The sequence below is a fragment of the Tachyglossus aculeatus genome, chromosome 22 (assembly GCF_015852505.1).
Source record: "Tachyglossus aculeatus isolate mTacAcu1 chromosome 22, mTacAcu1.pri, whole genome shotgun sequence".
In the NCBI taxonomy this organism is placed as follows: domain Eukaryota; kingdom Metazoa; phylum Chordata; class Mammalia; order Monotremata; family Tachyglossidae; genus Tachyglossus; species Tachyglossus aculeatus.
The window spans coordinates 8,268,289-8,556,646 of record NC_052087.1 but is presented as its reverse complement, the minus strand read 5'-3'; the positions used below and the strand labels follow the sequence as shown (position 1 = coordinate 8,556,646).

The 288,358-nt window shown below is 44.9% G+C and overlaps 2 protein-coding genes and 3 non-coding genes across 6 annotated transcripts; 4 read left to right on the top strand and 1 right to left on the bottom strand.

Moving 5' to 3' along the window:
• The first annotated feature begins 27,558 nt into the window (after positions 1–27,558).
• Positions 27,559–27,696, top strand: LOC119944246. The gene has a single exon (XR_005455743.1). It is a non-coding gene; the product is annotated as a small nucleolar RNA SNORA7 (small nucleolar RNA).
• A 25,475-nt stretch (positions 27,697–53,171) lies between these two features.
• C22H11orf91 (chromosome 22 C11orf91 homolog) lies at positions 53,172–58,087 on the top strand. 2 transcript variants are annotated; one of them, XM_038765203.1, is made up of 2 exons: positions 53,172–53,568; positions 57,855–58,087. In XM_038765203.1, the coding sequence occupies exons 1-2, from the start codon at positions 53,184–53,186 to the stop codon at positions 57,938–57,940; spliced, it is 471 nt and encodes a 156-aa protein (XP_038621131.1). In that variant the 5' UTR covers positions 53,172–53,183; the 3' UTR covers positions 57,941–58,087. The 2 variants fall into 2 exon arrangements, with proteins under 2 accessions (XP_038621131.1, XP_038621132.1); XM_038765204.1 differs by having other exon boundaries at positions 53,172–53,634; positions 57,855–57,936.
• Positions 58,088–67,362: 9,275 nt separating this feature from the next.
• On the top strand, positions 67,363–67,469 carry LOC119944426. Its single transcript, XR_005455904.1, has one exon. It is a non-coding gene; the product is annotated as a U6 spliceosomal RNA (small nuclear RNA).
• A 3,405-nt stretch (positions 67,470–70,874) lies between these two features.
• Positions 70,875–278,303, bottom strand: KIAA1549L (KIAA1549 like; the record flags this gene model as incomplete). Its single annotated transcript, XM_038764237.1, has 21 exons — positions 70,875–73,800; positions 77,126–77,277; positions 78,338–78,486; positions 80,387–80,484; positions 87,774–88,124; positions 107,540–107,669; positions 116,620–116,837; positions 118,666–118,844; positions 127,309–127,436; positions 134,330–134,520; positions 142,203–142,366; positions 146,604–146,775; positions 149,767–149,918; positions 155,152–155,211; positions 156,525–156,687; positions 162,252–162,385; positions 163,810–164,029; positions 169,183–169,295; positions 170,684–171,313; positions 173,907–174,245; positions 278,237–278,303. Coding segments are annotated over 21 exons (4,092 nt in total), but the record flags the coding sequence as incomplete, so codon positions are not given.
• LOC119944414 lies at positions 139,968–140,095 on the top strand. Its single transcript, XR_005455895.1, has one exon. It is a non-coding gene; the product is annotated as a U6atac minor spliceosomal RNA (small nuclear RNA).
• Positions 278,304–288,358: the final 10,055 nt, after the last annotated feature.

Genomic DNA, 288,358 nt, shown 5'->3' with positions numbered 1-288,358 from the left:
CATAGTAAGCGCTTAACAAGTACCATTATTATTATTGTTATTATTATTGTGCTCTCCCAAACACTTAGTACAATGCTCTGCACACAGTAAGTACTCAAATATGACTGAATGAAAGAATGAACAAATACCATGAAAAATCCAAAACAAATAACGAACTTACAGTCTAGAGGACAAGCTTACAGTCTAGAGTAACCCAGTTATTGAGTTACCACAGATAACAGATCAGATCACAGATCAATTTGAGCAATCAATATTTGGATTGTTGGCCACCCTCCATGAGGGAAATCTGGTGGCCCAAGCATCCCCTTGAGAAAACCTTTGATGGCAGCTGCAGATGACCAAGGCTTAAGCCTGAGGAAAGCCTGAGGCTTCTTTCTCCCCAGCACCTCAGTCTCACCTTTCAATCTACATCTGAATGTTTCCTCATCAGCCACAGAGGGGGACATGACCCAGAGTGATGTCATTTGGGATACTCTAAGGCTCTACCTCCCCCCCCAGGGAGCAAAGCTTCCTAGTAGAGCCATTTCAGCTACAGCGTGATTTTCCAATTGCCACTTTACTCTGCTCTAATGACCCAGAAACGATTCCAGGGGAAGCAATCCCGGAGAAATGTTCCTGCAATGTGAAATACCTGAGGAAAGGAAATGAAATAACAGCAGTCCAATTTCCATCCTGGTCTCCCATAATTTACCCTGAAGCATTTACATAACCCGCTAATAACTGATGAGAGCTTCTGAGTTGAGAAGGGTTGAGTTGCCTAGCAGAATATCTCTCTTTCTCCCTCGCTCTCTTTTTATAAAGCTATCTCACAAACAGTACTTTTGCATCAATTTTCAATTTCTGCAATAAAAAGGGGCAATAAAGTGGCTCCCATGAAGTTCACATAAAGAATTTATTTCTGTGTTTTAAGAAGCCTCTTCCCTTGGGCAGAAATCACTCTACTTCAGTGTTGGATGTCATTCTACATTTAGGGTACATCTTCATTTCTTGGTCTTGTATGGTGTTGAATTCAGAACAATTCCTGATTGTGCAAGTGTGACATTTGATAAGTCACTCAACTTCCCTGCGTCTCTGTTTCCTTTTTTGGAAAATGGGGATTAAATACCTGTTCTCCCTCCCTCTTGGACTGTGAGCCCCATTTGGGACAGGTACTGTGTCCAATCTGATTGCAATGTATCTACCCCCAGTACTTGGCACATAGAAATGCCACAGCTGTTCAATGCACATCAGCATCAGCATAGTGACTGAGCATAGAACTATGAGTCACCTTGTACTAGAGAAGCAAGGTGGCCCACCGGCTAGAGCATGGGCCTGAGAGTCAGAAGGACCTGGGTTCTGATCCTGGCTCGACCACTTGTCATCTGTGTGACTTTGGGCCAGTCACTTGACTTTCCTGGGCCTCAGTTATCTCATCGGTAAATCGGGGGTTGACTGTGAGCCCCATGGAGGACACGAATAGTGTCCAACCTGACTGGTTTCTACCTCCTCCAGCACTTAGTATAGTGCCTGGCACATTCAGTCATTCATTCAATCATATTTATTGAGCTCTTACTGTGTGCAGAGCACTGGACTAAGCATTTGGGAGAGTACAGTACAACAGTGAACCAACACATTCCCTGACCACAACAAACTTATAATCAAGACAAGGAAGACAGACATTAATACAAAAAAATTACAGATATGTACATAAGAGCTGTGGGGCTGGGAGGAGGAGTGAACAAAGAGAGCAAGTCAGTGCAATGCAGAATGGAGTGGGAGAAGTGGAAAAAGGGGACAGAGTAAGACCTTAATAAGTACCAGAAAAAAAAGATTCTGGGGTAAATACAGTGAAAACAGGCAGGCTCCTTCAAAGTCCTAGTCTAAAATGGAGAGAAATTCATGCCCAGAAAAAAATCCGAGGCTCCAAAACTACAAAGTCCTTAATAAACAGGGACGAAGTCCCAAATTAGGAAAGCTATGGAGTATCTTTATGTTTACAACTAAATAGGCATGACATGAAGCACTTTCCTGAGCTCTTTCAGGATTCCAACTAAAAGCTGGGAATTCTGGATTGGATCCACCCCATCTCGTGGGAATGTTGCAGCTTCTCTCCAAGGTTTCAGGTGGATGTATGGTATCAAGAACTCAGCTGGTGTTCCTACTCTGACCTACCTAGACCTTGGCATATAGTTACTTTTTTTTTGTTTTAAAATATAGTGCTATTGATAGTGAGCCTCTTAGGTCTGGCATCAGATAATAATTGAGTGGTGGACAGGAGGGGATAGGGCTCACCCCCTGACTTTCCCAAGATGGCCACTGCTTGGTGTACTCAAAGATGATGGCTTAAGCAGACATTCTCAAAATGGCTGCTGCCCAGATGCACTGTCGGAAAGGTGTGATGACCCTTGACATGACGTTCAGTCTCTCCCCTTCCCTTCTACCCCGCCACCATTGCTTCTGATGTAGTGCATGTATGAGAACCATTGTTCATTTCTCCGGTCCCTTCCTCTCCTATAATCCCAGCCCCTCCCCAGGTATATGGCATGAGACACAGCAAGTCCAGGAGCTGGAGGATGTAGTGGCCTAAAAGGTATAGATCAGTTGCTCTGGGCAACATATGTAGCCAATGGTGGGACTACCAAGCTGAAGACCTCCAGAGAGATTCTAACATCTACTTACTGAGAACATTTACTCATCACTAAGGAAACTCTTTAGTCTCCAACACACTACTCCAGAAATTCTGAGGAACGCAGACAAAAGGAAGCCTACACAGCTGACGAGATCACCTTAATGAACTCCTGAACTTGCTTTCTGCCATGGAACAGGTTGAGGCCCTGCTAGACATGGAAAATCCATCTAATTATGAAGAAACAACCATGCTCCTGACTTCTGAGGAAGTTGTCTCCTCCATCTATGCCATTAAAAAAAAAAAGGAAAAGAACCCTGATCTGCTGGCCATTTTGCCGAAATATTGAAGCAAGGAAAGGAACCTACTCAGATACAGGCACCAGCTCTTCCTTAACATATGGAATGCCATGGAAATGCCAGAAAACTTCAAAGAGGCCACTCTAATCATCATTTTTCAAGAAAAAAGGAGATATCTGATTGAAGATACAACTTGCTTTCACTGCTGGCAAGAGTCGAGCCAGAATTCTTCAGCATAGGAAATAGAATATAATAATCATAATAATCATAATTATGATATTTGTTAAGCACATACTATGTGCCAAGCACTGTGCAAACAATAACAACAATTTTGGTATTTGTTAAGCGCTTACTCTGTGCCAAGCACTGTTCTAAGCACTGGGGGAGATACAAGTTGATCAGGTTGTTCCACATGGGGCTCACAGTCAATCCCCATTTTACAGACAAGGTCACTGAGGCCCAGAGAAGTTAAGTGACTTGCCCAAAGTCACACAGCTGAAAAGTAGCAGAGCTGGGATTAGAACCCACGACCTCTGACACCCAAGCCTGAGTTCTTGCCACTGAGTCACACTGCTTCTCTAAGCACTGAGGTAGATACAAGGTTGTCCCACATGGGGCTTGAAGTCTTAATTCCTCTTTTTTAATTATTATTAAGTGCTGTTGAGTCATTTCCAATTCATAGCGACTCTACAGATATACTTTCTCCAGAACATCCTGTCCTCTGCCATAATCTGTAACCTTTCTAATGGTTCTTCTGTTATCTTTGTTATGGTCTCTATCCAACTAGCTGCTGGTTTGTCTCTTCCACACTTTCTCTGGATTTTTCCTAGCATTAGTAAATCCCCATTTTACAGATGAGGTAACTAAGACACAGAGAAGTTAAGGGACTTGCCCCAGGTTACACAGGAGATAAATGGCAGAGGCAGGATTAGATCCCAATCCTCTGACTTCCAGGCCCAATGTGCTATCAGAATTAAAATGTGGCTTCAAACCAAAGTGCAACACAGTAGATACAATCTTTGCAAATAACAGGCAGAGGAAAGACCTTTAAACTGTGTTGGCCTGACAGAAGCATCTGATAACATTAATAGAGCAGAACATTGGAAATTGTTCCATAAATCTGGCTGTCTTGAGAAATTCCCTTAAATCCTAAGGGTGCTTCAAGATGGGATGGTAGTTCAAATCAGAGATGAGGGAGTCCTGAACAATCTTTTCTCAGAAAGCAATGTCCCAGTCTGTTCAACCAAGCTGGGCTGCCATACTTGAAGACGCAATGAGAGATCTGCAAACTGGGGGCAGGATCTGTGGGAAAACTTAAGCAGGATAGGCTGTAAGTCTCAGAGACCTTGGTTCAGGTTCTGAAATACGCAGCATGGAAGCAGCATTGCCTAGTGGTTAGAGCATGGGCCTGGAAGGTAGAAAGACCTGGGTTCTTTCTAACCCCGGCTCTGCCACTTGTCAGCTGTGTGACCTTGGGCAAGTCACTTCACTTCTCTGGGCCTTGGTTTCTTTATCTGTCAAATGGGGGTTAATGCTATGGGCCCCTACCTCAGCACTTAAAACATAGTATATAATAAGCACCAAACAAATACTATCATCTTCATCAGGACTACAATAACAGTAGTCATCCTCAAAGAAGGACAGCATTCATTGGTCATGAACCATTGGACTGAGTGATATGCCTATCTCTCAAGTAAAAATGCTTTGCTACCTTCATTGGCTTTTGTGTCCCAGTGATGACAAATAGCAATAACCAGAGAGAAAAATTCTCCAAGAACCTGGAGAAGCCATACAGCCGCATGGGTAGAGCATAGGACTGTGCGTCAGGACACCTGAGTTCTAATCCTGACTCCACCACTTGCCTGCTGGGTGACCTTGGGCAAATCATTCAATCTCTCTTTGCCTTGATTCCTTAATCAATTTTCTCATCTGTAAAAGGGAGACTAAATGCTTGTTCTCTCTCCCTTTTAGGTTGTAAGCACCAGGTGAGACAGGTATCATGTTTGCTCTGATTATGCTGTACCTACCCCAGAACTTGGCACATGCTAAGAACTTAACACATTCTATTATTATTAATTTTATTACTATTATTATGTTTTGGCTTATGCCAACTTAGGGTAGGATGCCATCTTGGGACAGCCCCAGGCCAAACTTTCTGCCTCTGAGCAGATGAATGACTAAACAATCCAGTTCACATGCCCACCAGTCAATCAATCCATCAATTGCACTTATTGAGTGCTTACTGTGTGCAGAGCACCATACTAACTGCATGGAAGAGTGCAATATAATAAAGTTGATAGACATGTTCCCGGCCCACAGTTCTGAGCTTACCGTCTAGAGCCTTGACATCCCTTATCAGCCTCTTCTGTTCTTTTATCACCTCAACTGGAGAGAAACCTTTCCTTATATCAATGGTATTTATTAAGTGTATAATATGTGCAGAGCATTGTACTAAGTACTTGGAAGAGTACAGAATTAGCAGGCCTGCTCCCTTACACCTTATATACCATATCTCCCCTGTTTTCATTTACTTCTACTTAATCATCAGTGGATGTGGAGAGCAACTGACCTCATCCTCCCCCTAAGAACAGTTCCCACAGTCAAAGAGTGATACTGGTAATCCTCAGCCTTCTCTCCCCCAGACTAAATACCTCACTGGGTTTGTATTTTCTTCTTTCCCTACCGCAAGAGAGAGTGAAGAGGAGAGAGGGAGAGAGAGAGAGAATAACAGACAAGAGACAGGCAGGCAGAAACAAAGTTGATCTTTATATTCAATAATTGCTTATTTGATTATTTATGTCCACTTGTCACAATCAATTGTATTTACTGAGTGCTTACTGTGTGCCAAGCACTATACTAGATGCTTGGAAGAGTAGAGGTGGTATACATATTTCCACTGATTGATTGACTCTCCTGATTGCACCCTGCCAAGTGGGCTTGACAGTTGCTGAAGTCTCTCAACAGTCCACTACTACAGCACCATGGAGTCTGAGTCCTCATCTTAGCACAATTTTCAAATGCCTCAGCCAGTGGCCGGGTGGATGGCCAACTGTCCAGGGAGATGGAGAGGTGGGTGGCACCCAATCAATGGTATTTATTGAGCACTTATATGCAGAGCACTGTACTAAGCACTTGGGAGAGTACAACAGAATTAGCAGACAGGTTTCCAGCCCCAAACGAGCTTGCAGTCTAGAGGGGGAGACAGACATTAATATGAATAAATAATTAATAATGTATCATTTAAGCATATGTACAGAAGTGTTGTGGGGTTGGGTGCAGGGCAAATATGAAATGTTCACAGGTCAGCCAGCGGAGAGTGCTGTGACATTTATTCCTCTCATAGTGATGGCCACCAACTCTAACTCTGTAAAGATTCATCACGGTGCCCATACCCCGGGTGAAAAGGGCAATTTGATTTAGTTTGGGAAGTCTTCTGGGTGGGTTCAATCAGTTTTCCACTTTCCAAAGCACTCCAATTGTTTTCACAGTAACAATCATTTCAATAAATGGAGCAGAAGCGCATCGGAGATCCTGGACTATCTGACAATGTCATCTGGAAAAGACCAGACACCTGACTCTCTTCAGCAGCAGAAGAAAGTAAAAACCAACCAATCAAACATCTGCACTGTAATAACAACTTAGGGGAGTACAATATAACGAGTCAGTAGACACATTCCCTGACCACAATAAGCAACAGAGAAGTGACTGTGATTAAAGCCATCAAGAGACTACATTTTCTTTCCAGATAACTAAAGTCCCCTTGCAGAGGAGAGGAAGGAGACTGCTCTTTCAGGCCCTTGCAGGGAGGACTGGGGACCACGATTCTTCCCAAAACACATAGTAAGCAGAATCTGTTCACTCCGGGACAAAGAAACAATCATTTGTTCCTCAGCTCTCTGACCATTTCACCGTCAAAACTATGTGGCTGGAGTTCAGGCTTAAGCAATATGATCATCAATCAATCAATGAATCACAATTGTTGAGTGCTTACCATGTGCAGAGCACTGTAATAATGATCATTAATGATTACGGTATTTGTTAAGTTCTTGCTATGTGCCAGGCACTGTACTAAGTGCAGGAGTGGATACAAGCAAATCAGGATTGGGACTCACAGTCTCAATCCCCATTTTACTGATGAGGCAACTGAGGCTCAGAGAAGTGAAGTGACTTGCCCAAGGTCACACAGCAGACAAGTGGCGGAGCTGGGATTAGAACCCATGACCTTCTGACTCCCAGACGTGTGCTCTATCTATTAAGCCATGCTGCTTCCAAATACTAAGTAGTTGGAAGAGTATGACATTACAGGGTTGGTAGACATATTTCCTGCCCAAAATGATTCTACAGTCTAGAGGGGGAGACAGACATTAATATGAATAAATAAATTATGGATATGTACATAAGTGCTAAGGGAGGGGTGAATAAAGGATGCAAATATAAATGCAGTGGTGATGCAGAAGGGAGAGAGGAAATGAGGACTTGGTCAGGGAAGGCCTCGTGGAGGGGATGTTCCTTCAATAAGACTTTGAAGATAGGGAGAGCCCCATCAGAGCCCGGGTCTGTCGGCCAGGAAAAGGGAGGGTGTTCCAGGACAGACAGAGGACATGGGCGAGAGGTCAGAAGCCGAGATAGACAATAGCAAGGTACAGTGAGTAGGTTGGCTTTAAAGGAGTTAAGGATGTGGGCTGAGTTGTAGTAGGAGAGTAACTAGGTGAGATAGGAGGGGGTAAGGTGATTGAGTGCTTTAAAACCCAAGATAAGGTGCTTATGTTTGATGCAGAGGTAGATGGGCAACTACTGGAGGTTCTTGAGGGGAAATATGGACTGAACATTTTTGTAGAAAAATGATCCAGGCAACAAAGTGTGGACTGGAGAGGGGAGAGACAGGAGGCAGGGAGGTCAACAAGGAAGCTGATACAGTACTAGTGGAATAGGATAAATGCTTGGATTAACATAGTAGCACTTTGGATGGAGAGAAAACAGTGGATTTCAGCAAGGTTATAAAGATTTAACTGACAGATTTTAATGACTGATTGAATATGTGGGTCAAACAAGGGAGATAAGTCAAGGATAATGCCAAGGTTATGGGCTTGTGAGACAGAAAGGATAGTGGTGCTGTCTACAGTGATGGGAAAATCAAGGGGAGGACAGGGTTTGGGTAGGAAGTTAGGAGTTCCATTTTGGGCTTGTTAAGTTGGAGGCACTGATGAAACATCCAAGTATAGATGTCCCAAAGGCAGAAGGAAATGAGAAACTGCAGAGAAGGAGATCCATCAGGGCTGAAGATGTAGATTTGGGTATCATCTGCATAGTGGTGATAGTTGAAGCCATGGAAGCGAATGAGTTCTCAAGGGAGTGGGTGTAGATGGAGAACAGAAGGAGATCCAGAACTGAACCTTGAGGGACACCCACAATTAGGGGGTGGGAGGCAGAGGAGGAGCCCGCGAAAGAGACTGAGAATGAGCGGCCAGAGAGATAGGAGGAGAACCAGGAGAGGAGAGTGTCAGTAAAGCCAAGGTTAGATAATGTTTTACTCATTCATTCAACCATATTTATTGAGTGCTTACTGTGTGCAGAACACTGTACTAAGCGCTTGGAAAGTACAATTCGGCAATGATGGCATTTGTTAAGCACTTACTATGTGCCGAGCACTGTTCTGGGTAAATACAAGGTTATCACATTGCCCCATGTGGGGCTAGTCAGTCCCCATTTTACAGATGAGGTAACAGGCACAGAGAAGTTAAGTGGCTTGCCCAAAGTCATACAGCTGACAAGTGTCAGAGGCGGAATTCAAACCCACAACCTCTGACTCCTAAGCCTGCGCTCTTCCCACGAAGCCACACTCCTAAGAGATAGGAATATATTTCCCTTGCAAATGAAGTCTCCAGAGGAGACATGGGAAATTACCATTCATTCAATCAATCATATTTATTGAGCGCTTACTGTGTGCAGAGCATTGTACTAAGTGCTTGGGAAGTACAAATTGGTAATTGTGGGAAATTACCAACAATGCACAGTGATGGCAAGTAGATAACGGTAATAAAGGTGGTATTTGCTAGTGCTCGTGGCCTAGTGGAAAGAGTACGGGCCTGGGAGTTCTAAATAGGTTCTAATTCCAGCTATGCACTTGTCTGCTACGTGACCTTGGCAAATCACTTACTATTCTCTGTTACCTCATCTATAAAATGAGGACTAAGACTAGGAGCCCCACGTAGCCATGGACTGTGCCCAGCTCACTGTGGGCAGGGAATGAGTCTGTTTGTTGTAGTGTTGTACTCTCCCAAGCACTTAGTACAGTGCTTTGCACACTGTAAGCATGCAATAAATACGACTGAATGAATGAATAAGCTCAGTGCTTAGTGCAGTCCCGCCACAGAGTAAGCTCTTAACAAATGCCATTTTAAATAAAGTCAATCATACTGAGCACATACTGTGTGTGCGCAGAGTACTGTACTAAGAGCTTGGGAGAGTATAAAATAACAGAGTTGGGAGACATGTTCCCTACCCACTGTACATTGTGGGTAATTTCCCATGTCCCCTTTGGAGACTCCATTTGAAAGGGAGCAACAAAACCAACGTCCCATGATATGTTCAGGGATATTTATCGGAACCTGACAAAACTAGATCAAGTTGACAGTCTAGAGAGGGAGTCCGCCCAATATGGTCTGAAAAGGTGCCCTGGTTTCTCAGGTTCCGTGATCTGAAGAGATGACATAGACCGACTAGGACTGAAGTTTAGCAAACTGTGAACAATGTGGTCAGAGCAAACAAGGAATCCTCATTCTCTAGACTCTAAAACAACAGAACGAGGAGCCAGCCACTGGAACATAAAGCTAGGAGGTTCAAAACAAGCAAAAGAAAATCCTGGGGCCATAAGCACAGGGAATATGTTGTCCTAAGAAATGGTGCAGGTCAAAGATGACAGGATGTTCAATAAGGACTTGCATAAATTCAAAGAGAAGAGGTCCCCGCTAGAAGGAAAGTTAGATTTGGGCTCCAGAAGCCCCTCTCTGTCCCATTCATCAGAAATCCATGAGAGTATATTTTGTTTCCATGATCTGTCAGTAGAATTCCCAAAGTTTCTTTGCAGCAAATACATCTCCACTCTCTGTAAGTATAATTGATAATGGTTTTTTTAATGGTATTTGTTAAATGCTTACTATGTGCCAAGCATTATTCTAAGCGCTGGGGTAGATACAAAGTAATCAGGTTGGACACCAACTATATCCCACATTGGGCTCACAATCTAAAACCCATTTTACAGATGAGATAACAACTACAGAGAAGTTATGATTTGCCCCACGTAACAACAGCAGACAAGTGGCAGAGCTGGGATTAGAACCCAGATCTTTCTAGCTCCAAGGTCCACAATAACAATAATAATAACAATAATAATAATAATGATAATAACAGTAATAGTTATAATAATGTTGGTATTTGTCTAGTGCTATGTGCCAGGCACTGTTCTAAGCACTGGGGCATATACAAGGTAATCAGGTTGTCCCAAGTGGGGCTCTTAGTCTTCATCCCTATTTTAATAATAATAATAATAATAATAATGGTATTTGTTAAGTGCTTACTATGTACAAAGCACTGTTCTAAGTGCTGGGGAGGTTACAAGTTGATCAGGTTGTCCCACGGGGGGGCAGGGCTCACAGTTTTAATCTCCATTTTACAGGTGAGGTAACTGAGGCACAGAGAAGTTGAGTGACTTGCCTGAAGTCACACAGCTGACAGTTGGTGGAGCTGGGATTTGAACCCATGACCTCTGACTCCAAAGCCCATGCTCTTTCCACTGAGCCAGGCTGCTTTTCATTTTACAGATGAGGTCACTGAGGCACAGAGAAGTTAAGTGACTTGCCCAAGGTCACACAGCTGGCAAATGGCAGAGCTGGAATTTGAACCCATGACCTCTGACTCCCAAGCCCAGGCTCTTTCCACTAACCCACGCTTCTTCCAACACTTATTTTTTTTTTAACCTTATGCCCATTCAACACAATGACATGGCCATAATGGAAACACATAAAGAGCAGCAAGGCAAAATTGGATAGCATCACAGCAGAATGAAATTTGAGGTGGGGGGGGGGGGGTGGGGGAATCAAGCTATACTTCATGTTTACACACATTCACAAGCATTTCAAGGGCATCACTGAGGAAATTTCACTGGATTCATATTAAATAAAAGCTCCCTAAAACCTGAGGTAAAATCACATCAGAAAGCAGGCTTTCTGTGCCAAAGGATTGGCAGATTGCAAAGTAGATCGCATTTTGAGCAATGGGGTGGGCACTACTAATTCTTGGAGCCTAGCCTGGGATTCTGTCACCTCTAGGTTCATCTGAAACCAAAAAAGGTAAGGCTTCCTCTCTCTCCTGCATGGCTATCTCTTTCTAATTCTCCTCACAGTGTTTCCAAACACCTCCTTTTATAGCACCTGTATCTCTCTCCAACACACTCTCTCTTTAAAGTGACTTGCAATTCTCAAAAACTGTAGTTTGAGAAAACTACAGGGAACAAAGTAGAGCTTTAGCTGGGTATGTCCCTTTCTTGTCAGTCAGGTGGTTTAAGATAAAATGCATGGAAAAATGAATTTGGCTTTCTGGGGGTTTTTAAGGAAGTTTCAAATATCAGAAAACTTTTTTATTAATCCCTTGTGGAAAAATGCTAGATGGAATGCAATATTGTTGGATTTTCCTCCTTGGCTTCTACTGATGGGGTTGAGGTCCTTTTGTCCCAACTGTCATCACTAGGTCCAAAGCTGTCACCTTTGTTCTTGTATCCCTCATGGAAGTCAAAATGCATTACAAATCTTCCCAATTCCCTATGGGGAGACAATTTCTGGCTGAATTGGAATAGGCCAGAGGCAGCAGCAAGGGAGAAGCAAGAGCAGAAGAGACAAGAACAGCAATCTCAAGCATGGCCTAGTAGAAAGAGCACTATGTCTCTGTGTAACCTTGGGCAAGTCACTTCACTTCTCTGAGCCTCAGTTACCTCATCTGTAAAATGGGGACTAAGACTGTGAGCCCCACGTGGGGCAACCTGATCAGCCTGTATCCTCCCCAGGGCTTAGAACAGTGCTTTGCACATAGTAAGCGCTTAACAAATGCCATCATCATCACTAGCCTGGAGTCAGGAGTCCTGAGTTCCAATCATTCATTCATTCAATTGTATTTATTGAGCACTTACTGTGTGCAGAGCACTGTACTAAGCACTTGGGAAGTACAAGTTGGCAACAGATAAAGACGGTCCCTACCCAACAACGGGCTCACAGTCTAGAAGAGGGAGACAGACAACAAAACAAAATATATTAACAAAATAAAATGAATAGAATAGTAAATATGTAAAAGTAAAATAGAGTAATAAATCTGTACAAACATATATACAGGTGCTGTGGCGAGGGGAAGGAGGTAAGGAGCGGGGGAGGAAGGAGGGGGCTCAGTCTGGGATGGCCTCCTGGAGGAGGTAAGCTCTCAGTAGGGTTTTGAAGGGAGGAAGAGAGCTAGCTTGGCGGATGTGCGGAGGGAGGGCATTCCAGGCCAGGGGGAGGATGTGGGCCAGGGGTCGACGGCGGGACAGGCGAGAACGAGGCACGGTGAGGAGATTAGCGGCAGAGGAGTGGAGGGTGCGGGCTGGGCTGTAGAAGGAGAGAAGGGAGGTGAGGTAGGAGGGGGCGAGGTGATGGACAGCCTTGAAGCCCAGGGTGAGGAGTTTCTGCCTGATGCGCAGATTGACTGGTAGCCACTAGAGATTTTTGAGGAGGGGAGTAACATGCCCAGAGCGTTCTGCACAAAGATGATCTGGGCAGCAGCGTGAAGTATAGATTGAAGTGGGGAGAGACAGGAGGATGGGAGATCAGAGAGGAGGCTGATGCATTAATCCAGTCGGGATAGGATGAGAGATTGAACCAACAGGGTAGCGGTTTGGATGGAGAGGAAAGGGCGAATCTTGGCAATGTTGCAGAGGTGAGACCGGCAGTTTTTGGTGACGGATTGGATTTGAGGGGTGAATGAGAGAGCAAAGTCGAGGATGACACTAATCATGTCTCTGACACTTGTCTGCTGTGACACCTTGGGAAAGTCATTTAACTTCTCTGTGCCTCAATTACCTCATCTGGGACTGCATCCAACCCGATCATCTTGTATCTGCTCCAGCGCTTAGTACAGTGTTGGGCACATAGTAAGTGCTTAGCAAATACCACAATCATTATTATTGTTATCATTACCTCATCTGTAAAATGGGGATTATGACTATGAGTCCCAAGTGGGACATGAAACGTGTCCAAGTTGATTAGCTTTTATCTACCCCAGGGCTTACTGACAGTGCCTGGCACATAGTACGTGTTTGACAGATACCATTAAAAAAATAGCCTTTGACACTTCCACCACTGGTACCCCAGAAAATCCAGGAATTAGTCAATCACGGGGAAAGTAGCTGACATCTGTCCATCGCTACAGTGCTCTGCACACAGTAAGTGTTCAATATATACATCCGATTGACTGATCCCACCCCATGAGAATACAAAGTGGAAACCCATGCCTGAAATCGATTAGAGCAATAAGAGATTTTAATAGACTACGGGAGCATGGATCTCCCAAATTCCACTTTAAAATTTAATTCTCATTCCTCCCTGGCAGGCTCAAAGGTTCACTTGAAAAAACCGATTTATGTGACATAGGCTTATATCCCGAGGAGGGTATCAGAATTGTGCTGAGCCCGTTAACATTAAACAGCTAGAAGGAAAGTGAACAAGTCTGAACTATCACTGCAATGCGTTTCCTCATGGGAAACCACCAGAGGAAAGTTCTGGGGTCCTTGAAGCATAGACACCATTTAAAACATGCAAACCACCCCCTAGACAACAGAGGCCCCAAGATTCAGTACTTGGATTGGGTTTTTCTTGAATGTAGTGCCCTAAATCCATGACCATAATAATATGGATACACTTAACCCTCAGCCTCTGCTGATAATAGCTACTCAAAATAACTGACAGATCACCTGGAACCCCAGACATTGTTATTTCAGAGGCTATTCCTAATTCCTCACAGACTTCTGGGTTTTCTCCTGGAGAGAGAGCTAAGTGACTTCAAGGGAGCCTTGGACATGTAATCCTAATCCTGATTGTAAAAATATCTTGACCTCATCAAAATCATCAAAACATATTTTACATTTCTGAAAATAGCTCATTTTGGCAGGGAATAAAGCAACACTAGCCTGTGTTTTAACCAAGTCTGTCTAGCCTTCAAACCCAGTGCCAACATCTAGATCCATGTAAAACAAACTGACACATATTAATAGCACAATATGATGAAGTACTTGTCCTCTATAAGTACGATTCAGTGTTACCATTAGAGCAATGCCTTATTCATCTCCCCTCCCGATCCCAAAAGATATCTCATCCATTACCGTGTTTATTCTGTGGTTCCTGAGAACGTCACAACCTCCTTTAGAATGTCCCATAGGGAATTCTGAATGGGGCCACAGACTCATTCCCACTACTGACTGTCATTTCGGCTCATCAAAACCTCCTTCATCGCTTGGCGTTTTCTCCTCGTGGGTCAGCCTGCGTGGGGTTAAGATCCTCTATTTACCTCAGGAATTCATGTTTCTCAGATGGACAGCATGCTGTGAACTGAGCTGGAAACTTATTCTGGAGATTCCCTGGGACTAGTCAGAAGCTGCTAATGTAATTTATTTTAATGTCTGTCTCCCCCTTCGTACTGTAATCTCCATTATTATTCCTAATTATTTTCTTATTATTATTATTGTATTGGTTAGGTGCTTACTGTGTGTCAAGTACGATTCTAACAAATACTTTCATCATTAGTATCACTAATAATAATAATAATAATAATACATACCATAAAAAATTCAGAGCTCAGGCATCATCAATTAGAGAATTTCATTCTTTGCATCCACTCTGCTTTTGCCACCTTCTTATGTTCAGGCACAGACACCCCTGGAAACTGACCCCTTGCTCAAGAAAAGTTAACAGGCTCAGTACAATTCTGATATCCTCTTTGGGATATAAGCCTATACCACTTGAATTGGTTTTTCCAAATAGACCTTTGCGCCTGCCGGGGAGGAATGAGAATTAAACTTTAAAGTGGAGTTTGGGAGATCCATGCTCCCATAGTCTATTAAAAATTCTTATTGCTCCAGTCAACTTCAGGCATGGCTTTCACTTTGGATTCTCATGGGGCGGAGATCAGTCAATGAATTGTATTGATTGAGAGCTTACTGTGTGCAGAGCACTGTAACGATGGACAGATGGCAGCTACTTTCCCAGTGACTGACTCATTTGGGAATTTTCTGGGCCACCAGGGGTAGAAGTCCCAATGGCTTGTCAATCAGTGCTGGGGTAGCTACAAGGTAATGAAGATGTCCACGATCACTGTCCCGCATGGGGCTCACAGTCAAAGAAGGAGGGAGAAAGAGCAGGTGTGGGCAAGGATAGTGTCTACAGCTTCCCAACCCTTCCCTGAGTTTTAAATAAGAGAAGGTCAGTAGGTTTCAAACTAACTCTGTGCAGCGCAAAGCCAAGTTATGGTGTTTAGAGGGGAGGGGTGATGCAACTCCATGAAACTCTTTCCATAGTTTGAAAGTAAAACCCTCCTTGGTTTTGTAGGTCACCATCTGTGCAATTGTTCTTTCAAGTAGTCCCAAGGCCTGCCAACCCATTCTTTACAAGACGCAAACCAAACCTGAAGCAGTGTAGCTCAGTGGAAAGAGCACAGGCTTTGGAGTCAGAGGTCATGGGTTCAAATTCTGGCTCTGCCAACTGTCAGCTGTGTGACTTTGGGCAAGTCACTTAACTTCTTTGTGCCTCAGTTACCTCATCTGTAAAATGGGGATTAAGACTGTGAGCCCCCCATGGGACAACCTGATCACCTTGTAACCTCCCCAGCGCTTAGAACAGTGCTTTGCACATAGTAAGCACTTAATAAATGCTATTATTATTATTATTATTATTATTATTAAGGGACCACTCAACAAATGCCATTGTTCTAACTATTCCCAGAGGAAACAGGCTTAGGATCTTGCCTAATTAATATTTGTTTTAAATGTCTGAGCTCATTCCTCCCTCTCAAATGAGTTTCATCCCCAAAACGAGGCTGTCTTGGTAGGTAAAAATGTCTATTATTATCAATTTTGGGGGATTGTTTAAACCACGCACAGCAGCAGAAATTCTGACCTTGCTGAGATTTGGGTCAAGAGGTATGTATTTCAAGGGGTATGTATTCAATCAAGTAATGAATGCAGGAGATTTATTGAGCATCTTTTTAGGCAAAGTCTCATACTAAACACGAGAGAGAGAGAGGGGAAGGAAAACTTACAAGGAGCTCATGATTTAATGGGGAAAGGTAGAAATTATTACAAATAGTGGGAGTAGGAGAAACTATAAGTATATTCAGATAAGAGTAAGAATCTGCAGGATGAAATAGAAAATATAACTGCATAATATATACAAGGGCTGAGAATAGGAATGAATGCATAAGTGTGCTCAGGGAACACTGCCTGGAGGAGGTGGTGCTTCAGAAGGAATTTAAAGATTGGTAGAGCTGTAGAATTGGTAGGGATTTGGATGGGGAGGAAGATCCACCTCCAGGCAGGCGTAATAGACTGAGCAAAGAATTGGGGGTGGGAGGCAGGAGAACAAGGAACAGTCTGAAAATAAGCTTAGAAAAAAGAGAAGTATGTAAACTGGAGAGTAGAGATGGAGAGGGTCAATATGGAAACTGGGAAAAACTGACGTAGATCCAGGAAACCATTGGTAAGGAGTTTTTGCATGGTGCAGAGGGATATGTGTACTTCTTGGATGTGTTGGAAGAGGGGACAGATTGTGTCAAGTGTCATTTCTAGAAGGTGATCTGGATGGCAACTTTTAGATAGACTTAAGGAAGGAGAGGCTTGTGGATGGGAGAGCCATGAAGTGGCTGATGGAACCGCAGGGGTAGGATGCAGGTGCAGAGGAAGAAATGTTGTGGAAGAATAATTGGCAGGATTTAGAAATTGATAGAACACAAGAGTTGAAGAAAAGGGAGAAATCAATGATGATGCCAAGTTTTCCAACTTCTGGGACAGGGAAGAACATGACGTTGGTGATTGATAGTGATGGGAAAAATAGAAGGAAGAGCGGGTTTGGGAAGAAAATGAGAAGTTCAGCTTTAGACATGTTAAATTTGAGATGCCCTCTGAACATACAAATGGAGGCAAGAGGAAATGTGAGAGATAGATTTGGGAGAGTACAATACAAGAGTTGGCAGATACATTCCCTGGAGCTTACAGTTTAGAGGGGAGTCTTCCTTTATAAGTCTGGTTTATAAAGCTGTGTGAGTTCCTGGAAAAAAGTAACAATAAAATGAGAAAAATAGGAGATACAGAACAAGGACTGTGGGACATCTGCAGTTCAGTAATAAGAGGTGGAAGAAGAGACAACAAATGAAATTGAGGAGAAGACGGAGAATTAGAAGGAGAACAAAATGAGGGTCATGTTGGCAAAACCAAGATCTGATAACATTTCCAAGAGGATGGGAAGTTCTGAAGGTGGCCAAGAGACAAAGAAAAATTAGGATAGTGCAACCAATTGGCCTTAGCTCTGAGAACAACAATGGTGACTTTGGTGACATTGCAGATTTAGTGGAGTGAAGGGAGTGAAAACCCAATTGTACTGGAACAAGGAGAGTTGGTAGAGAGAAAGTGGAATTAGCAGGGAAAATGGCCGGTCCAAAAAACAAATTTTCTATTTCAGCCTAAATTTACAGTAACTAAGCAACCTTCTGCCCATATTCTTCCAATGCACACAGTTTGTAGCAGGGTGCCTACAATCAGTTTTGGGTTTTTTTTTAATGGTATTTGTTAATGGTATTTTTTAATGGTATTGGCTTACTATGGTGTCAGGCACTGTTCTAAGCACTGGGGTAGATACAAGCTAAACAGGTTGGACCTATTCCACGGTCCACATAGGGCTCACAGTCTTAATCACCTTACGGATGAAGTAACTAACAGAAAAGTGAATTTACTTGCCCTAGGTCACACAGCAGGGAAGTGGTGGAGCAGGGATTAGAAACCAGGTCCTTTTGATTTCCAGGTCCATGCTCTATCCTTTAGGCCACACAGCATCTCAGTATGAAGAACCTGAACAGGAATGGGGACAAGGGTGATAGAGGAAGTTAATTAGAAGGTGCATGGTGATCCAGAAGTGGCTTTTATATGATAAGGGAGAATAGAGTGTGTTTGCAGGAAGAAGAGAAGGAGCAGGAAGGAGAGGGAGGAGAATCTAAGTGTTTCTAAGAGGGAAATGGGGGTGGGGGTCAGAGGTACACAAAGAAAGGGTAGATTTTTAGAAAAGAGAAACCACTTGACAGGCTGCTAGATCAGAAAGTCAATCAATCATATTTATTGAGTGCTTACTTTGTGCAGAGCACTGTACTAAGCATTTGGGAGAGTACAGTACAACAATGTAATAGACACCTTCCCTGACCACAGCGAGTCGATAGTCTAGAGGAGGAGAAAGACAATAATATAAATGAATAAAAGGGAGGGAGGGAAAGGGAAGGGAAGGGAAAAAGGAGAGGGCATAGTAGAGTGGGGAGGAGACAGTAGTGAGACTTTGGGAATCTCAGGCCTAATGTTCTCTTCCTTCAAAAGGACTGGAAAGAAAATCCTCTTCCCACACTTCCTTGATGCGAAATCCTGCTGGTTCTTCCTATACAACATCTCTCAGATCTGCCCCTTCCTCTCCACCCAAACAGCTACCACTCTGATCTAAGTTTGATTCATACTGTGGCTATGCAATTGTTTCAGCCTCTTCACTGGTCTTCTTGCCTCTAGCCTAACACTGCTGTAAGGATCATCTTACTGAAGCATCACTTGCCACATAGATCTCCCCAAACCTACAGTGGTTTCCCTTTCAATACAACAATTGTGTTTATTGAGTGCTTGCGGTATGCAGAGCACTGTACCAAGCATGTGGGAGAGTACAATATGACAGAGTTGGTAGATACATTCCCTTGCCTACCAGGAGCTTCTCTGCATCAAGCGAAAGTTGCTGTAGTGGAAAAAGCACAAGCCTGGGAGTCAGAGCACCTGGGTTCTAATCCCTTTTTTCTCACATATCTGCTCTGTGACCTTAGACAAGTCACTTAAAGTCTCTGTACCTGTTTCCCCATTTGTAAAATAGGGATGAAATCCATGTTCTCCCCTTCCTCAGACTGTGAGCCCCATGTGGGATAGGGAATATATCTAACCTGATTATCTTGTATCAATCCCAGTGCTTTATACAGTGCTTGGCACATACTAAGTGCTTAACAAATAGCATTATTATTCAATGCTTTCCCCCACTGCTGTTATCATCTGCTAGTCCCCAGATCACTCACTTCATTCTTCCTTTGATCACCTAACTGTTCCTCCCTCTGGATCCTCCCATCTTGGTCCTCTTGTTCACACTGTCCCCCCAGACTAGAACTCCCTCCCTTCCCAAATCTGACATACCACAGCTCTCCTTCATTCATCCGTCCTCCCAGCCCCACACCACTTATGTATATATCCGTAATTTATTTAATTATATTAATGTTTGTCTCCCTCTCCAGACTGCCAGATTACTGTGGACAGGGAATGTGTCTTATATTGTACTCTCCAAAGTGCTTAGTACAGTGCATGGCACACAGTAAGTGCTCAATAAATACAACTGAATGAGTGAATGAATGAATGAAATTTCAATATATTCAAAGCTCTCCTAAAATTCCACCTCCTCCAGCAAACCTTCCACATTTAATCCCTACATCCCACAACACTGTGGAGGGCATGGAATGTGTCTACCAACTCTGTCATATTATTCAATCATATTTATTGAGCACTTACTGTGTGCAGAACACCGTACTAAGTGCTCGGAAAATACAAACTGGCAGCATTTAGAGACAGTCCCTACCCAACAATCTACAGTCTAGAAGGGGGAGGCAGACAACAAAACAAAACAAGTAGATAGGTGTCAATACCATCAGAATAAATAGAATTATAGCTGTATACACAATTAAAATTAATAGAGTAATAAATATATACAAATATACACAAGTGTTGTGGGGGAAGGGAAGAGTGCAGGGCAGAGGAAGAGAGTGGGGGCAATGGGGAGGGGAGGAGGGACAGAGGAAAAGTGGGGGCTCAGTCTGGGAAAGCCTCCTGGAGGAGGTGAACTCTCATTAGGGCTTTGAAGGGTGGAAGAGAGCTAGTTTGGCAGATGTGCAGAAGGAGGGCATCCCAGGTCAGGGATAGGACTGGGCCAGAGGTCGACGGCAGGACAGGCGAGAACAAGGCACAGTGAGGAGGTTAGCGGCAGAGGAGTGCAGTGTGTGGGCTGGGCTGTAGAAGGAGAGAAGGGAGGTGAGGTTGGAGGGGGTGAGGGGATGGACAGCCTTGAAGCCGAGGGTGAGAAGTTTCTGCCTGATGCGCAGATTGATTGGTAGCCACTGGAGATTTTTGAGGAGGGGAGTAACATGCCCAGAGCGTTTCTGTACAAGGATAATCTGGGCAGCAGAGTGAAGAATAGACGGAAGTGGGGGGAGACAGGAAGATGGGAGATCAGTAAGGAGGCTGATGCAGTAATCCAGTCAGGATAGGATGAACCAACAAGGTAGCGGTCTGGATGGAGAGGAAAGGGTGATCTTGGCAATGTTGTGGAGGTGAGACCAGCAGGTTTTGGTAATGGATTGGATGTGTGGGATGAATGAGAGAGAGGAGTCAAGAATGATACCAAGGTTGTGGGCTTGTGAGATGGGAAGGATTGTCGTGCCATCACAGTGATGGGAAAGTCCAGGAGAGGACAAGGTTTGGAAAGGAAGATAAGGAGCTCAGTCTTGGCCAGGTTGAACTTTAGGTGGTGGGTGGACATCCAGGTGGAAATGTCCTGAAAGCAGGAGGAAATACTATCCCTAGCTCTTAATACAGTGCTCTGCACACAGTAAGTGTGCAATGAATGCAATTAATTGATCAATTGATTATACAAACCCATCAGCTATTTCTAAAACTTGTACATATGTTTCTGCCCATCCATCTTCAGGACTTGTACGCTATTTTTTTTTATATAGTTTTGTCTGCCTTCCCCATTAGAATTTAAGCTCCTCATTGGCAGATGATGTGTCTCTTCTTCATATTGTACTTTCTCAAGCACTTGGTATACTCAATCAATGGTATTTATTGAGCACTTACTATGTGCTGAACACTGTACTAAGTGCTTGGGAGAGTACAATAACACAGATTAGGTAGGCATGTTCCTAGGATAATGCACTGTATCCAGTAGCTACTCAACAAGGACCATTTCTACTATCATTACTTTCCATTAAGTAATCATGAAACAATATGTTTATTTCACTAAAGGGTCTTGGCATTGTTATAACTGTTGCCTAACAAAAATGGCTTGAACTGGTACAATGTGGAAATGTCAGACTGATCACCCCAGCCAATAACTGATCAAGTACATCAATGAAAATGCACCAGAGTCAAAGTAGTGCATTCGAGTGACTTAAATCCTCAGCATTTTTAAGATGAATGTCCTAACGTCAAGACCTCATTCAGTTCATAGGATATTTGGGTTGTGCAGCTTCGGAATTTGGAATGAAGAATTCGGTTTCAATCCTCTGGAAAAACTTCAAAAGTCCTTGCCATTGAAACTAACCATGGGGTCCTGGAAGAAGCTATTGGGGTTTTTTTTATTGTTTCTCCACTGTGGCATGGATACAGATTGAATGAACAGGCATTTTTGTTAATTGGCTTTATATCACTTCAATTGACACCAGAGAGAATAAACTGTCAAGTTCCTTTTTACGCTCAGGAGTCTCGCTGGTATTTTCTCTCGAGCTACGAATTGCAAAACATGAATATTTTTCACAAGAAATTTCTATCAGAATTTCTATGGTAACAGTTACGGTGTAATTCTATAAATCGGGCATAGAAGCAGACACAATATTTGTTATTTGTTCTGATGCATTCACACCATCATGACTGTTTACAAGGATGTGGTTGCAGTTTTTCCAAGAACAAAGTTTTTCTCGAGGTTGAACGTTAAAAAGATTCAGAATAGTCTGGTAATTTAACCTACAAATGACAAAGAAAGTCAGGAAGAGCAATTGCCAACAGAGATCATTGGTGACCATAATTCGGCATGAGGAATGTATTAGAGCTTGGCAGTCAGTAGTAGTCTTTCCTGTAACACCATGTCACATCATGTTAATCATTTCAGATGAAAAGTGCTGTTAAATATGATTGTGATTAGGACCTAACCAGCCAGAGACAATGGGACCACAAGAAAGATTGATGTCTTCCTCAAAGAGCCCCTCTCTTGGAAACAAGACACCAGATGGCACCAAGACAGACTCCTCTGGCTTCCGGGTTTTCAACAAAACCTCCCTAGACGCCCAGAGCACAGCAAGGATGCTATAGGGATAAAAGTCGCAACGAATGCAGTTTGTGCCTGGTTTGATTGTTTTGTTTTGCTTGGATTTAGGGGGTGGGGTAGGTGGGGGCAGCTGAACATTTTCCTGGAGGGTTGAGGTTTTATTCACTCATTCAATTGTACTTATTGAGCACTTACTGTGTGCAGAGCACTGTACTAAGCGCTTGGGAAGTACAAGTTGGCAACATACAGAGACGGTCCCTACCCATCCAAGTGGGTTGATGAGGACAAAAATCAACTATTTCCTGAGACTAAGAAGTTTGGGGCCATTCTGCTTGCAAGACCAGCATTCTTCAGAGCCCACTTGGGTTATGAGATCCCCCTCTAACATAGAATAACGATAACAATAGTAATAATAATGGCATTTGTTAAGTGCTTACTATGTGCTAGGCACTGTACTGTACTAGGACTGTGAGCCCACTGTTGGGTAGGGACCGTCTCTATATGTTGCCAATTTGTACTTCCCAAGTGCTTAGTACAGTGCTCTGCACACAGTAAGCGCTCAATAAATACGATTGATGATGATGATGTACTAAAAGCTGGAGTAGATTCAAGATAATTGGGTTTGACACAGTCCCTGTCCCACATAGGGCTCACAGTTTTCATCCCCATTCTACAGATGAGGAAACTGAGGCTCAGAGAAGTGAAGTAAAAAGTGTGGTCAAGGTCACACAGTAGATAAGTGGAGCCGGGACTAGAACCCAGGTCCTTTTGAGTCCCAGGCCCATACTCTATCCACTAGGTCAAGCTGCTCCTCAATCAATAAATGGTATCTAAGGAGTACTTCCTATGTGCTGAGCACTGGATGAGGCAAAATACAACAGAATTAGCAGACAAGTTCCCTGCCCATAAAGAGTTTACTGTCTAGAAATGATCTTACAGATGTCTCCTGCCTCATACCCTCTGTAAAATGGAGATTAAAACTGTGAGCGTCTGGTGGGACAACCTGATCACCTTGTAACCTCCCCAGAGCTTAGAACAGTGCTTTGCACATAGAAAGCACTTAACAAGTACCATCATTATCATTATTATTATCACCCCCACCATGCTTCCTCCCAACCTTCTTCAGGTGAACACTTCCTGGTGGGGTATGGCCCAGAGGAATAGGTTTGGGCCTCCTAATATTAATAATAAAACTGTGGTATTTGTTAAGCGCTTACTATGTGCCAGGCACTGTACTAAATTCTGAGGTGAAACAAGAAAATCGGATCGGACGCAGTCCGTCCTGCATGGGGCTCACAGTTGCCTTTTCCTCCTTCCCTTCTCTAGGGAAGGAGAGAGGCAGTGAGGCAGGACCCATCAGGAAGGATAGAGATGACATGGCTTTGTATCCTCTTCAGATTCCACAGCCAGGAGCCTTGAGAACCTCCTCAGCAAGAAGGCAAAGAGGGAGGGTTGTGGGAAGGAAGCGGGGGGGGGGGGGGGGGGGGGGGGGGGGGGAGAGAGAGGAGAGAGAGAGAGAGAGAGAGAGAGAGAGAGAGAGAGAGAGAGAGAGAGAGAGAGAGAGAGAGAGAGAGAGAGAGAGAGAGAGAGAGAGAGAGAGAGAGAGAGAGAGAGAGAGAGAGAGAGAGAGAGAGAGAGAGAGAGAGAGAGAGAGAGAGAGAGAGAGAGAGAGAGAGAGAGAGAGAGAGAGAGAGAGAGAGAAAAAATGGGGACACCAAAGGCAGAAGGCGTGAGATGGGTTGGGTGGAAAGGGGAAATGGTCTGGGCGTTGGGACTGTGGGCCAGGAGCGACTCTTGTGTGGAACATTTCGTAAGGGAAGGAAAGGAGGTGGCCATAGGAGAGGAGTCCAAGAACTCAACGTTTCATTTACCTCGAGGCAGAGTTTAAAGACATGATAGTGAGAAAACATGTCCCTAACTCACTCACATTTCAGACCCTTTTCCACCTGAGAAAAACAGCTACCACCCTTTACCTCACTAGTCTCAACAAAATGGGGACTAAAGGTATAATAATTGTGGGATTTGTTAAGCATTCACTATGTACTGGGCACTGTACTAAGTGCTGTGGTAGATACAAGCTAATCATGTTGGACACAGTCCCCATTCGTTCACTCAGTCATATTTGAGCACCTACTGTGTGCAGAGCACTAAGCTCTTAGGAGAGTACAATATAATAATAAACAGATCCCCATGTGGGGCTCACAGTCTTTATCCCCACTGTATAGATGAGGTGACAGAGAAGTGAAGTGACTTGCCAAAGGTCACACAGTAGACAAGTGGCAGAGGCGCTATTAGAACCCAGGTCCTTCTGACTCCCAGCCCTGTGTTCTATCCACTAGGTTCCTCAGCTATGATTTATAACCCAAACTAAGTCTTTCTGCTGTAGGAACCATGCAGACTGCTGAACTAGTGGAGTGGAGAATCATGTGGCGTGAAATGGTGTTCAAGAGACCTCTCCTGGACAAAGTCTGGAAGGGTAGCCACCCGGATTGTAATGGCTTCTGAGCATTGAATCGCCCAAACAGCTATTTAGCCATGAAAACAAACTACCCCGGGCTGATTAGAGATGCCCACTCTGCCAAAATCATGTGTTTATTTTTGGAATGCAGTTTTCCAGCTGAATGCAGTTTCCCTTATGGGAAGCATCTGCTTGGTGTAGCTTTGATTTATTGCATTATGATGCCTCACAAGCTTCATGCCTGTTTGTGTGGCATCATAATAAAGTGAACAGAGCATGGGCTGAGCTTTCTTAATTAGGAAGTGTAAATCAGGGATTGTATCCTGATGGAAAAGATTGATGTGGTTTGGAAATGTGTGCCCCCAAACTTCCAGAGGTTGGGGCAGCATCCCCCTTTTGTCCCAGAGTTCTGTCCCAGTGTGCCCCAAACAGGGCAGACAGGAGTGTCCATCCATTCTTAGAGATTTCCAGAGACTGAGATGCCACAATCTCTCCTGAGCAATCCTTCCAAGTTTGAGTCACCCTGCCAGTCAGGAATTCCTCCGTAGGTCTAACTCAACTTCCCCTTGCTGCAATTTACTTTCTTCTTGTTTAGGTCTCTGGAGACAAGTCCCAAAGAATCAACCCTATGACTTCAAATTCACCCTGGAGTGGGACAGAGGTTTTGTCTGTTCTGCTTATATCTCCCCTACAGCTTAGTACAGTGATTGGCACATAGTAGGTGTTTAACAAATACCACAATTAGATTCTTGTTATTATCTCAAACAAGACCACCAAATGGGGATCAAGGAAGGAGCCAAAGAGGGAGGAAAAGCAGAGCAGGGTTAGATGGGGTGGAGCCCCTGTTCTTCTTTCAAAATTGACAACTTGATGTTAACATCTCAGAGCATCACTGGATTACAATCTGGAAAATAGGGCTTTAAAATGTTTAAGAGGTCAGAAATGAAATGGGACGAATCTCCTTGGGTCTCTGTCTTCTCCTTGTTAGTTCAGCCCTGTTATTATATCATTATTATTATTTGTTACTATTATATTTGTTAAGTGCTCTCTCTGTATCAAGCACTACTGTAGATACAAAATAATCAGGTTGGACACAGTCCCTGTTCAACATGGGGCTCACAGTCTAAAGGAGAGGGAGAACAGATATTGAATTCCCATTTGACAGATGAGGAACATGAGGCCCAGAAAAGTTAAGTGACTTGCCCTAGGCCAAGCAGCAGGCAAGTGTCAGGGCCGGGATTAGAACTCATGTCCTCTGATTTCCCAGTCGATGCTCTTTCCACTAAACCATGTTGGCTCCACCTGCTGTCACTGTGGGCCGGGAATGTGTACACCTACTCTGCTATATTGTATTCTCCCAAGTACTTAGTATAGTGCTCCACCCATAGTAAGTGCTCAATAAATACGATTGATTGGAATGAGCACCACTCAGAACCAGGAGTCCCAGCTTTGCTAGTAGGGCAATGCCTGCTGGGGTTATGTCATTCATTCAATCGTATTTATTGAGCCCTTCCTGTGTGCAGAGCACTGTACTAAGTGCTTTCAATAGTAAAGGCTGCCCACAGAAGAACTAGCTAGGTGTGCTAGCCAGAATATGGAAAAATAACTAGAAAATGCCAGAGATGAAGATGGCAGCAACAACCTGCTGGCTTGGGGGCCATGGCACAATCCCGGGATTGTGCTGGGTCACTTAGTAGATAGAGCATAGGCCTGAGAGTCAGGACTTGGGTTCTAATCCCACCTCCTCCACTTGTCTGTTGGGTGACCTTGGGCAAGTCACACCTTCCCTATTCCTCAGTTCCCTCATCTGCAAAATGGGGATTCAATACCTCTGCTCCCTCCTTGACTGTGAGCCCCAAGTGGTACCTAATTATCTCGTATTTACCCCGGTGATTAGTATAGTGCTTGATACCTAGTAAATGCTTTGACAAGTACCACCACCACAAATAGGTTCTGCGGGGAAAACACATCGTGTGCATTTCACAATGTGCCACACTCTTGCTTGCTACTAACTTGTTGTATACTGCATTAGCCACCTCCCAGCCTCCTGTCTCTCCCCACTCCAGTCTATACTTCACCCTGCTGCAAAGAAATGCTCTCTGAAAATGCACTTTGGTCTACAACCCAGACCTATCTTTCCTGTGTCACATTTTGAGCCAATCTTAATTGTCTCCCTGTTAGTGCTTGCAACATAAGTGTAAGCCAGAACATGTTTCAAACAGAACATGATGGTAACGAGCTCTTCCCACAGTGTACATCTGCCTAATCAGAGTGACATCATGTCAGAAGATTCTCCCACATGCTTAGTACGGTTCTTTGCACACAGTAAGTGCTCAATAAATGATTGAATGAATAAATAAATGAAGATATGGCTGTGCAGGTGGCACTGGTCCCAGGACAAGTACTAATCAATTAATTAGTCAATTAGGGGTACGTGACCTAATGGAAAGAGCACGGGCATGGAAGTCAAAGGACTATTAAAAATGTCTCCTCCAAAAGGCCTTCCCCAGTTGAGCCCTCATTTCCTCTTCTCCCCCTACCTTCTGTGTCGCCTTGCACATAGATTTGACCCCTTTATTCACCCCTACAGTATTCATGTACATATCTGTAATTTGTTTATTCGACACTGTCAACCACCCCCTTCTTCTGGGAATGTAATCCAACCTTGGCTTCACTGACCCTGTCCTCTCCTGGTTCTCCTCCTAGCTCTCTGGCTGCTCATTCTCAGTCTGTTTTGTGGGCTCCCATCCTCTGTTGGGAGTCCCTCAAGATTCATTTCAGGGTCGACTTTTATTCTCTATGTATACCCACTCCATCCTCTCAGGGTTGCACCTGGAGAGTTTCCAGTACTCTACCAGTCTCGACTATGGGAAGGAGAGTCAACCAGAGATATATCCATTCCATTCCTAGCTTGGGCAGTGGCTAGTGAGTGGAAGACAATTTGCTACAAGTCAAATCTCACCTGAGTTGAGCAGCAGTAGCACGGGAGAGAGTCTAGAGCGGAGACTCAACTTTACTGCTTGGTAAATCACTTCCGTATTTTTAAACAAGAAAACTATGGACACGCTACCAGAATGATTGCAGATGGAGTATTCTGGAAGAGATGTGTTCATGGTGTCTGTATAGGTCGGAGACGACTCAACGGCATAAGACAAGACACCCACTCCCTTGGAGAATTCATTCACTGCCATGGCTTCAAACTACCGTCAATTTGTGGATGATTCCTAAATCTACTTTTCCAGCCCTAATAATATAATCATAACAATAATAATATAATATAATATATAATATAATAATATAAGCGCTTAGTACAGTGCTCTGAACATAGTAAGCGCTCAATAAATATGATTGATGATGAATCAGGTTTCAGTTGGGGTTCACAGTCTAAGTAAGAGGGAGAACAGGTATTGAATTACCATCAAAACCCAAGGCCCACTGGGTTTTCTTTTTTCCAACATTACTCCAGGAAGTGGTTATGATTTAGTCTAAGGACTCATGCTCCTTGAACCACCAGCTCTCTTCCCTTTTTTTAATGGCATTTATTAAGTACTTACTATGTGAGGTAGATGCAAGCAAATCAGATTGGACACAGTCCATGTCCCACATGGAGCTCACAGTCTAAATACCCATTTTACAAATGAGGTAATAATAATAATAACAATTGTGCTATTTGTTAAACTCCTACCATGCTAGGCACTGTTCGAAGTGCTGGGGTAGGTACAAGGTAATCGGGAAGTGAAGTGGCTTGCCCAAGATCACACAGCAGACAAGTGGAGGAGCGAGGATTAGAACACAGGTCCTTTTGACTCCCAGGCCCACGCTCTACCCATTAGGCAACACTGCTTCTAGTTAAGTGACTTGCCCAAGGTCACACAGCAGACAAGTGATCTCCCAACCTCCTGTCTCTCCCCACTTCAGTCTATACTTCACTCTGCTGCCTGGATTATCTTTCTACAGAAACACTCCGTGCATGTCATCCCCTCCGCAGTAATCTCCAGTGGCTGCCTATTAACCTCCATATCAAGCAAGAACTCCTCACTATTGGCTTCAAATCTCTCCATCACCTTGGCCCCTCTTACCTCACCTCTCCTACAGCCCAGCCCGCATACTCCATTCCTCTGCTGCTAACCTCCTCACTGTGCCTCATTCTCGCCTGTCCCACCATCGACCCCTGGCCCACATCCTACCTCTGGCCTGGAATGCCTCCCTCTTCACATCAACCAAATTAGCACAGTTCTTCCCTTCAAAACCCTACTGAAAGCTCACCTCCTCCAGGAGGTCTTCCCAGACTGAGCCTCCCCTTCTCCTCTGCTCCTTCTCCCCTCCCCATTGCCCCAACTCCTTCCTTCTGCTCTACCCCACTCCTGACCCACAGCATTTGTGTATATATTTACATATTTATTATTCTATTTATTTTATTAATGATGTGTATATATCTATAATTCTATTTATATTGAGGCTATTGATGCCTGTCTACTTGTTCTGTTGTCTGTCTCCCCACTTCTAGACTGTGAGCCCATTGTTGGGTAGGGATGGTCTCTGTTGCCGAATTGTACTTTCCAAGCACTTAGTACAGTGCTCTGCACACTGTAAGCGCTCAAATAAGATTGAAAGTAAGTAATGGAGCCAGGATTCTCTGAAAGGTTTCTCCCTTATACCCCCTCTCTCTAGCCCCACACCAACAGTCTCCCCACAGCACTTTGCTGTGACTGCTGAGACTTCCTCAAACACTTCAACCCTGGCCTGAGGACTTTGGAACTCATCCAAGTCATCCACACCTACCCCAGATGCATCTCTGCCAGTCCCCAAACTTCCAGTTCAGATGATATCATTCCCAATGGAGCTATATGCTAAACGCTGCCTTCTATGGCAGAAAATAACTACTAATATGGAAATTTTTGCAGGGTAGCTGAATCTCTAATTGGCTGGACATAATGGAATCTGACTCAGAAGTCAGAGCTCTCATCTGTTTTGGTCTTCCAGCCATAAAAATGCAGAGTGAAGGATTTTCTTCTTACCTTCCACACAGTCGGTGGTAACCTCTTCAATTCAATCATTGGCATTTGAGTGTATACCATGAGCAGATCACTGTCCTAAGAACATGGGAAAGCACAATACAATAGAGTTGGTAGACATGATCCCTGCCCACAAGGATTTTGGACTGTAAGCCCCATGAGGGGAAGGGACAATGTCTAATTCCCACCTACATACTCTTTCCCGGCACTTAATATGCTCTGCACATAGCAAGTATGTAATAAATACTATTACTACAAGGAGTTCATCACTGAGCATTTATTTTCTTAATCAGTGGTATTTATTGAGCACTTATGTGCAGAGCATTGCACTTGGGAAAGTACAAAAGAAAAAAAAGAGTTGGTGGATACATTCCCTGACCACAATGAGCTTACAGTCACAAGCTCTGCCATAGCCTAGAGCAGTGATGGAACCATTTATCCAGGAAAGCTATCATTAACTTAGAAGAAGCACAGTCATTTCAACTGTGGAGGTACAGTGGTCAGAGCCTTGCATTTCCCCCTTCTCTCTCTCTGACCATCCCCTCTGAGGTGTTTCACCTCCAGGTACATGATTGCTTCATGACAAGAAAACCCTAAGTACTGCTGAGCGAACTACTCAACACCAGCACATCATGTACCCCCCCACTATAATAATAATAATTATGGTACTTGTTAAGCATTTACCATTTGCCAAGCACTGAAGTGCTGGGGTATATACAAATGAGTCAGGTTGGACAGTCTCTGTCCCACATGGAACTCATACTCTTAATCCCCATTTGACAGATGAGGGAACTGAGGCCCAGAGATGTGCAGTGACTTTCCCAAGGTCACACAGCGGACATGTGGCAGAGCCAGAATTAGAACCGAGGTCCTTCTGACTCCCAGGACAGTGCTCTATCCACTGAGCCATGCTACTTCTCGGCTTTTGTTCACCCCGCCCACCCTATCAAGAGATTGGCATATTAATGATGTCATAGTATGGAGCTACTCCTCCTTGGTCAAGACAGAAACCCCTGGACCCTTGACCAAATCAGAGGTGACAAGTGGTATCTTCTCAAACTTGTGGTGGGCAGGGAATGTGTCTGTTTACTATTACATTGCATTCACCCAGCTCTAAGCGCTCAATAAATACGATTGAATGACCTGGCCTCTGTTACAGGAGAACAAACTAGGGCCGGGCAATTGCCCTAAGTGGAGAATTTACTGCTGCCTGTATTAAAATCTATATTGTGTGCTCAGATCCGGTGATTCATTCAATCGTATTTAGTGAGTACTTACTGTGTGTAGAGCACTGTACTAAGCGCTTGGGAAGTTGGCAGCATATAGAGACGGTCCCTACCCAACATTGGGCTCAGAGTCTAGAAGATAAAACCAGCTGTATGTAAAGAAACTCTGCATTGCATGGAGCAGAGCTGGCCTCCACTAGCAGGGGAGACTCTTCCCCATCAACCACCACACCCTACTGCATGGGAGTCAGAAGGTTGTGGGTTCTAATCCCAGCTCCACCACTTGTCAGCTGTGTGACTTTGGGTGTGTTGCTTCACTTCTCTGGGCCTCCGTTACCTCATCTGTAAAATGGGGATTGAGACTAAGTGCCCCATGTGGGACAGGGACTGTGTCCAACCTGATTGGCTTGTATTCACCCCAGTGCTCAGTACAGTACCTGGTACACAGTAAGTGCTTAAATACCACAAATACTACTATTACTAACACTACTAGAAGTAACTGTGTCTCTGACATACCCTCAATACAACACAATCTGAGGTAGAATGTCATGGGAAGCAAAACAGACTGTCAATGTGACCTTCCCAGCCCTTATATGGGTGCATCTCAACATAGAGGAAAGCATAAATTGAAAGGGAAATTACAGTCCTCTCAGCAGTTTACCATGAGGAAAAATGTAAGGTTGCAGCTTCTGTCAAAGCCAGCAGATACAGAACAATAAATCTGTTTATCATCTGCAGGCTTTGGCTTTTTAAGAATACAAACCTATACCCTGATAATCTGTCAAAGTAGCTTAGCTTCTCCACATATTTATGAAATTAAGGTCTTATTCTTCTTCAATGTGGATTTTTCTTCACTCGGAGAAACAATCAGCTTTATCCTCAACTCATCTCTCTCATTCAATCAATGGTATTTAATGAGCACTTACTATTTGCAGAGTACTGTACTAAGCACTTGGGAGAATACAACAGAATTAGCAGATACGTTCCCATTCAGCCTGTCATCAAATCCTGCCAGTTCCCCTCTCACAAGATTTCTAGAATTCATTCCTTCCTCTCCACATAAACTGCTACCACACTGGTCTAAGCAGTTGTCAAATCCCACCTTGACTGCTCCCTCAGTTTCCTCACTGACCTCCCTGCCTCCAGCCTCACCCTGTTTCAGTCTATGTTTCACTCTGTTGCCCAGATGGTATTTTTAAAAGCACTGTTTGCAAGTATCCCCACTCCTCAAAGACCTCCAATGGTTGCCCAACTCTTGATAGAGCAAGGAGAAACTCTTCACCATTAGCTTTAAGGCACTCAATCAGCTCTCCCCCTCCTACCTAACCTCACTCTTCTCCCTTTACAACCCAACCCACATACTTCGCTCCTCTGATAATAATTATTGTGGTACTTATTAAGTGCTTACTGTGGGCTAAGCACTTTACTAAGCACTGGGATATATAGAAGATAATCAGCACTGACCCAATCCCTGTCCCTCATGGGACTCAGTCTAAAGGGAAGGGAGAATAGATACTTACCATTTTACAGTTACAAAAACAGTCAGAGAAGATGTTCAGTTGTTGTCCTTTAGTGTAACAAGGTGTCAAGGTGCTATTTCTATAAAAGCCTCCCTACCCAACTCCATGGGTTCAAATAGGGAAGCACCATGGCCCAGCGGATAGAGCACGGACTTCAAAGTCAAAAGGACATAAGTTCTAGTCCCAGCTCCTCTATTTGTCTGCTGGAGACCTTGAGCAAGTCACTTTACTTCTCTGGCCTCAGTTACCTTATCTGTAAAATGGGGAAAAAAGAAGGTGAGCCTCATGTGGCACAGGAACACCTTGTATCTACTCCAGAGCTTAGAACAGGGCCTGGCACAGAGTAAATGTTTAAGAAATAACATTTAAAAAAGTAGGGTGGATTAGCAGGGTTTGTGGAAGGTGTGCCTATAATGGAAATGCTAAGGGAAGTATAGCAATGCTTTGGGGCTGAGTTTAGGGTAAGAATAAGCGCTAGATGAGGGATTGAAGTAGTTCGTCCTAGATCCAATTCAAGATTCTCTTGTCCAGCTATCGTTGGTGTTAAAACCTTTAAGCCAAGTAAATTCTGGTTATTCATTCATACACAAAGTGTGCCTGAGAAATCTGTGTGTTTGAAGCGTGGAAGAGTCAAAGATATTTATAAAGCATTTACTATGTGCAGAGCATTAAACTAAGCACTTGAGAGACTACGATAGCACTTGTATATATTTGTATATATGTATTACTCTATTTTATTAATGATGTGCATATAGCTGTAATTCTATTTATTCTGTTAGTATTGACACCTGTCTTCTTGCTTTGGGTTTTTTTTTTTTTTGTCTGTCTCCCCCTTCTAGACTGTGAGCCCATTGTTGGGTAGGGACCGTCTCTATATGTGTACTTCAAAGTGTTTAGTACAGTGCTCTGCACACAGTAAGTGCTCAATAAATATGATTTAATGAATGAATTAATTAATTAATACAACAACAGAATTGGCAGACATGTTCCCTACCCACTTTGGCAAGAGGGGGTGGAAATTAGCCTTCCCCCCACCCCCCCTCAGAAAACTCAGCAGCCAACCCATGAGGTTCAGGGCTAGTCACTGGAATAACAAATGTTTTCTGTGTCTTTGGGAATCCCAAATCTAAGTCATGGAATGTAGGTGGTAATGCCATGGCAACATTCTTGGGATAGTGACTTAGATCTCCAAGAGTTGATTCTCAAATGGTCAACTTTAGAGACACATTTTAAGCCCCCAATATCCTGGACTTCTAATTCTTCCACACTATCACATACAAAGGGAATCTAAACTCCACAGCCTATCTCTCAACCCTGGTACATAAGTGCTTAGCAAATACCACAATTATTAAAGGGACTCACCCCATCCCCAGGATTGACTGGGCACCCCACTGAGCCAAACACTGAGATGCCCCTTTGTCTCCTCTGGGCTGAGCATTCCATCAGTGGTATTTCTTGAGCACTTTCTGTGTGCAGAGCACTGTATTAAGCACTTGAGAGAGTACAATATAACAGACATTCCCTGCCCACAGTGACCTTATAGTCTAGAGGCCCTTTAGGAACAATTGCAGACAGTCCAGTTTTCCCTCCTCCCTCTCCCCAGCCTAGGATAAAACCTCAAGACAGAAACTGCCCCATTCAGAGTATACTGGCTACAGAGACACCACCACCCAGCCATTTTCCACTGGCTTAAAGAGACCTCTAATTTCAAAAGGCTAAGAATGATAATAATACCTCTTCCCTACAGATCACAAACAAGGCAGCATGGATTTCTGGCTTTGTGAAGAGGTCCTGAAGTTTTAGCAGCCATTTTTCTCTCCCCTCCTCCCATACCATGCCAACCCAATTTTCCTCCCCCCACCCTACTTTGCCTGCTCTGGCTCCCCAGGCTGGCAGAAACTCCCTGGGCCTGACCTCACAAGAGGCAGAGAAGGTGGGGGGGGGGGGGGGTCTCTCCCTCTCCCTGCTCCCAGTCTGGGCTCTTCTGGCTTACCTGGACACTCTCCTCAGGCTTGGGAGGGAAGACAGACCGGCAATTCTGCTGAACTTAGGCAGAGGCAGCTTGGAGAAGTGTGGCCACTTGGGTTTCGGAGTGGCTGTGTGCTAGGACTTTATAGGGCTCAGCCAAGGTCCTCCATGGGCTGGGAGCAATAATAATTAATAATGATGATATTTAGTAAGCACTTACTATGTGCTAGGTACTGTACTAAGTGCCGTGGATACAAACACATCAGGTTGAACACAATCCTCGTCCCATGTGGGGCTTACAACCTCAATCCCCATTTCCCAGATGAAGTAACAGGCACAGAGAAGCAGAGTGACTTGCCCAAGGTCACACAGCAGACAAGTGGTAGAGCCACGATAAGAACCCATGATCTTCTGACTCCCAGGCTCATGTTCTAGCCACTATGCCACACTGCTTCTCTGAATGAAGGACCCCTCTGTGCCAAGCACTGAACAAGGCACAGATGCGAATTACAGAGAAAGTTCACCCCACCACTAACAAGCCCATTGCCTCAGAAGCAGACTCTGATCTCCACATACAGATGGTCTTCAATTAATCAATGGTACCTATTGAGCGCTGACTATAATGATGGTTTTTGTTAAGCCCTTATGTGCCAAGCACTGTACTAAGCACTGGGGTGGATACCGGCAAATCGAGTTGGACACAGTTCCTGTCCCATGTAGGGCTCACAGTCTCAATCCCCATTGTACAGATGAGGTAACAGGTACAGAGAAGCAAAGTGATTTGCCCAAGGTCACACAGCAGACAAGTGGTGGAGGAGGGATTACTGTACTACTGGACTGGATTATGTCTAGGACACTGTACTAAGCACTTGGGAGAATACAATGGAATGGATAAACAGGATTCCTACCCTCAAGGAGGTTGCAACCTAGTGGAGGAATCACACACAGGGGGAGCAGAAGGGGTCTTGGGATTTTGACTCCGCTACATTGTCTCCCCTCAGCCAGTCATTCCACTGTCTCACGAAGCCTGGCTCTTCCTGCTGGCAGAGGCCTGCCAGAAATTCAGAAACCTCACCAACCCTCAATGAGTGCCCTGCCTTTCTGGGAAATTGCTCTCAGTTCCAAGTAACTTAGATGACCTAGCTAAATTTCAATTAGAGATTTTTATTTTTATGTGGTTTTAATTAGTTGGATTTAACCAGTACAGTTTTTAATTAGTTCCTCGCTATTGGTTTGAAGTTCACCAGCACTGTGCTCTGAGCATGGTATTTGCTTTACCTCATCACGTCAAACTATTCCTTCAGGGAAGCAGCACGGCCTAGTGGATAGAGCATGGGCTTGGGCATCAGAAGGAACTTGGTTCTAATCCCAGCTCCATCACTTATCTGCTGTGTGACCTTGGGCAAGTCAGTTCACTTTTCTGGGTCTCAGTTATCTCATCTGTAAAATGGGGATTGAGATTGTGAGTCCCACGAGGGACAGGAACTGTGTCCAACCCAATTTGCTTGTATCTACCCAGTGCTTAGTATAGCCCCCTCACTTTTCCTCTACTCCTCCTCCCTGACATCACCCCCACTCCCTCCCTCTGCCCTATGCCTTTCCCTTCCCCACAGCACTTGTGTATATTTGTACAAATTTTTACTCTATTTTATCAATGATATGTACATATATATCTATATTCCTATTTAATCTATTTTGATGGTATTGACATTTGTCTACTTGTTTTGTTGTCGGTCTCACCCTTCTAGACTGTGAGCCCATTGTTGGGTAGGGACTGTCTCTGTTACTGAATTGTACTTTCCAAGAGCTTAGTACAGTACGCTGCACACAGTAAGAGCTCAATAATATGATTAAATGAATTAATTCCTGACACATAGTAAGGGTTTAACAAATACCATAATAATAGTAATTACAGTGTCTGGCACATAGTGAAGTACTTAAATACCATTATTGTTAGTAGTAGCAGTAGTAGTACCACCACACCTGGAGAATTTCCAGGTGTGGCCTAGTGGCAAGAGCACGACCTTGGGAGTCAGAGGTCGTGGGTTCTAATCCTGACTCCACCGCTTGTCTGCTGTGTGACCTTGGGCAAGTCACTTAACTTCTTTGTACCTCAGTTACCTCATCTGTAAAATGGGGATTGAGACTGAGCCCCACAAGGGACAACCTGATTACCTTGTAACTACCCCAGTGCTTAGAATTGTGCTTGACATATAGAAAGCACTTAAATGCCACAATTATTATTATTATTACTATTCTACCAGTCTCAGCAACGAGAGACAGAGAGACAGAGACATACCCATTCCAATCCTAACTTGGGCAGTGCCTAGAAAATACTGCTACAAGTCAAAACTCACCTGTGCTGGGCAGCAGCCACATGGGAGACAGTCAAAGGCAGAGATTCAAGTTTACTGCACAAAAGAAGGAATTGGTAAAGCACTTTCCTCATTTTTACCAAGGAAACCCTATGGATACACTACCGGAATGATTGCCGATGGAGGTGGGGTGCTCTGGGAGAGATATGTCCATGGAGTCGCTATGGGTTGGAGACAACTCAACAGCCTAAGACAAGACACCAACTCACTTACCTCGGCCCTCCTAGCAGGATAGTTCAGCTCTACCCCCACAGGGCATAAAGCTTTCTTCTTATTGGGTGAAGTGCCGGTCCCTCCCAAAATATTACAAGGCCAATCCAGGCTCTTATGTACCGCAGGTATGCCGAAGGCAGGAGTGGCTACAGCGTCAGCAGCAGCAGCTGAATTTCCTACCTCAAATCAACCCACTCCCAATAACTTTCCTTAGCCCACCTGAATCCACAGCCTGACACTAATTGTTCTGCTGGTTGTGTCAGCTGGAAGCAGGCAGGGCTATAACCCCTGCTGGGACTATTAACACTTACTGAATAGCTGCTGGTTCTTTTCCACCTCCCTATTTAGCACAGAGGTCAGAAGACCATTCTATTTGAAAGAATCCCCCTCCCTTGCCTCCACCCCCCCCACCAATATGCTGATTTAAACATTAGTATTTCTTACAACATTCTAATTTTGGAATACAATTCTGGTTTGGCAATACATGCAAAGGTTAACCTTGACTAAACCCTTCTTTCCTTTTACTCTCTGTCTCCTTTCCCTTCCTAAGAATCTCTGATTATCTCTACTTGAAATAAAAGTGAAAAAATCCATTTCAATAGCTGTTTCTTTTCTAGCATTTGGTAATGATAGATCTTTATTATATTAGTAAAACGTGTATATGAAAGATAACATTTTGAAAATTAAGTACTTACATAAGCACACATAAAAATTAATTCATAATATTTTATTATTGGTGCAAATTTACCTGAATATTTGATGAGAAATTTTACTGTGCTTTTTGTCACTGTTTAAAATATATTTAGGTTGTCAGTGCTCTGCGCACAGGAAGTGCTCAATAAATACCATTGATCGATTGATTAATTGATTTGGCTGATTTTGACTGATGCAGTTTATACTGTTTCCCATAGGAAAGGTGTATACACTAGTCATAATGACTGTTGATGTTTGCCAATGTGCAAATGCCCTCCCTCCACACATCTACCGAGCTAGCTCTCCTCCTCCCTTCAAAGCCCTACTGAGAGCTCACCTCCTCCAGGAGGCCTTCCCAGACTGAGCCCCCTTTTTCCTCTCCTCCTCCCCATTCCCCCCTGCCCTACCTCCTTCCCCTCCCCACAGCTCTTGTCTATATTTGTACAGATTTATTACTCTATTTATTTTACTTGTGTATATTTACTATTCTATTTATTTTGTTAATGATGTGCATATAGCTATAACTCTATTTGTTCTGACGATTTTGACACCTGTCCACATGTTTTGTTTTGTTGTCTGCCTCCTCCTTCTAGACTGTGAGCCCGTTGTTGGGTAGGGACTATCTCTATATGTTGCCGACTTGTACTTCCCAAGCGCTTAGTACAGTGCTCTGTACACAGTAAGTGTTCAGTAAATATGATTTAAAGAATGAATGAATTGTCAGAATACATTGCACTTCAGGGAGAAATTCTTTGAGTCACATTTACACTCCTTTCAACCCATATGATGAGAGGTGTAGAACCTTGCCAACTGCCCAGGGTCATCAACTGGCTGCGTCAGGTCACCAACTTGAGTCTCACTGACTGGCTGAGAACCAACTGCAGATGATGGCGTCCCTCGTTTCATTGGAACTTGGGAAGAAGAGGTTTTCTGGAGCCAGCTCCAGCCAAGGGATCCTCCAAGTGAAGGAAGATGGGTCTAACATAAATTGAAAGGTTTACTCCCATCTGCCAGGGGTCCATCCCCTCAAAACAGTTCTATGCTATTTCAGCAGGTCATCAAGTTCCCGTTGAAAGGTGGTGGAATTTGTATAGCCACAAAGCTCCCCTCATCAAAGGCTATGTCTTGGTCCTTTAAAGCAAGAAGATGTTTATTTTATTGGAGCAGACACCTGGAGTTTAGGTCAGGTCTAAGGCTCAGTAATAATACCTGTTGCTGAATTGTACTCTTCAAGAGCTTAGTACAGTGCTCTGCACACAGTAAGCACTCAATGAATGATGATGATGGTATTTGTTAAGCGCTTACTACGTGAAAAGCACTGTTCTAAGCACTGGGGGGATACAAGGTGATCAGGATGTCCCTTTTGGGGCTCACAGTCTTAATCCCATTTTACAGATGAGGTAACAGGCACAGAGTGTTAAGTGGCTTGCCCAAAGTCCCACAGCTGACAAGTGGTGGATCAGGATTCGAACCCATGACCTCTGATTCCAAAGCCCATGCTCTTTCCACTGAGACACGCTGCTTCAATGAATGTGATTGAATGACTAGAATCCAAAAGCCGAAAATGGTGGACTTCATAGATGGGAGGACTAGGTCTCTTCCTGAAATTCCGGATTTCATTAGGTGGATGACTTGGTTATTAATCAATCAATCAATCAATCAATTGTATTTATTGAGCGCTTACTATGTGCAGAGCACTGTACTAAGCGCTTGGGAAGTACAAATTGGCATCACATAGAGACAGTCCCTACCCAACAGTGGGCTCACAGTCTGAAAGGGGGAGACAGAGAACAGAACCAAACATACCAACAAAATAAAATAAGTAGGATAGAAATGTACAAGCAAAATAAATAAATAAATAGAGTAATAAATATGTACAACCATATATACATATATACAGGTGCTGTGGGGAAGGGAAGGAGGTAAGACGGGGGGATAGCTTGGCATATTACTTTGAATACAAGGACTATAGAACTTGGGCTTATTCAAAAATTATATTGAACTACACTATTAGATGAAGACAAAATTGGGGATCTATAATTGGGGATTAAAGCATCTGGAAAATGGGGTTGAAGATTGTGAGCCCCACGTGCGACAACCTGATCACCTTGTATTTACCCCAGTGCTTAGAACAGTGCTTGGCACATAGTAAGGGCTTAACAAATACCAACATTATTATTATATAATGTGTCCTCCCTAGCCGCATACTCCAGTATGCAGAAGCAGCACTGACTGCATTTTCCCTAAAAGTTTAGCATAACCGACTCGATTGTGTGCAAAGCTCAACGACGGGATGTGTGAGAAATAGGCGCTGGCCTCTTGGAAGATCCTGTAATCGAGGTGGGCTGACACTGATCAAAGTGGCTATGCCCTGTCTGAGACAACCCCATCCTGTGTGGGCGATGTCTCCTGATGACCTCTCCTGACAACAGGATTCGCCAGTGTGGGAATCCTTTGTGTAGCTCCGATGGGGAACCAAATAAAGGGAAGAAGTGGCTGGGATGGGGCTGTTTGTCACTCGGGATTTGAACAAGCAAGCAGTCAACCTTCCTACCTTTTCTGTTCTATCTGAACTCATGTTTCCAGTGTTTGCACATAGTAAGCGCTTAACAAATGCCATCATTATTATTTTTTCCTATCTGTGTCATCATCATCATCAATCGTATTTATTGAGCGCTTGCTTTGTGCAGAGCACTGTACTAAGCGCTTGGGAAGTACAAATTGGCAACATATAGACAGTCCCTACCCAACAGTGGGCTCACAGTCTAAAAGGGGGAGAGAGAGAACAAAACCAAACATACTAACAAAATAGAATAAATAGAATAGATATGTACAAGTAAAATAAACAAATAGAGTAATAAATATGTACAAACATATATACATATATACAGGTGCTGTGGGGAAGGGAAGGAGGTAAGATGGGGGGACCCTGCGGCTGATTTATACAGGTTAACTTATTTTGCCCCCTACTTGTCAATAACAGTAGTATGCACTTAACAAATACAATTATTGTTCATTAAGCACTTACTGCATGCAAAGCAGTGTACTAAACACTGGGAAAGAATGCACATATGAGACTCACATGGGATCCCTGGCCCACAAGAGGCTCACAAATTAAGAATAAAGGGAGAAAGGGGCATGGCAACAGGCAAACAAGAAAAAAATGAAAAAATAAGCATAGAAAAATCAAGATAGAAGATGAGGATGGAGATAAATAGAAAAATAAAATAAATGCCAAAAGGGGACTGTGGCTAGGAGACCAAAGTTCTGGACTTGTTATGACTCAGAGTCCAACAGTTGTAGCTTCCTCAACGTTTCACATTTAGTGAAAGTGGTGAGCTGACGCTGCTTCTAACCTCCCTGTCAGGACAGAGCAAGCAAGTTGGGAAAGTGGCTCTGAAACTGGGTGGTGCTTCTGCCCTAACTGCTGGGCAGCTTGGACAAGCAGTATGGCCTAGTATACAGCACAGGCCTGGGAGTTAGAAGGGCCTGGGTTCTAATCCCAGCTCTGTCACTTGTCTGCTGTGTGATCTTGGGTAAGTCACTTCACTTCTTTGGGCGTCAGTTCCCTCATCTGTAAAATGGGGATTAAGAGTGTGAGGCCCATGTGGGACAGAGACTGTGTCCAACCTGATTCACTTGTATCTACCCCAGCACTTAGAACAGTGCTTGGTGCACGGTAAGTGCTTAATAAATTCCATTGAAAAAAATAGGTGAAGGAATAGACTCTCTTGTCATTGCTCAGTTAGAATAGAACTTCCGGAGATCATTTCCTTGGCTGCTGCTGCTGGGATTGATTGAGTTTGCAACTACCTCCCTCACAACAAATTGTTCAGGCAAACGGCTAATTAAAAAACTGGGCACAACCAACCTCTGGCTAGGGACATGTCCACCAACGATCCATTTGCCTAGACTCCCAGCCAGCCCATGGGGACTGAGAGTTGACCCGGCCACTGTACCATCTGAAGCTTTGCTCCTTGGAGTCTGAGTGAGGTAAACGGAGAGACAGAGAGAGGAACAGAGGGAAGGAGCCGGAGACCTACAGAGACAGAGAGAAGGAAAGACTTAAGAAAGAGATATCAGAGTTCATTTCACTTGCAATGTGTAAAACTGTTGGGTGGGTCATGGCTGGGTAAGGAAGGAATGGAAATCCATTTGAAAATCACATTTGTTCTTCAGGGATTCAAATACGGGTTTGTAAGGGCAGCTTCTGGTTTAGTAAGTCTTACGCCACAGCCATGGCCTGCTTTCCAGTTGGCCCTGACAGAGATTATTCAAGCTTTTTGATAGCTCTTAGCATCCCCTCTTTCATGTGGTTAAAAACTTCAAAGTGGCAAGTGTGTTTACTAAAAAAAATCCACATTTTAATCACTGCCAGAAATACAAATCTTTCTTGTACACTGAGCTGGCTCGGGGCATAAGATTACAATTATAGCTGCTATAGAAATCCCACAGTAAATAGAAAAGGAGAATAGGAAAAGTCAACAGTGCATCATTCTTGCAATTCTGAGACCCATGCGCTCGAACTTGCTTGGGCAGTGCTGCTGAGAGAGACTCCTTTCCTTGCCTGAAGCCCTGGAATACAGTTCTATTCTCTGAGCCACAGATAACTACTATCTGGGCTCAAAATGGGTCAATAGGTGGAACTGGGGCTTTCGTGGGGGTGAGGAGAGAGGGGAAAGGAGTGTAGGTTTCCTAGTAGGGGTGGGGAGGGCTTCTAGGGGCTTTAGTGGTCCAAGAATGGAGGGCAGGGAGGGAGAGAGGCAAATAGCAAGGAAGAGAAAAAGAGAGAGGGAATAGCAGTGTGAATGGAGCACAGGCCTAGAAGGTGGCAGGATCTGGGTTCTAATCCCTGCTCTGCCATTTGTCTGCCATATGTGACCATGGGCAAGTGACTTCATTTCTCTAGGCCTGTTACCTCTTCTGTAAAATGGGGGTTAAGATTGTTAAGATTGTGAGCCCCATGTGGAGCAGGGACTCTGTCCAACCTGATTACCTTTTATCTAACCCAGTGCTTAGTTCAGTGTCTGGCACATAGTAAGTGCTTAACAAATACCATGAAAAAAAAAAGCGGGGGGTGGGGGGCGGGTGCTGACAGGCGGAGACATCCAGGTAGAAGTTTCAAGCACATGCAAGTATGTGCATACACATACACACACACACACACACACACACTCATCCAGCCATAAAGCAGGGCTGTGTCTGATCTATTTTCATTATAGCTACCTCAGCGCCTAGTACAATGCTTGGCATATATAGTAAGTGTGTAACAAACACAGTAATTATTATTAGCAGTACCTTTTTCTCTCCATTTCCCTAGTGTTCTGATTCTAGTTGTACCATTCTAGCTCCACTTCGCTGCATCATTGCCACAGCAGAAATCTAGGACTCTCCTCCACTGTACAACTCTCCTTGTTATTACTACTACTTCTAACAATAAAAATAAGTATTATTATTATGGTATCTGTTAAGCAACTACTATGTGCCAGGCACTATACTAAGCACTGGGGGGGATACAAGCAAATCTGGTTGGACCCAGTTCCTGTCCCATGTGGAGCTCACAGTCTCAGTCCTCATTTTACAGATGAAGTAACTGAGGTACAGAGAAATGAAGCAACTTGCCTAAGGTCACAAAGCAGATAAGTGGCAGAGTCAGAACTAGAACCCAAGACCTTCTGACTCACTGGCCTGTGCTCTATCCACTATCCATTATTTGTACATATTTATTCTATTTATTTTATTTTGTTAATATGTTTTGTTTTGTTCTCTGTCTCCCCCTTCTAGACTGTGAGCCCACTGTTGGGTAGGGACCATCTTGATATGTTGCCAACTTGTACTTCCCAAGCGCTTAGTACAGTGCTCTGCACACAGTAAGCACTCAATAAATATGATGGAATGAATGAATGAACTATGCCGTGCTGTTTCCCTTCTAGATATAATTCCCTCAACAGGGCTCCTTTTCCAAAGTCTGGAATCAGGCTAGCAACACCAAACACTACTATAGGTCTCATCCTCAAATAGGTACTCCAAAGACACACCCTCTTCACCAGTGAAAATTGGCTTTCTCCCTGGTCCCTGGTTTCCTGAGAACAATTGCCCCAGAGGATGTTTTAAAGCCTGCTGTGTGACAAGTCGTATGACTTTTCTGGGCCTCAGATTTGTCATCTGTAAAAAATAGGGATTAAATTCCTAGCCTCCTTCCCTCGTAGACTCTGAGCCCCAATAGGGATAGGAACTGAGTCTGATCTGATTATCCTGTGTCTACCCAGCACTTAGTACAGCGCTTGTGGGTAGAGCATGGGGCTGGGAGTCAAAGGACCTGTGTTCCAATCCCGGCTTCTCCACTTGTCTGCTGTGTGATCTTGGGCAAGTCATTTCAATTCTCTGTTCCTCAGTTTCCTCGTGTGAAAAATGAGGATTAAGACGGTGAGCCCCAACACCGGGGAAAGGGACTGTGTCCAACCCGATTTTCATGTATCTACCCCGGCTCTTAGTACAGTGCCTGGCACAAAATAAGCACGTAACAAACACCACAATTATTATTAGTAGTAGTCGAATGGGAAATTGAGCCACACAAGTATACTTGATTTGAACAAGGCAGGGTAGCCCCAGAGAGTCACAGTGAGCAATGGTTAGAATCCCATATAATCTCCCTGACAAATACCAAAGCATCTTGAGAAACTCTGTGTCTGGAGTGTAGGTTATTGCAGGTATGGAGGCACTCACTATTTTCAGTTGCCATGCTGAAAAAAACTATTCCATCTGTAGCTGTACTACCTTCCCCAAGCAGCCATCTGTGTCTACGCTTGCCTTCGAAAAGGGCAGAAATGCACTGCTTGGGCTTGTTTCAGAGAAGCTCAAAGAAGAGGGCCTGGGTATTGTTCTTTGGGAACAATACTAAGCACTCGGGGGGGGGCGGGATACAAGCAAATCTGGTTGGACACAGTTCCTGTCCCATGTGGACCTCACAGTCTCGGTCCTCATTTTACAGATGAAGTAACTGGGGCTTTGGGAGAGCAGTAAACCGGGACATTTTCTTCTGATGTCCGAATCTCTAGTTTTGACTTTGCACAGCACCTTTTTCTGTCCCCGGGAATGGTGAATTTGCCGTTTTGCGGGATCAGGTCGCCCTCTAGTGCCTTCAGCTTACGTGGGACGAGAGTGAAACCAATCAAATGTCTCTATGAAAGATGCAAACTCGAATTCCCTTTGGCACAGGGTCGAACTCCCTTCCCCAACCCAAATCATGCATTCAATCACTCAACCGTATTTATTGAGCACTTCCTGTGTGCAGAGCACTGTACTAAGGCCATGGGAGAGTATAATACTATAATAAACAGTGATATTCTCTGCTCACAAGGAGCTTACAGTCTAGAGATGGGCGAGACAGATATCAATACAAATGAATGCAATTATAGATGTGTACATAAGTGCTGTGGAGCTGGGAGTGAGGAAGAGCAAAGGAAGCAAGTGAAGGTGACACAGAAGGGAGTGGGAGGTGATGAAAAGTGGGGCTTAGTCTGAGTAGGCCTCTTGGAGGAGATGTGCCTTCAATATGGCTGTGAAAGAGGGAGAGTAATTGTCGGATTTGAGGAGGGAGGGCATTCCCGAGGCAGAACATGGGCTAGGGGTTGGTGGCGAGACAGGCAAGATCGAGGCACACCTCATATCTCCCCCTCCCCTACCCCCCCCACCACATTTCTCACCCACCTTCCTGACCAACCAGCCCTAAACCCGTAACCAGACCCATCAGTGCAGCTTTGCTAAAAAAATGTAGACTCATTTGGTTGTTATACCTCCTGCCCCTTTCCTGGTTTGCAATCCCATTAATAATAATAATAATAATGGCATTTAGTAAGCACTTACTATGTACCAAGCACTGTTCTAAGCACTGGAGAGGTTACAAGGTGATCAGGTTGTCCCACGTGGAGCTCACAGTCTTTATCCCCATTTAACAGATGAGGGAACTGAGGCACAGAGGAGTTAAGTGACTTGCCCAAAGTCACACAGCTGACAAGTGCCAGAGCTGGGATTTGAACACATGACCTCTGACTCCAAAGCCTGTGCTCCTTTCCACTGAGCCACGCTGCTTCTCTAGCATTGTCAGGATCACCAAAGCTGGTAGAGCGGGACTAGGACCACACAGCAGGGGAAAAGACAATGGGAAGCGGGGAGTGGGAGGTTCATTACAGGATTAAAAGCCAGGTCCTCTGACTCCCAAGTCCAGTCTCTTTCCATTAGGCCACACTGCTTCTCTATTCAATATCTGTTTTCCTTTCTTAGACTGTGAGCCCTGTGGTACAGGAATTGTGTTTGATCTGATTGTCTTGTATCTTGTACTGCGAAACAGAATTATCTAGTGGTTAGAGCACAGGCCTGAGAATTAGAAGGATCTGGGTTCTAATCCTGACTCCACGACTTGTCTGCTGTGTGACCTTGGGAAAATCACTTCACTTCTCTGGGCCTCAATTACCTCATCAGAAAATGAGGATTAGGACTACAAGTCCAATGTAGGACAGGGATTATGTCCAACCCAATTACCTTGTATAATAATAATAATAGTAATAATTGTGGTCTTTGTCAAGTACTTACTTTTTGCCAGGCACTGCACTAAGCGCTGGGGTGGATACAAGCAAATCAGGTTGGACACAGTCCCTTCTCCACATGGGCTCACAGTCTCAATCCCCATTTTACAGATGAGGGAACTGAAGTCCAGAGAATTGAAGTGATTTGCCCAAGATCACACAGCAGTCAAGTGGTGGAGCCGGGATTAGAACCTACAACCTCTGACTCCCAAGCCTGTGCTCTTTCCATTAAGCTAAGATGCTTCTTACTAAGCTAGGCTGCTTAAATAAATATTTCTGTCCATCCCCTTCTCCCAGAATTAAGCAATGACAACCCCGTATGTCCCCTGTCACTCACTCACAACTCTGTCATCTGCCAGCGGGCAAGTTCCTTCCTTAAATGCTCAATAAATACAATCAATCGACTGATTGATTGATTTTGTCAGCTCCCTAATCCGCTGGTCTCAACCTTGTAGGACACTGCCAACCTCCCAGCCACAGGATAGACAGATTTAGCAGGTTTGTTTGTGACATCGGGTGGCCCTCTGGTGGCTTCATAATAATAATAATAATTTTGGTATTTGTTAAGCACTTACTATGTGCAAAGCACTGTTCTAAGCACTGGGGAGAATACAAGGTGATCAGGTTGTCCCATCTGGGGCTCACAATCTTAATCCCCATTTTACAGATGAGGTAACTGAAGCACAGAGAAGTGAAGCTGACAAGCAGCGGAGCCGGGATTTGAACCCATGACCTCTGTCTCCAAAGCCCGGGCTCTTTGAACTGAGCCACGCTGCTTCTCTTCATCCTGTAGGGGACAAGACTGATGTACTTTGACAATCCCTTCCCCATTGAGCGCCTCTCCCAAGAGTTTGGAAGCTCCTTGCTGGTAGGGATCGTGTCTGCTAACTCTCTCATACTCTCCCAAGTGCTTAGTACCTTGCAATAAGTAGTGTAAGCCTCAATGCATACTACTGATTGATCGGTTGATTGAAGGAAGATCGCCGGATCCACAACATCACAGGGTGTTCTCAGAATAATGACTGGGTGATTCCTTAGTATTCCACAAGGAATCAATTTGCAGTTGCTTTCAAATCCCATTCCATTGTTTACTGGGAACAGTGTAATTTAAGCGGTTGCAAATTGGGGCAAATGAGACCCTGGATCAAATCAGCATTGGGCAACAAGCAAGGTAAACCACTTCTCTCTTTTATGCTTGTTTGTCCTCCAGTCTCCATGTTTTTCCAGGATCCTTCTAGCTCTTTTGTGAGTGGAGAGATGTGTGCTGAGCATAGAGTATGGGCTGGAGGTAGGAGAGGTTCGAGACAGAGGGATCCGGAGGGGAGTTCTCTCTTTGGGATGTGATGATGAAGCACCTAACCATTGAGATTATATCCATATGTGCCATGAGGCTGAAAAAATGTGTGAAACTACATTTCCAATTACTTTGTAGTTTCCCATGAAGAAGCAGTTCTATCTATTTTGATGCTATTGATGCCTACCTGTTTTGTTTTGTTTTCTGTCTCCCCCTTCTAGACTGTGAGCCCATTGTTGGGTAGGGATTGTCTCTATCTGTTGCCAAATTGTACTTTCCAAGCGCTTAGTACAGTGCTCTGCACACACTAAGAGCTCGTTAAATATGATTGATTGAATGAATGAATGAATAGGAAGGGCAGAGGCCTGGGAGTCAGAGGACTTGGGTTCTAATCCCAGCTCTGCCACTCACACGCTGACATTGGAAAAATCATTTAGCTTCTTAGTGCTTCAGTTTTCCTCATCTTTACAATGGGGATTCAATACCTGTTCTTCCTCCTACTTAAAATGAGAGCCCCATGTGGGACAGGGACTGTATCCAACCTGATTGTCTTCTATCTGCCTCAACATTTACTATGGTGATTGGCAATAGAAAATGCCTAACAAATGTTATTATTATCTTTTTAAGATGCATATTTAAATCCCCCGGAAATGGTCCGCCAGGTAATCTGGTTTGATGGGCAAGGTTGGCAATTTTGGGTATTTTGCCCAGCACAACCCAATCTGGGAGGGCCCCTGCATTCTTAAATAGGGTCCTCAGGTCACCCAAACCTGCTGCTGCCCCTTTAGCAACTGGGTGACACCAGTGGATTGTAGTAAAGTCCTTGGGGGCAGGGATCATATCCAACTAACTCTACTGTACTCTCCCAAGTGCTCTGTACAGAGTAAGTGCTCATTAGAGAAGCAGCATGGTACAGTGGATAGAACATGGGCCCGGGAGTGAGAAAGTCATGGGCTCTAATCCCGGCTCCATCATGTCTGCTGCGTGACCTTGGGCAAGTCACTTTAGTTCTCTGGGCCTAGGTGATCTCATCTGTAAAATGGGGATTGAGACTGTGAGCCCCACGTGGGGCAGGGACTGTGTCCAACCCGATTTTCTTATATCCACCCCGGTGCTTACACATAGTTCTTGGCACATAGTAAGCACTTAACAAATACCATTAAATGCCATGGGTTGACTAAGGGGAAAGAAATCCTGCTGAAGAAGTTCATCGGCATCCCATGGAATAAAGACACCACCACGGGTCATCAGGGTTGAGATCAGGGCGATCAGTTCCAGACTTCCAAAGCAGCTGTCGTGCTCCCAATTGTGCTGAGGACAAAGAAACTATTTTAAAATGCACTTTTATTCATGCATTCATTTGTTAGTATTGTTTGCGCACGAACTATGTGCAGAGATTGGGACACCACCCCCCAACGTCCCCCAACCTACCCCCGGGACAGGGCCTGTGTCTAATTGCCCCTGGTCTACTCTTTCCTGGCTCTTAGTACAGTGCTCTGCATAGAGTAAGCACTTAATGGTGTTGGGGAGAGTACAATAGAAGGTTTAGAATAGAATAGGCAGGTTTCTTCTCTTAAAGACTTTACAATCTAAAGGAGGAAACAGGCAGGCACAGACAAGATATGTACAGTGGGAAGAGGAGAGATATTAAATATAACTGCCAATACCAAAAGTAAGGGAAAATGAAGAAATAAATGAAGTCTCATGCCTTCAAGTCTAACCTACAAAAAAGGAAACTCAGTGCTGCATTTAGGGAGATAGTGACTAGCAGTAAAATCATAATGCTGAAAATAAACTGGAACTGGCCAGCACTGGACTCCAGTGGGACCCTGCTGTGTGACTTGGGGCAAGTCACGTAACCTCTCTAGGTCTGTTTCTTCACCTCTAAAATAAAGTTAAAATGTCTGTTCTTCCTCCCTGTTAGACGGTGAACCCCATGGGGTACAATGTCCAATCTGCATATATGGTATCTACCCCAACACTTGGCACAGTGCCTGGCATATCAATATAAATAAACAAATTACAGATATGGACCTAAGTGCTGTGGGGCTGGGAGGAGTAGGGAAGAACAAAGGGAAGAACAAACAGTGCTTGCCACCTACTAGGTGTTTAACAAGTATAATAATGATAGGTAAAAATAATCATGATAATGAAAATGATGATTGAAACTGGAAGCCCTCCCTGGGACAGGGACAGTGTCCACCCTGATTTGCTTGCATCCACCCCAGGTACAGTGCCTGGTACCCAGTTAGCACTTAACGAAAGCCACGATGATTCTGTTATGATTATAAAGATGAGAAGCGGCATAGCCAAGTGACAAGAGCCCAGGATTGGGAATCAGAGGTTGTGGGTTTTAATTCTGACCCCTCCACTTGTCCACCACGTGACCTTGGCCAGCTTGCTTCTCTTCTCAGGGCCTCAGTTTCCTGATCTGGGAAATGGGGATTAAGACTGTGAGCCCCATGTGGGACAGGGACTGTGTCCACTCTGATTTGCTTTTTCCTTTTTCTTCTCCTTCTCCCCATTCTCCCACCACCCTACCTCCTTCCCCTCCCCACAGCACTTGTATATATTTGTACAGATGTATTACTCTATTTAGTTTACTTGTACATATTTACTATTCTATTCATTTTTTTAATGATGTGTGCATATAGCCTTAATTCTATTTGTTCTGACAAATTTGACACCTGTCTACATGTTTTGTTTTGTTGTCTGTCTCCCCCTTCTAGACTGTAAACCCGTTGTTGGATAGGGACCATCTCTATATGTTGCCAACTTGTACTTGCTCTAAGCCCTGGGGGAATACAAGGTGATCAGGTTGTCCCACATGGGGCTCACCGTCTTCATCCCCATTTTACAGATGAGGTAACAGGCACAGAGAAGTTAGGTGACTGGCCCAAAGTCACACAGTTGATAAATGGTAGAGCCGGGATTAAGACTGTGAGCCCCACATGGGATAACCTGATCACCTTGTATCTACCCCAGCACTTAGAACAGTGCTTGGTATATTGAAAGCATTTAACAAATACTATTATTATTATTATCATTACGAGGTCATCCACGTGAGGCTCAATCCCTATTTCCCCAGTGAGGGAACTGAGGCCTGGAGAAGCAAAGTGACTTGGCCAAGGTCACAAGGTGGACAAGTGGCAGAGCTGGAATTAGAACCCATGACCTCCGACTCCTGAGCCCAGGCTCTTGCCACTACGCCCTGTAGCTTCTCATCTTAATAATCATAATGAGAATCGTCATGGCATTTGTTAAGTGCTCACTGGGTACCAGGCACTGTACTAAGCTCTGGGATGGATACAAGCAAATTCATTCATTCATTCAATTGTATTTATTGGGTCCTTACTGTGTGCAGAGCACTGTACTAAGCATTTGGGAAGTACAAGTTGGCAAAAGGCTGTCCATCACCTCACCCCCTCCTACCTCACCTCCCTTCTCTCCTTCTCCAGCCCAGCCTGCACCCTCTGCTCCTCTGCTGCTAACCTCCTCACTGTGCCTCGTTCTCTCATGTCCCGCCACCAACCCCTGGCCCACATCCTCCTCCTGGCCTGGAATGCCCTTCCTCCTCACATCCGCCAAGCTAGCTCTCTTCCTCCCTTCAAAGCCCTACTGAGAGCTCACCTCCTCCAGGAGGCCTTCCCAGACTAAGCCCCCTTTTTCCTCTCCCCATCCCCCCTGCCCTACCTCCTTCCCCTCCCCACACTACCTGTATATATGTTTGTACAGATGTTTTACTCTATTCTACTTGTGTGTATTTACTATTCTATTTATTTTGTCAATGATGTGCATCTAGCTTTACTTCTATTTATTCTGATGACACCTGACAGCATGTTTTGTTTCGTTGTCTGTCTCCCCCCTCTAGACTGTGAGCCCGTTGTTGGGGAGGGACCGTCTCTAGATGTTGCCAACTTGTACTTCCCAAGCGCTTAGTATGGTGCTCTGCACGCAGTAAGAGCTTAATAAATGTGATTGAATGAATGAAGGAATGAACTAGCTGCCAAGCGCTGTCCCTCCACTTCTCTGGGCCTCAGTGACCTCTCCTGCAAAATGGGAATGGAAGAGCCCCAATTGAGTCCAACCTGATTTGCTTGCCTTCATTGAACCCCAACTGCGTGCAACATGATTCATTCCATCGTGTTGATTGAGAAGTGGCGTGGCTCAGTGGTCAGAGAAGCAGCGTGGCTCAGTGGAAAGAGCCCGGGCTTTGGAGTCAGAGGTCAGAGGTTCAAATCCCGGCTCTGCCAATTGTCAGCTGTGTGACTTTGGGCAAGTCACTTCACTTCCCTGTGTCCCTCATCTGTAAAACGGGGAGTAAGACTGTGAGCCCCAGGTGGGACAACCTGATCACCTTGTATCCCCCCAGCGCTTATAACAGTGATTTTCAATCAATCAATCAATCAATCAATGGTATTTATTAAGCGCTTACTGTGTGCAGAGCACTGTACTAAGCGCTTGGGAAGTACAAGTTGGCAACATATAGAGACAGTCCCTACCCAACAGTGGGCTCACAGTCTAAAAGGGGGAGAGAGAGAACAAAACCAAACATACTAACAAAATAAAATAGAATAGATATGTACAAGTAAAATAAATAAATAAATAAATAAATAAATAGAGTAATAAAACATATATACATATATACTCTGACTATTTTCACATAGTAAGCGCTTAACATGTCCACGTCCTCCCCCAGGCCTGGAATGCCCTCCCTCTGCCCATCCGCCAAGCTAGCTCTCTTCCTCCCTTCAAGGCCCTACTGAGAGCTCACCTCCTCCAGGAGGCCTTCCCAGACTGAGCCCCTTCCTTCCTCTCTCCCTCGCCCCCCTCTGCATCCCCCGCATCTTACCTCCTTCCCTTCCCCACAGCACCCGTATATATGTATATATGTTTGTACATATTTTTTACTCTATTTATTTATTTATTTTACTTGTACCTATCTGTTCTATTTATTTTATTTTGTTAGGATGTTTGGTTTTGTTCTCCGTCTCCCCCTTCTAGACTGTGAGCCCACTGTTGGGTAGGGACTGTCTCTATATGTTGCCAGCTTGTACTTCCCAAGCGCTTAGGACGGTGCTCTGCGCACAGTAAGCTGTATATATGTACATATGTTTGTACATATTTATTACTCTATTTATTTATTTATTTATTTTACTTGTACATATCTATTCTATTTATTTTATCTTGTTAGTATGTTTGGTTTTGTTCTCTGTCTCCCCCTTTTACACTGTGAGCCCACTGTTGGGTAGGGACTGTCTCTATATGTTGCCAATTTGTACTTCCCAAGCGCTTAATACAGTGCTCTGCACACAGTAAGCGCTCAATAAATACGATTGATGATGATGATGAGTAAGCGCTCCATAAATACGATTGATTGATTGATTAACAAATACTATCATCATCATCTGGCTTGGGAGGCAGAGGTGGTGGGTTCGAATGCCGCAGAACAGAGAGAGATGGAGCTTAACGGTGGCCACGTGGCCCATTCAAATGATGCCACGGCGGGCGGGGTGGGGGGAATGGAAGGGAAGGGATCCGAAGCCCAGGATGAGCAAGCCGCCGGAGCCTCCGCTTTATTTCCCCTCCCTGTACGACCGCGGTGTCTCCCCTTCCCCCCTGGGGGACCTGGGCATCTGGAGGAAGCTCTTCGTGCCGTTGAGGCCCCCGGGGCAGCCCTCCGGGGGCGAGGGCGGTGCCCAGGCCCTGGCACTGCCCCCTCCGCCCCCCGGGCTTCGCCCCCCGCCCTGGCCAGCTGGCCTGGCCCCCCTCCCCTACGAGCCACTTCGCTTCTTCTACTCGCCCCTGCCCCTGCCTCGGCCCCGGGACCCCGGCCCCGCCGCCCCGCCCGAGGACCAGCTCTGCGAGCTGCAGATCCGCATCAAGGAGCTGGAGCTCCTCACCATCACCGGAGACCGCTTCGATTCGCAGCGATGTGAGGCCCGCCCCCTCGATGCGCCCACGATCATCCGAATTACGGCATTTGCCAAGCGCTGACGAGGTGCCGGGCGAGGTGATGAGGTTGAGCCTTCATCCCCATTTGACAGGGGCTTAGGGCTTCAGATGCTTAGTACAGTGCCCTGCACACAGTAAGCGCCCCATAAATACAGCGCTCAGCACCTAGTAAGCGCTTAACAAATGCCGTCATTATTATTAAAAACGATTCAATGAATGAATGGGGTAACTGAAGCCCGGAGAAGTTAAGTGGCTTGCCCAAAGTCACACAGCCGACAAGTGGCGGGGTCGGGATTAGAACCCTCGCCCCTTTTAGACTGTGAGCCCACTGTTGGGTAGGGACTGCCAACTTGGACTTCCCAAGCGCTTAGTACAGTGCTCTGCACACAGTAAGCGCTCAATAAATACGATTGATTGATTGATTGATTGACCTCTGACTCCCAAGGCCGGGCTCTTTCCACTAAGCCACGCTGCTTCTCTATACATCCTCTGGATACGCCCCGTTGTTCCCCAGACTCCCCCCCCCGGATACACCCAGGATACTCCCCTCTGGATACGCCCCATTGTTCCCCAGACACCCCCCTGTATACGCCCGGACACGCCCCCTGTTTACATCCCATTGTTCCCCAGACACGTCCCCTGGATACACCCCAGATACGCCCCTGGATACGCCTCGTATACGCCCCCTGAATACGCCCCATGGTGCCCCAGACACCCCCGGATACACTCCCTGGATCCACCCAGATACGCCCCCTGGGTACCCCCGGACACGTCCCCTATATATGCCCTCTGGTTCCCTAGACACGCCCCTTGGATACACCCCGGACACGTCCCCTGGATACGCCCGGACAGCAGCGTGGCTCAGTGGAAAGAGCATGGGCTTTGGAGTCAGAGGTCATGGGTTCAAAGCCCGCCTCCGCCAACTGTCAGCTGTGTGACTCTGGGCAAGTCACTTCACTTCTCTGGGCCTCATTTCCCGTAAAATGGGGATGAAGACTGTGAGCCCCCCGTGGGACAACCTGATCACCTTGTACCCTCCCCAGCGCTTAGAACAGTGCTTTGCACATAGTAAGCGCTTAATAAGTGCCATCATCATTATACGCCCCCTGGTTCCCCAGACACGCCCCCTGGATACGCCACCGGTTCTCCAGACACGTCCCCTGTATATGCCCCTGGTTCCCCAGACACGCCCCTTGGATAAACCCCGGACACGTCCCCTGGATATGCGCCCTGGTTCTCATTCATTCATTCATTCAATCGTATTTATTGAGCGCTTACCGTGTGCAGAGCACTGTACTAAGCGCTTGGAAAGTACAATTCGGCAACAGAGACAACCCCTACCCCACCGTGCTTGGTACACAGTAAGCTCTGAACAAATACCATTATTATTATTATTATTCTTGTATCCACTCCAGCGTTTAGAACAATGCTTGGCATATAGTAAGCGCTGAACAAAGACCGTTACTATTATAATTATTATTCTTGTATCCACTCCAGTGCTTAGAAGAGTAAGTGCTGAACAGATACCATTACTATTATAATTATTATTTTGTAGACTCAATACTCTTACAGTCTAGAAGAGGGAGACAGACAACAAAACAAGTAGACAGGTGTCAATACCATTAGAATAAATTCTCCAGACACACCCCCGTATACGATTCGGACACGCCCCTGTATACGCCCCATAGTTGCCAAGATATGACCCCGGACATGCCCCCAGGTTACGCCCCCTGGATACGAACCAGACACGCCCACTGGTTCCCCAGACACTCCCCCCTGGATATGCCCTTACACGACCCCTGGACACATCCCTGGACAGGCCTAGCCCAAGTGGATAATAATAATAGTAGTAGTAATAATAATAATAATAATAATAATAATAATAATAATAATAATAATAATAACATTTCTTAAGCGCTATGTGCAAAGCACTGTTCTAAGTGCTGGGAAGGATACAAGGTGATCAAGTTGTCCCATGTGGGGCCCACAGTCTTAATCCCCATTTTACAGATGAGGTAACTGAGGCACAGAGAATTCAAGTGACTTGCCCAAAGTCACACAGCTGACATTAATAATCATCATCATAATAATGATAGTCTTTGTTCAGGGCTTACAATGTGCCAAACACGGTTCTAAGCGCTAGTGTGGATACAAAATAATAATTATAATAGTAATGGTATCTGTTCAGCACTTACTCTTCTAAGCACTGGAGTGGATACAAGAATAACAATTATAATAGTAATGGGCTTTGTACAGCGCTTACTATATGCCAAGCATTGTTCTAAATGCTGGAGTGGATACAAGAATAAAAATAATAATAATGGTATTTGTTCAGAGCTTACTATGTACCAAGCACTGTTCTAAGAGCAGGGGTAGATACAAGGTAATCAGGTTGTCCCATGTGGGTCTCACAATCTTAATCCTCCATTTTACAGATGAGGTAACTGAGGCACAGAGTAATGAAGTGACTTGCCCTAGGTCACATAGCAGACGAGTGGCGGATACAGATTAGAACCCACGTCCTCTGACTCCCAAGCCCAGTCTCTTTCCATTAAGCCATGCCACTTCTAATTATGGTATTTGTTAAACGCTTACTATTTGCCAGGCATTTCTTCAAGCACTGGGGTGGATACAAGCAAATCAAGTAGGACAGTCCCTGACCCACATGGGGCTCCCAGTCTCAACCCCCATTTTCCAGATGAGGTCACTGAGGTCCAGAGAAGTGAAGCGACTTACCCAAGGTCACACAGCAGACAAGTGGTACAAGCTTGTCCTGGCTCTGCCACTTGTCTCCTAATAATACTCACTGTCTAATAATACCCAAAGCCATGGGTAAAGGCAATCACCAGCCTAAAGTTGGTCTCTGGATCTATGGAAAGAGGAAAACAGAAAAAGTCAATCAATTAAGTAATCGATGGTATTTATTGAGTGCTTACTATGTGCAGAGCACTGTACTAAGCGCTTAGAAGAGTACAATACAGTAGAATTAGTCGTCATGTTCCCTGTCCATAACAAGCTTATATGGCCACTGCGGCCTGCCTCATGTTCACTGCTGGATTTTACCACAGGTGGCAGGCTGACAAGTGCAAAGGCGACTTGGAGAAGCACCATCTTTTCACCTTTCCTCCTCCCCATCCACTCTCGGGACTCCCAGATCAGTCTCAATCAATCATTCAATCGTATTTATTGAGCGCTTACTGTGTGCAGAGCACTGTACTAAGCGCTTGGGAAGTACAAGTTGGCAACATATAGAGACAGTCCCTACCCAACAGTGGGCTCACAGTCTAGAAGGGGGAGACAGAGAACAAAACCAAACATATTAACAAAATAAAATAAATAGAATAGATATGTACAAATAAAATAAATAAATAAATAGAGTAATAAATATGTACAAACATATATACATATATACAGGTGCTGTGGGGAAGGGAAGGAGGTAAGATGGGGGGGATGGAGAGGGGGACGAGGGAACGATGAGGGAACCGCTCTAGGATGCAGGGAGCACATCTCTCTCCAAAAGGAAATTCCTTTGTCAAACTGCAGAATCATGCTTTTGTTTTTGCTAGGGCGGGGGGGAGGTTTATGGGTATTTGTAAGGTGCTTACTATGTGCCAAGCAGAAAGTGCTTACTATGTGCCAAGCATTGTACTAAGTGCTCAAATAGAAACAAGATAATTAGCTTGGTCACAGTCTCCGTCCCACATTAGGCTCACCGTCTTAATCCCCATTTTACAGATGAGGAAACTGAGACATAGAGAAGTTAAGCGATTTGCCCAAGATCACACAGCAGATAAGTGGCAGAGCCGAAATTAGGTCCTCTGACTCCTAGGCCCATGCCCGTTCCACTAGACCACGCCCTTCTCAAGTAGGATTTGGCCTACTTTAGCCACCTGGAGCAGCAGGTCGGTGAGCTGGGTTTGAGGGAAATAAAGGACCACCCCATCAGTCATTCCCCACCAGGAATTCCCCACCCATAGTTCCTTGGTAATACCCTCCCAGGAGCAAAATCCACCTTCCTCAACTGATTGAGGATCACCTCTTAATCGGGTCAGAAACATGATAGAGACTAAGCTTTCGAAGGAGTTTGGGCTTCAGGAAACTGGATTCTCACTTGGTCCCTGGGCAAAATGACGTCATTCATATAAAAGCACATCCTTCCTCTTGGCCGGTTGGAAAGGGTAAAATGGGTCCACTGCAGACACACTTGAGGTAAACAATTTGGCAACAGAGTGTGCCACACAACTAATACGTCCCTGTCGTTTCCAGATAAATTTCTGAAGGCACTCAAAGATGAAAAGCTACAAGGCATGATGATGCAGTCCCAGGTGAAGAAACAAGCTCGAGCACCTTAAGAAACCCTGGCTCCAGGCTTCCCACGTTCGCAGTTATTTATTTGACCATTTATACCAAAAATTCAGATTTAACTATTTTATGATCTCTGCTAACGAATGCTGCCTAGCTCCTCACCAATACAGTATTAGCTTGTGTGTGTACTCTCAGCTCATCTTTGTTAATGCTGCTTGTGTGTGTTGCTGTCTTTCTCCAGGGGTAAAGTTTACTGATCCTTGATATGAGTACAGATAGATGGACATTCTTTGATCTTTGATCTCACAAGCACTACCTGGCCCCTAGAGCAAAAAGGAGCAAAAAGACCAAAAATGAGGCTGCTGGCTTCATTTATTCATTCATTAGGTCATATTTATTGAGCACTTTACTGTATGACAAGCACCACACTAAGCGCTTCACCATGCAATGGACTGTGGCTGACCACGACAGGGTCAGGATGGAGTTTTTCCTCACTCCTATCAGCCACCCAAGTCCTCACAACTTGTCATTAATAATAATCATGATATTTGTTAAGAACTCACAATGTTCCAGGCACTGTACTAAGCAATAGGGTGGATACAAACAAATTTGGTTGGACGCAGTCCCTGCCCACATAGAGCTCACAATCTTAATCCCTATTTTACAGATGAGGCCCTGAAAAGTGAAGTGACTTGGCAAGTGGTAGAGCCAGGATTAGGACCCATGACTTTCTGACTCCCAGGCGGAGGTTCTATTCGCTAGGCCATGCTGCTGTCTGCCCCATGTCCCCATGGAACTATTCAGAGCTTAGCACAGTGCTCTGCACCCAGTATGTGCTTAATAAATGTGGTTGCTCCTAGCTAACCCAGAAATCACCATCAGATGACACAGAAAGTCCTAGAAACCATTTTTCAACCCTAGTCTCACTGGCCACCTACCAAACCTTTCGCTCTCCCTAGCTACAAGGAAACAGCATTTCAGATCACAATCTGAAATCTCACATCCCTCCTCTGGCACCTCATCTCTCAGTCATGGACAATTGGTCTTTGACTATGACCTCCGATAGGCCCTCTCAGCTTCCAAGCCTGTTAATTAGTGCCCCTCTGATGCTAAGGCATTTTGGTGACCAGTGGCGTATTGGTATGGTGATCAGGGCAATGCAGAAGGGAGTGGGAGAAAAGGAAAGGAGGGCTTAGTTAGGGAAGGCCTCTTGGAGGAGATGTGCCTTCAATAGACTTTGAAAGAGTCAAAAAGCTAATAGTAGTAATAATGGAATTTAAGTGGTTACTATTCATTCATTCAATCTTATTTATTGAGTACTTACTGTGTGCAGAGCACTGTACTAAGTGCTTGGGAAGTACAAGTCGGCAACATATAGAGACGGTCCCTACCCAACAAGGGGCTCACAGGTTACTATGTGCTAAACACTGTGTGAAACACCACAAGAGGTGCAGAATAACCAGATTGGACCTAGTCCCTATCCACCTGAGCTAAGGGTGAGGTAGACCTGGCATTTAAATCTCCTTTTTACAGGTGAGGAAAGTGAGGCCCCGAGACGTTAGGTGAATTGCCCAAGGTCACACAGCAGACAGAGAGCAGAGGCAGGATTAGAAACCAGATCTCCTGAGGCCCAGCCCTGGGCCACTGTAGGGAGCAAAGTTCATAACCAGCTTCACCACCTGCAGATGGATGCAATGAAACAGCCCAAGACAAATCTGGCAGGCGGCCCTCCTAAAACGACGCGAATGGGGACTTTGGCCTATACCTACCTCCAGAGCTCAAGCCCGGCATTGGGGGAGGGTCCCAGGAGGCAACCTCAGGAGAGGAAATCAGGATGGCAGGAGATGTCACTGGTCTGGCTCCAAGGCACTAGACGGCAGTACAGATGTAAATGCCTTTAAATGGAGTTTGCAGAAGGACAGTTTTATCAACCAGTTCATTCTTTTTTAAAACTGAATCCAGTAAAAAAAAATCCTTGGGGAATGAAGCAGCATTTATTGGTATAATGGGGCCATTCACTGGGGAACAATTGTGGCTACTGGAACTGAACAACTGAAAACAGGTTTGCTTGGTGAGGAGGGAGGTACAAGTTGGGTTCCAAGTCAGTAGGATAGAATTCATATCTTTTTTAATTCATAGCAGATTAAATCTCTATGTTAGAGAATTCAATCAATCAATCAATTGTATGTATTGAGTGCATATTGTGTACAGAGCATAGAAAGTTATCAGATTGGACACAATTCCTGACCCACATGGGGCTCACAGTCTATCTTACTCTCATTTAAAGATGAGGAAACTGAGATCCAGAAGGGTTAAATGGCATTTCCAAGGTCACAAATCAGGCCAGTGGCAGAGATTGGAGTAGAACCCAGGATTCCTGACTCCCATACGTGTGCTTGTTCCACTAGGCCACCGGATCTTGAACTGAAGATCAATTTCAGTGTTCTGTGCTCTAAGACCCATGCAGGAACCCAAATCCACCTGGGCATGGGGAGGGAGGAAGAAGAGAGGGAGGGAATGTACTGATCATGAAGAAAACCCATACTGAACTCCTTAAGCCTAACATCTCTGTCCCTACACTGCTTGCCTTCTAGCTGGGTAACCATTTAGCATCTAGCTAACAAGTATCCAGAAGATTGTTTACTATTTAGATGTTGCTATGCTGCCTGGCTCACTGGAGGCAGAGAACCCTGGGATGTTTGAGAGAGGAAGAGCAATACCACAATACCACAACAGAACCGAAACAACCCCAACTTCTTACCAACTAGCGACAAGGGAGAGAAGCATATTTTACCTCAATGTCCTGCCACTAACTCAAGTTCAATATGTCCAAAACTGAACTCCTCATCTTCCCTCCACATCTTCTCCTCTAACTTTCCTATAAAAAAGCTGACAACGCCAACATTCCCTCCATCTCTCAAACTTAGAACCTTAGTACTAGCCTTGATTCCTCTCTCTCTTTCAAACCCAGTATTCTGTTCATCACCAACTCTTGTCAAATGGGATCTAGTGGATAGAGCCTGGGCCTGAAAGTCTAAGGACTTGGGTTCTAATCTTGGGTCTTCCATTTGCCTGCTGTGTGATCTTGGGCAAGGCACTTAACTTGTCTATGCTTCAGTTTTCTCATCTGTAAAATGGAGATTCATTATCTATTCTCCCTCCTAATTAGACTCTGAGCACCATGTGAGACAGGGGCTGTGCCCAACCTGATTATCTTGTACCCATCCCAGCACATAGTACATAGTAAGTGTTTAACAAATGCTGTTATTATTATTAGTGGTACAATACTAATAATAATGATAATACATATTTCCAGAACCTGCCCTTCTTCAACATTCGATTAGTCACACTACTGGCTTATCCCAGTTTGACTAATTTTATTGTACTCTCCCAAGTGCTTAGTGTAGTGTTCTGCATATTGTAGAAGATTTATTGATTTTTATGATTATTATTGTTATTATTATCATTATTTTCTGGTGGACCACTTTTCCCAGCTCCCTTTGTTAAAGAACCTTCTCTGTTGGGATCAGGGCATGTATCAGCTTCCATTTTGTAAACTCCTAGATTGGTATATCGGTGACTGACCTAAACTCTTTCAGTGAAAGTTAAATTCTGGACCACAGTGAGAGTTGATGAAATGTCAACTGAGTATTCCATTTCAAAGAGGCCGTTTGGATGGAGTTGGGAACCTCCTTCCCTGGCAATTTACCTTTGAGGTAGAATATTCTTATCTCCGAGGCACAAAGCATCTACGGAGCAAGGTCAGTCTCCTCTCCGGGGAATGTGGTGAGCCCTTTTCCAGTCGAAATCTGAAGCAACTTTGGCTATTCTATAAGAACAAAGCCATCTTTATTTGAAAAACTCTGGGAGCCTAATTTCCAAGCAGTTTACATTGGGCAATCAGCTCAAGATCTTTTTCAGAACTGTGTCTACAGGAAGGTCCAGGCCCAAATGAACACTACGGTCTGTTTAATTGGAAATATAGCCCCCTGGGGAATGGAGAATGGCGAATCTCCGAGTGGAGGGGGAAAGGAGGCATAGTGAGTTCTACCAACCACTCACTTGAAAGCTGCCGCCTTACTTGCATTTCCATTTTAAGAAAGGAAGATACTTTTCCTTCAGTCCCACTCTCAGGGTGGGTTCCCAGTCAGGAGACAAGAGGAGAGAAAATGTCTGTCTACCCCGGTAGATTGTAAGTGTCCCGAGGGCAGGGATTGTGTAGACTCCCAATGGCTTAGTACAGGGCTCTACACAAAGTGTTCAATAACTACTACTAATAAATTAATTGGAGCTCAAGTTATTTGTGTGGAGAGCACTGTGCTAAGTGTTTGGGAGAGAAAAATATAACACTAGAACAGAGTTGGTAGACATGTTCCCTGTCCACAGTGAGCTTACAGTCTAATAGTAATAATAACTATGGTATTTGATAAGCACTTGATCAGCGCTTAGAACAGTGCTCAGTGCTTAGAACAGTGCTTTGCACATAAGTGCTTAACAAATAGCATAATAATAATAATAATAATATGTGCCAGGCACTGTACTCAGCACTGGGGTGGATGCAAGCAAATCAGTTTGGACACAGTTGGGGCTCACACTCTCAATCCCCATTTTACAGATGAGGTAACTGAGTCACAGAGGAGTGAAGTGTGAAGTGATTTGCCAAAGGTCATACAGCAGACAAGTGGTGGAGTTGGAATTAGAACTCATGACCTTCTGACTCCCATGCCAGTGCTCTCTCCATTATGCCATGCTGCTTCTCTAGAGAAAGGAGTTGGTCTGGACAACTTTGGCATTTTCCCTATAATGTAAAAAGAAAGTAATGTAAACTATAATGTAAGTTCAACTCTGCTAACTCCCCTTCTATTCATAGGTTTTTTCTAGTGGTTGCACCTAGAGACTTGGGAAAGTAGTGTCAAGCCAAAACAACTATCTCTTTATCTTCTCTGATTACAAGGGATTTAAATAGGGTTTCAGGCCATTTTTTTCCCGTGTGCGGCTTCTAAGGCCGAACACTAGAAAAGAAGCTGGCAATAAAAATAGTAATTATGCTATACACTAAGTGCTCACCACTTGCCAAGCGCTGGGGTAGATGCAAGAAAATCAGGTTCAATGCAGTCCCTGCCCCACTTGGCATTCAGAGTGTAAGGGGGAGGAATTTCATCTCCATTTTACAGATAGGAAACTGAGGCACAGAGAAGTGAAGTGACTTTCCCAGGGTCACAAGGCAGGTAAATGACAGAGGCGAGATTAAAATCCTGGTCTCATGACTCTCAGTCCCGTGCACTTTCCACTAGGCAACACTGCTTCTCAACAACCACACAAGGAGGTAGAAGGACCTTGGTTCTAATCTCAGCTCCGCCACTTGTCTTCTGTGTGATCTTGGACAAATCCCTTCACTTTTCTGGGCCTCCGTGACCTCATCTTGAAAACAGGGTCTAAGATTATGAGTTCCATATGGGACAGAGACTGTGTCCAGCCTGATTAGCTTGAGTCTACCTTAGCATTTAGTACCTGACACATAGTGAGTGCCTAACAAATCTTGTCTAATGCTGTCAAGTTGTCTCCGACCTATAGCAACGCCATGTACACATCTCTCCCAGATTGCCCCACCTCCACCTACAATGATTCTGGTAATGTATCCATAGAGTTTTCTTGGTAAAAATACAGAAGTGGTTTACCATTGCCACCTGTGCAGTAAACTTGAGCCTCTGTCCTCGGCTCTCTCCCATGCCGCTGCTGTCCAGCAAAGTGGAGTTTCGACTTGTAGCAGATTGCCTTCCACCTGATAGCCATTGCCTAAGCTAGGAATGGTATTTGTATGTCTCTGCTTGATTCTCTGTTTGACAAATCAGGGAGTAGGAGAAGAAGAAAGGGGGCTTAGTCTGGGAAGTCCTGTTGCACCCTTATTCTTTCTCTTGCTCCCTTTATTTGAAAACACTTCCATCTAGCTGTCTTCTCCATTAGACTGTGAGCTCCTCAAAGGCAGGGATTGCAATTTTTGCTTCCAGTACACTCTCCCAAGCCCCAAGCACAATGTTCTCCACAGAGTAGTCACTCAATAAATACCACTGATTGATTGATGGATTGACTGGGAAGTGGGAGCTCCTGCTTTTCCTTCTGCCACTGATCTAGCAGCCACCAAGCAGCAAGAAAGTAAGGATTCACTACAAGCCAGGAATAGTGCAGAGATGCTCATCTGGATTTGAGTAGCTGCCACTTGCCCCTGTCCCTTGCAATGACCACAGACCCTTAAGGCCGAGCTTCCTAGGGGGAGGAAGGCTGGAAAAGGAGATTACTGGAAACAAGCTCAAATTCACTGCATTACTATTTCCCCTTTCCCTCATCTATTTTAATGTCCATCTCCCCCTGTTGACTGTAAGCTCCCTGTGGACAGGGATCACATTTACCAACTCTATTGTATTGTACTTTCCTAAGTGCTTAGTACAGAACTCTGCACCCAGTAATCGCTCAATAAATGCCATTGTTGGATTGATTGATGGTGATGAAACAACAGTATACATCCTCCTTGAAATCTCCTGGGAATTACACAACAGCCATTCAGTCTCTCCAGGTGGAGGAAAGGGAGGAGAAAGAAAAGTCAACGAGAACAAAAGCAGAATCATCCTTTGGCGTGTCTTTGAATGAGCCTCCCTGGAAACAAAATTGCCAGGAAATAACATATACATCTTCAACTAAGATAAACCAACTATTATGGAAAATGAAGTAAATCTATCCCAAACCTCACAAAGTCTGGCATTCTGTATCTTTCAATGGGACCTCACATTTCAGGTGAAATAAAACAATTTCTACCAACCCAATACATCTGCCTCATGGATGTGGATGTTGTCCAACAGCAGTACTCTACTATGACTGTCGATATCATAAAATGTTCAGTTTCAGAAGATTGTGTTTGAATTGTATAATATCATGATATTCGGTTGAACCAAGTTGAGATAATAATTCCAAATCAATCAACCAAGTAATGAGATTTATCGAGCACTTACTGTGTATAGAGCAAGGTACTAAGCCCTTGGGGAAGTAAAATGTAGCAGGGTTGGTAGATGCGATCCTGGTCCACAAGGAGCTAACAGTCTACAAGATTATAAGAACAACCATATAGCACCTCGTCTTAGAGCCAGGCCACTGGGGAAACATGGAAACAGATGAGGAATTTGGTCAGCTTCCCTTCTTTTCACAATTTTAGGTTCCTGTTCCCATAGAGCTGCTGTTATACAATTTCCTAGACTGTAAGCTCATTGTGGGCAGGGAACGTGTCTGCCAACTCTGTTGTACTATACCCTCCAAAGTGCTCTGCCCATAGTAAGCACTCAATAAATACCATTGATTGATTGATAAAAGAGGTCTAACCCAGAATATAAATCCGCCTCAACTTAATTTCCCAAGCAAAGCTTAGTGGGATAAGGGATTAATGAGCAGCACGATTGTTATCATCTTCCATCTTTACTAAGCTCTTTTGTTGTGCTGCCCGACACCAGCCCCTTTGTACTGGTTCTGAACCCACATACTTGAGGATGAAGAAACTGGGTGAGAGGGGAGAACTCTCTTTTGGAGATTCCATTTCCTTGGACAGAGGAGGGTGGGAGGCAGTCAATATAGCCCTGGATGGTCTGGGCTGATCAAATCTGGTCCAGGTATGGACCTGAGAAATGGAAACCTTGTGTTGAGCCCAGGTGAAAAAGATAATAATAACAACTGTGGTATTTGTTAAACCAGGCACTTTACTAAGCTCTAGGGTGGCTACAAGCAAATTGGGTTGGATGCAGTTCCTGTCCCACATGGCGCTCACAGTCTTTATCACCATTTTACAAATTAGGTAACTGAGGCACAGAGAACTGAAGTGACTTACCTAAGGCCACACAGAAGACAAATGGCAGAGCCAGGATTAGAACCCATCATCATCATAACCCATGACCTTCTGAGTCTCAGGCCTGTGCTCTAGCCACCTTGCCATGCAGCTTCCCAACATCGAGTGGTCACTTTGGAGGTGTGAGATGGCAGCCTCTAATCAAATTAATCCAAAACTGGTCAGGAAATTCACCAAGTAATCCAGACCAAAGGTGCAAGGAGGAATGTCTTCGAACTTTGCTCTCACTGGAAAATTTGACTTAGCAAACAAACACTTGGGGATTTCCCTTTAGACCGAGGAGAGAACTTCTGACCAAGATATGCTTCACCAAAACCCTCTTCCTGTTTAGAAATGGTGCTGCTAATTTGAGGCAGTGAAAGTGGCTGGACTTTTTGACCCACTGTTTTCCCAGGAAAGTGTCAGTCAATCGTATTTATTTATTGAGTGCTTACTGTTTACTAAGCGCTTGGGAAAGTACAAACAGACTCAGCCAGCGAAACCCCTCTCCGGGGGACATCACTGGCTGGGTAACTTCTCTAAGGGGAAGTGACGTAGGATGGAAGAGAACTCTCAGTTATCTATTCCAAGTGGCTCCTCTTCAGCCGGGTTTCTTCAGGAGTGAGGTAACAGGCAAGAAGATGTGTGCTCACTGGGTGTTTGGGATAGGAGGCCACTCTTCCCACAGTGCCCTTCTGCCTGGCTATGACATAATGCCGGGTTTCAGCCCTCGTGAGGCCCAATCCAGGTTTGAAAGCTGTAACACAAGGTTCTTCTGGAAACTCTACCTCTCATTAGTGCAGAGCCAGCTGGGTTGGTCTCCTTTGGCCAGCAGGAGTCTGAGCAGGGCAGAGATAGGGGTGGGAATAGAGCCCGTCTTCTAGACTGTGAGCCCATTGTTGGGTAGGGACCATCTCTATATGTTGCCAGCTTTTACTTCCCAAGCACTTAGTACAGTGCTCTGCACACAGTAAGCGCTCAATAAATATGATTGAATGAATGAATGAATCCTCTAGACTGTAAGCTCGTTGTGTGCAGGGAATGTATCTGTTATATTGTTCTATTGTACTTTCCCAAGCACTTAGTTCAGTGGTCTGCACAGAGTAAGCACTCAATAAATACTATTGACTGACTGTAAAATAACACTATAACAGACACATTTGCTGCCCATGATGAGCTTACGTGGTTCCACTGCTGTTCCTGTACCCTTTCCCCATGGGGCCCAAGAGCCCACTGGGAATTTCAGAAAATTCTGCAACAACTGATAAAGAAGATCCTTTTGTTAGTTAGCTCATTTGACTGGGGAAAAATCCCCTTAAAGCTAAAGAGAGCCTCCTCACTGGATTTTAAAGTTAATGGTTGTGCAGAGTCCCTTCTCAGAGATTGGCATAGAACACTCCCCACCCTGTTCTATTCAAGTGTGGAATGGGCCCACCCACTTGCACAGAACTGTGGGCTGGCAATCCCCCATGAGGCAGCAGGACTCCTTTAGATGGCAATTGATCAGTTTATCCTGAAAACCATTAAACAGGATAAAGGCAAAGGAGAGTGGGGAGGAGAGAACAGGGAAGGTGGGAAAGGTATCCATTCTTTGACTAAGGTCAACTGCTCACTTCAGCAGCACTTATACTAAAATTGGAATGATACAGAGAAGATCGGCATGGTCCCTGAACAAAGATGACATGCAAATTCCTGAAGCATTCCTCATGTTTAAAGCATTACTGAAAGCACATCTCCTCCTAGAGGCCTTCCCCTAGCAAGCCCTCATTTCCTCTTCTCCCACTCCCTTCAGCATCACCCTTGCATTTGGATTTGCAACCCCCCCATTCACCCCTCCCTCATCCCCATAGCACTTATGAACATATCCATAATTGATTCACTTATATTAAAGTTCATTCATATTTATTGAGTGCTTATTGTGTGCAGAGCACTGTACTAAGTGCTTGGGAGAGTACAATATAACAATAAGCAGCTATGTGTCTATCTCCCCATCTAGAATATGAGCTCATTGTAGGCAGGGAACGTGTCTACCAACTCTGTTATATTGTACTCTCCCAGGAGCTTATTCTATGGATACACAAGCAGAATGACATTATGGCAGAAGATGGGATATTCTGGAGAGGGTGTGTCTATGGAGTTTCTATGGATCAGAAACTATTTGACAGCATTTAAAGAAGAAGACAAGAGCTTACTACCGTGCTCTGCACACGGTAAGTGCTTAATAAACATGATTGACTAAGCTGACAGTTCTATGGTGGGTGTCTATAGTTTCTGTTCCCTCAACATTCATAATCCATTTTCCTCTGGATTCAGAGTCGCACACCCTTCTCTCTCAGAATCATTTATCCTAGTCAGATCTGTTGCATGTGGGTTCCAGGAGTGATTCCATGGCCAGGCTTTTCACCCAGTGTGGTTTTCCAGCCCATCCAGTCTCTTGGACTGAATCCTTCAGGTAAACAACTCTCAGAAAGAGAGGTTAAGGATTTTTGATTTGCACTCTTATTTGCTTTATATTACTATTGGGTCTCTGGACTGTCGTGTCTTCATTCAATCGTATTTATTGAGCACTCACTGTGTGCAAAGCACTAAACTAAGTGCTTAATGCACTTTAAAGTGACATTTATTAGATGCTTACTAGGTGCCAGGCACTGTACTAAACACTGAGGTAGATAATGGGATAATCATCTTGGACACATCCATAAGCAGACACATTCCCTGCCCATGGTCTTCATCCCCACATGCCCCTTCAAGGCCGGCAGAAAGAATCTTTTTTTTAAAAAATGGTATTTTTCAAGCACTTACTATGTGTCAGGCACTTTATTAAGCACTGGGGTAGAGACAAGCTAATCAAGTTGGACACTGTCCATGTCCCACTGAGGCTAACAATCTTTAATCTCCATTTTACAGATGAGATAATGGAGGCACAGAGAAGTGAAGTTACTTGCCCTAGGTCACACCATTTGCCCTAGGTCACACAGCAGACAAGTGGCGGAGCTGGGATTAGAACCTAGGTCCTTCTCACTCCCAGACCTGTGCTCTATCCACTTGGCCATATTGCCTCTCCTTGTGCTCCATTACCTGAGACCAAAACATCCAATGCATCATGGGGGTGGATGTCCCCAAAAGCTGTTCCTCAGAGCCAGCCTGAGTCAGCCGTAGATTAAAAGAGGTTCCCATACACTAAAAACTTCAAGACTCAAGGAAACAAGCATTAGTTGCCTAAGGCAAAGGTACTGCCCTGCTATGCAAAAATGTCTAAGATAAGCATTTTCACCGATTCAAACATAACAGCCTCAAGAATCAGTCAGTTTGGGATAATGAAGACAAGAAGCAAAGTCAGTTTTAGTTGAGAAACTGTTGTTTTCCTTTATAATCATTTTAGGGGAAATGATCTGAGCATTGTAAACTGTTTACTGGATTGAAGGTCAAGGATGAAGATCTATATTGTAAGCTTTGTTGTGCACAGGAAATGTGTGGACCAATTCTGTTATATTGTACTCTCCAAAGTGCTTAGTACAGTGTTCTACACACAACAATCATTCAATAAATATGATTGATTGATTGATTGGTTGATGTACTGAGTCTATCTGCCACTTTGTTAGCTTGGAGCTTGCCTTTTCAAGATAAAATTGGAGTGTCCAACTTGTTTTTTCTAGAGGTCAGGAAAGAAAACAAAATCTGGTGAACAACATTCTTCCCCCCTCCTAACCCCACAGCAATAATGTACATATCTGTAATTTTATTTATTTGTATTGATTTCTGCCTCCCCCTTCCCAGACTCTAAGCTTGTTGTGGGCAAGGAATGACTGTTTAGTGTTGTATTGTTCTATCCCAAGCACTTAGTATAGTGTCTTGCACACAGGAAGTGCTCAATAAATACGATTGAATGAATTGAATGAAGGAATGAATGAATACTGACTCTAGTGTACCCACCCAAGGGACTAGTCCAATGGTCTGCATACAATAGGCAATCATTAAACTCTATTGATTGAGGACAGTCACTTCTCACATTGCCTCCTTCCTCTGTGAGAAGAGTTGACCCACAGTAGATTCAGCATCAGACTGTTTTTTCGGTGTTCTCCTTCACCTGGGCCATTGAAAACCCAGGTCCCTTCAGTGTCAACTTAGCTTCTACCAGGTGAAATGAAAACTAAATAATATAATGTAGATGGTCACATTTCAGAGGCCAGCTCCATTTCATTTCTGGATGTTCTTTACTCTGGATGTGTGAATGTCTCTTCTCTCATTCCCTCCCTGTACTCTTTTCCGCAGGAGTGATTTTCCTGCTTGTCCTTCCAGCCTGCAGCTTCTGGGTGAATTACATGTGTCTTCCAGGGACCTATAAATCCCAGTGAATGAGCTTTTAAAAAGACAATGTCAATATCCACTGAGTTCTCACCAGCCCAGTGAGTCCCAATCACTCACTGTTTAATTGCCCATGAGTGAATTTCCTCTGCGGGATAGACCAGCACCCCCCAGCATGACAGACTTGACAACACTGAGAGTGGCCACTACACCCTCACACCTAGAATGGGCAGTGCATCCATCTGTGTATGTGCTATCACGAATTGACATCTTAAAAGCATCGCATTTCGTAACATCTGAGCATCCCAGACTGGAAGATGTTGGCAGGCTCCCACTCAAGTTAACCTTTATGAGACTAAATATACAAAGTGTTAGCTTCTGGTTAACAAGGAGTGGGGAAGAGGACCTCCTGTTAGACTTCACTTTCAGGATTTCAGCTCTGGGAAGTTCTGTTGACAGGAATGCATTTCTTTGGAACTGGGCCCTTCAGGTATTGACCGCATCACCATTGGACCACCCCTATCCTATGGATTTCCAGAAGTAGGGATGAAGTTGTTTGAATTGGACTCCCAACCTTGTTCTTCTCAGATGTCTGACCAGACACGAGAATCCAGATCTACTGGAGCTTAAAAAACTCCCCAAATGAGGTTTTGCTGACCTGCCAATTCTTGGAAGCTACACTGCCTCTCTCACCTCTCCTCCCTATAAATCTTGCCCATTCCTGTCCCCACTCCCAAGCCAAAGAGCTGACTCCTCTGCCCACAGAACTCTTCTTTCTTTAAAACAAGGTGTAAAAATAATATCACAACCACTGCTGTACAAAACGTTTATTACACTGTAAAAGCTGTAGACCACATCTGCATTGCTTCATGCATTGTGCTCAGAAGGGTGAACATCAGAACATTTCCAAGAACATTCCTACTTTTTCTCCTGTTATTTTTATCTACTTTTTCCAAATGGCCAAAACATAGTAGAAATGAGAAGTCATTTTGAATATAGACCTTCAAATGCCTCTGGGGAGAAAATGCAGGGATGTTTTCTAATGGAGTAAAAAAAATCCAGATATGTGAGTGAATGAACTTGGGAGATTTCAACTATGGTGAATTTAAAGTAAATGGAGCTTATATAACGTGCACAATGTCTGCAGCTCAGAGGTCTCATTTCACCTGCGCCGATGCCTATTTTAACCTAAAGAGAGGCCTTTTGATTGATTACTTGCATGATGGAACTGGCATTGATAAACACCTGGGACAATACAATGACTTTATCAGACCAATGCCACCTTTATGAAAGGTTGAGTTTCTTTGGTTCTTTATTCATTCAAATTAGTTTATTTATTCAAATGTTTATAGGCTTAGACATCAAGAGTTGATTGACACATTAAAGACTTGCTCTGGATAGAATGTTTGGTGAGTTGACTTTTGTTCTCGATCCTTAGCACACTGGCTACTGATAGAAATATACAGTATATACACGTGGAGATTATAAAAATACATTTTATTTATATCTGACTTTTTTAAATACCAAAAATCTCACATTTTGAGAGATCAACCAGCATACCAGAAGGTTTTTCAATATTTAATGTCATCTAAGTAAGGACCACCTTTGAATGGTCCATGGCACAGTTCTAGTCTCTCTAGAATGGGATTTCGGCTCTGAAAAAATATATGTTTGAAAAGTCTGTGCTTTGACATTTTGGCCCTTCTATTCCAATCAATACTGATCCTAGCCCCTCCAGGTAAAAACTTGCCAAAAAAGCTAAACCTCTCTTCCTTCCTCATATCAGTAAAGACCAAAGAAACTCAATACAAGAATGATATGATCAGATCAGGCAATCAGCATATACCACTGAGAGAGAACATGTGAATGTTGAAAATGATATTCCCCATTAACCTCAACTCACATCTGTCCAACTGCCCCTTTCTCCCTTCTCTTGCTCTCGGTTCTTAAGTTATGAATCACTTGAAAGGCCTAAAAGCATCCCATTTGGTCCAGGATTGCTTTGTATTTATGTATTTATTTTATTTTGAGCAGTTTTCCTGAATCCCTCAACTCTTTGAGAGGAGGCTGCATTCTCCAAATGATGAAAAAGGCATCGTTACATTAGCTCAGACCGTCTGCGGTATTCGGCAAAAAAGCTCAGTCCCATTGACATTAGTCCATTAGTTCATTAAATTCACTCACTTACCTTTTAACCTAATTCACCATATTCCTACAACAGAGCGTTCCTCTACGCCCAGGGTGAGAATTTAAGTGCTCATTTAATCGCAGATAAAGTCTAGCCATTTCTCCCATGTCCGTCATTCATTCAATCATATTCACTGAGCGCTTAATGTTTGCCAAGCACTGTACTAAGCTCTTGGGAGAGTACAATATAACAATAAACAGACACAGTCCCTGCCCATAAGTCTTCACCTCTTGGCAACATTACCTGGACTTTATTGTTGGAGAGAGTTCGAGAGCTCCACACTAAACAGAGGTTTCCTTGTAAAAGGAGATTCACTTGTTGCTGCAGGAAAGAGAGATGCTGGTTTCTCAGATTCGTTTCAATGAGGGGCAAAGAAAACAGACTCATATAACTGGTTTTCATTCTTCAGGTCCCAAAAGCTTTTGACATCCAGTCCCTCCGGATTCGGTCTTCTGGGGTGTTCGCCCTCTCCAAAGTGACAACACGTTTTCTTGTCTCAACAAGGGACTTACCAAATCCTGTAGATGCCAATTATCCCAAAACAATCAACCCTCTCCACCATCCTCTGTTTTCTGGCTTTTGTATATTCGGTGGGATAAAGAGTTGGGACTATTTACAGTTGGGCGACTATTTATATTACGGCTTCTTGTCAAATTGGCCTTAAACATGATCTTGAAAAGAGGAGGGCCGAAGTCATTTGGCTAGATTCGGTTCCCCATTTACAGAGTCCTGAAATGACTTAAACTAGCATTACAATCACTACTGAATGGGAATACAGTCCAAAGCATTACTGCATTGCCTTTTATCACGGAAATATAGCTTCAACATGCAGAGGACTTTGTAGACCAAACTACTTGTTTCCCTCTGATAATGTACCAAATGTGTCCTCAGACAGAAATCTATTGAGTCGTGTCTCTTGTGACAAAGTTTTCTAAGAGACCCAGCGACCCAGACCACAAATTCAACTCTTAGGAGTATCTAATGCATAATTCCTATTGTTGGGTAGATCTTGGTCCTGCAAGCTGGGCAGTGTGAAAAGAGTTCTGGTATTTGGAGTTCCCTCAGTTTCACAGGGACCCAATTGTTCCACTTTTCAGGAAGTAGGAAAGTCTAACCTCCACCTTGCTCCCCTCACAAATCCCAACAGGTCTGAATGGAGAACCCGGATCCAGGGCTTGATTCCTCATCTGGGTCGAGTTCCGGCATGATGATCCGGAACCCAGGAGATGAAGCGTCCTTCCTTCAGTCACCTGACCCTCTCCGACCCTCTAGACCTGGAACTCGAACATGTCGGTTTGTTTTTTGGCCAGTTTGGCGACCTCCTCCCTGATGGCCTTCACCAGAGCTGCCGTGGAAATGTTGGTCAGAGGGCTGTCGGCGGAAGGGTTTTCTGCCAGGCTTTGCTGAGAGGCGGCGCTGGAGGGCAGAGGAGGCTGCTCCAGGCTCGGGTGGAGGTTGCTCGACTGGCTGTACTGACAGGGCAGTCTCGAGGGGGAGTTCTGTTGGTAGCGCGACCGCGGGTAAGCCTCGATGTATCCGGGGAGGGGAACCTGTGGGGATAAGGCAGACAGAAGGATGGGGCCTCGGGTTACACACGCAATGGGGAACGACAAGTAGTTCCATTTACCCTCCGTCTTACCGTGATTCACGCTTCATAAGTCTCTTTCTCCCAGGTGGATTTTTGGGAACACGTTCCAGCAAGGCATGAGACCCATTTTACAAGCTAAGGAAAGAGCCTGTCTACTTATTCTATTGTACTTTTTCTGTTGAGAAGCAGCATGGTGTATCAAGGAGCAACATGGTGTAATGGATAGAACATGTGCTTGGGAGTCAGAAGGTCACAGATTCTAATCCCGGCTCCGCCACTTGTCTGCTGTGTGACCTTGAGCAAGTCACTTTACTTCTCTGTGCTGCAGTTACCTCATCTGTAAAATGGGATTGAGAGTGGGAGTCCCACCAAGACAGGTACTGTATCCAACCTGATTTGCTTGGATCCACTCTAGCACTTAGTACAGTGCCTAGAACATAGTAAGCACTAAATGAATACCTTTATTATTATTATTATTATTATTACTCCCCCAATTGCTCACTATGGTGTTCTGCATACTGTAAGTGCTCAATAAATACCATCGATGGATTGAATGATCGAGGTGCTGATGGTTGAAACCCTGCTATTTAATCAAAGGTTTTACTCACCTTAGAGCAATGGGTGAGGGGTCAGAGACCAAATCAGTGAGATGAAGGCACAGTGAGAAGGTTAGCTCTAGAGGAGCATAGTGTGCAGGCTGGGTTGTAGTGGGAGAGTAACGAGGTGAGGTAGGAGGGGGCAAGGTGATCGAGTGCATTAAAGCCAATGGTGAGTTGTTTTTGTTGGATGTGGAGGTGGATGGGCAACCACTGGACTTTCTTGAGGAGTGGGGAAACATGGCCTGAATGTTTTTGTAGAAAAATGATCCGGGCAACAGAGTGAAGTATCGACTGGAGTGGGAAGAGACAGGAGCCTGGGAGGTCAGCAAGGAGGCTGATGCAACAATCCAGGCAAGATAGGATGAGTGAGTGTATTAATGTGGGAGCAGTTTGAATGGAGAGGAAAGGGTGGATTTTAGCGATGTTGTGAAGGTGGGATTGTGAAGGTGGGACCAACAGGATTTAGTAACGGACTGAATATGTAGGTTGAATGAGACGGATGAGACAAAGATAATGTCACTGTTATAGGTTTGTTGGACAGGAAGGATGGTCGTGCTTTCTACAGTGATGGGAAAGTCATGGGGAGAACAGGATTTGGGTGGGAAGATAAAGAGTTGGACACATTGAGCTTGAGGTGTCCGGAGGACAGGCAAGTAGAGATGCCTTGAAGGCAAGAGGAAATGTGAGATTGTAGAGTGTTTAGCAGTACTGACAGAGGCCTGACTCTTGGCTGGACCAAATCTCCCAAGTGCTTAATACAATGTCCTGTTCACAGTAAGTGCTCAATAAATACCACTGATTGATTGAAGTCCCATAACCTAAATTTTATGTTTTCACTTAACATGAAGAATAATACTGGAAAAATCCTCATGGACACCTCATTCATCTAAGGTCTCAGACTGCCTTACACATCTAACAAGTGGGATGCAGTGTGGTTTAGTGGGAATAGCACAGACCTGAGGGACCTAGTTCGAATCCTAGCTCCACCACTTGTCTGCTGTGTGACCTTGGGCAAGTCACTTAACTTCTCTGAGCCTCTGTTTCATCATCTGCAAAATCCTCCTTCCTCAGACTTAGACTATGGGACAGGGACTGTGTCCAATCTGATTATCTTATATCTACCCCAGCTCTTAGTACACAGCTTGGCACACAATAAGTAACAATAATGATAATAATGATAAGAATAATGGTATTTGTTCAATGCTTACTATGTGCCAGGCACTGTACTAAGTGCTGGGATGGATACAGCAAAGCAGGTTGGGCACAGTCCCTGTCTCACATAGAGCTCACAGACTTAGTCCCCATTTTACAGATAAGGTAACTGAGGCAAAGAGAGGTGAAGTGACTTGCCTAAGGTCAGACAGTAGATAAGTAGCAGAGCCTGGATTAGAACCCATCTGTCTGACTCCCAGGCCCGTGCTCTAAAAACAAACAAACACAAGTTACTGGCTATTTTCTCCACTACATTATCTACCAGCTAAAGTCATTGTTTAATTCGATGTGGAAATTATGATCCAGGATTTACCACCAGATACCATGGGGAAAAGTTTTCCCGACTCCTGCCGGACCATGGCTGGCATACCAGAGCCAATTTGCTCCAGGGCAACAGGGAGAACCACAGGATTTCCAAGTCAATTTGGGATTCCTGAGTTACATTTCAGCATTCAAATGAAAAATGACGGCAGTCCCACCAACAGACTTCGGCACTCGAGAAAACATCCCAGACACCCGGGAACCAAGAGGGCCCGAGGGTTATCAAATTGAGGGAAGAAACATTTCTATTTCCCTCCTCCTTAAAACTGGATTGTGGGGGCAGCCCGTTGTGGAGTATGACACTAGAGGACACTGTTTCACTGCTTTCCTGAGCATTCAGTGAAGAACTCAGGTAATTAGCTCATCTTCTGCAGCAGCTTCTCAGAGGAAAGCAGGAAAGAGGCTCTGAAAGCAGCAGCAAGGCCCCGCTCAGCCTTTTTCCACATTTGGCGATAGCATGTCCTCCACGGCTGATGTCTTATCCAATTTTTTTTTTCCCTGTGGTATCTGTTGAGTGCTTACTATGTGCCAGGCACTGTACTAAGTGCTAGGGTAGGTTGATCACAGTCCCTATCCCACATAGGGTTCACAGTCTTAATCCCCATTTTACAGATGTGGGAACTGGGGCACAGAGAAGTTAAGTGATTTGCCCGAGGTCACACAGCAGACAAGTGTTTTGTTGTCTGTCTCCCCCCAACGAGGCTGTGAGCCCATTGTTGGGTAGGGATTGTCTCTATCTGTTGCCGAACTGTACTTTCCAAGAGCTTGTTACAGTGCTCTGCACACAGTAAGCGCTCAATAAATATGATTGAATGAATGAATGAAAGTAGAGAAGCCGGGATTAGAACCCAGTTCTTCTGACTCCCAGGCCCATTCTCTATCCACTAGGCCATGCTGCTTCTCTACCCATTTGGGGAATGTTACCTGAGCAGGGAATATCTACCAGCTGTGTTATATCGTACTCTCCCACGTGCTTAGTCCAGTGCCTGGCACATAGTAAGAGCTCAACAAATACCATAGTTGAGGATGAGGATGAGGAGGAGGATGATGATAACACTGAGGCTGTGGACCAGTTGGGCTATTTTATCTATTTCACCTCTCTAAAGGAACCAGCCAGATGCCAGGCTAAGTTTGACTCTGATAAAAGTGCCTTACCGAGTCAGCCCACTGTCCCGGTAGTTCATTCTCTCCCGGGTATGCCATCCAGGCCTGGTTCCGGTAAGACGCGGGGGGCGTTGGGATGAAGTAGCCTGTGAACCCAGGGCGATGTGTAGATGGGATGGCAAACACCGCTGGCACGGTATTACCTGCATGGAGTCGGGTTGCGAAAGAACATTAAAACAGACTCATTTCCCTTGCTTCCCAAGGCGACTCCATCTCTAGGCAACGTTCCCCTAAAAGCCTACTTCATTACCTCTGAGACCTTGGCACCAGCCTTGGGATACAGGCAACCAGGTTTGCCCTTGTCGGTGGTCTGGAGCCCATGCAGGGAAAGAGGGAAACACTTTCTCTTCTGCCTCTAGGACAACTTCCCCACCCTCCTGTGCCACATCCCCCCAAGTAAAGAGGGGTAGGAAATTGTGGTGTGATCTGGCTCTATGCCACCCTTGCTCAAACCAGCTTCCTTCAAAACGTCACTCTCGAACCAGGACTGGGGTCATTATACCACTAGCCTCATTGAGAAATCAAGGCCAAATGATACAGTCACCTCGGTAGTGTTTTTGTGCATGTGTGTTTGTGCCCGTGTACATGTGTGGTTTGTGTGTGTGTGTGTTTGTTTGAGTGTGTGGAGAGGGGCAGGGGACACCTCTGACTCCTATGCCAGTCCCTTCATCAAGATGGCATGCATACTGAATCTCAGGAATTGTGGCTTTTGGAACCCAGAGAGCTGGACCCTTCTCTAAAGCCAATGGGTGGCATCTCTACCAATTGGGATCCGCTCAGGGCTTGAATTCCAGTTCTGGCTGCTCTGCTTTTGGTGTTCTGGAAAATAAATTGCCATTCTTTTATTCTTGGGCATCACCCAGCTTGCAAAGTTCACACGAACACCATCATCTTCATCACCTTTGATGGAAATGGTTAAAAGGATCGAACCGAGAGTTCAAGTCATCTCCGTGAATCGACCCTGAGTGTGCCAGGGTCCTGACATCTGGAGCCAGGTGGCCTTAGGGATGGATAGAAAATGGGACGAGAGCAGGCCCTAGCCAGGAGAACCATTTCTGCTCTGTATGCTGGGTATGTGCTGATGCTCTTGGGATCCAAATGGGCTTAGTTTGGGGGCCGGCAGAGGGAGGCTGGCTATTCTTGGGACTCCCCCAGGGCCCCGCCTCCTGGTAAAAGCATATGGGGGCTGGCAGGTCCTCTCACCTGAGTAGTTTAAAGCGGACTGATCCAGAGGGGCCACAGAGACTGGGCTTCTTGAAACTGGGACAAATGATGCCCCATCGTGCATCTGGGCCTGCTCCGGCCCACTGGGCTCAGGCACTCTCGTCTTGCTGCCGATGTCTGAAGTCGACCTGCACCCGGGCAGACGGCCATTAGTCACCCAGTCTGTTCGGCCCCAGGATGTCCGGCGCTGACCACTGGACCACCCACACAGTCCACCGATGACCTGACAAGGCAGGCCGAGGCACTGCTGAACCCTGAGTGGGTGGTTCGGGGCTGAAGAAGCATCAGACCCAACGCATCTTCCCCTATTTCAGGTTTCTCCACCATCCAAATTGGATTTCAGGGTCTCAGGCAGCCTCCCGCCCCGGCTTCCCCAGGGGTTTGTTAGGATTTGATTTGCAAACTGAAGTCAAGGTCAGCCTGAGCATTAAGACCAGCCAGCGGGGAAGGGACCTGAAGGGCAGACCAGATCCCAAGGCTGAGACTTTTTAAAGTTTTCAAGGGCAATTCTCCCTAATGAGAGACTCAGATGTCTCGCCAGCCCCGGAAAATTCAATTTGCCCATTAAAACGAGCAGGGTATCTAGAGGAACACCTTAGCCAGTCGTGTTTGGGAAGGGAAGATATGACATCACCGGCAGCCAATGAGAAGGCCCCTTGGGCTCAGTGCTTTTCCACCCCCCTCCCCGTAGTCCAGGGTGTCGAAGAAGTGGGAGTAGATGTTGCAATTCACAGGGACCTACAACATGTAGTCCAGTTCGCTCCAAACCCCTGGGAAGTAAGATAAATGGTTGGGAATCGCCCACTGGGTGGAGAGCTCTACTGCCCCAGGAAGCTGAGGCCAGGTGGCCTTACAGATGGATAGAAAATGGGATGAAAACAGACCCAAGCCTAGAGAATAGTTTCCACTGTGTGAGTTGGGTGTGCTCTGGATCCTCTCGGGATCTGATTGGGCTTGGTTCTGGTGAGGGGCGAAGGGAGGCTGGCTATTCCCGCTGCAATGGGTCACCTGGGAAACCTCTCACTTCCCACTCCATGGAGTGGTTCTCCTCCCACTTCTCACACCCCGGTCCTCGGCTCCTGGGCAAGGAGAAGGCGGGGACACAAATGGAACTCCAGGGTCTCTTCCCAAATGAGGGTCCACGAGCAGTGGGGTTTGGATCTCGGAAAGCCAAGTTGGAGCTGCCTCTCTGACTGAAGCCCATGGAACAGGGGACCGGAAAGGAAGGAAGGGGAGATGCTGCTTTTTATTTTATCCAGGATGCCGCTGGGTGGGATGCACAAGGCAAAAGGAGCAGCAGGGGTGGGAGAGCCTCCCCACTCTTGGGGAGACCAGGGCATGTTGGAGTGGGTGGAGAAGGGGGAGGAAGACTCACTGCCTCACAGGCATGGGTGAGGGTCTGCCTCTTCTCACAGATACAGGAATATCTAATCATAGGCTTGATTGGGGAGAGCCCAGCCAAAGGCACATTGTTTTGCCAGTGTTCAGTACAATGCCCGCTCCTCTCCCCAGAGCCCCCCCGCCCCCACCCATCATGGATCGGGACTCTGATGGACCCTTTAGGAGCCTCCACTCTTCTTGGAAGTACTAAAGAAAGGGTCACCCCAGGTCTCTGCCATCTGCTCTGGCTGCCTCTAAGTTTCCAGTCCAATTTTCAGCCCATGAGGACGGGGTTCATACAGTCCTTAACAGCTGGGGTTGGGCTCCCAGAGGCCGTGTCTTGCCAGTAGATTTTTCTGTCCCAGAAGGAAGTCAGCCTGCCCCAACTCTGTCCAAATGTGGGATGAAGGCAGCCTGGCTCCTGCTTGGCTCATTTGAAGAAGGTTTGACATTGTGTTCACTGCTCGGTGATCACCTTCCTTCAGAAGGTGCTCTCAGGATAAACAGGAAGGGAATCTAGTGGGAGTCCCCCTGACTCTGCCTCAGGGACCTCTTTGAGCCAGAAGTGCCTCAAGCCTCCAGGCTGACCATCGCAGCACTCTGCAGTTGGGCGACATTGCCAGATAAAGCAATCAAACAACCCGTTACCTTCTGAGAGATGCCACGGCCACGGGACCAGTCCGGGGAGGAACAGGGGGCGGGGGGGACCCCATAACCATCTCAGGAAGCTGAGAAAACCTGTAAGCCTGGTAAAAGATACAAGTGAAAACTTCTTCACCAAACGCGTAGCCTAGAAGCACACCCACTCCGTCCCTTTCAAAAGGAAAGGAAAACTTCAAAGGAGTAGAGTTGTTCAAATTCCTTGGCCTTGACCTTGGGCCATCTGCAGAGTTCTTGTTCCCTGACACTTCCTTCCTTACAAGAGGAAATACACCTCTTATTCAGGATTTACTTCAATGGAGCAGAACCAGTAGGCTTAAAGGGAGCCGACCAGCTTAAACCTCAAGGAGGATTTAGCTCTTACTATACTTTGACACAGAATCACGTTCGTCTGATGCCTCCAAGGGGAGATAACCGTGTACTGTCCTCTGACAAAGAGAAAATATTTTAAAGCTGCTAAATACAGAAGACCCTTAAGAGCTGAGAGGCAGTCTGCCCTATTCATTCGTTCATTCAAGAGTATTTATTGAGCATTTACTGTGTGAAGAGTACTGTATTAGGCACTTGGGAGAGTACAATAAAACAATAAACAGACACATTCCCTGTCCATGGGACTGGGGGACAGGACACTTTGGTTTGAATCTCAGCTCTGTCACTAGTCTCCTGTGAGTTCTTGGGCAAGTCACTTAATTTCCCTGGGCCTCAGTTTTCTTATCTGTAAAATGGGATGACAGATTATGTGCCCCAAATGGACAGGGACTATGCCGGATGTATTACCTTGTTATCTACCCCCTTGTTTAGCACATAGTAAGTGCTTAATAAGTTCATTCAGCAATAAAAAGGAGCCAAGAGGAAACTTGCTTTTGTCCCTATCCATCCTTGGTTCCTGATACCCTTGAGAAGTGTGACTCAGCCAACACTGCTAAATGCTTGCCTCTCCTCCAGCCCAAGCATCTACTCAGAGAAGCCTAGCTTTCATCAAGCTGGATCTGACCAGCTTCCCACTGAATCGAGCAGTGTCCCTGGGTCAGCATCTGAAAAAATGCTCCCTCACTCCTTTAGGGGTGCCTCGGAAGCCACCACAACCAGAGTGAGAAACGGAGGCCTTCTGAGAGTGGGGTGGTGATGGTGTCGGCAACCATACAATAAATGGTCATAGAGTGACTGAGCCAGTTGAGGAACGGCACTACCAACAGTGCAAGCTCCCCATGGCAGCTTCCGGGATGCTGTTCCCAGAGTGCTCTGGGAATCTCCAGAGGCATGGATTTTAACCACTGCTGATCACACGCCAGGCCTCTGTCTCTTCACCAGAGGGCCATATGACTCCTCCAAGTTCCTGCCTCACCCGCATCGCTGTTGATGATAATTGTGGTATTTGTTAAGCACTTACTATATGCCAGGCACTGTATTAAGCTCTGGGGTGGATACAAGCTAATCAGGTTGGAAACGGAACCTGTCCCACGTGGGGCTCACAGTCTTAATCCCCATTTTATAGATGAGGTAACTGAGGCATGGAGAAGTGAAGTGATTTGTCCAAGGTCACACAGCACGCAAGTGGCAGAGCTGGGATTAGAATACAGGTCCTTCTGACTCCTAGGCCCATGCTCAATCCACTAGGCCGTGCTCATTGTTCTCAACCCTCTGCGTTCTCCTCTACTGGACTGCCATGCTGCCTCCCTTGAATCCTGCACTGGCTCTTCTCCACATCGCCACAGAATCCCCATTCCACCCTGCTTATGATATAATGGTACTTGTTAGGCACTTACTATTTTCCAAGCACTACTCTAAGCACTGGGGTAGATATAAACTAATCAGGCTGGACACAGTCCCTGTCCCACATGGGGCTCACACTTGTAATCTCCATTTGACAGAGGAGGTAACTGAGGCCTAGTGAAGTGACTTCCCCAAGGACACAAAGCAGACATGTGAAAGAGCTGGGTGATTCATACAGCCTCGGAAGACTGAGAGAAGCAGCCACAGCCTGGCATCACTCCCTCAACACCTCACTCACTGGGCCGTGGTGGTGACTGTGGCTTCTGAACCACTAGCAGCCTGAAATTCTTCTCTTTGAGACTCATATCCTTACTGAGCTTTGTTTTAGTCTTTATGTTGCCTTAGTGTTTTGTTTCATCTCTCCTTATGTGTCTGTCACCAGTTCCCTTTCCCCCTATTTATTTTTATATTGTGAGCCACTGAGGCAAAGGGACTGTTGTCCAATTCCCACCTATGTATTCTCTTCCAGAGGTTAGTACAGTGCTCTGCACACAGTAAACACCTATTAAATACTATTACCATTAGTACTTATTCATAGATTATGAGCTTCTTAAGAGACAGGCTCCCCCCCACAACACACACACACACCAGCTGAGGAGTAGCATGGCTTAGTGGGGGACAGGTGTGATTTAGTGGAAAGAGCAAGGACCTAGGAGTCAGAAGACCTTGGTTCTAATCCTGACTCTGCCACGTGCCTGCTGTAGGACCTTGGGAAAGTCACTCAACTTCTCTCTGCCTCAGTTACCTCATCTGTAAAGCAAGGATTCAATGCCTGTTCTCCCTCCTACTTGGACTGTGAGCCGTGTGAGACAGGGACTATGACAGGGACTATAATAATAATAACAATGGTATTTGTTAAATGCTTACTATGTGCCAAGCACTGTTCTAAATGCTGGGATAGACACAAGGTGATCAGGTTGTCCCACGTGGGGCTCACAGTCTTACTTCCCATTTTCCAGATAAGGGAACTGAGTCACAGAGAAGTGAAGTGACTTGCCCAAAGTCACACAGCAGACAAGTGACTGAGGCAGGATTGGAACTCATGACCTCTGACTCTCAAGCCCGGGCTCTTTTCACTGAGCCACATGAGAAGTAGCATGGTCTAGTGGATAGAACACAGGTCTGGAAGTCAGTTGGACCTGAGTTCTAATCCTCGCTCCAGCACTTCTCTGCTGTGTGACCTTGGGCAAGTTGCTTAACTTCTCTGGTCCTCAGTTACATCATCTTTAAAGGGGAATTAAGACTGTGAGCCCCTGTATGGGCCAGGAATGGTGTCCAACCCAATTTGCTTTTATCCACCCCAGCGCTTAATACAGTGTCTGCCACATAGTAAGTGCTTAACAAATTCCACAATTATTATTGTCTGACCTGAGCCTCTTGTATCCTCCCCAGCACTTAGAACAGTGCTTGACACAAAATAAATGCTTAACACATCATCATTATTACTATTATTTTCCTTTCTTCCCATCTCCATCCTTCAGGCACCTCCTTCTCCAACCTGTTGGTTAAGTCTATTATTCAGTTCCACACGGCTGGACACTGTTCATGTTGATCCCATGTTCCCATGCCGTCTCCCCCTCTGGACTGCAAGCTTGTTGTGGGCAGGGAATATGTCTGTGTATTGTTGTATTGTACTTTCCCAAGCACTTAATACAGTTCTGTGCACACAGTAGGGGCTCAACAAATACAATGGAATGAATGAATGAATGCGGACGGTCTCCGCACTTTCTCTCATCTCTTCTACCTGATACCTTTATCCAAACATGACGCTGAGAAAAATGTTTAGGTCACTGGCAAAGACCCTTAGCAGCACTCAAGGTACCTAAGTGGGGCTCAGCATTGTTTCTACCCAGTTTCCATTTGTAATAGAAGATCCAAAGGCAGATGAACTGCAGAGCAGAGGTTCAAAACGTGAGTGGTCAGGCTGCAATATGGGTATAATTAGGATGGCCTTCACTTGGTCCTCGGTGTCCAACCCTAAGGATTCAATTACGCCATGGCAGCTGTTTTGTGATAAGGCAATCCTAGCAGTGGCCCCGGGTTGCCACCATTTTGATCTCTTTCCCAATTCCACAGCTAGGTTATACTACACTGGCTTGAGGAAAGAGCCAGCACTGTTTGATTGCTTTCTGCAATCCACAGCTAGGTTACACTGTGCTGGCTTGTGGAAAGAGGATTTGCAGCCTTTAGGCATTTTTGAGCTCTCTCCCTTCCCTTGAAAACAGGCACCACATGCCTCGCTGGCAAGAAACCCTCCTGATACCCAAAGCCTTTAAATTTCCCTCTGCTTCTGCTAGCCATTCCTTTACATATCCCATTTTAGGTGACCTGGTTTTCAGAAAAGACACTTCACTTTCCACCCCGTGAGGCATCAGAAGGAATCATTTCACCTTGAACGTTATATGGGGGAGTTTTGAAAGAAAAAAAAAAAAACATTTTGTGGAGCTTCTCCATGATCTTTGTGCCCCTCAAGGGGATATCTGCTCTCTTCATCTGTTGCTCCCCATTACGCTTTCTTCATTCCAACCAACCACGTTCTAACTGTACTTGGCTCTCAGCTGTCCTTTTTCATCCCCTGGTTGACATGTTTCTCCGGCATCGAGCTCTGTCCCTTCATATCCCTCAGGCCACATCTCTCTCTCTTTGTCCTTAAATCCCTCCTCCTCCTCCCAAAAACCTTCCTTGATTAATTCCCAACACGCCACGCCACATCAGCCTAACAGACATCTCAGCACTGAGGTATTTACCAATAGCCATTCTCCTCAAACAATCAATCAATCAGTAGTACTTACTGAATCTCAAAGAGCACTGTACTAAGTGCTTGTAAGGGTACCACAGGGTTATCAGAAACAGTCCTACTCTTAAGAAGCCTATATTCAATTTTCCATTCAATTTCTGATTTCTCGAGCTGAAAATAATAGTATGTCTCCCCCATTAGATTGCAAACTCTGTTTGGGCAGAGAACTTGTCTCTTGCTTCTACTGTACTTTCCCCAGAGCTTAGTACACTGCATTGCATCTAGTGGACTTTCAACTGCTGCTGCTACTATTATTACTATTACTACTGAGGACATGAGGGGAGGAGAGAGGGAAATATGGGCTCCAAATATAAGATCGCTGCTTCTTTCTGGAATTCTTGACTTTTTCTGGCCTGCCCTCCTTCTTCTTCCTTTGCAGAACTTCCCTCTCCTTAAAATTGTGCTTCTCCATGGATCAGTTTCCAGCAAGCGTGGAGACTCAAGCTGATTTTCCAGGATTTAAAGGAAACTCCTATGAATCCTATGAACTCCTAAGCATGGACTCCTGGTAGTAACGATGGTATTTGTTAAGCACATACTATGAGCCAAGCATTGGGTAGATACAAGGTAACTGGGCACCATCCTTGACCCACATGGGGTTCACAGTCTAAGTGGGAGGGAGGATAGGTATCTAACACTCATTTTACAGATGAGGAAAATGAGGCAGAGAGAAGTTAAGTGACTTGTCCACGGTTACACAGAAAGCAGGTGGCCAAATGGGATTAGAACCCAAGTGCCTTGATTCTCAAGTCTATGCTCTTTCCATTAGAACACCCTGCCTCAATAGCTCATGAATGGTAAGAAAGGAACATAATTCAAAGGAAACTGAGTACAGGTGACCTAGGAGCATTTTTCTACAAAAATGTTCAGGACATGTCACCCCCCTCCTCAAAAAACTCCAGTGGTTGCCCATCCACCTCCATAGCAAACAAACCTCCTCACTACTAGCTTTAAAGTACTCCATCACCTTGCCCCCTCCTACCTCATCTCACTTCCCTCCTCTATAACCCAGCCCAAACACTTCGCTCCTCTAGTGCTAACCTTCTCAATGTGCCTCAATCTCCCCTGTCTTGCCGCCAACCCCTAGTCCACGTCCTGCCTCTGGCCTAGAATGCCCTCCCTCCTCAAATCTGACAGACAATTAGTCTCCCCTCCTTCAAACCCTTATTGAAGGCATATCTCCTCCAAGAGGCCTTCCCACTTTTCCCTACTTTTCCTCATCTCCCACTCCCTTCTGCATTGCCCTTTGCTCTTCCCCCTTCCCAGCCTCACAGCACTTACATTCATATCAATAATCTTATTTATTTGTATTGATGTCTGCCTCCCCAACTCTAGACTGTGAGCTCATTTTGGGCAGGGAATGTCCCAATCCTTCCTTGGTTCCTAAGTCACTGGTGAGCCTCTGCAGTTAAGGAGTAGCTTTTTGTCACATTACCAATACAGTAGGCTACTATTAGTACACTTTACATACAGTACACACTTAGTACAGTCCTCTGCCCACAGGAGGTACTCAATATGGTACTCTACATACAGTGGACACTCAGTACAGTACACTCAGTGCACTGAGAAGCAACATGGTCTAGGGGAAAGAGCACGGGCCTGGAATCAGGTGACCTGGATTTTAATACCGGCTTTGCCACTTTTCTGCTGTGTGTTGTAGGGCGAGTCACTTAACTTCTCTGTGTCTGTTAGTTCATCTGTACAATGGGGATAAAAACTGAGCTGTACGTGGGACAGGGATTGTGTCCAACCTGATCACCTTGTATCTACCCCAATGCCTGGCACATAGTAAGTGCTTAACATTTACCATAAAAAATACAGTGTTCCAATCATAGCAGGCACTCAGTACAGTGCTCTGCACACAGTAGAAATTCAGTACCGAGCTTGGCACTCAGTACATGCTCTTCATACAGTAAATGCTCAGTAAAATACTGCTGGTGATGATGATAAAATTATTACTATTATTATGGTATTTGTCAAGCGCCTTCTATGCGCCAGGCACTGTACTAAGCACTGGGGTGGATACAAGCAAATCGGGATGGACACAGTCCCTGTCCCATGTGGGGCTCACAGTCTCAAGCCCCATTTTATAGAGAGGCAACTGAGGCATGAGAAGTGAAGTGACTTACCCAAGGTCACACAGCAGACAAGTGATGGAGCAGGGATTAGAATTCATGATCTTCTGACTCCCAAACCTCTGCCTTATCCACTACGCTAAACTGCTTCTCTAGATAAAGGTAACAGGTTCAGAGAATTGAAGTGATTTGCCCAAGCTCACACAGTAGACAAGTGGAGGATCTGGGAATGGAACTCATGACCTTTTGACTCCTAGGCCCATTTTCTATCCACTATGCCATGCTACAGATAATAATAATAAAATAATAATGTAATACATAATCACATTGTAATTATTTTGTAATTTGTTACGTGCTTACTATGTGCCAAGCGCCATACTAAATTCTGGGGTAGATATGAGATGGGGCTTACAGTCTAAGTTGGAGGGACAACAGAAATTGAATCCCCATTTTACACGTGAGGGAACTGAAGCACAGAGAAGTGAAGTGATTTGCCTAAATTTCCACAGCAGACAGGTGGTGGAACCAGGATTAGAACCCAGGTTCTCTGACATCCAGGCCACGATCTTTTCAGTGGGCAAAACCACTTCCGATGATGATGATGATAACAATGATGATGATGACAGGTAGACACCATGTGTCTCAGCAAAACAGTCTGGGTCTGCACTCGACAGTTCTCAAGGTGAGCTGAAGGCTGACTACTCCCGTGTGAGCAAGGAACGGAACTTACCGGCCGCGGCAAACTGTACTGGTACATTTCGGGCCTGTACGTGGGCACCCACTGCACCCCTCCCCTCGCTCGGGTCATGGTGCCCGGGGCGCTGGTCACCACCTCGGAATACGGTAAGTGCTGGGCTGGGCTGTAAGGGTCTTGGGTCCGGTTCTGCCCTCCGTGGCCGGCGGAAGCCAGGCTGAACGCCTCTTCCAGCAACATGTGCATCTGCTGGCGAACTTCGTCGATGGACGGCTGGGAGCTCAGAGTTGAGGTCTCCGAGTGGCCTTTAACCTGGCGAGATCTCATGAAGCCCCGAGACTCATTGACACGGTCAACGTTCGTTTCTTCTATAATCTCGGGCTCGGTCTGCAAGAGAAGAACCAAGATCCGATCAGTAGAATCACTGGTGAAGCAGCATGGTGTTGTGGATGGAGCACAGGCCTGGGGGTCAGAAGATTTTGGGTTCTAATCCCAACTCCACCACGTGCCTGATGTGTGATCTTGGGCCAGTCACTTACCTGCTCTGTGCCTCAGTTACCTCATCTGTAAAATGGGGCTTGAGACTGTGGGACAGGGACTGTGTCCATCCGATTTGCTGTTATCCCCCCCAGTACTGCCTGAATCACAGTAAACTCTTAACAAACTCCATAATTATTATTATTATTATAAGCCCAGAAACGTGGATTTCTGATATAATGTTTTTTCCTGATTTTGATCTTTTATCACCTCTTTTTTTTAAAAATAAGGGTTTTTCCCTACGGTTTCATTGGTTCCACAAGGCTTTTATCCTCCTCACCAAGGTCTTCCTTGCTAGTTTACGACTTGGTCATATTTCAACATCCTTTCAACTGTCTCAGTAAGCCTCTGGAGCCACCTGAATAACCATTAAGAGTGAAAGTCACAACCCCAGATATAGGGTAAATAAGGATGGTTGGGAAAGGTTTTTCCATGCAGGCAGCATGTTTCTCTGTCAGTTGTAAACCGCAATGGATGACACATCTCCCTCAAAGGGTGTCAGGAAAACTAATTGGCTGATGTGTAAAATACCAGGATATGCACCGAATGGTATTTCTATTTGCTTTCAAATGGGCTGCTAGCTTTGTTTGACTATAGTGAATCCATCTTGTAAAGGACATTTATATTTTCAAATTCAACTAGCCTCGGGCAAATTGATTCGCTCATTGACCATTGATGCCTACTGCTGCCTTATTTCCTTTAGACTTTCATCTGTTTTTTAAGGCCACCAGCAATAAATACACTACGCTTAGCTTTAAAACTTCCCCAAGTCAGACATTTGGAATTCTGGCAGCTGAGCTAAAATTTTTATGCTTCTAAGATGTGTTATAAATTTCCAGTAAATTATAGACATATCATTTCATTTACACATCAGTGCTTTGCTATTAATAATAGGACATTAAAATTAATAATGCTATGATTTCCTGTTTATTTGGCTTCTCTAAAGTGCAAAAAGGAGCTTCACTTCTAGCTCCTCGTTATCCTCAAATTTCTTCTGGCCAAGGATTTTCAATCAATCAATCAATGGTATTTATTGAGCACTAACTGTGTACAGAGCAGTGTATTAAGCATTTGGGTGAGTACAACAGAGTTAATAGACATGTTTCCTGCCTTCAAGGAGTTTACTCTGCATTTCAAAGATGGAAAAACTGGAAAGTTCAGTGGCTTGTTCATGGAGTCCCAGTCTGTCAATTGGTTCATTAGGAGAAGCAACAAATCAATTAATCCTTCAATCAACAGTATTTATTGAATGCTTACTGTGTGGAGAACAATACTAAGCACTTTCAGAAGAAGTAGGGCTTAGAGGAAAGAACACAAGCCTGAGAGTGAGAGGATTTGTGCTCTAACCCCAGCTCATCCACTTGCCTTCTGTGTAACCTTAGGCAAGTCACTTAGATTTTTCTGTGCCTTGATTTATTCATCTGTAAAATGGTCCAGGTTTCTAGTGTGGATTTGTCATCGATAAACCAGGATATGATATAAGTTTTTTTAAAAAAAGGCTTTAAATGGAGGTCAGGGAAATATAGTCCAGCAGGTGGAAGATTCAATTAGGAGACAGATGCCCTCTAATAAATCCTAAAAAACAATAAGTGTGGTATTTGTTAAGTTCCTGCTACAGGGAAGCAATGTGACCTACAGGAAAGACCACAGGCCTGGAAGTCAGAGGCCATGGTTTCTAGTCCTGGCTCCACCACTTCCCTTTTGTGTGACTTTGGCCAAGTTGCTGAACTTCTCTGGGCCTCAGTTCCCTCGTCTGCAAAATGGGGATTTTTCTCCCTCCTCCATAGACTGTGAGCTCCATGTGAAGCAGAAGTTGTGACCGACCTGATTAACTTGTATCCACCCCAGTGCAGAGAACAGTGCTTGACACATAGTAAGCATGTAACAAATGCCACAATTATTATTAATAATTATTTTTACTTCATTAATTCATTCAATCATATTTATTAAGCATTTACTGTGTGCAGAGCACTGTGTGCCAGCCACTATATTAAGCATTGGGGTAGATTCAAGATTAACAGGTCAGACAGTTTCTGTCCCTCATGGGGCTCCCAGCCTATGTAGGAGGGAGGTTATTTAGTGAGTAGCAGCTTGGCCTAGTGGATAGGCCAAGAACACAGGCCTGGGAGTAAGAAGGACCTGGATTCTAATCCCAGCTCCACCCCTTGTCCGCTGTGTGACTTTGGGCAAGTCACTTTACTTCTCTGTGCCTCAGTTACCTCATCTGTAAAATGGGGATTACGACACAGCCCCATGTGGGACTGTGTCCAACATTTTTTTTTTAAAAAAAGGTATTTGTTAAGTGCTTACTATGTTCGAGGTACTATACTAAGTGTTGGGGTAGATACAAATAAATCGGATTGAACACAACCCATGTCCCACATGGAGCTCACAGTCTCAATCCCCATTTTTCAGATGAGGTAATCACAGAGAAGTGAAGTGATTTGCCCAATCGATACCTCCCAGTCCTCCTTCTGAGGCTGTGAGTCCCACGTGGAACAGGGATTTTGTCCAACCTTATTACCTTCCCCAGCGCTTAGTAAAGTGTTTGGCATGCAGCAAATGATGAACAAATACCACAATTAGTATTCTTATAATAAAAGGTACATTGTTATGTAACCTTGCTCTAGACCTGGGTGAAAAAAAATTAGTATAATTGTACATTTGGGAATCTGCAGTATTCTCAGGATGACTGTGGAAATTCCCATCGGGCATGACTTCTGGTGGGGATATGATTCCAGGAAAAGTGCCCAGGGAACTGAGCAGAAGCTTGAACATATGGAGCTGGGTTTATGATTGCCTACCATAAAATCTATATGCGATACAGGAGTAACAAAAATGTCATTCACAATGTATCACTGCCCCTCTGAAAAACCTTCAGGGCTACCCATTTCTTTCTGCTTCGGACAGGAGTTCTGGAGCATTAACTTGCAGGGGCTTTCCCAGCTCTCGCTTTTTTTAAAAAATGATATTTATTAAGTGCTTACCGCGTATCAAACACTGTTCTAAGCGCTGAGGTAGGTACAAGTTAGGTCAGACACAGTCCCTGCCCTGCATGGGGATCATTGTCTAAGTAGGAGGCCATCAGTTAACCCCATTTTACAGTTGAGGAAACCAAAGCATAGAAAAGTTAAGTGACTTGCCCAAGGTCACACAGCAAGCAGTTGGCAGGATTAGAAGCCAGGTTCCTTTGACTCCCAGGATTGTGCTTTCTCCACTGGACCACACTGCTTCACCTGTTTTCTTCACCCACTCCTTCCCAGATCTTTGCTGAATTAACCTTGTGATTGCTCCTTGCTGGCAGCCCATCCAACACCAGAAAGTGTGATACCAGCAGTGGAGAAAAAGAGGGACTGAAGCATTCCCTCCAAACCCCAGGAAGGGATATTCCAACTTCTTAAACTGTGCCCATTGGATGAAGACATCTTCCTGGTAGAAAGCATGTTTGTGGACAGTCATATAAGGGGTAACTTGGCTTGGAAGTGAAGGAGTAAGACCAAAAGAAAAGAAATTATTATTTTTTAAATAGTACTTGTTAAACGCTTTCTACGTGCCCGCCACTGCTCTAAGCGCTTGAGTACTCTGCCACTTATCCGCTGTGAAAACTTGGGCAAGTCCCTTCACTTCTCTGTGCCTCAGTACCCTCATCTGTAAAATTGAGATTAAGACTGTGAGCCCTACGTGGGACTGAGTCCAACCTGATTAGCTTGTATCCACCCCAGGGCTTAGTACAGAGCCTTAGTACACATAGTAAGCACTTAACTAATGCCCTAAACAAACAAAAACTCTGCCTGACCTCCAACCCACACCTAACACACAAACCTATCTCTGAGACAAACATGCTCTGGTTGAGCGGCAATCCAGGTGGTGGACCCACCACTTTCTCGTTGTGTGATTTCAGGCAAGTCACTTCCCTTCTCCGTGCTTCAGTTACTTCATCTGTAAAATGGGGATTAAGATTGTAAGACCCAAGTGGGACACGGACTCAGTCCAGCCAGATTATCTTTTAACTACCCCAGCGCTTAGAACTATGCCTGGCACATAGTAAGTGATTAACAAATACCACTAAAAAAAGATGGTGGCAGGAAGTTTAATCATTTATGCTGAGCGAAGCTGGATTAATCTACAAGCTTGTCAAGTTGAGAGGAAGGCCAGGAACTTGGCCTCTTGGTGACTGCCTAGGGACAAACTAATGGCAGCATGAAAAAATTTTAGCGGGTCTCCATTTTTTTTAATGGCCCCAAAGCTACCCGACTCATTAAGCAGCTAATGAATTGGGGACTAGCGACTCAGACTTTGTGTCATAATTCGATGCAGAGGAGCTGAAGAGCATTTAGATCACCTTGTGCAAACAGAGGGGTTTCCATGCAAGATCGTGCCCATATTCACACAGATTGTGTTCCAATGGGTCCAGCACAGCAGCTGCTGCAATGCCCCCTTCCCCTCACTGCAGTCTCCCCTACACCCCCTCACAAAAATCACTGCCCAGATGCCCACAGTAGCAGCAAGGTGAGGAATCATGTCTGGGAGTTGTAGGCAGGGAACGCATCTACCAACTCCATTGTTTTGAATAATAATAATAATAATAATAATAGCATTTGTTAAGCACTTACTATGTGCAAAGCACTGTTCTAAGCACTGGGGAAGATACAAGGTGATCAGATTGTCCCACGTGTGGCCCACAGTCTTCATCCCCATTTTACAGATGAGGTAACTGAGGCACAGAGAAGCAAAGTGACTTGCCCAAAGTCACACAGCTGACAATTGGCAGAGCCAGGATTTGAACCCATGACCTCTGACTCCCAAGCCCATGCTCTTTCCATTGAGTCACGCTGCTTCTCTAACTCTCCCAAGTGCTCAGTACAGTGCTCTGCACATCATAAGTGCTTAATAAATACCATTGATCGATTACTTCTCATTCATTCATTCAATCATATTTATTGAGTGCTTACTGTGTGCAGAGCACTGTACTAAGAGCTTGGAAAGTACAATTTGGCAACAAATAGTGACAATCCCTACCCAACAATGGGCTCACAGTCTGGCCCACCTGGGGCAATTCCCAGTGCCAAGCAATCACTGCCTCCTCCATAACATGGTTAGTGATCAAGCAATCAATCAATTTATGGTATTTATTGAGAGCTTACTATGTGCACAGTACTATACTAAGCACTTGGGAGAGCACAATACAACAGAATTAGCAGACATGTTTCCTGCCCATAATGATCTTGCAGCCTAGATGATGCATTGTTTTTCTTCTGCAAGAAAGGACATGCGTCTCCCAAAACCTCTCTGAAGCCCTAAGTAACTAGCAACAGCATTGGGAACTCTCCTTCAGTAAATTTCACTCCTGCAGCTTTCATCCCTGACTGAGAGGGATCCCTGAACTTACCCTAAGCTCAGCCCTAAAGGACTGCTATGCTTCCCAAAGCAGCTCTGCTGTGGGCAACCCTCCCACAAATCCTGCTAGACCACCCTACTTTTTTTTTAATGGTATTTCTCAAGCACTTACTCTGTGCCAGACACTGTACAAAGTGCTGGGGTAGATATTAATAATAATAATAATGGCATTTATTAAGCACTTACAATGGGCAAAGCACTGTTCTAAGCACTGGGGAGGTTACAAGGTGATCAGGTTGTCCCATGGGGGGCTCACAGTCTTAATCCCCATTTTACAGATGAGGTAACTGAGGCACAGAGAAGTTAAGTGACTTGCCCAAAGTCACACAGCTGACAATTGGCGGAGCTGGGATTTGAACCCATGACCTCTGACTCCGAAGCCTGTGCTCTTTCCACTGAGTCACACTGCTTCTCGTGAGGTAACTGAGACACAGAGAAGTGAAGTGACTTGCCAAGGACACCCGACAGACAAGTGAGGAAGACTGGATTAGACCCCATGGCCTTCTGACTCCGAGGCCCGTGCTCTATCCACTCCACCATGCTGCTTCCCATCCCCTATTCTCTACCCTGCAAACATCCCCCACAGCACTTATGAACATAACATTATACTAACTTGCTTCCCCTATCAGTATTTTATTTTAATATCTGTCACCCTGCTTGACTGTAAGCTCCTTCATGGCAGGGATCATCTTTACTTATTCTAATGAACTTTTCCACATGCTTAGTTCAATGTTTTGTGCTCATTAAGTGCTCATTAAATACCATTGTGCTTGTGTGTGCGTGCGCGTGTGCATGTTTTCCAGGAATTGAAACTGAGCCAGTACAACCATCAGAAATGGTTGGAACAGGCTCTTCAAGAAGACTCTGATACCAAGAAGGAAAAACGAAAATAGCACCAGGCACTGTGGGTAGGAAATAGAGCACTGCAGGAAGAGGCAAGGTTTACGTGTATTATACTCTCCCAAGTGCTTAGTTCAGTAATTTGCCCATTATTATTGTTATTATTATTATTGTTATTATTATTATTATTGTTATTATTATTATTAGTTTCAGACACAGGGAAAACCATCAGGAAATAAATGGTCCAAAGATGATCTGCATGTCCTGGCAAACGATTAGTAAATTGTCTCTCATTCTTATCTTTTTTTTCTTCTGTTTTCAAACATTCACCAAACCCAACAATAGGAGGTCCCTGGAACTCAGCTAAGTGCATCTGAGTCCATGCTGTAGGTATGCAATAATGTGTAAGCGCTCAACAAATACCATGATTGACTGACCGACAGATGCGCCGGATTTGAAGGGGAATGTTTGGGACATCTCATTCTCCGATAACCCTGATAAACCCCATTAAGAACCTTACTACCTAAACCTTCATCACTGGACCCTGATGTTGATCTATGTTCACATTTTTTCTTAATGGTTCTGCCCTTGACCCAAGCTTCACTTTTCCAGAAAGATGCCTTTCTAATATCCTTTCCATGCACCTGTCGGCCTTGGGAATTACGCTACAGTAATTCTCTGCTCCCTGGCCCTGGGTTCACCATAAGCATAGACAGGATTCACACACCATTCTTCCGGACAGCAAAATAGCCACGTGTGTTCAGGACTGAGACTGCAGCGGTGAAACACTTTGGTGCCTTTGGCGGCTCCTTTGGATGCCACAGAAAGCAACCTGAAGGAAATTCCAGTAGCATGTGTCCCTTCCCAGTGGAAAGTATCCTGACACAGCTTAGTTATATTGCCTAATTAAGCCTCCCGCCTTGCAGGGCAAGGATTCAACCAGACAGCTCACAGTGTGAAAACAGAACTGTATTAAGGGTGGGAAAATACACACACACAGCATGCCCTCACTTAGATGCACTTAGCTGACTTCCTGGGATCTCCTCTTGTTGGGTTTTATGAATGTTAGAAAACAGAGGAAAAAAAAGATAAGAATGAGGGACAATTTATTAATAGTCTGCCAGAACACACAGATAATCTTTGGACCATTTATTTCCTGATAGTTTGCTCTGTGTCTGGTACTAATAATAAAAACAAATTATGATTGTAGTATTTGTTAAGTGCTTACTCTGTGTCAGGCACTGTACTGAGCACTGGGGGTGGGGGGAAAAGCAAGTAAAGCAGGTTGGACACAGTCCCTGCCCCACATGTCTTACTCATATGTCAAGCTCACTGTCTTAGTCCCCATTTTACAGATGAAATAACTGAGGCACGGAGAAGTGAAGTGACTTGCCCAAGGCCATACAGCAGGTGGCAGAGCTGGGATTAGAACCCCTGACCTTCTGATTCCCAGGCCCATGTAGCTCTCCCATCTTGTGAGCACCATCCACTTCAGGTTTTTGGTCCCTGAACACTGTCCCCTCTAAGAAGAGTGACCATTATTAGATCTACGGAAGGCAGACATAGAGATGTTCCCGACTTTGCCTGAATTTGGCTGGACGTGCAATTGTGATATCCGTTAAGCACTCTCCTTGGGCCAGGAACTGTACAAACAGCTTGGTAATAATAATAATGGTGGAATTTATTAAGCGATTACTATGTGCAAAGCACTGTTCTAAGCACCGGGGGGGTTTCAAGGTGATCAGGTTGTCCCATGGGAGGCTCACAGTCTTAATCCCCATTTTACACATGAGGTAACTGAAACACAGAGAAGTTAAGTGACTTGCCCAAAGTCACACAGCTGACAATTGGCAGAGCCGGGATTTGAACCCATGACCTCTGACTCCCAAGCCCGTGCTCTTTCCACTGAGCCACGCTGGGTAGCTACAAGACTATCAGACACTGAGAGGCAGTTTGGCCTAGTGGATAGAGAACACAAGCCCGGGAGTCTGAGGGACTTGGGTTCTAACCCCACTGTGCCACTTGTCTGCAGTGTGACCCTAGACAAGTCACTTCACTTCTCTGGGCCTCAGTTACCTCATCTGCAAAATAGGGATTAAGACTGTGAGCCCCATATGGGACATGTTCAGCTTGAATCTACGCCAGCGCTTAATACACTGCCTGGGACACAGTAAGTGCTTACCAAATATCATTAAAAAAGTTAACCCCATCCCACATGGGGCTCACAGTCTGAGAACAGGTATTTAATCCCCATTTTAAAGAGGATGTAATTGTAATATTATTTGTTAAGTGCTTACTGAGTGCAGAGAACTGAACTAAGCACCGGGAAAGAATACACAGGTGGAAATTAGATACAGATTCTGTCCCTCGAGGGGTTCACAAGCCATTCATTCAATCATATTTACTGAGTTCTTACTGTGCGCACAGCACTGTACTAAGCGCTTGGAAAGTACAATTCAGCAATAAAGAGAGAGACTCCCTGCCCACCCAGGGCTTACAGTCTAGAAGGAGCCTACAATCTATGAACAGTTGAGGCAATAGACGCATAGGTAAGAGTTAAATGAATTTCCCAAAGTCACCCATTAGGCAAATGCTGAAGCTGGGATTAAAACCCAGGTCCTTCTGGCACCCAGACCAGAGTTCTTTCCATTCTGATTCTCGTAAATTGTCACATTTTTCAGAAATCCAGCCGAACTGGCTCAAATTAGAGTTTTTCCTCCAGGGGCACCTTCTCGAGGCAGAGTACTGTACTGATTTTCTACTGTGTGCTAACCACTGTACTAAGTTACCCTTTCAAATCTCTGGGAACACGGAAGTTATGTTTCAGGCCATTCAACCGAGTGTCAGAAGCCAAGGCAGTGGAAGGCTGAGAACTTCAAATAAAAATACCAGACATAGAGTCATCCAGTGGTAACTGAGAAAGTTTAGTGGCTTAATGGAAAGAGCATGGGCCTGGATGTCAGAGGACTTGGGTTCTAATCCCAGCTCTTCCAGTTGCTAGCTGTGTGACCTTGGGCAAATCACTTAACTTCTCTGTGACTCAGTTTCCCCAACTGTACAATGGTGAGTCAATACCTGTTCTCTCTTCCACTTAAAACTGTGAGCCTCATGCAGGACTGGGCCTGTGTCCAACCTAATTGAATTTTACTTATTCCAGTGCTTAGAACACCATTTGACACATAGTAAGCACTTAACAAGAACCATCAAACAAACGATGCTGTATCTATACCAGAGAGGAGACAGAATAACTACTGAATGGTGTGAGCCCGTTGTTGGGTAGGGACTGTCTCTATATGTTGCCAACTTGTACTTCCCAAGCGCTTAGTACAGTGCTCTACACACAGTAAGCGCTCAATAAATAAGATTGAATGAATGAATGAATGAATGAATGATTGGTATAAAACCAGAGATCTGACCGTCCTCCTCGGAGCACAGAACTAGAGGTAACCAGCAGAAACTGTAACTTGAGGGATTTGGGTTTGACATTGGGTTAGTCCTGAAACTGGTTTGTTATGGAGTGTTTTTTTTCTGGAGGAGTTTCTTAACTAGTGTTCCTTAAAGCTGGATGCTTTTCTGCATGGCACTTGTGAACTTCAATACTGCTTCCTCGATGTCCAGTTTGAACATTGTATTAGTGTATAATTACACAATGTCCCACAAGCATCTTCAAAATTTGAAATTGGAATTTAGAGCATCCGTTGCTAAATCAGACTGAAATTTTACAGGCAATTTCAAAGGCAACTGGGAAGCAGCTTAGCCTAAGGAAAGAGCATGAGCCTGGAAGGCAGAGGATCTGGGTTCTAATCCTGACTCGTCCACCGACTCGCTGTGTGACCTTGTGCAATTCATTTAATGATAATAATAATAATATTAATAATGGCATTTGTTAAGTGCTTACTATGTGATAAGCACTGTTCTAAGCACTGGGGGGATACAAGGTGATCAGGTTGTTCCACGTGGGGCTCACAGTCTTAATCCCCATTTTACAGATGAGGTAACTGAGGCTCAGAGAAGTTTAGTGACCTGCCCAAGATCACACAGTAGACATGTGGTGAAGCCAGAATTAGAACCCATGACCTCTGACTCCCAAGCCCGTGCTCTTTCCACTGAGCCATGATTTAACTTCTCTGAGCCTCGGTTTCCTCAACTGTAAAATGGGGATTCAATATCCATTCGCCTTTCTACCTAGACTGGAAGCCCCATATGTGACAGGGACTGTGTCGAACCTGATCAGATTGCATCAACCACAGCTAAGATATTAAAGTACTAAGGGTACAGTGCTTGGCCCATAGTAAGAGCTTAACAAATACCACAATTATTATTATTACTGTTATAAAAATAAATAATTACCCAACTCCACTGCTGAATAATTCCTCTCAGTCCCATTCTGCCCAAGAATGACTGCCAACTCTGCACACAGTAAGTGCTCAACAAATACAATTGTCTGACTGACTTACTGAATGACTGAGGGTGTGCAGAGAATAAGAGGTGGTATGCCTGAATCCCTACACAAATGTACAGCAAATGCAGCAGGGAAGCATGCTCGCCCTTGAGAAGGTGCTTTGAATTATCTTCCAGTGATTCATCTCTTATGGGCTTGCTGCCATTTCAAACGATATGAGCAGGACTTTTTTTTAAGCAGGCTACAATTTGCTGCAAACCCTTATGAATACCAACTCAACCGACTCTACCCTGGTTGTGTTAATCCAAGATCCATCCTAGGCTTCCATTCACTCCTGGCCCAGCAGCATGGCCTAGTGGAATAAACATGAGTCTGGGGGTCAAAGGACCTGGGTTCTAATCCTGACTGTTCCCCGCACCAGCTTTGTGACTTTGGGCAAATCACTTTACTTCTCTGTACCTGTTTCCCCTTGTGCAGAATAGGAATTAAATGACGGTCTGTCTCCTATTTCTGTAAGGCAGAGATGATGTATGACCTGATTTTCTTGTACTACCACTTAATATGAGGCTTGGCACCTAGTAAACACCTAACATTATTAAAATTATTACAGACCCCTAACATAGCTTAGCAGAGCTTTGTTAAAAAACAACTTAAAGCACTGTTGTCTTTTACATTATGAGCAGGGAATGTGTCTAACAACTCTATTATATTGTACTCTCCCATGTGCTTAGTACAGTGCTCTGCACACAGTAAGTTCTCAATAAATATGATTGATTGATTGATTTTTTTGACTAATCAAGTGAAATGGCACTCTCGTTGGAAAGATTTATTTCTTCCTCAGGAAACCTCAGTAGTTTATGCCTTGCCCAATTTTCCAGACCTGAATAAGAGGGAAGTGTGGTCAATTATGAAATGTGAGCTACTTCAGAACTTCCAAGACACAGAGACCAAATAAGAATACAAGAACTGCCTTAGATGATTGCACAACAAATACTGCAGCCTAAATCATGAGATTAGTGTTTAAAAAAATGCTGCATTATCAACCAGGCTCATTGGAGTGAAGAGTTTAATTTGTAATAATAATAATAATGTTGGCATTTGTTATGCGCTTTACTATGTGCCAAGCACTGTTCTAAGCGCTGGGGTAGATACAAGGTAATCAGGTTGTCCCACATGGGGCTCACAGTCTTCATCTCCATTTTACAGATGAGGGAACTGAGGCCCAGAGAAGTTAGGTGACTTGCCCAAGGTCACATAGCTGACGTGGCAGAGCCGAGATTAGAACCCACAACCTCTGGCTCCCTAGCCCGGTCTCTTTCCACTGATCCACACTGCTTCTCTAAGAAGCAAAGAGAAAGAGAGGGAAGAGAAGACGGTGAAGTGGAGAAGGAAGTAGGGGGGTCCTTATGAGTGTAGGAATGGTTCCTTGTTGAACTGAACCTGGGACACTAAGCAGAGCCATCCTGGAGGGTTCAGTGGCACTCAAACTCAACGATAACCAAAACAGCTCATGGAGGAGCAATGCAAATCCAGGCACGCACATGTGTAACCTGCCAAAAATGGGAGTTCTCCCCCATTCACCGCTAAGAGGAAGGCACACAAAACAACGTCTCTAAACACACCATAATACCTGTAAGTACATAGACTCTTCCAATGGGGATAGAGCAGAGCCTCAATATTAAAGGGCATTCTCTTGAACCAATTCCTTCAAAACAGGTCCACCCTCTGCCCTTTCAACAAAAATGATACTGCGCACAATGCAGGCACTAATTTCTTTTTTTTAAGGCCAAGTGGTGTAGTTTGAATCACCTCAGCTAAAGGATAGACAGGGGAACATGTAAAAAGCAACCACTGAAAACTAGGAAATATCTTTCCACTAAAAAGGAGATTATGGCTTTCACTTCAGGCGTGATGTATTACTGCTTCTTCTTTCAAGTCAAATCCACTGCCTTTCTTCTCTATACCTACACGGGAGCTGTTCGCAGTGTCCGAGTACTAAAAGGTCTGTAAAAACTACAGCCTGGAGCTCTCACCATTTCTGAACAAAGCAGACTCCAGACACCTTCGTTTTTGTCCGCCATGTGAAAAAAAACAAAGCCAAAACCTTGTTACTCTATCCTCCTGCTGCAGTGCTGAATTCCCAAACTGAGTCACACAGGTAATCTAAGATACAGTTTTATCTGGTCTGTGGCTCATCACCGCTTTGCTCTCACCCTCCAGATAATCCCAGCAAAGAAACCAACTGTCTTCAGCTGGGAAGGCAAAGAGACTTAATGGCTAAAAAAATCATTTTTATGCTTAGAAAACTTTCAGAGACTTTATACTGCTCACAGGCTTGTGGACAATCCTATAATTGTGGACATTCCTAATACCCCTTGACTGACTAGGGTTGATTTCTGCAAACCACCCCCTCCTTCTAGACAATACGTTCCTTGTGGACAGGGAACATGTCTACCAATTCTGTTGTACTGTACTCTCCCGGAAGCTTAGCACAGTGCTCTACACACAATTTGCACTCAATAAATGAAATTGATTGATAGAATAAGGATCCAGGTGGAAGAATAGAACAACCCACAACTCTGCTGTGTTCAGAGCACTGTACTAAGCACTTGGGAGAGTACACTATAACAACAGAACAGACACATTCCCTGTCCACAATGAGCTTACAGTTTAGAGGGGGAGACAGAATTAAATAAATAAATTACAGATATGTACATAAGTGCTGTGGGACTGGGAAGGGGGATGAATGAAGGGAGCAAGTCAGGGCAACACAGAAGGGAAAGGGAGAAGAGGAAAGGAAGGCTTAGTCAGGGAAGGCCTTTTGGAGGAGATGTGCCTTTAATAAGGCTTTGAAGGGGGAAACAGTCATTGTCTGTAGGATATGTGGAGGGAGGCTTACCAAGCCAGAGGCAGGACATGGCTGAGAGGTCAGCGGCAAGATAGAGGAGATTAAGGTGAGAAGAATAACATTAGAGGAGCGAAGTGTGCAGGCTGGGTTGTAGTAGGAGAGTAGAGAGATGAAGTAGGAGGGGGTAAGATGATTGAGCGCTGTAAAGCCAATTTTGAGGAGTTTCTATTAGATGCCAGGAGGATGGGCAACCTCTGGAGGTTCTAGAAGAAGTTTGCCCCACACCAGGAACAGAACACAGACAGAAGCCACCTTCACCACACTTGGTGAGTTAGAGAAGCAGCAAGGCTTAGTGGATAGAGTATGTGCCTGGGAGCCAGAAGGACCTGGTTCTAATCCTGACTCCACCACATGTCTGCTGTGTGATCTTGGGCAAGTTATTTAACTTCTCAGGGCCTCAGTTGCCTCATCTGTAAAATGGAGATTAAGAACATGAGCCCCATGTGGGATAGGGACAGTGTCCAACCTGATTGACTTGTATGTACCCCAGTGCTTAAAACAGTGCTTGGCACATAGTAAGTGCTTAACAAGTACCTTTTAGACTGTGAGCCCACTGTTGGGTAGGGATTGTCTCTATATGTTGCCAATTTGTACTTCCCAAGCGCTTAGTACAGTGCTCTGCACATAGTAAGCGCTCAATAAATACGATTGATGATGAGGTACCATTATTATCATTATTATTATTATTATTATTATTACTTTTAAGCCCAGGGGTCTTCCTGCTTAAAGAAGAGCGGAGCAATCAGTACTGCCTCCAAGAAACAACTTTAACTGATTTATTTATCAACAAATAACAAATTTTGCTTTTAAATATTTTCTTTACCATCCTCTTTCTTCCTTGTGGATCAGTCCTATCCATGCTTTAATCCATGGCCTCCTTGTGTGGACCATGTCCAAATTAAAGTCCGTGTCACCTCCCCAAAGCTCAGCATGGCCCCTCACACATCAGAAGTGATTAACTCATGCAATGGAGCGATTGATTTAATTGAACCTAAAACTCTGAAGTCACTCCCTGGTTCCCACTATTCATTTGAGCATTTAAATCCCCTCAGCGGCAATCAGGGACACACTCAATCCCAGCAGCCATCCTAAAGTATGCCAGGGTGCTTTTCCTTTTTCTCTGGGTCTCCCAGGCTTGATCCTCCCAAACCAGACATTTCAAACACTTTGTTTTTCTGTTCCAAGGAGACTGAAAACCCTTTAGGACATGGGAGATGGCCGATTGCAAATATGACTTCTAAATGGAATTCCACGACAATTGGCTCTGTCTTTTGAAATTTGGATACTAATAACTTTCAGATTATGCTTTGAAGCTGCCTATTCAGAGTGATACGGCCACCTCTCCTCAACTCATCCTGCAACAGGAAGGTCCTTCAAGAGTCTCCTTCAAAAGAAACTCGTAAAAATGTCCACGCCCAGCCAGCCTCCAAGCACCTTGGCTTGCCTGCAGTGACCTGACAGTGACATAGCAGTAGCTGAGGCAGGACAGTGAGGAGACCGACCGCATGATCGTAACACACACCTTGTTACCTGATGTTTCCCACAGTTCATCCTCATGTGTCATTGCAAATCAGTTCACCCTGGAGATGACAACCCAGTAGTTCCTCTTTTTTATATGGTATTTGCCAAGTGCTTCAGAAGCAGTGTGGTCTAGTGGATAAAGCATGGGCCTGGGTGTCAGAAAGACCTGGATTTCCATCCCGGCTCCACTACTTGTCTGCTAGGTGATCTTGAGCAAGTCCCTTCACTTCTCTGAGCCTCAGTTACCTCATCTGTAAAACGGGGATTAAGACTGTAAACCCTATGTGGGTCAGAGACTGTGTCCAACCCAATTACCTTGTATTTATCCCAGTACTTAGTAGAGTGCCTGGCACATAGTAAGTACTTAATGAATACCATGATTATTACTATTATTATCATGATTACGTGCCATGCACTATACTAAACACTGGGGTACAGACAAGTTAATCAAGTTAATCAGGTGGCAGTTCCTGTCCCACACAGGCTGTCTAAATCCCCATTTTACAGATGAGGTAACTGAGGCACAGAGAAGTGCAGTGCCTTGCCCAAGGTCACAAAAGCAGACAAGTGGAGAACCGGGATTAGAACCAAGGTTCTTCTGGCTCCCAGGCCAATGCTCTGTCCCTTAGGCCACGTTGCTTCTCAATTCCTTCTCAAGCCATCCTAAATCCTGCCTTGACATATTTCTGACTCCCTTTTCCAATTTCCAATATGACTTTTTAGCCCCCACCTAGGCTCTTTGCAATTTTGTTTTGAAACTTGGCAGTATTCAGTTTAGGCCACCTCAGCTTCTGCATTATACTGCTGCCATGATTTTGAGAAAGACAGAGGTGAAAATGCAATCCCTTCCTAGAAAGTTAGAAGAGTCTAGAGGAAATAACAGAGTCCCAGGAATTAGGACACCTGGGTTCTGGTCCTGGTTCTTCCCCTCAGCCTGCTGTGGGATCTTAACCTCTCTGTTGCTGGATTGCCTTCTCTAAACCAGAGATGATAATGATAACAATTCTTGCTTCTCACTGAAATGTTGCAAGAATACAACGAGATAACAAATGAAAATCAATTTGGGAAAACGCTACATATCATTAAGGTATTATGTGCTAAATTTGATTTAAATGTAGCAGACTTCTTAAACTGGACATTAAGGGCCCTTTTTTCAAAATTTTGCCTCCACAGAATCTTTACCACCTGGCTAAAATGACTCCTCAGATTTTAGTATGCTTTTCCCATTAGACTGGAGCTTCTGATTTTACAGAGGATAATTAGTCTTCAGTCACCATTCTAAAATATTTTTTATATACCTGTGTCATATAATCTTCTGTACTTATGCCCTGTACATTGTTAAGCCACTCAAGTGTGAATGAGGAAGAGCCTCTTTTTCAATGACAATTTGATTATTCTAGCACCACTGCAGCAAATGTCATCTCTGCTCTTCCACAGCAAATGATTATTTGTTAAATGGTAATGACCATAGCAAATATCCCAACTGATGCAGACAACAAACATACCTATTGATTTGGCATTTTTCTTACATTTGGTGCTATTTTAACAGTGGAAATCATAAATGTATTTTGAGGTAATGGTATTTTCTTCTCTTATTTTTTAAAAAATGGTATTTGTTAAGCACTCACTCTGTGCCAGGCACTATACTAAGTAGACACAAGCTAATCAGGGTGGACATAGACCATGTTCCACAAGGGGCTTGCAGTCTTAATTTCCTGCTGACACTCTTTTCCCTAACTTTGCCCGCCAGAATAGTTGAGAATGATACCAAGGTTGTGGGCTTCTAGGACAGGGAAAATGATCGTGTTATTAACCAAGTTTCAAGTCAGAAGGAAAGGAGAATGAGGCAAAAACTCCTCACCCTTGGCTTCAAGGCTCTCCATCACCTTGCCCCCTCCTACCTCACCTCCCTTCTCTCCTTCTACAGCCCAGCCTGCACTCTCTGCTCCTCTGCCACTAATCTCCTCACCGTGCCTCGTTCTTGCCTGTCCCGCCATCAACCCCTGGCCTACGTCATCCCGCTGGCCTGGAATGCCCTCCCTCTGCACATCTGCCAAGCTAGCTCTCTTCCTCCCTTCAAAGCCCTACTGAGAGCTCACCTCCTCCAGGAGGCCTTCCCAGACTGAGCCCCCGCCTTCCTCTCCCCCTCCCCACAGCACCTGTATATATGTATATATGTTTGTACGTATTTATTACTTTATTTATTTATTTATTTTATTTGTACATATTTATTCTATTTATTTTATTTTGTTAATATGTTTTGTTTTGTTGTCTGTCTCCCCCTTCTAGACTGTGAGCCCACTGTTGGGTAGGGACCATCTCTATATGTTGCCAACTTGTACTTCCCAAGCACTTAGTACAGTGCTCTGCACACAGTAAGCTCTCAATAAATACGATTGAATGAATGAATGAATGAATAAGAATTTAAGAGGAGGAATCCAGTTTTAGACATGCTGAGTTTCAAGTGCCAGTGTACAACCAAGTGGAGAAGTCTCAGAGGCCAGAAGAAATGTAAGACAGTAAAGGAGAGGAGACGTCAGGGCTAGCAAAGTAGAGGCATCACAAATAAAGGTGGAAATGGAAGACGCAAGCAGATGAGCTCCCCAAGAAATTGAACAACAAATCCCGCTCAATAAATACCACTGACAAATGCATCCTTGATGATTTTGGAAATCCAATCTTCACCTTTCCAGACTGAAGAGAAGCAGCATGGGTTAGTGGAATGAGCACAGGCCTGGGGGTCAGAGGACCTGGGTTCTAATCCTGGCTCTGCCAATTGCATGTTGTGTGACTTTGGGCAAGTTGTGTAACTGTTCTGTGCCTCAGATTCCTCAACTGAAAAATGGGGATTAAATCCTTCTCCATCTAATTTAGACTGTGAGCCCCATGGGGGACAGGGACTGTGTCCAACCTGATAAACTTGTATTTTCCCCTGCATTCAGAAAAGTGTTTGACACATAATGATAATACTTACGGAATTTGTTAAGCACTTACTACGTGCTGAGCACTGTTCTAAGTACTAGGGTAGATACAAGTTAATCAGGTTGTTTCACGTGGGGCTCACAGTCAATCTCCATTTCACAGATGAGGTAACTGAGGCACAGAGAAGAGAAGCGGCTTGCCCAAGGTCACACAGCAGACAAGAGGAGGAGCCGGGATCAGAACTCACGTCCTCTGACTCCTAAGCCCGGGCTCTTTTCCACTGAGCCACGCTACAACCCCCTACTCTTTTTTTAATTATGGTATTTAAGTGCTTACTATGTGCCAGGCACTGTACTAAGTGCTGGGGTAGATACAGCTAATCAGGTTAAACATAGTCCATGTCCCACATGGAGCTCACAGTTTTAATGCCCATTTTACAGGTGAGATAAGCAAGGCACTTGCCCAAAGTCACTCAGCAGACAAGTGGCAGAGTCTTCACTTAAATTCCATTAAAATTTAAAAAATTGAAAAAAATTTTAATCTTTCTAATATCACCTTTCATGGAACTTGTTCCATCTCCTGAAACTTTGGGTTGTTGGGGTTTTTTTGGTTTTTTTCTAATGGTATTTCATTCATTCACTCAACCGTATTTATTGAGCACTTACTGTGTGTAGAGCACTGTACTAAGCGCTTGGGAAGTACAAGTCGGCAACATATAGAGAAGGTCCCTACCAAACAACGGGCTCACATTCTGGAAGGGGGGGGAAGGGGGGGAATGGTCTTTCAGGCAAAAATAGTTCATAAAAGTACCCATTGTCCTTATACATTGTATTTGTTAATTGCCTATGTGACAGGCACTGTACCAAATGCTGGGGTAGAGCTAATCAGGCTGGTCACAGTTCCCTGTCCCATGTGAGGCTCACAGTCTTAATCCCCATTTTACAGATGAGGTAACTGAGGCAGAGAGAAGTCTAGTGACTTCACTGTCCTGCACTGGGCTCACAGTTTAAGTAGGAGGGAGCATTTAATCCCCATTTTACACTTGTGGAACATAAGCATAAAACATTTAATCCCCATTTTACACTTGTGGAAACTGAGGCCCAGAGAAGTTAAGTGACTTGCCCAAAGTTAAATAGCAAGCAATTGGTAGAGACAGGATTAGAACCCAGGGCCTCCGACTCCCAAGCCTGTGTTCTTTCCTCTAGGCCACACTGCTTCTTACTACGCCAAACTGGATCCAGGCCCACATCTGAGCCAGCATTAGGAGAGACTTACATCATAGCCGCTGTTCCGGATCCCACGTTGCGGTCTCTCCCGTGTCACTAAAAGATCCATCTCAGTCTCCCCTGGACTAGGACTGTTCAAAGACTGTCGGCTTCGATACACGGAGTTCTTTGTCTGTTGCCTACAGAGAGAGAAAACACTGTCGAACCCCAGCTCACAACTCCTCAACCCCCAGGGGACATTTGCCTCACTCTATCCCAAGAGTTGACTGCCTTTCTTACCCAGACATTGCAAGTGTATTTGTACTCTTTCAAACCCTTTAACGTTAAACCACTCAATCACTATGTCCATCCTACCTCACCTCGCTATTCTCCTATGACAACCCAGCCCACACGCTTTGCTCCTCTAATGCCAACTTATTCACTGTACTTCGATCTCGTCTATCTCGGCAGTGACCTCTAGTCCACATCCTGCCTCTAGCCTGGAATGCCATCCTTCTATATATTCAACAGACGATTACTCTCCCCACTTTTAAAGCTTTATTTACACATCTCCTCCAAGACTAAGCCCTCCTCTCCTCTTCTCTAACTCCCTGCTGCACCACCTTGACTATCTCCCTCCCAGCCCCACAGCATTTACGTGCATATCTGTAATTTCATTTATAAATCTTAATGTCTGTCTCCTCCTCTAGATTGTAAGCTCTTCGGGGGCAGGGAATGTGTCTGTTAAATTGTTATATTGTACTCTCCCAAGCTCTTAGTACAGTGCTCTCTGCACAAGGTAAGCTCTCATTAAATACAGTTCATTCATTCATTCATTCAATCGTATTTATTGAGCGCTTACTGTGTGCAGAGCACTGTACTAAATGCTTGGGAAGTACAAGTTGGCAACATATAGAGATGGCCCCTACCCAACAGCAGGCTACAGTGAACTGACTTACTGACTGAATCCCACTGGATCACTGAAGCACCTTTCACTGGACCCTAACTAAAAATATTCAGGTTTGTAGGGCCTGACTAAAAGCAATAAAATTCAGGTATCAAGGACAGACTTGAATCTTTGACTGCCAGTAATAGCTCCCAACTAAGAGGCTGTATTGTTTTTGATGATTCACTTCTTTTCTATTTCCATCCATCTTTTGTGCTGTTGTTGTTCCCACTAATTGGTAAATGTGGGACTCTGGGGATAGATGCATCCTTCTCAGGGTGATTTTTTGTTTTGTTTTGAATTTATGGTATTTGTTAGGCTTTTACTACATGTTAACCCACTATTCTAAGTGCTGGGGTAGATACGAGTTTATCAGGCTGTCCCACATGGGGCTCACAGTCTATGTAGCGTGAGAAGCAGTGTGGCTCAGTGGAAAGATCCCGGGCCTGGGAGTCAGAGGTCATGGGTTCTAATCCCGGCTCCATCACTTGTCAGCTGTGTGACTTTGGGCAAGTCACTTGACTTCTCTGTGCCTCAGTTACCTCATCTGTAAAGTGGGAATTAAGACTGTGAGCCCCACGTGGGACAACCTGATTACCTTGTATCCCCCCAGCACTTAGAACAGTGCTTGGCACATAGTAAGTGCTTAACAAATGCCATCATCAGTAAGTAGAAGGGAGAACAAGTATTGGATCCCCACTCTGTAGTGAGGAAATAGGCACAGCGAAGCTAACTGACTTGCCCAGGGATACCCAGCTGACAGGTGGCAGAGGTGTGATTAAAACCCAGGACCTCTGGTTCCCAGGCTCGAGCTTTATTAATAATAATAATAATAATGGCATTTATTAAGTGCTTACTATGTGCAAAGCACTGTTCTAAGCGCTGGGGAGGTTACAAGGTGATCAGGCTCTGGAGGAACAAAGAGCAAATCAGGGAGTAGTGGGTAAAGACAGCAGATAAGTATGGAGGGAAGCACTGGTGCAGAGCCTTGAAGCTAACCATGAAGAGTTTTTGCTGATGTGTTGGGACAAGGGAAGCCAGTGGAGGGCTTTGTGGAGAGGAGAGAAGTGCCAAACGACACTTCAAAAAGATGATCTGTGCAGCAGTGCACAGTATAGAGAGGGAAGGAGGGATGGGGGAGGCTGGAAGAAAGAACACAGTGAGGAGGCTGAAACAGAAGTCTTGCTACAACATGAAAAGAGCCCCTCCAACTTAAATAGTGAGCCCCATATAGGACAGGGGCCATGTCCGACCTGATTAATTTATATCTAACCCAGCGCTTGACACATGGAGAAGCAGCGGGGCTTAGTGGAAAGAGCACGGGCTTGAGAGTCAGAGGTCCTGGGTTCTAATCCCAGCTCCCCCACTTATCAGCTGTGTGACTTTGTGCAAGTCACTTAACATCTCTGTGCCTCAGTTACTCATCTGTACAATGAGGATTAAGACTGTGAGCCCCACGTCGGACAACCTGATTACCTTGTATCTACCCCAGAGCTTAGAACAGTGCTTGGCACATAGTAATATCACTATGTGATATAGCACTTAAATAATATCATAATTATTATTAACCCATATTATTATTATTACTAATTCCAAGGTCCTTCCCGGAGTCGAGCAGAACCGGGGTGAGGCTTCTGGTTGATCCTCAGACCTCAGACCAATCTTCTAACCTCAATAACTTGTTTCCCCTATAGGCAGGGAGGCCTAAGAGTATACAGATTCCTTATCTGGGACATAGGGACGGGACAGGGAGGAATGTACTTGCATCATGGGGCTTCTGGGAATCCAAAGACTTGGATTCATATCAGGACTCTGCCCATCAGGCTGGGGAGTTAGGAATTTCCCATCTGTATGTGTTAGCCTTGAATAGTGGCAGTAATCATCACCAGGAAGGAAACACTCAATTGTATTTATTGAGCACTGTACTAAGTGCTTGGGAGAGCATAATATAAAAATAAACAGATGCACTGCCTGCCCACAAGGAGCTTATGATGGGAGGCTATAAAGTTATAAGTTGTAAAGTTATTGTGGGCAGAGAACGTGTCCACCAACTCTGTTGCACTGTATACTCTTAGTATAGCACTTAGTATAGCACTCCATATATAGTAAGTTTTCAATAAATCCCTTCTATGAGGTGATTTAAGCGGTCATTGATGATATAGTTAGCAAGTGTTTCCTAGGCATGCTCCAGAGCTTAGAACAGTGCTTAGCACATAGTAAGTGCTTAACAAATACCATCACTGTTATTATTATTGGGGTGCAGAGCACTGTACTTGACATTTGGAGCTGCCAGATCCAAAGAAGAAATAGTCTCTCCCCATCAGTAGCTTTCCATCAAATTTTGTACTGTAGCTTGTCCTGGCAAATTCAAAACAATCACAGGGCAAGGGTCCATCTTTCAAGGAAACAAGGGCTTAGTACAGTGCTTCGTACATCTAAGCTCTCAATAAATCCGATTGAATGAATGAATGATTTCACAAGTCCATGAAGCCACATATTTTCTTAGTGACTCACACTGCTAATACATGCCCCAAAGTAGTCACATCCTTGACCTAATTACAAATCATGTTTGAAAAAGCCGGCTTTTAGCAATTGTCTTGAGGCTGCCAATTAGCCCATTTAGAGAAGACTCTCAAATGAGAGGGGAGGTAGAAGCTGCTGTGAAATAGGTTATTTTGTGACTACCAGGAACAAAACAGTGGGATTCTAAAAGCCGGTAAATATTGTGGTGGGTCAAATTTCAAAGTAATTCATAGAACAAAGCTGTTTTACCTAGTTTTCTCTTAGAGTTTATATTTTGTACACAATTTTTTAATGGTATTTGTTAAGTGCTTACTGTGCTAGGCACTGTACTAAGCATTGAGGTAGATATAAGCTAATCAGTTTCTACACAGTCTATGTCCCTCTTGGGGCTCGCAGTAACTGAGGCACAGAGAAATTTGGTGACTTCCCCAAGGTCACACAGCAGAAAAGTGGAAGAGCTGGGATTAGAATCCAGCTTCTCTGACACCCAGGCCCATGCTCTTTCCACTAGACCACACTGCTTCTCAAAAGTAGCTTTTAAAATGTGGCTTTTAAGGAGCTTTTAAACCTAGGTTCATGGGTCTGAATAGGAAGGGAGTCAGAAAGACCTAGGTTCTAATCCAGACTCTGCCACTAGTCTGCTGAGTGACTTTGGGCAAGTCACTTACTTTCTTTGTGCCTCGCTTATCTCACCTGTAAAATGGGCATTAAGACTGTGAGCTCCATGTGGGACATGGACTATGTTTAACCTGATTAGCTCGTATCTACCCCAGCACTTAGTACAGTGCCTGGCACATAGAAAACACTTAAATACCATAATTAAAAAAATAGTTGGGGGTTCTGGCATGGCTCAGTGGAAAAGAGCACAGGTTGGGGAGCCAGAGGTTGTGGGATCTAATCCCGGCTCTGCCACTTGTCAGCTGTGTGACCTTGGGCAAATCACTTAACTTCTCTGGGCATCAGTTCCCTCATCTGTAAAATGGGGATGAAGACTGTGAGCCCCACGTGGGACAACCTGATTACCTTGTATCTGCCCCAGCGCTTAGAACAGTGCTGGGCACATAGTAAGTGCTTAACAAATACCAACATTATTATTATTATTATTATTATTAATGAAAAGGATGTGGGCCTTTGAGTGGGGACACCTGAATTCCAGTCCTACCTCTGTCACTACCAGCCTGCTGTGTATCCTCAAGTTAGCTTCTGAACCTCTCTAGGCCTCAGTTGTGGGTTTTTTTTCCTCTGAAAGGGTATTGTAGGATAAAATGAAATAACTGATGTGAAAGCCCCTTGGAAAAATAATTAAAAGTGCTAGATGAATTCAAGGTGTCGTTATTATTATTATGAATTAATTATCTCAGGCATCTGAAATACCGGCCAGGGCCCAGGAACATCAGTCACCTAATTGGTAATTTCCTAAACTGTGTTTGATTAAATTGTTTGCAGGTGGTCTGAATGAGTTGCTTTCAAGTGTTGAATATTTCCTCTGGGGGAGTCATCTGCTTACCCACCAGGGTCTGGCTGAGTTCACAAGGCTCAGCTTTCCTGAGGGACCTCAGGGATCTTTCTCCATTCCTATTTGGGAAGACCTGCACATACAATTCATGTAAATGGACAAGGCATGGGGAGTTAACACTTCTCACTGAAGAGGGCTCCCTAGGAAATAATATCTTTTCATCTATTTTTTTTTCTTCAATTACTAACCCTCTGACAGGTGCACTGTGTGAGCTTTCACAGTACCATCCTGTATCAATAGCTTGTCATGACAACCAAACCTAATTAGTGTTCTGGTGAATTAGACACAGGGCTAAGAACCCATTTCCCTGTTTCATTGCCAATTAAGTTGCATGGATCTCATTTCTAGACTGGAGTACTATTCATTTATTCAATCATATTTATTGAGCACTTCCTGTGTGCAAAGTACTGTACTAAGCACTTGGGAGAGTACAATATAACAACAAATGGACACATTCCCTGCCCATAACAAGAGTACTATCCCTCAGTGTAATTGTACTGTATTTACCGTGGTTATCTTTAGCTTTGGTAAAGATTTCCCTGATGCCAGTAACTGTATCATCATCATTATTTATTATTATCATTATTATTATTATTGTGGTTGTTTCTGATAGGCGCTTACTGTGAGTCAAGCACTGTTCTAGGCGCTGAGGAAGTTACTCAGGTTGGACACAGTCCCACACTGGGCTCTCAGTTTAAGACAGAGGTGAGAACAAATATTTAATCCCCATTTTACAGTTGGGGAAACTGAAGCCCAGAGAAGTTAAGTGGCTTGCCCAAGGTCACACAGAAAGGAATTGGCAGAGCCAGTATTAGAACCCAGGTGCTTGACTCCTAGTGAGCCGGTCATGGAAGCCGATAAATGGAATGATTAAAGCCAGCGGAGAGGGAGATGTTGCTGAGAAAGAAATACTCTCCAAGGACTTCTCTGGGAAGTGTCAGAGGAGGAGATGGGGTTATTTTTAGCCTTTGAAACCTGTACCATTTCACTCCTACACTTGAAAGTGCCTTAAATTACAGCTTCTTGGTTCAGGTCAAGGTGCTAGGATGACAACTCCAACCACCAGCCTGGCCATCCAGTGGGCGGGAACAACACCAATTACTTTCCCTAAAATAGTCTCGCCTAGTCCTGTGGTTCTTTGGAAGCACCCATTGGATGCAAACTGGTGAGGACAGGTGAGCATATTTCGAGGTCCGAGAAATAGCCGACATGTTTCCCAACGTTCTTGCTGTGCTTGTGTAACAACCTGAGATGGGGCCACATTTTGCTGAACAGTGATTCTGGAGATTTGCAAGACCCTAACCTGTAAGGACACTTTGTTGAATAAAGTGTGCCTCACAGCTCCTGTGACGGTGTGAAAATCATCCTCCCTGTGGGTGAAACAGAAGGAAAATACAGCACCTGTCTTTGTCACAGCCTGGCTTAGTCCGTGTTAATAACAGTATTTGTTAAGTGCTTACTATGTGCCAAGTACAGTGCTAAACAGTGGGGTAATTTACGATTGAATTGGACATAGTCCCTGTTCAACGTGAGGCTCACAGTCTCAGCTGTCTCTCCAACTAGACTGTAAGGCCTTGTGGGCAGGAATCATGTCTACCAACTCGATTGTACTGTAGTCTCCCAAGTGCTTAGTACAGTGCTTGGCACTCAGTAAGTACTAAACAAATAAAGGACTTATCAGCAAAGTCAGTCAAACCTCTTTGCCTAGAGATTTTACCTAGAGACATCTAAAAGCAAGAAGTGCATAGTATTCCTAGGGAACTGCAAAGCACAAAGTCACACTTAAAGAACCAAACAGGAATCCTGCACTTAAACACTACATTTAGCCCTCTTTCTTGTTAGCCCTACTGAATTTTAATGTTTCTGATAACTTTCTCTCACTTTATAATAATGCTCTTATTTTTCAGCCCTTGCAAAATTTTCCTTGGTTCAACCCCTCCTTCGTTTCAGTTTCTACCTCTTTCCTCACACTCACAACCCTTGAAGTATTCTGACTGACCAGAATTACAGAGATTAAGAGTTTGTTTCATCTGCTGCTGGTTATCTATTTGGCATTAGACAGTGATAGACTTCTAGTGGTAGCACTTAGAAGCACTTAAAGGTAGCACTTAGAAAACTGAATATTTACAAATGTGTAACCACCAAAAATCTGATTCATCATCCTTTATTTCTGGTATGTATTTATATTGCAATTTGATTATGGAACTATGTTTATTGTGTTTTCATCCCTGCTTTTTAATATAGTTACAATTTCTTAGTCAATTTTGGGGGTTCTTGGTCACACATTAACACACCTTATACTTTATTTCTTACATGAAAGTATACTTCACTTATCACTCTTCTGCATAACACTCTATGTTCATGGAACTAATTAAGAGTGCTAACCAGGCATTCCCTGGAATTTACTCTGCTTCCTGAGTTACCATAACTTTTGAGAAGCAGGGCGACAGTGGATAGAGCATGGGCCTGAGAGTCAGAAGGACCTGGATTCTAATCCCAGTTCCGCCTCATGATTACTGTGTGACCTTGGGCAAGTCACTTCACCTCTCTGGGCCTCAGTTACCTCATCCGTAAAATGGAGATTAAGAGTGTGAGCCCCATGTGGGACAGAGACTGTGTCCAACCTGATTAACTTGTATCTATCCCAATATTTAGATCAGTGCTTGGCTCACAGTAAGTGTTTAACAAGTACCATAATTATTGTGGTTGGGAGTGTTGTTCAAAGTCTCTGTGATTGCTACATTGAGGACTAGATTCAGGCTCTAGTGGGCATAGGAAGTTCAGGGGGTACTTTCAAGTTAAAATTCTCCTATCCCCTTCATTCATTCATTCATTCATTCAATCGTATTTATTGAGCGCTTACTGTGTGCAGAGCACTGTACTAAGCACTTGGGAAGTACAAGTTGGCAACATACAGAGACAGTCCCTACCCAACAACAGGCTCACAGTCTAGAAGGGGGAGACAGACAAAAAAACAAAACATGTGGACAGGTGTCAAGTCATCAGAACAAATAGAATTAAAGCTAAATGCACATCATTAACAAAATAAATAGAATAGTAGATATGTACAAGTAAAATAAATAGAATAATAAATCTGTACAAACATATATACAGGTGCTGTGGGGAGGGGAAGGAGGTAGGGTTGAGGAGATGGGGAGGAGGAGAGGAAAAAGGGGCCTCAGTCTGGGAAGACCTCTCTGGGGTGTAAGCAGATACCCTATTCTCCTCTTCATGTGCCCTTCCTTCCCCAGCAATTTGAAAAGAGACTTTATCAGAGAAGGGAGGGCAATGAGGATGGGTCAGAATGGGGATAATGTCTCCTTTCTCTCTTTCCCTCCCAGACTTTCCTGAAACCTTTAGGAATCTCCAAGGTAGAAGTCCTCCTTTCACCAAATCGTTGAGAAGCAGTCTCGATATGATAAAGCTCAGGCCTGGGAATCAGAAGGACCTTGGTTCTAATCCCAGGTCTGCCACTTTCCCGCTCTGTGGCCTTTGGCAAGTCAGTTCATTTCTCTGTGCCTCAGTACCTCATTTGTAAAATGGGAATTAACACTGTGAGCCCCATATGGGACAGGGACACTACCCAAACCGATTTTCTTGTATCCCCTCCTACCCCTTACTTAGTACAGTGCCAACCACAAAGTAAGCGCTTAACAAATACTACAATTATTATTATTAAACCAGCCTTGCTTATAGCCCAGTTCAGGCATGGGGACAGTTGCTCAGCTGGCTATTGAATAAACCATCATGCCCACTGCTAGTATCCGTATCCCAGAAGCTAAGGAAAGGACAATTTCAGACTTGAGGACACTTCTTTCCTTTGACCTCACTGATCCTGTAAACTTTATTGGGCAAAGAGTGGCAGAAATCAAGCCAACATATGCTTCTGCACTTAACCCTCACAGGGGGTACATGGTGATTCATCAGAGCACATTCAGAAAGCAATTCTGACTACTAATTCTCTGTAGGGACTAGTAGAACCTCCCCAAACATTCGGCTTTACCGATGACTGCTGCCAGACATTTGACTGACCTGGGCTTTGAGGGTCTAATAGACAGGAAAAGTTTAAAGGCTCTGGAGACTCTCCCAAGTGCTTAGTACAGTACTCTGCACCTAGTAAGCACTCAATAAATACCACTGATTGATTGATTGGAGATCACCTCACCTGCTTTTAGGCTCCACAAATGGAGGCCGCGCCTCTCCCTCCGGATCCAACACTTGATCCAGTCCCTTCTGGGCCTTTTCGTACATCTTGTTTCTTTCCGTCAGGCACCTGTTACTCTCCACCGGGGGAAAGTCGTAATATCCTTTCCTCTTGGCTTTGAGACGCAGCTTGTTGCGATAGTGCTCAATATCAGACTTCTGCTTTAGGGCTTTGTTAACCTGAGGACAGAGAAAAAGCTCCACTGGTGTAAGCAATATGAAGCTCTACCCTGACCATAGAGGACAGCGGGGATCAATCAGTCTTATTTATTGAACATTGTGTACAGAGCACTGTACTAAGTGCTTGGGAGAGTACAATGCAGAGAATGTGTTTGTTATATTGTTATACTGTACTCTCTCAAGCGCTTAGTGCAGTGCTCTGCACACAGTAAGTCGTCAATAAATATGACTGACTAACGATAGAAAAGAATTGGTTAGACACATTCCCTGCCCACAACAAGTTTACCATCTAGAGGAGCTCTGCCTAGAAAGCTTATTCATCCCATAGTGAATCGTACTCCTCAGCACAAACCACTCCTTTTCTTTCTTCGATTAGTTTCAGAGACACATATAATTTTAATGTCTTTCAATTAGAAGGTTTTTGTGGTACTTGTTAAGTGCTTTCTGTGGGCCAGACACTGTTCTAAGCTAATCAGGCTGGACACAGTCCATGTCCCACGTGGGGCTCATGGTCTCATTCCCCATTTCATAGATGAGGTAACCTTTAAGTAACTTGCCCAAGGTCAAACACCAGACAAATGGCAGAGCTGGAATTAGAATCCAGGACCTTCTGACTCCCAGACCAATGGTCTATCTACCAGGTCACGCTGATCTCCTCAGGTCCATAAGCTCACTGTGGGCAGGGAATGTGTTTGTTTATTGTAATATTGTACTCTCCCAAGGACTTAGTACAGTGCTCTGTACACAGTACACGCTCAATAATATGATTGATTGAAAGTTGTTGAAACAAAGGCACTAGTGCTAGTCAGGACAAAGGAGGTGTTTCTCTGTAGCTAACACTCCCCTGAAACAGGGACTTCCCCCTCACTGATGCTGGATTGGGTCAAAACTCAGGTCACATTCCAGTTTTCACACAAAGGAAATGGTGCCGGGTACCAAGCCATGGCCCTGTCTGGGTGAGAATTGGCAACATTCCTCTACCTCTGACAAAAAGCCACAGCCCGTTGTATGAACAAAAGAATCAGAAAGACAACTGACTGAACGACTTTCTAAATTTCCAAATGACCTGGAAACACAAACTTTGGAAACAAGCTTTTTACAAAATTTAATTATCCTGCCCTCCTCCTGCTGCCTGAAGGACTGATATATGTGTGCTCCTCTGCCCTGGGAGAAACTAAGAGGGAGTTTTCTCCCCAATCCCCACAAGAGATGGGGTAGGTAGGGCACTCAGACTTCTCTGCCCTGCACCCAGAGAGGCCCCTGGTCAAGTGGGCTCTCCTGATTCCAACCTCCAACTGAACAAGACAGGAAAGGGAAGCCTCTCTGGACCCAATATCCTTTTCCCCTCTAGACTGTAAGCTCGCTGTGGGAAGGGAACGTGACTGTTATATTGCTATATTGAACTCTCAGTGCTGGATTAGCCACATCGGGTACATGATAGGTTAATGGCTTACTAAATTACAACTCCCAAAACAAATGGCAGCCTTCTGGGAAATGCTTGTTTTGTCAGTATTCTTTCAAATAAAGCATTAGTTTATGGTTTGTCCTACCTGCTCCTTCCTCTGATTGGTTTCCCAGAGAACCAGTACTGACTGAAATCTCAACAAGAAACCACCTTCTGGGCCAAGTAAATGCACATATTTGTATTTAGAATTTCAATGAAAACTTCCCTAGGGGGCCCGCTTGTCAAGACATTTTAACTCAATGCTCCTCCATGTCTGTTTATTGTTCTGTTGCACTCTCCCAAGTGCTACGTACAGTGCTTTGCACACATTAAGTACTGAATAATATGACTGAATGAATGAGGCCCTGGAAGGACCTTACTTACCTCCCCATTAATGACAGCGGACTCCTGGCTCCTCTCTGATGCAGGATGGGCAAGAGGGAAGGCTACTGGCTTGATTGCAATCAGCTGCACAGATCCAGAAGACGAGTCGAATGGATCGGCAGTGGCTTGAGCTCCACTGTCGAAGAGGACCACCTCTTCTTCTTCGTCACTCACTGGCACTGAAGCGTGACATAAAGTAATTTGTCACGAGGTTGGAGAGAGAGAGAGAGAGAGAGAGAGAGAGAGAGAGAGAGAGAGAGAGAGTGTGTGTGTGTGTGTGTGTGTGTGTGTGTGTGTGTGTGTGTGTGTGTGTGTGTGTGTGTTGAGGGATTTAAACCAAGATCCTGGAAAGGTCAGTGTATACCTACAGTCTAGTAAACCAGATTCACTCAAGTAGTAATAACTGTGGTATTTGTTAAGCGCTTACTATGTGTCTGGCACTGTACTAAGAGCTGGGATAGATACAAGATTATTAGGTCCCACATGTGGGTCACAGTCTTAAGTAGGAGGGAGAACAGATATTGAATTCCTATTTTGCAGATGAGGGAACTGAGGCATAGAGAAGTGAAGTGACTTGCCCAAGGTCACACAGCAGACAAGTGGTGGAGTCAGAATTCAAACCTATGTCCTCTGACTCCTAGGCATGCTTTCCTCTAGGTCATGCTGCTTCTCTGAGTACATTCGAAGATTAGTCAATAGCTAGACTCTCCAAGAAGAATATGTGTCTGTGGTGAAAATATTACAAGGGTAACTCTTAGAAAAAATGATTAGGAAGTAGACAAAGGAGTGAAATCATTTTCAGTAGTAATAATTATTATTGATATATTTGTTAAGTTCTTACTATGTGTTAAGCACTGTTCTAAGCATTGGGTTATTCATTCATTCAATTGTATTTATTGAGCGCTTACTGTGTGCAGAGCACTGTACTAAGCACTTGGGAAGTACATGTTGGCAACATATAGAGACGGTCCTTACCCAACAATGGGCTCACAGTCTAGAAGACTACACCAGACAAATGGCAGATAAATACAAGTTAATCAGGTCAGACACAGTTCCAGTCCCACATGGGGCTCATAAACTACATAAATGTTTCTAGGACAGAGAAGTATCTCTGGGAAAGCAGGTTTGATGGTGGTGGTTCAAAATGCAGACAATAGTCTATTCCCACATCCAGTGCAGTGTAAAAGTGGGTGTAAAAGCAAAGCCAACTAGCCAAAAAATTACTGACATTTTTAGGTTTCATTCTTACTCTGGAATGTTTAGAGTAACATTTATGTATAGTAATGTCTATCTCCCTCTCTAGACTGTAAACTCGTTATTGGCAGGGAACATGACTACCAACTCTGTTGTACTGTATTATCCCAAGCACTTAGTACAATGCTCTGCACTGTAAGCACTCAATAAATACCACTGATGATGATGATGGAAACAAAGTCCGCAATTTTAACTAGAAGAATGCTAATACCAATGCCTGTTGTTAATGTTAATATGCCTGGAAAGCCAAAGGAGCAGCTTCTGCAGTGGATAGGAACTTTTCTTTTCAAACACGTCCTCAAACAGTGATTTTGGAGTATGGGGAAAATTTTTTTTTTTTTTTAATACGAACTGTGTTTAGAAAGGCTGCTTTGGATCTAAGTTGAGTTTCTACTAGAGGTACCATGAAGCCAAACCAACTTTATGGACAGAGATCCTCCTGTATGGCAAATTCCTCAAAGACTGACCACATGGGGGCTGGCCTATCAAAGAGACTATACCTTTTCAGACATCTTTCTCGTTGTGGGCAGGGAATGTGTCCGTTGTTGTATTGTACTCTCCCAAGTGCTTAGAACAGTACTCTGCACACAGTAAGCTCTCAATATGATTGACTGACTTCCAAAATGGAGCAGGGGACTCAACAGGCAGATCTGCCCACAAATCAGATTCTGCCTGGGGGAAACCAATGTTTTAATTGGAAGAACACAGACAAAACAAGGGTTTCCCAGAAGCCTGTCATTTGTTCTGGGAGTCATAATTTAGCAAGCCACTAACCTACTGTGATGTGGCTAATTCAGCACTAAGAGTCCCGAAATATATCCTGTAATTTTCATAGCTGTACCTTTCTGATTTATTTCTTTCTGAAGAATAGTTCATTCAAATAACCCTAACAATGATAATTTATCAAATTCTGTTCAGAAAAAAATATATTAGGCCTGTCCAAACAACCCGTTAGTGGACAATTTAGGAACAAAATGTTTTATAGGTTTTACATAAACTATGAATTCAGTCAGTGAATTTGACTACCATGTCTTCTCAACAGATTAAGATGGAATTTAAATCATTTATATATATATATATTTGGTTTTATTCTGTCACTAAAAATATTCACTGAGGTGCATCAAATTGTACCAGCAAAATTAGGTGACTTCAGAACATGGAAAATTTCTTTCAGAAGTGCAAAACAGGTTGTTAAAATGGTATTACTGCATTCTGTAAACCAACATGGAGTAGTAAGAAATTGCCCACCTAACCACCACCAATCAGATTAGAGTCCAAGAGAGATGCTTTACATTCATTTTTTTTTTAGCATTTGTTAAGTGCTTATTTTGTGTCAAGCACTGTTCTAAGCATTGGAGTAGACACAAATCAATCAGATCGGACACACTCCCTATCCCAGATGAGGCTTACAGTTTAAGTAGAAGGGAGAACAGGCATTGAATCCCTATTTTACAGCTGAGGAAACTAATGCACAGAGAAGTTAAATGACTTGCCCAAGATCAAACAGAAGGCAAGTGATGTGGCAGGATTTGAACCAAGGTCCTCTGGCTCCCAGTCCTGTGCTCTTGCCAATAGACCAGGCTGCTTCAGATGTATTCTTCAAACTAATTACTTTCCTCCCTAATTTCACTTGCTTCCTCATTGAAGTGAACTATTGCTGAGCTAACCTTCCAGGTTGGGAAACTCCGATATGATTTGCTGATGCAATAAGTCAACTGAGACCCACAGAATGTGCAAGTGCTCTATGTTGCTAGTGAGGAGCAGCATAGCGTATTGCATGCCCTGGAGAATCCTGCATGTAGTGATTTCCTCCTGCACAAATAAATTCCATAGTCTAATCTGTATTTCTTTTGATTGTCAGGCAGATCACTGTGCTTTCCAAAAAGCCTTTTAAAAGCTTTTCACTAGAAAAATAAGTGGCAGTATGTGAACCCAAGCTTCTCAGTCCCTTTATTCTTCCCCTTGAGGAAGATGTCGTTTGTGTGTGTGTGTATGTGTCTGTGTGTGTGTGCTCACGCACACACACGCATGTGCCTTATAGTATTTGTTAAATGCTTATACTATGTGCCAAGCATTGTTCTAAGCACTGGGTAGTCCTGTCCACATGGGGCTTACATCTAAGTAGAGGTCATGGTCTAAGTGTGTTCTTTCAAGCAATCAATCAACCTACCATACTAATTGAGTGCTTACTGTGTGCAGAGGAATGAACTCAGCCCTTGGGAGAGTACAGTATAAGAGAATTGGCAGACATTCCCTGTCCACAAAGAGCTTACAGTCTAGAGATAAATGACAAGTTCTAGGAGACAAGTGAAAAGACAATTCACTTGCTTAAAAAAAAAGGGATTGGAAGCACAAGCATAGTCTAGAATACCACTGTCAAAGAGCCTGGTTTAACAAGATTCCACCTTCTGGGTAGCCCTATTTTTTCAGGTGTGTACATTTGACAGAAAATATGGAAACTGACTCTGTCATGACGTGTGGCATTTTGGTGCAGAAAAAATCATTTAGGAAATCTCATTAAGTTAGGCCACAGTGTAGGTGGGGAGGGGGGGCATATAGTGGGTGGGTTTTTCTGAATGTGGAACATGGATCAGGACTTCTAAATAAGTGTAGTATTGAACCAAACCATAAATAGCAAGTATGACTGAAGGATTCTAAAATTCACTAGAAACAAGAGATCCACCATACTCTCCCACATCTTCCATCTCCCACATTCCTGACTCACTTTCCCCCTCCCTCTCTTTCACTAACCTTCCCATACTCCCAAATCTCTCTGTTCACCTCTCACATTTCTTTCTCCTTTTATGCCTCCTCTGCTCATCCTTTCTTTATCTTCTCCTTTTTCCCCTTCTTTTTTTCTTTGTGTTCTGCCCTATTTTTCACGCGGATTCTGTTTTCTGGAATTTGCCCGCCCCTCCTCTCCCTCCTCCTTGTTCCATTCCCCTGACATCTCTTATTTCATTTTCATCCTTTGTAGTTTCTATCTTTTTCCCTCTCCTGTTTGTTTTTCTCTCCTGGCCCATTCTTTTTATTCCCTTCCCCCCTTTTCTGCCTTGGCTCTTATCTTTTCTCCGCTTGTTTCTTTCTCTTTTGATCACTTTTCCCCCTTTGTTCAGGGCCTCTGCTCTTTCTCTCCTGTGAAAACCCTCTATGATTTTGAGTGGGAGCAGCCAGGGAACCCAGATTCCCAGAATTTCAAAGGGTGCTAACAACCCTGCACTGAACCCTTCTCCCTGCAAGCACAATGGTGCCCCTGCCTCAACCCACTTTGGAGTCAAACAGAGTGCAGGAATTTTCTTGGGGGATGGGGAAGACCATGGAGTATACAGGGAAACACCGCTCCACATCAGAGAGCAAAGACTGTCCTAGGAATTACTGCCATCCACAGAGAAGCAGAGGCTAACCCGTGGGGGTGAGGCTCTCCACTCACCAAAGCCTTCAAAAAAATTCTCCAAGAGAGGAAGTGTCATCACGTGAAGACCCTATCCCAGCTCCAAAAAGAAGACCTTGACTCCAAAAGAAGCCTCTGATATCGGGGTGGTTCTATTTTCCCCACTTTCCTGCAGATGGCAACCCTGCCTGGTACCTGGCAGGTAACCTGATGTTACTGCAAACATGGATCCCAGGGTCACCATTGCTGGGACCTGGACCATGCCCACCACTCCAAACCCAGAATCCTCAACTTGGGAGCAATTCAAACGTAGCAGCTACCGCCTCCTAGATCAGCAGGACCCTGGCACAACTGTGGTGTCTAAAAATGGTGAGGTAGCCCCACACCTCCACCCCCAGTGAGAACCCCCTGATCACAGCCAAGTAAGCCTACATGAGCACTTTTTTGAAAATGGGAAAGTAGCATGGGCTAGTGGGTAGAGTGTGGTCCTGGGAGTCAGATGATCATGAAGCAGCGTGGCTCAGGGGAAAGAGCACGGGCTTTGGAGTCAGCGGTCATGGGTTCAAATTCTGCCTCCACCAACTGTCAGCTGTGTGACTTTGGGCAAGTCACTTAACTTCTTTGGGCCTCAGTTACCTCATCTGTAAAATAGGGATTAAGATTGTGAGCCCCCCGTTGGACAACCTGATCACCTTGTAACCTCCCCAGCACTTAGAACAGTGCTTTGCACACAGGAAGTGCTTAATAAATGTCATCATTATTATTATTCTTTCTCCTTCACTTTCCTCCACCACACTTCACACACAACAGCCCAGTGAGGTGAGATTGCTGAATCACTGGCTGAGGACTGCACGATGAAGAAGCAATGCTTGAGAACCTCTTAGCTCCATGGAAACTGGAGGGTTCTTGAGATTTTTTTGTTTGTTTCTTGTTTTCTACTTTCTTTGTATTCCTAGGCAGTTGGTTAGGGTGGGTAGTTGGAATGGACTGTGAGTACCCATTGTGAAAACACTCCCATAGAGACACAGTTGTTGCCTGAGGACTCGCATTTAGGTGGCCAGCAGTGACCGCAAGACAAACATGGTGTCACATGCATTACGAGGAGAAACACTATGACATTGAATGGATGCTATTTGTGGCCGTTGTCCCAATCCTGACAGAACCTAGATCGATTTTCCGGGGTACTCTGACTTCCCTCCAATTTCTCCAGGGCCACTCATTCCATTTTCAGGTCACTACAAGTAGCATGAGAAGCAGCACGGTCTAGTGGATAGAGCATGGGCCTTGGAGTCAGAAGTACATGGGCTAATCCCAGCTCCACTGCTTGCCTGCTATGTGCCTTTGGGCAAATCACTACACTTCTCTGTGCCTCAGTTACCTCATCCATAAAAGGAGGCTTAAGATGGAGATGGGACTTCATTTCTTCCTCCCTGCCCACCACGCCAAATCAGAAATCCCTGACTTGGGGGCAATTCAACAGTGGTAGCTACTGCCTCTTAGCTCAGCAGGACCCGAGCCCGTTTTGGGCAGGGATTGTCTCTATTTGTTGCTGAATTGTAGTTCCTAAGTGCTTAGTACAGTGCTCTGCACACAGTAAGCACTCAAAAAATACAACTAAATGAATTGAATGAATGAATGAATGAATGAACTGTGGTGTCTAAAAAGGGTGAGATAGCCCCACACTTCCACCCCCAGTCTCTCCCCACGCCAGTCCATACTTCCCTCCGCTGACCAGATCATTTTTCTAAAAAAACACTCAGTCCACATCTCTCCACTCTGCAAATGGTTGCCCATCCACCTCTGCATCAAACAGAAACTCCTTACCATTGGCTTCAAAGCACTCAGTCACCTTGCCCCCTCCTAACTTACCTTTCTGATTTCTTACTACAACCCAGCATGTTCACTTCGCTCTTCTAATTCCAACCTACTCACTGTACCTTGATTTCGTCTAGCTTGCCGTTGGCCTCTCGCCCACATCCTGCCTCAGGCCTGGAACACCCTCCCACTTCATGTCCAACAGACCACACTCTCCCCACCTTCAAAGCCTTATTAAAACCACATCTCCTCCAAGAGGCCTTCCTCAACTAAGCTCTCATTTCCCTCACTACCTCTCCTTTCTGTGCCACACTTGCAATTAAATTTGCACCCTTTTATTCACCCTACCTTGAGCCCCATAGCACTTATGTACATATCCACAAGTTATTTTAATAATTGTCTCCCCCTCTAGACTGTAAGCTGCATGCAGTCTACCAAATCTATTATATTGTACTCTTTTAAGTGCTTGCACATAGTAAGCATTCAATAAATGTGACTGATTGATTGATTTCATATTGATTGATTTTAAAACAGGAAGGAGGAAGATTGTGCCAATCTGGCACAGGCATCAATGCACAAGAACCAATCAATCAAACAATCAATGGAATGTATTGAGCCATTAATATGTGCAGAGCACTGTACTAAGAATTTGGGAGAGTGACCAAGTGACCACATAAAGGTGACGTAACCCCAGATTGTTTTTCTTTTCAAAACCAAAGCTCCCGAAAGTTGTCATCTTCCAGCGCATTTAAATGTCACTGGGAAACAGAACCTAAAAAGAAATTTGCCTTGTAGCTATAGCAACAAGCGAGCCAATCAAATGGGGGAACCTGAGCTTCCCCCACAGAACTGGCAGTGGGTTTCCTTTCAGTTTTAAAATGCTGATTGCCAAAATGGAGGGGAGGAGGAGGGGAAAGGGTAAACCTGCTTCTTCATTTCCCTGAACGCCCAGTACACTGTTCAGCTAAGGTCACTCTGGAGTCCTAAAGCTGTTCAAGACCAGCTCCAGAGAGGAACTGGTCCCTCTCCTCATTTAAAGGACAATAGCTTGATTCATTGGAGTCATATTAATTATCCTAAGTAACTATTAAGCCCTGCAGGACACACCACAGGCACAAAGAGCAATGTCTCCTCTTCTATCAATGCTAGGCAACCTATCCTCCCCAAGACCAGCATTCTGCAATTTTCTAAAGCTCTGTTTAGGGTATTCTACTCCTTCTCCAAAATATTATTCAATAACCACTTTTTTATTATTCTAAAATTCAGAAAAAAATGCACAATTGATTTTTGTAGCTAATATCTACCTTACAATTATATTCAAATGGTTTCTTCAATCCGAGAATTATATACATCTTCATTTTTCCAAAATGCTTATACATTACTCATTTTTCCCTTCTACATTCCTCATGAGGTAAGGAGAAGCAAGCATTATAGCTTTATTTCTATTTATTCTGACGACTTGACACCTGTCCACATGTTTTGTTTTGTTGTCTATCTCCCCCTTCTAGACTGTGAGCCCACTGTTGCGTAGGGACTGTCTCTATATGTTGCCAACTTGTACTTCCCAAGCACTTAGTACAGTGCTCTGCACACAGTAAGCGCTCAATAAATACGATTGAATGAATGAACCCTGGTTTACAGAGGTATGAACAGAAATTCAAAGAGATTATGTGATTTGCCTGAGGTCACTCGGAAGCTCAGAGGCAAAGCCAGGACTAAAAACAGGTGAGGCAGAGGAACAGGGCAAAGATAGGATCAGATAGGCACTGTGGAAGACCAAACACAGGGAAGAGGCCCAAGTAAAGGAAGCAGCATGGCTTAATGAATAGAACATGGGCCTGGGAGTCAGAAGGATCTGGGTTCTAATCCTGACTCTGCCACGCGCTGGCTGTGTGACCTTGGGCAAATCATTTCACTTTTCTGTGCCTCAGTTACCTCATATTTTAAATGGGGATAATAATAATAATTATTATTATTACTAAGAGTGTGAGCCCTATGTGGGACAGGAACTGTGTCCAACCTGATTAACTTGAATCATCCTCAGCACTTAGAAAAGTGGTTGGCACATAGTCAGTGCTTAACAAGTACCATAATCATTAGTTAGTAGTACTAGTTGTAGTAGTGAAAATCGTTGCAGGGCTTATAGGTCTCCCTGGGGGCCTCCGGCTGAAGATGCTTCTCACCATCTCGAGTCCTCGCCTCCTCTTTCGTCGGTTTGGGCTGGGCCGTTCCATCGTGGGGCGACAGCCTCCCTGACCCTGGCTTTCCAGACTCGTTGCTGATCCCGGAGCCGTTCTCACTCAGCGACCTGCTGGAGTAACCATAGCAACAGGGAAGGCCGTGAGTTTCTCCCGGAGAATCTCGTTTCAAGGTTATTTTGTCTGTACCGTGTGCATGGGTGGCGTGTTCTGATTTTCTACCGCCCAGATAAGAAGCAAAATCATAGACCACCGCAGACCAGCAGCAAAAGCAGATGGTTATCTCATGTTTTCTGAGCTGTGTGTTTTACCTGTGCTGAAAGGGATTTCAGCACGCTTCTCTGCCAGCCCCATTTATCCTCACTGATCGACAGCAGCATTGGAAAACCCAGCAAAAGACAGGATACCCCCAGCTCAGCTGGTATTTCAGGGACAATATTTCTTTATTTACCCCATTTTGGAGAAACAGCTTGTAAAGGGATGCTATGCCACTCCCATTCTGAATCCTTTTGTCACCTTCAACTAAGATTTCCTCAATCTGCCCTTAAGATGCATCTTCTATCAGAACTGCTATCTGATAAGCTCCCTATGGGCAAGGACTATGTTTAACCAGCTCTGTTGTACTGTACTATTCCCAAGTGCTGAGCACAGTTCTCTGCACACAGTAAGCACACAATATTAACTGATTGACTGATGAGTCACGATTCATTTTTTAGAAACTACCTCTTTGAAGAGCTTCCCACCTCTCATTCTTCTCCGTTTTCCCTTTCTTTCTCAACCTTCTATCCACCTGCCAACAACAAGGCCTGAAATTAAAAGTTAGATTCAACAGGCCCCCAAGGCTCTCCCGCTGAATCAGAATCTTCAGCATTGGAAAACCCGGCAAAAGATAGGATACTCCCGGCTCAGCTGGTATTTCAGGGACAATATTTCTTTATTTCCCCCATTTTGGAGGAATGGAGGAGAAGCAGCGTGGCTCAGTGGAAAGAGCCCAGGCTTTGGAGTCAGAGGTCATGGGTTCAAATCCCGGCTCCACCAATTGTCAGCTGTGTGACTTTGGGCAAGTCACTTCACTTCTCTGGGCCTCAGTTACCTCATCTGTAAAATGGGGATTAAGACTGTGAGCCCCCCGTGGGACAACCTGATCACCTTGTAGCCTCCCCAGTGCTTAGAACAGTGCCTGGCATATAGTAAGCACTTAATAAATGCCATCATTACAAGCCCACAACCTTGGTATCATCCTCAACTCTGCTCTCTCGTTCACCACTCACATCCAATCCGTCACCAAAACCTGCCGGTCTCACCTCCGCAACATTGCCAAGATCTGCCCTTTCCTCTCCATCCAAACCGCTACCCTGCTCGTTCAATCTCTCATCCTATCCCAACTGGATTACTGCATCAGCCTCCTCTCCGATCTCCCATCCTCCTGTCTCTCCCCACTTCAATCCATACTTCACGCCGCTGCCCGGATCATCTTTGTGCAGAAATGCTCTGGGCATGTTACTCCCCTCCTCAAAAATCTCGAGTGGCTACCAATCAACCTATGCATCAGGCAAAAACTCCTCACCCTCGGCTTCAGGGCTCTCCATCACCTCGCCCCCTCCTACTTCACCTCCCTTCTCTCCTTCTCCAGCCCAGCCTGCACCCTCCGTTCCTCTGCCGCTAATCTCCTCACTGTGCCTCGTTCTCGCCTGTCCCGCTGTCGACCCCCCGGCCCACGTCATCCCCCTGGCCTGGAATGCCCTCCCTCTGCACATCTGTCAAGCTAGTTCTCTTCCTCCCTTCAAAGCCCTACTGAGAGCTCACCTCCTCCAAGAGGCCTTCCCAGACTGAGCCCCCTGCTTCCTCTCCCCCTCCTCCCCCTCCCCCCCCCCCCACCTTACCTCATTCCCCTCCCCACAGCACTGGTACATATTTATACGTTTGTACGCATTTATTACTCTATTTATTTTACTTGTACATATTTATTCTATTTATTTTATTTTGTTAATATGTTTTGTTTTGTTGTCTGTCTCCCCCTTCTATACTGTGAGCCCGCTGCTGGGTAGGGACTGTTTCTATATGTTGCCAACTTGTACTTCCCAAGCGCTTAGTACAGTGCTCTATACACAGTAAGCGCTCAATATATATGATTGATTGAATGAATGAATGAATCTTACCCTCTTTAGTGCAGTGAGGAAATCTCCTCCAACAACTGTTCACAGTAACTGACTGTAAGCTCTTTGTGACCAGGGAAAGTGTCTACTAAATCTATTATATTGTATTCTCCCAAGCATTTGGTACAATTCTCTGCATTGTATTAGTGCTCATAAATACAATGGATTGATTGATTAACGGATGCTGTATATTCTAATCAGTTCTGTGTGGTAGTAGACAAAAAACAGATAGGGTCCTGGCCCAATCGGCCTTGATGGAAGAGAAATTGGGAAGAAGAATTTTGGAGCCACAATTATACTAAGAGGCTCCAATCAGTTCTGTGTGGTAGTAGACAAAAAACAGATAGGGTCCTGGCCCAATCGGCCTTGATGGAAGAGAAATTGGGAAGAAGAATTTTGGAGCCACAATTATACTAAGAGGCTCCATCTAGTACAGTGCTCTGTATTAATCTGATTGATCGATTTATCTTACTTCACTAGGAAATGATCCTGCTTCTCCACATATATACTGGACTCTCCCAAGTGTGCTGTACAGCGCTCTGCACATAGTAAGCATTCAATAAATATAATTGATTGATTAACTGAACCTGCCCAAAAGAAGGTAGTCTTGGTGAAAACATAGGACAATAAGGATGGTCAGTGACACATCAGCATTTTCCATCATGCCCATATCTAACAATATTAATAATAATTATGGTATTGGTTAAGCCTTTACTATTTGCCAGGCAGTGCTTGGGCTGGAGTATATACAAGATATTTGGGTTGGACACAGTCCCTTTCTCACATTGGGCTCACAGTCTTAATCCCAATTTTACAGATGAGGAAACTGAGGCCCAGAGAAATTAAGTGACTTGCCCAAAGGTCACACAACAGACAAGTGGTGGAGCTGGGAGTAGAACCCAGGTCCTTTCACTCCCAGGCCCATGCTCTTTCCACGAGGCCATGCTGCTTCCCTAGGCCACCAACTATAGGTGGCTTCAAATTAGTAATGTCCTTCTCAGTTCTCCCTAAATAGTACCACATAGATGGAAAATCTACTGAATCAAAGACTACCAAGGAGCAAGTGTCTTCCCAGCCCGACATCAGCCAATTTCAGAGGTATCCAGACTCCTTCAGGCCTGGCGTAATTTAGAAGATAATACTCAGGACCCTAGAGGCAGTAAAGACCAGAAAAAATGAATGCATCTCTCAAAGGGCCTGCCATACCCACATTCCCGGGAGAGAAACTGATGCTCACAAGGTCTTTGACATGCATTTAGAGAATGTACACAATTAAGGGGCTATTTTAACTTCTGAAATACCCCTCCAATCAATAATCTTGGTGATGGGAGAGAATCCTACCTTTAGTAGTTTGTTAGTGTCATGGTAGAGTGATATAACAATGTAGGAAATCTATAGGACGTATTCAGAGACAGTTTCTCATTCTAAACTGTGGTATGTTCTCTGAATTTCCTGATGAACATTTTCTGGTACTCTCCCAAGCATTTAGTACAGTGCTCTATGCACAGTAAGTGCTCAATAAATACAATTGATTGATTGATTGAGTTGATGGCAAGAGAGACAAGATTGAGATACAGTGAGTAATTTGGCATTAGAGGAGTGAAGTGCGTGGGCTGGGTTGTAGTGGGAGGTGAGTGAGGATAGTAAGGAGGGGGAGAGCTAACTGAATGTCTTAAAGCTGATGGTGAGAAGTTTCTGTTTGATGCAGGGATGAATAGGCAACCATTGGAGGTTTTTGAGGAGTGAGGAGAGATGAACTGAACAGTTTTTCAGAAAAATGATCTGGGCAGCAGAGTGAAGTATGGACTGGAGAGGGAATGGGAAGAGACAGGATGCAGGGAGTTCAGTAAGGGGGCTGATGCAGTATCTGAGGAGGGACATGATGAGTGATTGTACCAGAATGGGAACAGTTTAGATAGGAAGGAGCAAGTTCTAGAGACATTCTGAAAATACAACCCATGGGGTTTTAGCGGGCAAAGGAGGAAGTAGGGGCAAGGGAAGAGCTTGGGTTCATCTGGCCTCAGCAATGAGATGGTAAACTCTTGCCCCTGTGCCTGAAGAGCCTTCCCAGCCAGAGACTATACTGGATCTGGTCTGCCTATTTGAACTTTAAGACTACGGTTTCCAAATTCCTTGACTTTGCTCTGACCTGAACAAGAGAAGGAAGGGGGGTTTCTCCAAGTAAATTGCTCAGCTAATCTAGTATAAGTATAACACAGAATAATAAAAATTGTAGTATTTGTAAAGTCCTTACCATGTGCCAAGCACTTGTACTAGGCTTTGGGGTAGATGTGGGATAATCAGTTTTCACATGGGGCTCACAGTCTAAGTAGGAGGGAGAAGAGTTATTGAATCCCCATTCTGCAGATGAGGGAACTTGGGCACAGAGAAGTTAAGTGACTTGACCAAGGTCACACAGACTTGGTTTCTTCACTGAACTAGCCCAGCCACTATCTCCAAGCAGACTAGAGGGTAGACCCACCATACCCTTCAGCTGACCAACTGGAACACCCTCAAAAGCCCTTCTTCTCCTGCCTCCTGAGACGTGGTTACTACACATCAATGTTGAACTAAGATTTCGATAATTAATCAGACCTCCATGGGCAGCCCATGGGGATGTTGCATTTTGGCTAGTCTGTCTGGTTGTAACAGGTTTTCAGAAATGTTTGTTGGGGAGGATAGAAATGCCAGGGGGACTGTTGGAGAGACTCAGATGAAAGCCCCAATATTTTAAACAGCCAGAACTCAGGGAGGCTTGCTATTGATTGTCATAAAAATAAAGGAATTGGATCTATAAAAGAGTGTTGTTCATAAGAGTCCAAGAGGTCAAAGGGATTTGATTGTTTTATATACTTCTACTACATCTGGACATATGGTACACAGACAGCTGCTGCGTGATCTTTAAATGCCAAGTGGGAGATTGCCACCATGATGAGAGATAATATGCTTCCAGGAATTCAAAATCCCAGCATTTGTCCAGATGATGTTCTGTTTTGCATCAGAGAAGCTAAGAAGCACAGCATTTGTCACTTAAGCAGCTGTGCTGACAGCCCGCAGCAGAATCACTTGAAATTTCTCTGATTTCAAAGAGGATTTTTTTAGAGGTGAGTATGACTTGGCGGTTCCAGTAGAACTGCCCAGGCAGGTTGGAACATTAGGTTCCAACATTAGAACAAGCCTTACTGAGAGCTCACCTCCTCCAGGAAGCCTTCCCAGACTGAGCCCCCTCCTTCCTTCTCCCTCCTCCCCCTCCCCCTCCCCATCCCCCCCGCCCTACCTCCTTCCCCTCCCCACAGCACCTGTATATATGTTTGTACAGATTTATTACTCTTTTATTTTACTTGTACATATTTACTATTCTATTTATTTTATTTTGTACATATATGTTGTTTTGTTGTCTGTCCCCCTCCTAGACTGTGAGCCCGCTGTTGAGTAGGGACCGTCTCTATATGTTACCAACTTGTACTTCCCAAGCGCTTAGTACAATGCTCTGCACACAGTAAGTGCTCAATAAATACGATTGAATGAATGAATGATTTAGGTGAACTGTCAAAAAAGAGAAGGTGGGGTGGAGAGGAGGAGGAATTGCGGAACTTGTACTGGAGAAACTTTTTATGTTGTGAAGTGACAACAGCTGTAGCAAATGCCTGGGGCATGAGGACATGAGAATAAGAGTGCTGACATGCCATATCAATTCAATTTAAGCATTAGTCTTTGGGGTAACAGTTACTTCTGGCAGGTGTGGCTGTAGAGGAGGGAACACTGTCCACAAGAGACAGGCTGAGTTGACAAAAGCCTTTCACAAAGGTTTTTTTTTAAAAAAAAGTCCTGGAGATACGGTGATGCAAGCAACAGGAGCAGCATTTCTCATAGGAGATGGTCTTTGGAATATAACATTTATAAATTTCAATATCTTTCATTTTCCACAACATGAGATTTCATGGAGATGTTTCATCTCTTTATTTTTCCTCCTATTATGCTTACTGCCTTTTCTTTTCCCTCCTGTTATGCCAAGATTTTTTTAATCAATGTTGCACAATTTCACTCACTTCTCCCCTCCCTGTGCTTTTGTTTTGTATCATTGCTGTTTGGCTGATGGCTACGGACACCTACCTGCCTATGCCGCCAGACAAACACATACACACCTTTCCCTCAGAGGTAGGGTGCTTTTGATGGCCTTCCCACACTGGTCCTGCCAGCATTGTTGCTACACTTGTCATACACAAGGCATGGCTGTGCCACTGTGGCTAATTCATTTCACTCTCTGTTGTCCACTGGGGCTTTCATTGCTCTTCATATTTCGCTTTGTTTTTAAACTACATCTAGTACTAATGTTAATCAAGAAAAATGCTACTTTCTAAATCTCTTGAAAGAACTAGCACCCTTGGTCAGGTGGCAGGTTTCTTAGTAGTGCCCTACCCTAAAAGTCCTCAGAATCAGCAGCCACCTGCCTGGGTGTCTTAAGGTTTCTCTGCTTAAGAATGGCCTGATTCTCATCATATGATTGTAGGGGAGATTTTCCTTCTATAAAATAGAATAAGACTCCCCCATTAGACCATTAGCTCATTGTGGGTGGGGAATGTGTTTACCAGCTCTTAGTACAAGTGCTTAGTACAGAGCTCTGCATACAGTAAGCACTCAATAAACATGATTGCTTGACTGATTGATAAGATTGAGAGGCTTATTGGAAAGCCAATTTCTAGGAGTAGCTTTATCAATTGAACTTTATCCTGATTGCCCAGAAGAATCCCCTAACCATTGGCTTTAAGACATTCCTTGGTCTTCCTGAATTTCTCCTTCTCTTACTTCTCTTTCCGACCACCAATTCCCAATGGGTCCCCGGGACATACCTCTTTCGGGTTTCTGTGGACTTGACCGTCTTAATGGTGCTTCCATCTGGGGGGGCATCTCTTTCCTGAGAGGCAGGAGCATCCCGAACTGGTAAGGGTAAGATAACCGTCTCCTGGGTCACGGGTATGACCTCATCTTCAGCCCCCTGCTGTCCCAAATGCTGCTTAGCATAATCAAAGCCTTGAACAGGCTGTGGAGAGGAAAGATACAGGGCAAAGGGAATTTCTAAGAGTCCTGGTTAAATGTTCATTAATTAAATGTTCGAGTGTCACCTTTGCACTTTGTAACCTTTATTCACCGCACCTCAGCTCCACAGCACTTCTGTACATATCCATAATTTATTTATTTATATTAATGTCTGTCTCCCCCTCTAGACTGTAAACTCCTTGTGGGTAGCGAATGGATCTAGTATATTGTCTTCTCCTAAGCTCTTAATACAGTGGTCTGCACACAGTAAGTGCTCAATTAATACCACTGATGGATGGCTTGATTAATATAATGTCTGCCCGCCCTCTAAAACTCAACATATCCAAGACTGAGCTCCTTATCTTCCCTCCCAAACCCTGTCCTCTCCCTGACTTTCCCATCACTGTAGATGGCACTACCATCCTTCCCGTCTCACAAGCCCGCAACCTTGGTGTCATCCTTGACTCCACTCTCTCGTTCACCCCACACATCCAATCCATCACCAAAACCTGCCGGTCTCACCTCCACAACATCGCCAGGATCCGCCCTTTCCTCTCCATCCAAACTGCTACCTTGCTGGTTCAATCTCTCAATCCTATCCCGACTGGATGACTGCATCAGCCTCCTTTCTGATCTTCCATCCTCTTGTCTCTCCCCACTTCCGTCTATACTTCACTCTGCTGCCCGGATTATCTTTGTACAGAACTGCTCTGGGCATGTCACTCCCCTCCTCAAAAATGTCCAGTGGTTGCCTGTCAACCTACGAATCAAGCAAAATCTCCTCACTCTCGGCTTCAAGGCTCTCCATCACCTCGCCCTCTCCTACCTCACCTCACTTCTCTCCTTCTACAGCCCAGCCCGCACACTCCACTCCTCTGCCACTAACCTCCTCATTGTGCCTCATTCTCGCCTGTCCCGCCATTGACCCCTAGCCCACGTCCTTCCTCTGGCCTGGAATGCCCTCCCTCCGCACATCCGCCAAGCTAGCTCTCTTCCTCCCTTCAAAGCCCTACTGAGAGCTCACCTCCTCCAGAAGGCCTTCCCAGACTGAGCCCCCCTTTTTCCTCTCCTCCTTCTCCTACTCCCCTCCCCATCGCCCCCCATCTCTCTGCCTCACCCCCTTCCCCTCCCCACAGCACTTGCATATATTTGTACATACTTACTACTCTATTTTATTAATGATGTGCATATAGCTACAATTCCATTTATTCTGATGGTATTGACATCTGTCTACTTGTTTTGTTTTGTTGTCTGTCTCCCCCTTCTAGACTGTGAGCCCGTTGTTGGGTAGGGACCATCTCTATAAGTTGCCGGCTTGTGCTCCCCAAGCACTTAGTACAGTTCTCAGCACATAAGAAGCACTCAATAAATATGATTGAATGAACAAATGAATTAATATAGGCAAGGGAAGGGAGAGATGATACCCATTGTTGGTACACAAAGTGGGAGAATCAATAAAGTTAAATTAAGGTAGAACGAATACTTGATAAATCCAGCAGCTCCTATAAAACCCACTCTAGGTCCTGTGTGAGTGGAGTAAGAGGAAACAGAAATCTCACCAGAAAGAGTGGAAAACCTTGGGCCATGAGTAATCATCTAGAAAGCACAGTGATACAGAACTAGGGGTTGCTGAAGAGCTGAGTGTTTTCTTTCTTATTTATGGTATTTTTTACACACTTACAATGTGTCAAACACTGTTCCAAGCACTGGAGTAAACAAAGCTAATTAGTTTGGACACCATCCCTGTTCCACATGGGGCTCACAGTCTAAGAAGAAGGGATAACAGAAGAACTGAGGCACAGAGAAGTTGTGACTAGCCCAAGGTCACACAGCAGGCAACTGACCGAGCTGGCATTAGAACCCAGGTCTTCTGATGCCTAGGCCCATGGTCCCTCCACTAGGCCATGCTGCTTCTCTTCCTGTCATTTATGATACCAGTGGACTCTGAAAACTAGTCTAAACTTGCAACTTACCTGCAAGGCACATAATCTAGAAGCTCTGACCCATAGACCATGGTGATATAGCAAACTTGCCAACCCCCTCTACACACACACAGAGCCACTGACACACTCTCTTGCTCTCCCTATATATATGGATGACTGCATCAGCCTCCTTTCTGATCTCCCATCCCCTTGTCTCTCCCCTCTTCAGTCTATACTTCACTCTGCTGCCTGGATTATCTTTGTACAGAAATGCTCTGGGCATGTCACTCCCCTCTTCAAAAATCTCCAGTGGCTGCCTGTCAACCTACGCAACAAGAAAAAACTCCTCACTCTCGGCTTCAAGGCTCTCCATCACTTCACCCTCTTCTATCTCACCTCCCTTCTCTCCTTCTACAGCTCAGCCTACACACACACACACATTCATTCAATTGTATTTATTGAGCGTTACTGTGTGCACAGCACTGTACTAAACACTTGGGAAGTACAAGTTGGCGACATATAAAGACGGTCCCTACCCAACAACAGGCTCACAGTCTAGAAGGGGGAGACAGACAACAAAACAAAACATGTGGACAGCTGTCAAGTCATCAGAATAAATAGAACTGAAGCTAAATGCACATCATTAACAAAATAAATAGAAGAGTAAATATGTATAAGTAAAATAAATAGAGTAATAAATCTGTACATACATATATACAGGTGCTATGGGGAGGGGAAGGAGGTAGGGTGGGGGAGATGGGGAGGAGGAGAGGAAAAAGGGGGCTCAGTCTGGGAAGGCCTCTTGGAGGAGGTGAGCTCTCTGTAGGGTTTTGAAGAGAGGAAGAGAGCTAGCTTGGCAGATGTCTGGAGGGAGGGCATTCCAGGCCGGGGGAGGACGTGGGCCGGGGGTCGACAGCGGGACAGGCGAGAATGAGGCACAGTGAGGAGGTTAGTGGCAGAGGAGTGGAGGGTGTGGGCTGGGCTGTAGAAGGAGAGAAGGGAGGTGAGGTAGGAGGGGGCAAGGTGATGGAGAGCCTTGAAGCCGAGAGTGAGGAGCTTTTGCTTGATGCGCAGGCTGACAGGCAGCCACTGGAGATTTTTGAAGAAGGAAGTAACATGCCCAGAGCGTTTTTGCACAAAGATGATCCGGGCACAAAGATGATCCGGGCAGCAGCATGAAGTCTAGACTGAAGTGGGGAAAGCCAGGAGGATGGGAGATCAGAGAGGAGGCTGATGCAGTAATCCGGTTGGGATAAAATGAGAGATTGAACCAGCAAGGTAGCGGTTTGGATGGAGAGGAAAGGGAGGATCTTGACGATGTTGCGGAGGTGAGAACGGCAGGTTTTGGTGATGGATTGGATGTGAGGGGTGAACAAGACGAAAACTAGGGCCCTTTAGCTTATCCACAAATTCAACAGAGAATGCAAGTATCTAGGCCAGCAGCTGCAGGAAGTCCAGAAATCTTCCAAGCAGGGGAGTTACTCTTCCCAGATCAAGCTCTGCCCCATGTCCTTCTCAAGATCTTCCCAGGTCTTGCCAGGGGTGTCTGGAGTATGGGCTTGAGGACAGTGAGAGAGGCCCAGTTGAGCAAGAATGTAAAGGGCAAACGTTAAAAGACAAGCACTTAGCACAGTGCTTTGCACACAGTAAGTGTTCAGTAAATACAATTGAATGAACAATACAATTGAATGACTTCTCTGGGGCTACAACAATATTTTAACTTAAAAATTTCCTGAGAGGAAATAAGCCTAGGTCCAAGCCCCCATCTAATCATATATTCCAAGACACATGGAGCCTTCCAAATTTCACCCCAATGTTAGCCTAACATTAGGAGAGAATCTTTTCCAGGGGCTTTTGTTTTGATATGTTTTTTGCTAAAAAGGGAAGGTTGGCAAAGAGATTCATTGCTCTGCAAAGCTAATATAGGGATAAAGAGAAGGAAGCTGACAATAGGGGAGGGGCTGAGAAGCATTCAAGCAGGAACAGAAACGATTTTCAAGTGCTACCCATCGTTTCTGTAATCACAGCACAGCTAAGAAGAAAAGTAACTGTGTCGAACATGGTACCTTCGCTCTGAGGAGGGGTAGAGATGTTCGGGCCTATTAGATCACAGGAGACTGGCCACCACTTCCAGGAAGGACCTGATCATCTGCTTTGCTAGTAGCTGGTGCACTGATTAGCCAGCCTCAGGGACAGAAGAACGCGGGCCTCCCATCCCATGACTGGTAGTCTCAGTCCATCACCACCCTCCCAGGGTAAGAAGTGAGGTTGAGAGCGAACATTCTCCTTCAGCCTCTCTCAGGCTTTGAATGCCTCTCACACAGGAAGGCGGGCTCTGGCCAGGGATGCAATCTGCTGCCCTTTTGGAAAGACTGCAGTGCCCCTTTCAAGTAGTAGCAGTGGAACTGCAGTAATAAACAGGCAGCTCTCCACAGCTAGTGCCCTTAGTAAGGAGGCTTCTGAAATCAAAGGGCTTAAAGCAATCTCACTGGATCAACAGGGATGAGGAAGGGGTCTGCTTAATCATTTGCCTTGTTTGAAACATCAGAAAAGCATATAGAGTATCCAAGACATCGTCTGCTCACTGCCCAAAAGAGAGGGTTATATGAAAAACTGAAAAATGAAGCCATTGTGTCTCCATCTTGAGCACAAATTGCTGTCCTGAGGCAGGTGGCAGCCATAGGCTTCTAGGCTTTTTAGAGAACCAATGGAGTCATTTTTCCAGTAATGACATGTCATGCAGGTATCACTAGCAATCTTGGTAGGATGGATTCACATTTAAAGGCTCAGTCACAAATATTTCCCAGGAGTTACTGTTCTGCCCGATCCAACTAAAGAACCAATAAAACTAAGATGAAAACAAAAGTTCCTTCTTGGAACTTCTTCATTTCTTTCCAGTTGGTTATTTCCAAATGAGTACTTCCTAACACCATCAAACCAGAACTTGAAAGTAAGCTCGCTGTGAGCAAGGAATCTGTCTACCAACTCTGCTATATTGTACTCACAAGCACTTAGTATAGTGCTCTGCAAACAGTAAGCGCTCTATAAATATGATGGATTGATTGATTGGAAGCACCACTCATATGTCTACTAGGTCTCTGCCCAAGCATTTAGTAGAGTGGTCTGCACACAGTAAGAACTCAACAAATACTATCAATTAGTTGTTTTTTCCCTTCTTAAAACATCTGTGCAGTAACAATTGGACCATCTTAAACATATGGACCAATGGAAATGCATTTCTGCTGAATTCTGGCAGGTAGTAGTAGTAGTACTAGTAGTAGTATTAATAGTAGCAGTAGTATTAATAATGAAATTTATTGACTACCTACTGAATGCAATGCCTTTTACTAAGCACTTGGGAAGTACAACATAAGCATAACAACATGAACGGGGATGGGTTACTGTTTGACTTCTCACTACTATTGGAGGTTGAAATGGAAAGAACTGAATATAAATGGTGACTGTTTCTCCATTAATTCATCTAATTCCTTTATAGGTTCAAAAAGCCTTAGGTCCTAGAACCAGAAACAGCTAGTATGAAAAGAGAGAAGGTTAGCACTCCTCTTGAGATGGACAGAAGAGGTCCTATTGGCCTATACAACACATATATGGTTAAGGCATTGCCAACTACTTCGTGGCATCTAACCAAGTTTTATTTTTTAGAAGTAGCGTGGCTCAGTGGAAAGAGCACAGACATTGGAGTCAGAGGTCATGGGTTTAAACTCCAGCTCTGCCACTTGTCAGCTGCGGGCCTTGGGCAATTCACTTAACTTCTCTGTGCCTAAGTTACCTCATCTGTAAAATGGGAATTAAGACTGTGATCCCCCTGTGGGACACCCTAATCACCTTGTAACCTCCCCAGAACTTAGAACAGTGCTTTGCACAAAGTAGGTGCATAATAAATGTCATCATTATTATTAGTAACAAGAATCCTAGACACTGGAGAGCAACTGGTAAATCTCCCTGATAAAGCCCTGCGTTAGTCCATTGGAAAGAACTCTGCTCTGTATTGATGTCCATACTTCACTCTGCTGCCCAGATCATTTTTCTACAAAAACATTCTGTTTCCCACTCCTCAACAACCTGTAGTGTTGCCCATCCACTTCCACATCAAACAGAAACTCCTTACAGTCGGCTTTAAAGCACTGTCACCTCTCCCCCTCCCACCTCACCTTGCTGCTCTCCTACTTCAACCCAGCCCACACACTTCAATCTTTGAATGTCAATCTACTCACTGTACCTCAATCTTGTCTATCTCACCACAGACCTCTTGCCTACATCCTGCCTCTGGCCTGGAACGCCCTCCCTCTTCTTATCCGACAGACAATTATTCTCTCCCCCTTCAAAGTCTTATTGAAGGCACATCTCCTTCAAGAGGCTTTCCCTGGCTAAACCCTCTTTACCTCTTCTCCCACTCCCATCTGCATCACCCTTGTACTTGGATTTACTCCCTTTATTCACCCTTCCCTTAGCCCTAGTGCACTTATGCTGGAGAAGCAGCGTGGCTCAATGGAAAGAGCCTGGGCTTTGGAGTCAGAGGTCATGGGTTCAAATCCCAGCTCCACCAATTGTCACCTGTGTGACTTTGGGCAAGTCACTTAACATCTCTGTGCATCAGTTACCTCATCTGTAAAATGGGGATTAAGACTGTGAGTCCGTTGTGGGACAACCTGATCACCTTGTAACCTCCCCAGCGCTTAGAACAGTGCTTTGCACATAGTAAGCTCTTAATAAATGCCATCATTATTATATTCATTCATTTTTTTTAATTTGTATTAACGTCTGTCTCCCCTTCTAGACTGTAGGCTCACTGTAGGCAGGGAAAGTGTCTACCAACTCTGTTATGATGTTGTATTGTATTCTCCCAGTCACCTGATACAGTGCCCTGCACACAGTAAGCACTCAATAAATATGATTGACTGAACAAATAGGGTAATGATGATATGCTTTTTCCACTGGAGGCTCCATTAAACCTCTTCTTTCCCCTGCTACCAGTGACCCTTCAGAAAGAAATCCAGTGCAGGTAGGGCAAGGGATGACTTGAAAATTTGGCTTCCAGTGGGTTCCTGATTCATTCCCTTCCCAGACAAGTGAAGCAAAGGCATTCAGGGACCCAAGCCAAAGGAGCTGATTTGATGGCTATTTGGCTGTTAAATCAGTAGTATTTATTGATCATCTCCTGTGGGCAAACACCATACAAAGCACTAACAGAAAAGTCATTGACCCTGCCCTTGAGATGTGTGGTATCAAACTGTCCAACTGAGGATGTGGAAATTTTTACTCTGCTGCATCTCCTTATATGAGAAATGGATAAGGAGAAGCAGTGTGACCTAGTGGAAAGAGGCCTGGAGTCAGAGGACCTGAGTTCTAATCCCAGCTGTGCCAAAGGCTTGCTTTGTGACCTTGGACAAGTCACAACTTTTCTGTGTCCTAATTTCCTCAACTTTAAAATGGAGATTCAATACTTGCTCCCCCTTCCCCTGAGATTATGAGCCCTGTGTGGGACAGGGACTGCATCTGACCTGATTAACTTGTATCTACTCCAGTGCTTAGAACAGTGCTTGGCACATAATAAGCACTAAACAAATGTAATAATTATACTAACCACCCCCATCACCAGAAGAGCCATCTCTTGGATTCCCTCCCCATATAAACAGCCTTGGTTGGACAGAGGATGGAGAAATAGTCTTCCAAGAAGGAAGAAACTTAAACTTTGAGGAAATCAAACCTCCTCATGAAAGCCTGATTTCATTTGTTCACTTACTTTGGCTCTCTGAGGCAAATTCACCATGGTGTCCGGCTTGAAGTCGTTTTTGTTCTTCCTGCAGAGCACAGCTGTGATGATGATGATGATCACCGTGACCACTGCGATGGGTGCCAAGATGGCAGCGATGATCCAGAGGTTGTTGGGAGGGTTCTTTACCACAGCTGTAGAGGATCCGGGCCGGAGAGAGAGACCCGGGGAAGGACACCGGCAACACAAGCCAAAGGAAAACATGCAATACCGATGGAGGTCAGGAAGGAAAAACAGGCTATGGTCCCCACTCATTCCCTGTCAGAAGATGGACACCAAAACTGGACAGTGCCCGAGGAGAGAATCTGTTAATTTTGATCATTTTAAACCTTTCCTTAACTAAGACCCGATCTGCATATAACTTCCTTTTGAAATGATCAGTTATAACACTGGAAAGCAGCGTGGTCTAGTGGACAGAGCAAGGGACAGGAGGAGTCAGAAGGACCTGCATTCTAATCCCAGGTCCACCACTTGTCTGTTGTGTGACCTTGGGCAAGTCACTTAACTTCTCTGTGCCTCAGTTACCACAACTGCAAAATTGGGATTAAGACTGTGAGCCCCTTGTGGGATATGCACTGTGCCCAACCTGATTCGCTTGTAACTGTTCCAGAGCTTAGTACAGTGCCTGACACATAGTGCTTAACAAATACCATAAAAAATTCACTTACAAAGCAAAATTCTTAGCATAATTTTCAACTCGTGATTACTCACATTATTAATGTATGCAAACAGCAAATTAGATAATAAGCATCAGTTGACATTTTTAAACAACGACTGCTAATGTGTCTGCCCGACAAGTGTTTATGTTGGAGCATTATGTCATGAATAATGAATAAGAACTCAGTTCTTACATAAAGAGAATCGAATGCATTTTAGTGGTCATGATACCCAGTTTTCCAGACACGCAAAAAATGTGTAAGGTGTTTGGGATATGGTGCCAATCAATCAATCAATCAATCAATCGTATTTATTGAGCGCTTACTATGTGCAGAGCACTGTACTAAGCGCTTGGGAAGTACAAATTGGCATCACATAGAGACAGTCCCTACCCAACAGTGGGCTCACAGTCTAAAAGCCAGGAATATTTTATTTCATTAGCAAATCAGAAAAGCCCCAGAAGCTCTTTTAAATTCCCCTTGGAGTCAGAGATCAATCAATCTTATTTATTGGGTGCTTACTGTGTGCAGACCACTGAACAAAGTGCCCCAGGAGAGTACACTGTAACAGATTTGGTAGACACGTTCCCTGCCAGATGTAACTAAAATGTGGTTATCTTCCCTTATAGTTTCATTAAATGCTTTTTTTCCTGGTTAAGCTTTTGCAATCTCTTGACCTTCAGATGAGAGAGATTTGCTTCCTGAAATTTCACCATTTTATTCTGATGTTGTTCGAGATTCACATTAGGTGACCCCAAAGCATCCTATTAATGAGTATAATCACTGGGACATTTAAAGCCAAGTACCCAGGTGAAAGGGGATGAATAATGATCTGAATCTCTTGGGATTCAGGAGAGGAGGATGGGAGCAGTTCAACAAAGTCCTGGATGGGATTGCCTTTTGAGTAAAAAATAATATGCAAGCAGAGATGAAACATTTTTAGGAAAAAAAAATCAGAAAGTCATTGGTAAAGTTCAGTGAAATCTCAGCCTTGGATTTGAGATAAACTGTTCTTCCCTGGAACAGACGTTGGTTGGAAAGAAGGAACCAATATTTCAAATCTCATTTTTAACTGCTCTCAGCCTTGTTATCTAGAGTTTATTGTTGCCATGGCTCCCTCTCACCCTCTGGATTCTCTAAAGAGATGGAGCCATGAAAAGCACCTCCATAAGCACACAAGGTGAGAGGGTCAAGTGGCTACTATAGAATCCACTCAGTACCCTGTCAAACAGTTCAGTTCACTTAGGGTCACTGCCTCTCCCAGAGACAAGCTCCCCTCTGTTGTCCCCAGGCTCAGGTCAGCAATTTTTTTTTACACACCGTGCTGACTAGACCCCCTCATCTCCACCTGTCTTTAATTTTCAATTAATCAATCATATTTACTGTGTACAGAGCATTGTACTAAATGCTTGGGAGAGTGCAATATAGCAGAGTTGATAGATGTTCCCGGCCCACAAGGAGCTTCTAGTCTAAACTTGTCCTTCCCTCCACACTCTCACCTCCGCTTCCCATTCCTGACCCTCCATATTATAGAAGCCCCATTCACCCCGTCCTTTAAAAAATAATGGTGTTTGTTTAAGCACTTACTATGGGCCGGGCACTGACCTAAGTGCTCAGGTAGAAAGAGTCTAATCTGGTTGGACTCAGTCCATGTCCCATGTGGAGCTCACAGTCTTGATCCCCACTTTACAGATGAGGTAACTGAGGCACAGAAATTAAGTGACTTGCCCAAGGTCACACCCAGCAGATAAGTGGTCCTTCTGATTCCTAGGTACATGCTCTTTCCACAAGGCAGGGTGGCTCAGTGGAAAGAGCCCAGGCTTTGGAGTCAGAGGTCATGGGTTCTCTGCCAACTGTCAGCTGTGTGACTTTGGGCAAGTCACTTAACTTCTCTGGGCCTCAGTTCCCTCATCTGTAAAATGGGGATTAAAACTGTGAGCCCCCATGGAACAGTCTGATCACCTTGTAATCTCCCCAGTGCTTAGGACAGTGCTTTGCCATAGCAAGCACTTAATAAATGCCATTATTATTATTATTATTACTAAGGCCATGCTGCTTCCCCCTGTTGACGGTGCCTCTGGTTCTTTGTGCCACTCCTACCACCAATCTTCCACCACCTTGCCACAGGGGGTGGGAGACAAGGGACCGAGATAGTGGGGGGAAGTGGGGAGGCATACCTGGGAGAGGGGAGGTGCGAGGGAGGACAAGTTTGGAAAGAAATGGCAGGTGGGGTCAAGATGGGGGATAGTGGAGGATTGGTGTGGTGAGACTCTTCCCCCTCTAGATTGTAAGCTCACTGAAGGCAGGCTACAGGTTTACCAACTTTATTATAATGTACTTACCAAAGTGTACAGAAAGCACTCAATAAACGCCATTAGTTGATTTAATGGTGGGGGAGAGTAAGGGAAGGGAAGGGGGTCATTGGAAAGTGAGGATTAAGTTTAAAAGAGTTGCTTACCTGATGTCAGTGGGTAAAGATAGAGATTTTCTCTCTGGGAGCCCTATACTGTTATAGTGTACTCTCCCAAGTGCTTAGTTACAGTGCTGTGCACATAGTAAGTGCTCAATAAATATGATTGCCAGACTGACCTGCCCACTTGGTAGCTGTGGCATAGGCATCTACTCAGACTACTTAAGGTACCTGAAAGCCATTTGAACTAGGAGGGGCAAGTTCCCCTCTCTGCCCTGGGCTTCTGTGGCTAGTTGGCCTAGGGTGAACCCCTGGTTCTTTCTTCAGGGCCTTTCCCATGAGTTCCCCATGGGGAATAAAAGTGAAACTCTTGAGGGGACCGACTGACCATCCATGGGAGAAAGTGGGGTAGGTAGCACCTTTCATTTAGAGCAGGAAACCACACTCCCCAATTCCACTTCTAAAATGGCCATATGACATGGCCGTTCCTGTTCTCTCCGTGAAAGATCACCACAGTAAAATAGCTCCCATTACTGAAGCTGACTCTCCCTCAAGCCTGCCATCTTGTTCTAGCTTCCAGGACCCTTTCGTTATACTGCGGCATGGAATTAGTGGCAGAATATGGTGGAATTAGCCTTTTGAATGAATCACTCAAACATTTCTTCAGGTCTCTCAAGCCCAGAATAGCTACAAGGCCTAATGGATAGAGCATGGGCGTGGGAGTCAGAGTTCCTGGGTTCTTATCTCCCCTTTGCCGCTTGTCTGCTGTGTGACTTTGGGCAAGTCACTTCACTTCTCTGTGCCTCAGTTACCTCATCTATAAAATGGGGATTGAGACTGTGTGCCCGATGTGGGAAAAGGACTGTGTTCAATCTGATTTACTTGTATCCACCCCAGTGCTTAGCACAGTGCCTGGCACATAGTAAGTGCTTAAGAAATGTCATGATTTTAATTATTCTAATCCAAGATCCACCGTTTGTCTGCTGAGTGACCTTGGTCAAGTCACTTAACTTCTCTGTGTGTCAGTTCCCTCATCTTCAAAATGGTGATCTAATACCTGTTCTCCCTCCTACTGTGAGCCCCACGTGGAACTGATTATCTTGTATCTACCCCAGCACTCAGTACAGTGCTCGACACATAGCAAGTGCTTAGCCAATACCATAATTATCCTTATTAGAGATCTCAGGTGTTTGACTCACAAAATCCCTAGGGCAGAGACTCTGACCCATTGGCCGGAAACGCTGCGCTAGGGAACCGGAATACACGATGATGACTCGTGGTTATGAAAGGAGACTATTCCCTTACGGTCAGCCTGCAGGAGGACAACATGGTGCAGGGTCAAAGCCATCCTCTGGGAGTTGATGGTGCTGAGAATTTTGGCGGCCGCTGTCCCCAGCAGTGGTTTCCCATTGTGCAGAGTGTAATACGTCAGCTCGGCAGGATCCTTGGGTCCGGGAAGGCGCTGCATCTTCACCATCTTGGCGGAAGAGAGAACCTGCATTGAAATGGCTGCTCCCCCTCACCCAAGGCCCAGCCCCGAGATCTCCATTTCCATCGCTAGTGTTGGCCAGAGAGAGGTTAAAATTGATTTTCTCAGTGAGAAAACGGATTCTCTAAAACAAGAAACAGCATGGCCTACTGAATAGAGCACAGACCTGGGTGTCAGCAGGACCTGAGTTTTACTCCCAGCTCCACAGCTTGTTGGCTGTGTGATCTTGGGCAAGTCACTTCACTTCTCTGGGCCTCAGTTAACTCACTGTAAAAGGGGGATTAAGACTGTGGGACAGGGACTGTGTCCAACCTGATTAGCTTGCATGGCTCAATGGAAAGAGTACGGGCTTGGGAGTCAGAGGTCATGGGTTCAAATCCCAGCTCCGCCAATTGTCAGCTGAGTGACTTTGGGCAAGTCACTTTCATTCATTCAATTTATTCAATCGAATTTATTGAGCGCTTACTGTGTGCAGAGCACTGTACTAAGCGCTTGGGAAGTACAAGTTGGTAACATATAGAGACGGTCCCTACCCAATAGCGGGTAGAGACCCTATAGTCTAGAAGGGGGAGACAGACAACAAAACAAAATATATTAACAAAATAAAATAAATAGAATAGTAAATACGTACAAGTAAAATAGAGTAATAAATCTATACAAACATATATACAGGTGTTGTGGGGAGGGGAAGGAGTTAGGGCTGGGGGGATGGGGAGGGGGAGGAGGGAAAAGGAAGGAGGGAGCTCAGTCTGGGAAGGCCTCCTGGAGGAGGTGAGCTCTTAGTAGGGCTTTGAAGGGAAAGCCCTAACTTCTCTGTGCCTCAGTTACCTCATCTGTAAAATGGGGATTAAGATTGTTTGCCCCATGTGGGACAACCTGATCACCTTGTATCCTCCCCAGCACTTAGAACAGTGCTTTGCACATAGTAAGCGCTTAACAAATGCCATCATTATTATATTCAGCATTTAGAACGGTGCTTTGCACATAGTAAGTGCTTTACAAATGCCATCATTATTAATATTATTACCTACTCCAGTGCTTAGTACAGTGCCTGGCACAAAGTCAGCGCTTAACAAATACCACTGAAACAAAAAATTATTTATTACCTTGGGCCTTCTACCTGGCTCTTAATACTTCTGCCTGGAGATACTCCACCATCATGGGTGCTGACAGAATGCATGTTTCTAAATGAGGAGCAATTTGGGAGCAAAAGAATAAACCAACACTATCTCCTTTTGGGCCTTAGCCTCTTGGGGACATATTTAACCTTGGAGCAGTTTTCATGCGATTTCAACATGCTTCGATCTCTTCTTTCATTTTCAATTTCTGGAACTTCCAGAGAGCAAACCGCTGCACGTGCAAGTTGCTGAACCCACAGCACTAATAATTTTGACAGAAGTTCATTACTAGTCTGAATTTTCTCATTTGTCAGCCAGCATGCCCTATAGATTCCATATTGCCAAGTCTGCTGTCTTCTTTTTTCATAACCATAACCTGGGGATAGAAGGCTTGCTCAAATTTAACATGAGCACCACATATATGATAGTTACTTAGGGCTTAATATGACTAAATCAGGGCCCCCAGTTACTGACTATTGGGACTGTGTGACAAAGTGCTTTGACTCCAGAATGCCCTCCTAGAAGACAACCTGCAGGTATCTGTCAATTCATTCATTAATTCAATCATATTTATTGAGCATCTAATTTGTGCAGAGCACAAGTCGGCAACATATAGAGATGGTCTCTACCCTACAACGGGCTCACAGTCTAGGAGCGGGAGACAGAAAACAAAACAAAATCAATCAATCAATCGCTTACTGTGCATGGAGCACTGTACTAAGCTCTTGAGAGAGTACAATATAACAGAGTTAGTAGACACATTCCCCGTCAACAAGGAATTTACAGTCTAGAGGGAACTTGCAGACATATTTATTGAGTGCTTACTGTGTGCAGAGCACTGTACTAAGTACTAAAGGTATGGAATCTCTGCATTTGGAGTCCCTAATCCCCATCAACCTCAGGTTTCCCTGTGCTAATTCAGCTGCATTATACTCCCCCAAGCACTTAGTACAGTTTAAGTGCTCCATAAATAACAATGATTGATTGATTGATTAAGCATGCCAGGGACACTAGAGAAGAAATGAAAAAGAAAGATAACTGGATGATTAACCCCGCCTCCCACATCTCAAGGGAACGGTTAACACCTGCATGCATTTGCTGGGTTCCCCTGCACCAATATTCCAGGCCTCTCCTCAGCCAAGATTAATTCTGTTCTGGAGCCATGGGTTGAAGACCTCTCCACTGTTTGCCGGGGTGTAGTTGGTTAGTAGCCAGTGGGGGCTAACCACTACAAGCGTAAAAGTCACCCGTCAGATAGCAGGGGATATGAGCTGGAGCTTCCCCTCACAATCAGATATCAACCAAACTTGCTCCCTGAAACCAATTCCCAGAGTATGCTAAAGGTTTGTAACATTTTGTTGGAAGTTGGACTTTTTTTCCCTTGCTAAGCAACATGGCCTAGTGGATAGAGAACAGGCTTGAGAGTCAGATGGACCTGGTTCTAATCCCAGTTCTGCAACTTAGCTGCTATATCACCTTGGGCAAGTCACTTCACTTCTCTGTGGCTCAGTTACCTCATCTGCAAAGTGGGGATTCAATACCTGTTTTCCCTCCTACTTAGACTGTGAACCTCATAAGGGACTTGATTAACTTGTATCTACCCCAATGTTTAGAACAGTGCTTATGGTTATGCTTGGCATATAGTAAATGTTTAACAAATACCATAATAATTATCATTATTATTATTATAAATGAGAAACCCACTCCTGCCCTGCAGCACTGAAAAACTGCTACCGGTGGGTGAGGGTGGAGGGATTACCCCAGGCTTTTAAAAACTGTGCCCAAAGGATGTGTCTGTCTGTGTTGTCTTCCTCACTCCGGTTCCAACTCTCACTTGGGGTCTCCTGTATGGGAAACTGACCTGAACCGTGTAACTGCCCAGGGTGGTGGCTCGCTTAAACCGTCTTCCCTGCTGCTGAGACATCATGAACAGCTGGGCCAGCCTCTGCTCCATCACCCTGGCGAAGCTCTGGTTTTGCAGTCCAACCAAGGCCGTGTCCACCCCTTGCAGAACTGGTGGGAAGAGAGGGGAAACACATCATTCACACCATCTATAGACCACAGGCCACTCAAGAGAAGTCCACCCCTGCTACAATATGCCTTGATAATGTCAGGCACTTAGTAAAGTGCTCAGCACACAGTAAGTGCTCAATAAATACCAGTAGTGATAACTCTAAAATAGGGTGGCCCAGGTCGAAACTCACTGTAGTTTGAACACCAAGCACTTAATCAATCAATCCATAGTATTTATTGAGAGCTTACTGTGTGCAGGACACTGCACTAAATGCTTGGGAGAAGCAGCATGGCTCAGTAGAACGAACATGGACTTTGGAGTCAGAGGTCATGGGTTCAAATCCCATCTCCTCCAATTGCCAGCTGTGTGACTTTGGGAAAGTCACTTAACTTCTCTGTGTCTCAGTTACTTCATCTGTAAAATGGGGATTAAGACTGTGAGCCCCCTATGGGACAACATGATCTCCTTATAACCTCCCCAGCGCTTAGAACAGTGCTTTGCATATAGTAAGCGCTTAATGCCATCATTATTATTAAAATAACAGACATAGCAGTCCTGTTCCCTGCCCATAACAAGCTTACAGTCTTGAGAGGGAGACAGACATAAATGTTGCTGACTTGTACTTCCCAAGAGCTTAGTACAGTGCTCTGCACACAGTAGGTGCTCAATAAATGCTATTGAATGAATGAATGAATATGAATAATGATTTTATAATATATAAATTTAAAGACATTTACATAAGTGCTGTGAGGATGGGGGTGGGGAGAATATCAAGTGTCCAAAAGTCACAGATCCCAGGGCATAGATGGCGCAAAAGGGAGAGCGAGCCAGGGAGAAGAGGGCTGGCTTAACCAGGGAAGGCCTTTGGAGGAAATGTGACCTGAATAATGCTTTGAAGGTGGAGACAGTGAGGGTCTGGGATGTATGGAGCGGGAGGGAGTTCTAGGGGGACATGGGAAGGGGTAGGTGGTGAAATTGATGGGATAGAGGCACCGTGAGTAAGCTGGCACTAGAGGAGCAGAGTGTGAAAGCTGGGCTGTAATAGAAAATCAGTGAGGTGAGGTAGGCTGGGGAGAGCTGACTGAGTGCTTTAAAGCCAATGGTAAGGAGTTTCTGTTTGATCCAGAGGTGGATGGACAGCCACTGAAGGAATGGGGAGATACAGACTGATGTGACTGTTGAAAAATAAGCCATGCGGCTGAGTGAAGTATGGACTGGAGTTGGGAGAGACAGGTAGCCAGGAGGTCAGCAAGTAGACAGGTGCAATAATCAAGGCAGGATAGAATAAGTGTTTGGGTCGCCTGGTAGCAGTTTGCATGGAGCAGAAAGGGAGGATTTTAGCAATGTGAATGCCTCTCAGTACTCTGGTACAGCTCCCTTTTGAGAGTCTCTGTTTCAGCTACCAGCCGCAGTCCAATAAAATGAAGTCAAAATACTGCAGCGATGCTCTCGTGCCCCAGGGCAGAGAAAATCCTTTGGGATTTCCTCTTGGCACATCCAGCCATGCAGGGGAAAACTGAACCTATAAGTTGCTGGGCTTGGCTGATTAGTTAAAGATGCCACAGCTGTGTGAAAACACTGCTTTTTCTTGCCCTCTCCAATGTCCAGGTCATTGAACTAGTGAGTATATTCTAATTTTTCAGTCACTGTGGTTTCTGGAAAGGAATTGGAGGGATATGACATCAGGTTTTCTGAGCAGTTTCACCCTCGGTAATACTAGAGAATTCTCTGTTCACACTTGAATGTCAGACTGGAAATGGAGAGAAATCCCATAAATCTTTAGGGGAGTAGCCATTTGCGGTATCCTTAATGAATCACTCATATTTCTTAGGCGCTTACTCTGTGCAGAGCACTGTACTAAGTGCTTGGAGCAGTACAATACAACAGAGTTCAAAGACACAGTTCCTGCCCACAAGGAGGTTACAGTCTAGAGAGAGGGAGACAGTCACTAGAATCAATTATGGATATATATGTAAAGACTTACACTAGAGTTAGATGGATTAGAAGTTGGAATAATTGTGAAACTGCTCAGAATTGAGGAGTAGCGTGGCCTAGTGGAAAGAGCAGGGGCCTGGGAGACAGAGGACCTGGGTTCTAGTCCTCCCCTGCTGTGTGACCCTGGGCATGTCACTTAATTTCTCTGTGTGTCTGTAAATTTCTCTGTAAAATGTGGATTCAATACCTGTTCTCCCCTCTGTTTAGTCTGTGAGCCCCATGTGGGGCAGGGACTGTGTCTGACCTGATTAACTTCTATCTACCCCAGGGTTAGAATGGTCCTTGATACATAATAAGTGCTTAACAAATAGCAGAATAATAATAACTATAAAACAATAATAAAAATTATTATTATTATTGCTCATCCTCCTCTTCATGCTCATCCTTAGCATTGCCACCCTGAGCTGAGCATAAAAGACCAAGTTGTTATGCAGAAAACAAGCTACCAACTCAGCTAAAATGAAGATGGCAGAATTAAAACCTGGAACACAAGGTCATCTCAGCCTGACAAGAAAACCAAACTGCCACCCGACTGCTCAAGCACTTAGTACAGTGCTCTGCACACAGTAAGAGCTCAAGAAATACGATTGAATGAATGAACACATTGGGGATAATAATAATATAATAATGACGGCATTTGTTAAGCGCTTACTATGTGCAAAGCACTGTTCTAAGCACTGGAGAGGATAAACGGTGATCAGGTTGTCCCACGTGGGGCTCACAGTCTTAATCCCCATTTTACAGATGAGGGAACTGAGGCACAGAGAAGTTAAGTGACTTGCTCAAACTCACACAGCTAAGTGGCAGAGCCGGAATTTGAACCCATGACCTCTGACTCCCAAACCTGTGCTCTTTCCACTGAGCCATGCTGCTTCTTATTGAGTCTCTGCAGCAGATAGTGCATTGGGAAGGATCCATGTGATAAGAGTCTATCTCCCTTTAGCTTACTGAAATCTGCTGGAAAGTACAGATGATGGACAAGAACTGATGGACAGGAATTGCCTATTTCCTCAGTGATGAATGGGGGAAATCTAGCTTCCAGAAACCGTGCAGGTGGAAACAATGGTTTTGTCAATATGGTCATATCCACCATGCTTCTCCATCTTCTAGAAAGAAACATTCTGGATTCCCTCCTCTGTTCAAAGAGCTGTGTGCCCTCAGTTTCAAGTTAGACACCCAAGCAAGTCCACAGAGGGAACGCACTCTAGATCATGGCTGGGGCGCCCCCCACGCACACACACACACCCCACCCCTCCACCCTCTCCCTTTCTTCCTTCTCCCACCCCCCACTCTAAGCTCACAGCACTCATGTGGAATGCAGAGGACAACAAGCGTGGGAAGGGAATGAATTCTGAGCCTCTTTTCTGAAGGAATTTCTGCCCCAAGTCCACGTGGAATACTCAGATTAAATCATTTGCAGGACCCTGTCCCTATCCAGATGGGGAGGGATTCGTCTTACAGAAAAAGAAGTTCTCCAGAGGCCCAGGCCAGGTCTCAGAGAACCCATAGATAAGGGGACAAGCATCTTTTCATTGCCCACTGCATCTGTGTTTCACAGGGTTATCTACATCAGGGCTGAGTACAGTGCTCGGCACATAGTAAGCGCTTAATACACCATAATAACAATAATAATTGCTATTATTATCATCAATATATTATTGAACAAATGCTAGAAGGTTCAATTCACAGCCTTCAATTTTCAATTACAGTATTTGTTAGACACTATGTGCCAGGCACTGTACTCAGCGCTGGGGTGGATACAAGCAAATCGGGTTGGAAACAGTCCCTGTCCCACAGTGGAACTCACAGTTTCAATCCCCATTTTATAGATGAGATAGCTAAGGCCCAGAGAAGTGAAGTGACTTGCCCAAGGTCACACAGCAGACAAGTGGCAGAGCTGGGATTAGAATCCATGACCTCCTCCCATGATTCATCCTCTCCCTTGTTGTCATCCTTCTCCAGTGGCGTTCCTCTTTTGATCCCTAAGGCTGTCTCTTTCCCTTCCTGCTACTCAGAAGCTCTTGGGAACTGCATTTTCTTTTGGAACCACTGAACCATCATTTGATTGTGTTTCATTTCCCTAGGGCCCCACAGCGTCCAGCTGGAAAATTCCTAGTGAGGAAACTCCCTTCTCTTTTCAGTCTTCCCTTATTCCAATAGCCCTATTCTTCCCCTCTACATCCAACTCCGATGCCTCCACCAAGCTCCCTAGGGAGAGTATTTGGGCCAGTACTGGGAGAATACAGAAACAGGGAGACAGCATGACCTGATGGAAAAAGCATTGGCACGGGAGTAGAAAGACCTGGGTTCTAATCCTGGCTCTGCCAATTGCTTGCTGTGTGACCTTGGGCAAATCACTTAACTTCTATGTGCCTCAGTTTCTTCATCTGCAAAATGGGGATTAAATACCTGCTCCCCCTCCTATTTAGATTGTGAGCCTCAAGTGGGACAGGGTCTGTGTCCAACCTGATTAACTTGTATCTACCCCACCCTTAGAACAGTGCTTGATACATAGGTTAAAAAAATCATTAAAAAATGCTTATTCCCTCTTCATCCAAATCAGCATGGAGGTATAATACAGAATGATTTACCCTTGAAAGGTACACTTTTGCAAGTGGGTCTACAGGAATTTTGCTCCCGCCACTGGTGATGATGAAGATTTCATGATGGATTTTCTCATCATGAATGACAGTCGAGTTCCAGTTCATTCATTCAATCGTACTTCCTTCAATTGTATTTATTGAGTGCTTACTGTGTGCAGAGCACTTGTACTAAGAAGAGTACAACAGTGAACAGACACATTTCCTGCCCACAACAAGCTTACAGTCTAGAGGATTGAAATCTTTAGTGACAAAGATTTCAGGATTGAGAACCTGCACCATGGATTTGTTAGAATGCTAGTGATTTGTGCAGTACCACTTGTGCTATCTCATCCTTGATAGTCAACCCTGTCCGTCATCCAGAAGGGCTTATTTAGAGGCAGTCCCTCTATTAAAAAGGGATATGGCTTTAAATGGGACTACTTTCAAACAGGTTACCTTGAATAAGCACGGATTTGGATTCTCTCACATTCTCAATTTTACTGTGATTTTTTTTACACTGCAGTTATGCAACTTATAGATCTAGATACAACAGAAAACCAGCACAAGGCAGCTTTGAGTAAGGCAACTAGATAAGCTACTGAAGGGCCCACAGAGGAAATCCTCACTGTCAAAAGAGGAGCAAGAGCAAAATTACCTGTAATGACCCAGTAGTCTCTAGTTGTCTCGGACACATCGAGGTTTGGGTATTCCAAAGCTGAAAACAAAGAACAGAGAGGATAAGTGTATTTGCTGACATTTCCCCTGCCCTCAGTTACAGACCTTATACACTAAAGACCTGCAATAAAAGGTGACTCGATTAAATCTGGCTCTCTTTTATTCCTCTAATGCAATCTGATGGGCCTGGACTATTCCTTGCTGTTCAAAAAATCTTGGAAATACATAAGAAAGACAAGGATTGGCTTTCAGACAACTTTTTTGAGGGGAGGGTTTGAGGGTCCAACACTCCTTCCGTTTAGTTGAACATGGCCCGAGAGGCCTTCACTGTCAAGACCATGGCAAGGGAAGACCCGTGTGGGCTTGCCACCTCTCTACTCTGTTCCGTGTTTGGTTTATAAGCGTGGCCAAGGGTGGCTGGAAGTCCATGTTTCCAGGGTATGTTGTGCTTAATTCAAAGAGCAAAACCATAATAATGATAATTGTGGCATTTTTTCAGTGTTTTCTATGTGCCAAACACTGTACTAAACACTGGGGTATATGCAAGATAATCAGGTCCCACATGGGGCTCAAAGTCTAAGTAGGAGGGAGAATCTCCATTTTGCAGGTGAGGAAATGGAGGCACAGGAAAGTGAAGTGACTTGTCCAAGGTCACACAGCAGGCAAGTGTCAGGGATTAGAACCCAGGGCCTCTGACTCCCAGGCTCATGCTCTTTCCACTAGGCCATGCTGTCCTCAACTGTGCAGATCAAAGGGAGATCCTGACCACTGCAAGCACAAGATTTTTACCATTTTGAATTAAGACCAAGAAAGGAAGTAATACGTGGCAATGCTGGAAGCCGGGGTGGCTTTTCTGGATACACAGAATTCTTTTCCTCCCATCCTACACTGGCAGGCCACGCAGACACACTCCTGCTTGGAAGTATGTCCTCTCTCCCCCCACCTTCATTTCTTCTTAATCCCCATTTTGCCTCGCCCTTAATGGTCTGCCCCAAATTCACACTTGTAATAAAAATGAAAATTGGGCAATCCTGTCTATGGGCTAAATCACTTGAACATAGGAGAGACACCTTGTAACCTGAACGCTTGGAGAGCTTAGCCCTGGTAGAACTGGAGAAACCGCCTCTAGCCCTAGTCTCTAAGGAGCAGAAGCCTTGCCAGTTAAGGCTGCCATCCATTTTCAATCGATTGATCTCAGAAGACAGAAAAGTACTGAGCTTCCTCCCACATGATGATGTGGTGGTACGGTACAGGTTGGTATGTGGCCTGTGGGGGAATGGGAACAGGAGCGGACTTCAATTCCTGCAAATCAATCGGAATTGGGCGGCACGGGGGAGGGATGAGGAAGCTTACACTCAGCAATGGTCAGAGGAGGGTAGGTGAGGTAGAAGCCCACCAGCTCCGCGGACAGCTGGTTTAGGAGGCTGCTGGAAACCGTGCCATTGAGAGGCAAGCTCTGATTCTTCACCACGTAGAAGAGGGTGACTGTCTGTGCGGCGCTGGAGGTGTTCAAAATCTACATCGACCCAGAAGCGGAAGGGAGCAAGACATTCTGGTTAGTGTCTCTGCCTGCCGATGGGGTGAAGTTAGCTCAAGGTCATGTGGTAACTTACGACTTGATATTCTACTGGTTTGGACAATTACCAGGTGAAACACAAATTTCCCAGTTTAGACTGTGAAAATAACATCAAACAACATTATGACCTCTCTTCTCCCAGCCTATATGGGTTAATCCATTATTAAGGGGAAATAACAGGTACTGACTAATATGTGGGCTAAAAAATGTATCGATAGAAATGATAATAATTGTGGTATTCGTTAGGGATTTACTATGTGCCAAGCAATAGAAGCATAAAATGGACAAATTAGCCAAAGTATCTGATGTCAGTGGGCCATCTTCAGGAGATTCCCACTAGCATCTGGATTTCTCAGGCTCTCTTTTTTAGTTAACCAATCAATAGTATTTATTGAACTTTTATTTTGTGCAGAGCACTGTACTAAGTGCTTGGGAGAGGACTGAACAGGTAATGGACATGATCCCCACCCTCCAGGATAGTAACAATCTAGCAAGAAAGACAGACGCCAAAATGCAGTTCATTTTAGTTTTTTGGTGGGTTTATTTTTTTTTTAGTTCTTTTTAAGTTCTTTTTCTCTAGCTCTTTTTTAGAGAACGCCTTCAGTTCTAAACAGCCTCTCCCCTTATTCAGTTCTTCTCAAGCTGCGGATCTGAGCCTGAACTGTCCTTTTGTTCCATACATTAGATCCCAGATTTCCTGACATGTATTATAATCTCTGAACTGTAAACTCATTATGGGCAGGGAATGTGTCTCCTAATTCTGTTGCACTGTACTCTCCCAAGGGCACATAATAAGCTCTCAATAAATACCACCGATTAATATCAGGTACACATTCTGAACAAATGACTTCCGGAAGCTTTACAGTTTGCAGATTTTAACAACGGGTGCTTAAATTTTCTAAATCATAAGTGTGGTAGTTAATAGCTTTCCAATGTGACAAGCACTGAACTAAGTGTTGAGGTAAATACGAGATAATCAGTTCAGACACAGTCCCTGTCCCACATGGGATTTCCGATCTAAATAGGAGGAAGAGCAGATATTCAATCCCCATTTTACAAATGAGGGAAGTGGGGACCTGAGAAGTTAAATGACTTGCCCTAGATCACACAGCAGGCAAGTGACAGAGCCAGAATTAGAATCCAGGTCCTCTGACTCAATCAATCAATCAATCAATCGTATTTATTGAGCGCTTACTATGTGCAGAACACTGTACTAAGCGCTTGGGAAGTACAAATTGGCAACACATAGAGACAGTCCCTACCCAACAGTGGGCTCACAGTCTAAAAGACTCCCAGGTTGGTGCTCTTCCCACTAAGCCACGCTTACATGGGCATCCAAAGGAGGGGGCAGAGGGAGAGCATACATGATAAGCATATATAATAATATAATAAGAAGGGCACTCCACACTTCCTAATTCCTCACCCTTCCTTTCTTCCTTTCCACCAAATACAGTGCTCCTGAAGGCAGCCACAATGGGAATGTGCCATTCATTCAATTGTATTTATTGAGCGCTTACTATGTGCAGAGCACTGTATTAAGTACTTGGGAGAGTATAATGCAACAATAAACAGACACATTCCCTGCCTCCAGAGATCTCTGTTAGCAGGACTGCTGGTAAAGGCTGTACGTGCTGCATGAAATTAGGTCTCTCAAAACCGCTTAGTTCCCTCCCAGCCAGAACAGGAAGGGACCCCGAAACATATCCCAGAGCTCTGCACACAGTAAGCACTTAGTAAATATGACTGAATGAATCCCCCAGCTGCCATCTAATGGGAAGGGAGCACAACCATCAGACTCATCATCAAGGTTCCTCCAATTCCTCATTACAAGACTTGCTTCCTCCCAGATTACCATCACCCACTTCTGGCATGAGAAAGTTGGTCTGAGCATGGCAGTGGAGATAACTCCTTAAAGATTGTCTTTCCCCTTATTAGCTAAAAAGGCAGCTACACTGTATCGAGGCACTTGGTTGTGTGGTTTGCACTAGCATTTCCTCTTACAGCCAGAAACATAAATGCTTCTTTATAAAAGTCCCAGACAACGTGACTCTAACTGGATTGCCAACGACCCCTTTCCCACATCCTTCCTCTGGCCTGGAACCTTTCCTCTTTGTATACAACAGACCACCACCCTCCTTACCTTCAAAATTTTATTAAAATTACATCTCCTCCAAGAGGCCTTCCCTAAGCCCTCATTTCCTCTTCTGCCACTCCCTTCTGCGTCACCCTTTATTTGCAGTCTGGGATTTGTGCCCTTTATTCACCCCACTCTCAGCCCCACAGCAATTATTTACATAACCATAATTCATGTATTTATATTAATGTCTGTCTCTCCCTCTAGGCTCTAAGCTCCTTGTGAGCAGGGAACATGTCTGCCAGCTCTATTGTATTGTACGCTCCCAAGTGCTTAGTGCAGTGCTCTGCACATCGCAAGTTTTTTTAATGATATTTATTAAGTGCTTACTATGTTCCAAGCACTGTTCTAAATGCTAGGGTAGTTAGAAGCTAATCGGGTTGGACACAGTCCACGTACCATGTGGGGCTCACAGTCTTAATACCATTTTATAAATGAAGTAACAGGCAGAGAGAAGAAAAGTGACATGCCCAAGATCACATAGCAGACAAATGGCAGAACTATGACTAGAACCTAGGTCCTTCTGACTCCTAAGCCCATGTGCTATCCACTAGGCAACACTGCTCCTCGTAAGTGCTGGATAAATGTCATTCGTTGATTGATTGGTTGATTCATCTGTTTGAAATGGCACACAGTCAGCTGGCAAACCTGTTTACAGGTCGGGTACTTCAATTTCACCCTCTTCCAAGTCAACATTTTCTAATGCACAGGTTGGCAGCAGCTGCTAAACAGTTTCACTTTGCAGTTCCAGATGCCTTGTACTGAAATGAGAGACCAGCAGGACGCATGCTTTGTCCTAAGATCAATCCTCAAAGAGGTGCCAAACTACTAGGAAAACCTGACACTTCCTCAGACACGAGAAACAAGGTTCATTAAAAAATCTTCAGACTTGTAATCACCACCTGGCTCCATTCATTCCAAGCTCAATACAGTGCTCTGCAGACTGTGGGTGCTCAATAAATACAAACAATTGTTTAAAGTCTAGGACCTCCTTTAACAAACTCAAATCACAGCCGGTAACATCTGCGTAAACTTTTGGTGAATATGCAAAAGGAATCTGATCATTCAAGCTCACTTCTCTTCTTTCTACCTCTTGGCAGCACTTGAGGTGGAGAAGGGATGGAAATCATGTCTACTCAATATGAATTTCCAAAATGCTGAGTTGAGCTGCAAGGTTTTCATTCAGCTGTGTGACTTTGGGTAAGTCACTTAATTTCTCTGTGCCTCAGTTATCTCATCTGTCAAATGGGGGTTAAAACTGTGAGCGCCCCCGTGGGACAACCTGATCACCCTTTAACCTCCCCAGCACTTAGAACAGTGCTTTGCATATAGTAAGCGCTTAACAAATGCCATCGTTATTATTTTATTCAGAACTCAAAAATTAGAATCTGGCAGTGCAGTGAATGACCAGAACATTGAGGCTGGGGCGAGGATCACCAGTATGGGTCTGTTGCTATTGGAATGAACTCTCTGGTCATTCATTCATTTTTTCAATAGGATTTATTGAGTGCTTACTGCGTGCAAAGCACTGTACTAAGTGCTTGGGAGAGTACAATGCAACAATAAACAGACACATTCCCTGTCCAAGGCAAAGGTCTGGGCCCAATTCTGGTCCTAAGAAAAGAAGAAATTCCTCCCCTTCTGAAAGTGCATCCACTGGCCCCCAAAACCAGGCACTGCCTTGGAAGAGGAAATGAATTAAGTGTCCCTGAACTGGCTCAAAGAATGAATCAGTGCCTCTCCCAAAAGGGGCAGCTTCCACCTTCCCAATAGGTGACATCAGGCAGCCGCAGTTGGTCCTGGGACGCCCAGTGCCCCAGGGTGGATTTCACTGATATAGCCAACTGAGTGGGGACCCAGTGCTGGTGTATGGAAAGTCAGTCAGTCTTACTCTGTGCAGAGCACTGTACTAAGCACTTGGGAGAGTACAATATGACAATTTAACAGACACATTCCCTGCCCACAGTGAGCTTACAGTCTAGAGGGGGAGACAGACATTACCATAAATAAACAAGTTACAGATAGGTACTTAAGTGCTGTGGGGATGGGAAGGGAGATAATAATAATAATAATAATAATGGCATTTGTTAAGCGCTTACTGTGTGCAAGCACTGTTCTAAGTGGAGTGTGGGGAGGATACAAGGTGATCAAGTTGTCCCATGTGGGGCTCACAGTCTTAATCCCCATTTTACAGATGAGGCAACTAAGGCACAGAGAAGCTAAGTGACTTGCCCAAAGTCACATAGCTGACAGTCAGCGGAGCCGGGATTTGAACTCATGACCTCTGACTTCCAAGCCCGTGCTCTTTCCACTGAGCCATGCTACTTCTCCATGATGAGTAAAGGGAGCAAATCAAGGCGATGCAGAAGGGAGCAGGAGAAGAGGCCTTCTCCAAGAGGCCTTCCCAGACTAAGCTCCCAGCTCTGCTCCTCAGCTCCCTCTCCCTTCCGCGTCACCTCGACTTGCTCCCTTTGCTTGTCCCTCCCCCAGCCCGCCCCACAGCACTTATGTGTGTGTGTGCGTGTGTGTGTGTGTACCTATAATTCTATTTATATTGATGCCTGTTTACTTATTTTTATGTCTGTCTCCCTCCCCCTACCCCCCAGACGGTAAGCCCATTGTGGGCAGTGATTGGCTCTCTTTATTTCTGTATTGTACTTTCCAAGCACTTAGTATAGTGCTTTGCACAATGTAGGCACTAAATAAATACAATTGAATGAATGAAGTGTTTGGAAAGCTAGTAAAACATATATCACGGAACAATCCCCGCACCCAGACTCTCTTCTGAAGGGGGAGGTCAAGATCAACTCTTTACTCAGTGAATTTTAAATACACAACAACGAATCAATCAATCAGTGGTATTTATGAGTGATTACTGTGGGCAGATACTGTACGAAACGTTTGGGAGCGTACAATACAACAGAGTTGGTAGAACAACAGTTCCTGCCCGTAAGATGCTTACAGTCTAGAGAAGCAACGTAAGAGGAACTGCACTCGATTTTTTTAATGGTATTTATTTTTAAGCACTGACTATGTGCTAGGCACTTGTATTAAGTCCTGGGATAGATACACACTTAGGTTGGGCACAGTCCATGTCCTATATAAGGCTCACAATCTTAATCCCCATTTTACAGATGAAATAACTGAGGCACAAGGAATCTAAATGACTTGCCCAAAGTCACACAGCAGAAAAGTGATGGAGCTGGGATTAAAACCCAGGTCCTTTTAACTCCCAGGCCTATGCTGTATCCAGTAGGCCATTCTGAATCTCTAAATGTCTTTTAAGGAGGCCACCCTAAGCAACATCTTACCAACATTCTTATTAATTCACATCCCGTTTCTGTATTAGTAGAATTAAACTAGTTCTTACCTGAACTGTCAAATTGCTACCTGTGTTGAGGACTTTTCTCTCTGCATCCTGAAAAGCTTTCTGTAGCCTTTGCTCCATTGTCTGAACAAACTTGCAGGACTGTATATTGTCTGTTTGACTCACAAACTGAAGCACTAGAATATAAATAATAAATGAATATTCACTAAAAATATATATTTTCAAATGGTATTTGTTAAGTGATTACTGTGTGTTAAGCACTGTGTAGAAATAGATACAAGATTATCAGGTTGGACACAGCTCCTGTCCCAAATGGGATTTACCAGTCTAAATTGGAGAGAGGAGGATTTAATCCTAATTTCACAGTTGAGGTAACTGTGGCACAGAGAAGTTAAATGACTTGCCCATGGTCACCCAGCAGGCAATTGACAGAGCCAGAATTAGAACCCAGGTCCCCTGACTCTCAGGCCCCTGCTCTTTCCACTAAGCCATGCTGCTTAATAGAGATCATGAGAAAATACAGCATACCTTTTGATTAAGGTGTTAGGCTCATAATAACACTATGTAAAAGTTCCTTGTAGTTCTGTAGATGGATATTTAAAATGATTTAGAATGATTAAAGTATGAAAATCCTCTGCATGACTCAGACAAAACGCTCTTGTGATATTGTCATATATAAGCCCATCTTAATCCACTCGAAGATTGAAGATTATGAGATGCAGTTTAAAGCTCATTGTTACCTTCAAATTCCAAAATGCTTATTTGCATTTAAATCGCAGATGCCCAGCCAATTCTAAGGCAGAATTGATTCAGAAGTAAAGCTTGGGTTAGTAAATGCCAGAAACAGACTCACGGGGTAGTCAAAATCTGAACCCCATCTTTTAAAACAAGGAATCTTGACATAGTTCTTGGAAAATGAGATCCCCATCCTCCTTTCTGTCCACTCCACACCGTTCTCCTCTTCCCAGCCCGCCAGTCCCCCCTTCACCACACAGACCTTACTCCAGTTTTCCATTCCTCAATTTTAATTGGGCGTCCAGCACCAAACGCTTCTTCTCAGGACCCCTACAGCCTCCAAAGGGCCTCATCCAGCTGAATATTGATCCACATGAAAGTCCCACTCCTGTAAGCCCACTCTTTAATGCTGAGAGAGGAGAAGACTGTCCGAAAAAGTGTCTCCATTTTATTTCCAAAACTCAAGAGATGCCGTATTGGCACCTGAATGATTCGGATACCTCCCTTGTCTTTATAATCATATAGAGATTGAAATCTTCTGGTGACCTACATTACCTCTGATACAACTGGAGAAAGGGCCTGAGGAAAGGAGCCCTTTTGGAAGCTAGGAGGAGGAAAAAATTTAGGTTATCTCACAGAGGACAGTCTCTGACAAGTGGGACCTGGATAATGGGGTCTGGGGGCCATCTCTTCAGGGTGGAGGGATACATCTGGATTATCTTTAGAAAGTAGAGATACATCTGGATTCTCTTTAGGGAGGAAGGATATATCTGGATGTTTAAGAAACCCTTGTTTCTCTCTGGATCCCTCTCTCCCCATTGAGGAAGGGAATGAATACCTGTTCCTGAGACTTGGGGCCACTTGCCTGTTTTCAGTTGGAAATGGCAGGCGGGCTGGGGGCTCCAAGGTAAGGCCAGCACTGGCACGGAGTGGAGGTTTGGGGCATGCCGCTTCAGGTCTGCCGTGGCATTTCTGACACCGTAAGCGAGGAGGCTGTCAACCACAGCAGCTGGTGTGTAGATCAGCTTCCCCTTAGTCACGTAGTAGCCCACCGTCACGTTGTGAGCTAGTTCCAGAATTTCCACCTAAAACCCAAAGCACACAGAGTTCCTTTTCAACCCCATTTCACACCAGGGCTGTGGCTGCTCTCTGGAAGTCGGGAAACACTTGATTTCCCTCAGGGCAGAACACAAGGAGGGCAGGAATCAGACACTCCAGGGACACCATAATCAGTGGTGAGGGCAGGCTGGCACCTCTCTGATAGGATTTGGGGACAGAAAGGTTGACACTTCCTTTGGTTCGCATCCAAGGACAGAAGGTTCCCAGAACTTGGACTCTGGGTCCACTTTCTCCTTAACTCACACCTGAGATTGTTTCTTTCTTTTTTTTCAGGGTATTTGTTAAGCCCTAACTATGTGCCAGACACCATACAAAGCACTGGGGAAGAGACAAGCTAATCAGGTTGAACACAGTCCATGTCCCACATAGGGCTCACAGTCACCATTATCAAATGCTTTTAAGTAGTATGCGATCCATAGCGGCTCTATGGATGTATTTTCTCCAGAACTTCCTATCTTCGCTCTACTGTACTTGTTCTGGTGTGTGTATCCATAGAACTCAAAGTACTAGTTCCTGTTTTACAGACGAGGTAACTGAGGCACAGAGAAGTTAAGTGACTTGCCCAAGGCCATGTGGCAGGCAAGTGGCAGAGCAGGATTAGAACTCAGGTCCTCCTGACTCCCGGGCCCTGGGCCCTATGCACTAAGCTATGCTATTTCCCACTTGGAATTCCCAATGTTGGGAACTGGTATGAATTATGGAGAGTGCTTGTTCAACTGTTCCCCTTCTAGTGCTTGTTCTCCTTCTAGACTGTAAGCCCATTGTTGGGTAGGGACCGCCTCTATATGTTGCCAACTTGTACTTCCCAAGCACTTAGTACAGTGCTCTGTACACAGTAAGCGCTCAATAAATACGATTAGATGAAAGAATGCATGACCTGAGACCTTAGACCAAAAAGTAAATTTCTTGACCCAGGTGATTGCTACCCTAATTGAGTGTAAAGCAGAGTGGCTTTAGGGAAGCAGTGCTGCCTTGAGGGAAAAGCACAAGACTGGGAATCAGAAGTCCTGGGTTCTAGTACCAGCTCCGCCACTTAATAATAACAATAATAATAATGATGGCATTTATTAAGTGCTTACTATGTGCAAAGCACTGTACTAAGTGCTGGGGAGGTTACAAGGTGATCAGGTTGTCCCATGGTGGGGCTCACAGTTTTAATCCCCATTTTACAGATGCGGTAACTGAAGCCCAGAGAAGTGAAGTGACTTGCCCAAAGTCACACAGCTGACAATTGGTGGAGCCGGGATTTGAACCCATGACCTCTGACTCCAAAGCCCGAGCTCTTTCCACTGCGCCACACTGCTTCTCTTGCCTGCTATGTAAGCTTCAACAGACATTTAACCTCTCTAGGATTCAATTTCCTCGTATAAAATAAGTATTAAATACCTGCTCTCCCATCTCCTTAGACTGTAAACTCTATATGGAAGAGGGGCTGTGTCTAATCTGATTGTATTTACCACAGCACTTAGCATAGTGCTTGGCACGTAGTAAGTGCTTAACAAACACCAAAATTATTATTATTATTATTATCAAGAAAGCTTGGTCCCTCTCCGTTCAACCACCAGACAAGAGCAAAAGCAAAGGAAAGCCAATGACCAAACCAAAGCCTCCCTCCAAACCCTGCCTGGGGAATAAACACTCTTGAGGTAGGCAGGGCAACCTACAGTGAGATAATTTTCCTCAGTCTGCAAACAGAATATTCTGGCAGGTCTGGTTAAGTGGTTTAGTGGATAGAGCATGGGCCTGGAGTCTGAAGGACCTTGATTTTAATCCTGGCTCCACCACTTATCTGCTATGTGACCTTGGAAAGTCACTTAACTTATCTGTGCCTCAGTTACCTCATCTGTAAAATGGGGATTAAGACTATGAGTCCTGTGTGGGGTAGGAACTGTGTCCAACCCAATTATCTTGTATTTACCCCAGCACTTAGAACAGTGATGATGGTGATGACGATGATGGTATTTGTTAAGCACTTATTATGAGCCAAGCCCTGTTCTAAGCACTGGGATAGATACAAGGTTATCAGATTGTCCCACGTGGGGCTCACAGTCTTAATCTCCATTTTACAGATGAGGAAACTGAGGCACAGAGAAGTGAAGTGACTTCCCCAGAGTCACATAGCTGACAAGTGGCAGAGTTGGGATTAGAACCCATGACCTCTGATTCCACTAAGCCATGCTGTTTCTCTACAGTGTCTGGCACATAGTAAGGGATCAACAAATACCATTTAAAAAAAAAAAAACACGGCCCTCATTTTACTGCTGAGGTGGAGGTTAGTTAACTATAGTATTAATGAAGCACCTACTATGTGCTAAGCATTGTGCTAAGCACTAGGATAGATATGATACAAGATCAAACGAAGTCCCTGTCCTAGAAAGAGCTCACAAACTAAAAGGAAGGGAGAGCAGGTATCTTATCCCCATTTTACAGGTGAGCAAACTGAGGTGCAAAGTGGTTCAGTGTCTCCTCCAAGATGACACAATAGATCAGTGACAGAGGTGAAAGTGAAAGCTGTGTCTCCTGGCTCCCAGTCCCATGGCCTTCCCATAAGGCTGGTTTCACTGGGCCATGGTAGGTGGGCCAAAACTTGCCCTTCACACTAGCAGCAGGGCCTGCCTGCCCCTGAAATTCCTTCTGAGCCTGCCACTTCAGTTCCCTTGTGCAATTCATGGTTGCAGAAAGAGCTGGATGTGCTCTCAGATTTCCACAAGAGCCTCATCCAGAACAGCCTCATGAAAAATAAGAGAGAGGTGGAGGCAGCAGACAGGGTTGGGGAGGAGAGTCACTGAGAGCCACTAGTGTCCCTGCTCAGGGGGATACTTTCCACTCAGCACTCCCTAAATTCCAAAAGAATCTCTTTCATCCCACACTGGGAAACTTGATATATGGCAATCCTGGAACAGAATACCTTCAGATATAAAATGGGCTGTGGAAAGTGATTATATCCAGTAGGCAAAGAGCTATTTCTCAGTGTCTCCCCTTCTCAGAGCCAGACACCGAGGCTCTCTCTGTGGCTAGGAATAGGCCACAGGCTTGAATGTCATCCCCCACTCAATATGCAGGTTAAATATTCTGAATCCTGAATCACAGAGCCCAGATTCCAGGTTCCTTTGTGGGCCTCACCTCACACCAACCAGTCTGGGGAGGACAATTAGAGGAGCCACTCTACAAGACCCAGTATTATTTGTTGCTGTTATTGTGAAGGGCCTAGGTAAGCAAGAGGCTGAAATCGGGTTCTCACTGTCTCTTGGCCCTCAGAGATCTGGGCCATGCCCTCAATAATCAGAGGATTGATGTGAGGTGTCAGACATGACCAACAGTCCAAGGAAGAATGAAGGGCTTTCCGTTCATGGCCAAGTCGGGTTTCAGAACAGACACTGCCAGAGGGAAGAAAGCCAAGGATGGATTGGGAAGAGGTCGACAGGGAACTCACTTCTTAGACAAGTAGTGTGGCAAAATAGAGAAGGAGAGCAACCCAGTATATTGAACTTGGGCCTGGGAGTCAGAGAAACCTGGGTTCTAGTCCCAGCTGCTCTGCCACTTGTCTTACATGTGACCTTGGGCAAGTCACTTCATTTCTCTATGCCTCAGTTACCTCATCGGTGAAATGGGGGCAAAAGACTGTGAGCTCCATATGGGACATGGACAGTGTCCAACTTGATTGGCTTGTATCTACCCCAGCACTTAGGACAGTTCCTGGCACATACTAAACTCTTCACAAATACCATTTTTTAAAAAAGGAGAATTACTGAGGGAAAGGAGAAAGAAGAGGGACATCTCTACTAAAAACAACTGCCATAACAACTGTGGTGTCTATTTGACAAACAGCATATCCATAAACAGAGCCCCATATGGCTACGAGAATGGTGGAAAACTCACTTTCTCCCCAAAAACCAATATTTGAAAGCAAAGTGACACAGGAGCTATTATATATGTATATTTAGTATTTTTATTATAATATTGGCTAAGCACTTACTATGTGGCAAGCAGTGTCCTAAGAGCTGGGGTAGTTGGAAGTTGGTTTTTTTATGGTTTATGTTATGTGCCAGACACTGTACTAAGTGTTGGAGTAAATACAATTCCCAAATGCTTAGTGCAGTGCTATGAGTACTACTGAGTACATACAAATACTCAATAAATACCATTGCTGATGATTTAAGCTTATCAGGTTGGACACAGTCCATGTCCCATAGGAAGCTCACAGTCTTAACCTTATTATACAAATAAGGTCAGAGAGGCACAGAGAGGGTAAGTGATTTGCCCGAGGTCAAACAGCAGAGAAGTGGCAGAGTCAGGATTAGAACACAGGTCCTTCTGACTCCCAGGCCATGCTCTATCTACTAGGCCACAACGCTTCTCAGTTAATCAGGTTGGACACCGGCCCTGTCCCCCATTGGGCTCACAGTCTAAAAGTAATGATGTCCTTTGGGATTCTTTATTGTCAATGGGAACTTGCAATACGGAATACCTTTGAATTCTCTGAAGGACTGAGAAATACTGCTGAAAGACCTGAAATCGAATCAGAAACCTGAAAAGCTGTAAACCAGTCTGCTCTCACTTAGATGTGTGATCAAAATCACTCAGCAGTAGTTAAACAGTACTTGTCATTGAAGTGCTCAGGAAAAGATGTTTACTTCCTTCTCTATGGCTGGTAATTTCACCGAAGACCAGCTCAATTCATGAGCTTAAATGAATTTTTAATTTCCCAACATAAATCACTAAGCATTTTCTGGAGAATGTAAACTGGAGGGGGTGGCCATGGGGTTGTCTTGGTGAACAGTATGCTAACAACACTGAACTGTTTCCCAAAGCAGCAAAATACCCCGAGGATTTAATGAACTTGTAAGGTTAACGATGTAGCCAGATGTCAGCTATCCAAAATTTTAGCCTCCTAAACTGACTCCTTGTCTTTTAAATGCCTCTAAACAGCCAGGAAGAGAAGCAGGGAGAGAAATATCAGGGTGAGGGCACAAGAAACAAGACAGAGATGTTTGTGAAAGTGATCCCATTCACCTAGTCTGGGGGTGTTACAAATGTCAAACAGATTTCCAGTTTGAAAGGAGAAGAAGGGGTGGAGGGATTCATTTAGGGTCATGAAAATCAAAGCAAAGTGGCTTACGTGAGCACTGACATCACTCTGGTGGAAAGCATGCTGCAATGCCTGTGAGAGTCCCTTGGCTACGTTTTGTTTGAAGGAATCAATCTGCACCCTCCTTTGAGTCAGGGATAGAACTATGGAGCAAAAAGACAGGCAGGCATAAATGCAGGGCAGCAGGAAGCTGCTTTTTAATAACTGAATTTAGCTTCTCTCTCGCGAGCTGTTTCTCTTTCTTTCTCTCCTCTCCCCATCTCACCCTCCCATCCATGCTCTCCAGCAAGGGAAGGACCCATCTAATGTGTTGCAGATGATTATCATACAGGAACAATTCCAAATCCCTGTCTGGTATGCTTTAATAAAGGAGAATCTGTCTGCACTTCAGTAAAAACTAGAGAGCAGAATTATAGAAATAATGGGTCAAAACCAGATTGCTACCATGACTCCCCATTTCATATCCTTGTTGCATCATTCTTGCCTTTCAGGGTTTGTGTGAGCTGCCTGGTTCACTAATGTCTGCTTTTAAGAAGTTCTTTTCCATGAAAATAGAGCCAGAGACCACAATTTCTAGGCAGAAAAACTACACGGCACTTTATACTGCCATCTAGTTTCACAGTCTCCCATTTTGGAATGCATCTAAGATATAATTTGAATTAATTCATTGTTTGCGGGGAAAGCTTTCAGCTCTGGCTGCTCTTTAAAATAATTTGCTGAAAGCTGTTTTCGAATAAAGTGCTCCAGCACTATTAATAGTCTACGGTGCCTACCTCACAATAGATTCACTATCTCTATCCTGGGATCTACAGAATGTGCTGCATTCAATCCACATAGTAGGTGGGTAGAAAGAGAGCCAAAGACTTTTGCTGGAGTTTTGAATGTTTTTATTCTTGTCTTCCCTCTTAGAATATAATCAATCAATCAATTGAATCTATTGAGTGCTTACTGTGTAGAGAGCACTGTGCTGAAGTGCTTGGGAGCGTACAATATAACGGAATTGGTAGACATGTTCCCTGCCCACAGTGAGCTTATACCTTGAGTACAGGGAATGTGTCACTTCTTTATTCTATACTTCCGACATTACCTGCTTTATTCATTCATTCAATCGTATTTATTGAGCGCTTACTGTGTGCAGAGCAATGTACGAAGCGCTTGGGAAGTACAAGTTAGACTCTAGACTCTCAGGTACTTATGAACATGGAACATGTCTACCAACTCTGTTGTGTTGTACTCTCCTAAGTGCTTAGTACAGTGTTCTGCACACAGTAAATGCTCAATAAATACAATTGATTGATAGTGCCCCCATGTCAAAGGGGTGCTCAATAAATGCTGCTACTACAACTACTACTATTATCGCTACCTTTGCACAACTATCAGGGCTGCTAATTGCCTGTCATCTGGATCCACATTCCCTGGGAGTGCCCTTGATTTCCCAACAGGCCATGGCGCAGAAAGGCTCCACTCCCCCACAGAATCAGAATGCCACAATTGTTTCCTAGAATGAGCCCAGAATCAATGGGCTTCTTACCCGTTTTCACCATGAGCTTTGTGGACATCTGACATTCCAAGCCGGAAACCACTCTTCCAGGTGGGCTCACCTTGGAGGAAGCAGATGTCAGAACAGCAGATGTGTCTCCTGCCAATGTAGGAGGGAACCTAGTGGCCCTCGCTGACCCTATAATGGAGGTGAGGGCCATTGTGATCGTCAGGGGATGTGGGGTGGATGTTACTGCATTGGCGAGATTCTGGGCATCGATGAGCATGTCGTGTGAGTTTCTGGGATGATGGGTGGTGGACACCGGTGTGGAAGTTGGGACGGTGTCCTCTTGAGTGTTTCGCTGTGCCGCCGCAGTGCGTGTCTCTATTACAGATGCATGAGGGGGTGTGAAACGGAAGGCCGGACGTGGGACTTTTGAATATGGGGTAGGTAATGGAATTTGAGAACCGATCATGAAGTCGGGAGTGTCGTTTTTAGCTAGGACGGGAGTCAGTGGGCTCTTAGGCAATATTGACATGAGAGCAGAAGGGTTATTTTCAACATCCTTTGATACTAAAGCTGCAGACGGGACAGATGGCATAGCAGTGGATCTTCCTAATGTCAGGACGGATGCTGTGGATCCTACTGGTGGCTCCGATCCAGGAGATGCCGAAGAGAACACTGTAATGAGAAAAGAGGGAAAGCTTACTCTTAGCCACAGAAAGGAGTTTACTTGTATTGGTGGTGAATTATGGATTTTTGGCTCTGAGGGATTTGTGTGTTAGGATTAAACTTTGCCTGGGGGAATTTTAGAAGAAATGTTAAGTGCAGGTATAATAACTCTAATAAGAATACCCTTTGTATAATATGACTAGGATACATTCCACACCATCGTTCTGAAATAAGAACTCTCCAATTCTGGTTGACTTGGCTGTTTATCATAATGGTTCCATTCACAGAATAAAATTAAGCGCTCTTGTTGGACTTGAAGATGATTTGGCTGAGGAAAGGGTCATACCTTTTGGCAGGGTACCAGAAACCAAGCTATTTGAATTAGGAGATGTGACAGTCAAATTGTCAGGACCTTTTGAAGTATCTGACTGGCTAGGTGGGTTCTCTGGGAAAGCATCGAGTAGTGAAGGAAGATTTTCAGTGGGAGCAGTTTGAGACTTCAGGGTAGTCTGAAATGCTAAGGAAACATTCATTCCAAGTGAAGTAGAGAGATCCTGGGCAAATTGGGTTCTCCTCTCGGTTCCATCTTCAAACTTTTCTAGGAAGCTGGCACGGGATATTGTGCTTGGATGGGAGAGTAAAGAAGGATGTGTTGAGTCCACGGAAAATTGCGAATGAGGCTTTGAGATAGAATTCTTAGTGCCAGTCGTCAAATCTTCCATCGTGGGTGTGTACAGTCTAGTCGAAGCTTCAAAGGCTATAGTGAAGTTTTGTTTTTTTCCCGGCCAAAATTCCGTTCTGTTGCCAATCACATCCATATCCACATTTGACTGAGATGAGGACATTTTTATGCCAGCACGAGGAGATGAATCCTGAATACTAAGCACTTCAGCCAAAGATGAAAGCACATCCGTTTCTTTGAAATCCCTATAATTTGTTACTTTGGCAGCTGATGCCGAACCATTTTGAGGAGCAGTAGTAGCAGAAAAATGTGCATCTGAATTGGTAGTGTGTTTTTTATGTTCATTTATAGTATAATGTGTTTTCTGGAGCACACCAGATGTAGCCAATCTGGTGGTGTAAGACCCCTTGTCGACAAAAAGAGAATCTCGGAAAACTGGGAGACCAGCCGGGTCTTCGATCATTCCCCTGGGGGGAGAATTATGATCATCGGCAGAAGAAAGAAAACCAAGCATGCATTTGGAAGGTGAAGGTGCGTCTTCAGGAGTCTTTGTAACAACCGCATTATTCCCGGACACAAGATCTGAAATGATGGGAAATGATACTTTAGAAGGGTCTCTAACCTTGGGAGAGGAAGGGAAAGAAGATGATTCAGAAAGTGGAAGACGTGTCCTTGGTGTTATAATAGTAGACGCTGCGATGCGATCGGTGGTTGAAGCAGAAGTGGATTTCTTTAGAAAGGACAGCCTTGTAGCCTCTATGAACGGGGTGGTAGGGTGTCCTATCTCTACCTTCACTTCTCCGCTTTCAGTCAATGCAGCAGCTGAGCTGCCTTCTTTCCAAGAAGGAAATTCCAGAGTTGTAAAGCTGTGAGGAGAGGATTGTTCTGGCCTCATGGACACCCAGTTCATTGCTTCACTCGGAGGAACCATTGTATTGCCGACCTCTTTGAAAGTCAGGCTGGTTGGCACAGGGAGGAAGGATGGTGTGTTATCTAGTGACTGGGGAGGTGTGGCCAGAAGCTCAGGCACATGTTTGATTATTGGTGAGGAAGGTGCATCTGGAGCCACACCTGGGAAAGAAGAAATAGCTGGTAATAGGGAGGAAGTTGTATTTTCGGATGAGTGGGTGGGTCCCTTGGAATTCGTAGATGTTGTGGACGCTTGCTCTGGGTGGGTAAAGTAGTCTGGGAAATCCTTACTGCCAGTCATTTCCACTGAAGCTGGCCCTAAGCCTTTGGCCTGGCCAACTGAAGAATTATCCCCAGGTATCTCTGAAGTATTTTCAAAGAGCAGCCATGAGGGTCCAGTGTAGGTTTGGTTGGCTGGTCTCGATAATTGAGGCAATCGCGGTTGGGAAGACACATCTGTGAACTCCATACTCAAGGGTGAATCATCTGGTAGCCAAAGCTGGCTTCCAGATGCCACTGGAAAGGAAGGCAGATGTGACACCACAAATAAAGGTGTAGATGGATTTCCTGAATAGGGGGTCTCACCTGAGACTATTCTAGAATGCTTCATTATTGTGGAGCCAGAAAAATCCAGATGGGTTTCACCTATGGAATCCTGATGCTTTCGCAGAGAATTTGAACTCAGTTTGCTGACGATCAGGGAAGAAATGGTATCTGGGGGTTTAGCTGTGCTTTCACTATGGTCAGACTCGGATGCAGCTGATTCTGGGAACAAAGGTATTTCACTTGTTAGCTCAGAAAGCTTAGGAAGAATAAAAGCATGAGGTGATTTGGGAACCAATGAAGAGAATGAGGGTGGCAGAAGGGTTGCAAGAGTGTCCAATTCCAGTGTGTGTTCCTCTGGAGTGGAGGGGGTCTCTAATGGCGTTAGCTGAGATGGGACAATAGCACGCAAATATATCACGGATGATATGGTGGACAACGAAGGCAGCATGCTGATTTGAAGCAAACCTGAAACATCAGTGGCTTCATCCTCTGGTCTTGGCTGCTGCAGGGACTCAGTGGAACTCTTGAAAGACTCCTGGGGTGCGTTGTTTCCACTACCTTGGTAGAAGGCGTGGGGGAAACGGGGACGTGCCCTGCCTCGGGGATGGGTGCTAGCCAGTGATGCTTGTATTATCCGGAGCAAGTTGGCATTTTCAGGCACCGGTCCTCTCGGGCCCTTCGAATGGCCCGTAAATGAGGAAGACTTCATTTCCAAGGAAGGCCATGTCGGCGGCACCAGTGAAGAGCTTGGGTGGGGAAATGACACCGCAAGTGGGGTGACGTTAATCGGTCGATGGTGTGTATCTGGAAAACAATGAATATACATGCCTTTCAATATAGCCGTTTAGAATTCTTAGGGAATAAAATAATTGTGGTGTTTGTTAAGCACTACTTGGTAATCAATCAGTGGTGTTTTTTGAGTGCTTACTGTGGGCAGAGCACTGTACTAAGAGCATGGCTTGGTGGATAAAGCACGGGCCTGTGAGTCAGAAGGTCATGGGTTCTAATTCCGGCTCCACCACTTGCCTGCTGTGCGACCTTGGGCAGCTCACTTTCCTTCTCTGGGTCTCAGTTACCTCATCTGTAAAATGGAGATTAAGACTGTGAGCTCCATGTGGGACAGGGAATGTGTCCAACCGGATTACCTTGTATCTACCCCAGCGCTTAGAACGGTGCTTGGCGCTTAGTAAATGTTTAACAAATGCCATAATTATTATTATAATTACAATACAACAGAATTGGTAGGCAAATTTCCTGCGCCAAAATGAGCTGCAACTAGGCCTGGGGATGCTACTGAAATGATTCAGAATTGCAGAAGAAAGTGGAGGGACCCAGTGGTAGAGAAGCAGCATGACCTAGGAGAAAAAGCTCTGGTCTGGGGGTCAGAGAACCTGGGTTCTAATCCAGGTTCTACCAATTACCTGCTCTGTGACCTTGGCAAAGTCGCTTAATTTCTCTGTGCCTCAGTTTCCTCATCCATAAATTGGGAATTAAATATCTGTTCTCCCTCTTAGACTGTGAGCTCCATGTGGAATGTGGACTGTGTCCAATCTGATAATATTCTATAGATCACATCACTTAGAACAGTGTTTGATGCATAGTAAGTGCTTAATAAATGAAATTATTATTATTATTAAAAATAATAATAAAATGTTTTGGCTTGACCCAGCAATCTTACCAAACCTAGAGCCACTGCCACTGAAACAGACACGGGGAGAATCATGCTTAAACTGCTAAGCTAGATTTCCTTTACCTCTAGAAAGGGGCAATGTGGAGTTAGCTCAGGTCTTTCAGAAAAAAAAAAATGGTCAAACGGCCACATCAAACTCTTTCCTGTTTTAACCTGATACTGCAATGATGATGCTTCAGTGATCAAATCTCCCCGAGTCTGACTCCTGAAAACAATTCCTTAGAGAGCCGAGGAGAGAGAAAGTTCCCTCCATTCCCTCCTTTATTCTTCACTTGAAGCAGGGAAGTTTGTCTTGGCTCTAGCCTTGGGGTTCTCAGAGTCGCTGAAGAGCTGGGATGGTGGGAGTGGGTGGGGTTGGAGGACAGAGTGTATGCCACTAATGTTTGCCAGCCAATTCCTTTGCTCTGGCCTGGAGGCTGACACTGGACACCCTTGGCTATGCCTGGTGCACCCAGGTTCTATAAGGCAAATTTACACAGGGCAGAAGTGTAACCAACATGAGAAGCAGCATGGCGTGATGGCTAGAGCATGGTCCTGGGAGTCAGAAGGTCATGGGTTCTAATCCCAACTCTGCCACTTCTCTGCTGTGTGACCTTGGGCAAGTCACTTCACTTCTCCGGGCCTCAGTTATGTAAAATTCATTCATTCAATTGTATTTATTGAGCACTTACTGTGTGCAGAGCACTGTACTAAGCGCTTGGGAAGTACAAGTTGGCAACAAATAGAGACGGTCCCTACCCAACAACGGGCTCACAGTCTAGAAGGCTGCAGACAGCAAAACAAAACAAGTAGACAGGTGTCAATACCATCAAAATAAATAGAATTATAGATATGTATACATTATTAATAAATGAATAGAGTAATAAATATGCACATGTCCTGTGGGGAGGGGAAGAGGGTAGGGTATCCACCAAACTAGCTCTCTTCCTCCCTTCAAAGCCCTACTGATAGCTCACCTCCTCCAGGAGGCCTTCCCGGAGTGAGCCCTCCCTTTTTCCTCTCCTCCTCCTCCTCCCCTCCCCATCTCCTCCCTCCCTCTGCTCTACCTCCTTCCCCTCCCCACAACACTTGTATATATTTGTACATATTTATTACTCTATTTTATTAATGATGTGTATATAGCTACAACTCTATTTATTCTGATGGTATTGACACCTGTCTACTTGTTTTGTTTTGTTGTCTGTCTCCCCTTTCTAGACTATGAGCCCATTGTTGGGTCGGGACCATCTCTATATGTTGCTGATTTGTACTTCCCAAGTGTTTAGTACAGTGCTCTGCACACAGTAAGTGCTCAATAAATACAATTGAATGAATGAATGAATGAATGAGTGGGGGCGATGGGGAGGGAAGGAGGAGCAGAGATAGGGGTGGGCTCAGTCTGGGAAGGCCTCCTGGAGGAGTTGAGCTTCTCAGTAGGGCTTTGAAGGGAGGAAGAGAGCTAGTTTGGCCGATGTGTGGAGGGAGGGCATTCCAGGCCAGAGGTAGGATGTTGGCCAGGGCTCGACGGTGGGACAGGCGAGAACAAGGCACAGTGAGGAGGTTAGTGGCAGAGGAGCGGAGGGTGCTGGTTGGGCTGGAGAAGGAGAGAAGGGAGGTGAGGTAGGAGGGGGTAAGGTGATGGAGAGAGTTGAAGCCAAATGGGGATTGAGACTACGAACCCCACATGGAACAGGGACTGTGTCCAACCCTATTTGCTTGTATTCACCCCATTTAATACAGTGCCTGGCACATAGTAAGCACTTAACAAATACCATTATTATTATTAAGTGGGTGCTATCTCCCCTACCCGCCAAATCCGCATAAGCAATCTCTCCACAAACTAACCACGGAAGACTTCTGATACACAGGGAAAAGGAACAAATAATAACTCATGTTTGTAAAGCACTGTTGTCACTTCAAGAGCCCCGCGTGCAGGTGTTAGAACAATACTCTTCCTCTCTTCTAGGAAACACTTCCAATTCAATGTTCTTTGAGCATCATTCAAAATCCTGACAACATTTGAGAATTGCTGCATGCAGACAACTGAATTCTAGATCTGCCACCCAAGACGTGCAAAAGGGTTTTAAACTACTTTGCCAAGTTACTCAATCAATCCATCAATGGTATTGATTGACTGCTTATAATGTGGAGAGCATTGTTCTGAGTGCTTGGGAGAATATGATACAAGAGAATAGGGAGATAGGTCCCTGTCCTTTACAATCTAGAGGGGGAATTAGCCAGGCTTTATGGACTGATGATAAATAAAGCTAAAGAAAACCAAGACAAGATATCAGGCGACACCTCGAAAGTTATCCACATTACCCAAAATCTATATTGGCAACCAAGAGTTAAACAATGTCACAGAATTTTACTAAGCAGCAACAATGCAACTTGGGTGAGTAGAAATTAGATTCCAGAAAGCCAACACATCCTTTGGGAGACTGTTGTTAGACTATGGAGGAAGCATGGCTCCAGATTAAACCAAAGGTCTACAAAGTCATAATGCCATCACATTCCCATCCTTGTTTACAGCTGTGAGACTCCTCAGAGATACCACATTTGACTCCTGAAGGAGTTCCAACAGGGTCACCAAAGGCTATGTATGACATCATAGAGCAAGGCAGGGCCATAAACAATGAAGAACTAGAGCAAAGTCAGATTCCTAGTACTGAGTTGAAGTATACCTTAACGCAGCTAAACAGGGTGGGCCAAGTGACAAAATGGATTATCATGGATTATGATACCTGAACAAGCTGCCTTATGGCAAGCTGATATTGGAAAGTTCCAAAGTAAGGAGACCAGAGGAAGGATTTTAGGACAGAGTCCTTAAGCGAAGTTTCAGGCAGTGCTGCATTTCAGCTGAAAACTGGGAAACAGTTGCCACAGATTAACTAGCATGGTGTACCACAACTAAGAAATCCAAGCAGAAGGGCAGAAACTTCATAACCATCATGAGATAAGGAGGCAAAAGTAAAAAAGGCAAGAGCTGCAATCAATTAACATCTCAACAAAGGCCAGTCTTTATGTGGGCACAGTGTGGAAGGGACTGTGGGCCCCACACTGGCCTTTTCATCCTTACTATTCCTTTTAAAAAAAAGATTAAATTACCAAATTAATTTGTTAAGTGCTTACTGTGCGCCAAGAACTGTACTATGAACTGAAGTAAATACAAGATAATCAGACTGGACAAAGTTCCTGTCCCACCTGGGGCTCAGAGTCTTAATCCCCATTTTATAGACAAGATAATTGAGGTACAAGTTAAGTGACCTTCCCAAACTCACACAGCAGACAAGTGGTGGAGCCAGGATTAGAACCCAGGTCCTTTGACACCCAGGCCCGTGCTCTTCCAAATATGGCACACTGCTTCTCACGTTTTACACATTTACATACATTTTACACATTACTATTTTTCATACCACAAAACTGAGTTCCAGGGAGGTTTTGTAACTTGTCCCAGTCACATAACAGGCCAGTAGCAAAGCCGAGAATAAAAGAACCTGGTTGTCCTAGCTCCCAGTACCATGTTCTTTCCACTAGAACTTGCTGGCTCCCTGATGTTTTCAGAGTGAATATTTTTTAAATAAACACAGAACTATTGCTGCCATTGTTCTATTCCCTGACATTTTTAATATCCTATTGGATAGAATAATGATGGCATTTGTTAAGCGCTTAATATGTGCGAAGCACTGTTCTAAGCTCTGGGGGGATACAAGGTGATCAGGTTGTCCCACGTGGAGCTTACAGTCTTAACCCCCATTTTACAGATGAGGTAACTGAGGCCCAGAGAAGCTAAGTGATTTGCCCAAAGTCACACAGCCGACAAGTGGTGGAGCTGGGATTAGAACCCATGACCTCTGGCTCCCAAGCCTGGGCTCTTCCAGCATCTTATGCAATTCAGACCCAATACTGATCGCAAAACATAGATCAAACCCTATGAAAAACCTACAGGGGAGGAAGAAATCTGATGGGCAAGATGAAGAGGCAGAAAGCTACTGAGGGAATGCCAGCACAGAATATGGGGAAACCAAACGTTTTGTAGAATTGACAACAAGCAGTATGGTCTAGTGGATAGAGCAAGGGTTTGGGAGTCAGAGGACCTGAGTTCTAACTCCAGCTCTACCACTTGTCTGCTATGACCTTGACCTTCCCTGTGCCTCAGTTTTCTCATCTAGAAAATGAGGATTCAATGCCTTTTCTCCCTCCTACTTAGGCTGCAAGCCCCAAGTGGGACAGAGATTGGGTTCACCCTGATTATCTTGTCTCTAGGGCTTAGTATAGTGCTTGGCATATTGCTGCTTAACAAATGCAATTATTACTATGATTATTAATAATGATAATAATAATAATAAAAAGAAAGGAAAAGGCCATCAGCAACCTTGGGCAACTCCAGACTCCCAGGACAGCAGAAGATCCAGGCAAGGAAGAAATCTAACTCAATTGCCACCCTGCCCCCTTGAACTCAGCCAGGTGTGTGCCTGGAAAGTCTTGCTGAATAGCAGCAAAAAAAATACCAGGTGCCAATCTCCCTTTCCTTGACCTGAAGACAAAACTGGTTGCATGGGTACTGTCAAGAAACAACAGTGAGCCATTCACATCTTTTCTCTTTTGTTTCAAATGGCAGTGCAGTTCACCTCTTGTAGACACATTCATTGTCTCCTTTTCTAAGGAAAAATACATCAGATGCCATGAGATTTCTGAGGAGAGATGGAAAAGGATAGATTTGTTTATCTTAGAAAGAAGAAAAGAAACCCAAATAAAGGTTCTTAAAATACTGAAGAGTCTCATTAACCTTTCCCTTCCCACAAACCAAAGCTGGTGGAAGTGGCCAACCCCACCCTGGCACTTTATAAACTGGTAGGAGGAGAGGATTTTTTAAGGCCAGCTAAGTACATTTATTTTTTATGGTATTTGTAAAGCACTTACTATGTGCCAGGCACTGTACTAACCACTGGGATAGATACAAGCTAACCAGGATGGGCACAGTCCAAGTCCCACACGAGGCTCATAGATTTAATCCCCAGGTGAAGTAACTGAGGCATAGAGAAGTTAAGTGACTGGCCCAAAGTCACAAAGAAGACAAGATGCAGAGCTGGAATTAGAACCCAGGTCTTTCTGAATCCCAGGCCTGTGCTCTATCCACTAGGCAATGCTGCTTCTCGGTTTTTAACAACTTCTGCGCTCTGGGCTCCTCTAGACAATCTGATGAGGAAGTAGGAGGCAAAGAGGCTCAGGCACTCATGAGAGGTTTCCTGACTGGCAACTAGAAACCAGTCCTGGAAGTAAGCTGGCATCAGCTGCAACTCAACGCTGGTATAAGAAAAAGCCTTGGAACAGATGTTCAAAGGTGGCAGGAGTGGGTGAGATTGTCTGGCCCGGGAGGGGGGACAGTTAGAAAAGTGGGAAGGGGGTAGAGGGGGAAACAGCATTGGCCAGGTCAGGGAGGGATTGACCTCACTCTTGCTGTCTGCAACTTGGTCATCAGCAGCTGCAATCCCACCTCTCCCCTCTTCCTCTGCTCTGAGGACTTGGGTGGTTATGTGCCTGGCATTTTCTTCAGTGGCTGGCCACTCCCCCATTCACTAATGCCCACTGCCTACTGGGGCAACAGGGACTACCAACGTTCTGGTTAGAAATTGATTTTACACTCAACACTGCTAGGTACCCAGTGGGATCTCTAGATGGGCACAGAAAGCTCCACTTGACCTTAAACTTAGAGGGTCAAGAAGCAGGTCACAAGCAAAAACAATGTTCATCCTTCCAGACCCAGAGAGAATTAAGAAGGCTGGCAAGGACCGGCCTCTTGGGACCAATATGAGCCATCTGTGTATCGTGAGATTCGGCGAAATGGGAAGGAGCAGAGGAAGCAGGAGCCCGCCCCCAGGGCAGTCCTGCAGCAGAGTCTCAGATTATCAGATTAATAATAATGATATTTATTAAGTGCTATGAACTGAGCGCTAGGGTGGATACAAGCAAGTTGGATTGGACACAGTCCCTGTCCAACATGGAGCTCACAGTCTTAATCCCCATTTTACAGATGAGATGATTTAGGTACAGAGAAGTAATTTGCTCAAGATCACACAGCAGGTAAGTGGTGGAGCTGGGATTAGAACCCAGGTCCTTCTGACTTCCAGTCCGTGCTCTATCTACTAGATCATGCTGCTTCTATCCGGCTCCCAGTGCATCTGTCATGAACTCCTGAGTGACTTTGATAGTTATAATTAGAACTCTACGTTATACTGGATCCAACAGGGTGTCAATAAATCATAATATTCCACTGAAAATCAAAGGAGAGGACTTAGATGGAGAAATATTCCTATGCAAATGTGTCTCCTATGGCAGACTGAAGTGAAAAATGTCCAAATTACCATATCATGCACACTCTGCTTGCTCAAAAAATTGTGCTGTCCAGAACAGATCAAATCAAAACCCCACTAACCAAAAACAGCTCCCTTTTCCCTCTAAAATATTTTCTGTTTCTCCTCAAACTCAATTTTGTATATTGCAGTATAACCACTGTTCATGAATGGAAGATCAGTTCAGAGCAAAGCATCCTGAATTGTTCAGGGGATTCCCTTCTCCCCTTCTCCAACCTACTTACTGAAACTTGAGCTCATCTATCTCGCTGCCGACCTCTTGCTCACATCCTGCCTCCTCCTTCACATCCACCCCTCACCCCCAAGCTCCAGACCCACTCCTCTCCCCTTCCCCACACCCATGGGTAGGGGACAGACACAGGTTCTAGTGTAGGACAGCTGACAGCAAGTATGACTCGTCAGATACTCTCCCTTCTTCAAATGCCATCAAATTGTTTCTGATACATAACAACTCCATGAATACTCCTTCTCCAGAACATCCAATCTTCTGCCATAAAGTCACTCTGGTATGTGTATCTGTAGAGTTTTCTTGGTAAAGATTCAGCAGTGGTTTACCATCGCCTTCTTCCATGCAGTAAATAACGATAATAATAATAATAATCGTATCTTTTCAGCACTTACTATGTTCCAAGAACTGTTCTAAGCGCTGGGGTAGATATAACTAGGAAATTAAGTTGTCCCACATGGGGCTCACAGTCTTCATCCCCGTTTTCCAGATGAGACAACTGAGGCACAGAGAAGTTAACTGACTTGCCCAAGGTCACTCCGCTGATAAGTGGTGGAACGGATTAGAACCCACGACCTCTGACTCCCAAGCCTGGGCTCTTTCCACTAAGCCAGGCTGCTTCTGCTTAAGACTGTGAGCCCTGTGCGGGACAACCTGATTACCCTGTATCTCCCCCAGCGCCCAGAACAGTGTTTGGCACATAGCAAGCGCTTAACAAATACCATCATCATTATTATTATTGTTATCAAGGTCACCCAGCAGACATGTGGCAGAATCAGCATTAGAACCCACCACCTTCTCAATCCCCAGGCCTGGGCTCAGGCCACGCTGCCTCCCACTGTGCTAGGCACAACGTTTTGATCACTTGATCATCCTCCTTTGACTCTTTCCAATGCCGCTGCTGCCCTGCACAGGTGAATCAACTTTGCCTGATGCTTCAGTTTATGCCTTTCCATTTTGGCTAACCCAATATGGCATAGCTCTACGCTTCATCAGCAGACAAACTCTCTTGCCATGATAATGTGTCAATTCATAGGACCTCACGCCCAGCCGCTCCCAAACTGCCACAGGAGTTCAATAAGCTGATTTTTTCACCAATCAGATCCTGCCTAGGGGAGTCAATCTGAGGAGGGGGCAACTAATGGGGTACAAACTGGAGAGTATAGGTGATGCAAAAGGGAGGTGAGAGGTTAGTTAAGGAAGGCTTCCTGAAGGAGTTGTGATTTTAGTAGGGCTTTGAAGATGGGGAGAGTGGTGATCTATTGGAAATGAAAGAGGAGCATGGCCTAGTGGAAAGAACATGGGCCTAGGAGTCAGAGGACCTGGGTTCTAATCCCGGCTCTGCCACATGTCTACTAGGTGACCTTGGGCAAGTCACTTCAGTTCTCGGTGCCTCAGTTACCCCATCTGCAAAATGAGGATTAAGATTGTGAGCCCCACATGGGACATGGACTGCCTCCAGCCTCACTAGCTTGTAACTACCCCAGCACTTAGTACAGTTCCTGGCACACAGTAAACTCTTAATAAGTATCACAAAAAAAAGGGGGGAAGGAGTTCCAGGCAGGAGAGAGGATGTGAACAAAGGGTCGGCAGTGAGATAAATGAGATCAAGGTACAATAAGTACGTTGGTGTTAGAAGAGCAAAGTATCCTGGCTGGGTTGTAGCAGGAGAGGAGAGGGGAAAGGAAGGAGGGAAAGAGAAACCTGAAGAGACCTGGAAACTGGTACAAGCCTGTGACTTGTTGGGGTTCCCTTGGCCCTTCTCCCACTTAGATGAGGATCCTCAGGCACGTGGCAGACTCCCCAGGGTCTAGCACTTTCAGCAGGGTTTCCATCCCCGGATGGGAACAGTTTTTGGGAATCCACAGCCTGTGCCTCAAAACTCACTCTCCAATTTCAGTGCTGCTACTACCTGAATTTTCCATTGTTCCAAAAGACAAGAGGAATTTTGGAGGGGTTCAGCCAGCACACCCTTACTTCTGAAGAGCTGCTGCTGATAAATCAGAAAGGTTACACCCCGCCCCTCCACTATCTTCAGGTATATTTTCCATATAGCGTGCCTCTCCCTGGAGAACCAAGGGCCTTTTCCAACTCCCTGAAAAACCCACACATCCACATCCTGGATGTTTAGTTATAATAAAACCAGCTTTAATGTGAAATATCCTCAGAGTAAATAGCATACATAAAAAGAAATCCCATTTCAAACCACAAAGCTTGGACTTTAAGGTCCCAAACATGGGTTTCAGCATTCCTTCTTAATCCAGGGTTCTCCTCACATTCTTCGACAGATCCTGGGGTTGGTCAACTTGAAATCAACTGGACAACATACCTGTGGCTCTCCACTCCCTTGATGAGTACTAGAAGCACTGTGGCTTAATGGATACAGCATGGGCCTGAGAGTCTGAAGGATCTGGGTTCTAATCCCAGCTCAGCCATTTGTCTACTGTGTGACCTTGGGTGAGTCACTCAACTTCTCTGTGCCTTAGTTACCTCATCTGTAAAATGGGGATAAGAGTGTGAGCCCCACATGGGACAGGGACTATGTCTAGCCTGATTAACTTGTATCTACCCCAGTGCTTAGAACAGTGTTTGGCACATAGTAAGCATTTAACAAATTATAATAATAATAGTAATAATAAAAACTAGTCCTCACGGTTGTACTTTGGGCCCTTTCCCCATTAATCAATCAATCCATAGTACTTATAGACCACATAATGGGTGCAGAGCATTGTATTAAGCCTTTGAGGGAATTCAACAGAATAAGATGAAATGATGTCCCCTTGCAGAGAACTTATTATAATAATAATAGTGATACTTATTAAGCACTTACCATGTGCCAGGCACTGTACTAAGCGCTGAGGTGGATACAAGCGAATTAGGTTGGACACAGTTTCTGTCCAACATGTGGCTCACAGTCTTAATCCCCATTTTACAGATGAGGTAACTGAGGCACAGTCCAGTAAAGGAGCTTACAGTTCCCCTTCAGAAGGACATAAAAAGGTCAAATTCATTATCCAAGGCAAAAAGATATCATTTTTCTGCTTTGTTTTTTACAGTGTCTGATTTCTGCCCTCAATCAATGGTATTTATTGAGTGCTTACTACATTAAGCACTTGGGATAGTATGACACAACAGAATAGCAAACAAGTTCCCTGCCCATCTGTTATTTGAGCTTACAGTCTAGTAGACGAGCTTACAGTCTCAAAGTACTTAATGTCTAGAAGAGGAATTTACAATCCCCCCTCCAGAAGGATGGATTCATCATCCGAGGCAAAAAATATACCATCTTCTGCTTTTTTACAGTGCTTCCCTTTATCCTTCTGGCTAGCACATTACCCTAAATAGCTTACTATGTTCCAAAACAAACACTGTACTAAGCACAAATAATCAGGTTGGGCACAGTCCCTTTCTATGGGGCTCACAGTCTAAGTAGGAAGGAGTAGTATTTAATCCTTGTTTTATAGATGAAGAAACTGAGGCATCAAGAAGTTTAGCAACTTGCCCAAGGTCAAACAGCAGCAAAGCCAGGATTAAAACCCAGGTCCTAGAACTCCTAGGTCCATCCTCTTTCAACTAGGCCACATCCTTTTCTCTGATTGGTAGCCAACATGTAAATGATTGACAAATCCTGCTAATTATTTTAGGTAATAAATGTCTTCTTCTAGGCTAATGAGTTGTTTTTTTAACATGCTCTCCCAGGTTTTTCCATTGTGTCCTAAATAATAGCCCACTTAGCTTATTCCCTTTCCTGGGATGCATATCTTCATGCCTCTATAGTTGACTACGGGAAGCAGACTTTAATCAATTCCTGATTTCCGTTTCCAAGAGAACTTCTTTCTTTTTCCCAAGTCTTTTGGCTTTTTTCCCCCATCATTTCATGACTGAAATTGTAATTGGGACACTCCTCACAGGGCCCCCACTAACTGTTGGCAAAAAAAGCAATATCTACACTTCTTCCACCTTTCAGAAGCTACACCCTGTAACAAAGAGTTCTAATCTTGCTTTGAACAACCAAGTTCCCTTTTTTTCCTATGGTATATGTTAAGCGCTTACTATGCGCCAGGCACTGTTCTAAGTGCTAGAGTAGATAACAAGACAATCAGGTTTGGCAATAATCAGGTTGGACACAGTCCCTGACCCACATAATAATAATAATTGTGGTATTTGTTAAGTGTTGACTATGTGCCTGGCACTATACTAAGCGCTGGAGTATAAACAAGGTAATTGGGTTGGACACAGTCTCTGTCCCACATGGGGCTCAAAGTCTTAATCCCCATTTTACAGATGAGGTAACTGAGGCACAGAGAGGCAAAGTGACTTGCCCAAGGTCACACAGCAGACATATTTCAGAGCCAGGATTAGAACCCAGGTCCTTTGAACTCCGGGGCTCGTGCTCTATCCATTAGGCCATTTTGCTTCTCCAGTCCTGTCCTTCCACTTTCTGGAATAAACAAAGAATAGGGCTGTTCCCCTCTGCCACAGTTCATCTTAACAGAAGTAAAGTCACTGTTTGAATTTCAACTTTATCCATCTTGTCCTCCTAACATCAGGGGAAAGAAAGATCATTTATATCTACTACAGAAGGAAAGTGAAAAAACATGAAATATTGGAGTGTATAAGAATGAGACTTATTTTATTGTATCCTGCCAGATCAGTGTTTTATACATACTATGTTTTATCATTTTTACATATTACATATTATCCAAAACTAATGTCGGAAGCTTTTTCTAGATGATAGTCCCATAACTAAGTGCTGGCTTAATAAGCACATTTTCTATTTGTAGGATCTAGTCCCAATTACCATCTTCCAAACATAGAGATTAACATAGTTAATTAGACAATTTAAGTCTCTGCCCATGAGAACTTGACCTTAAAATCCAGTAGCAATTTTAGTCCCTTGGCTAAAACTGCCACAGTAGAAAAGAACAATTTGAATTCTTTCTGGAACTCCAAAACTCTGTCTTCTGAACTTGTCTTTTTCTAAATTAGAAATTCTGCCCACCATTTCTTAAAAGCTATTTATCATTCTGACCTTTACGTCGACTGATGGAATCATTAGATTACCTTGCTACCATCTTCTGAGTACTAAAGTCATTTGGTCTTAAACAATCATCAGTAATCAATAACTCTTAAGGTTTCTGACTAATTGGAGGTATATATCAAACTTGCCGTAATGGCCCAGACACGAATGATGATTTGAGAAGAGCAATTGGTAGGCAGGATTTGGTTACTGTAGAAACAGCCAGGAGCAGGTTCCTTTAGGGATGGGGTTTCTACTTTTCTGGAGGACAGGGAAGAGGCCAAACAAGGTAGTCAGCTGCCATGTAGGGAGAGGAAGGGGAAACACCCCCAGGCTAGGGAAAGATCAGTGGAAGGAGGAAACCGGCAAAAAGTCATCCCCTTTAGGATGTACCTAACTTGTATCCTGTAACTTGTATCTGTCCCACTGCTTAGAACAGTGCTAGTTACATAGACCATAACAAATACCTTAAAAAAAAAAAAGATTCCTGTTTCTCTGGAGTGCAGGGGAGAATCACAAACAAGGCACTCAGCTGACAAGTAGGGAAAGAAGGATGACACACCTTTAGGCTAAAGAAAGATTAGTGGAAGGAGGAAAGTTGCAAAAGGTCATTCCTTGTAAGACCTACCTAACTTGTATCTTGTAACTTGTATCTGCTCTGGTGCTTAGAACAGTGCTTAGTACATAGTCAGTGCTTTAAAAAGGCCATTAAAAAATAGATTCCTGCTCCTCTGGAATGCAGGGGAGAATCACAAACAAGGGGCTCAGTTGACAAGTAGGGAAAGAAGAAGGATGCACCCTTAGCCTAAGGAAAGATTAGTGGAAGGAGGAAAGTTGCAAAAGGTCATCTCTGCTCAGGTGCTTAGGACAGTGCTTAGTACATAGTGAATGCTTAACACAGGCCATTAAAAAAAGATTCCTGCTTCTCTGGAGTGCAGGGGAGAAGCACAAACAAGACACTCAGTTGACAAGTAGGAAGAGAAGGAGGGCCCACCCCTCGGTCAGGGAAAGATCAGCAAAAGGGGGAAGGTTGTAGAAAATCAGGCTGCCACCACTACACCCACTAAGCATTTCCCCTTAGACTTTCAGTTAGACACTGATCCAGAAGCTGACAGTTTTAAGAGCCTTTTGGTAGAAAATGGAGAAGTAGCATAGCCTAATGGATAAAGTACAGGCTTGGGAGTCAGAAGGACCTGGATACTAATCCCAGTTCTGCCACTTGTCTGCTTGTGTGACCATGGGCAAGTCACTCAACTTCTCTGTGCCTCCGTTACCTCATCTGTAAAATGGGGATTAAGACCATGAGCCCTTAATGGGACATGGTCTGTGTCAAACCTGATTAGCTTATATCTACCCTAGTGATTAGTACAGTGCCTGTCACACAGTAAATGCTTAACAGATACCATTAAAAAAAATCCCAGCCAGGTGAGCTCCATGTTCATGTTTCCGGGAACCGAATAAAAGGCTATTTTATAATTTGGTGGCAGTAGAGCAACATGATTTATTAAAGCTGATGGTGGGGAGTGTGTGATGCGGAGATGGATGGGCAACTATTGGAGGTCTTTGTGGACTGAGAAGATTTGTTCAGAACAATTTTTTAGAAAAATGATCTGGGCAACAGACTGAAATATGGATTGGAGAAGGGAGTGGGAGGAGGCATGGCAATCAGCAAGAAGGGTAATAAAGTAGTCAAGATGGAATGTGACAAATCAAAAACAATTCATTGTAATTGTATATTAACTTTAATAAGTTGAAATAAATAGTACTGATGGGTGAGCTAGAGCAATTACTTAAACCAAAACTGCTTTATCTTGGAATGAGTGGGGGCAAGAACTGTTGGCTCAATAATCTGACATATATGTTTACCCAAAATGAGAGATGAATTTCACCTAAATCTTTGTCCACCTGTTGCACTTAAACTGTTCTGTTCACCTCAGTTCATTCAACAATTGCCGGTCCAAGGGATCACAGCACACTGTCCCAGAAATTTAGAAATAAAATGAAAATAACAACAGTTGTGGGAAATCTGGGGTTTTAGCAAAAGTAGAGTAGTTCATGTCTCCAATCGCAACTCTCACTCAACTGTAAAATGTACTGAGCTTTATATTATCAAAACAACCGTGAAGCTGAAGAATTAGCTAATTTGGTAAATTGGTACTTCCACAAAACTCCCTGGGTTTATAATGCAATTTTGTAAACACATTCTTTACCTAGTCTTGCCTGAAGAGCAATAAGCCCAATACATTGCAGTGAAGCAGCAGCTAAATATATGGCCAGGTGCTTGGTGAGTTTATCTGCCTTCTCCCACTGAAAGATTAAATTCCTACCCAGAATTACACCCTTGGGGGAAATTTTTTTAAAATAAAAATCTTCAGCTGTTAGTCCCAAAAAACCCCACAGGAATCTGTAGGCAAGGCATAATTATGGTAAAAGTCCTTTCTAAGCCCATCACTGTTGTTCATTCACACTGTTATTCTTCAAGAAAATCCATGGAATGGTATTTCCAACCACTTCCCAATCCTGGAGATTATTCCTGTGAAACCAGAAATCAGTCTCCCCAAGACACATAGGCCTAAACATACACATACACCCCCCAACGTGTACACACTCACACACACTCTTTCTCTCTCTCCCTCTCTCACTCACTCACATACAGACTGCCTGAGGCCAGATGAATTTTTAGAAAGGATTTCACAAGATTGTAGACTCCTTGAGAGCCGGTATCCTTTCTACCAACTCTATTGTATTGTATTCTCCTAAATGTTTACTTCATTTTCTACAGCCAGTGAAAAGTCAAGAAGTACCACTGATTGGTTGATTCTTTGCAGAAAATGATCTGGATTTCCATGGGACAAACCTAGTCTTAAGAACCAGCAAAACTTATCCCATGTATGGGAGGCAGGAATTATTAATGCCCTCGTAGGAGCTGGTATTCATTCATTCACTCATTCAATCATATTTATTGAGTGCTTACTGTGTGCAGACCACTGTACTAAGCTCTTGGGAAGTACAAATCGGCAACATATAGAGATGGTCCCTACCCAACAACGGGCTCACAGTCTAGAAATGAGCCTTCTCAATTCCCCATTCGCAGTTGTTGGTGGGGATACCTATAACTTAGACTGTGAGCCCACTGTTGGATAGGGACTGTCTCTATATGTTGCCAACTTGTACTTCCCAAGCGCTTAGTACAGTGCTCTGCACACAGTAAGCACTCAATAAATATGATTGATTGACTGATTCTTTGAAATCCTTTTGGACAATTGCAGTGATGCATTGGACTGTGAAGGCATCAAACCATAATCAATCAATCATATTATTGAGTGCTTACTGTGTGCAGAGCTCTGTACTAAGCGCTGGGGAGAGGACAACATAAGAGTTGGTAGGCATGTTCCCTGTCCACAACAAGTTTACCTCTGGGCTGTATGTTACACGGACACGTTGGACACTGAAGAATGATGTTGCTCAATGCAAGCTTGGCCCATGGGACATAGTTTCCATTTTAACAGATAACAAGTGGGTAAGGCCATGTGACTTCCTGGGCTGCTGTACAGCACAATAATAATCACTGTGGTACTTGTTAAGCACTTACTATGTGCCAAGCACTGTTCTAAACTATGGGATAGATACAAGTTAATCAGGTTGGACAAAGTCCCTGTCCCACATGGGGCTCACAGTCTCAATCCCTATTTTACAGTCCCAGTCTCATTTTCCAGGTGAGATAACTGAGGCACAGAGAACTAAAGTGACTTGCCCAAGGTCACACAGCAGACAAGTAGTGGAATAGGATTAGGACCCAGGACCTTCTAACTCCCAGGTCAATGTTGTACCCACTGTGCCATGCTGTTTCTCCGACTAAGCAGCGTGGCTCAGTGGAAAAGAGCCCATGCTCTGGAGTCAGAGGTCATGGGTTCAAATCCCGGCTCCACCAATTGTCAGCTGTGTGACTTTGGATAAGTTACTTAACCTCTCTGTGCCTCAGTCCCCTCATCTGTAAAATGGGGTGAAGACTGTGAGCCCGCCGTGGGACAACCTGATCACCTTGTAACCTCCCCAGCACTTAGAACAGTGCTTGGCACATAGTAAGCACTTAATAAATGTCATCATTATTATGATTATTATAACATCTTACCAGGTGACCTAACTTCCTTTCTTGTGCTCTATTTAAATTGAATGGCATCTTAGTCATTTTCCCATTCAGTGAAGACTTGTTTCCTTATTTCTGTTAAGTGGATGTTGTTCCTGACATTTTCAATTCAATTTCAATTCAATTGTATTTATTGAGCATTTACTGTGTGCCAAGCACTGTACTAAGTGCTTGGAAGAGTACAACAATAAACGGACACATACAGTGAGTTTACAGTCTATAGGAGGCGACAGACATCAATATAAACTGCAGCTATGTACACAAGTGCTGAGGGGGTGAGACAGGGGATGAATAATAATAATAATTATTATTATTATTATGGTATCTGTTAAGTGCTTAATATTTGCCAGACACTGTACGAAGCACTGGGGTGGATACAAGCAAATTGGGTTGGACACAGTCCCTATCCCAGATGGGGCTCACAGTCTTAAATTCCCATTTTACAGATGAAGTAACTGAGGCCCGAGAAGTGAAATGACTTGACCAAGGTCACACAGCAGACAAGTGGCAGAGCCGAGATTAGAACCTGTCACTTTCTGACTCCCAAAGCCATGCTGTATCCACTACGCCATGCTTCTTCCCCTTTAGGGAAGCTTCCCTAAAGGGGGCAAGTCAGGGTGGTGTGGAGGGGAGTGGGAGAATAGGAAAGGAGGGTTTAGACATGAATTGGCATGGCCTGACATGGCCTGAGAAAGCCTGACATGATCTGGCATGGCCTGACATGGCCAGACCACAATGTTTCTGCAGGAGGAGATTCTGGGGATGATTCCTGAAACTGCTGTTCCCCTTGTCTGGGAGAGCAGAGGACCAGAACGATGCCACATCCTCGCCCCTCATCAAGTCGCAGTCAGCACCCAAATCCAAAGGAACACTGCCTGCCACTGTCGTTGAGGAAACGGTTCTGCCAGCAGCAATTACAGCTGCATTATCGACAGAGAGAGTGTTCTGCTGGCAGACCAGCTGTTCAGCACCTTCTTAAGTCAACACAGCAAATAAAAAGGAGAGGAAGGTGCAGCGCATGATATTTGGTGTGTGGGGCCAGGTGTGGAGGGAGTGGGGTTGATGCAGCAGTTCATCCCATCAGCTGCAATCAATGCAAAAAAGGGATTGTTTTCTAATAATAATTATGGTATTTGTTAAGCACTTTCTATGCGCCGGACACCCCTACTGTGTGCTGGGGTAGATACAAGCAAATCAGGTTGGACACAGTCCCTGTCCATGGGGGGCACACAGTCTCACTCCCCAATTGACAGATGAAGTAACTGAGGTACAGAGAAGTTCAGCAGACAAGTGGTGGAGCTGGAATTAGAACCCCAGGCCTTCTGTCTCCCAAGCCCGTGCACTTGCCATTAGGCCATGCTGTTTCTTGAAGGCCATGCAGCTTGATTAAACCACGCTGCTGTCTGGAACAAACACATCTCCCTGTAGGACTTATGCAAATATCTGTAATTTATTTATGTTAATATCTGCCCTAGTGCTTAGCACGGTGTTCTGCACACTGTAAGTGCTCACTAAATACGATTGAATGAACGAATGAATCTGCCTCCCCCATCTAGACAGTAAGGTTGCTGTGGGCAGAGAATGTGTTTACCAAATCTGTTATACTTTACTCTCCCAAGCACTTAGTACAGTGCTCTGCAGACAGTATGTGCTCAATAAATACAACTGATTAATTGTTTTAAATGGTATTTGTAAAGCACTTACTATGTGTCAAACACCGTTCTAAGCACAGGGGTAGACACAAATTAAATAGGTTATACACAGCCCCTGTCCTGCGTGGGGCTCACAGTCTAAGTAGGAAGGATAACAGAACTGAGATAAAGATAATTCAAGTGATTTGCCCAAGGCCCCACAGCAAGGATTGGCAGATCAGGGATTACAACTCAGATCCTCTGACTCCCAGGCATATGCTCTTTCCTAGGCCATGCTGCTCCTCTGTAAAAACGTTCAGTCCATGTTTCCCCACTCCTCAAGAACCCCCAGGGGTTGCCCATCCACAGCACTTATGTACACATCCATAATTTATTTTAATGCCTGCATCCCACTGTAGATTATAAACTTCTCTCTCTATTCTGTTTCTCTCTCTTCCCCCTTTTCCCCCAACATCTTTACATGTTCCAAAAAGTCAAAACACCCAACACTGAGAAAAATCATCCTGGAAATTTGGTATTCATAAGATGACAGCACTGCAGTTGGTCCAAATTACGAACAGATTACATGGGATGGCTCTTGACGGGAAACCCTGTCCTGATGCCTACACAGTGACAAATCTAATCTCCCTAAAGGAGCTGAATGAACACAGCAACGTATGCCATGCAATTATCATTACTGTCCAACTCAGCGCTTGTTTGAGGTGGTCTGCAGGGTAGCTGACAAGAATCCAACAGGGTTTCTTCAGAATGCCCTGATCAATAAATCCTGGTAGGTGGTGGGGAAAAGAGCTACTCCATCCATGAAATCACATCATAAGAAGCAGCGTGGCTCAGTGGAAAGAGCACGTGCTTGGGAGTCAGAGGTCATGGGTTCAAATCCCGGCTCCGTCACTTGTCAGCTATGTGACTTTGGGCAAGTCACTTAACTTTTCTGTGCCTCAGTTACTTCATCTGTAAAATGGGGACTATGAGCCCCCCGTGGGACAACCTGATCACCTTGTAACCTCCCCAGCACTTAGAACAGTGCTCTGCACATAATAAGCACTTAATAAATGCCATTATTATTATTATATAGAAGCAAGGGAAGAGAGTAAGGGGGTGCCCACCCGCCTATCCCCCTCACAAACACCTCACGGAAAGGACCCAACCCAAGGATTAGGACAAAAGAGATGCTGCCATTTCCAGGAACTAAAAAGTGGGGGCATCTTTCCTCCTTTAATTGGGCTTTTGCCAAATTAGCAATGTACTGAGGCTCTGTGACCATGGTGGAAATGTAGTAGTTTTTACTTAGAAGTAGTAATAATCAAACTTATTGAGCACCCACTAGATGCAATGTACTGAGCTGAGACCTCAGGAAGAACAAAACAGGGAAGGGGCACATTCCCTGCCCACACTGTACTTATAAGAAGTCTTTCTTCTTGAGTACTTGTAGATCTATTTGATTGTGTTTGTCCTGTCTCCACCCTTCAGGCTGGAAGATCCCAAGTTCGGGGACAGTTTTAATTTCAAAACCCCTACAAGACTACAAATAGGACCCTGCACACTGTAGGTACTCAAGGATTCTGATGACTCAATGACTGATCAGAACAATGCACATGCCTATCAAAAAATCAACAGTATTGATTGAGCATTTACTTCGTGATGAGCACCATACTAAGCAGTTGGGAGAGTACAATATAAAGATATAACAGACACATTTCCTGCCCATACTGAGCTTACAGTATAGAAGGGGATACAGACATTAAATAAAAAAAATTACAGACATGTACATAAGTGCCATGGGGCTGGGTTTGGGAAAGTACAAGAGAGTTTGTAGACATGATCCCTGAACTCAAGGAGCTTAGAATCTACCAGGAGAGATTCCAATGAAAGTAAATTGTTGGGAAAGGAAACTGGCCCCAGTGTTGCCCACTGTTGTTGGTTTGGTTGTTTTTTGTGGGGGTTGGGGAGGGCTCTCACTTGTGTGCTGCAGGCTTTGGTAAAATCTGATCTTCCAGCTGTAGATTCAGGTGTAGATTCCCAAATCTACATCTCCAGCCCTGCTCTCTCTCCCTTTTGTAGATTCCCAAATCTACATCTCCAGCCCTGATCTCTCTCCCTTTCTTCAGTCTCCCATTTCCTCCTGCCTCGAAGACAGGATGTCCCACTGACACCTCAAACTTAACATGTCCAAAATATAATTTATCTTCCCAACTAAACCCTGTCCTTCCCCTGACTTTCCCATCACTGTAGGCTAAACCAACATCCTGCCTGTCTCGCAAGACCATAACGTTGGCATTATCCTCAACTTGTCTCTTATTCAACCCACATATTCAGTCTGTCACCAAATCCTGACAGTTCTACCTTCACTACATTGCTAAAATCTGCCCTTTCCTCTCCATCCAAGCTGCTCTTACATTAATCCAAACACTTATTTTAACCCCACCTAATAACTGGATCAGGCTCCTTGCTGACCTGCCTACCTCCTGCCTCTCCCCACTCCAGTCCATACTTCCCCCGTGCTGCCCGGATCATTTTTCAACAAAAATGTTCAGTCCAAATTTTCCCACTCCTCAAGAACCACCACTAATTGCCCATCCACTTCAGTTATGTACATATATGTAATTTTTAAATGTTTGCTTCCCTCTGTAGATTCTGCAATTACAATAAGTGCTAAATAAATCCCACTGATTGATTGATTGCAGCTATTTTTCTTCCTTGAGGAGAACCAAAATTCATGATATTGAAACAAGAATGAGAATGTTTTCGCCCTTTTGGAGTTCCCCTTTTGCTGCATCACTCAGTGAGGCTGGCAAATGTTCTTCAGGTTTGCCCATCTAGCCTGCCAGTCACCACAGAAGGCTCACACACTTAGCTCTGGTTATGCAGTGTGTCCTAGTGAAAAGAGCACAGGCCCAGGAGTTAGAGAGCCTGGATTCCAATCCCAGCCCTGCCACTTGTCTGCTGCATGATCTTGGGCAAGTCACTTAACTTCTCTGGGCCTTGGTTACTTCATCTGTGAAATGGGGATTAAGACTGGGAGCGCCATGTGGGACAGGGACTGTGTCCAACCTGATTATCTCATATTTATCCCAGTGCTTAGTACAGTGCCTGGCACATAGTAAGTGCTTCACAAATACCATTAAAAAAAAAGTCTGCCCAACCTGTGAATTCCCTCTACTCCAAGGGCCATTGACTGCCAAATCCAAAGCTTCCTGTGCCTTCCAGGGAAGATGTGAAAGCAATGAAGATCCCACACTTCAACAGAACCCAATTTATAGAAACATTTCTCTGCCATGTGTCTCCAATAAATCTGCAGGTGAACATGAAAGCATTTTCCACATAAAAAACCTCACTGCCTGTCCTTTGTATCTTCCTTGAATCTGCTCCTTGGAAATATTTGCTTTTCAATTGCTCTCCAGAGACAAGCATCAAAACATTCCTTTGTCTACTGTCAAGGAGAAAGATAACAGCCAGAAATAAGACTTGTTTGTGATCAGGGTGCAGAGTGGGGAAAAACATCTGCAGTTTGCAAAACACCTCCATACTCCAGGTCTTAAAAGTAATATTGGTGATATTTGTAGGCACTTACTATGTGCCCAGCACTGAAGTAGATTCAGGGAGGACACACACCTTGATGGGACTCAGTCTAAGTAGAAGGGAGAGCAGGTATTGAATCCCCATTTTATAAATGAAAAAACTGAGGCTCAGAGAAGTTAAATGACTTGCCTAAGGTCACACAGCAAGCAATTGTCAGAGATGAGATTAAAACTCAGGTGCTCTGACTCCAAACCCCATGCTCTTTCCACTAGGCAACATACTTGTTTAAGTCTTGAGTCGTCAAACTTGGAGAATCAATGGCCCCATGAGGCCCATTAGGGAAAAAAATACTCCCAGCAGAATAGTCAATAGAGGGTCTTCTTAGGTAAAACACGACAAACTGAAGTGATTGCATGAAGCATACTGAAGCCATGCTGTTGGTCAATCCATCAGCCTATCAATTGTATTTATTGATTGCTTACTGTATGTAGAGCACTGTACTGTGTCAGAAAAGCAGAATACAATGTGATCCCTGCCCACAACGAGCTTCCAGTCTACAGTCTTCTCTATTGTGCTTGCTCCAGTTTCTCTTCATCACATTTCCATGACATCCTATACTATTTTTTAAAATGTAGGCTTCCCAACCACTCATCAGGTCAAGCTTTTTAGAACACCTGAGTCCTTGTCATTTTGAATTAATCAATCAATACTGTTTAGTGAGCAATCACTATGTGCAGAGAGCACTGTACTAGGTGCTTAAGAGAGTAAAATAGACTTAGTAGGCCTGACCCTTGCACTTAAGGAACCAACAATCTAATGGGAAGAGAAGCAGCATGGCCTAGTGGATAAAGCACACACCTGGAAACCAGAAGGATGCTCCACTTACCTGCTGTGTCACCTTGGAAAAATCATTTAACTTCTCTGTGTCTCAGTTACCTCATCTGTAAAATGGGGATTGAGACTGTGAGCCCTATGTGGGACAGTGACTGTATCCAACCTGATTAGCGTGCATCTACACAAGTATTTAGTAGGGTGCCTGGAACAGTAATAACATAAAAAATATCGTACAAAAAAGACACTAAAATAATTTACAGATAGGAATAGCAGGGGAAAAGAGGGGTGTGTGAAAAAAGTATAAGCATACAAGTACCATGGGAAATTGAGGGTACAGAAATGCACACAGTACTACAGTAGTGTTGAAGCAGCAGTTGAAAGAGATATAGATGCCAGAGAGGAAAAATTTCTCAGGGAAGGCCTCTTAGACAATACGTGATTTCAGAAGGTCTTTGACAATGGGGAGAGATGTTGGCTGTTGGATTTGAAGAGGGAGAGAGAGATCAGGAGAAGGGTGGGATTAAGAATCAAGAGAGGTGATAATGGCACACAGTGAGTAAATTAGTTTGAAAGGAAAGAAGATTGTAAGCTGGAGTGTAGTGGGAGAAGAGCCAACTGAGAGCCTAAAAACCAACTGTCAAGGAGCTTCTGCTTGATGGGGAACAATGGCCAACACTTGGAGGTTCTTGAGAAGCAGAAAGATGTGAAAAGAAGGATAGCTTAGAAAAATGATCTAGACACAAGAGTGAAATATGGATTGGAGAGGGGAGGGACTGAAGGCAGGGAGACTAAATGCAGTAGTCAAGCCAAGATAGGTCAAGTGCCTGGTGGCAGTTTGGATGGAGAGGAAGGGATGGAGACTGGAAATGTGTGGAGGAAAAAAACCTGAGATTTGGGAACAAACAATGTATGACCTGAAAGAGACTTCAAAACCTGGGAGGATAGTGATGTTGTCCACTGCGATGGCAAAGTTAGGTGGAGGAGGCCATGTGGGAGGAAGATGAGGAATTCAGTTTTGGACATATTGAGCTTGAGATGCCAGTGGGACATCTATTGAAGAGATGTCCTGGAGACATGAAAAAATAGAAGACTGCAGAAGTGTGAGGCCAGGGCTACTGAGGTAGACTTGGAATCATCCTCAATGAGGTGGTAGTTGAATCCATAGGAACATATGAGCTCTTAAAAGGAGCCAGGATAAGATGAGAGGAGAACGGGATCAAGAACAGAGACGTTAGGGAAATCCAGAATTAGGGGATGGAAGTCAAAGGATGAGCTGATGAAGGAGACTGTAAATGAGAGGCTAGAGAGGTAAGAGGCGATCCAAAAAAGAACGGTTCCAGTAACCCAAAATTAGACAATGTTTCCAGGAGAAGATAGTGGTCCAGTGAGTTAAAGGCAGCTGAGAGGTTGAGGAGGATTAGGAGAGATTAGAGTCAGCAAGGAGAAACTAACTAATTGGTGACCATGGAGAGAGTGGTCTCAGTGAAGTGGGAAGAAATTGGATTGTGAAGAGTCAAGAAGGGAGTCAGAGGAGAGGAAGCAGATTGATACAGCCTAGTCAAGGAGTTTGAACAGATGCCCATATCTTGGGCCCACCAGCTCCAAAGAGTAAAACAGTGTCCCCCATAGTTATAGCTAGCCTGTTTTAGAGCCTTGGTGCCAGAAGTGGGGTAGGAAGTGGAACCAAGACGGCAACCAGTCAGGTGGTCCAGGGGTAAGGTGACAGTCCATGATCAGAAGCAGCTGCAGAAGTTCTGTAGACTTTGCAGAGCTGATCTACTAAAGACGCGGTGCTGCTCCCAAAGTCAGCTTCTCCATTCTCTTCAGCTGCTGCCCATGCAGCTAGCAGTGGCTCCAGCAGCAGTGGGTAAATACATTACCCCTTTTCCCTCCATTTCCACCTCTTTTCTCTCTTCCTTTCTTTTCCATCTCTCCAACTCTCTGTATTAATCTCTTCCCTTTTTCTCAGCTCCTCTCTCTCTCTCCATCTTTCTCTCCCCACAAGAATCCCTCCACTAACAATTTAATGCTCTCCACTCCTCAAATCTTAATCCAGCCCTGCTTGAGCCCCTAGACAAGCCCCTTGACCGTGGTCTTCTCCCTACTCTCCCAGTTCTTTTGGATCTCACCTCTTCTGACAATAAAGGGCTCCCAACCACAACTCCATATCCAGTGTGACTATGATTCTCCAAATCCTGGCCCTCCACTGTGGGAGCAAAGTAGCTTCAATAAAATTACTTTCCTCTTCCTACTGATGCAAGTATCACACTGATTTATTTCTTCTATCATCTTTAATTCTTTCTGTTCCAAACTGCCTCATCCAACAGCCAAGTCCCCATTTCTCCAGAGCTTCTCCCTCCATCCTTTTCAACTCATCCATCTATTAGTAATAATAATAATATAATGATAATAGTACTTGTTAAGTGCTTACTATGTGCCAAGTACTGCACTAAATGCTGGGGTAGATGCAAGATAAACAAGATGGACACAGTCCCTGTCCCAAACAGGGCCCATAGGCTAAGTAGGAAGGATGGAGTAGAAATGAGTCCCCATTTTACTGATGAGGAAACTGAGGCACAGAGAAGTGAAATAACTTGCCCAAAGTCACATAGCAGTGGCAGAAGTGGGATTAGAACCCAGGTTCTCTAACTCCCAAGCCCGTGCTATTTCCACTAGGCCCCACTGCATCCCAATGGCCTTTTCCAAGTCACTTTCCCAGCCTAAGAGTCCTGGTTCACTCCTCTCACAGTTTCAGTTGGGAGTTGAATTTTTCCCTTTTTTCCATACCAATCGGGATTCTTCTCCTCCTCACTGCCCCCTGAGTCACTCTTCACATTCCACAGACCCTTTATTCCATTCTCCCTAGCAGATCCTAGAACTCACATGGGCTGCCAACCACTCCCAGAAGTCCAAGTGCAACACCCAATTGGCTACTGGCTCCTAGACTACTCTGCTTCTGCACACCATAGCAAGACCCTTTTAAACCTTGGGAATCTGGATATTAATCCCAAGACCTTGACTTTTCTGTGCCTCAATTACCTCATCTGTAAGATGGAGATTACAACTGTGAGTCCCATGTGCAACATGGACTGTACCTAGCCTGATTATCTTGTATCTACCCCAGTGCTTAGTACACATAGTAACTGGCACATTGTAAGCCCTTAACAAATACCATTTTTAAAAAAAGCTCTCTACACCTAGGGCCCCCCATTCCTTTCATCCTACCTAAATTCATTTTTCCCTTCCTTTCCTCCCCCTACCCTATCCCATGAAGATGGATTTCTCCAGCCTCACCCACAAGTGCCAATTCCATTGGAAGATTAACACAAAAGCCCAACTGGGTAAACAGTGTGGTAGAACACTGATCTGGGAGTCTGCTGAAACAGGTTCTATTCCTAGAAATGCCATTCACCTGCTGTCTGACCTCAAACAAATTGTTTAACCTCTGTGGACCTCTGTTTATTCAGTTGTAAAATGGGAATGATAATAATACCAGCCTTTTCCTACCTCACAGGACTGCTGTGAGAATAGAAAGAGATCGCCAATGTGAAAACTTTGGAGAAATAAAAAAAGGTAATACCAATTCAGGGAGTGATTGTTATTTTTGATATTCCAGGTACCTTGCTCAGCAGAGGATAGGAGTAGGCTGCATGGCCTAGTGGCAAGAGCACAGACTTGGGAGTCAGAGGACTTGGGTTCTAATCCCACCTCTGCCACTTGTCTGCTATGTGACCTTGGGCAAGTCATTTCACTTCTCTGGGCCTCAGTTACCTCATCTGTAAAATGGGGAATAAGACTGTGAGCCCCACGTGGGACAACCTGATTACCTTGTATCTACCCCAGCACTTAGGGGTGCTTGGCAACAGTGCTTGGCAAGTAGGAAGTGCTTAACAAATACCATTGTTATTCAGTGCTTAGAACAGGGCTTGGCACATAGTAAGTGCTTAACAAATACCATCATTATTACTGAGGGCAGGAAACACTGCCTACTCTCTTGTATTGTGCTGTACCAAGCACTTAGTATAGTGCTCTGCACACAGTAAGCACTCAATAAATAGATTGATTGTAATGGTGAGTTGTTTTCCAGTCCAATGCAAGAGACATGTATTTGCTACAAGAGACCACAGGACACAAAGGGATACCTTCTGCTAATTCTTTATATTGTACTCTCCCAAGCGCATAGAACAGTGCTCTGCACATAGAAACTGTTCAATAAATACCATATTTGCTACAAGAGGCCACAGGTCTGTTCAGCACTCATTACAGCCTCCTCTTTCTCTGCCTCTTCCTATGACCAGCCCCACTGGGGACTGTCCCAATTTGAGGAGCTTGCCATCCTGACAAGATGTGACTGTCCCCATCTGATGAATTGAGGAGCCAGCCTTGTAAGTCAGTCAGTCAGACGTATTTACTGAGCGCTTATTGTGTGCAGAGCACTATACTAAGCATTTAGGAGTGTACAATACAACAATAAATAGACACATTCACTGCACACAACAAGCTTACAGTCTAGAGGACTGCCCCTTTGCCATTCCAATTCCAATCCTATTCCCTCTGATTTCCAGTAAAGGTAGTTACCTTCATCCCCCTGTTTGCAGCTGCAGTTTCCCATCATAAGGTCGCCGCGCTAGAGAAGCAGGGGAATTCAAGGACAGCTCCGCGCCCATCCCCAGAAGGGGTGATTCTTTGCATCTCTAGATTGTCTCACCAGTGGTCAATAAATCTTGCTCCCGCCAAAGCAGCTTGTCCTCTTGCCAATTTCCTTAGCAGGCTGGAGGCCAGGATGGGTCGGGTCCACAGAGTCCGGCACCGATGCCCACCTGCCAACTCCTCCGGCAGACAGTGTGCCACCACCCTGGTTGTGAGGGGCAGCTATCCTGTGCCAGTCTGCCCAATGCTCCTGTGCCAATTAATCAATGCCACTCTGTCCCAGGCACCCAGGATAACCAATCGATGCCAGTCTGCCCAATGCTTCTGTGCCAATCAATCAATTCCAGTCTGCCAGATGTTCCTGTGGCAATCAATCAATTCCAATCTGCCCAATGCTTTTTCTAAACCCTAAGGGAATTCTGGGAAACCGTGCCCTCATTGAGGCTTTCTGTAATCCCATTTAGGTGTTTTTCCCTCTGAAACTTCCAGGCTGACCCGTTCTCTTCCTCTCTTCCACTCAGTCATGAGGGGGTGGCAGAGAGGTGTTTGTTTTGGAAAGGTCCACCACCCTGAGTTTTACAAACCATTAGACTTACCCTCCTAGGTGATTCAAACAGTAAGTTTCCCTGAAGATGAAAGATGGCCCTTTCCTTTGAAAGTGTACACACAACTCATTCCTCTAAATCCTGTTTTCCTCTGCAATTAATATTTTCAGTAACAAAAATAATAATGGCATTCGTTAAGTGCTTACTATATGCCAAGCACTATACTAAACATTGGGACAGATAAAAGATTCATTCATTCATTCAATCCATATTTATTGAGCGCTTACTGTGTGCAGAGCACTGTACTAAGCACTTGGGAAGTACAAGTTGGCAACATATAGAGATGGTTCCTACCCAACAGCGGGCTCACAGTCTAGAAGATAATCAGGTCCCATATGGGGTTCACAGCCTAAGTAGAAGGGAGAACAGGCATCGAATCCCCATTTTACAGATGAGGGAACTGAGAGACAGAGAAGTTAATTGGCTTGCCCAAGGTCACAGAGTAGACAAGTGGCAGAACGATGATCTGGGTTCCAACACCAGTTCTGCAAATAAAGCAATGCCTGCTAGGGTTAGGCCACTGGCCATTTGGCAGATGAGGCACAGAGATGTTAAGTGATTTGCCTAAGGTCCCACTACAGGTAAGTGGTGAAGTCAGAATTAGAACCCAGGTCTTGTGACTTCCAGGCTGTGGTCTTTCCACTAGGTCACACTGTTCCCTGTAGCTTCATTAGCGGAGCCAGTTGGGGCAGTTGCAAACTTTTCCTTCCCTGATGCTGCAGAATCGCAGCTCCACTTGCTGCTGCCATCTACGCCGTGGGCAGCCTTCCACTAGCGATGGATCCTGAGAAGAGGTGGCTAATTTGGCCGTCTCCGCCCCCGCCATCTTACCCCTGTGTCCCGACAGCCCTGTGTCTGGGGTTGTTTGATAGAGGCAGTATTTTTACGGCAGAGAGCTCCAAGTCTGAAAGGAGAAGGAGGCAAAATGTAGAATACTCACTTCCAGTGACCAGTTCCAGGCTGGGGTGAGTCCCCTTTGCCTGGAGAATTGATTCTCCGAACATTCAATAAATCAATCCATCGATGGTAATTACTGAACACTTACTATGTGCAGAGCACTGTTCTAAGTGTTTAGGAGAGTACAATACAACAGAATTAGCAGATGGAATCCTTTTGTTTTTTGTTTTCTATTGTTCCACACGGCCAGGCCATTTGCATTGGGGAATCACCATCACAGTGATGCCATCCTGTGATCCATTAGCTTAATTGCAGAATTGGCCCAGGACCAGAGTCCCAAATCTACTGCCCCTCTGTTAAAGGGGCTTAGGAAGAGGGGTAAAGTCCTGGCTGGGGCTGCCGAGTGAAGACAGAAGTGCAGCTGGAGCCAATAAATAGGCGTGTAATCTAGGGGAAAGAGCATGGGCTTGGGAGCCAGAGGATCTGAGTTCTAATCCCGACTCTGCCACATACCTGCTGCATGACCCTGGGCAAGTCACTTCACTTCTCTTTGTCTCAGTTTCCTCAACTGCAAAAAGTGGATTCAATACCTGTTGTCGTTCTCATTTACACTGTGAGCCCTGTGTGGGACAGGGGCTGTATCCAACCTGATGATCCCGTATCTACCCCTATGCTTAGTACAGTACTTGTCACATAGTATTTGTCACTTAACAAATGCTATGACTATTATTAATTTTATTATTATATATAGACCAGTATAACATTCATTCATTCATCTGCTCCTCAGGCCCTTGTGCCTGGGCTTGGAAGCCACTAAATACGACCCCCGTCCTCGCCCCCCATGCAGCTCCCGATATCCAAGAACCCCTTTCTAGACTCTTTGGTTGCAATTTCCAAGGTCCTGTATCCTCAGTTTCAATAAATCCTGAGAGCAGTAAAATACCAACATCCCCCTTAATAGAAACTGCAGTGTTTCCAAGGCGGATAAAAGGGCCAACAGCATCACATTTTTTTCTGAAAGGTGTGATTCTGATTCTGATTTTTTAACAAAGCACCACAACACAGCATCCTGAAAGCTAATCTGAGCTGCCAAATGGAACCCTCCTGCTGCTCATACAGTATTCTCTCTCTAAGATGGTGTGATTCCCCATCTCGGACTTCTGCCCAGCATGAACCCAGAGAGACTGTCTGGAAGGAGTACAAGGCCAAAATAATAAAATACAAAGTGGCCTGTTTGCCTTCAAAATGAGCTCTACAGGGTGTTCGCTGCAGAAGAAGTTAGCTGCCAATTAGGTATCCTACACATGGGCATAACTGACTTTGGAAGGAGTGCTTTAGCGCTCTCCTTCAAAACGAAGGGAACTGAAAGCAGGGGAGAGAAATGAACATTTGTTACTACTCCTCAAGAACCTCCAGTGGTTACCAATCGACCTCCTCATCCAGCAGCAACTCCTTACCATCGGCTTTAAAGCAGTCAAACGAAGGGAACTGCAAGCAGGGGAGAGAAATGAACATTTGTTACTACTCCTCAAGAACCTCCAGTGGCTACCAATCGACCTCCGCATCCAGCAGCAGCTCCTTACCATCTGCTTTGAAGCAGTTAATCATCTTTCCCCCTCCTACCTCACCTTGCTTCTCTCCTACTACAACCCAGCCCGCACACTTCGTTCTTCTAAAGCCAACCTACTAACTGTACCTCGATCTCATCTATCTCACTGCTGACCTCTTGTCCACTTCCTGTTTCTGGTCTGGAATACCTTCCCTCTTCATATCTGACAGGTAATTACTCTCCCACCTTCAAAGCCTAATTGAAGGCACATCTCCTCCAAGGTGCCTTCTCTGACTAAGCCCTCATTTTCTCTTCTCCCACTCCCTTCTGTGTCACCCTGATTTGCTCCCTTTATCAACATCCCATGCCCCCTCCCCCCACCCTGAAGCCCCACAGCACTTACCTACATATCCATAATTTATTTATATTAATGCCCATCTTTCCCTCTAGACTGAAAGCTCGTGGTCAGGTAATGCGTCCACCAGCTCTGTTATGTTGTTTTATTCTACTCTCCCAAGTGCTTAGTAGAGTGCACTGCATACAGTAAGAGCTCAGTAAATATGATTGATTGATTGACTGATGGCTGCGTGGTAAAGAATACTCCAAGTGCTACTCACTAATATTTTAGCATGAAGATGTGTTTGTGCTGGGAAATCCAGGGTCCCATACTTCCTTCCTTCTTCCTTCTCCTTCCTCCTTCCTTCTACTTCCCCCTTCCTCCATGTTGCAAAAAGATGGTGCAGTTGAGATACCAGAGGCTGCAGGGCCTGCCCCTTTTATACTGTCACATCATTTTCCCTCTGTTCATTCAAAGTAATTTTTTCACCCGAGCCCTTCCACTGAACCCAGTGAGGGAAAGGACCAAGGCCAGCCCGATGATCTGGAGGATTTGGGTGTGGAGTGGAGGCCAGCACCAGGGAAAGCCAAGTGAAAAGGACACGGCATTCCTTTGGCCCTGGGATAGAAGTTCTTTGAAAAACCTGACCATGACCCATCAACAGAGGCAGGAAACAGAGAGCAGAGAAGTATGGTGGCTTAGTGGAAAGAGCACAGGCTTGGGAAACACTTGTGTTCTAATCCTGGCTCCATTACATGTCTCCTGTGTGACCTTGGGCAAGTCATTTAACTTCTCTGGGCCTCAGTTACCTCATCTGTTAAGTAACGATTAAGACTGTGAGCCCCACATGGGACATGGACTGTATCCAAATAGATTACCCCAGTCCTTAGTTCATTGTCTGTCACAGAACAAGCACTTAAAAAATACCATTACTAAAAAAACCCCTTATCTTTCTCTTTTCTATGTGCTTGTCCTCCCCAGTTGGATTGAAAGCCTCTTGGGGGACAGGGGCTCTCATCACTCCAGCCTTTGGCACAGTATTCAGTACATAATGTTCACTTGGGCAGGGAATGTGTCTGCCAACTATGTTGTATTCTACCAAGCACTTAGTATACTGCTCTGTACAAAGTAAGTGCTCAATAAATACCACTGCTTGAGATAAATATTTGTATATTTAAACAGTATTTAATGCCATTGGCCATTTCAGCCATATATATATAATTGCCCTCATATTCAAAGAAGACAACAAAGATGGTGAAGTTCACCTAAGAGTGTGTGTATGGCTGAAATGGCCAATGGCATTAAATACTGTTTAAATATTAAACATGTGTTTAAGCAAGGTTTTCTTTCCATAGTTATAGAGATTAGCAGGTAAAAGCTGTCAGAGTCAGGTAAAAGTCACCATGGCTCTGACAGCTTCTGTGGTTTCTTCAGTAGTTGGTTCAAGAGTCTTGTCTTCACATATCCGGAGATAAGCACTTAACCGATACCAAAATCTAAACAGTTTATAAACCAATTTCATTACAGTTCCACTTCAGGGAAATCGCTGCTTTAACCCCCTATTCTTCCAAGAGGTGGAACAAGTTACAAGACCATCACTACACGGCCCCATTTTTCTGCCTCGCCCTCACACTCTGCAAAGTGTCGTGATGACCACATCCTGCCAGTGCGTTCAATTCCAACACTGCATTAGGCCAAATTAGTCTCTGCCAGTATTCAAGGGCATATCTGAGTAAGTTGGCCATCTTGGGGAAGAAGAACTCTCAGCCCTATATCCTCCCTTTTAGCCATTCATTCATTCAATCGTATTTATTGAGAGCTTATTGTAAGCAGAGCACTGTACAAAGCACTTGGGAGAGTGCAATACAACAATAAACAGACACGTTACCTGCCCACTACGAGTTTACAGTCTAGGGGGGAGACATGTCAATATAAATAAATACATTACAGATATGTTCATAAGTGGGGCAGGGTAGGAGGGATGAATAAAGGGAACAAGTCAGGGTGACGCAGAAGGGAGTGGGAGAAGAGGAAAGGAGGGCTTAGTCAGGGAAGGCCTCTTGGAGGAGATATACCTTCTTAAGGCTCTGAAGGTAGGGAGAGTAATTGCCTGTATCCCAGGCAAGCAAGCACATAGATGAGTTTGGGGCTTCATGCAGCAGGAACAAAAAAATATTAACAGATTTCTATTTTCAAAATATCCAACTGTATATTGTTTCAAGTGATTGTCTTGTAATATATTCACAGTAACAACAAAATCCCATGATAGAAAAGGTTGGAGATAGACAAAGTATTTTACCATAATCATTCTTATTTTTTCATGTTTGGGGAAATTCCTGCAATGTCATGAATACATGGGGCAAATCTATTGTCAGGCTGCAAAACTGTTACCAAATCTCCCTAGTTCCTCAAAACTCTAGTGCCACCTACCATTAGCCAGCCAATGTCAGGGAACCTTCAGACTCTGGGGACAATTCAGCATGGTAAGATTCAAAAGCACTAGAGTAAGCTAGTGAAAACCAATGACTGAGGAGAAGTAGCATGGCTTTGTGTCTACAGCACAGGCCTGGAAGTCAGAAGGACCTGGGTTCTAATCCCAGCTCTGCCACTTGTCTGCTGTGTGACCTTGAACAAGTCACTTTACCTCTCTATGCCTCAGTTACCGCCTCTGTATAATGGGGATTGAATGTGAGCCCCATGTGGGACAGGGACTGTGTTCAACCCAATTTGCTTGTATCCACCCCAGCACTTACAATGGTGCCTGGCACATAGTAAGACTTTAACAAATACTATAATGATTACTACTATTGTCATTATTAGCCATGAGAGGATACCCTCACTTAACATCTCTGGACCACTCCAGGAGTCTGCCTGATTGACAGCTATGCTAAGAATGCTAACAGGCAGTTGGGTGAGGAAATCTGGCTGAAGGTTTAGGTGTAAATTGTCACTGAGAAAGACAGCTTACCCTGCCATCTCCCAAAGTACTTTCTATATGTCATCAATCCTATTTGCACAGCACAACCTCCACTGGTGCTAAGTTTGTACAGGGCAGATTTGAAACCACACATGAGATTTTCCCAAGAAAAAAAATATTTCAAAGAATGTGCCCTCCCATGGATATCCACCGAATGACCGAGGAGAATCAATCAACCAATCAATCAATTGATGGTATTTATTGAGTGTTTGCTGTGTGCAGAGCACTGTACTAAGCACTTGGAAAAGTATAATATAATAGAGCTGGTAGCTGTGATCCCTGCCTCAAAGAAGCTTACAGTCTATGGTCTTTTTATTGTTATAATGTACTCTCCCAAGTGCTGGTACAGTGCTTTGCACACAGTAAGCCCTCAATAAATACAGAGGAATGAATGAATGAATGAAAGAAATTGCCTAAAGATATAGAGCAACATGGTGACTGAGCAGAGACCTGGCCCAGACCGGAACAATCCCATTCTCTTCCACTCCCTGCTCATGGGCGATCATATGTTTTCCACTTTGGCAGCCAGAAGGGCAAAGGGAACATTTCCTTTATCATTTCTGGCCTTGATGGTCATTGACCATTTCTCAACAGTTGAATTAATATTGATTCCAGGAGAAAAGCCTGATAGTAATCTGAGAAAAAAAATCTGCAATAAACAAAGTCACTTTTTCATCATCAGGAATGCATCCCTCACTCTGTTTCTGCCAGACACAAAGTTTCTTGGGACCCAGTAGCTGCAGGGAAATCATTTTTTCAGAGGCAGTGAGATGTATAGAGGCCCTTTCGTAAACACAATTTGCCTTTAAGTCTCGGTTCTGCAGTGCAGTGGCAGGATTGAGTTCCTGGCTTATAAACATCCCAAATGTTTGGCCTTAAGCAGTGTAAGTGATTTGTCCTCAATCTGGGAAGACCCTGATCTGTCAACAGACTATGTCCTGCTCCCTCTGAACTTGACATTTCTTGGGGAAGCAGCATGACGTAATGGATAGAGCAAGGGCCTCAGAGACAGAAGATCATGGGTTCCAATCCCAGCTCTGCAACTTGTCTGCTATGTGACCTTCGGTAAGTCACTACACTTCTCTGGGCCTCAGTTAGCTCATCTGTAAAATGAGGATTGAGGCTGTGAGTCCCAGGTGGGACAGGGACAGTGTCCAGCCCAAGTTGCTTGTATCCACCCCAGTGCTTAGTACAGTGCCTGGTACATAGTAAGCACTTACCAAATACCACAATTACTATCATTATGAGAAGCAGCGTGGCTCAGTGGAAAGAGCACGGGCTTTGGAGTCAGAGGTCAGAGGTTCAAATCCCGGCTCTGCCAATTGTCAGCTGTGTGACTTTGGGCAAGTCACTTAACTTCTCTGTGCCTCAGTTACCTCATCTGTAAAATGGGGATTAAGACTGTGAGCCCCCTGTGGGACAACCTGATCACCTTGTAACCTCCCCAGCACTTAGAACAGTGCTTTGCACATAGTCAGCGCTTCATAAATGCCATCATTATTATTATTATTCTTATTGTTCATGTTGATCCCAACTTCTCTGTCCTCATTGAGTCAAGCAGCAGTTTGCTACTATTCGCTTCTCTAGTTAGTTCTCCCAGTTCTAGGACTTTTTTCCCACCCTATCCCCGGCAGAAGCCTGATGCTGCTCCCTGCATCCCATTTGCTCAGACAGGCAGGCCAACGGAAAGCTAATTTTCTAATTCCATTCTGGAGGGACCTGGCTGCTTACCCAGCAGACAGCAAATACTTAAGATTAATTGTTATGTTATGTTCAAGCATCGCAGATAGGGCAGCAAAGCTGGGAATGGTTGGCCGCTGCTCATAAATTTTAACCATCTTCTCTGAGAGGAAGAGCTTGCGTGGAAAGGAGGGCAGCCGAGGTGAGTGGCAGAGAAGAAAGGGTTGGGTGTTCCTGAGGCAGAAAGGGAAAAAAATCAGAAATAGGGTGAGTTGCTGGCAGATCTCAGGGGAAGAAACTGCACGATATTAAATGGTGATCCAAACTGGATCTCCAGGTCATTCGGGCCTCCGTGTTTCGACTTTTCCGTTCGCTTACAGTTGAAAATAAATGGTATCCGATGATACTGCAGGAGGAGCTAAATTAAACAAGTCCCATTAGGATGGGTGCTAGGTGCCAGAGAGGTTCTGGGATACAGACCCCATGCTACAAAGGCATCACTGCTACAAAGGAATCCGGCTCCACCACTTCTCCACTGTGTGACCTTGGGAAAGCCACTTAACTTATCTGTGCTTCAGTTTCTTCACTTATAAAATGGGGATGAAATCCTACTCTCTCTAACTTTGACTGTGAGCCCCATGTGGGACAGGGACTGTGTCCAGCCTGATTTATCTTGTATCTAGGACAGGGCCTAGCACACAGTAAGTGCTTTACAAGTTCCATAATAACAATAATAATGAGCTAAATGAAAGCATTTTGACACTGGAAAGCAGAATTTTTTGGCTACGGGATTCAAAGAGCTGGTGACTTTACCAAAGTCAAGACACTGAGTAATTCAGAAATAGCAGCGTGCAGAGAGGGTTGAGAGCACAACACTGCTGCTGAGAGAAGCAGAGCTTGTGATCATTTAAAGAAAGAAAATCTAAAGAACCCTTAACTCGAGGTTCAAGCAGAGGGAAGTGTCTAACTTCAGGCCATGAAAGTCAGCAAATCTTTCCCAGTTTCCCCTGCAATGACTAGGAATGCCGTAATACAGGGATATCACCCTGAGAACAGCAGGGAACATAGTGACCAAATTTTTATTTTGAGTGCAGACGTGGAAAGGGAGCAGGGGTATTTGGACTAGGAGGAGATAGGTTTTCAAGAGCAAATAGACAAGAAACCCACCATTTTGGATCTTTTCAGCCCTGACCTATAGTTGATTTTGTTAGTCTCCCTTGCAAGACTGTAAGCCCACTGAGGCCAAGGATCGTGGCTTCTTACTCTTTTGTACTCTCTCAAGTGTTTAACAGAGTGCTCAACCCATACTAGGAGCTTATTATTAATAGTAATAATAACGGGATTTGATAAGCACTTATTATATGGCGTGCAATTTACTATGCGCTGGGATAGATACAAGATAATCAGGTCAGACACAGTCTCTGTCCCATATGAGCCTCGCATTCTAAGGGACTGGGAGAAAAAGTATTAAAATCCCCATTTTATAGTTGAGGTGACTGGGCCACAAGGAAGTTAAGTGGCTTACCTAAGGTCACACAGCTGGCCAGGGAATGAATCACTGATTGACTGACTGATCACAACTCTTGTCAGACACTTACACATTTGAGGTGAGAAATCGATCAGTCAACTGATCAATGGTACTTACTTAGCACCCACTCCACTGTGTGCAGAGCACTGTGGCTAGAGCCTGGGCCTGGGAGTCAGAAGTCACGGGTTCTAATCCTGACTCCGCCCCCATCTGCTGGGTGATCTTGGGCAAGTCACTTCACCTCTCTTTGGCTCAGTTCCTCATCTGTAAAATGGGGATTGAGACTGTGAACCCCATATTCACTCACTCATTCATTCAATCATATTTATTGAATGCTTACTGTGTGCAGAGCACTGTATTAAGTGCTTGGGAAGTACAAGTCAGCAACATAGAGAGACAGTCCCTACCCAACAACAGGCTCACAGTCTAGAAGGGGGAGACAGACAACAAAACAAAACATGTGGACAGGTGTCAAGTCATCACTTCCACCCCTCCTACCTTACCTCCCTTCTTTCCTTCTACAGCCCAGCCCACACCCTCCGCTCCTCTGCCACTAACCTCCTCACTGTGCCTCGTTCTGGCCTGTCCTGCCGTCGACCCCTGGCCCAAGTCCTCCCCCTGGCCTGGAATGCCCTCCCTCCACACATCTGCCAACCTGGCTCTCTTCCTCCCTTCAAAGCCCTACTGAGAGCTCACCTCCTCCAGGTGGCCTTCCGATATGGGACATGGACTGTGTCTAAACCAATTTGTTTGTATACACCCCAGTGCTTAGTACAGTGCCTGACACACAGTAAGCGTTTACCAAATACCACAATTATTATTATTACTAAGCACTTGGCAGAGTACAATATAACAGAGTTGGTAAACACATTCCCTGCCCACAATGAGCTAAGTCTTGAAGCCCCATAATTCCACAGTTGCCCTAATGGAAGCAGGGTCACTTTTTGACTGGCACTTTATCATGCATCTACCTCATGCATCTACCCCAGCACTTAGTAAAATGCCTGATGTATAGTAAGTGCTTAACAAATAATAATAATAATAATAATAATAACAATAATAATAATAATAATGGCATTTGTTAAGTGCTTACTATGTGCAAAACACTGTTCTAAGTGCTGGGGGGGTACAAGGTGATCAGGTTGCCCCATGTGAGGCTCACAATCTTCATCCCCATTTTACAGATGAGGTCACTGAGGCTCAGAGAAGTTAAGTGACTTGCCCAATGTCACACAGCAGACATGTGGCAGAGCCAGGATTCAAACCCATGACCTCTGACTCCAAAGCCCGTGCTCTTTCCACTGAACCACGCTGCTTCTCTACCACTACTACCATTACTATTACTTTCATTCATTCATTCTATCATATTTATTGAGTGCTTACTGTGTGCACAGCACTGTACTTAGCACTTGGGAGAGTACACTATAACAATAAACACATTCCCTGCCCACAGTGAACTTACAGTCTAGAGGGGGAGATAGACATTAATGTAAATAAATAAAGTGCAGATATGGACATTAGTGCTGTGGGGTTGGGAGGAGGAATGATAAGGACAGTAAGTCAGGTTTGATGCAGAAGGAAGTGGGAGTGGGCTCAAGTGTTTGAACACCTGACTCTCCTTTTCTGCTTCCTCTCCTGCTCACCATAATAGTACCAGACTCCATCCCCTCCCACATTTTAGTCTTCTTGCTTACGTTCTGGTTCCCACAGCTGGTGCAGGAAGAGTACCCTCTACGATAGCCTTTTGCAACAATCCTGACCGTCTCTCCTCTTCAGAACCCAATCTCACAGTCAGAACTTCACAAATATTGCCCACAGACCTCCCTGAGCTTACCAGCAGTTGACCTGCCAACATCTTTAGAGACTGAAAGATTCACTGGGAAGCTGCTGGATTGGAACAGTGTGACCTTGTGAAAATCAACCAGTCAATCAATTGTATTTATTGAGGACTTACTGTGTGCAATGTGCTTTACTAAGCACTTGGGAAAGTACAATAAAACAGAGTTGATCGACACGTTTACTGCCAACAACTAACTTACAGTCTAGAGGGTGATACAAACATTAATATAAATAATTACGGATGTGTACATATGTGCTGCAGGTCAAGGGAAGGGTGAATAAAGGGTGAAAATCCAAGTGCAAAGGTGACACAAAAGGTATAGAAGAAGAGGAAATGAAGGCTTAGCCAGGAAAGAACACGGGTCTGGGGGTCAGAGGACTTGGGTTCCATCACTTGTCTTGGACAAATCATTTAACTTCTCTGGGCCTCAGTTTCCAACTGTAAGGGAGAGATTTAATACCTGTTCTCCCTCCTACTTAGACTGGAAGTCCCATGTAGAACAGGGACTGTGTCTAACCTGATTAATTTATATCTACCCCAGCGCACTTTACGGTGCTTGACATAGAAAAAACACTTAAAAAATACCATAATCACTGGAGACTAATTGCCTTTCCCAGCTTCTCAAATACCATCTCTTTCTTGGGTCAATTCCTGAATTTTGTTCAGTCTGCCAACTTGGGCTAAATCCAGCCGGTTCAGGAAAAGATCTTTTCCTCCCCCACGTAGAGTCCTCCCTGCCCATCTTCCAAGTATTCATTCCCTTCCACCAAGCCATCCTCCAGGGCTTGATTCAAAATTCAACCCCCCAGGGAACCCTCCCTGTTTAATCCAGGACCACCTCAAATTACCCACCCACCCAATCCACGCCAACTCCAAACTGTCACTCTGTTCAGTTATCATGTTCAGTACAGAACATGATACAATTACAATGAATCCAACAGTATCAGAGTTTATCAATCTGGTCTCCCCACTAAAGTCGTCAGACCTGCTGGTAGGGGCCGAGTATAATGTCAACTCTGTAAACGCCATGTTATCCCGGGAGTGCTTTATCAATATTTGATACTGATGGCAATGAAATTCTAGTTGAAGACATCTATTCTTATTCAGTTGACTGCCTTTTGAGATAATAGTCCTTCTTCATAATACTTGTAATGTAGAAAATGGATTCTAGGTAAGGGAAAGTCGAGGAGACAATGAAGTCAATTTAACAGGTAGCGTGGAGGTACATTATAAGGTTTCAGGAATCTTACTTGCGTGCTACATTGGTGGGTGTCTGCAATACGGAAGCAAGTTTACGAGAGACTATTTTTCATCATTGCTCCATAGCTGCACAGGATTACTCTGGCAGTATGAGTCCTGCAGATAAAACAAACACGTGCCTAAATCTGCCTCACAACTCTCAGTACACCAATGTTCGCCTGACTGATGGGAAGCCATAATGCACTCCCTAGTGACTGTCATCTTGGTGGGGTTTGCCAGCCAGACAAGGAGCTGATTTTCTGGTCTGTTAAGCCTTTGACTAATGCTTGCCATGGCCCTTGGGTGTAATAATAATGATTTTGGTATTCATTAAACACTTACTATGTGCCAGGTAAGTGCCACACTAACCGGATACAAGCAAATCGGGATGGACACAGTCCTTGTCCCACATGGGGCTCATGGTCTCAATCCCCATTTTACAGATGAGGAAACTGAGACACAGAAAAGTTAAGTGACTTGCCCAAAGTCACAAAGCAGAAGAGTGGCAGAGCTGGGATTAGAAAATAATGTGGCATGCCTGCAACTGAGTGGGTATCATCTTGGCTTCAAAATCCATAATGTTCCTAGAGCTTGAAGGGTCTCAGTCATATTAAGTGCCTGCCTTCTCCCCTGGTACTTTGGCCACAAACTCCCGAGCAGTCAGAAGACCATAAACTATTCATCCCTTTTTTTCATGGTATTTGTTAAGCACTTTACTACGTGCCAGTCACTATTGCAAGAGCTGGGGTAGATACAAGCTCTTCAGGTTGGACACAGTCCCTGTTCCACACGGGGCTCTCAGTCTTAAACCCCATTTTACAGATGAGGGAACTGAGGCACAGAGAAGTGAAGCGGCTGTCCAAGGTCACACGTCTGACAAGTGGTGGAACCGGGATTAGAACCCAGGCCCACGCACCTTAGGTCTCCGAGGTGCCAGACTGTCAAGTGGTTCTCTGACAACCTGGAAACTGGGCAAAATCCAGAGCTTGAGTAAGCTCTTTCCAGCTGAAACCAACAAATTTCCCCAAGGGTCGGAAGGATGGAACCCCAAGAATCTGACCCCGGTTCCCTTTCCCGTCATTCCTATAGAACTGAATTTCCTCCAAAGCAGATGTCCCCCAGCCCGGAGCATCGGAGATGCTCAATATCCATTATCTTATGATGGAGATGCTGGCACTGCTGGGATAATCCAGCCTGCCTCGTGGTTCATTCAGTTGGGGGTTGAATCCCCCAGGACCCGGGTGGTCCATAATCACAAAATGATTAAGCCGCTCGGCCGTCTGTTTGGCAAATTGCTCCTTCATTAACAGAGCTATGTTTATCACTGGTTCACATATTGTTTAATGATTCCAGCTGCCACCCTACACAGCTCCAGAAGAAATTTCCAGATCCCCCAAAAGGGAAAAAAGGCATTTATCCAAATGTGGCACCAGACACTGTATTAGAATGTACACTCCTGAGAGGTAGGGGAATAGTGTTTTGTGAGTCCTGTATTCAGTAATAACAGGTCCATCGGTAAGCGCTTTAATGTTGTGCAAAACCCATCCAAAGGAACACAATCATTCAAAAAATAAATAAATAAAAAAGAATTTGTTCAATTACAAAACGAATACCTGGAGAAGAGAAGAAGAGAAGCAGTACTGCTAGCTAGAGCACAGACCTGGGGGTCAGAAGGACCTTGTTCTAATCCCAGTTCCTCCACTCATCTGCTGTGTGACCTTGGGCAACTCACTTAACTTCTCTGTGCTTCAGTCCCCTCATCTGTAAAATGGGGATTAAGACTGTGAGCTCCCAATGGGACATGGACTCTTTCCAACCTGATTTGCTGGCATTTGCCCTAGTGTTTAGAACAGTGCCTGACACATAGTAAGCACTTAATACCATTAAAGAAAAAGAAAAAAAGAAAATGGAGTGTTACAAGATCAAAGAATTAGCCAGAATAGATGGAGAGAAACAATGGTTCAAAACTGAGAAAACAATTCCTTAAATCAAGGGAAATAAAAATACCATTAGTAAAAGAATACTGGAACAGACACAATTATAGTTAGAAATTCCCTGATTTAGAGAGAGATATGAAAATTGTCATAGGAATTTGAGTGAGAATAAAGCAGCTATATATGCCACTGATCAGCTAAGTCAGAGAACCGAAGAAGCAATAAATGGAAGGAAAGAATCCATCAATAAATAAAATGAGAATGGTCCTTCTTACCCAAAATGGTAATTTATAAATTCTTTTATAAGCAAAAATATTTGATGAGGGAGGAGTAATGCAGTACAGGGTGGATGGTCCAGTTTTTCCCTTTTGTGCAGCTCTAATCCTAAGAATATGAGACTCTTTGGAAGAACTAAGAAGATCACTTCCATGAAATGCTGTAAAAGCATTAATGGAATTGCTCAGAAATGTCAAAGGGGTAAGGTGATATTTTACTACCAATTTTGACAACCTGGAAAATGAAGAAATAAATAAAAATGATAATTGAATTCAAGAAAATGATAGTGTAAATTTGATCAGAAAATTGCAAACCTGGTTATTTTTTTTCCAAGCAAGCATGTTTCCCACCTAACAAGTCAGGTTCTTTTTCTAATCACAATATTTCTGCACACAATCAGTCCATTGCATAAATTATTACAAAATATGAACCATTTTAAAAGAAAGATTTGTTTTTTGCTCATGAGTTAATCAGTAAATGAAGTTGCAAAGAATAAAGCTAATCACATTATAACAGAATTTTGGTGCATTAGAAGTAGGAGAAAATCCCCCATACAGAATGAAGACACTAATGGAAATAACTAAGAAATTTCAAGCTTAATCATTCTCTGAGTGTTCCCTGCCCACAAGGAGCTTACAGTCTAGAGGAAAGACAGACATTAATGTAAATAACTTAAGGATATGTACATAAATGCTGTGGGGCTGAGGGAGGAGTGAATAAGGGGTGCAAATCCAATTGCTAGGGAGAAGGGAGTGGGAGAAGAGGAATGAGGGTTTAGTTAGGGAAGGCCTCTTGGAGGGGATATGCTTTTAATAAGGCTTTGAAGGTGGACAGAGTGATCAACTGTTGGAAATGAAGAGGTAGGGTGTTCCAATAAATCAATCAATCATATTTATTGAGGGCTTACTGTGTGCAGAGCCCTGGATTAAGCCCTTGGAAGAGTATAATATAATAGTTGGATATGGTCCCTGCTTACAATGAGCTTACAGTACAGGCCAGAAGTAGCCTGCACACTTTGCTCCTCTAGTACTAACCTTCTCACTTTGCCTTGATCTCACCTATCTCGCCAACGAACCCTAGCCCAACTCCTGCCTGTGGCCTGGAACATCCTCCCTCCTCAAATCTGACAGACAATTACTCTCCTCCCCTCGAAACCTTATTGAAGCCACATCTCCTCCAAGAGGCCTTCCCAGGCTAAGATCCACCTTTCCACATCTCCCACTCCCTTCTGCGTCGCCCTGACTTGCTCCCTTTGCCCTTCCCCTCTCCCAGCCCCACAGAACTTATGTACATATCTGTCATTTATTTATTTATATTGATATCTGTTTCCCCCTCTCTAGACTGTAAGCTAGTCATCGGCAGGGAATGTATCTGTTTATTGTTGTACTGTACTCTCCTTAGCGCTTCGTGCAGTGCTTTGCATGCGGTAAAGCACTCAATAAATATGATTGAATGAATTGAATGAATGAGTGAATGTGGGTGAACAGGTCGGCAACAAGATAGGTGAGATCCATGGTCAAAAGGAGAGTGATGATGTTCACATCCAGTTTGGAGGCATGTCCTGCAAGACTCCCCAACATCCAATCCCAGAGCAAGATTACCAACAAAGAGAACTAGGAATACAGTCTTCTCACCTGGAGGTGAGGCTCATTGCAGTATGGCTTCTCTGGGTGGGAGATGTCAGGCAAATGAATGACAGCAGGATAGCCAAATAGCTCCTGGGTAGTGAATTATAAGGGGACACTGGCAAGTAAGCATTTCAAAGACATAATAAATACCTATGTTAAACGATGGCATTAGAAGAGTGGCATGAGCAGACCGCTTGTGGAAGACAAAAATTCTGCATAATCTTAACAAGGTTATTGGCAGCCCACCTCCACACTCTCTCTTGATAGAAAAAAAAGTCTCAAAACCAAAGTCTTCTTTCATAACATTTCCTCCTCTATGCAGGTTTGAATGTGACCCAGAGTCCCCTCTCCTCATTTCATTTCATCTATCGCCCCACCCTCCCCAAAATTACCTTACACGCAGCTTTCTGTGGAGCCTGTTCTTGGGTAGGGACCATCTCTATATGATGCCGACTTGTACTTCCCAAGCGCTTAGTACAGTGTTCTGCACACAGTAAGCACTCAATAAATACAATTGAATGAATGAATGAGTATGGCTCTGATGCAATTTCTACTTATTATTATTATTGTTATTGCTAGTATTACTATTAAATGCTTACTATGTGTCAAGCTCTCCCTCTAGTCTGTAAGCTCATTGTGGACCAGGAATGTGTCTGCCAACTCTGTTGCACTGTACTTTATCAACCGCTTAGTACAGTGCACTGCAATAGTAAGTGCTCAATAAATACCATTGATTGACTCATTATTCTTAGCCCTGGGATAGATACAAGTTAATCAGGTTGTACTCAGGCCCTGTCCCACCTGGGGATCACAGTTTAAGTAGTCTACTTCTCTGACAAAATAAATGGATGGAAACTTATCAATGCAAGGAAATTCAGAGTTATGTTCAACATAAAACTTTAATTCTGCACAATTTCACAGCACTAGATCTCGCTGTGTAAAAGGTCAACCTGTATTCTTGCCTCTGGTCAGTCAGAAGTAAATGGTAACATCCAAGGGAGCGAAGTTAAAGTCACAGCTTCATAATCCTTTTGGCATTCCCAGAATCTTATTTCATTCATCGACCTCATCAGAGGAGAATGAGGCTCATTCTCTTGAGCTCAGTTCTGTCCTGATTGAGCCCAACAATTTTTGGCAATTTTCCTCCAAGAAGGGTCAGGGCTTCCCAAGTTAAAAACTGAATCCATCAAAGGTTTCTTAAAAGCACTGATAATGTTAGCACTGGGATGAAGCCAAAGTCATGAAAAATTCCACAGGGCTCTGACCTCTTTCTCCTCATCCCCCCCCAAGTTCAAGGACGAATCTGACCTTGGGTCAGGGACCAGTTTAAGCATATTCCCAGACACTACTTGCCAGGATGGCAATCATGTCCCAGCACACATCATCAATCAATCAATCGATGGTATTTATTGAGCTCTAACTGTGTTTCAGAGCACTGTACTAAGCATTTAGGAGAGTACTATTCAAAAGAGTTGGAAGACATTATCCCTGCCCACAAGGACCTCACAGACTAGAGGGGGAGACAAACATTAAAATAAATTACAGCTAGGGGAAATGGCAGAGTGTCAAAAACCAATTTCCAGCATCAGATATCATTAGACTATAACCTCATGAGAGCAGGTACCACGTCCCTTGGTTGTGCAATACGCTCCCTAGCACTTAGTTCAGTGGTCTGCATGCAGCAGGTATGACGATCATGATGAGGATGATGAGAATGAACTTATTCACTCCTAATGCTGGGAAAACTTAATTTAGAATCAGTATTGAGTTCATATTTGCCACCATTTATAAAGAATTTAACATAACGAATCAATAAGTGGTATTTATTGAGCACTTTACTTTGCGCAGAACACTAAAGTAAGCCCAAGGGGAAGTACAATACAATAGAGTTGGTAGAAGCAATCCCTGCCCACAAGGAGCGTACAGTCTACAGGAAGACATACAGTGCACAGTCTAACATAAACACATAAAAATGTATTTCCTCAGTCAGAGGGCCCTGTAAACTCATCAGATTCAATAGTTTACAATGTCCTCCATAACCCTTCGCTAACGGCCTGCTGAGTGGGAACTAAGTTGCCAGGCAAAGAGACAGACAATGGCTTCATTCAGCCCCTTCAGAGGATAAATCAGCAAGAGGAGGAATTTCTGGAGCCTTTGGGGGGGCCTTGGGGTGGAGGAGTTTGGAGCATCACCTACAGATTTGCTCTCCCACCCATTGTCACTTCCTCCTCTTTCCTCCTCCCACTCACCCATCATGCTTGCTTCCTCTACTGCCCCTACTCACTTCCCAATCCACACTCTCCCAAGTTTTTCTGAGCCTCCCTACTCCTTGCTCCAATCCTTCTTTCTCTTCTTCATCCTCTCCTCCATCCTTTGTCCTGGGCTCCTTGCGCTGGGTGTGCCCTTGTTGTTTCTGGTTTCCACCTTCGTATTTGGATTAGACACTTTCCATTGTCACCTGGAACTGGACTTCTGTCTGGTTTCTAGTTTCTCTCCCTTTACTCCCACCCCCCAGTTCCTTTTTACCCGTCTTAATAACTGTGGTATTTGTTAAGCACTTTATGCAAGCGCTGTACTAAATGCTGGGGTAGATACAAGATATTCATGTCAGACACAGTCTCTATTTATCTTGTATCTACCCAGCACTTACTAGAGTGTTTGCATAGAATAAGTGTTTAACGATCGTCATCATCATCATCATTATTATTACTAATATTACAACCTGTGCTGGGCAGCAGCAGCAGCATGGGAGAGAGTCAGGGGTGAAGATTCAAGTTTACTGCATGGAAGAGCACAATGGTAAACCACTTCTGTACTTTTACCAAGAAAACTCAACCAGAACAACTGCAGATGGAGGTGGGGCGTTCTAAGAGAGATGTGTCCATGGAGTCGCTACGGGTTGGAGACGACTCAATGGCACAAGACAATACTACTACTACTGCTATTACTATTAATACCACTACCAATAATAATAATAATAATTCTGTCACCGTGTTCTGACATAAGCACTTGTCCTGCCTCACAGGCTTCCTTCTCAGAGGGTGTTTGCCACGTGAGAGTCTCTGAGGGACATCAGCTATAAATCAATCAATCATATTTATTGAGGGCTTATTATGTTCAGAGCACTGTAATAAGCACTTGCGAGAATATAACACAGTTGGTAAATACATTCCCTGCCCATGATGAGTTTAGAATCTAGAGGAGAACTATAGCTACAGTCTAGAGTTCTCCTGGGTACAGGGGTGCCAATGATTCACTGGTGGAAAATCCCCTCTCAGACACTCCTGCTATAGCTGTCATGATACTTTATCAAGCTACTCCAGGAGCCCTTTTTGGGGTTCTGTGTAACCTCTATGGCTCAAAGCGCTTAGTACAGTACTCTGCATACAGTAAACTTTCAATAAATAGCATTGAATGATTGATCAAAGGGCTGCAGGAAGCAGCCAACAAGGATTCTAGAAGGGTACATATGTGCTGACTATAGGAAGTCTGGCTGCCAGGGTTGATTGACAAGAGAAAGACCAAGAAAATGCCAAAGAATCTGGTCCCACTACAGAAGCTGGATTAAAATGAAAAAACCTTTGAAAGACTCAACCATCTCTTCACAGTCTTTGACTTAATAGAAGTGATGGCGTTGTAATTTTCATGTTTACTATCAAGTAACACAATTTGCCAAACTAAAGGGGTAGCTGGAGAGGGAACTAAGGGAAGCATCTTCATGTTTGAATGATCTTTTTTATTATTATTAAATAGTATTTGTTAAGTGCTTACTATGAGCCACGCACTGTTCTAACCACTGGGGTGGATACAAGGTAATCAGGTTGGTCACAGTCCCTGTCACACACGGGGCTCCCTGTCTTAATCCCCATTTTACAGATGAGGGAACTGAGGCCCAGAGAAGCAAGGTGACTTGCCCAAGCTTACATACGACAGACAAGAGGCAGAGTCAGGACTAGAACTCAGGGCCTTTTTCTCCCAGGCGCACACTCTATCCGCTAAGCCACGCTACTTGCAAACAGATTTCCACCAACAGCACGGCACATACATATTGATTACTAGTTTTATCTTTCAAATGCAGGGTGTTCCCAATGGAGCCTTCTCCGGGTGAGGTAAAGAAGCGATTCGGAGATGCGTCTCCTGAGGATGCTGTTTCCATAGAAACCATTTTTCTTAATCCAAAAATCAAACTCCACAGGCCAGGTGTGACAACCTCCCCCTACGGTGGCCCTGGCTATCTCCTTGCTGGGTCGTGCATGGAATGGGATCTCCAAGGGGCTGAGTCGGGGGGGTTGGGGTAGGGGGAGATGGGGAGGGTGACTTTCAGCCTACCTACGGGGAGAAATAAACTCCTCCATCCTCCAGAGAAACCACACTGCTCCCTTACGGTTTTTGAAGAGGTGATGATGGCAATGAAAATGATGACAATCAGTCAGTTAATCAGTCGTATTTAGTAAGTTCTTATTGTGTGCACAGCACTGTACTAAGCACTTGGGCAAGTACAATATAACAGAGTTGGTAGACACATTCCCTGCCCACGATGAGCTGACAATCTAGAAACCGTGTCCTATCATCTGCCCCACAGCACTTATGTCCACATCCATTAGTACAGTGCTAGGCATTTAGTACAGTCCTTTGCCCACAGCAAGTGCTCAATAAATATGATTGAATGAATATCTGTAATTTACTTATATTAATGCCTTTCACCCCAACTAGAGTGTACACTTGCTGTGGGCAGGGAACGTTTCTACCAAGTCTGTTATGTTGTCCTCTCCAAAGTTCTTAGTACAGGACTCTGCGCACTGTAAGTGCTCAATAAATATGACTAATTGATTGATTCATTGGCCATGAGCCTACTTGGCAGTCTTCCTTCTTGGCACTAACACATCCTCTTAATTTAAATCCTAATCTAAATCGAATCAAATCTAATTCAACCTAATATAACTGAATAATCATGGAAACTTGGTGGAATGAGAGCTCTCTCTCTAACTCCCACTGTTATTACCAAGCTTCACTTTAGATTGTAAGCTCTTTGAAGGGGGACTGTATCTACTATTTCTACTGTACTCTTCCCAAGTGCTCTGTACCCAGAAGATATTCAATAAATGTGATGGACTAATTACCTATCGTTTGGAGGAGCAGCATGGCCTAGTGGAAAGTGTGACCTTGTGAGAGTCACTCAGCTTTCCTGTACCTCAGTTACCTCACCTGTAAAATGGGGATTAAGACTGTGAGCCCCATATGGGACAAGGACTGTGCCCAACCTCATTTGCCTTTATCCACCCCAGTACTTAGTACAGTGCCTGACACACTGTAAGCACTTTACAAATACCATGATTATTATAATTATTAAAGAGTGTGGGAGTCAGATGACCTGGGCTCTAATCCTGGCTCTGTCACTTAACTGCTTTGTGATCTCGGACACTTAACTTCTCTATGTCTCAGTTCCCTCATCTGCAAAATGGGGATTCAGTACCAGTTCTCCCTCCTATCTAAGAATGTGAGTCCCAAGTGGGACCTGATTACTTTATATCTATCCCAGAGCTTAATACTACAATTATTATTATAATTTTGCTTTGTTCCCCTTCTCTCTAAAGATGTTTGTTGCTTCCATCCATGGGTCACAGAGCACAGCACAGTACCTCGCTCAGCACAGTTCTCTCCAGCTCACTCTCCACACAGCTTCGTGGCCTAGTGGATAGAACACGGGGCTGGGAGTCAGAAGGACCTGGTTTCTAATCCTGGCTCCACCACTGGTCTGCTCTGTAACCTTGGGTAAGTCACTTCATTTCTCTGTACCTCAGTTACCTCATCTGTAAAATGGGGATTAAGACTGTGAAAATCACTGTACTAAGTGCTTAGGAGAGTGCACTGCAATGAAGTTGGTAGACATGTTCCCTGCCCACACGACTCCACTTCTAGACTGTGAGCCTGTTGTTTGGTAGGGACTGTCTCTATAATTGCTGACTTGTACTTCCCAAGCACTTAGTACAGTGCTCTGCACACAGTAAGTGCTCAATAAATATGATTGAATGAATTAATGAATGAACACGAAGCTTCCAGTGTTCCCCATTATTCTCTTATTCTGTTATCCCCATTTTGCAGTTGAAGAAATGGAGGCACAGACAAGTTAAGTGACTTGCCCAAGGTCATCCAGCAGGCCAATACCCAGACTAGCCATTGGATACATCAGAGCCTTGTGATGGCATGGACAGACCATAACCTACGGGTCCATGGGACATACTGGGATGCAGAAAGAAGCTTCCAGCTCTGCCTTAGAGCTCCACTTCTGGCCTGAGAATAGCAGGAATCAGAAGTCCACTTTTTGATCTCTTACCCTAGAGAATGAACGAGGTTTGTTTTCTAAGACCTCTGAGGTAGACTGCTGGAGGTGTTTTGAAAAAGGTTCAGAAGCTTCCTTTGCTGTAGGTTAATGCCAAGGTGGTAAAGTTAGAGATTTCAGGTAGCCATGTTTCATTTTCCAAGGCAGGTAAACTTCATAGAGGTTCACTCCACAGGTTTTTCCTCTGACAAGTCCAAGAGGAAAATAATAATAATAACAATAATAATAATAATAATAATAATAATAATAATAATAATATATGGTAAGCCCTTACTATGTGCCAAGCACTATACAAAGTGGAGTAGAATCAAGATAATCACTAAGAAGGAGGGAGAACAGGTACTGAATCCCCATTTTGCAGATGAGGGAACTGAGACACAGAGAGGTGAAGAGATTTGCCCAAGTTCACACAGCAGACAAGTGGTGGGGCCAGGATTAGAACCAAGGGCCTCCGACTTCCAGGCCAAGCTCTTTCCACTAGGCCATGTTGCTTCTCTAAAAAACACATCTCTTGTGCTTACAGGAGTTCATGAGCGAACCAAAGCTTTCCAAGTTTTGTGCTTACAAATTAGAATGAGTTAGGGCAATGCTCTTCTGATTTTATGCTTCTCCGATAATACTGAGGCTCAAAATTAAGCACAGTGCATGGGAACTTCTGTTTTACAGATAAAACTGGTTTAGATGCTTTAAAAGCCCTTTGAAGTTTTGTTTCCTCACTTTTAGCCAAAAGGTATCCGTGAGGGAAATATGGTTAGGCTTGATTCAGTTACCAAACACTGAACAGCTACCTTAAATTTGCTGCCATCTTTAGTATTAACAAGACCAGTTGAAACATCACGAGGGAGGCTAAGGGAGGCACAGCATTATTAGAGTTAAGTTTCCTTCCTTTCCAGCAGCCGGAGTTTTTTGACAGTCTGACCCTAAAATTTGTTCCTGCCCTCTTGAATGTTGCTAACCCAAGGTAGGTAAAGTTGAAGCATGGTCTTTTCCCAATAGGCAGTATCGCTTCAGATTTCTTTTGTCAATAAAAGCTGAGGGCCATATTAGGGCTGACTCAAAACACTTCTTGGGGTGTAGAAGTCTGCCCCTTCTTGCTCCTACAGCATAGATGCCATCTACCTCCCTTTAAACGAGGCTCTTCTGGTCCAGAGAACAAGGTCCTAACTCTCCCCGACTCTCAGCTGGTCACCCTATGAATCTTTTCATTTAATATCTCGCAGATGAAAAGATGTTTTCTTCTGAAGAGCTATCTTAATTCTGCTACCTATTTCCACATTCATTCCAACTTCACTTTTCTGGCTTTGGTTCCAAGGGACCATAACCTGGCTCGAACTCTGATCAAATGACATTTTCTTTAGGTTCAGCTTCTCCAAGTCATTAGAAAACTTGAAAGTTCAGAGCACTCTGGATTCTACAACCTTTCTTTTGCTGATGAGTGAAACACAACAATTTTTGTATGAACGTTTTTTTGACAACCGATCGGTTTACAGAAGAATACATTGAGGATTCTTTTTGCAAATTTTCAAATGCATCTGCTGGAAATTTTTCTGCCGTCTTGTCCCCATGATGTGATATGGAAATTTTGTTACTGTTCATTTGATGGTGGTCAATGAGTAAATGTCTTTAAGTATAAAGAAGTATATGTTTGTAGGTGTAGAGAAGTAGTGTGGCCTTGGTAGATAAAGCACAGGCCTAGAAATCAGAAGGACCTGGGTTCTTATCCTGGCTCTGCCACTTGTCTGCTGTGTGACCTTGGGGGGAAAGTCACTTCACCTGCCAACTTGTACTTCCCAAGCGCTTAGTACAGTGCTCTGCACACAGTAAGCGCTCAATAAATACGACTGATTCACTTCTCTGGGCCTCAATTACCTCGTCTGTAAAATGGGGACTACGACTGTGAGCCCCATGTTGGACATTGACTGTGTCCAACCTGATTAGCTTGTATCTACCCCAGCTCTTAGTACAATGCCTGGCACATAGTAAGAGCTTAACAGACACCATGAAAAAAAGTGTGCAGGGTGATTCTAATGGTTTTCCCAAAACAATCACACATACAATTTTTCTATCTCAGTCACTGAAAGATATTTTAAAATATGAAATGGAACTAATCCTCTTTCCTTTGAGCAGTAAGTACCTCTAATTCAGCAAAGGCAAGGCCAGCAGGGCAGCAGAGTTGAACTCTTCAGAGGAAAGGCTGGAATCCCATCAGCCATGTATTTTTAAAGGTCTCCGGGGCACATCACCCACAACTTCCTTTGTGCAGACACTTCCTCAATACAGGAGATTTTTCCTTGCAAGGTTCTTAGACTAATCTTAATTACTCCCTATTATTCCACTTTTCATCCCATTTTCCACCATTCTAAATCATTCCCTCCCTTGTTAAATCTCCCTTTCAAGCACGGCAGGCACTAGTTGAAATGTGGCTTGCATATTACTGGGACTTTGAGTCCCGTATGGAACAGGGACTGTGTCTGACCTGATTACCATTTATCAATCTTAAGACATAGTACAGTGCCGCCTGACACATAGTAAGCACTTTGCAAAAACCATAATTATTATTTAGAGGAGCAGGTGGGTTCAGAATCTCAGAGGGGTAGAGAGCTATTCCTTTGGAAATCCTTGAAGGAGTCAAATCTATAGCAGTGTGGGAAGAAGTGTGGCCTAGTGAAAGATCACAGACCTGAGAGTCTGGAGAACTAGGTTCTAATCCCAGCTAGGCTACTTGCCTGCTGTGGGACCTTTGACAGGTCATTTAATTTATCTTTGCTTAGTTTCCTCATCTTTAACATGAGGGTAAAAATACCTGCTAGTTCCCTGCCTCTTAGATTGTGAGCTCCATATAAGACAGGGACTTGGGTCCGATCTGATCATATTGTACCTAACCCAGTAACTGACAAATAATAAGGACTTAACAAGTACTATTATTCTTATTAGTCTTATTCTTTTTCTTAATTCTATTGTTACTATCATTATTATAGCCTTGGCCCTTAGTGGGAAGTTGCTCAACCCAACACAAATGGCAGAGCTCCTGAGAGGCCTTGGTCACACAGCCAAAGCTTCAAAGACCCCGTGCATCTTCTCTACAGGGTGTCTCCCTGACAGGCCAGAGTTGTAGCAATAAAGAAAGATTTCAATGGACTAGGAAACTTTTTTTCCTTCTCAGTTTGAGATCCCCTATGGAAGAGTAGCTAGAGAAAATTGTATCCACTTCTACTGGAGGCCAAAATTTACAAGTGGCATCTTTCAGCCGGTAAAGTTTCAGGAATACAGACTCGACCCTCGGGCCCCATTCTCTGGATGGCCCTGGCCCCTCTGCCATGGGGCTATTGGGGATGTCTATCCCTCCAACTAATTCCAATTAGAATTCCAATTCTAGACTGTAAGCTCACCGTGGGCAGAGAACATGTCTTCCAACTCTGTTATACTGGACTCTCCCAAGTGCTCAGTACAGTGTTCTGCACATAGTAAGTGCTCAATAAATACCAATGATTGATTGATTGGGGGGGGGACAATTAATGCTTTCTGCTGCAGTAGCAAAAACCATGAAACTAGGCTGAAGAACCAGCATGACCTAATGGACAGAGCACAGGCCTGGGAGTCAGAAGGACCTGGGTTCTAATCCTGGCTTTCCCACTTGTCTGCTGTGTGCTCTTGGGCAAGTCACTTCACTTCTATGTGCCTCAGTTACCTCATCTGTAAAATGGGTATTAAGAGTGTGAGCCCTAGGCTGGATGGGGCCTGTGCCCAACCCGATTTCTTGTATCCACCCCAGAGCTTAGTAATGTTCCTGGAACATAGTAAGCCCTTAACAAATACTACCATTATTATTATTATTTTCATTATTATTATTATTATTATTATTATTATCATCTGCCACTACCCAGCTGAGCAGCAGCCTGATCAGAGTGTGACAACGGAGACCTGGACTGGTTAAAGCACTCAATCACCTTGCTCTCTCCTGTCTTATGTCGCTGATAACCTACTACAACCCAACACTCACACGTCACACCTCTAGCCATCCCACTCATCGTACCTCAATCTCGTCTATCTCCCCGTTGACCCCTCGCCCATGTTCTGCCTCTGGTCAGCAGCTCCCTTCCCTTTCGTATCGAACAGACCCTCATCCTCCCACCGACAAAGCCTGAACTGTGCAGCCTCTGGGAGTCAGAGCTGAGATCCAAGCAGGGCCTCACCTGGTCTCCACCCTCGGCACTGCCAAGCCACCCTCCCACCACTTCCCTGCCTGGCTATCCCTATCTGGCTGCCACGTCATGGCTGGATCTGGCAGCCCAGGCTGGAAAGGAACCACCGCTTATCCTGGCCTCACTGAAGCAGCTTGGCTGGTTCTAATAATAATAATAATAATGGCATTTATTAAGCTCTTACTATGTGCAAAACACTGTTCTAAGTGCTGGGGAGGTTACACCGTGATCAGGTTGTCCCATGTGGGGCTCACAGTCTTAATCCCCCTTTGAAAGATGAGGTAACTGAGACACAGAAAAGTTAAATGACTTGCCCAAAGTCACACAGCTGACAGTTGGCGGAGACAGGATTTGAACTCATGACCTCTGACTCCAAAGCCTGGCTCTTTCCACTGAGCCACACTGCTTCTCTAATGCCACCACCACACCTACACTTCCCCTCTGTCACTCCCCACCCTTCCCCCTGCAGTGATGAACCTTCCCCATCTGATCCCACAGTTCCTGCCCCCTGAGGTAAATAAATGCCTTTTCTTTGACAGTTAGCTCTTTAGGAAGAAAAGAGGGGGCAGGCTGGAGAGAGGTTGAGGAGGAACCAATTTGGACTTCCCAAAGATGGCTGCTTGAGAAGCCTCCAGGGGAGGCTGCCAGGGAAGAGGCTTGCTGGGGAGAGGCTGCCAGGGAAGAAGAGGCATACAGGAGCACCAGCTGGAACTGGGCCAGGCAGGCTTCCCTGGCTGCTCTACTGGACACCGCCACTGATATTTTTCACAGCCATTTTTATTTCAGGGGGCAACAGGGGTGGGGATGCGAGGGGAGAAAAGCAGCAGAGAACTGCTAGAGAAGTGACATCTGTCGTGCCTGCGCAGTGTCAGAAGGAGCTGGGTGATGGCTACGATTCAGTTCCAGGGCCCTCTCTTCAGGTCCTCTGACACTGTGCATGCCCAGCAGACATCTTAGGTAGATCTCGGAACCATCTTAGAAGTCCCAAACAGTGGCCATCTCAGTAGGGCCAGGAGGCTCCAGGGTACCACCTGAAGTCCGTTCTGAGACACTCCTTAGCTCAAGGTCCTGGACTTCCATCTTTTAAGCCTCTAACATTAATCCAGCCCTGGTCAACAGATGCCACAGGAAACCCGTCCCTCTAGTGTGGTCTCCATGATCCCCACCTGGCCCACCGCCCCGCCGCTGCCAGCTCCCCAAATCCGGAGGCAGCAGGGCCAACTTTTGATCTAGCAGTGTGACCAGTGGGGAAGCTGGAAGTTCCAGAAAAATCAATAAAACCTCTGAACCTTCTCACCTGGAAAGTGACCACCAAGGAGCCTCAGATCTTGCTGATCTCTGGAGCTCAATTTTCCTCCCTGTAGCACAAATCTATTCTTTTGAAATGTGGTGTTAGAGAAGGCTTTCGTGAATACCATGGAGTGCCCGAAAAACAAACAAATGGATTTTGGAGCAAATTACCCAAAGTGGTCTTTGGAAAGCCAAATGACAACTTAGACTAGCACATTTTGGACACATAATCAGGAGGACTAATTCTCTGGAGAAGGCACTAGAGCTAGGAAAAGTCCAGGGAAAATGTGGAAGATGCAGACCAGCAGCTAGAGATCCTAACAACAGTAACGGAAGAACCGTTAGAAAAGTTCCAGATTATGGCAGAAGACAGGTTGTTCCTGAGAAAATATATCCACAGAGTCTCTTTGAATCAGAAACGACTCAACGGTATTTGATAAGAATAATAATAAGAGCGAAAAGAACTTGGGGATGTCCCTGAACATAGACGGTATGGAATGGTGGCCTTGTTACCCACCGTGGATGATGTCAGAACTCCCCAGTTCCCCACCCTGAACTGTTTCCTCAACTGTAAAATGAGGATTCAATACTTGTTCTCCCTCCTGGTTAGGCTACGAGCCCCATGCAGGACAGGGACTGTGTCCTACCTGATAATATTGCATCTACCTCAGTGCTTAGATGAGTGTTTGACACATAGTAAGTGCTTAACTTTCATTCATTCATTCAGTCGTAGTTATTAAGCACTTACTGTGTACAGAGCACGGTATTAACTACTTAACAAATACCATGAAAAAGTATAACTAGGCTGGGCACAGCTGCCCTGGATACTGGCCTTGCAGCAAATCAACCAGATGCAATATTAACAATTATAATAATAATAATGGTGTTTGTTAAGTGCTTACTATGTACCAGGAACTGTACTAATCGCTGAGGTAGATACAAGCAAATCAGTTTGGACAGAATCCCTGTCCCACATGGGGCTCACAGTCTTAATCCCCATTTACAGACGAGGTAACTGAGGCCCAGAGAAGTGAAGTGACTTGCTCAAGGTCATAGCAGATCAGTGGCAGATCCAGGAATAGAATATGGGTCTTTTTGACTCCCAGCCCTGTGCTCTATCCACTAGGCGATACAATGCAGGGGGGCACCTTGCTAAGTCACCTGAAGGTCTTTCTCCACACAACTCAACCAACAGAATCTTCAGTTCTGGGCTTAAACTGAACCCACTAAAATCAGCAAAGGCTTGTGGTTCCCCAAGCAGGAAAATTATATTTGCATGGAAGTACTTCCAGATCTCTCACAGGTTCCTTTCTAGGAAACAAAAGGCCCACATCAATCATTGGTATTTACTGAGTGCTCTGCACTTGTCTGCTATGTGATCTTGGGCAAGTCACTTCACTTCTCTGAGCCTCAGTACCCTCATCTGTAAAATGGGGATTGAGACTCTGAGCCCCATGTGGGACAGGGACTGTGTCCAACCCAATTTACTTATATCTACCCTAGTGTTCAGTACAGTGCCTCACACATAGTGAGCCCTTAACAAATATTATAATTAGTATTATTACTGTGTGCAGAGCACTGTTCTAAGGCATCAGAGTTGCAGACACATTGCTGGCTCACAGCCTTCTCATTGGTTTATTTGATTGCCACCATCTTCTCCTGCCAAAGGAGTTTGCATCTCTCCAGAGTCTTCCTCATCTAATTCCTCTGAAGCACCAGAATCAAATGTGCCACCTTCTACCTTTTAAATTACACTCCAGTTAAAAATGTTTCATTTAAATCTGCTTATGGAAAAAGGTACAGAGACTGTCGGAAGACTCTCTAGGGCAGTGCATTCTGGAATACCACTACTGGACCATTTAGGTGATAAACAATGGTGGTTATCCATTCAACAGAAACAGCGGAGTAATTTTCAGAAGTTTAGCAGTACTTGGGGAAGGCAAGACAAGCACAGGGCTCTGAGTGGATTGCTGGGAAATTCTATATTTAAACTCCTCCAGAGGACTGCATATTTTTAACTTGTTTGCATTAAATCCGGGAGAAAATGTCCTGAATCTACAACCCGGCCTAGAATTTAAGAGGTACCACTGCCAGAAGAAGAAAAGTGTTCTACAAGAGACTGCTGGGGGATTTTAAAAGGGGCTGAAAGGGGAGAAAAGCTGAACCCTGTCCATGGTAATAGTTTCTGATGAGAAATAGGGAAACAGTGTAGCCCAGTGGAAAGAACACGGGCTTGAGCCTCAGAAGAACAGTGTTCTAATCTTGCTCTGCCCCTTTTTTTAATGTTACTTAAACACTCACTCTGTGCCAAGCACCTAAGTGCTGAAGTAGATATAAAATAATCTGTTGGACACCATCCCAGTCCACATGGCGTTCACAGCTAAATTGGAGGGAGGAGTATTTATCCCCCATTTTACAGATGAAGTAACTGAGGCCCAGAGAAGTTAACTGACTTGCCCAAAGTCAAACAGCAGACAGGTGGAGGAGCTGGGATAAGAACCCACGTCCTCTGACTCCCACGCATGTGCTCTTTCCACTAGGCTATTCTGCTTCCTATGCCTGCCTGTTGTTTAGCCTGGGGCAAGTCATTTAACTTCTCTGTGGCTCCATTCCCTCATCCATAAAATGGGGATGAAGTATCTGTTCTCCCTCCCCTAAAGACTGTGAGATCCAAATGGAACAGGGACTGTGTTTGATCTCATTGTATACTAGGTACCCCAACACCACTTAGGCAGTCTCCAGGATTTCTTGGGCTGTGTAAAGAATTGAGAGGGTCTCCATTCCAGCGACTGTGGTTGCAGGGAGATGGTGGGGTAATAACCTTCATGACCAGGCCTCCTCTGGCCCAGAAACTCCAAGGCTTTTATTTTTATGCTACGAAACTCTCACTATGTGCCAGGCACTGTACTAAGCTCTGGGGTAGATACACATTAATCAGGATGGACACAGTCCACATCCCTCATGAGGCTCACAGTCTTTATCCTCCTTTTACAGATGAGGCCACTCAGGCCCAGAGAAGCTAGGTGACTTGCCCTAAGTGCCAGAGCCAGGATTGAAGGTTTGAAGCAAGAATCCAGGGCAGTCAGACCAATAGCATCTTCTTCTGGATTGACCCTGATTTCTGCAATGCCCCTGTCCGCCTCATCAGCATTGGCTTGTCCTAAGAGCCCCAGAACTCCCAAATAACACACCCACTTGTTTAGCTCTGGAGTAGATACAAGACCATCAGGTTCCACCTGGGGCTCACAGTCTATGTAGGAGGGAGAACAGGTATTGAATCCCCATTTTGCAGGTGAAGGAACTGAGGCACAGAGATGGTTACGCAGCAGAGAAATGGCAGAGCTACGATTAGAATCCAGGTCTTTGGGCTCCCAGGCCCATGTTCTTGCCACTGATCTACAATGCTTCTGTTGTCAGCAGTGCCCTGAATGAGGAAGCATGCTCCTCCTCACTCAGTCATGAGCACTTCTGGGGTCAGGATGACAGTGAGGACCCTCGTTTCGGAAATGCACGGAAGGCAAACACCAGTCATTTCAACCTTAATTAGGCAGGTTTAGCTTGATATTTCAGCTGCAAATGAACAAACATTCGGCCCTTATCTTCGCCAATTAGGGCTCCCAATTCTCTTCTGACAGTTAAGCTCCTTGAGCCAAGAACAATCAGGCACCCAGCTGCAACTGGAACGCTAACACCGGAAAACCCGGCTGCTCCCAGGAGAAGCCTTCCCCTAAGGAGAAGAGCAAGAGAGTCCATTCCACTGGACATTACACTGGCAACACCCCTGGGACTTGTCAAACCTGCTGTGGTTCCAAAGCATTAGGGTTCATAAAATCGATCAATCAGTTATATGTATTGAGTTCTTACTGTGGGCAGAGCACTGTACTAAGCGCTTGGAAGAGTACAATATAACAGAGTTGGTAGACACTTTCCCTGCCCAGCACGAGCTTACAGTTTAGAGGGGAAGAATCAACCAATCAGCCAATCAGTGGTATTTATTAAGTGCTCCTCTGAGCAGAGCACTGAACTAAGTGTTTGAGAAACACAGAGCTGGGGCATATGTGTCACCCAAATCATCTTGAGGCTTAGTGGGTCTGTGCCCGTGTCCAGCCCCAGGCCAGTGTTCCATCCCCACTGAGAGTCAGGAGGACCAAGGTTCTAATTCTAGCTCTTCCAAGTGTCGCCTGCATGACCTTGGACAAGTCACTTCACTTCTCTGTTCCTCAATTCCCTCATCTGTAAAATGGGGATGAATTCTGTGAACCCTATGTGGGACAGGGACTGTGTCCAATCCCATTACTGTCTACCCCAGCGCTTAGTACAGTGCCTGCCCCAAAGTAAGCACTTAACAAGTACCACAATTATTATTATCATTATTACAAAAGGCAGGCTTAAAATAACGCTGTTTTGGGAGGGCTAACGGTGATGCTTTTAGAAACTAGAAGTAATGAAAACTCTCTGAGGTTCCAAACACGGATCCTTCACAACATCTGTACCCACTGGATGGGGAAATAGTGTTGCATTTGTGCTTTCTGTGCATGAGTACAAAGCCATGGTTTAATCACGGAGGAATATTTAGAGCAAACAACAGGATAGATTGAACTGTGAAATTTATGCAGCCGAAAACCCTTAGTGTACAATATAAGAAAATTGCCTCAGATGCTCCACCCAATTGGGTCCAACTATATTATTCCTTATGCAAAAGAGCTTTAATCTAGTGGGTTTGGTGATGAGGATTTCCTGCTAAAAGAATACATTTAACAAAACTGTATTTAATGTGCACCCAACCAAGAGAGTAAACCAATACAACCATTCTCTTGATGAATATCTAAAAGATCAGGAACCTAAAAAACATTTAACTCCTGTCCCAGAAAACTTAAAGCATGATAAGGTGAGAGTACCAGTCCTTGGTTTCTATTTCTACTAGCACAGAGCAATCAAGGTATCGGCCTGCCTAATAAAAATTTCAAGCAGTGACTTTAATCCAATGGCTATGGATCAAGCTGATCTGAATCCTAGAATCAGTGGCAATTTAAAATAGCAAATGTGTTCGTTTTACCATTTTTTATGGTATTTGTTAAGAGCTTATTATAAGCCAGGTATTTGTACTAAGCACTGGGCTAGATAGAAGCTAATCAGATTTGACACAGTCTATGTTCCATGTGAAGTTCATAGTTTAAATCCTATTTTACAATTGAAGTAGCTGAGGCACAGAGAAGTTAAGTGACTTGCCTAAGGCCACACAGCAGTTTGCTCCCTTTATTCACCCCTTCCTCAGCCCCACAGCACTTATGTACATGTCTGTAATTTATTAATTTGTATTAATACCTGCCTCCCCCGCTAGACTGTGAGCTCACTGTGGGTAGGGAATGTGTCTACCAACTGTTATATTATACTCTCCCAAGTGCTCTGCACACAGTGAACACTCAATAAATATGATCGATTGACAAGTGGCAGAGCTGGGATTAAAACCAAGGTCTTTCTGATTCCCAGACCCATGCTCTTTCAGGTAGACCATGTATCCCAGGGGAGTGCTTCAGTCAAATGATAAATGGAGAGATGTAATGGAGAGGCCAGTTAACCAGGAGGCAATCAAACATCAGTCAGTCAATCAGTGGTGTTATTAAGCATTTACTGTGTGCAGAAGGACTGTACGAAGCACATGGGAGAGTACAATTGAGTTACTAGACAAAATCCCTGCCCACAAGGAGTTTACAATCTAACAGGGGAGACAGAAATAAAAATAAACTATAAAAAAGGGAAACAAAGTAGAAGGCTACGTGCATAAGTGCTGGGGGAGTGTGGGGAATGGGTGAGTATTAGAGCACTTCGAGGGTACATATCCAAGCACAGAAGTGATGCAGAGGGGAGGGAGGGTAGAAGAAATGGGGGGGGGTTAGTCAGGGAAGGCTTTCTAGGAGGAGATAGGACTTAAGGAAGGTTTTGAAATTGGGGGGAGTGATGGTCTGCCCAAACTGAGCCCCCTTTTTCCTCTCCTCCTCCCCATCCTCCCCCACCCTACCTCCTTCCCCTCCCCACAGCACTTGTATATATTTGTACAGATTTATTACTCTATTTTACTTGTACATATTTACTATTCTATTTATTTTGTTAATGATGTGCATACAGCTATAATTCTATTTATTCTGACGATTTTGACACCTGTCTACATGTTTTGTTTTGTTGTCTGTCTCCCCCTTCTAGACTGTGAGCCCGTTGTTGGGTAGGGACCGTCTCTATATGTTGCCGACTTGTACTTCCCAAGCACTTGGTACAGTGCTCTGAACACAGTAAGTGCTCAATAAATATGATTGAATGAAAATGAAAGGGGAGGGAGCTCCAGGTGTAGAAGCTCTCTCACCACTGACGCCTTTTTTTCATTCATTCATTCAACTGTATTTATTGAGCGCTTACAGTGTGCAGAGCACTGTACTAAGAGCTTGGAAAGTACAATTCAGCAACAAATAAAGACAATCCCTACCCAACAATGGGCTCACAGTCTAGAAGTGAGGAGACACACATCAAAACAAGCAAACAGGCATCAGTAGCATCAATATAAATAAATAGAATTATAGATATATAAACATCGTTAATAAAATAAATAGAACAATAAATATGTACATATATACACACATGCTGTGGGGTGGGGAGGGGGGTAGGGCAGGGGGAGCAAGTAGGGGCGATGAGGAGGGGAGGAGGAGCAGAGGAAAAGGGGGGCTTAGTCTGGGAAAGCCTCCTGGAGGAGGTGAGCTTTGAAGGGGGGAAGTGTGTTAGTTTGGCGGATGTGAAGAGGGAGGGCATTCCAGGCCAGAGGTAGGACTTGGGCCAGGGGTCGACAGCGGGACAGGCGAGAACAAGGCCCAGTGACAAGGTTACCACCAGAGGAGTGGTGTGTGAGCGCTGGTCTGTAGAAGGAGAGAAGGGAGGTGAGGTAGGAGAGGGCAAGGTGATGGTGAGCTTTAAAGCCAATAGTGAGGAGTTTTTGCTTGCATCCAGGTAGGAGGGAGAATGTAAGAAAGGGGTCGATGGTGAGAGAGATAAGACCGAGGCACAGAGAATAGGTTGGAATTAGAGGAGAAAATTATGCAGGCTGGGCTGTAGTGTGAGAGGAGCAAGGATAGGCAGGAGATAACTTCAATCTCAGTTCTTACATCACTTCACACCCTCTAGACTGTAAGCTCCTTGTAGGCCAGGGATGTGCCTACCAATACTGTTGCGTTGCACTTTCCCGAGTACACAGAAAGCACTCAATAAGCGCTCTTCACATAGTAAGTGCTCAATAAATACAACTGATTGCCTGATTCACAGGGGAGACTGGAACATAACAAGGAAATAACCTCCTTGGCAACTCCCCTCCAAGGACGTCCCTTTCTCCTCATCTCTTTTAAGTATAATTTGGTTCAACAACCCTCCCACGGAAAGAAGGAAACCCTTCTTTATCCAGCGGGTGGTAAACACATGAAACGAGTTCCCGTAGGAGGTGAGAATGAGAATCCCAGCAAGTTCAAGGGGGGCTTGGATAAAACTAACAAAAAATGATCCAAGATGTTCCATACTGGTTGGTGAGGGAAAGTTAGGGCTATAGGAGAGGAAACTGGGGGTGTTTGAATGACTCTCTCTAAGCATGGGGATAAACGTTAAAGATGGCAACCATTGCACAGTTCTCCCAAGCATACATTATACTCTCCCAAGAGCTTAGTACAGTGCTTTGCACAAGGTACGCATTCAATAAATACAACTGAATGAATCCTGGTGTTCCTGGACCAGATGGGCCAAGGAGCTGGCCAATAAAATCATGGCTCATCGTTTCAAAACATTACCACCCAAGCAGCCACTTGGCCAGTGGTGAGTATAATCATGGATGTAGTCTGCCCAGGAAAAGCCACCTCCTTTCCCTCTTCACATCTACTCTCCATTGCTTCAAAGCCTTATAGAAGGCACATCTCCTCCAAGAGGCCTTTCCTGACTAAGGCCTCCCTTCCTCTTCTCCCAATCCCTTCTACGTCACCCTGACTTGCTCCCTTTATTCATCCCCCTCCCAGGCCCACAGCACTTATGTACATATCCGTAATTTATGTACTTATATTGATGTCTGTCTCCCCCTCTAGATTGTAAGCTCACTGTAGGCAGGGAATGTGTCTGTTTTACTGTGTTATTGTATTCTCCCAAGTACATAGTACAGTGCTATGCATGCAGTAAACACTCAATAAATAGGATTGAATGACTGACAAACCCCAAGTGACCAAATAAGCAAGCACCCTGAGAACTAGTGCTTCCAAAATCTTCTTATTGCCGAAAAGACTTACATACACAACATCACTGACAGTGAATTCTACCCTTACGTGGGAACTTGCCTGATTTAGACATATCACTTCCATATCACAAACACACAATCACGCATGCACACACAGACACAGAACGTTGGGTTGATAAATTTGCTGGTCATTGAACCTACGCTGTGTTCCGTTTTGCTTCATTCAGTAGTAATAATAATGATAAAAATAATCAATCGATCAATGGTATTCATTGAGCGCTTACTGTGTGCAGAGCACTGTATTAAGACCTTGGGAGAGTACAACAAAGTTGGTGGACATGTTCCCTGCCCACAAGAAGCTTATATGGTAAGTAGAGTGGGGGTCTGAAAGTCAGAAGGACCTGGGTTCTAATCCCAGCTCCACCACTTGTCTGCTGAATGACCGCAAGCAAGTCATTTCACTTCAGTGGGCCTCCATTACCTCAGCTGTAAAATGGGGATTAAGACTGTGAGTACCATGTGGGCCATGGATTGTGTCCCACCTGATTAGCTTGTATCTACCCCACATTTAGTACAGTGCGTGGCTTAGTAAGCACTTAACAAATGCCATTTAAAAATATATATATATATATTGGTGCACTCCAGTTGGGCCAACACTTTAACTCTCCTCAGGAAAACCACATTTTGGCCTGTTCACCCCGCAACAGATGTAAGACCAGAAGTCTCCGGGCTCGGGGTCCCCGCGTCACACCGCTCTGACCTTCTGTATCTTGTTCAATCGCCCGGTGTTCGAGCCAGGACAACAACCGTTAACCGGCGGGACAAGTCACCTGGGGCCAGGCGAGGGGCTAGTGACTAGATAAGTTGGTCCATTTCATTCAAGGAAGGAGGAAGTGTCAGTATTGATTCTTGGCCAGAATCCAAGGGCGATCCTGGCTCGCAGATCTTTAACATTTCCAACGTCCCTGCTGGCAAGCCCTCAGTTGCCAGCTGGAATAATGGATTTGCCTTCTGGGCTCACTGCTAAGCTTGTTTCTGAAGCCCAGATATTCATGAAGCCCCTGATGAGGGTCATCTGTGAGCATGATTCATGGGGAGACTCCAGACGAAGACACACTGTGGGTACACCAATAATACTGACCTTTCCCTGGCCCCTCAATACTGAGGGACAAAAAAACAAGGAAAGGCCCTTATTACCATCCTTTCTCCTCCATCAGTACCTCCAAAACCATTCAGGTGTCTCAGGTTCTCGAACCTTGTGCCCTCAATCACTCCATCAATCAATCATATTTATTGAGCACTTACTGTGTACACAGCACTGTACTAAGCACTGGGGAGAGTACACTATAACCGAGGTGGTAGACACGTTCCTCACTCACAATGAGTTTACTCACTGGATGTTCAATAAATAATTGTCACAATGATATGAGAACCTGCTAAACTGCCAAGCTATAATTCTCACCAAACTTTGAAGGACCTGTTTATAGCACTTATACCATCCAATACTTTTATTATCCTCATTATATGTAATAAAAATTATAAAATAATAATAGTAACTGTAGTATTTGTTCATAATTTACTATGTGCCAAGCATTGTACTAAGTTCTGGGGTAGATTAAAGACTATCAGATCAGACATAGATCCTGTCCCACATGGGGTTCACAGTAACAAGGGAAGGGAGAACACGAATTTAATTCACTTTTTACAGATGAGGAAATTGAGGCACAGAGAAGTTAAATAACTTGATCAAGATCACACAGCAGGCAAGTGGTTAAGTTAGGAGAGGAATCCAAGTCTCTGACTCACAGTTCTGTGCTCTTTCCTCTAGGCTGGACTGCCACTTTTCTGAGCAATTACATTTAGCTACTTTGTTAGTTGGGCTGACTTTATTAGTTGTGTCCCTAGTCCCACCAAAGTCTACAGGGAAATGCAGTCCACTATAATGGTTTTGTTAATAACTATCCTGGCTCACCTCAAAGAATGTCACTGTTCCATTCAGCCCAATTCTCTCCAGAGTTAAGTTCAAGGGTGAACATTCAGAACATTCAGTTCTATGGTAATGCAGGAGTAAGGTCATTTGGGAAAACACAGAGTGATCACGCATTTTCTCCACATGATCTCTTATGTATGAATTATCAAATCCTTCAGAGTAATGGAGAGTCAAGTCCACAAGATTTGCCAAAAAAAAAAATGAAATAAGTCAGTGGACAGGATTATGTGGGATATTGTGCTTTTCTATAATAGTATTTGCTCACTCTATGTTAGGATAAAAGTGGAGGGTTTGGGTTGGCGGCTGGCGAAAATATTTGTGGGTTTGTAGTTGCTTTCAAAAGTACCAGCCAGGTTCCATAAATCACTCATTTGAAACATTAAACTAGAATCAAACACTTAAGGATTTTTACTATCTGGCTGAGAAGAACAAGAACTATTCCTATAATAATCTAAAGAGACAAGTTTCCAATATCAACAGGACTTAATGCAATGAGTATAGATTTTTCTCCATGAGTTAGTTTATATAAAATAATATAAAACAGCACGCTTTGAATTCAAACAGCATCATGCTTACTTGGTTATAATGACCCACGGGGGCTTAGAAAACATTAACACAGGACTGCTGTTTTCATTAATTCTCTTGGGTTTTGTGGCTTTCTGGGCACACAGCAGACTACAGAACATTTGTCAAATTTCACAAAGTATGGAAGCTTGACCATCATTTATTTTGGCTGCATTTTTTCACCTGAAGCACATGATTGTCAATTCACTTCTTACCTCAATGGTCATACCCTATCATATGTGGTTCAGGTTGGTTGTAGTGACATCCTAGATGTTTTAGGAAACGATAGATTTCCACCAGTACTGAACTGGTTTTGAGCAGGTGTGTTCTAATGATGGTTTTGCCATAGGCCATATTGGGTTCCTCCCTGGTTTGGGCTCAGTGGCAGAGTAGACTGCCACCTGAATTATATTAGATGGCTCACTTTTCACCTGGTCTGTTCTCTTTGTAATATCGATACAGATCCAAACACTTTTATATCTGGTTTTGTTTTGTTGTTGTTGGGTTGTTTGTTTGTTTTTTAGCTCCTCAACTCTTCTGCTGCGGCTTCATCTACTGAGTTTTGTGATTCAGATACAGGGCCAGAATTCACATGGACCTATGAGGGGAATGCAATGGTTCAACCTACGCATCAAGCTAAAACTCCTCACTCTCGGCTTCAAGGCTCTCCATCACCTCACCCCCTCCTACCTCACCTCCCTTCTCTCCTTCTCCAGCCCAGTCCGCATGCTCCGCTCCTCTGCCGCTAACCTCCTCACTGTGCCTCGTTCTCGCCTGTCCCGCCGTCGACCCCCAGCCCACGTCCTCCCCCTGGCCTGGAATGCCCTCCCTCCGCACATCCGCCAAGCTAGCTCTCTTCCTCCCTTCAAAGCCCTACTGAGAGCTCACCTCCTCCAGGAGGCCTTCCCAGACTGAGCCCCCTTTTTCCTCCCCCTCATCCCCCCTCCCTACCTCCTTCCCCTCCACAGTACCTGTATATATGTTTGTACAGATTTTTTACTCTATTTATTCTACTTGTACATATTTACTATTCCATTTATTTTGTCAATGATTTGCATCTAGCTTTACTTCTATTTATTCTGATGACTTGACACCTGACCACATGTTTTGTTTTGTTGTCTGTCTCCCCCTTCTAGACTGTGAGCCCACTGTTGGGTAGGGACCATCTCTATATGTTGCCAACTTGTACTTCCCAAATACTTAGTACAGTGCTCTGCACACAGTATGTGCTCAATAAATACGATTGAATGAATGAATGAATGACCCCAAAGCAAGTATTTCTGACTAACTGGCACCTGCCATGCTCGAAACCAAAGCTTCTACTGAATGGTTTTGGATAAATTAGTTTATTCCGATTTCCACTACCCAGTTTCTTTCATGTTCATCACTTTCTCTAGTGTTCTCCTGCATCCTTGAGAGAAGCAGCCTAGCCTAAAGCATAGAGTAGGGGCCTGGGAATCCAAAGGACCTGGGCTCTAATCCCATCTCTGCCACTTGTCTGCTATGTGACCTTGGGAAAGTCACTTCACTTCTCTGAGTCTCAGTTACCTCATCTGTAAAATGGGGATTAAAACTGTGTGCCCCATTTAGGACAGAGATGTCCAACCCGATTTGCTTCTATCCACCCCAGCACTTAGTGCAATGCCTGTCACCTATTAAGTGCTTAACAGATACCACAATTTTTATTATTATTATCCTTTCTTCTGTAGTGAAAATATTAAATGAATTTGGATGATGGATTGTGGGGAAGGTGACCAGGCTACTTGGGCCAATATGTAGAAGCAGCGTGGCTCAGTGGAAAGAGCACGGGCTTGGGAGCCAGAGGTCATGGGTTCTAATCCCGGCTCCACCACTTGTCAGCTGTGTGACTTTGGGCAAGTCACTTAACTTCTCTGTGCCTCAGTTACCTCACCTGTAAAATGGGGATTAAGACTGTGAGCCCCATGTGGGACAACCTGATCACCTTGTATCGCCCAGCACTTAGAAAAGTGCTTTGCACATAGTAAGTGCTTAACAAATGCCATTATTATTATTATTATTATTATTATTATCCCCAGGGAGCCAATCAATCAATCGTATTTATTGAGCGCTTACTGTGTGCAGAGCATTGTACTAAGCACTTGGGAGGTACAAGTTGGCAACATATAGAGACAGTCCCTACCCAACAGTGGGCTCACAGTCTAGAAGGGGGAGACAGAGAATAAAACCAAACATACTAACAAAATAAAATGAATAGAATAGATATGTACAAGTAAAATAAATAAATAGAGTAATAAATATGTACAAACATATATACCTATATACAGGTGCTGTGGGGATGGGAAGGAGGTAAGACGGGGGATGGAGAGGGGGACGAGGGGGAGAGGAAGGAGGGGGCTCAGTCTGGGAAGGCCTCCTGGAGGAGGTGAGCTCTCAGTAGGGCCTTGAAGGGAGGAAGAGAGCAAGCTTGGCAGATGGGCAGAGGGAGGGCATTCCAGGCCAGGGGGATGACGTGGGCCGGGGGTCGACGGCGGGACAGGTGAGAACGAGGCACGGTGAGGAGATTAGCGGCAGAGGAGCGGAGGGTGCGGGCTGGGCTGGAGAAGGACAGAAGGGAGGTGAGGTAGGAGGGGGCGAGGTGATGGACAGCCTTGAAGCCGAGGGTGAGGAGTTTCTGCCTGATACGTAGGTGCATTGGTAGCCACTGGAGATTTTTGAGAAGGGGAGTAACATGCCCAGAGCGTTTCTGGACAAAGAGAATCCGGGCAGCAGCATGAAGTATGGATTGAAGTGGGGAGAGACACAAGGATGGGAGATCAGAGAGAAGGCTGATGCAGTAGTCCAGACGGGATAGGATGAGAGCTTGAACGAGCAGGGTAGCGGTTTGGATGGAGAGGAAAGGGCGGATCTTGGCAATGTTGCGGAGCTGAGACCGGCAGGTTTTGGTGACGGCTTGGATGTGAGGGGTGAATGAGAGAGCGGAGTCGAGGATGACACCAAGGTTGCGGGCTTGTGAGATGGGAAGGATGGTAGTGCCGTCAACAGTGATGGGAAAGTCAGGGAGAGGGCAGGGTTTGGGAGGGAAGATAAGGAGTTCAGTCTTGGATATGTTCAGTGTTAGGTGGCAGGCAGACATCCAGATGGAGATGTCCTGAAGGCAGGAGGAGATGCGAGCCTGGAGGGAGGGGGAGAGAGCAGGGGCAGAGATGTAGATTGTAGATGTAGAGATGTAGATATAGATGTAGATGTAGAGTCCCTAAGATACCCAAGGAGGCAAAAAAGAGAAGCAGCATGGCTTAGTGGATTGAGCACGGGCCGGGAGTCAGAAGAACCTGGGTTCTAATCCCAGCTCTGCCACTTGCCTGCTGTGTGACCTTGGGCAAGTCACTTAACTTCTCTGAGCCTCAGTTCCCTCATCTATAAAATGCGGATTAAGATCTTGAGCCCCATGTTGGACAGGGACTATGTCCAACCCAATTAGCTTGTATCTACCTCAGCGCTCAGAACAGTGCCTGGCACAGAGTAAGTGCTTAACAAATATCATTATTTTCATTATCATTGTCCACTCCAAGCTGGGAATTGGGTGCTGAGGGGAGGTGGGGGCTGCAGGCTGTGGCGGTGTTGACGTAGGGGTGAAAGCGGAGCAAACGATGGGGCAGAGGGGGAAGGTGGAGGGGTTGGTGGTGGTGGGGTGGTGGGGCTCCTCCACTCCTGTGTCTCCCCTTAGACAGGCACAGAGCCCCCCTGCTCCATGCCAGCGCAGACGTGGATGTCAACTCCCTGTGGGCAGGGATCATGTCTAATAATACTAATTGTGGCATCTGTTAAGCACTTATTATGTTCCAGGCACTGTTCTAAGCTGCTGGGAAGGACACAAGCAAATCAGGTTGGGCGCATCCCTGTCCCACATGGGGCTCACAGTTTTAATCCCCGTTTTACAGATGAGGTAAGTGAGGCACAGAGAAGTGAAGTGACTTGCCTAAGGTCACACAGCAGACAAACGGCAGAGCCAGGATTAGAACCCAGGTCCTTTTGATTCTCAGGCCTGTGCTCTTATCCACTAGGCCACACTGCTTCTCTACCAACTCTACCAGCTCTACCAGGAACTATTAACTCTGTTGTTCTGCGCTTTTCTTAGTGCTTTGTTCAGTGCACTGCACACAGTAAGCACTCAATAAATAATAAGGATAATGGTACTTGTTAAGCACTTATTATGTGCCAAGCAGTGTTCTAAGCGCTGGGGTAGACACAAGTCTATCAGGTTGGACATAGTCCCTCTCCCACATGGGGCTCAGAGTCTAAGTAGGAGGGGATAGGATTGAATCCACATTTTACAAATTGGTCACTGAGGCAAAGAGAAGTGAAGTGATCTACCCAAGGTCACTCAGCAGATACACGGCAGAGTCGGGATGAGAACCAAGGACCTCTGATTCCCAGGCCCCTGTTCTTTCCACCAGGCCATGCTGCTTCTCAGCCATAGATTGATTAATTGTGTTTAAGTAACAACCCGTTGTTGGGTAGGGACCGTCTCTCTATGTTGCCAACTGGTACTTCCCAAGCGCTTAGTACAGTGCTCTGCACACAGTAAGTGCTCAATAAATATGATTGAATGAATGAATGATTGAACCCAGGCAAGTCTGCAAAGAGCGGAGGATACAGTGAAAGGTGGCTACGCTTACACTCACAAGACTGTTTGCTGATCAGATCAGGCAAGGACAACAACTCCTGGCTCAGTCTTCGGGGAGAGTTCATGCCAGAGGAAAAGACAAGAATGTTTTGTAATTCAATTAGAGAAGTTAGGCACACCCTTCGGGGATATTGCGTGTTTCCCCACGAAGGCTGCCAAACACTCAGAGCAACAGACCCAGGGAGCAAAGCAAGTAGGCACAGGAGACAACTCTTCCTTACCACAAGAAGCACATTTGGGATGCCATATGGCCAGAGAGAGCCCGGCATGAATCAAGGGTCCAAGCTAAGCCGCGGACTCTCGCACCCCCTGCCATCCTGGAAATAAACCAGACATCTCAAAGTGGCTTCACCAAACGAATGGAACAGCAGTGACGTCGTGTCACCCGTTAAAATCTGTTGGCATTAGCATCAGAATTCTAATTGATAATAATAATTGTGGTATTTGTGCTTACTATATGCTGGGCATTCATTCATTCAATCATATTTATTGAGCGCTTACTGTGTGCAGAGCGCTGTACTAAGCACTTGGGAATTACAAGTTGGCAACATATAGAGACGGTCCCTATCCAACAATGGGCTCACAGTCTAGAAGGAGGAGACAGAGAACAAAACAAAACGTGGTCAGGTGTCAAGTCATCAGAATAAATAGAAGTAAAGCTAGATGCAAATCATTGACAAAATAAACAGAATAGTAAATATGTACAAGTAAAATAGAGTAATAAATCTGCACAAACATATATACAGGTGCTGTGGGGAGGGGAAGTAGGTAGGGTGGAGGGAAAGGAGAGGAGGAGAGGAAAGAGGGGGCTCAATACTGTACTAGCACTGGCACTCAATACTGGCACTGTACAATGCGCTGGGATGGATTCAAGCAAATTGGGTTGGACACAGCTCCCTGTCCCACCTGGGGCTCACAGTCTTAATCTCCATTTTACAGATGAGGTTACTGAGTCCCAGAGAAGTTAAGTGACTTGACCAAGATCAAATAGTAGACCAAGTGGCACAGCAGGGATTAGAATCCATGTCTTTCTGACTCCCGGGCTCATGCTCTATCCACTAAGCCATGCTGCTTCTCTAATTCTGCTGCCAAGTGTCCAGCTCATGACAGAACCCAGGCTGGCCTCTTGCTTTTTCTTTTAGGTGGCATTTGTTAAGCGCTTACTACGTTCCCGCACTGCACTAAGCAATGAGTTAGACGTCTCCTCAAATCGAACAATTACTCTCCCTGCCTTCAAAGTGTTACTGAAGTCACCGCTCCTCCAGACACCGCTCCTCCAGGAGGCCTCCCCTAAGTCCCCCCTTTCCTCTTCTCCCACTCACTTTGGCATCGCTGTGGCATGCTCCCTTTGTTCTTTCCCCCTCCCGGCCCCACAGCACTTATATACGTATCTGTAATTCATTTATTTATATTAATGTCTGTCTCCCCCTCTAGACTGTAAGGTTGTCGTTGGCAGGGAATGTGGCTGCTTATTGATAAATTGTACTCTTCCAAGCTCTTAGTACAGTGCTCTGCACACAGTAAGTGCTCAATAAATATAATTTCAATGAATGAATGAACGAATACAAGTTAATCAGGTTGGACACAGTTCATGTTCCACATGGGGCTCACAGTCTTAACCCCCATCTTGTAGATGAGGTAACTGAAGTACAGAGCAGTGAAGTGGCTTGCCCCAGGTCATCCAGAAGACTGTCGGAAGACTTGGAATTTTTGGATACCATGAAGGTGGTGCTGACTTCTTTAAGCAACCTTTGGCTTTGGCTCAGTATGCTGGGGAAAGCTTGCTTGAAGACATGGAATTTTTGGAGGGCTTTGACTGTGGTGAGAGCAGATATGGTGAGGGAGGAAGGTCCAACTTGGAGAACAATGTGAGCAAGGTAAAGAAAATTACATTTTGTCCAAAATCTGGGAGAGTGAAAAAGACTCTCTCAAATCTTTAAAATGGGCATTTAAGAAAATGACAGACTATTGGAGATGAACCATAGGAAAAACATTTCTTTGTATAATTCGAATCAAGTAATTTTTCTGTAGTTCAACAGAAGCCCAATTTAAAAATGCTTTATGTAATACTGATAGTAATACTTGTTAAATGCTTATAAGCACTGAGTTAGATATAAGATAATCAGGTCAGGCATAGTTCCCATCCCACATGGGGCTCACAGTTTAAGTGAGAGGGAGAAAGCTACTTAACCCCTATTTTACAGATGAAGAAACAGAGGTCCAGAGAAGTAAATGACTTCCCCAAGGTCACACAGCAGGTAAATGGCAGAAGTAGGATTAGAACTCTGATGCTCAGACCCCCAGGCCCAAGCTTTTTCCATGTTGCTACTCTTATGAGACAGTAATATAAAAACATATCGAGCATTGTTTTCCCCCAGAGCTGAAGGTGCAGTAGACAAATTATATCTCATCCATTTTTTGATGAAAGCGGTACCAATGCCCACTATCAGCTTCCAATATGTGATTTTAATGAGAATTTGAAGGTGAGGAGAGGGGTGGTCTTTCAGAGTCAGGAGCAGGGAGGGAAGCGGGGAAATGAAAGTAGTGGATTAAAGCAGAATGGAATCCTAAATAGGGCTCTTGTGCTTGCTCCCTTTGGGCCTCCAGAAAAGTCACTGACACAGACTCACTAATCATCAGGTTCTGCCACATCCACTACCTCCTACAAGAGAAGCAGTGTTGCCTCGTGGCCTGGGCATCACAAGGACTTGGGTACTAATCCTGGCTCCACCACCTGTCTGCTCAGTGTCACTGGGCAAGTCACTTCACCTCTCTGGGCCTCAGTTACATCACCTGTAAAGTGGGGATTCAGACTGTGAGGCCCATGTGGGACATGGATTATGTCCAACCTCATTAGCTTGTATCAACCTGGTGTTTAGTACAGTGTCTGGCACAGAGTAAGTGCTTAACAAATACCATTACAAAAAAATGTGTCCTTCCCTGACTAAAACCTCATCTCCCGTAATCCCTCTTCCTTCTGTGTCATCCTTGCAATTGGATTTTCACCCCTTCAGCACTTGATATTCACCCCACCCTTAGCCATACAAGGCTTATGTACAAATCCAAAATTTATTTTAACATCTGTCTCCCCCTCCAGACTGTAAACTCCTTGCAGGCAGGGAACATGCTTATCAACTCTATTGAACTGTACACTCCCCAAGCACTCTGTACAGTGTTCTGCACACAGTAAGCACTCAATAAATATCACTGACTGAAAGATCGATTATCTCAGCCTTTGCCTTTTGTTAAGACCTAAAGGCCACAGATGATCTTGGCCTCTTCCTATCATCATGGAGATGCCCAGGATATTCCTGGCAGGTGGCCTAGTGGATAAAGCACAGGCCTAGGAATCAGAAGGACCTGGGTTCTAATCCTGACTCTCTCAGTTGTCTGCTGGATGACTCTGGGCAAGTCACTTTACTTCTCTGTGCCTCAGTTCGCTCACCTGTAAAATGGGATTAAGAATGTGAGTCCCATGTGGGACAGGGACTGTGTCCAACCTGATTAATTTGTATCTACTCCAGCACTTAGAACAGGTTTGGTACATAGTAAGCACTTAGCAAGTACCATAATAATAATAATAATAATGATGATAATAATAATAATAAACTATGCTGAAATGCAGAGGTGCAAGAAACTCAGAGAAACAGTATTAGTGACCAGAGCACTTTGCCAAACAGTCTTTAGTTTTCATTTGACTGGAAAACTTTGGGATTATTGTCCAAACTGGGGCATTTGCAAAGTCCATGCAAAGCATCAACTTAAGAAAAGGAATTGTGCAATGAGAGGAGAATGAATAATGAAATGATGGAAAATTAAAATGATGAAAAATAAAATAAAATTTAATACCTAACTGGCCAGTTCTCTTAAACCTTTGAGTCACTCACAGGGACATTTACAAACCCTAAGTAAAATCTCAATATAATAAATTTAGTTGCTATGAGGAGAGGAGAATGAATACTACAGTGAAAAATAAAAACAGATTAATAATTTCAAATGAAAAATACTGTCTCCTGTGTCATTAATTTCTCAGGTATTCTAGAAAAACACAAATTAATAGCTCGTTGAACTCTTCAGAGCCTTGTCCTAAGGCAGGACTATACAATGATATCCAATGTTTTTCTAATATTTTTATCTTGGTGTGTCATAAAGAAATGGATTTTACGAAGGAGTTATCCAAGTTTATTTATGTTGGTTACTTTCTTCATACCTATAGCTCCCCTTGCCCCAAAAGACACACCTATAATAAATGTACTGTGAGTCATCAACATCATCCTCATCATCAATGGAATTTATTAAGCACTTACTATGTGCAGTCCCATGTGGGACAGGGACTGTGTCTGACCTGATTAACTTATATCTCCCACAGCACTTAGAACAGTGCTTGACACATAGTAAGTGCTTAAAAAATACCATCGCTTGTTGCAGGGAGAGAATGTGTCTACCAGTGATGGGCAGTGAGGCCTAGTGGATAGAGCATGGGCTTGGGAGTCAGGAAGACTGGGATCTAGTCCCGGCTCCAGTGCCTGCTGAGAAATCACTTTACTTCTCTGTGCCTCAGTTCCTCACCTGTAAAATTGGGATTATGACTGTGAGCCCCCTATGGGACACAGACTTTGTCCAACCTGATTACCTTGTATCTACCCCAGAGCTTAGAAGAGTGCCTGGCACATAGTAAGCATTTAACAAATACCACAAAAAAATCTCTGTTACATACCAACGCTGCTATATTGTACTCACCCAAGCTCTTAGTACAGTGTTCTGCATACAGTAAGCAGAATGCAAAACCGAATGCAAAACTGTCATGAAGTTTTCTTTGATGACCTGGCTGGGGTTTGTGGCGTAGAAAGGGCCAGGGCTCCTCAGGACTCTGCCCTAGCTTCCACCCCAGACCTTCTGCACACTAAATTTTCAGTAGGAAGGAAATCCTTCTGATGGTGTTGCACTGTGACGAGAGCAGCTGAGAGGTGTCAGTGAGAGTCTTCAAAAAGATCTTGGAGGAGGATCTAGGAAACGTATGCCCACCAAGCAGTTCAGAAAAGAAGGTTGTTTGCTGTGCAAGAAGGAATAAGCTCAACAGACTATAAGCTCATTGTGGGCAGGGAACAAGTGTGCTAACTCTGTTGTACTGTACTCTCCCAAGTGCTTAGTACAGTGCTCTGCACATAGTAAGCACTCAATAAATATCACTGATTATTACATATGAGGAAACTGGTCTGAAGGATCCTGAGGTCGGTGAGAAGCAATGAGACTTACTGGGTAGAGCATGAGCCTGAGAGTCAGAAAGAACTGGGTTCTAATCCCAGCTCCACTACTGTATGCTGTGTGACCTTGGGCAAATCACTTCACTTCTCTGGGTCTCAGTTCCCTCATCTGTAAAATGGAGATTAAAAGTGTGAGCCCCATGTGGGCCAGGGACTGTGTCCAACCTGATTAACTTGAATCTACCTCGGCTTTTTTAGAACAGTGCTTGGCACATAGTAAGTATGTATAATTATTATCCTATAATTATTTTACAATAACAACTAAAAGCAATCTGTCATTAGCCCCCTCCCCACCAAAAATGGAGAAATGACAGGTAGGAAAGTGTGTAAGAGATGTCAGAACATGAACAAAACCAACCCCAGAGATGTTACTGGAGTCAGACCATTAAGCTGATGTAGGGGACCATTAATCTGGATGTAGAACTCAAGGTGATTCTTCCAAATGGGACTGCGGGGCTCATAAGATTCCACTGAATTCATTAAAGGACATGCAACTTTTTGTTCATTGTGCCATGAAACAATTTCAATCTTCCCACTGAATACCTTCCCATAAAGAGCACTCATAAAATGTAATTCCCTGTGAATTGTCATGAAGAAATTTCATGTTGTTAAATCCAGAGTAGATTATTAAAGCCCTACCAAAGAAAGTTTTGATTTGGGGGTTTGTTTGGTTTTTTTTAATGGTATCTGTTAAGGGCTTACTATGTGCCAGGCACTGTACTAAGCACTGGGGCAGATACAAGCTAATCAGGTTAGACACAGTCCCATAGTCCCAAATGGGGGCTCATAGTGTTAATCCCCATTTCACAGATGAAGTAACTGAGGCCCAGAGGAGCAAAATGGCTTGCCCAAGGTCACACAGCAGACAAGTGTGAAGTCGGCATTAGAATCCAGGTCCTTGTGACAACCAGGTCCATGTTCTTTTCACTCATCATAAAAAGTCTTTGGGACATTCATCCCTGAATTGCTATTTCTGGTGACTGTGTCCTAATGAAATATGCCCAAGAAGCTGTGCAAATGATTATGAGCTGCCTTGCAGAATTGGAGCAGCAGAACACACAAACATCAGCCTGAAGAAAATGAAAGGTGTGTTCCTATTGGTACCTGGAGCTGGAAATCCCCAAACATACACAAATGTTTTCATCAGTAACAAAGAGTTTATTGCTGCCAGTGGATTCTGCTACCTAGGGAGTAAATGATCCAATAATAAAGCACGAATAAGCAGAGAAGGGGAAAATAGAATCGAGAAGGCCAGCTGGCCTAGTAGAAGATCACAGGATGAGGAATCAAGAGACCTAGGTTCTAGTACCAGCTCTGCCACTTGCCTGCCTTATGAACTTGGGCAAGTCATTTAATCTCTCTGCGCCTCAGTTGCTTTAGCTGTAAAATGGGAATAAAATACCGGTTCTCCTGCCCTCCTGGACTGGGAAGCCCATGTAGGATTGGAACTGGGCCTAATCTTATTTTTGTATTTAACTCAATGCTTAGCATGATGCTTGTCATATAGCACAGACTTAAGAAATACCATCAAGGCCAACATGTCCTGTGGAAGACTGACAAGAGTTTGGTGACCACGTGGCACCAAACATAAAGGTTTACAAAGCTGCAGTGGTGTCCAAGAAGGCACATAAAACTTCTTAAGCAGTTTCCCCAGCATCCTCTGTGAGCCATAGGCAACATAAATCAGAACCACCAGTTAATCAGCAGTGAGGCAAAGTTTGGTACGAACCACCTTCACTCTGTTGGGCACTTAAGAAAATAGCATGACAGTGGGGTTCCCAGGTGGACTGCAAAGGGGCCCAAACAGAGAGTTAGAAAAAATTAATTAATAAGACAAAGGGAAGCACAATCTCAAACAATCCATGATAGGAGAAAAGAGTCAGGAGACTATAACTGCAATTGACAACCCTAAGGCACTGTAATCAGGAGAGTAATAATAATGATGATGATGGTATTTGTTAAGCACTTCCTATGTGCCAAGCACTGTTCAGAGCACTGAGGTAGATACAAGGTTATCAGGTTGAACACAGTCCCTGTCCCCCTTGGGGCTCACAGTCTTAATCCACATTTTACAGATGAGGTAACTGAGGCACAGAGGAGTGAAGTGACTTGTCTTCTTGAGCAAAGGCTTGGGGAATATTGGGAGTCCAACAGATACATTATAAAGCAGTAGCAGTGCAAATACCTAATGATAGAAATAAAAATTGTGGTATTTGTTATGTGCTTACTTTGTCTCAAGCACTACACTAAGCGCTGGGGTAGATACGAGCCAATCAGGTCCCACATTCTAAGTAGGAGGGAGCACAGATATTAACTGTGCATTTTACAAATGAGGGAACTGAGGCACAGGTGAAGTGACTTGCCCAAGGTCGCACAGCAGATACATGGTAGAGCTGGGATTAGAGCCCAGGTCCTCTGACGCCCAGACCTGTGTTCTTTCCACTAGGCCATGTTGCTTCTCACCATTATCAGTACATTAGTATGGCGAAGCATAATCTCTCTCCCAGCACACAGGGTGGAATGGCATAATAATGATGGTACTTGTTAAGCGCTTACTATGTGCCAAGCACTGTCCTAAATGCTGGGGTAGATATAAAGTAGTCAGGTTGTCCCATGTGGGGCTCACAGTCTTAATCCCCATTTTGCAAATGAGGTAACTGAGGCCCAGAGAAGTTAAGTGACTTGCCCAAAGTCACACAGCTGACAAGTGGTGGAGCCAGGATTAGGACCCATGACCTCTGACTCCCAAGCCCGGGCTCCTTCCACTAAGGCACACTGTTGGCCATGGGCAACCTTCTTCACTGTCAGGATTCAGACCCCTGTCCAACCCTAAGGGCTGAAGATGAGCTGAGATGAGCATGGGCCTGAAACTCAGAAGGACCTGGGTTCTAATCCCGGCTCTACCACACGTCTGCTGTGTGACCTTCAGCAAGTCAATTCACTTCTCTATGCCTCAGTTCCCCCATCTGTCCCATGTGGGCCAGGAACTGTGTCCAACCTGGTTTACTTGTATCTACCTCAGCACTTAGAACAGTGTTTGGCACATAGTAAGTGCGTGCTTAACAAGTACTATCCATTGCAGACCGCCTGAGAAGCTGCCCGCCCTTCTAAGGAAATTAAAAGAAAAAAAGTACAGAAGAGCTCAGGGCCCTAGAGCAGCTAGGGAGAAAAAATGGAAAACAGCAAAAACTCATTTTAAATCAGAAGTCATTTCAGGAACTTGGCAGGAGACCCAGGCGTCTCAGAAGTCCTTGTTGTGCCAAGAAAAACTGAATAAAAGCAGATGGGGGGGTGGGGGGGTTCTGGGCCACCTAGCCACAGGCAGCCAGATTGCAGGGAGAGGTGGGATTTAGAGCCATGGTGCTCCAAATGGGATTCTGGGACCAAGGAATAATTTGGGGAATCACCAGATGGGGCATACCTCTCCCCAGTTTCCTCCCAGACCACAGACAGTGAGGTCAATGAAGGGAGCCGTAAAATAAATCAGAAAGGGGCTCATCCTGAGATAGTTCAGATAGATATGCAGAACTGAATGGAGAAAAAATATCTTATGGGTAAAAATGGAAGAATGATAATCCCCCAGTGTGTAAATCTCCTTGTGGTCATGGAACGCATCTACCAGTTTGGTGTATTGATTGTACTTTCCCAAGTGTTTAGTACAGTACTCCTCACACAGTAAGTTCTTAATGAATATGTCATCGATTGACTAATTGATCGAAAGAAGGCATTAAAAGTGAGTTTCTGCTACCAGTCTTAGAATTTAGAGGGGCAAGCAAGAATCCCTAAAACTAACAAGAGCAGCATCTGGGATGTTAATACTTGCATTGATAGGCTTCTTTCATTCACTCATTCAATCGTATTTATTGAGCACTTACTATGTGCAGAGCACTGTACTAAGTGCTTGAGAAGTACAAGTTGGCAACATATAGAGACAGTCCCTACCCAACAGCAGGCTCACAGTCTAGAAGGGATAATAATGCCATTTATTAAGCTCTTACTATGTGCAAAGCACTGCTCTAAGCGCTGGGGAGGTCACAAGGTGATCAGGTTGTCCCACGGGGGGCTCACAGTCTTAATCTCCATTTGACAGATGAGGTCACTGAGGCCCAGAGAAGTGAAGTGACTTGCCCAAAGTCACACAGCTGACAATTGGCGGAGCCAGGATTTGAACCCATGACCTCTGACTCCAAAGCCCGGGCTCTTTCCACTGAGCCACGTATTCAGAATAGTAAGGAAAAGGAGTCACAAAAAACAGCATTTCTAAGGAATGAGATTTCAAGAAAAGGAATTCCAAAGATTAGAAACATATGAACAAGCATAATGGAAACAAACGCTAAAATCCACTGGAGTAAGATAGGCTGGGGAATCCTGGGAGGCAGCAACTGAAGACAATACATTTTTAAGGCAGTCCCCTAGCAAAGATGGGAGTTCGCTGCAGAAGAACTGCAGGAGGGCCTGAAGAAAGACAAGATAAAAGGAATGGGAAAAAAGCACCAAGTCAAAAATAAAGTCAGGGTCGGGTGGCTTGCGGGGCAAACAGAAAATGAGAATGAGTTATGTTGGGTAAAGAGGTTAAAGGGAATAACCTGGACTTAGAAATTTCAGGCCAGGGGAAAGCAAGATTCCATTAAGCAGATGGACCAAAATTTTGAACCAGAACTTAGTCTGAGGGCTTGGAGAGAAGGGACCAAGACGCATACAGTTGGTCCATAGGAAGAAGATTGGAGAAAGATCCTCTAATTATCCCCGTGTTGTTTGTGTGTGCCCCGACAAAACTTTGAGCATCATGTCAAACAGGGAGGGTCTCTTATTTGTAGTGCTTGGCACCATTAAGTGCTTAATAAATACCATAACTAACTTTCCACTAAACCACGGATTACAGGGATCTATACAGAGCATTTGAAGAGCTGTGTGCAATCCATGATGATGAGCCCAGAGGAGACTTAAATTTGACTCAAATTTGGAAAGTAGAGAAGAATATATAGTATCACCTAATGTGTAAGATCTGCACAACAAACACCGTGGAAGTTAGGGATATCCACATAAGATGAGGTGGCATGTACCTTAGGGGTCAGAATTCCTTTTAATTTGATCATCATTGTTTCATCCTAAATAATTCCAGCATATCTGAAGATGATCAAGAAAAATGGTAAACCAGTTCCAAAAAGCAAATATGCACAATCTTTGATATGATTCTCCAAGAACCTTCCCCTTAAACTGCAACAGAATTTAAAGCACAAATGTTAGAAGAGAAAAACCTAGAAATGATGAGAGGATTTGTAAGCCCTGAGCAACATGTGAGAAAAATCTCCATTCCAATTCTTTGCAAAATCCCAAGTGTGAATTAAAGGAACCCAAGAGGCAGCTTATATCCTTCGGTTGGTTTAGAGCATCTGTCACGAGTCCTGAAATTTTATTCGCAAAATTGACCTCATTTTTAATACAAATATATGGGCTGAAAACCAGCTAAACCATCACAAATAATGGTTAATGGTTTGAGTAATGGGAATAATTGGGACCCACGTCTCACAGAGACTTAACTAACAGCTTTATGGGTGTTCAAGGGGAGAGAGGAAATGGCAAATTGATGACCTGTGAGGGGGAATCTCAATGGCAAGATGAATGTTGGTGATACATAGGCACAAAAAAATTATTTCCTTCAGGGATCATGGAACATCACTGAAACCCACAAGAGGCAGTGAAAGCCACATCACCTGGGTGAAAGTAACCTGAAACCATGGATGAAATGATCTTCTAGGGCAGAAAATCAGGGTGGTCTAGTGGATAGAACACTGGCCTGAGAGTCAGAGGACCTGGGTTCTAAACCCGGCTCTGACGCTTGTCAGCTGTGTGACTTTTGGCAAGTCACTTCACTTCTCTGTGCCTCAGTTACCTCGTCTGTAAAATGGGGATTAAGACTGTGATCCCCACCAGGGACAACCTGATCACCTTGTATCCTCCCCAGGGCTTAGAACAGTGCTTTGCACATAGTAAGTGCTTAACAAATGCCATCATTATTATTATTATGCCCTATGCCTCTGTTCACTCATCTGTAAAATGGGGATTAAGACTGTAAACGCTGTGTGTGACAGGGACTGTGTCCAACCTGATTATCTCATATCTACCTCAACACTTAGTACAATGCCTGGCACAGAGTAAGTGTGTAATAAATACCATTAAAAAAAATCAGATCAGAACTGGACTGACCTAGAAAATGACCTAGGCAATGACCACTGGTGGCCCTGGACAGCCAGAGAGGATCAGCCCAGGCTGCCAGACTCATTTACACTCCTGTCCAAAAAAGATTGAGTTCAATAATAATGATAATAATAATGATGGCATGTTATTACTATCATTAGCTATTTGCCCTGCTACTGCTTTATAATGTATCTCTTGGACTCCCAATATTCCCCAAACCTTTGCTCAAGAAGACAAGTCACTTCATTCCTCTGTGCCACAGTTAACTCATCTGTAAAATGTGGATTAAGACTGTGAGCCCCAAGGGGGACAGGGACTTTGTTCAACCTGATAACCTTGTATCTACCTCAGTGCTTTGAACAGTGCTTGGCACATAGGAAGTGCTTAACAAATACCATCATCATCATTATTATTACTCTCCTGATTACTGTGCCTTAGGTTTGTCAATTCAGTTATAATCTCCTGCCTCTTTTCTCCTATCATGGATTGTTTGAGATTGTGCTTCCCTTTGTCTTATTAATTTTTTTTAATAAGAAAACAAGAAAAGTGTTAGGGAGAGGGAGCTTTGGGCACTGTGAGGGGTATGTGCACGCTGGAGAGAGAGAAAGCTATGGAGTGGGATTCCTAATGTCCACATGCATAGCTTGTCATGCAGTCAACTTCCCCTGAAGACCATCAGTGGCATCATATTGAGAAGCTGAGAAGCAGTGTGACTCAGTGGAAAGAGCATGGGCTTTGGAGTCAGAGGTCATGGGTTCAAATCCCAGCTCCGCCAATTGTCAGTTGTGTGACTTTGGGCAAGTCACTTAACTTCTCTATGCCTCAGTTACCTCATCTGTAAAATGGGGATTAAGACTGTGAGCCCCCCATGGGACAACCTGATCACCTTGTAACCTCCCCAGCGCTTAGAACAGCGCTTTGCACATAGTAAGTGCTTAATAAATGTCATTATTATTATGTTACATAGAGAAAGTGTGAACCATGTTCTATGTTGCATGTGGAAATAGTGTTCTGTACCCTATTACATGTTCTAAGTGGAAAAATAAACCATATTATAGATTACGGATGGAAATAGGTAAGCTCCTTGTGGACAGGGATCATGTCTACCCACTCTAATGGACTCTCCCAACCAGCTAATACAATGCTCGGCACACTTACTGCCTGTTCTCAATAAATACCATTGATCGACTGATTGATTGTTTGAAATTTTGTGTGACATATGGGAATAGCTTCCCAAATGTGCTATGTATAGAGATAGCATGTCATATTTTACGTTACCTATGGAAATAGTGGTTCACATTATTTGTTATGTATGGAAATAGAGTATCTTGTCATACATTATGTATGGTCATATCACAATGAAGCAGGAAGGAGATATTTCAGTTCACATGGCGCCAGTTAGACTAACCTGAAATACCACCATCTGATTGAACTCCTCAAGCATGTCCATTATTCTGCCTCCCATTCATTCACTCCTTCCTTTGTCTCCTGGATCTCTATTAGAGAGGTTAACAAAGACCAGATTGAACCCCAATCCGGGCTGGACATTTCCCTATCTGTTAATCCTGTGGAAAATCTTACAGGAGATGTGTGCCGTAAAAGGAACCCAAACAGGCTTTCAAAATGAAATGGCTTAGGTTCACCGCATTGAATGGACTCCTTCCACCCAAGAGAAGGAAAAATATTTCTTGATAGTCATAAATTCTGAACATCTGGACCTATGAGTAAGAAGATCTAATTCAGCTAATGAATTATTTGTAATTTGGAGTCATTTGTTTAAGTACAATATACTAGCAGACAAGCCCTTAAGAGAAGCAGCAGAAGTAGCTGGAACAATTTTTACATCGTTTTGCTGACTCTGAGATCTCTAACCAATCGTTTCATTAGCCTGGCCGGCTCGGTGCTTGAGTTCCAGGACAAAGTCAGGGAAGTAGCTAATTAGCATTTCCTCCTGCACTCCTCCACTCCCATCCTCTAGGTGCCCTCTCTGGGTTTATTCATTCATTCACTCATATTTACTGAGTGCTTACTGTGTGCAGAGCACTGTACTAAGTGATTGGGAGAGTATAACGATAAACAGACACATACCCTGCCCACAACGAGCTTACAGTCTAAAGGGGGAATATGACATTCAATCATATTTATTGAGCGCTTACTGTGTGCACAGCACTGTACTAAGCACTTGGGAAGTACAAGTCAGCAACATATAGAGGCGGTCCCTACCCAACAACGGGCTCACAGTCTAGAAGGGGGAGACAGACAACAAAACAAAACACGTAGACAGGTGTCAAAACTGTGAGAATAAACAGAATTACAGCTATATGCACATCATTAATAAAAGAGAGTAGTAAATATGTACAAGTAAAATAAATAGAGTAATAAATCTGTACAAATATATACAAGTGCTGTAGGGAGAGGAAGGAGGTAGGGTGGGGGGATGGGGAGGAGGACAGGAAAAGAGGGGCTCAGTCTGGGAAGGCCTCCTGGAGGAGGTGAGCTCTCAGTAGGGCTTTGAAGGGAGGAAGGGAGGATATATTAAGTTTTAGGTATTGGCAGGACATCTAGGTAGAGCATTAATGTAAATAAATAACGGACCAGGCTGAAATTTCCCTGTGACAGCCAAAACGTGACTGAGGCCTTGATCCAAAAGCCAGGGCCACATGAGGAAAGAGATTAACATCAGGACCCTGGGCAGGATGTCGTATTTCCAGCAGCCAATGGTAATAGGAATCTGGGAGGGGAACAAGGCAGGCAATAGAAGCAGCATGGCCTAGTGGGTAGAAACATGCATACAAGCCTATAAGTCAGAAAGACTTGGGTTCGAATACTGACTCCGCCATTTGGTCTGCTGGGTGACCTTGGGCAAGTCACTTCACTTCTCTAGGCCTCAGTTCCTCATCTGTAAAATGGAGATTAAGACTGTGAGTCCCATGTAGGACATGGATTGCGTCCAACCTGATTAGCTTGTCTCTACCCCAGCAATTAGTACTGTGCCTGGCACATAGTAAGCGTTTAAAAAAAATACCAAGAAACAAAAGCGTAGAGACAGGGCAGGAACCCTGCCCCCGGCCTCCAAGCTGCTCTGACCATTACAGCATCTGTCCTGGCTGCTGAGAGGCTTTGCCCCTCAACAGAGGACATGTTAAATCCTACCAATAAGCAAAAAGGAAATCTCATTCCACCTCCCACATAATATAAACCCTATCCTGGCCCCTTACCTAGTGAATAGTTAGGTATGCTGTCAATTGGAATTCTTTGAGGGGCTCCCCTCAGTCTGGGCCTAACAGTAGAGAAGACCTCCAGTTTGAAGGCAATGCTGCCGACTGATTGTATCCATACTTCTCCCACAAGCTCAGTACAGTGCTCTGAACCTAGTAAGGGCTCATTGATTGACTGTTGTATCCACACTCTGTCACCTGGTCTCCCAATGCCCAACAGAAACCTGAGAGGGAAGAAAGATGCAGTCAGGTTTATCCACACCACACCACTAAGACCTCAATAGCAGAACACACCACCTCCGCGCAATTTCATACTCCATCTTTAAATACGATACTCAGCGTGCCTTAGAAAACACTGGAGGAGCCTTTCCATTTTCTTGTGGAAAGCAGAGTAAAAGCAAAAAACATGAAATGAAAAAACAAACTACATTAAGCAACAAAAAGACATATAACTAAACAACTAAAGAGACCAGAGTCAGAAGACAACAGGAGCATCACAGCAAGACATAGGCACAAGGACAAGTGTGGTAAGCTCGTTGTTCTAGACTGTAAGTTCGTTGTGGGCAGGGGATGTGTCTGTTGTTATTTTGTACTCTTCCAAGCTCTTAGTACACTGCTCTGCACACAGTAAGCGCTCAACAAATACAGCTGGTTGTTTCAGGGTGCTGTGTAGAATTAGCAGACAGTGACTTTTACCTCTTGGCCCATTTGGAAGAACTGTCCTGCACAGCTGTCTGCCCATGAAACCACCTGCTGATGGCCACTGCTCTGATGTGACGAGAGCTCTCCCAAACAAGGTGCGTCTAGTTCCCGTCTGCTTGAGCCATCCTACACCAGGCTGGAAAACCTCTTTCCAGAGCTGTGATGTCAGCTCCACATCTTCCCAGCCCATGAGCTCCAAGCGATACCATCCATTTTGGGTGATGGCTGCTCTCTGCATTACTCCGCCCCGCAATCAGAAGGGTGGTGGTATACGGCAGGCACTGTCCTAAGTACTGATGTAGCTACTCACTGTACCTCGTTCTCGCCTGTCCTGCTGTCGACCCCCGGCCCACATCCTCCCCCTGGCCTGGAATGCCCTCCCTCCACACATCCACCAAGCTAGCTGTCTTTCTCCCTTCAAAGCCCTACTGCGAGCTAACCTCCTCCAAGAGGCCTTCCCAGACTGAGCCCCCTTTTTCCTCTCCTCCTTCCCATCCCCCGCCCCGCTCTACCTCCTCCCGTCCCCACAGCACCTGTATATGTTTGTTCAGATTTATTACTCTATTTATTTTACTTGTACATATTTACTATTCTATTTATTTTGTTAATGATGTGCATTTAGCTTTAATTCTATTTCTCCTGATGACTTGACACCTGTCCACATGTTTGACTTTGTTGTCTGTCTCCCCCTTCTAGACTGTGAGCCCGTTGTTGGGTAGGGACTGTCTCTATATGTTGCCAATTTGTACTTCCCAAGCGCTTAGTATGGCACACAGTAAGTGCTCAATAAATACGATTGAATCAATCAATCAATCGTATTTATTGAGCGCTTACTGTGTGCAGAGCACACACAGAGCACACATTCATTCATTGAATGAATGAATGAATACAAGTTAATCAGGTTGGACACAGTCCCTGCCCCACATTGGGTTCACAGTCTTAATCCCCATTTTACAGATGAGGTAACTGAGGCATAGACTGAGGCATAAAGAAATTAAGTGACTTGCCTAAGGTCACACACAGCAGACAAGTGGCAGAGCGGGGTTTAGAACCCCAGGTCCTCTGGCCCTCAGGCCCATGCTTTTTTCACTAGGCCTCGCTGCCTCTCCTTTGGAGTGGCATTTAACTAATGATGGCATTTGTTAAGCGCTTACTATGTGCAAAGCACTGTTCTAAGCGCTGGGGGGAATACAATGGGATCAAGTTGTCCCACGTGGGGCTCACAGTCTTAATCCCCATTTTACAGATGAGGTAACTGAGGCTCAGAGAAGTTAAGTGACTTGCCCAAGGTCACATAGCAGACACATGGTGGAGCCGGCATTTGTGATCATGAAGGATGAGTAGCAAAAGTCAAAAACCTAATAAAGAAAAAAAATTCCACACTGCATCACTCCAGCTAGGAAGTAAACAGAAGGGGAACTCACTCCACCCCCAGCTCCCCAGAATTTATGTAAATTTCCTTATATGCTGCCACTTCCCCTACCTGTAATTTATGTGAATGTTTGTCTCCCTGACTAGATTCTAAACCCCTCAAGGGCAGGGACCCTGTCTAGCAACTCTATTGTACTGCACACTCCTGAGTGCTTTGTAGAGTATTATGCACACAGTGAGTACCCAATAAATACCATTAATTGATTGACTGGGAAAGAAATAGTATCATCAAAAAGAGTGTACTTCACATCTGGACCAACCAGAGCCAGAAAACTGAAGCACACGCAACACTTCACCCTCTTCTCTACAGCAGCCAGAAGACCTGCTTAAATTCCAGCCCTTTTCCTCGTTTTTTTAATGGTATTTGTTGGGTGCTTACTATGTGCCGGGCATTCTGCTAAGTGCTGGGACAGATACAAGATAAGCAGGTTGGACACAATTCCTGTCCCACATGGGGCTCACAGTCTTTCATTCATTCAATTGTATTTATTGAGTGATGTTGATGATGATGGTATTTGTTAAGCGCTTACTATGTGCAAAGCACTGTTCTAAGCACTGGGGAGTTTACAAGATGATCAGGTTGTCCCACAGGGGGCTCACAGTTTTAATCCCCATTTTACAGGTGAGGTAACTGAGGCCCAGAGAAGTTAAGTGACTTGGCCAAAGTCACACAGCTGACAGTTGGCGGAGGCGGGATTTGAACCCATGGCCTCAGACTCCAAAGCCCGGGCTCTTTCCACTGAGCCATGCTGCTTCTTAATAACAATAATGGCATTTATTAAGCGCTTACTATCTGCAAAGCACTGTTCTAAGCGCTGGGGAGGTTACAAGATGATCAGGTTGTCCCACGGGAGGCTCACAGTCTTAATCCCCATTTTACAGATGAGGTAACTGAGGCACAGAGAACTTAAGTGATTTGCCCAAAGTCACACAGCTGACAGTTGGCAGAGCTGGGATTTGAACCCATGACCTCTGACTCCAAAGCCCGTGCTCTCCCCACTGAGCCACGCTGCTTCCATGGTGCTTACTGTGTGCAAAGCACTGCTAAGCACTTGATCCTCATTTAACAGATGAAGTAACCAAGGAACAGAGACATTAAGTGACTCAGCCAAGGTCACACAGCAGACACAGGTGGAGCTAGGATTAGGACCCAGGTCATTCTGACTCACACTCTATCCACTAGGCCATGCTGCTTCCCAACAGAGTGGGGTCCCTGATGCTTCCTTACCCACACACACGTACACAGACTCCACTGCAGCCTTAAAAACCCAACTCAGTGCTGGCCAGGTCACTCACTGGTGAAGTGCTGAGATGTGACTGCGAGCCCACTGCTGGGTAGGGACTGTCTCTATATGTTGCCAATTTGTACTTCCCAAGCGCTTAGTACAGTGCTCTGCACACAGTAAGCGCTCAATAAATACGGTTGATGATGATGATGATGATGTGAGTACTTCTAGACTTCCTGTAGCAAGTAGCTCCTCTCTCCTCTAGACTGTAAATTCCTGGGACAGGGAACACACCTACCAACTCTATTAAGTTGTACTCTACCAAGAGCTTAATAAAGTATTCTGCACATAGCAAGTGTTCAATAAATACAATCGATTGATTGACTCATCTGAGGAGAAGCAACGTGGCTCAGTGGAAAGAGCCCGGACTCGGGAGTCAGAGGTCATGGGTTCTAATCCCGGCTCTGTCATTTGTCGGCTGTGTGACTTTGGGCAAATCACTTAACTTCTCTGTGCCTGAGTTACCTCATCTGTAAAATGGGGATTAAGACTGGGAGCCCCACGTGGGACAACCTTGTATCCCCCCAGTACTTAGAACAGTGCTTTGCACATAGTAAGTGCTTAACAAATATCATCATCATTATTATTATTATTATTATGAAAATCACTCTACCTCACTTGCCACCAAAGGGCGAAACAGTTTTCTCCAATTAGGACATTGTGAAACTTTTGAAACCTAGGCTTTTCCCCATTGGGTCGAAGAACTGGTCACTGCTGTCTCTAAACAACAATTCTTCGGTTTCGTGGAATCACCAAGGACACGAATCCTCCTCAGTTAATAACAGCAGGAAACCACAAAAGTCCAGACCTCAATGATTTGGAATGTTAAAGAAGCTTCTCATCCTCTTTAATTATATGTGAAATACAGCTCATAATCCACGTCCTACCATTCTTTCCCAAACAAGAGATGTTTTACAATAAGAAAATTTACTGGTTTTCAGAGACATTTTTACCTAGTTCTTTTCAGCATCAGCTGTAAAATACTATGCTTACTTTACCATGGTTTCTCCTCAAAAATCCCTATGGCACCCTCACAGTTCTCTGGTTTGTAGGACCCTACTTCAAATGGGAAGATAATTTAACCTTACCCTAATGCAACCTAACCTTGACCCTTTAAAAAACGTTTATTCTTTTTTCCCTAGATTCCTCAATTCACCTTGGTAGAGCTCAACTCTAAAGAATATTCCTATTTAAATAGAATAGATGGTCCTGGCGAGATTTTTGTTTTGTGACATTGGTCCCGGACAGTATTTTGAGCAGTCTAGCTACATATTTTCATCTTTTGCACTCATTACATGAGAATTAGCAACCTTACTTACCCCAAATCCATTGTGATACAGTACATTTACAAGTGCAATCTGACATCGTTAATGTATCTGGAGCAAAGCTCTCCTTGTATGAATAATAAAAATTCTGAAAATCCTTCGATTTTCAATAGCAGCTTTTCCACACAACTGAAAATATATAATTGAGGATTTTCAAAAGGTTCATAAAGCTCCTTGTACATTTTTATGGTATTTGTTAATTGTTTATTATGTGCCAGGCACAGTACTGAGCGCTGTGGTAGATAATCAAGTAGATAATCAGGTTGGACACAGTCCCGGTCCTACACAGGGCTCACAGTCCTAATCCTCATACAGATGAGGTAACTAAAGCATTCAGAATGTAAGTGATTTGCCCAAGGTCACACAGCAGACAAGTGTCAGAGCCAGGATTAGAACTCAGGTCCTCCGACTCCCAGGCCCATGCTTTATCCACTAAGCCAGGCTTTTCGCACATTTTACAGGTAAGTTCATGGAAGATATGAACTACAGAGCTGGCAAAGATTGGAGAAATCACCTGGGCCAGTCTCCTGCCTCTGACTAACCCATCCATGATAGATGGGGTCTGGTTTATCCTTAATGGTTGCCAGGGATGGAGATTCCAAAACTCTCCTTGGCATCCCTTTCCAGTGTTTTATTTCCCTGATAGAAAACCTTTCCTTCGGTCCCGACCAAATCTGTTCTGATTTAATTTCAGGCCACTTCCTCAGACGTCCTGGGAAACGCTTCTTCCCATAATAACCCTTCGCATATTAGAAGACAGCTAGGAAATCACTCCTCAGTCTTCACTCCATTGGACTAAAAAATAATAATAATAATAATCGGGGTGCTTGTTGTGAGTTTACTGTGGGCCAACCACTTTGCTAAGTGGTGGAGTAGATAAAAATTATCAGGTTGGACACAATCCTTGTCCCACATGAGGCTCAAGGGCTAGAAGAGAGGGAAAACAGGCATTAAAGTCCATTTTACAAATGATGATACTGAGGCACAGAGAAGTGAGGTGACTTGCCCAAGGTCACACAGAAGACAAATGACAGATTGGAAATTGGAACCCAGGTCCTCTGCCTCCTTAGCCCATAGTCTATCTATCCAGTAGACCACTCTGCCCTCTCAGTCCCAACTCCTTTAAACTTTCCTTCTATGGCTTATCTTTCTTTCCCTTATATTCTCTCCAGCTTCTCCTAGAAATCTAATTGATTAAGCCATCAAAAGAGAATCAAAGTTTCTCTTTTCACTTAGCTAACTTACTCTGTTGGCTACTGACTCCCACAGTCTTTCAGGGGGAAAAAAAAATCCCTCCACACTCTCTAGTACCATCTAGCTTCATCTGGTGATGAAGTCTCCTTTATAATTGCAGAGGAACCTCTGTCCAGTCATGCAGTGACAATAATAATAATAATAATAATAATAATAATAATAATAATAATAATGATAATAATGATATTTGTTTAGCACTGCACTAAGACCTAGAGTAAACAGAAGATAATCAGGTACCACATGGGGCTCACATCTAAGTAGGAGGGAGGACAGACACTGAATTCCTATTCTGCAGATGAGGGGACTGAGGCAGAGAAAAACTTGCCCAAGGTCCCACAGCAGACAAATAGCGGAGCTGGGATTAGAACCTAGGTCCTCGGGCTCCCAGACCCGTGCTCTTTCCACCAGGCCATGCTGTCTCGCTGAGAAGTTTGTTCAGCAGCATTCACACTCTGTCACCCCTGACAGTCATGTTCCTCTAGGGCAGGAAGTTCCCCATGCTATTCATGAGCATAGGGACACACAATACAAAGGACATGCAATAATTTAACAAAGAAAACCAAATTGCAGCCAGAACGACTGTAGTATAAACAAAATAACCCAAGAATGCTCTGCTGTAGCACCTCAAACCAGGAGGTAGTTGCCAGGGTAACAATAATGATGGTATTTATTAACGCTTACTATCTACCAAGTGCTGGGGTGAGCATATGATAATCTGACTCAGTCCCTATCCTATACAGGGCTCACATTCGAAGAAAGAGGCCTTTATCTCTATTTTACAGATGAGGAAACTGAGGCTTACAGAGGTTAAGTGACTTGCCTAAGATCTCACAGGCGGCAAGTGGCAAAAGTAGGAGTAGAACCCCGATCTCCTAACTCCCAGTCCCTTGCTATTTCCACCAGGCTGTGGCCTTGGCTGCCCTCATTCCTGCTGAGCCGTCCATCATTTGGCAGGCCCAGGGTGGTTCTTGAGGAGGGAAAGCTTTGCCATGGATGGCCCAGCCCCAGTAGAAATTCCCTATTCCTAGCTCCTGCTCCCCCCAACTTCCGCAGGGAGAGGAGAACTCGATCTAGTACTGCACCACAAAAAACCAGGCCACAGACTGCTTTCTACAACAAAGCAAAACTAAGTTCCCAATTACACAACCAGGCTACATCCAGCGAACCTCAACCGCTTCCACCTCTATTTCAGCCCTGGTGCCATAGCCACACTGCTCCAAGGTGCCAAACCTTTCCCGATCTCAGCCCACATCAGGAAGAGGCCAATCACCTTTCCCCTCTAGACTGTTAGCTTGTTGTGGGCGGGGAACATATCAACCAACTCTGTTATACTGTACTCTCCCAAGGACTTAACTGCAGGGCTCTGCACACAGTAAGGGCTCAATAAATACGACTGAATGACTGACTGATTGAATCACCTGAACTACTGGGGTGTAGGCTAGTTCAGGGGATCAAAGGTTTGGATAACTGCACCCAATTATTGGTGTTACCGATGACATGGTGGGGACTTGGAAAGGGAAGTAGGATAAGAGAGACCCAGCTCAGAGGGATTTGGGGAAGGAGAGACACAAGGGATCCATGAAGACCGTGGGAATCCTGGAGTCGCCAGCAGTTCCTCAGTTCCCTGTGGAAGTGTCTCTCCCCAGTTTTCCTGAGCCAACTCTTCCCCCACCCTCTGCTATTCCTCCATGGAAGAAGGGAGCAGACATCAAGGCAGATGCTGATTGGCCAGAAAATCCAGATGCCTCCACGGAGCTTTCTGATAACCAGCCAACTGTCCTGCTGCGTCAACACAGCAGTTGAAATAGACATTCAGATAGTCTGCTTGTTTTCCAGTTGTAGCCATGAAGGACAGGATTAGGAAACACATTCCTTGCTAGCCTGAGGAGAGGGGAAAGGGCAAAGGGGACCTCAGTCTCTTTTTATGCTCTCGGTATATCCCCAGCCTCACCCCCAGCGTTCCAACCAAACTGAAGCGATTTCCATTTGGAGGACGCTAGTGTGCTGACTTCCATCAACCAGGTTTGGGGGGTCCAGGAAAAGAGGACTTGTATGTGGCACACCTCCCCTGAGCTGCAATAACAGAGACCACTGAAAATCTGGACACCCCTCTGTTGGGGGCTGTTGGGTGGGAAAAATGCTCTCTGTCTCATTCCAACACTTTGCTGCTGCCTCCGTGTTCTCCAGATGAGATTTTTAAAAACAGGCTTGAAGGTCAGTGAAACTCTAGACTGGCAACGAACTTCATCTGGAATATTTTTGGTGCAGTTTGTGTTCCAGGAATGAAATCTTTTCCTAAGCATTTGAGAGGCAGGAACGGACATATGCCTCAATCCCAGATGAAGCTGGAAGAGCTATATGAGCACCCCAATGTAGTAAGCAGTGGGTGTGAATATTAGTGTCCATGAATGTTTTAACCGGGCAGGTTGTGGGCGCTAATGATGCGCTTGTGCTGCCCTGCTCGCTCCTAAAGAAACCATGTCAACAGCATTCGGTGACCGTTTCGAGCAGGAAGAAGGGAACTGTTACACGGTGTTGGGCAAGCCTGCTCTGGGCAATACTATTGTCATTAGGGAAAAAATTCTCATAAACTGCATGTTTCTTACCAGCCCTAATGAAATCTGCCTTGCTAATCGGCCCGCGGAAGAAGGAATAGCTACCTTTTGTCACATTTCAGTGCAAGATGAAAATCTGTAGGTTGGGATCATTCTGAAAAACACAGAAGCCTGTCTCCAAGGTTACCTTCTCAGTCAAGCATCCTGATTGGCCAAGGTGTCTGTCTGATGGACAACTGAAGCCTGAAGGTGCTGGTGACTCTGATACTCCCCTCCCCCAACCCTCTGCCAACCTGCCTGTGCTCTGGGCACCGTCTCCAGCTCCTCAGAGTAGCAACAGAGTGAAGGGAAAGTGTTAAAGGATGGCAATACCCAAATAGTCTCTGACTCACCTACCCAGGGCAGTCCACAGGAGCATTAGATTGATATTTAGTGTTGACATCTCCAATCAGGAATTTTCAATTAAAGAAAAATATCGTCCCAAATCTACGCTTGATCCCGTGCAGACAAGTTGAGTATCCCCCCAAGACCCAATGTAGAGGGATCCTTCAGTACCGGCTGATATTTCCTGAGGGTCTGAAATCAGAAATGGGAGCAGAGGCACAGACAGAATTAGATAGTACAGACTAGAATATTCTGAGGGGAAGGGAGAAGAAATTTCCAGTTACCAGTGGGGAAGAAATAGGTTGAGGTGGAATCCCGAGGCACAGTGAACATAAAGTTTAGGAAAGAGAAGCTTCACCTGAAACTTGAAGGGCAGTAAGCCTCTGATTTGCCAAACAAAAGGCTGGCAGCACACATTTAAGAACAGTTGCTACCATGAATTTCACTTCTTAAAAACTCATTAGTTTTTAACAAAAGCAAATGTTTGGCTTCTAACTGCCACGGACTTGTGGATAGAGCATGGGCCTGGGAGTCAGAAGGACCTGGGTTCTAATCCTGGCTCCAACACTTGTCTACTGTGTGACCTTGGGCAAGTCAATTCACTTCTCTGGGCCTCAGGTACCTCAACTGTAAAATGGGGATTAAGGCTGTGAGCCCTATATGAGACAGGGACTGTGTCTAGCCTGATTAATTTGTATCTACTCCAGAGCTTAGTACTGTGCAGGGCACATAATAATAATAATAATAATAATAATAATAATAATAATAATAATGGCATTTGTTAAGCGCTTACTGTGTGCAGAGCACTGTTCTAAGCACTGGGGGGAGATACAAGGTGATCAAGTTGTCCCACATGGGGCTCACAGTCGTAATCCCCATTTTACAGATGAGGGAACTGAGGCCCAGAGAAGTGAAGTGACATGATGGCTTCTGCTTAGTTACTCGGTTTTATGAAGAAAAATTGGATCTGGCACCTGCAGTATTGGGGAACATCCAGCTCCTCAATTTTACTCGCTTTTGGCCCGCTACACATCCGCCATACACCCCTTGGCCTGGAATGCCCCCCACGCCCCCACATCGGCCAAGGTAGCTCTCTTCCTCCCTTCAAGGCCCTACTGAGAGCTCACCTCCTCCAGGAGGCCTTCCCAGACTGAACCCCCTCCTTCCTCTCCCCCTCTCCATCCCTCCCGCCTTACCTCCTTCCCTTCCCCAAAGTACCTGTATATATGCATATATGTTTCTACGTAATTACTCTATTTTACTTGTACATATCTATTCGATTTATTTTATTTTGTTAATATGTTGCGTTTTGTTCTCTGTCACCCCCTTCTAGACTGTGAGCCCACTGTAGGGTGGGGACCATCTCTAGGTGTTGCCAACTTGTACTTCCCAAGCGCTTAGTACAGTGCTCTGCACCCATGCTTCACTTCTCTAATGGTAACCTACTCACCGTAGCGTGATCTTGTCTATATCTCCCCACCAGCACCTTAGCCACATCTTGTCTCTGGCCTGGAATTGCCCTCCCTCTTCATATCCGACAGACAATCACTCTTCCCACCTTCAAAGCATTACTGAAGGCACATCTTCTCCAAGAGGCTTTCCCCAACTAAGCCCTCATCTCTTCTTCATCCCACTTCCTTCTGTGTCCCCCTTGGACTTGGATCTGTATCCTTCAGTCAACCATTCCCCCAGCCCCCAGGCACTTATGTACACCTACCCTTCCTTTACTCATCTGTATTCAGTGTCTCTCTCCCCCTCTAGACTGTCCGCTGGTTCTGGGCAGGGAACTTGTCACCAACTTTATGGTGTACTCTCCTAAGCGCCTAGTACAGTGCTCCGCACACAGTAAGCACTCACTCAACAGGATTGATCCCTCAACTAGTCAAAAGGCAGACCCACTGTAGCCTTGCTCTCTTTCTCCCAAGTCCCACCTCCCATTCTTCACCACTGGTTGGATTACAGTAGGTGCTGGCTACGACAACTCTGAAGATTTCTGAAAATTTCACCTTGCTTTGACCAAGAAACCCTTCTCTTCATCCCCTTTCTCTTCTGTGTACACCGACACTTTGGGGAAACTGTACGGCCAGGACCAATTTCATTTCGTCTCATGGTGTAGTGGATCGGGTACAGGCCTGGGAGTCACAAAGCCATGGGTTCTAATGCTGACTCTACCACTCATCTGCTGGGTGACCATGGATACGTTATTTAACTGCTCTGTGCCTCAGTTACCTCATCTGTAAAAAATGGGGATGAAGAATTGAGCCCACTGTGGGACAGGGACTGTGTCCGACTGTATTAACTTGTTCCTACCCCAGTGACCACAGTGGCAGAACCGCTGAGAGGCAGCCATCAGCCAAATGGTCCCCTGGAAGAGGGTTTTCCACTTGTTCCCAGATGAGGAACTGAGGCCCAGAGAGCTAAAGCGACTTGCCCAAGGTCACACAGTAGGCCAGAGATGGAACTGGGAGTACAACCTGGAGTCATCCCCTAACTTGCAGTCCCATGTTCTTTCTACTCATCTTGTCTTAAGTTGTCGATTCATGTCCCACCCACAGCGACATCACGGATACATCTCTCCCACAACACCCCACCTCCATCTACAATCATTCTGATAGTGTATCCCTAGAGTTTTGTTGGTAAAAATACGGAGGTGATTTTCTCAAAAATCTCCAGTGGCTACCAATCAACCTACGCATCAGGCAAAAAGTCCTCACTCTCGGCTTCAAGGCTCTCCATCACCTTGCCCCCTCCTACCTCACCTCCCTTCTGTCCTTCTACAGCCCAGCCCGCACCCTCCGCTCCTTGGCCGCTAACCTCCTCACTGTGCCTCGTTCTCGCCTGTCCCGCCGTCGACCCCGGGCCCACGTCCTCCCCCTGGCCTGGAATGCCCTCCCCCCACACACCCGCCAGGCTAGCTCTCTTACTCCCTTCAAAGCCCTACTGACAGCTCACCTCCTCCAGGAGGCCTTCCCAGATTGAGCCCCCTCCTTCCTCTCCCCCTTCTCCCCCTCCCCATCCCCCCGCCTTACCTTCTTCCCCTCCCCACAGCACCTATATATATGTATATATGTTTGTACATATTTATTACTCTATTGATTTATTTTACTTGTACATATTTATTCTATTTATTTTATTTTGTTAATATGTTTTGTTTTGTTGTCTGTCTCCCCCTTCTAGACTGCGAACCCGCTATTGGGTAGGGACCCTCTCTATATGTTGCCAACTTGTACTTTCCAAGTGCTTAGTACAGTGCTCTGCACACAGTAAGCGCTCAATACATACGATTGAATGAATGCTTAGAATGGGGCTTGGCATGTAGTAAGTGCTTAACAAGTACCATAACTCTTATTAGGTGATTCTACCTCAACTGCCGGTATTTTGGAGGAGAGGATGTAGATGAACAAACACACACACACACACACGCACGCACCCCACCACACCACTTTTGGCCCGCTACACAACCGCCATACACCCCCTGGCCTGAAAGGCCAACCCCCCCGACATCCGCCAAGCTAGCTCTCTTCCTCCCTTCAAGGCCCTACTGAGAGCTCACTTCCTCCAGGAGGCCTTCCCAGACTGAGCCCCCTTCTTCTTCTCCCCCTCCTCCCCCTCTCCATCCCTCCCGCCTTCCCTGCTTCCCTTCCCCACAGCGCCTGTATACATGTATATATGTTTGTATGGATTTATTACTCTATTTATTTATTTATTTTTCTAGTACATATCTATTCTATTTATTTTATTTGGCTAATATGTTTTGTTTTGTTCTGTCACCCCCTTCTAGACTGTGAGCCCACTGTTGGGTAGGGACCGTCTCTAGGTGTTGCCAACTTGTACTTCCCAAGCGCTTAGTACAGTGTTCTGCACACAGTAAGCGCTCAATAAGTACGATTGATTGATTGATTGCTCTGCATACAGGAAGCGCTCAATAAAAGTACGACTGAATAAAGAATGGGGTTTATGGGCGCTTACTACAGTGCTCTGCACAAAGGAAGCGCTCAATACGTACGACTGAATGAAGAATGGGGTTTATGGGCGCTTAGTACAGTGGCTACATCTTCATGCCCCCTAAAGATGATTTCTTACTTTGTCATTGGCAGGCATTTACTTAAAACGTTTGTCTGTGGGGTGTGATGAAACCAATCCAATAATCTGCTTTTAACACCCAACTCCCCCTCTAAACTCCTTGTGGGCAGGGGTCACATCTACCAACTCTTTAGTAGTGTACCCTCCGGAGCGTTTTGTATGGGGCTCTCCATAAAGCAAGCGAGCGCTCAGTACATAACAGAGATCAATCGATAACCATCGATAGATAAGCAGTATGGCATAAGGATAGGGCACGGGCCTGGGAGTCAGAAGGTTTGCTGCCATTTGTCTACTGCATAAGGATAGAGCACGGGCCTGGGAGTCAGAAGCTTTGCTGCCATTTGTCTGCTGCATAGGGATAGAGCACGGGCCTGGGAGTCAGGCAGCCATCTAGTCTCGGCTTGCTACCGCTTCAGCAGAACCCTTTAATTTTTGCCTCATGATGGCTTCTGCTTAGTTACTCGGTTTTATGAAGAAAAATTGGATCTGGCACCTGCAGTACTGGGGAACACCCAGCTCCTCAATTTTACTCACTTTTTGCCCGCTACAAATCCACCATACACCCCATGGCCTGGAATGCCCCTCCCTTCCCCCCCCACATCCGCCAAGCTAGCTCTCTTCCTCCCATCAAGGCCCTACTGAGAGCTCACCGCCTCCAGGAGGCCTTCCCAGACTGAGCCCCCTCCTTCCTCTCCCCCTCCTCCCCCTCTCCATCCCTCCCGCCTTACCTCCTTCCCTTCCCCACAGCACCTGTATATATGTATATATGTTTGTACGGATTTATTACTCTATTTATTTATTTATTTTTCTTGTACATATATATTCTATTTATTTTATTTTGTTAATATGAAATGCACATAGTACGCACTTATATACCATGCACTATGCACATAGTACGCACATAAATACCATGCACTATGCACATAGTACGCACTTAACAAATACCATAAAAAACAGCAACTAATAGTTCTTGCACTTATGTATTTATATTAATGTCCACCTCCCCTACTAGACTGTAAACTCACCGTGGGCAGGGAACGTTTCTACCAACGCTGTTGCACTCTCCCAAGCACTTGGTAGAGTATTCTGCACACAGTAAATGTTCAATAAATACCACCAATTGATTGATTAATGGCTCTTTGTGAGCCAAAACCCATAATATCTTGCATTACCGATCAGATCCCAGCACATTCGTGCTTTGGTTCAACATAATATTCACAATAGCCATGTTGCCGCAGAAAACAACTGTGCAAGTTAACACCTTTCGGGGATTTCCTGCCGCCTGGTGGAAAGGCACAGAGAATGAATCCTCTGGCTCCAGCCGGGAGCCACAGTCTGCATTTCAGACCAGGGGGACAGGCCGTTCAATAAAACAGAGTTCACTCTGAGGCAACCTGGAGACGGTGTGAGCCTGAAAGAGGAAGCCTCATCCCGAGGGTGAAGTTGCTTGGGGCCCTGCCCTCAGGATGGTTCATCACACAGAGCACAGCGAAATTTCTTTTCACAGGCTTCCCTTTCCATTCATTTGCCAATGGTCATTCTCCCCACTGCAGTTAGATGAACACTGGAGAACAATGTGGCCCCCAAAGCCCAGAGCTCTGTCTGCCGACCCAGTTCATTGGGGCCTAACGATGCCATTCCTCTAAAGTGAAACCTGGAGTACAGCCCTCCCGGATCCAGCCCCGCCCCACCCATGAAGATGAGTGACCAGGAGGGCAATCGTCATCACAGTCTCTTTGGGGGGGCCCAGGTCCATTGTTGGAAGTCCTGGGCTGGCTGAGCCATGAGTCTCACCTAGGCCGGCTCCGCTAAGGGTCTGAGATGCTCTTTGGTCCTCTCCGATCACGGCATAGGGTGGATCCCCCAGGCTGCCCCATCCCTGTCCCCCAAAGCATCGAGCCCAAGCCCCTCACCCCACCGGTCCGTTCTGCTCTGCCCTGCCTTGCCCTGCCAATCCCTCACTGAATTGAAGCTAGAGGTCAAGAAGCTAAGGATCTGGGGCAGGTTTGTAACCACACTACTGAAATTTGAGGCGGAAGCAAGCAATGTGGCTCAGTGGAAAAAGCACGGGCTTAGAAGTCAGAGGTCACGGGTTCTAATCCCGGCTCTGCCGCTTGTCAGCTGTGTGACTTTGGGCAAGTCACTTAACTTCTCTGTGCCTCGGTTACCTCATCTGAAAAATGGGGATTAAGACTGTGAGCCCCACGTGGGACAACCTGATCACCTTGTATCCCCCTCAGTGCTTAGAACAGTGCTTTGCACATAGTGAGCGCTTAACAAATGCCATCATTATTATTATTATTATTATTTGAAACCAAAAGGACAAGACATGGTGCAAGCCGCAGAGCAGAGCTGTGGAGGGTGGAACTCATGGGAACGGTAACCGTGACCAGAGGGGAAGACACTGGTCATCCAAGAAGACTGGCAGAAAGGAAAGCAAAAAAGGGGAGATAAGGCAATCGATCAATGGTATTTATTGAGCGCTTAGAATATGCAGAGTACAGTATTAAGCCCATAGTAACAACAATAATAATAATAATAGTGGTATTTGTTAAGGGCTTACTATGTGCCAGGCACTGTACTAAGCACTGGGGTGGATACAAGCAAATTGGGTTGGACACAGTCCCTGTCCCATGTGGAGCTCACAGTCTCAATCCCCATTTTGAGGCACAGGGAAGCAAAGTGACTTGTCCAAGGTCACAAAGCAGACAAGTGGTGGAGCAGGGATTAGAACCCATGACCTTCTGACACCCAGGCCCATGCACTGTGCACTACCTGGGGAGAGTATAAGACAACAGAGTTGGTAGACACGTCACCCGCCCACAACGAGCTTGCTGCCTAGAGGGCAATCCAGAGGTCCTCCGGTGAAAAAAGAAAAGCTTCAGGATGGGTTCCCAAAGCCCGGGATTTCAAAGATTGGGGGAAGGGGGGGGTTGTTTTGTTGTTTGTTTTTTAAGTTACAGATTCCTTTTCCCTGACACACTACTAGGCTCCTTCTCCCCATTTCCACACACTCAGAAAGTTCAAGTCTAAATGAGAAGGAGGCTTTTTCTGGCTCACAGACATTGAAATCTTGGTGGTCTAAAGGGCAGAAATGGAGCTCCGCAGGAAAAAACAACAGGTGAGCAGGGAGGTCAGGTCGCAGAGAGGCACTAGAGGAATCAGGAGCGTAAACACAATCCTACTTTTGGCTTCTAACAATTTGGGTTTGAATGGAAACAGCCAGCCCCATCACAAGCTTACTTTAGAGAGAAGCAACCGAGGAAGGCAAATGAGAGGACCAAGGGATTTATGCAGGGCTCTCTCTATTTGGGACACGGACCGATCAATTAAAGATCACAGGAAATTTACATAACCTAAACTGACAGTGAGAAGATACATCTAGGAAAAGGGAAAATAGGATTTTTCCAGGGTTGGTATCGAAGGATCCAGCACAAGACAAAGCAGAGGGTCCTGCCCGACAGTTGACGATTGCAGTTCCCAATTCACCCTGAACCTTGATTTCATGGACCTCGTTGGCCCCTCTAATTCAGTCACTGATCAGATGATGAAGCCCCAATGCTAGCTCCTCTGGCAGTACTCTCCCAAGCAGTTGGTACGGTGCTCTGCACATAGTGGAGCACTCAACAAATACCACTGATTGAGAGGGAGCTCCGGGCATCTCCTTAGTTATGAAACGGACCTCACCTTGTTTTAACCGGGGTCAAGCAGACTTCTGAGGCATTAGTGGAAGCGTCTATTGGAAAGGCACCAATACCCGGGCTTCCTTCCCGAGCCCAAGGACCGGCACTTGTGCCCACTCGCTCTCGCGGCCTGCCCCGGGCCCCGGCGGCACCCCTGGTCCCCAGAGCCCCCACCGATTGGAGTTGTCTTGACGAGAGTGTCCAGTTGTCAGAAGGCGATGCTCCACCCGGAACTTCCCTAGGGATTCCTTGACACCTGCAAGCCAGGAAGGGGGCTCGCAGGGAAGTTGGCACACCGAACTGGAGAGGCCAGAACCCAGGTGCCTGGTGAGGGGACGTGACCGGAGCCAAACTAGGTGGGCCTCCAGCCAGGGACAAGCTCTGGTCCCATTCTCCCACATACACACACACAACAACAACAACAACTGGGGTATCTGTTAAGCTCTCACTCTGTGCCAGGCACTTTAATAATAATAATAATAACAATAATAATGATAATAATCATAGTATTTGTTAAGCGCTTACTATGTACGAAGCATTCTTCTAAACACTGGGGTAGATACAAGGTAATCGCGTTGTCCCATGTGGGGCTCAAAGTCTTAATCCCCATTTTACAGATGAGGTAACTGAGGCACAGAGAAGTGAAGTGCCTTGCCGAAGGTCACCCAGGAGAAAAGTGGCAGGGCCAGGATTAGAGCCCGCATCCTCTGACTCCCAAGCCCATGCTCTTTCCACTAAGCCTAGCTGATTTGCCCTGTATTAAGCACTGGGGTGGATACAAGCACATCGGGCTGGACACGGTCCCTGTCCCACGTGGGGCTGGCCATCTCTATCCCCATCAATCAATCAAACGTATTTATCGAACACTTACTGTGTGCAGAGGCACTGTACTAAGCGCTTGGGAAGTACAAGTTGGCAACATATAGAGACAGTCCCTACCCAACAGTGGGCTCACAGTCTAAAAGATGAAATGAGATCATTGAGGCCCAGAGAAGTGGCCCTCTAGACTGTGAGCCCGTCGCGGGCAGGGACTGTCTAAAAGATGAGATAATTGAGGCCCAGAGAAGTGGTCCTCTAGACTGTGAGCCCGTCGCGGGCAGGGATTGTCTAAAAGATGAGATGAGATGAGATGAGATAATTGAGGCCCAGAGAAGTGGCCCTCTAGATTGTGAGCCTGTTGAGGGCAGGGATTGTCTAAAAGATGAGATGAGATGAGATAATTGAGGCCCAGAGAAGTGGCCCTCTAGACTGTGAGCCCGTCGCGGGCAGGGACTGTCTCTCTTCACTGCTGCATCGTACTTTCCAAGGACTAGTACAGTGCTCTGCACACAGTAGGCGCTCGGTAAATCCGATTGAACGAATGAACGAGTGAAAACCGAAGTGCCTTGCCCAAGGTCACCCAGCAGGCAGGTGGCATGGCCGGGGTTGGAGCCCCTGCCCTTCTGAGTGCCAGGCCCAGGGCTGGGCTGGGGGGGGCGGGGGGGAGGACCGTCTGCAATTGTCGAGGTGGGGTCGCGGCGGGGCTTACCAGGCTGGTCCAGGGGATGCTCGGCCAGCGTGGGCTGCAGCAGGAGGAGGAAGAGGAGCAGGAGGAGCAGGAGAGGCCGGAGGAGCAGCAGCTTGGCTCCCCGCCGCCCCCGGGCCGGCCCGCCCGCGCCCCCCGCCCGCCCGGGGGGCTGCCCCGGGCCACCCATGGGGACCCACCCCCGAGCCTCAAGGCCGAGCCCTCCGCCCGGCCGGTGCCAGCCCGGGACCCCGGCCCGCCAGCACGGACAGCGCCCGGACCATCTCCGCCCGCCCACCCCCGGCCACCCTCGGGGAGGGGACCCTGAGATCCCGGGATCCGGGACGGAGATCCCGAGAAGAGCTTAGTACAGTGCTCTGCACACAGTAGGCGCTCGGTAAATACGATTGAATGAATGAGTGAATGAATGAGGGGCGCAGAGACTCCGGGCGGGGGGGACAGTGATCCCGGGTGGAGCTTAGTACAGTGCTCTGTACATAGTAAGCGCTCAATAAATGCGATTGAATGAATGAATGAATGAATGAGGGGCGCAGAGACCCCGGGATCCTGGACAGAGACTCCGGGTGGAGCTTAGCACAGTGCTCAGCACACAGTAAGCGCTCAATAAATACTATTGAATGAAGGACTGAAGGGCGCAGAGACTCCGGGCGGAGAGGGGCGCAGAGGCCTCGAGCTGGGGGACGAAGATCCCGGGTGGAGCTTAGTCCAGTGCTCTGCACACAGTATGCGCTCAATAAATACGATGGAAGGAAGGAAGGAAGGAAGGAAGGAAGGAAGGAATGAGGGGCGCGGAGATACCGGGCTGGGGGACAGGGGCCCCGGGTGCAGCTTAGTCCAGTGCTCTGCACACAGTAAGCGCTCAATAAATACGATTGAATGAAGGATGGAAGGAATGAGGGGCGCTGAGATCCCGAGCTGGGGGGACAGGGGTCCCGGGTGGAGCTTAGCCCAGTGCTCTGCACACTGTAAGCGCTCAATAAATATGAATGAATGAAGAAAAGAAGGAATGAGGGGCTCAGTGACCCCGGGCTGGAGGGGGCAGGGGACTCGGGTGGAGCTTAGCCCAGTGCTCTGCACACAGTAAGCGCTCAATAAATACGGTTGAATGAATGGATGAGGGGCGCAGAGTCTCCGGGCTGGGGGGACAGGGGCCCCGGGTGGAGTTTAGTCCAGTGCTCTGCACACAGTAAGCGCTCAATAAATACCACTGAATGAGTGGATGAGGGGTGCAGAGTCACCGGGCTGGGGGACAGGGGCCCCGGGTGGAGCTTAGCACAGTGCTCTGCACACCGTAAGCGCTCAATAAATACGACTGAATGAATGGATGAATGAATGAGGGGCGCAGAGACCCCGGGTGGAGCTTAGCCCAGTGCTCTGCACACAGTAAGCCCTCAATAAATACGATGGAAGGAAGGAAGGAAGGAAGGAAGAAAGGAAGAAAGGAAGGAAGAAAGGAAGAAAGAAAGGAAGAAAGGAAGGAAGGAGGGTTGCAGAGACCCTGGGTGGAGCTTAGCCCAGTGCTCTGCACACAGTAAGCGCTCAATAAATACGATTGAATGAATGAATGAATGAGGGGCGCAGAGACCCCGGGTGGAGCTTAGCCCAGTGCTCTGCACACAGTAAGCGCTCAATAAATTCGAATGAACGGATGAATGAATGAGGGGCGCAGAGACCCCGGGTGGAGCTTAGCCCAGTGCTCTGCACACAGTAAGCGCTCAATAAATTCGAATGAACGGATGAATGAATGAGGGGCGCAGAGACCCCGGGTGGAGCTTAGCCCAGTGCTCTGCACACAGTAAGCGCTCAAGGAAGGAAGGAAGGAAGGAAGGAAGGAATGAGGGGCGCAGAGACCCCGGGTGGAGCTTAGCCCAGTGCTTTGCACACCGTAAGCGCTCAATAAATACGATGGAAGGAAGGAAGGAAGGAAGGAAGGAAGGAAGGAAGGAAGGAAGGAAGGAAGGAAGGAAGGAAGGAAGGAATGAGGGGCGCGGAGACCCCGGGCTGGGGGGACAGGGGCCCCGGGTGGAGCTTACTCCAATGCTCTGCACACAGTAAGCGCTCAATAAATACGAATGAATGGATGAATGAATGGGGGGCGCAGAGACCCCGGGTGGAGCTTAGCCCAGTGCTCTGCACACAGTAAGCGCTCAAGGAAGGAAGGAAGGAAGGAAGGAATGAGGGGCGCAGAGACCCCGGGTGGAGCTTAGCCCACTGCTCTGCACACAGTAAGCGCAGGAAGGAAGGAAGGAAGGAAGGAAGGAAGGAAGGAAGGAAGGAAGGAAGGAAGGAAGGAAGGGCGCAGAGACCCCGAGCGGAGAGGGCAAAGAGATCCCAGCAAGAGGGTGAGAGAGCGAGCCCGGTGTGGGAGGAGAGGAGGAGCAGGAGCAGAGCTGGGGGTCCCGGGCCGCAGCGGGGGGTGTGAGGCTCCCGGGCAGGGGGGCTCAGCCCCGCAGGGGCAGGGGCCGGGGCCGGGCCGGCGGGGGCCGGAGGCGGGCGGGGCCGGGGGCGCCCATGGAGCCGGACCTGCCCTGCCCTGCCCTGCCCTGCCCTGCCCGGCCCGCAGCCCCCGACGCCCGAACCGACACGGACACGGACGGACGGTCCGGGAGCCCCTCCGCTCCCGCTCCCGCTCCCGCTCCCGCTCGGGCTCCGGCTCCGGCTCCCGCGGTGGGTCCCCGGCTCGGTCCGGGCAGGGTCCGGGGCTCCGGCGGCGGCGGCGGCGGCCGGCGCAGTTGCAGCGGGCAACGGCAGAGCCTCATTCACAAAGAAATCACGGCGCCGGGACGGCCGGGGGCGGAGGACGACGGCGCGCGCGCGCGCGCGCACGCGGACACGCACCGCACACCCTCCACACACACACACACACACACACACAACACACACTCACCCTCCCACGCGCGCGCGCGCACACACAGGCGGACACTGACACAATCAGCCACACACACACATAACCCACAGACAAGCTCAGTCACCCAAACACATACCCAGATACTGGACCAATCACACACACACCAGTGACACAATCAGCCACACACACACATAACCCACAGACGGGTGGACAAGCTCAGTCACCCAAAAATATACCCAGATACTGGCCCAATCACACACACACACACACACACACACACACACACACCAGTGACACAATCAGCCACACACACACATAACCCACAGACGGGTAGACAAGCTCAGTCACCCAAACATATACCCGGATACTGGACCAATCTCGCACACGCGCGCACACACACACACACACACACACACACACACACACCCCTCAGTGACACAATCAGCCACACACACACATAACCCACAGACGGGTAGACAAGCTCAGTCACCCAAACACATACCCAGATACTGGACCAATCACACACACACACACACACACCAGTGACACAATCAGCCACACACACACATAACCCACAGACGGGTGGACAAGCTCAGTCACCCAAAAATATACCCAGATACTGGCCCAATCACACACACACACACACACACACACACACCAGTGACACAATCAGCCACACACACGCATAACCCACAGACGGGTAGACAAGCTCAGTCACCCAAACACATGCCCAGATACTAGACCAATCTCACACACACACACAACACACACTCACTCACCCTCACGCTCCCACACATGCACACACACACAGACAGACACTGACACAATCAGCCACACACACGTAACCCACAGACGGATAGACAAGCCTAGTCACCCAAACACAAACCCAGATACTGGACCAATCACACACACACACACACCAGTGACACAATCAGCCACACACACACATAACCCACAGACGGGTAGACAAGCTCAGTCACCCAAACACATGCCCAGATACTGGACCAATCTCACACACACACACAACACACACTCACTCACCCTCACACTCCCACACGTGCACACACACACAGACAGACACTGACACAATCAGCCACACACACGTAACCCACAGACGGATAGACAAGCCTAGTCACCCAAACACAAACCCAGATACTGGCCCAATCTCTCACACACACACACACACACACACACACAATCAGCCACACACACATAACCCACAGAGGGGTAGAGAAGCTCAGTCACCCAAACACATACCCAGATACTGGACCAATCCCACACACTCACTCACCCTCACCCTCCCACGCGCGCGCGCACACACACACACACACACACACAGAGACAGGCAGACACTGACACAATCAGCCACACACACACATAACCCACAGGTGGATAGATAATCTCAGTCACCCAAACACATACCCAGATACTGGACCAATCCCACACACACATGCACGTTGGGTAGGGACCGTCTCTATATGTTGCCAACTTGTACTTCCCAAGCGCTTAGTACAGTGCTCTGCACACAGTAAGCACTCAATAAATGCGATTGAATGAATGAATACACACACTAACCCTCACACTCTCACGTGTGCGCACACACACACACACACACAGGCAGACAGTGCTTAGAACAGTGCTTTGCACATAGTAAGTGCTTAATAAATGCCATCATCATCACTGACACAATCAGCCACACATGCATACCCACAGACAGATAGACAATCTCAGCCACCCAAACACATACCCAGATACTGGCCCAATCTCACACACAGTCACACACAGTCACACACAAACACACACAGCCAGGAGACGCTGACAGTGACATACACAGACATAGGCTTACATAGACCCTGACACAATCACACACACACACACAAACACACACAGTCAGGAGACACTGACAGAGACATACAGAGACATAGGCTTACATAGACCCTGACACAATCACACACATTCACACATACACACACAAAAACACAAACACTCAGAGCCAGGAGACACTGACATTCATTCAATCGTATTTCTTAAGTGCTCACTGTGTGCAGAGCACTGACAGAGACATACACAGACATAGGCTCACAGACATAAACCCTGACACAATCACACACTCACGTCCAGAGAGACATTGTCACTGTCTAGCACCTGTAGCCAGATGCTGCCCAATCCAACCACACACACATACACACACACAGCGCTTAGTACAGTGCTCTGCATGCAGTAAGCACTCAATATATACAATTGAATGAACACACACGTGTGCTCAGAAAGCCAGGGAGCCATTGTCACAGAGAGACATAGCACAGCCAGACACACACACAGGTGCCCACATGACCAAACAGACACTGATACAGCAAGACACACACATGACATAAAAGCCGGACACAGACACACACATGACATTATTATTAATAATAATAATATTGGTATTTGTTAAGTGCTTACTATGTGCCAAGCAGTGTTCTAAGCACTGGGGTAGACATGGGGTAATCAGATTGTCCCACGTGGGGCTCACACTTTTAATCCCCGTTTTCCAGATGAGGCAACTGAGGCACAGAGAAGTTAAGTGACTTGCCCAAGTTCACACAGCAGACGAGCAGCAGAGTCAGGATTAGAACCTACGTCCTCTGACTCCCAAGTCCGTGCTCTTGCCACTAAGCCATGCTGCTTCCAGACGTGCACTGACACAATCACGTACTCACAGACACACACACACTCGGGGAAACAGATTCACACATCCAGATCTCACTCCCTGGAACACATTCACTCTGTCACACTCACTCCTTGGAATACCAGTATCTTAACACCCACACTTGTATCCTTCATTCATTCAATTGTAATTATTGAGCACTTACTGTGTGCAGAGCACTGTACTAAACGCTTGGGAAGTACAATTCAGCAAGAGATAGAGACAATCCCTGCCCACAACGGGCTCACAGTCTAGAAGCGGGGAAACAGACATCAAAACAAGTAAACAGGCATCAATAGCATCAATATAAATAAACAGAATTACAGATATGTACACATCATTAATAAAATAAATAGAATTATAAATATGCACATATATACACACAAGTGCTGTGGGGCGGGGAGGGGGTAGAGCAGAGGGAGTGATGAGAAGGGGAGGGGATTCATTAACTCAATCAATCATATATACTGAGCACTTACTCTGTGCAGAGCACTGTACTAAGCCTTTGGGTGAGTACAATGTAACAGAATTAGTAGATACATTACCTGCCCACAATGAGTTAACAGTCTAGAGGGGGTGACAGGCATTAATATAAATACATAAATCACTGATATGTACATAAGTGCCGTGGGGTTGAGGGAGGGGTGAATTAAATGGTGGAAATCCAAGCACAAAGAGCCACACAGAACGGAGTGGGAGAAGAAGAAATGAGGTCATTGTCAGGAAAGGTTCTTGGAGATGTGTTTCTAATAAGGTTTTCAGGGTAGGAGAGTGATCATCTGTCGGGAAATGAAGAGGGAAGGCATTCCATATCAGAGGCAGGATGTGGGTGAGAGATTGGTGGCGAGGTAGATGAGATCGAGGTACAGTGAGTGGGCTGGCATTAGAGGAGTGAAGCCTGCGGGCTGGGTCATAGTAGGAAAGCAGTGAGGTAAAATAGGAGCGGACAAGGTGATTGAGTGCTTTAAAGCTTATGGTAGGGAGTTGTTTCTGTTTGAGGTGGAGGTGGATGAGTAACCCCTGGAGGTTCTTGAAGAGTGGGGAAAAATGGACTGAATCATTTTATAGAAAAATGATCCAGACAGCAGAGTGAAGAATGGGCTGGAGTGGGGAGAGACAGGAGGCAGGGAGGTCGGCAAGGAGGCTGATGCAGTAAACAAGGTAGGATAGGAGAAGTGCTCGGATTAACGTGGCAGCAGTTTGGATGGAGAGGAAGGAGTAGATTTTAACAATGTTGTGAAAGTTGAGCCAACAAGATGTGGTGACAGACTGAATATGTGGGTTGACTGAGAGAATTGAGTCGAGGATAATGCCAAGGTTACAGACTCGTGGGACAGGGAGGTTGGTGGAGCTGTCTACAGTGATAGGATAGTCGGGGGATAGCAGGGTTTGGCGGGGAAGAAGGAACTCTGTTTTGGACATGTGAAGCTTGTGGTGTCGGCGGGACATCCAATTAGAGATTTTTTGAAGGCAGAAGGAAATACGAGACTGCGGAGAAGGAGAGAGATCGAGGCTGGAGCTGTATATTCGGGAATCATCCGCTGAGATGGTAGTTGAAACCATGGGAGCGAATGAACTCTCCAAGGGAGTGGGTGTAGATGGAGAGTAGAAAGGAATCCGGAACTGGAGCCTTGAAGGACTCTCTCGGCAAAAGAGTCTTGAGAATGAGGGGCCAGAGAGACAGCAGGAGAACCAGGAGAGCACAGTGTCAGTGAAGCCAAGGTTGTATAATGTTTCCGGGAGTAGGGGGTGATCCGGGAGAAGCAGCATGGCTCAGTGGAAAGAGCCAGGGCTTGGGAGCCAGAGGTCATGGGTTCGAATCCCGGCTCTGCCATATGTCTGCTGTGTGACCTTGGGCAAGTCACTTAACTTCTCTGAGCCTCAGTGACCTCATCTGTAAAATGGGGATGAAGACTGTGAGCCCCACGTGGGACAACCTGATCACCTTGTATCCCCCCCAGCGCTTAGAACAGTGCTTTGCACATAGTAAGCGCTTAACAAATGCCATCATTATTATTATTATTATCATTATTATTATTATTATTATCCTTACTATCTAAGGCATCTGAGAAGTTGGGAAGGATTAGAATGGAGTACAGGCCATTAGATTTGGCAAGAAAGAGATCACTGGTGACCTTTGAGAGAGCAGTTTCCATGGAGTGAAGGGTGTGAAAGCCAGGCAGCGCTAGGTGTGATACAAGATAACCCGGTTGGATGTAGTGCTTAATCCTTGTTGGGCTCACAGTCTGAGGAGCAGGGAGAACAGGTAGTTAACCCCCATTTTACAGATGAAGAAACAGAGGCACAGGGAAGTTAAATGACTTGCCCAAGGTCACATAGCAGAACTAGGATTAAAACCCAGAGTCTCTAACTCCCAGGCCCATGCTCTATCCATTAGGCCACACGGCTTCCCAGTCCCCCTGTCCACCTTGTTGGCAAATATAAATATTTACACTGTTGAAATGACTTTTGATTGGGAAGATATAATAGGGATGGATTTTTTTATCATCATTTTGATTTGGCAACACATCCCAGCAAGTCCAGAGCCATTGCCGCTGATGACAAGCCATAATTCCCTTGGCTGAAGTGATGCGTCGTCCTTCAGAATGGACAAATTTCTCTTATGGGCAACCCTAATCTCTCTCACTTTAATCAATCAATCAATCAATCGTATTTATTGAGCGCTTACTGTGTGCAGAGCACTGTACTAAGTGCTTGGGAAGTACAAGCTGGCAACATATAGAGACAGTCCCTACCCAACAGTGGGCTCACAGTCTAGACCATTTCCTCTTGCTGGGATGAGGACTACGATTCGCCCACTTAAAAATTTAATTAATTTAAATTGAATTGGAAAATGTTAACTCTCCCGCATTCCCATAAAAACCTCTAACAACTAAAGGAGAGTGGCCTAATGGATAGGCAGAGCCTGGGAGTTGGAAGGACCTGGGTTCTAATCCCAGCTCTGCCACCTGTCTGCTGTGTGACCTTGGGCAAATCGCTTCACTTCTCTGTGCCTCAGTTACCCTGTCTGTAAGATGGGGATTAAGACTGTGAGCCCCATGTGGGACAAGCATTGGGTCTCGCCTGACTAGCTTGGACCTACCCAGTGCCTAGTATAGTGCCTGGAACATGGTAAACATTTAAAAAATGCCATAAAAAAAGAAAACTAAAGAACCCCATTTTCTTTAACCTTTCTTCACAGAATCTATTTTCCATTCCCATAATCATTTTTCTGACTTTTCTCTGGACCCTTTCCAATGGCTCTACATCCTGTTTGAAGCGTTATGATCCCAATTCCGGTTCAGAGTACACTCTTGAACAGTGTGGTGGCAGCCTGATATTGGGTTCCAGATCAAACTGAAGGTGTGGAGGTTTTTGGGAGGTCTTTGGTTTTTTGGGAGTTTTTTTTTTTTTTTGCTTATTTGTAGTATTTGTTAAGCGATTACTATGTGTCAAGCACTATACTAATCAGTTTGCACACAGTCCATGTCCCACATGGGGCTCGGAGTCTTTATCCCCACTTTATAGATCACTGAAGAAGTGTGGCTCAATGGAAAGAACTTGGGCTTGGGAGTCAGAGGTCGTGGGTTCTAATTCTGGCTCCGCCATTTGTCAGCTGTGTGACATTGGGTAAGTCACTTCACTTCTCTGGGCCTCAGTGACCTCATCTGTAAAATGGAGATTAAGACTGTGAGCCCCACATGAGACAACATGATTACCTTGTGTCACCCCCAGTGCTTAGAACAGTGCTTGGCACATTGTAAGCATTTAACAAATACCATCATTATTATAGATGAGGAAACCTCGAAGTTAACATGTCCAAAACAGAACTCCTTCTCTTCCCACCCAAACCCTGTCCTCCCCCTGATTTTTCCACCACTGTAGTCAGCATCACCATCCTTTCTGTCTCACAAGCCTATAACCTCAGCGTTATCTTCTACTCAACTGTTTCATTTAACCCACATATTTAATCTGTCACTAAATCCTGTCGGTTCAACCTTCACAACATCACCACATCTGCCCTCTCCTCTCCATCCAAACTGCTAGCACGTTAACCCAAGCACTTATCCTAGCCCACCTTGATTACTGTATCAGTCTCCTTGCTGACCTCCCTGCCCCCTCTCTCTCCCCACTTCAGTCCGTACTTCACTCTGCTGCCCGGATCATCTTTCTACAAAAACATTCAGTCCATGTTTCTCCACTCCTCTAGAAACTCCAGTGGTTGCCCATCCACTTCTACACAATAATAATAATAATGGCATTTGTTAAGCGCTTACTATGTGCAAAGCACTGTTCTAAGCGCTGGGGAGGATAAAAGTTGACCAAGGTGTCCCACGTGGGGCTCACAGTCTTAATTCCCATTTTGCAGACGAGGGAACTGAGGCACAGAGAAGTTAAGTGACTTGACCAAAGTCACACAGCTGACACGTGGCGGAGCCGGGATTAGAACCCATGACCTCTGACTCCCAAGCCCAGGCTCTTTCCATTGAGCCATGATGCTTCTCAAACAGAAACTCCTTATCATCAGCATTAAAGCACTCAATCACCTTGTCCCCTCCTACCTTACCACACTGCTCTCGTACTTCAA

Bases quoted from the DNA above. Each gene is read 5' to 3' on its own strand.
- C22H11orf91 (XM_038765203.1), top strand. From the start codon at position 53,184: ATGAGCAAGCCGCCGGAGCCTCCGCTTTATTTCCCCTCCCTGTACGAC. The intron at 53,569-57,854 runs GTGAGGCCCGCC...TGTCGTTTCCAG, and splicing joins CCGCTTCGATTCGCAGCGAT to ATAAATTTCTGAAGGCACTC.